Source organism: Phacochoerus africanus, chromosome 7 (assembly GCF_016906955.1).
Source record: "Phacochoerus africanus isolate WHEZ1 chromosome 7, ROS_Pafr_v1, whole genome shotgun sequence".
Taxonomy (NCBI): Eukaryota; Metazoa; Chordata; class Mammalia; order Artiodactyla; family Suidae; genus Phacochoerus; species Phacochoerus africanus.
The window spans coordinates 14,409,819-14,671,331 of NC_062550.1; the positions used below are offsets into that span (position 1 = coordinate 14,409,819).

At 45.0% G+C, this 261,513-nt stretch overlaps 5 protein-coding genes and 1 long non-coding RNA gene across 10 annotated transcripts; 3 read left to right on the forward strand and 3 right to left on the reverse strand.

The window, feature by feature from the left end:
- Positions 1-40,578: 40,578 nt before the first annotated feature.
- Positions 40,579-44,391, reverse strand: LOC125130734 (uncharacterized). Its single transcript, XR_007135783.1, has 3 exons — positions 44,159-44,391; positions 43,105-43,268; positions 40,579-40,750 (listed from the first exon to the last, which is right to left on the reverse strand). It is a non-coding gene; the product is annotated as an uncharacterized LOC125130734 (long non-coding RNA).
- A 66,148-nt stretch (positions 44,392-110,539) lies between these two features.
- On the forward strand, positions 110,540-138,809 carry LOC125130731 (synapsin-3). Its single transcript, XM_047786451.1, has 7 exons — positions 110,540-110,675; positions 115,620-115,694; positions 118,851-118,953; positions 123,676-123,810; positions 124,652-124,739; positions 130,489-130,780; positions 134,221-138,809. The coding sequence occupies exons 1-7, from the start codon at positions 110,575-110,577 to the stop codon at positions 134,351-134,353; spliced, it is 927 nt and encodes a 308-aa protein (XP_047642407.1). The 5' UTR covers positions 110,540-110,574; the 3' UTR covers positions 134,354-138,809.
- Positions 138,810-140,929: 2,120 nt separating this feature from the next.
- Positions 140,930-161,013, reverse strand: FBXO7 (F-box protein 7). Of its 4 annotated transcripts, none has more exons than XM_047786448.1 (9): positions 160,879-161,013; positions 157,061-157,355; positions 150,962-151,189; positions 149,267-149,408; positions 146,909-146,992; positions 144,939-145,034; positions 142,962-143,138; positions 142,600-142,637; positions 140,930-141,614 (listed from the first exon to the last, which is right to left on the reverse strand). In XM_047786448.1, exons 1-9 carry the CDS (start codon positions 160,998-161,000, stop codon positions 141,225-141,227), a joined length of 1,572 nt encoding a protein of 523 aa, XP_047642404.1. In that variant the 5' UTR covers positions 161,001-161,013; the 3' UTR covers positions 140,930-141,224. The 4 variants fall into 4 exon arrangements, with proteins under 4 accessions (XP_047642404.1, XP_047642403.1, XP_047642406.1 ...); XM_047786447.1 differs by having other exon boundaries at positions 144,939-145,046; XM_047786450.1 differs by lacking the exon at positions 160,879-161,013 and adding an exon at positions 160,642-160,792 and having other exon boundaries at positions 157,061-157,203.
- A 277-nt stretch (positions 161,014-161,290) lies between these two features.
- BPIFC (BPI fold containing family C) lies at positions 161,291-213,688 on the forward strand. Of its 2 annotated transcripts, XM_047786444.1 has the most exons (17): positions 161,291-162,131; positions 171,004-171,095; positions 177,606-177,729; positions 179,455-179,575; positions 185,309-185,437; positions 186,953-187,108; positions 187,233-187,296; positions 189,682-189,742; positions 193,001-193,092; positions 194,076-194,252; positions 195,380-195,433; positions 197,062-197,232; positions 197,858-197,925; positions 208,661-208,703; positions 210,670-210,733; positions 211,638-211,714; positions 213,087-213,688. In XM_047786444.1, exons 1-17 carry the CDS (start codon positions 162,050-162,052, stop codon positions 213,207-213,209), a joined length of 1,698 nt encoding a protein of 565 aa, XP_047642400.1. In that variant the 5' UTR covers positions 161,291-162,049; the 3' UTR covers positions 213,210-213,688. The 2 variants fall into 2 exon arrangements, with proteins under 2 accessions (XP_047642400.1, XP_047642401.1); XM_047786445.1 differs by lacking the exons at positions 210,670-210,733; positions 211,638-211,714.
- A 1,317-nt stretch (positions 213,689-215,005) lies between these two features.
- On the forward strand, positions 215,006-240,743 carry RTCB (RNA 2',3'-cyclic phosphate and 5'-OH ligase). Its single transcript, XM_047786454.1, has 12 exons — positions 215,006-215,195; positions 219,663-219,741; positions 220,859-220,926; positions 222,581-222,680; positions 226,320-226,476; positions 228,859-229,015; positions 230,048-230,207; positions 231,645-231,820; positions 232,627-232,815; positions 233,383-233,493; positions 235,425-235,544; positions 240,235-240,743. Exons 1-12 carry the CDS (start codon positions 215,103-215,105, stop codon positions 240,340-240,342), a joined length of 1,518 nt encoding a protein of 505 aa, XP_047642410.1. The 5' UTR covers positions 215,006-215,102; the 3' UTR covers positions 240,343-240,743.
- Positions 240,744-258,428: 17,685 nt separating this feature from the next.
- Positions 258,429-258,947, reverse strand: ASCL4 (achaete-scute family bHLH transcription factor 4). Its single transcript, XM_047788341.1, has one exon. The coding sequence runs from the start codon at positions 258,945-258,947 to the stop codon at positions 258,429-258,431; it is 519 nt and encodes a 172-aa protein (XP_047644297.1).
- Between the last annotated feature and the right edge of the window lie 2,566 nt (positions 258,948-261,513).

The window sequence follows — 261,513 nt, forward strand, 5'->3', positions numbered from 1 at the left end:
GTAACTTCACCCAGCCTACATTTCTAGAACTGGAATGTTTGATGTAAATAATAGCCTAAACATATGGAAAGAACCTTAAAAGAGAGGAAAAAATAAGTTTGATGATTCTTTGATTCTCTTTTGTCACTATTATTTTTGAAATATAATTGGTTGACAATGTGTCAGTTTCAGATGTACAGCAAAGTGAATTAGTTATGCACATATCCATTCTTTTGAAGATTTGTTTCCCATATAGGTTATTACACAGTGTTGAGTGGATTTCCCTGTGCTATGCAGCAGGTCCTTGTTGACTATCTGTTTTATATACAGTAGTATATGTTGATCTCAAACACCTGATTTATCCCTCTTGCTGTGACCTTTCTCCTTTGGCAACCATAAGTTTCTCTCTCTTGTTTTCTTTTTTTTTTCTTTTTTGTCATTGTGTCTTTTAGGGCCACACTGGAGGTTCCCAGGCTAGGGGTCTAATCAGAGCTGTAACCACCAGCCTACGCCAGAGCCACAGCAACTCCGGATCTGAGCCATGTCTGTGACCTACTCCACAGCTCGTGGCAATGCCAGATCCTTAACCCACTGAGAGAGGCCAAGGATCGAACCCACATCCTCGTGGATGCTAGTAGGGTTTGTTAACCACTGAGCCACGATGGGAACTCCCATAAGTTTCTTTTTGAAGTCTGTAAGTCTGTTTCTGTTATGTAAAATAAGTTCATTTGTATCACTTTTTTAGATTCCACATGTAAGTGACATCATATGATATTTGTCTTTGTCTGACTTCACTTAGTATGATAATCTCTAGGTCCATCCATGTTGGTGCAAATGGCATTATATTGTTCTTTTTTATGGCTTAGTTATATATATATATATATATATATATCACATCTCCTTTATCCATTCCTCCATCAATGGACATTTAGGTTGCTTCCATGTCTTGGCTGTTGCAAACAGCACTGCAATGACTGTTGGGGTGCATGTATCTTTTCAAATTATGGTTCTCTCCAGACATATGCCCAGGAATAGGATTTGTGGATCATATGATAGTTCTATTTTTATTTTTTTTAAAGAATCTCTATACAGTTCTCCATAGTGGTGGTACCAATTTATGTTCCCACCAACAATGTAGTATGGTTCCCTTTTCTCCACACCAATTCTTTGATTCTTGACATTAGACATTAATCTTGAAATATGCCATGAGCATAAGAGAGAGGATAAAGAATGGAGTTGGACTTGTAGCTTGGCCATTGAAGTTTATGACTCCGAACAAATAGGAAAATCTGAATCCAAAAGCATGAAACTGATGTGGTAAGTTGTGTTGAGAGGATCGCCTTCTGGAACAGGGAGTCAACCTAGACTTATGAAGGCTTTGTTGGGCAAAGCAGGTAAACCAGTTGGTCAGTTTGTGCAAGCAATGGTATGAGAGTGCCGTCAGCCAGATTCCATCCCATTCAGCAAGGTACATTGAAATGTAACACGTAGAGCTAGGTGCTGACAGATTCAGAGACAAGTAGATCTTGACCTCTGTTTCCGAGGAGTTTAGTGTCAGGCGGGGGACACAAACAAAGAAGCAACAAACTCTACTGTCATGGAAAATTAAACAATTGTAAGAATTCAGGCAGAGGCAAGTGGTTAGAAGAGAGTAAATGATTTTGCCATAAATAATTAAAGAAAAATGCACAGAGAAGGTTGCTTTTGAGCTTGAGCCACAGGAAATCAAGAAAAAATACATGAGGATTTGACTTAAATGAGAGATTTGTCCAAGGAGCCACAGGGAACTATAGTTTAGAAGTAAGTAATCCGACCACCTCCTTGGGGCAAGAAGGACCCTTCCCACACAGGGCTCAGAGATCATTCATTCATTCATTCATTCAATTACAAAATATTTACTGAACCCTAAGTATTTACTGAACACTGAACTATTATGTGTAGGTATTGAGGTACCGGAGATACTATGATAAACAAGACAGACTAGGTCCCTGCCCTCATGGAGCTTATAATCTAGTGAGGAAAACAGAAAAGGAAGATGTAAACAAATAAACAAGATTATTTTGGAGAGCAGTAAGCACCAAGAACACCATGGCAGAGGCTTAGTTCCCCTCCCAGGATCACCAAGTAAGCTGTACACTCCACCTCAGTAGGATAGAGAGTAAGGAGTATGACAAGGGGCTCAGGATATTCTGGAAATTTTTCTCCTCGTAGCAACAGAGAAATAAGGAAGAAATAGTATTAGGTCCTCCTCCCAAAAGATTTGATGGGAATCCCCTAGGCAGTGGGCTCAGCGTCACATCTAGAGCAGGCAGCATTAAGATGTTAGCTAAAGAACAGGAAATAAGCAAAGAAGAGAAGCCTGCAAGTGAGAAGCAGGGGAGTGTCCTGTCACACAAGTCAGGAGTGAAGAGCATTTTTGTGGAGGAAGGCACGGCCCTGAGTCACTTCTGAGGGAAGAAGTAAGAAGAAGAATGAGAGGGTCTCTTGATGACATTGACGACCTCAGCAAGAGCATTTTCGGTGGATCCGTGGGGGAGGAAAAAGCGTTGGAGTCATGGTCTTGCTGGTGCTGATTGTTAAAGGATCTGGCCTGCGTGTGACTAGGCCGTGATGTGGGATCTTACAGCCCACACTTTAAGAGAGTTGGGAATAGATAAGAAAGGTCTAGAGAGAGGAAGGGACTCTAAGAACCCCCAGTGAGGTCGTGCTTGACTGGCATGGGCCACAGTCTGGACTCTCCGAGCATTTCTCCTCCTTCACCGCCCTGTCTCCTGTTCCACATCCAAATTCAGTTCCAACATCTTCTGTGTGATTGTGACCGTTGCAACACCACATCCCTGTTGGAACCCAAGCTTGAGTCTTCCCAGCTCAGGCCTGTGCCAGGAGATGCCTATCCAATTGCCAAATCAAACCCTCACTCAAACCACACCCGCTTTTCAGTTCCTGGGAACTTCCTGCTTCCCTCCAAGGGCTCATCTTCCTGTGACACTCTAACAGAACTGAGCTCTTGGTAGCTCTCTAAACAGTGGTTTACATCTCCTTGACTTTGACCAAGCTGTGTCTTTCACAAGCAGTCCCTTTCTCTGAGTTCACATCGTCATGTATGGATGTATGTGTGTACCTAATACACACATGCAAAAAACTTTCCTACAACTTGCTTTTCACTCATATCTTATGTCATTTTGATATGACTCTAATCCTTTCTTTTTAATCATTTCAAGATCTTTCTTGGTGTGGATGGACCACAGTTTCTTCAGCTGTTCTCCTACTAATGAGCCCCCAAGTCTTCTGTGAACAATTGTGTGGGAAGCATCTTAGCACGAAGTTTTATACCCATGCATATTTCTACTCATTGTTTAAAAGTCAGTTCAAGGATCTCCATTTCTGAGAAAAGTATCCTTCATGACCCAGAAAGAGTGAGTCCCTCCCCGTGTCCCTTAGTCCTGCGTGCTTGCATCTCTGCTAAGCATTTTCAGGGGTGTTTTGAAATTCCCAGTAAAAGTCTTTTAGACATTAAGCTCCTTGGGGCTGGAACCATACTATTCATCTCTGAATCCCCTGAGTCTAGCATAAAATCTGCCACAAGATATGAGTCCAAAAGATATTTGTTTAATTAAATTGCAAAGACCTTAGGATTTGAAACCAAGTCTAGAGTTCGAATCATTGTGGTTCTGTCTTTTACTGTGCCACTTAGCCTCCAAGCTTAGTTTTCTCATCTGTGTAAAGGGGGAGGAAAAATACCCAACCATGTGAGTTGTTGAAAGGATGTAATGAGATCACATGGCACTCAGCCTGGCACGAGGGTGATGTTCAAGGATGAACACTATTGTGATTGGCATGTGTTTGAAGAGAAGGCTAGACCGAGACTTTAGATTGGCACTGGGCCCCTTCCACGCACCTCCAGGTTTTGCAGATAGGGAAACTCCCTGGAACCAGCAGCATTTCCCTGACAAATGCCCAAATAAATCTTGCTGGTGCCAAGCTGTCTGGGACATAGTATCTTCACCCAGCTCCTTCTATATATCAAAGCCCTTCCCAAGTGGAGATGACTGGCTTCCATCGCCTGAGACACACCTTGATGGGCAAGCCTTGTGAACATCACCCGAAACCTTTCCAAGTCTATACACTATGCTGTGAAGGTGAAAGACTTGATGGAGGGCATTCAATATTGCTTTTGATATGGATGTAACTAGGGTAGTGGTTGAGGAGGCTCCTCAGGGGAGATCTTGGGCTGGTATCATCTGAGATGCCTTCTAGGTATGGATCCTGGTGAGACTTTCTCTTTTTCTTTGCCTTTTTACTCCACCATCCCTTCCTCCAAAGTCAATTCTGGGAGCTTAAAGAGTGTCCTGGACCACTGGATAAGGGTTGATGACGCAATAGCAATCTGAATAAGAGCTGAACAATGTCTTGGGAACAAATACTAGTTCTTGCTAGACAAATCACCTGTGGTCCTCATGGAACAGCAGCACCTGAGCACTGATTCAGCTCCTAGCCACTGATGGGGCTCCCAAGGCAGAGGTGGCAACCTGGCTCCCTCACTTGGTCCCTGTCTGTCATCTTGCCTCTCCTTCACCACTAGCTTAGGAAGGTTTTCATCAAGTCTTCAGTGAGAATAAACAGAACACAAACAAGAAAGTGGGTCTGTTAGCCTTCACTTAGCTGAGCTGACTTTTAGGTTGACGCTCATAAATGTGGTGCCTTTGATTTCGGGTTCCATAGTAACCTCCTTTCCCCAAAGCAGAGACTCATCTCTGCAGATGTTTCCCTTTGTGCAAGAGAAGAAATTTAGTGTTCTGGGGTTGGGGGAGGGGTGCAGAGTTGCACGATGCACACTTTTCATAGCATCTCTGGTGGCAACCCAGCACACCAGATGCTAGCCATCTCCTGGCCCCCAAATCAGTCCAACCTAAGCTGTCATATCTGAGGCAGCTGACAATAGCCCCACTTATTTGCCCAGTGATCCCTGCAGGGAACATCAAGGGAACTTGCTCCTGGCTCTGCCTAGCAGAGCACCGAGTTGGGGGTGGTTTTGGAAGGAGACTCTGGAGGAGATAGTGTTTCGTTAGATGTTGTGTCAGGTCTGGAAACTATATGACAGGCCAGAGGGTGGATGACAAAGAAACAAACCAACAAGACTATGCTTCTGTCTGAATGCCCAGCCAGATCAGTGCCAGAAGAGTTCTCTAGTCCGTTCAGACTCTGACAAACCCAGAGGCCTCCTGGGACATCACAGAGTTTTCTCTCTGCCCATAATTTCTGTTTTAACCATATTTTTGTTCTTTATGTAAGATAAGATCCTGGTAGAGGGGGAAGGTGGCCTTAGAGTCAAAGAGACCTGGGTTCACATAACCCATCAGGTCACAGTGACAATTAAATGAGATAATATATATAAAGCACCTGTGAGTTTGGTTCCAGTGGACGTTAAGGTCACAAACTCATGGTGATGACGCTGATGATGACAATGAAACAATTGTTATGCAGTTACCACTGTGTGTGTATTTGCTTATGTCTTATCTAGATATGTACTTCATATATTCACATGTGCCTGCCTACACCATCATCCATCTTCCCCCCATCCTGGTCATTTCCACCATCCCCATTATCCTATAAAAGGGAATGATGAAACCAGAGATCTTTCTGTGACATCTCAAAGGATCCACTCATTCCATCCCACTGATTGGAGTGGCAAATCCCATGATTCTGTGTCTGAAGCCTTCATCATTTTTCTACCTAGCAAATGTTTTTTGTGAGTCTCCTGTGTGCCAGGCATTATTTTAGCAACTGGGGCACAACAGAAAATAACACAAAAAGTCTCTACCCTCATAGTATGAACATTCCAGTAGGAAAGACAGATGACCAATATGCAAACCATGGTCCAGTCTTTCTGTCAGGACTACTCTCTTTCTTCTGGTCCATGTCAGTGATTTCTACCAATCTGTCTTCCATCTCACTCATTTGTTCTTCCGCCTCATGGAGTCTGCTATTGATCCCTTCTATTGTATTTTTCATTTCAGTTATTCTATTGTTCATCTCTGCGTTTGTTCTTTAACCTTCTATTTCTTTGTTAAACATTTTTTTATTATTTCTACCTTTGCCTCCAGGTTTTTTTCCCCAAGATCTTGGATCATCCTTGTTATCATTACTCTAAAATCTTTTTCATGTAGGTTGCTCATCTCCATTTCACTTATTTGTTCTTCAGGGGTTGTATCTTGTTCCTTTGTCTGCAGCATGTGTTTCTCTGCCACTTCATTTTGTCTAGCTTTTAGCCTTTCTGCAGGCTGCAGGGTGGTATCCTCTCTTGCTTCTGGTATCTGCCCTCATCTCGTTGTGCCTTCCTCTTTGTCTTTGTCTTTGGGTGTAGATATATATTTTTAGTAGCTTCCAATCTATTTTGTTGATGGTTATTCAGCAGTTAGTTGTCATTTTGGTGTTTCCATGAGAGGAGGTGAGCTCAAGTCCTTCTACTCCCCCATCTTGTCTCCAGGACTCTCCTCAGGGTTCCTCTCTTTATTGGAACATCCCTTTCCCTGTCCTCCCACCTCTGACCCCAACTCCAGAATGTTCCTCAGGGACAGATGAAATGCAGAATTGTGTTCATTGGCACTCTAAGAATTCACAGCTTGGAAAACCTCAATCTCTGCTAAGCTAGAAACCTGGCATCACCGTTGACTCTCCCTTCTCCCTCTTCTTTGCCCTCCACATCCAGCCCAACTTCACCTGGGTCCATCTCCCGCTGCCACTGCCCAAGCTCCTGGGTCTCAGAAGTGGCCTTCCAGCCTTTAGTCTTATCCCCAGTGAATCCAATGTCCAAAGGGGAGCCAGAGCAAGGCTTCCAAAGCTCACTTCCAGTCATACTTCTCTTGAGCTCAGCACTCACCAGGTGGCCCCTTTGCACCCAGGACAAAGTTCAGAGCCCTCAGCACTGTTCTGCATGATCAGGCCCAGCCTCACTTCTCTGGCATCATTTCATCTCTCCTCAGCCTATATGCAGTAAAATCTTCAGCCGTATTAAATTCCAGGAGCTTACCACCTTTCTCTCACCTCTAGGACTTTGTGTGCAATTCCTTCTGTCTAGAACACCCCCTACACATTCACCCTGTTTAATCCCCACACATCTTTCAGCTTGAACATAGCTTCCTCCAGGAAGCCTCCCTGACTCCGCAGGTCCTGGTGAGGTACCCCTGCTGGGCACCCAGCACTCCTCTGTCATGGCACTGGGTCCTATTCACTTGTTGGCTCATCTGCCTTCCCTAATACACAGAGATCTTTGAGGGCAGGGGAACTCTCATGTGCATTTATGCCTGGAACATGGAAAATAGACTTGGTCATTTTCATTCATGTGAAGCCAGGGCTTTGCATCAAGGCCCACAGTGGTGAGGGTCCTGTTCAGCCATGCTGGGTGGGCAAGTCTTCACTCTACTGCTATGCCTCTTTCAAGAGAAGGGGACAGTGTGGGAGGAGAAACCACATGGCTTCTTCTTCTCCATTTCCCAACACAGCTATCTCCTCCCTTCTCTCTCTCCTACCAACTATCCACCGAGAACCCTTTTCCAAAGCATGACACCCACCCTGCCTTTGCCAAAGAACATCCCACCCACCCTCAATCCCAAGAAAGTGCATTTATTTTGTTTGTTAAACCTACTCTATAAACAAATACTGAGGGTTTTGTTTTTGTTTTTACATTATCCAGAAGGGGACCTAGATCAGACTCCTCAGGGAGATCCTTTTTTGTTTTATTTACACACCATTTGGGGCCCTTGAAAGTGGATTGGGCCCCATCTTAGCCAAGTGCAAGCCATGATAGAACAGTCAGCCCCTTTTTTCTGTCCATATCAGTATCAGTGGCCAGCTCATCTTTGGCCTGATGGGAGGGGACAGTCTCCACAAAGCTCTCTTTCTCTGCCCATCTCTACACTATATAGAATTCCCAAGGAGGGGCCTAAGTCTGACTCCTTGCCCAAGGCTGAAGGGTTCCCTAGGCCCCACCCAGTTTCTCAATGTGAGAACCACCCAACCGGCTGCCTCCCCGGTTCTCGACCTGCAGAAAGAAAGGGCTGTTGAGAGTAGCTTCAAGTTCCCACAAGGAAGGTGCCAGCTCCAGACAGCATAGCTTTGTACTTGGGAGAATCTGTCTTCTCTCCAGGCAAAGGGGAATCTGTCTTGTAGAGGGGTCTGAGGGAATGACTCAGTTCTTACATGCACTAATCCCACCTCCATTTTACTACAGAAATATCTTGTGGTGGGACCTTCATAAGGGCAAGTCTGATGTACTCATCATTCATTTGTTTATTTGACACATAGCTTTTAGAGGCAGGGTAATGGTTAAAAAGACTAGCCCTAGATTCTAAGAACCTCAATGCAAATTCCAGACCTTCAGGCCTGGGGAAATCACTCACCTGTCTATGTCTCTGTTTCCTTATCTGTAAAATATAGATTTGCCTACTTGCTTCATAGGATTATTGAAAGATTACATCAGGTAATTCATGTCAGACATATAATAGTAAGGGCTCAATAAATGCTAACTATTTTTATTTAAGTACTGTTATCTTCCAAAAGTGTAGGAAGTACAAGGTTGAGTCCTTGCAATTATGTGGTGTCTAGAAATATAGGACCCCCATGAGCTGGGACCCACTGTGGATCTGATGGGAGTGATCAGTAGCAGCATCTGAACACTGAGGCTTTTCATGGAGCAGACAGCAAGACCCAGAGGGCAGAGGGCCATGGGAAGCTAAAACCCATGCTTCCTCTTCCTCTTCCCTGCCCTCCTCCCCTCAAAGACCCACCTAAAACATTTTGTGTACTGTGCCTTATGTTTGAGTGGTCCCAAATCCATGCTCTCTCTCAGTCAGTGCCTTTAAATCAGTTATTGCCTCCTTGAAACTAGCAGCTTCCAACAACAACAAAAACAAAACAACACACACAGAAGTGGAAGGAAGAAGGGAGGAAGGAAAGAAGGAGAAGGGAAAACAGCGACTGTCACTATTGTTGAACAGACAATAACAACTTCTGCAGTCTTTTTTTAATTGAGGTATAGTTGATTTACAATATTATATTATTTTCAGGTGTGCAATGTAGCGATTCAAAATTTTTATAGATTATACTCCATTTATAGTTATAAAATATTTTCTATATTCCCTGTGCTGTACAGTACATCCTTGTATCTTATTTATTACATACATAGTAGCTTATACACCTTCATCCCTTCCGTAGACTCTTTCTAACATGTCTAAACAATTGTTTACTTTTAAAAATTCCTCAGAAAACTAAATATAGAACTACCATATGATCCAGCAATCCCACACCTGGGCATATATCCAGACAAAATTATAATTCACAAAGATACACCCCATGTTGCAACAGAAGAAAGGGTGGGGGAAAAATGTAATTGTAATGTATACATGTAAGGATAACCTGACCCCCTTGCTGTACAGTGGGAAAATAAAAAAAAAATTATAAAAAAAAGATACACCCCTATGTTCATTTCAGCACTATTCACAATAGCCAAGACATAGAAAAAATGTAAATGTTCATCGACAGAAGAATGGATTAAGAAGATGTGGTACATACATACAACGGAATACTACTCAGCCATAAAAAAGAACAAAATAATGCCACTTTCATCAACATGGATGCAACTGACAATTCTCATACTAAGTGAAATCAGTCAGAAAGAGAAAAACAAATACCATATGATGTCACATATGTGGAATCTAAAATATGGCACAAATGGACTTCCCATTGTGGCTCAGCAATAATGAGCCTGACTAGTATCCATGAGGACACAGGTTTGATCCCTGGCCCCACTCAGTGGATTAAGGATCCAGCATTGCCATGAGCTGCGGTGTAGGTTGCAGATGCTGCTGGGATCCTGTGTTGCTGTGGCTGTGGTATAGGCCAGCAGCTGTAGCTCTGATTTGCCCCCTGGCATGGAAACTTCCATATGCTGTGGGTGTGGCCCCAAAAAGCAAAATAATAATAATAACAATAAATAAAATATGGCACAAAGAACCTATCTACAAAACAGAAACAGACTCACAGACATAGAGACAGACTTGTGGTTGCCAAGGGAGAAGCAGGGGAGGGAGTGGGATGGACTGGGAGTTTGGGGGTAGTAGATGCAGACTGTTCCATTTAGAATGGATAAGTAGGACTGAGGTCCTACTGTACAGAACAGGGAACTCTATGCAGTCTCTTGGGATAGAACATGATGGATAATAGAATGAGAAAAAGAAAGGGACACAACACTGTAAATCAACTATAATTTTAAAAAAGATAAAATAACACAAGGATCTTGATGTATACGTTACATTTCTACAATGATGTGGTGATATTTTTCCAACATTTATCTCATCACTCATTATAAAAGTAATACATACTCATATAAAATCCAAACACCAAAATGAGTATAAAATAAAATGCAAGTGGCCCGTGTGTATACAGTAGTCACATCAAGAACATATTTAATATGCTTGAATGAAAGACAGACAGAATGGAGAGACAGAGGTAAGTAAGTTGAGCAGTGCAAGGAAACTCCTCCCTCCTTTCTTCTCAGTGAATGTGTTCTCTAGAAGAGGCTCAAGTTGTGTTCCTGCCGCTTTCACAGGAACTGATAACCAACTGGGGGACAGTCTAGTGTTTCAGGACACAGAGGGTATTTTTCATGCATCAGTGTACTAATCACTTTATCTAGTACTAAATGGGAAAAACAGAAATCTGTTTCAATATGGGAGGAAAACACTGAGAGATGGTGGGAATATATGCTGTATTTCATGGGTGGCATTAGGGACTTTCAAGGGTAATTTTTGCCATATACCTCTTTTGTAATTTTATTCTCATACTTTAGAACCAAAATCCCTGGATAACATACAACCCCTTCCTTCCTTTCTTGCCTCTTCCCTCCCTCTCTCCTTTCTGTCCTTCCTTCCTTCTTACCTTCCTTCTATCACTTTTTCCTTTAATCTCAGTAGGATAACACTTTGAAAACTATTTGACAATTAGTTTTCGCTTAACAAATATCTTAACACATTTTTTCATCAGCATTGAGTAGCCCGTAGAATTAAAATTTTATTAAACCAGCTCACTGACTGTGCAAAAGTGCTGCAAAGTCTTGGCACACATACCTTTGTACCTTTACTGGAGTTTTTTTGTAGGATAAGTTCCTTGAAGTGAATTGCTGGGTCAAAGGGTAGGCACATTTTAATTTGCTAAATTGCCTTCCAAATGTATACCAGTATATACCTTGGTGTATATTCATTTTCCTCTCCATGAGCAGTCGCAGAAAGGGTCTCCCCTGTCTTGTATTTGGTTAGTTTTCTGGTAAAGTGAAGGTCAGTCAAGGTCATGGAAGGTGGGATTCAGGGAAGTCTTCCAAAAGGAAGTCACTGTTAAACTAGACCTTGAGGCATGGATGGCATGATTTTCAACCCAGAGTAACAAGCAAAGGACATGCCAGGTAGAGGCTGGTATATGACGTCAAAGAGGTTCCTGGGGCATGGCTGAACAGGGAAGGTGGTATGTTATACTTTGGCAAATTGTGGGAAATAAGATGGTCTAGGCCCCAGCCCTCAGCATGGCAAGTTCGGACACTTAAATCAAACACACAAAAACAGACAAGCAAGCAATTACATTCTAATAGGGGAAAATAGACAATCAACAGAATGTAAAATCAACCATATGACATCTTATATGATGATAAGTGATATAAGGAATAAAAATCAGAGAAAGGGGACAGAGAATGTGCATGGGAAGGGAGCAGGTGGAAGTTTTCAATAAGGTGATCAGGTGACATTTCATAACAACCTGTAGGGAGGGAGCCTTGCAGGTTTCTGTGGAAAGAGCATCCCAGGCCCTCAGGTGGGAGGGAGAGTGTCTGGGGAGTTGGAGGAAAAGCAAGGAGGCCAGGTGGCTGGAGTAGAGCAATCAAGCAAGGGGTGCAAGTAGGAGCTGAGGTCCAAAAGCTAAGACTCTGTGGTCCTCATAAGGCTTGGGCTGGTTTTCAGAGGCAGATGAGAAATAATTGGGAGGTTTTGAGCAGAAGGTTGACGCAGTCTGACTTATGGTGTGAAAGGAAGAATTAGGGCAATTCTAACATTTTGACCTGAGAAACTGGAGGGATTGAGCTGCCATTAAGCAGGACAGGGAGCAGTTTGGCATTGGGAGGATATTCAAGGGCTCAGATTTGGATATTAAACATGTGATTCCTATCAGACTTCAGAGCAGAGATGTCGAGTAGGCAGTTGGATGTGTTAGAAAGAATTCAGGGAGAGGTCGAGCTAGAAATATAAATAGGTGAGTCATCATCATGTAGATGGTCGTCAGAGTCATTAGACTAGATGAGATCACCGCAGGAATGGGTATGAAAAGAAAAAGAGAAAAAGTCGGAGAGCTGACCCCTGGGGCCCTTCAATGTTACAAAGTCAGGAAGGTGGGGAGGAACCTGCAGTGGAAACAAAGGGAGGTAGAACGTAGGAAACCAAGAGAAGCAGGTGTTTGAAAGAAGAGTGAGAGATTAAACACGGCTGCCCGGTCAAGAAAGAGGAGGACTGAAATGCTGCCTACTTGAGTTCCCCCTGAATACAATGAATTACTTTTAACCAAGTGCCGGTCATGCCTCCCTGGCCTTGGATGGAAACCATCACACATCGCAAGTCATCCTTCAGGTCCTGACTGGATGGTTTAACTTGTAAAGGGGTAGCTTATTTCCGAGTCCTCAAGTGGGATTCTTAACAGAAAGGAGAGCCCATGTTATATGTAGACCACTGGACTAAGAAGGAATGAGGTCAGGCAGCTGGGTTCCAGTGCTGGCTTATCCACCTGTGTCTCGGGTAACCTTGAGAGCCTCTCTAGTTCTCAGCCTCCTCACGTGCCGTGTGGTGGGTGGTGAACAGGGAAGCCTTGGGCACTGAGATACTCTTCATCTCTGCTACTCAAGTCTAAAATTCAGACACTTACCTCTCCCACAGTGAGGGCCAGCTGCATATTTTGCAGGGTCCCCTGTTCAAAATACAGGGGGAAGGAGCACTGTTCTAAGTACTAAAATAGAAAACATTTTCCTTTCTTCCAGTGTCTCTCTCTCTCTCTCAACTTGTCATGGTGGTTTTTTATTTGCTACTTAATGTCATTCTAAGTACAAAAATTAAATAAAAATTTTTGTTATTTGAATGAATCTTACCACTTACTTTTACATTGTATAATGCCAACTTTAAATGCAAATGTATATATAAACTTTTAATTCATATGCAGGATCAATGAAATTACAAAATTCATATTTCATAGTTCATACATGCATATGTATTTTCTTCTCACAAGGATAGTGTAAATGAAGCTCAAAACTAACTCAGCTGCTTTATTTCACTTCCTGATATGTGTGCATTCTCTACTTTCAGCTTACTGATGAGTAAGAGTGGACGGAAGAAGGAACGATGGTTACTTTATCTTTCCCTTTTTCTCTGTGTCTTTTTCAGCCTACATTGTTGACTAATAAGTAAGAATATGAAAGGGTTTCTTGGTGGTTTGTTTTTCTTATAATATCATCACCTTCTTTCTGCTTTTGAAGCAAGTCAAGTTCTGGTTCAAACAGAACACATGGCCTCTGGGGGCTGCTGGAACTTAACTGCTTACCTAGCTGTAGATGTAATGCACTTACCTGTGCTCACTTGGAGTTTCCCTGAATCCCCACATCACAGGTCCACTAGGACTCTATGCTTCTCGGGCACCAAGGAGGCTGTAAGGATTAGAACAGTGAGGAACAGCAGCAGACATGCAGGTTGCACACATTTCCATTGCTCACGCACATACTGTCCCATCAGTCATCACTTACAAAACACAAGTTAAAGTGCTCAAATTATTAAGACTTTCAAGATGACAATAACCAGGGAATTAAACCAAATGTGAGAGGCCTTCTGAGCGAGAGCCCTGTGCTGAGGTCACATGCCCAGGAAGCCAGCCCACTGTCAGGCTCCCTCCTCAAACAGTCATGGCACTGATGACACTCCCCTGTGAGGCTTGGTGTTCTTTGTCTGTTTTCCCCATTAGACTGAGGAATCTTGTTCAGTTATAGCACCAGTACCTAGCACAGTGCATGGTGTGTGGCAGACTCTCCGTAAATGTTGGTGAGGTGAATATTCCTGTAAGAACAAGTCATTCTCTAATGCCTAGCCCATGATCATTGGTGGATCTTTCCCTTGACATATCCCATCTTTTCTCATTTTATTCACTCACTCAGCATTTTTCAGTGTACCCCCAAGAAGCCACGGTCTAGGGAAGAATAGATACTGAAACAGAAAATTCATTCATGCAATTCAGTTCTAAGCACAGTGCCTGGTACATAGCACATAATCAATGAGTATGTATTATAGGTAAGACACAGTAAAGTCTAGTGGAGAAGACAGATAATTTGACATTGAAAGTGGAGTGAGTTATATCATGGAAATTCATCGAAGGTACTGTGGAGGCACAAAGACAGCATAGCTAACCCAGCCTCAGGCTTCCAGGAAAGTTTTTCAGAGGAAGCATCGTCTTAGAGGATGGTATGCTCTGAAAAGAAAGGCTTTCCAAGCAGAGTGAGCAGCATATGGAAAGGCATCAAGAAGTGCAAGAAGAGGACTATCTGATACAGTCGTTTGCCATTGGAGCAAAGTATTATTGGAGGAGAAGTGAGAGATGGGGAGAGAGGTAGGTAATTAGTGCTCGATGTAACAAAAGCTATGGCTGCGATACAAACAAAATGCTCTATAAAAACAATGGGAGGAGCTGTTAACTTCATAAGGACAAAGACAGTTGTATTCGGTCTGAAGGATGAGTCTGAGTTTGCCTTGGAGAAGCGTATGAAGAGCCTCCTACCAGGAGAATGGCCTGGCATTGTAAAAGCCCCTGTTGTCTTTAAGAAATGGTAAGAATTCAGTGCGGCTCAGTGGGGAGGATGCTGAGATGCATTTGAAAATAACAGCTCAACACTTAACAGTATTTACTATGTGCCAGGCATTGTGCTAACACCATTGTATTAACTCATTTCCTCTTAATGACAGCCTTAAGAAGTAGGTATTTTTATTATGCCCATTTTACAGATGAGGAATTTGGAAGGTTAAGCAACTTGGCCAAGGTCCCATAGCTAATTAAGTGGCATATCTGAGAGTCAAGCCTAAGCCTATGAGATTCCAAAGCTTGTGCTCCAAACCACTAAGTGTATTGGTCCCATAGTTGCTTGGCAATAAAATCAAAGCAGTCAAAGAGCTTTGGAGGGAAATGGTGAGTTCATTTTGGGGCATCCAAAGAAGGTGCTGAGAATGCAGCTATATACAGACATCTGTAGCTAAGGAAATATTAACGGGCTGTAGATAAGGTCTGGGAGTCATCAGCTAATTGGTAGTTGCTAAAACCATGAACATGGATATGAATAAAAAGAAAAGAAGGCCTATGACAGAACCCTATGCAATTTGGACATTTAAGAGCCAGTGGAGGGAGCAAGAATGATGAAAAGAAGCAGCTACAGAGGTAGGAAGGGAAAGCAGAGGGGTGCTACCTAGAAGCCAATGTCATATGCTACAGAGATAGCCAATCAAATGAGAATTGCAAAAAGGACTATAGAATTTGCAAATGATCTCACAAGTGACCTTGTGCAGAGCAGTTTCCTGAGACTGGTAGATAAGGGGGGAAGGAACAATTGACAGATTTATAACAAAATTTAGTATGACTTCTCGTTTTTCACTATTCATGAAATAAAGAAAATCATCCTTCGTCAAACTACATTTCCTAACTTGAGGTACAGGAAAATGCTGTTGCTTCAGGAAAATGCAAGAGGTAATGTGGCTGTAGAGTATTCGGCAAGCCACTTCCTTCCCTTCTTGGGGCCTCAGTTTCCTCATCTATAGATGAAGATATTGGAAGAGACAGACTCTAAGTTTTCTCCCTGATTCAAAATTCTATTCTCTGCCATTCCAGATGCTCTTTAGAGATCCTGGTGTTGATGGGGAAGTTGAAATAGGACTCGGGTGTGCTGAAAAAGAAGCCCCCCACCCCTCTTTAACCACTGCAGTTCCCCTTGTGGTCTCTTCCCTCTCAGTCTTGTTTTCTCCCCAGTCCTCCAAGACGGCTATTGGAGCCAGTGATGAGAAACACATGTTTCTGGGCAGCTCTGGTGTTGCGCAATGCTGCCAAGGGGAGGGCAAAAAAGAAAGAAAAAAAAGAAAGGAAGGAAAGAAAAGAGCTTTGGTATTCTCAGCTTCCACAGACAATTCCCCCATTGATGTGCTGTGAGTCACGGCGGGCCGCCAGACCATCGTGGTTTCTGAATCACTTCCTCCAAGAGAGGCTCTCCACTTGTTCCTGGGCTGGCTTTGGTCAGGGCTGGAATGCAAGGAGGTTGGGCCCTTCAGAGTGCCTCTGCCTGCTTTCCTCTTTGCTGGAGCTCCAGCCACAGAATGGAGAGGCCTGGATGGAAGGAGACAGAGAAGCAGGTTGAACCTGCTTGTTGCAACTAGTGGACCCCTCCTTACAGAACTAAAACCATGGCCCCTCCCTGGTCAGAGTTGAAAGTGAGGTGAAAATCCAGTTTAAAGGCCACAGTTTTCTCCAGTGCACACTGGACTCAGCCGATCTGGGTTTTCCGTCCTCTCCACCTTGATTCTCTGGCTGATGTGGACAGGGCTGACAGCTTTTGGACAGACGTAGATGTAAAGTGGATCCTGGCCATTCCTCCAGTGACTCACATGAAGGTATCTCGGACTGCATCTCCTGGTCGCCAGCTTTTGGACAGACGTAGATGTAAAGTGGATCCTGGCCATTCCTCCAGTGACTCACATGAAGGTACCTCGGACTGCATCTCCTGGTCGCCCATCTTGCAATTTCTGCCTTTGAAGATGAGGATGTGAATGGCCTGGGGTGCCCTCAACAGAGTGGTACTCAAGTCAGAGTCTGTTTTAATTTCTTGCTTAGAAAAGGCTTCACTCATTGGACAAAGAGTTTAATCCCAACTCTGGGCCACATTTTGTGTAGACACCAGGGATTCCAAGAGGAAATGGATGTGGCCCCAGCCATACAAAAGAGAAAGACTAGGGAAGTCAGTGATGCAAATTCAGTGTGGCAGGTGCTCAGAGGGGAGTGACCCAGAGGAGATCTTCAGACAGACTTGGGACAGAGGAACTCAGGGAGGCCACCCAGAAAGGTTTGTTGGATTGAATAAGGCAACATTTAGCGCCATCTTCCTTAGTCCATCCACCAACACCCTCTCCCTTCAGCCCCTGGCCCCAGGACTTTCTAAGTCAGTACCTCGACTGAACCCTGGAGATGAGACCCACTCGCAGCCCCTAAAGTAGATGAAGTGGTCTCTCCCCTCCATGCCAACAGAAGGCGCTGTTTCCCAGACACCCCGCAGTTGGGACTGTTTTAGAATGCCGCCACCTTGTGGGCACACCGAGCCTTGCCCGTTTCACAACGAGTGCCTCTGGGGAACTTGGAGATGATTGGCCTGGAAGCAATCCTTCAAAGAAACAGGGTCAGGCATGGCTACTTACCTGATTGCAGTTACAGGTGAAGGGTAAAAGGAGCACATTTTAGGCACTTCCTCTGTCCACATCAGCTGACTGAAGTCTCACCTTCAGAAGGTGGATTTGGATGAAAATCTTCTTTAGAGCAAGCATCATATCTTAACTTTCTCTATATCTCGCCTAGCTTCTACTGGAAGGTCAGGCAGGTAATAGGTGCTCAGCATGTAGATATTAAACAGAATCAATTACTGTAGATAATCAGCCAGAATGATAGCAAGGGCCCTCTCTGTCTTGTGTCCATTTGTATCTAGCACCTAGCATAGTGCCTGGCCAAGCAAATACAGGTTGAACAAGTGAATGAAATGAAATAAAACACTTAAATCTAAAGTTCTAGAAACAGTGAACATTGTTTGCTGGAGGAGAACATAGAGTTTGTCTTGTATTGTCTAGTAGAGCCTCCTTTTTCTTGAGAACATCCCCAGAAATGTAAAATGACTACCTAAGGTCGTTCAGCGGGAACCTGTGGGCATGTAGACTGCGCTTGCCTGGCAGAGTCTCCCCACACTTAAATGAGGGAACAAAGCAGTGCAGGGCCTTTGTCTAGAGTTACAGCTGATGAAAGAGCTTTCCACTGAGGATTTCTTAATTACCTTTGCAAGGACTCTAAGGCTGGCCTGTGCTCCTGGGAAAATAAGGAATCCCAGCTAGTGCATTGTATGAAAAGGTAAGGAATGGCTAGCCATCCAAGGAATATGGAAATAGCTGAAACCAGGCACCAGCCACACAGAATGTGATGCAGGAGCTGCCATAGTCATGTTATAGGGTCATGCGGAGCTTTCGTCTCCCAGGAAAAGCCTGTGAAATAGTACAGCCCATGTCCTGAAGGTGGGAGAACTTGAGCTCTAGGATGGGTGATGATTATGCAGATAGAGAGCACTCTGGCCAACATGTTAGAACAGTGTCTGGCCATCTCCCCAGTACACCCCCAAAGACCTCATTCTCTCCAGCTTACTCTCTGCCCTGTGCCACACTCCCCAGCTTAGACCTTCAGTGGCTCTCCATTGCCCACAGGATAGAATCCAAATACCTTCACCTCCCTTTACCATCTAGCCCCACTCCACCTCTCTAGCCATATGGTTCATCCCTAACTGCCTGGTCCTTAATACCTTTATCACACTGTTTGCCAGTCTTGAGTGGCCTCCAGTCCTGGCTCCCCCATGAATACTCATTGTGACCTTAAGTAAACCACTTAAACTCTCCGTGCCTCTTTTTCCTTCCTTGTAAAATGGAGATGCCAGTTGCATTTCCTGGGATGGATCAATCGAGCTCAGCACGTGATGCCCTCCGAACAGTGCCTGGCATGCGTATGTTCTCAGTATTTAGTGATAGTTACCTCTACTGTCACTGAACCCCTCCCCCATGCTTCCTCATCCTCCCATCCCTTTGCACATTCTATTCCCTGTGTCTGAAATGTCCTTCTCTGCCCTCTCTGGCAGATGGACATCTTTCTTCAGAATGCAGCTCAATGTCACCTGTAGCTGCAGGGAACGTTAATTGTGCCCTCATCTCTGTACACACCCCTACTGCATGTTCATCGAAGTCCCATTGGCGTCCTGAAGCTCCTCGCGTGGGGTAATGGCATCTTTTGATCATAATGCCTTATGGATCAGTTGAGCAACTTCGTAGTCATCCCACAGGCTGTGTGAATTACAAAGCCCTTGACAAGCATGAAACATATATTTTTATAATTACGGAGGGGATGTCAGCTGCCTGGCTTTTGACCTGCCAGGGCAGGGTGAGCCTGTTCCCAGAGCCCCAGCCTCAGCAGGACTGGGTCCCCTTCCTCTCATACACACAGGCTTACTCTGCAGCCCTGCTCGCCCACAGTTGCTTCCCAGGCGCTGGCAGCTGAGCACCTTGTGCACCCAGCAGTGTCCAGGGAGGTCATGAGCTGACTGTTAGCACACAGAGCCCGGGCCAGGCTGCCAGCAGAGCCAGCCCAGGAGCCCCCACCCACTCCTCACCCACCGCCTTCCTCCAATTCCTCCCAAACTCTGGGGGCCTCCCAGACTGCCTTCCTCCCCACCCACTCTGCCTGGCTTGGGCTATGTTTACAGTAAAAATGGAAAGATCCCCTCCTGACTCCCCACCCACTCTCCCTTATTCCTCCCTCCCTCGCAACTCCCTTTAACATCCTCAATCCATCTCAGGGCATTTAACAAGCCTTTCTTCAAGCATTCATCAAGCATTGTGTAAAGCACTTACTCTCCGCAAGGCATTGTGGGAGACTCAGCAATGAATAAGACACAAACACTGAGATGGTGAGGGAAGGGCAGACATTTGTTGAGAGTCTGCTCTGTGCCTGCACAATGCCAAATACTTAGGTTATTCCCCTGAAGTTGCACCTCTGAGGCAGGTTCTATTATATAATCCCCACTTCACTGTGGACCCAGCTGAGATAAGGAAACTTGCCTAAGTTACTCCACTACTACATGGCAGAGAAAACTTTAAACCTGCATCATTTCCCTAAACCATACACTCAGGCAGCATATGGCACAGCAAAACAGTAAACACAAGTAATACAGAGACAAGTGGGATCCAGCAGCCAGCGATGAGCATTCTAAAGGCCATTTCGAGCCAGATATTGTCTGTCAGCAGTCATGGTACATGTCCAAGACTGATGAATTACTCCTGTATTCTTCAGCCTGAAACTTGTTGGGATAAAAACTACAGATGATTTTAGTTATATGATGTCCTCCTGTTCCCTAAAGGAGACAACAGGCGACAGGTGGTAGCAAGAATGCTAACAACAACTTATAAAAATAAATTATATGAGAGTTTCAACTGAATGCTTTATGTGTACTAAGTCAGGTACTACAGCAAGCCAGTGAAGCTGGTACTGTTATCACCATTTTAGTGATAAAGAAACCCTGAGGCACACCAAGGTGAAAGAACATGCCCAAGATTACAGAGCTAGAAGTTCTGAGCTGGGGTTTAGACCTGGAGAGGCTGGCTCTAGAGTTTGGGCTCCTGGTAACATTAATGTACTGTCTCTTAATGGCTTAAAATGCAAATACCCTATGCTGGACACTGTGTTTGATGACACTGGAGATTTGGTGGCAAACAATCATGCATGGTCCCTGCCCTGAAGCAGCCCAAGGCCTAAAGGGGGAATCAGCTATAAACTGGAAATTTCCATGCAGTACTGTCAGTGCCCTGGAGGCTTCAGGGCACAGGCTTAGGAGTGGGCTCTGGAGTTGGCCGGAGTTAGAAACCTCTGTCCCTCTACTTTCAAGCTGTGTGATCTTGGACATGTTAACCTCTCTGTGCCTCTACAATACCAGTACCTACCCTTGAGAGCATTATTCTAAGGATGAAGTGAGTTAATACAAAGAAGTGGTTACCATAGTGTGACATACTCCTTAGGTTTGATTCCTGGTTATATCACATCCTAGCTGTGTGGCCTTGAACAGGTAGCCTAGCTTCCTTATCCATAGAGTGAGAATAATAGTATCTACCTCACAGAGTCATCATCAAAATGGAATGGGTTAATGCATGGAAAGCACATGATTTGTGAATATTCATTGTATAATAACTGGCACTATTAATTGGGTCTGTCCTCCTAGATGTCACCAAGTGTTACAATCACTGAATATACTGTGCTTCCTCATACTTCCCTTTGCATATGCTGTTCCCTGTACACGAAATGCCCTTCCCTACTTTTTCCATCAGATAGACAACGGCTCATTCTTCAAGGTCCAGCTCAATGTCCTCTATGTAGCCTGTTATGGCTCCTGCAGGGGAAATTATGCTCTCATCTTTGTACATATCCTTACTTTTCAGCACCCACCCTTGTTCCTGACACAGACATAAGGCTAAGTTCTAAGGAGACCCTGACACTTTTGTCCTACTTCCCCACTGGGTTGTGTTGCTTGGGATCATAGAGGACTGTGAGTGGACTCTGAAATTAGTAATGAACTTAAAAATTAGATGTCATGTGAGAGAATTGCCAGAAACTTCCCCCAGTCTATTACGAATATGCACTTAAACCGTATTTAATATCGCATTAGTCTACTATTCTGTGTTATATATTGGCTAATGCTCTAGTGCCTCTTATTTTCTGATACAAATCATTTGTATTCTGGTTGAGTGTGTTTTGTTTGCTTGCTTCTGAGACCCTGAAGAAAGTATAATAAAGGTATTAAGCAGGAACTAAGAAAGTCTTACAGTTAACTCTACATTCTCTCATGTATTCATGCTTGTATCCATTTGTTCACAAGGATTTATTATGCACCTGTTATAACAATTATGTAGAGGGAGTCAGTTTTATATTATATCTACCCTCAGATGTGCAAAGAAAATTTATCTTCTATAATTTCATAAGCATCCTCACCCCACAGATGGTGGAGAAACTTGATATCTCAGCCTCTTGTAGTTTGAACAATCTCTTTTCGGCTTAGAAAATTCAGTCTACCCCCAGTTCTCAGTCCCCAGCAGAGCTGGGTGAAGTTGTCCCTTTGAGATGACCTGATTCCTTTAGGGAAATGCTCTCCAGTTTTCACTCTTGCCCTCTCTCTCCTCCCCAGGATGGTATCTGGGTTTATAGACCACCTGTGTCTCTGGGGCACTGGGTAGGGGGCATTGAGGGCAAGGCGAGAGAGGGTAGAGGTCTTCCAGCCTCATAATTGTCCTTGGCTGGTCTCCACCAGGGGGGATACAGTTTTGAACTTGGCCATGGTTGGCTGGCAGCTGTTGAGGAGCAGTCAGCATGATCTTGTCCTAGACATTTGGCTGATGAGTGACACTGGAGCATGACTCCTGGGCATCTGTCCACTGAGCACAGGCAAGGACCCCAGGAGCATGGCCTCCTGCTGCCCTTGCTGACCAAGCCCCACCTTGCTCTTGCTGATACTTCCAGCCCTCTGAGGTCTGCCTGGGCTCTTGTATGGTTTCCAGCCTGGGTAGCCTGGATAGGAGTGGCCTCTGGCTGAAGGGTCACTTGGCTTTCTCAGCGAGAGCGCTGCCTCGAGTCTCTGCCAACTTCTGAATCCCCCTCGGTACTTAGAGAAGCCTCTGGTTTCTTTGCATGTCACTCAAGAATTGAGGATAGCTCTGAGAGCAAACGCAGGCTCTCTCAGGCTGAGACTGACAGAGTATGGGGGAGGGTTCTGCAAGGAGATCTTTTCCCATAACCCCAAACAGCAGTGGGGTAGAAGCCCCCCACCCTCCTCATGAGTTTTCTCCACAACCCAAGAAGGTCCCCTGCCCTGACACTTCAGCTCAGAGACAATGTCGGTAAACCCCACTTCTCGCCCTTTGCATTTCTCTGTCTTCTTCCCACAGTCCCCTGAGATGGAGACGGTGACTTTGTTCTTCATTCTCTCTGGCAGGGACATCCCTACATCATAGCTTCCTCCCATGGGCATTCGCTTCATGGTTCAGCATTTTTTAAAAAGCAGAAGAGATACCCACTCTATCCCTTGAAAGAAACTCTTCATCCCACTCCCCATATTTCAATACCATCAAAAGTAATTTAGAAAAGTCTGTTTTCACTTGATACTATGATTCTATAAAAGGCTCAAAAATTCCTACTCTGAATATTAAAATCTGGATAGAGACCCCCCCCATTGCACTTATTTGCTTGCTTTTTGACTCTGGACTAAGGAAGTCTCAGTTTGCTCATCTGTAAAATGGGAAAATAATAGAACCCACCTCGTAAGCCCTTAAGAGGATTAAATGAGAGGATGGAGATTTAATGCTCAGCCCATGGGAAGTACTTAATAAATGTTAGCTGCTGGAATGCTTCACTGCTGTCGCATTCCTCATCCTTCCCAGGATGAGCACATGCTCAGCAAGTCACAGGGAGATTTCACGCAAGGAAATGCAAACAAGAGGACATTCCACATTATTACATTTCAAAAAACGCACCCTTGGTTCAATGTCAGTTGTTCGTGGAACAAGTATCACTAGTTGGATTCCATGGGCCAGAGATCAAGGGATGGGAAAGGAAGCTGGGAGCACTCACTCTACTCCTCCATAGCCCAGTGAGCACAGAATTTGCAGGCTTGAAAAGTGAGGCTCAGAGATGTTGAACAATTGTCTCAAGATCACAAAGCTAGTGCAAGGCTGAGTCAGAATTTGCATCCAAGACTTTCTTTCCACATTCACTCAACTCACTGTCCTCCAAGCTCACTTCCCAACTCCCGACCCCCAGCCTTTCACCTTCCTGATTGGATGCTGTCTTCCACCTATGGGCAAACTAAAAGTATTCCTGTTGGAAGCCTCCGCCCAATATTCAGTAATAGCCTGAACCCTGTAGACCCTCCAGAGCTGCTAACTCTGGGTTTGGTTGGAAGTAGGATCTCAGTATATTTTTCCTACTTGTTTTCTTACCTTTTTCTTACTTTGTTCTTACCTTGTTTTGTTTGTTTGTTTGTTTGTTTAAAGAATGAGGGGAAAATGTATCCAGGCTGGGAAAGTCAGTGGCGGGAAGGCAACTTGATAACTGATGATTTTCTGAGTGCTTCAGCCTGAAGGAAGCCAACAGCTGCAACATATTGGTTACATGGAAATCATTAAGTCATTCTGGGAAGGAATGACAAATGTGTGTGCCTGTGTGAATATGGTAGACATGTGTTTACATACGGAGCGAGGCACCCACAGAGGGAATTGCTTCAGTATTACCTCCAGGCTAAGAGGAGAAAAAGAGAAATACAACTAAAGCCCTAGTGCAGGAGAAGATTCTAAAATCAAAATCTTGGTTAGTGTGAAGCTGAACTTAGAACTTAGGGGGAAAGCATCTATTCTTTGGTATCTAACCTGATGGGGACTCCCTTTAACAAAAAGCAGCAGTGAGGTGGAACCACCCTGGACAGGGTGTCAGGAACCCTCAGTTCTAATCTCTTCTCCGTTGGTAACTAGGGTGTGGCCCTGAGGAAGCTTCTCCTCCCTTTTGGGCATTGGTTTTTCAAATGCAAAATGAGGGGGTCTGACAACATGGTCTCTGACGTCACTTCCTGCTCTGACATTCTATCAATGTGTAATAAATTTCTGTAGTATGATTCTGTGAGACTGAGCTTTGGCTTCTTAGAATAGAGCTGCCTGTTCATCCCACCCCCACCCAAAATGTGTTTCCTTTAGTAAAACTAGATTTTTATGGAAACCTCAATTTGCCTGGTTGTATATAATCATTTGCATTCACAATTGTGTTATGCCCCCAAAACTGTTAAAGATGACTGTAAGGATGTAAGACAATCAGAAAAAAACAAAAAGTTTTTTAATGTTAAAGTCACTTCCAGCAAAGGTGCTCACATCCTAGATGTGGATGCACAGAAATGGCTCATGGACAAAGAACTAGCTTTCTAGACTTGGCTTCTGAACTAGGCATACTTGGACCTTGAGGCACTTGAATGCATACTATCCCTGGGCTGTTCTATGTTGAGTATCTATGTTGGGGTGAGAACTGGTGGAGGAGGGGGCAGGAGCCTATTGTTGCTCAGACCCAATGTGATCCTCTTTTTTTTTTTTTTTTTTTGGTCTTTTTGCCATTTCTTGGGCCGCTCCCGAGGCATATGGAGGTTCCCAGGCTAGGGGTCTAATGGGAGCTGTAGCCACCAGCCTACGCCAGAGCCGCAGCAACGCAGGATCCGAGCCGCATCTGAGACCTACACCACAGCTCACGGCAACGCCGGATCGTTAACCCACTGAGCAAGGGCAGGGACTGAACCCGCAACCTCATGGTTCCTAGTCGGATTTGTTAACCACTGCGCCATGACGGGAACTCCCCAATGTGATCCTCTCGATGACCCTAAAGGTAGATAGAATTTTCATCTCAGTCTTAAAATAAGTGGCAGAGTCAGGAGCCAAACTAGTTCTTTTACATTCCGGTTAAATATGCTCTTAACCATAGTACTCTAATGAAGACTCTCACACTTGGCACTATTAATATTTTAGACAGGCTAAATCTTTGTTTGGAGAGTATTATGAAGTGAATGTGTCTCCCCAAAATTCATATGTTGAAGCCCTAACCACCAATATTTGAAAGGGGAGTTAGGAGTTCCCACTGTGGCTTAGTGGGTTAAGTACTAAGCATAGTCTCTGCAAGGATTCAGATTTGATCCCAGAGGCCTAGGTCACAGACGCAGCTCAGATTTTGCATTACTGTGGCTGTGGGTTGCTATGATTATGGCACAGGCCTGCAGCTGTAGCTCCAATTCGACCCCTAGCCTGGGAACTTCCATATGCCATGGGTGCAGCCATAAAGAGAGGAAAGACAGACAGACAGACAGACAGGCAGACAGACAGACACACAGAAACAAAGAAAGAAGGAAAGAAAGAAAGATGAGAAGAAAGAAAAAAGGGAAGAAAGAAAGATGGGAAGAAAGAAAGGGAGAAGGAAATTGAGAGCTTTGTAAGATAATTAGGCTTAGATGAGGTCAAGAGGGTGGGACCCTCATGAAGGGATTAATGTCCTTATAAGAAAAGGGACCCTTATAAGAGCGTCCTTATTAAGAGAGAGGGGTTTCTCCCTCTTTCACACCCACACACCTAGGAAAGGCCATATGAACACACGGCGAGAAGGCAGCTGTCCAAAAGCCAGGAAGGAGACCCTCGCCAGGAACCAAATTTGCCAGCACCTTGATCTGGGACTTCCCAGCCTTCAGAACTATGAGAAATAAGTGGGTGCTGCTTAAGCGGCCCAGCCTACGGTATTTGGTTATACAGCCGCTTAAGCAGACCGAGAAGGGGCACTGTCGTGTGCATTGGAGGGTGTTTGGGAACATCCCTGGCCTCTACCCACTAGATGCCAGTAGCAATCTCTCTAGTTGTGACAGATACGTCTGGGTATTGGGAAATGTTCACTGAAGGGGAAAATTGTCCCCAGGGGAGAATCACTGCCCTAATGTCGGTCTAAGGTAGGAGGGGAAAATGGCAGCCCCCCGGGAACATCCGATGCCATGAATTTTATGAAATCCAGCCTGCTGACCTTGCCTTCCCAACCTTGTCAGCCTTCCCTCTTGGCTTTCCCCATTGATTTCTCATTCCCACAAGGCTCAGTGAGACACTTGGGAAAATATTTTCCAAAATAAATTTCAAGTCATTATTCGACCCAAACCACCCAATTCTATGGCCCTGCCCTGTCTACTAATGTTACCGCCCTGTCCCTATTTAGACTGAGGTTTTATAACTGAGCAGCCCTTCACCAGGGTTTCCCTGTCCTGCCACCTCCTGCCTGAGTCATCCTGTGATGTCACAACCGTAGATTTATGATGTTGGCCAGCGTGGTCCCAAGGATGACTGTAGATGGGCCCAGCCTGAAGCCCAGCTGTGAAACCAGTCACGTTGCATTCCATCCCCCCACCACCCCATTCTTCCATGATGTAGTGGAAAGACATGCTCTGGGAGTCAGACAGAACAGGGTCACCTCCAAGCTCTTCTCTTTCCTTTCTGCATGACCTTGGACCAGGAGGGCTTATGAAGTCTGTTTCCTCATCAGTAAATAGGGATGTTGGAGGATGAAATTAAACAGCCTAAGTGAAAGCACCTGAGCTGATATGTAGCAGGGGTCATCAGCGTCTTAGTGCCCTAACTATGATGCCTAACAAAACACCCCAAAATTCAGTGGCTTTTAAAAAATAACCATTAATCTTACTCTCACTGGCTGGGTGGGAATTGGCTGATCTAGACTGGGGCTAGCTGGGCTTGGCTGCACACAGACCAGCAAGCCAGCTGGGCACATTCTCCAAAGCCAATGCAGCAGTACAAGAGGCCACACCCAAGCACTCAAGCTCACGTTCAGCCACTGTTTTTGTCATGTCTACTGGTATCCTATTGGCCAAAGCAAGTCAAAGGGCTAAGCCCCAAATTAAGGAAAGGACATATATTGCTCCTCTGGTGGAAGAACCTACAGTTCCTTGCCAAAAGGTATTGGGACAGAGAAGGGTGGAGAATTAGGAACAGTGATGAAAAATAGTACTGTAGATGATCAGGAAGTATTTGCTTCCTTATTTCCAACTTTCCTCCATGCCCAGGGCCTCTTGGTTTCACTTAAAACTCACCATAGGAAAGAATGCAGAATTCAGGCACATTGTATGACCAATGACTGTCAGCACCTCAGCAGTCAAGAGTGCTTTCCTAACCAAGACAAAAACCATAATTGCTCACCATAGTGTTTGCTGTGTGTAGGGTCTATGTTCAGCCTCTCCTCTGTGTGTATTATATCACTAAATCCTTGCAGCAGCCCCCCAGGGCAGGTGGCAGGTAGCAGTCCATTCTCATTTTACAACTAAAGAAACCAAGGCTTTGAAATTAACCTGCCCAAGGTCATTAAGTCCCAAAGAGGGCCTTACAAAGTCAAGTCTCAAATGTGGACATATTCCACAAATGCCCCCTGAGAGCAGAATGCTCACTGGGACTAAAAGTTTAATTAAGTCCTACTTTCCTCAAATGCCAATCATTAGTCACCAACTTTATAATTTTTACCATATTTATGTAGTAACTATATTATAATTTATATAATTCATACAGTTATTGATCATTCTTTAAACTTGATCCATTTTAACTTAAATGTATTGTAAAAGAAACTCAATATGACTACCATAAATGGAAAAACCAGTATCTCCTGCCATAAACAAAAGAAGATAACCACAAAAAAAGGTTTAAAAACAAAGCAACATTATGAAATTTATGCCAGATACTCTTGTCTGCTATGCAGTCCAAGAAGTCTGCAGCTGTGGCGGACACTTAAAGAGCACCAAACTGAGGCTCTCCTTGCTGGAATCTGAAGGCTCCAAAAGTACTTGAAAAGAAAATAACCTTCTCACCATGTGGTTCAGTCTATCGGATGCTAATCCAAGCATCACCAAAAGTCATTGCAAAGTGACCGGGAACTCCAGCCCAGCCTCATATGTCTGTGGCCTTAAAGGAAGAACCTTCAGTAGGTTCTGATGAAAGACCACCAAGGGACCCCTTGGATTTGGTCTTCATAGATGGGAAGAGGCATATTTTTGACGGCAGCTTCCAAGGGCAAAGGTCAGTTTTCTAGTGACATGGAGACTAAGTGGAAGAGAAAAAATTCAGACACTCCTAACAGTTGGCCAGCCCAGCCCCAAGGCTTTGCCAGTGATGGATGTACAGATCGGGGCTAATTCCAATCTGAGAAGATTCCCCAGCCAAGCATGAGGCGGACTTCAGGAGTCAGACCTTGTCTTTCATCCTGAGAACTTCTTACTGTCTGGGCAGAGCTGCTCACCAAAAATCCCTCCCACAAGCCCAATAGGTCTTCACTCATACCAACTGCTCTGCCTAAACTACCCGCCATTATCATGTCTCCTCCAAAGCGGGACCATGGTGGGAGAGGGGACATTGTTATGTGCTATCACTGTATTCCTACAATATCTGCCTCCATTCTTCCCATTGTTTATTCGTTTCTCAGACTCTGCTCAGGAAGGCAGTCCCATCGGAAGTGCCTCAGTCCTCCACTCATACATGAAAAAACCTTACCCAGAGTCTGCAGGGCCTAGGAAACCTTCTCACAGTCTTCCTGCTTCTGTAATGGTGCATTCACAGCCCTCCTGGAGCACTTCTAATAGTACATTCTGTTCTGTATTTATGCACCTATTATCCCAAAAATTGCTCGTGCAGAGAAGTGCTCAAGAAATATTTAAAACTCAGGCATAAACGGCTATTACCATTGCTAGCACTAAGCAAGCAAGTGAGTAGACATCTCAGTCTACCACCATCTCAGGAGGACTCGTGCACAAAACGGAGCTGGATTTTCCTACAATCCAATTTATTTCCCATTTTAAGCACCGGCCTGGACAAAACTCAGAAATTTGGGGATCCCGCTCCTTCTCCCAGAGGTGTGCCAAAGTTTTGGAGCTTGACGTTAGTTCTCATGGTTTGAGAGGCAAGAGTCAATGTCAGTCTCATTGGTCCAAGAGACGTACATTGCCCTGTGGTGTTCAGTTGATGGTCCATATAGATTGGGTCCAATTCATCCCAGCCTCCGCTCTGCTACATGTGTGCCCCTCCTGGATGCACAGGATTCTTTCTGCTCTTCTCAGACCTTATAACGCACAGGAAATCCTGTTGGAGGCTCTGTCCACCAGGCATTTCATGTAGCCATTTCTTCTCTAGAATCTTGCTCCCTCTCTAGTGATAGAGTGTACTGCCAGGAAATAGTACACTGGTCCCCTCTGTATCTGAATCCCACAGAACCTCCTTGGGGGCTGCCACCTACCCCAGGGCTCATGCTTGGGAAGCAGGTTCAGCTCCCCATCTCCTGCCCCCACTGATGCTTTAACCTCCTCATCTGCCCCCTCCCCCCAATCTGAGGAATCCTTTTTCTCATCTGAGGTGAGAAGCCTTGCTCTCACTCACCATATTTCTCCCAAATCTGTAGCCTACTAGACCAGGAGTCAATCTGGTTCTCCTAAGGACTTGGATTTTTGAAACTCGAAAGCCAGGAGGTGCTTCCTCTCCTCTCTGCTTTCTCTCGTCACATCCCTTTCCTGGGGCAGTGACTACAGCATGGCCAAGTGGTTCAAATCCAGAAGGGTCTCAAGAGAGAAAGGACAAACTAGAGTGAAAAAAAAACTACCAGCTGACTTTCCAGAAGTATCATCCAAACTCACAAACATTAAACAAACATGAAAGCACATGTTCCTTTTAGAGCAATAAGTTAACACAGCCAAGTTTAAAATACAAGGGGATATTTTTCTGCCATTTCTAGCCCTTAGCTCTCTTTTAACTGTTCTTTGGCTTCAGGAAGAATATGGGGTACCTTCTTAATTTTTAAGAAAAATGTTCCAGAGGAAAGAATGTCACTGTCAAAACACCCGTTTTTACTGTGTCCGAGCTCCCTCCTGATGGTGCTCCTTTTGTATTTTCTCTCAGATCTGGAAACTGCTCTTCTCCCCCCACATCCTCTTGCCCCCTAACCACTTCACACCAGGATGTTTGAAATCCTTCTCAAGAATTTAGCTGGAGTTGGAGGTGGGAGGGGCCTGGGAGGTAGAGAGGCTCCGTGATTCCAAAAGAGACCTGACCCGTGTTGCTCCCCGACTCCCTCCACTTTCTGGGAGCAGAAAGAGGGGAGAAAGTCATCAGGGCTTTGACCCTGGGAGGCGCCCACGCAGCTTCCCCAGGAGTGGAAGGAGGGAGCAGGCTGGAGGTGGAGAAAGGCTGCTTGTGCTCTTCCAAAGGGGATTTCTTCACTTCCTGGCAGGCTCCAGTACACAAACGTGTTTGTTTAGGAGGGGAAGGAATGTCATTGATTGCTCTGGTGGTGGTGGTGAGGGGAAAACAAAAATAATCTGCCCAGCAGCTCGCTGTTTCCTGTGCATGTGTCTGTGTGTGTGTCTGTCTGTAGGCCTGGAGAGCTCTCTGCTTGTTTGGACTGGAAAGGATTCCTCTGGAAGAGTTAAATAGAGACAGAGCTGCAGAAAAGGCACCCTGGGGGCTCCTGACACTCACCTGGCAGGACAGCTGCCACCTGGCACCCAGAAGAAGGACCTTTATTCCAGTTACAGCTTCCGGGAGTGATGGAGAGCACCAGACCCTTTGCCAAACCCTCTCCACAGTCAGTGTCTGGCCTTTTGGATGTCTGGCTTGTAGGACCCTCTGTTATGACTCTTGTCCCCTCAGTAAAAGGCGAGATCCCTGAAGGAGAGCAGCTCCAAAATATTCCTCTCTATTTCCCTGCCTAGCAGAGTTTGGGTGCATAGTAGGTACTCATCATGTTTATGGAGCTGAACTCTCCCTCCCACCATCTGTCTTATCTCTTACTTTAAGCACGTTCTCTTTGTTAATGCTCTGAGCACATAAGCATTGTTATCCCCATTTTACAAATGAGGAGCTTAAGCTCAAGGGCAGCTTCATCCAGCAACTAAAATATTGGAGCTTTGAAATATTGGGATTTGAACATGGGTCCTTCTGCTCTCTTTTCACTACACCTCTCTCCTCTCAGCCTCTCTTCTGTTCTTCATTTGTCCTCCCTTTAGGAGCCTGCTCTGCCTGCCCACACACTCATTTTAATTCCCCTCCTACATGTTCTCAGAGACCTTGCTTAGTGATTTCAAGGGCTCTCTGGGTCTCAACAGAGGATGTAAAGAGACCCCTGAGGGACAAGATTAGGTGGCAGGAAGAAAGTGTGAGAATAAACTTCATGCCAATCTCTGCTCAAATCTCACCGCGGGTAGAGGGCTTTCCTGTTCCTTTTTTTTTTTTTTTAAGTCCATCTTTTAAAATGTAAATCGTGTGCATATTTTATCATGTTCAAATGAATCCACATAGTCATACAAGTATAATTTTTAAATATATTTAAAAAACACAAATAACTAGTGACATGTTGAGATACATCCTCAAGTACTTTGATAGGACGCTGACCCATAGTTCAGAGCCTTTTGATTCCACAAGAGTCCTTGGATGATAGTATAAGATAGCTTCTCCTTGGTTTCAGAAACCCTGGGATAGAAACCAGGTGCTCTGCCCCTCTGCACCTGTTCCCTCAGCTGAAAATAGGGGTAGCAAAATCATACCAGCATCATAGAGTCAATGGGTGTGTCAAGTCAGAAAATAAATACAACATGCTTCTTAAAAGTATGGAGCTCCTGTTACGGCTCAGCAGAAATGAACCCAACTAGCATCCTTGAGAAAGCGGGTTCGATCCCTGACCTAGCTAAGTGGGTTAAGGATCCAACATTGCTGTGAGCTGTGGTGTAGGTCACAGATGTGGCTTGGATCCCTCCTTGCTGTGGCTATGGTATAGACTGGCAGCCGCAGCTCCGATTGGACCCCTAGCTTGGGAACTTCCATATGCCACAAGTGTGGCCCTAAAAAGAAAAAAAAAATGAAAGAAAAGGCTGATGCATTAATTCTTACTCTGGCCCTAATGCTAAGTGTTTCACCTGATGTCAAATCTGTTAATCCTTGGAATAGCCCTATGGGGCAAAATGCTATATTTCCCATTTGATGGATGAGGAAACCAAGGTACAGAGTAGAAGAAGTCATTGCCTAAAGTCATACACCTCTTTGTGGATGAACTGGAGTAGAACCCAAGGGCTATAGCTTCATAGCCAATACTCTTGACCACTAGATAAACTATCAAGTACTGGCCAAATGACATGCACTATATCATTATCTATAACTACCCAGTGAACAAATGGAAAGGAGTGCCAAAGACATTCACAGCAGTCCTGGGTCCTACGAACTCTGCATGCATTACATAAATAGAAGATGAGATTAAGAAAACACAATGAAGCAGTGATTGCCCTGGCTTTTTGGTTTATTTCTCTACTGGTAATATATCAATCCTTGAGCCAAGCTGAACAATAGATAGGAAAGAGAAGGTTAAGGAGGGCATCTGCCAAACAGATGCCTAGAGGGCTTGAGCCCCAGCACTGGATGTCCTGCCCCAAACCCTGGAGTACAGAGCTACAGACCCACAGCTGCCAAATTGGAGGGCAGGAAGGAACTTTGGAAATCATCTGGCCCATCCCTGACAGTTGACACATAAAAAAGCAAGACCCCAAAGGGAATATAACTTGGCCAAGGTCACACTGCTATTTCCCTTTAATTTAGGATTGAACAAGTACTGCCCACTCATAAACACAGTTCTCATTTATGGATGAGTCCCCGAGACCCCAAACGAGTTAGTAACGTTCCTGAAGTCACAGAGCTATCAGATTCTAAGTGTCTAGGCAAGGGCTCCAACGGCTAGAGCGCGCTGCCCAGTGGGAAGAATAACCCATGTCCAAGTGGCCAGTTCAAGTGTCTTTTCTTAATGTAAGCTGCCGTCTCCAGTGTCGTGGGAGATTTACCACCCACTCCTTCTGCCACATCCCTAATGCCAGTGCTGGAACACCCAGGGCTCTGTGATGTGCCAGGTGACATGGGATAACACCCATGCACATACCCCAACACCCCTGTGTTGTGCAATGAAGCCACTGGCCCAAGAGTTGCTGTAACACCATTATCTGCCCAGGGCAGCCCCATCTGCCAATCTGCAGCGACTCTCTGGCGCCTGGTGAACTAACAGAAGGGGCGACAAGATCCTGGCCCTTCACTATCTGACTTGTTTTTGTAGGAAGTAAAAGTAAGAGCCAAAAGCAAATTCCTCACTTCATAGACTATTAAATGCTGCCTTTGGTGGTATAAAAAGGGCTCTGGCTTGGGCAACACAGACTTTGGGGTAGAGATGCTATAGTCTGATTACTCCAGATTCAGATACTACATTGCCGCTTATTACCATGTGACCTTGGACAAGTTGCTCACCCTTTCTGGGCATCAGAGCCTTCATCCATTAAGCAAAAATCTTAAGAGTGCCCACCTCATAGGGTGGTAGCAAGACTAAATGAAATAATGAATGAAGAGGACTTTGATGCCTAGAACATAGGAGCTGTTTGATAAATCTTTAATTATTGCCAAGACCTTAGTAAAGACTGACCACCTGTATTGCCTGTCTTGTATCAGGTAGTTGCCAAAGATCCTTCCTGCTCGAAGAATCTGCGAATTGACTCCAGATGAATTTTGATTCTCTTCCCCTTGCCCGTAAAGGAACTTCAGTCTCCCCAGTCATAAGCTTTAAGCAGAGCTGTGCACATATGCTCAGATGATGTAAAAGCCTGAAGAGCTAAGGATTGCAAAATAGCTGGAAAAAAAAAAAAAAAGACACCTGAAGCATCGTCTGACCTTTAAAGGATCTTAAAATGCCTCTTGGTCTAGGGTTAGCGTTAGTGTTGGGTATCAGTGTTGCTGTTGAATTCGGGGTGAAGTTCAGCCTCAAGAGGCTTGGCAGAGTGGTGTGCTAGACAGACCTGAGTTTTCAGGTGAAGCACCCCTGTATTTGACTTCCCATAGAAAGGCAGGCCAGAAAGGAGCCAGGACAAAGGGGTCTGATCTTTCTCCTGGCAGCAGGAAAAATCCACCAAAAGGTTTTAAGCATGACAATGTGCCTAAGAGGTAACTCTCTGAAGTGGTGGGAGTCCTCTATCTTGATCACGTGGTAGTCTTGCAGCTGCACACGTCTATAAACAGTTTTAAATCCCTACTCTTTAGATGTATTCCTTTTACTGTATTTAAACTATACAGCAGTTTTTAAAAGAGAAAATTGTGCCCTGGTGAATAAGAGGCAGAGCCAAGACTCAAATCCACAAGGGCCAGGGCTAGGGTGGAGCAAGTGAGGTATGATCACACATAGGCAGGGCCAGATCCTGACTTTATTTTAAATGTTTTTATGTTGTTCATCATGAACTGTTTTGCGTTGATTTTTATTTTTTAAAATATAGTGCTACACATTTCCTGTTGTGGCTCAATAGGTTAAGAACCAGCTAGTATCTATGAGGATGCAGGTTCAATCCCTGGCCTCACTCAGTGAGTTTTTAGGATCTGGCATTGCTCTGAGCTATGGTGTGGATCGCAGATGAGGTTCAGATCCCGAGTTGCTGTGGCTGTGGTGTAGGCCAGTAGCTGTAGCTCCAATTCAACCCCTAGCCTGGGAACTTCCGTATGCCACAGATGCAGCCCTAAAAAGACCAAAAAAAAAAAAAAAGGTATATGTGTGCACGTGTGTATATATATACATAGATAAAACACTACAATATGTATTTTGATTACTGAGTTGGGGGCACCCCCTTCAATTTTGTATCTGAGGCAAGTGCCCCACTCTCCTTAGCCTAGTCCCCATCCTGATCATTGAGCCCTTGCCCTACCCATGGCACATGCTCTTAACCACCCCACACATGGCCTCCCTCTCCCCATTGGTCAGCGGTACCATGATGGTTTCAAAGAGATACTCAGACCAAGAAGCCGATCAAGATTGCTGCAGAGGAGTTCCTGTCGTGGCGCAGTGGTTAACGAATACGACTAGGAACCATGAGGTTGCGGGTTCGATCCCTGCCCTTGCTCAGTGGGTTAACGATCCGGCGTTGCCGTGAGCTGTGGTATAGGCTGCAGATGCGGATCGGATCCTGCGTCCTGCGTTGCTGTGGCTCTGGCGTAGGCCAGCGGCTACAGCTCCGATTAGACCCCTAGCCTGGGAACCTCCATATGCCCTGGGAAGAGGCCCTAGAAAAATGCAAAAAGACAAAAAAAAAAAAAAAGATTGCAGCAGAGACTCCCAAGAGCGGCTCTGGAAAAGTATAAAAAACGTTAGAAAGTGTTTAAATAAGTCTATGGATGATGCAAAAGATAGAGAAGGAGGAGCTGTTGGGGCCTGGCCATTAGGGAAAAAGGTTAGCTGTCTTAAAAGAAGACATTCTCGCCGGTCAGCCTCCCCCCACCTCATGCTGCCTGCCGGACAAAGCCCGAGCTGGTTGTCCCAGGGATCTGCCCCAGTCGGTTTCTTTCCTAGCTACGTTTGTAATTATCAACCACTCAACACAAACATTTTGATGATGGTTTGTATACATTATAACAAAGACAGCAAACGATTCTTTGCATTGCACAGTGCCTTAGAGTTTGCAAAGGCTTTTTACATATGTTGCCCAGATGTCAGCTGGGCCTCTTTCCTTGCCCTCTGAGATCTAGATGTAATTTTCTTGGACCTTTATCCATTTCACAATCTTCCCTGAGATCTATGCAAGACCGGGAAACCTCCAGTTCTACCTTCAGGGCTGCCATTCTGCTCTCCCTGACCCAGGTCGCACCCTCGAGCCTAAGCGATTCCTGAGTATACTGGATTCCACCAGACTCAGGGAGCACCCTGGAAGGATGGCACCTGGGGACTTCCTCTTGCAGCTCCCAGACTCTGAGTTCCTTAACCTTCTGGGTCTGAGTCCCTCCCTAGAGGGCCCCCAGCTCACCTTGGCCTCTCCTCAGGGAGAAAGGAGCTTCTTCCTCCAGGGAAAGGCCCCAGCTTTTCCATTTCAATTAGAGAAACTGAACACACAGCAAAGGAAATATTCTTAGTAACAGCACAGGTTACAGGAGGGGGAAATCTGGCCCCTCCCAGATGGTAGCTAAAGATTCCCGGGACTTTTTATCTTCCTATCTCCTTTGTTGCCAGAGGAGTTGTGGAGGCCCCCCTCCCCCCAGATCTTCTCTTCCAACTTCTTTTCTCCAGCCCCTTTTGGGTACCAACTTGGGAACGTGCAGAAATCCCCAGGACAAGCAGATGACAAGGATGCTCCAACCAGCCCCTCCTGGGTCTCTCCCTGCCTCTCTCCCCTCAGTTCTCCTTAATCTTGAAGAGCTCACTTTTTGAATGAAGGATTCAAACTTGTTAATTAAACAAGGACACTAAGTGGAACATTCTAGAAATACAAACACCCCAGGGAAAGGGGGAAAGGCAAAAGGACTTGCCCTCTGCACCCTGGAGCCTTTTGAACCTTTATCTTGCCCTCCCACTTTCTCCAGAGGGCTGAGGCCTGAGCCTAGCGGGCAGCAGGCTGAGGGTGTGTGGGGAGGAGAGCTCTGGGTCTCCTAAAGCTGCAGAGAGTCCCCAGGGGCCAGCTGGCTCCTTGGAAACATAATCCCCGTGTTTGTACAGTTGAAGCCGGGGCAAGAAAAAGGGATGAGAGAGAGAATGTGTGTGTTCAGTCTATGAATCTGTGAAAGTGGCTGTCTCAGAGTTTCTGTGTGTATGTCTGCATGTGTCCATGTGTCTGGATGTCTTTGGTGTACACGTGGGTATGTGTGCACGTGGGTACTGGTGTGTGTCTCTGCACAGGGATCTCAATGTTTCTGGTTGCATGTTTTCGTTTGCCAGCTGCGTGTGTGGATGTCCCCCTGTCGTTAGCAGGGTGGTATCTACATGCACAGAAGTCTCGGCTTGTGGGTATGTCTGCGTGCCCGAGGAAGGTGTAAGTAAAGGTTGTGGGTATGTCTGATGTGTAGGTGTGCATATGTGCACGGGGACAGGGGTATATTAGGACTCAGAGCAGCACAAGCAAATGTACACACTGTCTTTGCAAAGCAAGTCATCTGTTTTCCTGGTTTTGTTTTTCTCCTCCCTGTGGGCTCCGGACCCTCCTTGAAAACAAAGGGAGCTTAAAAAGCAGCCTTTCCTGTGTTCCCAAATGTTCAGAAAGCTGCGGTGAACTTAAACAGTGCCAGCTCGGATGCCCAGCCCTGCCGCTACTGCAGGAAGCCACCAGCCTGCCGGGCTACCACCGCCCACTTACATAACGTGCCTGGGAGGAGGGTGGGCAGGAAGGGGGAGCCACCCAGTGCACTGCACCCCAACTCCTGAGCAAGCACCGGACCTCCATGGGAACTGAGATCCCACGTGAGGGCATAAGTGAATCATCTGGGGGCTTCCTCCAAAGGGGAGCGGCAAGTGATAGCACCTTCATGGACTTGCTACCAACCAACCAACCAGCTAACCGTACTTTCCTTTCCATTTTACCAAGTCAGTTCTAGGGAGAAAGCAGCATTTTAACCATTTCAACACAATTTTCTGGATACATACTATGTGTTAGACACTGTAAAAGATAAAACAACTCAGCTTCACCCCCCAGGATCCATGTCCCTCACTCCCCACTTAGTCCCTCAGTGTCCTTCACAGCAGCATGAGGAGATGGGGCTGGATATTTCCAAAGCCTCTTCCAGGCTGGAAGTTCCAGGATCCTCAGTGTAGCACCTTCATGACTCCAGGCTTCTATACTTCTCCTTTCTTCAACACCCCTGGCTGGAGCATGTCAGCCTGTTCCCTTCCCTCCCACCTCTGCCCAAAAGCTCATCTGCTTTCTTCCCTTTCTTTCTTCCCTCTGCAAAATAAGCCGTCAGTCCTCCTTCACTTGGTGTAAATTACTGACAACTCCTCTCCCTTTTCTGCACTTTAATAGGGTCCCCAGCTCCTACCAGGGCAATTAAAGTCCTCAAAGCATGGCTCCACCCGTCTCTCCAACCTGAGGTCCTACCTCATCCCCCACCTGCCTCTTCACACTGGCGACACCTGCTGCACACACACCTTCCCCACACCAGCCTCTTCTCCAACCCTTCCCACTGCCTGCCTGCAACACTATTTCTTCCCCTCACTCCAACCAATTCCCAACTCTCAAGCTCCTAGTCATCCTTCAAGGGCCATCTCCAACACGTCCTCCTTCATCAAGCCTTCCCTGATGGCTCCCGTCCCTTTCCCCATGGAGGTGAGCTGTCTTTTATGAAATCTTTCATACGAGGCAGTGTATTTGGACTTTGCTTTCAATCATCCCCATCTTGTATAGTCCCCACAACGTGACTGAGATTCTTCAAACTTAAAGTCAGAAATGTGTCTCTTATGCGCAAATGCCCATGCACACCCTCTCGTCGTGAGTGCTCTGCAGTGTCTGTAAGTGTCGTGGTCTGCATGCGGCTCTCGGGAATGGGATGGCAGGAGTTGGGTAGCCTAGGTGGAAAGAATGACACTGCTGGGGAGGGAGGTGGGCAGAGAGGAGGGGAGGAACCTCAAAAATCACAGCATTGGTCAACCTCAACAGGCCTGGGACCCTGAAATCCCTCATACCCAAAAGGGCCTGAACTTGGAGAGAAAGATCATGAATGCTGAAGTGGGCTACTTATTCCATCCAGAGCACAGCTTTTCCAAGAAACAAAAAGCAAGGCAAGCTCATGCAGCAAGAAGACTCTGAGCCAGGGGTGGCAAATTTGAGTGCCCCTGGGCTAACGAATGACCAAAGCCAACAGGGAAATGGGGGTGGGGTAGCGAACAGGAATACATGCCCCATCTAAAAGGACCTGGCTCTGCCTACAGAAATGCAGGTGCACAGGTGCCCAGATCCCTAACAATTATTCAAGAAAAGCCCCATGTCCAAGTTTTTATATGAAATCTCCCACTTTATAAATGTTAGCAGCTTATTCAGTTTTTGAAAGATCAGCAACACTGGGTGGTCCCAGTGAAACAGATTCACAAGCCACGTTCAGCCCATGCACTGCCAAATCGAGACCTCTGCATAGGTACCTGCCAGGTTACTGGGTAATATGATTGTGCCTGGCCAGGGCTAAGTTTGAAATCCACACAAACTAGAGAAAATAATGACCATTCTGCTAAATGGACCTGGTGCAGAAAGGGAGCCTACAAGGGTAGAATGTTTCAAACGTCTTCATGGTCTTTGCTTGCCTCCTCCTCCCTGGCATCTGTCACTCCTTGGCCCCCGGGCATTCAAGTTTACCACCCCTGGCCCCGAGCTCTCTCACTGCAGCTCGACACTGCCTTGCTTTTCATTTTGGGAGAAATTGTGCTCTAGATGGACTAAATAAACCGCTTCAGTAATTCCTGATTTTTACCCCAGGCACAGTCCCTTTGGGGTATGGGAAATGTTCCCTTGGCTATCATGACAGTCAGAAGGCTTGGATGGGTCACCAACTTGCTATGACTTGAACAAATGACTTCCCTTCTGAGCTGAAGGTTCTCTGTGCAAAGAGTCGGGTGGACGGGAATAACCTCTGCAATGCCTTCTAACCTCTAGCAGAGGAACTGTTAACCCTTGATTATGCAAGGACCATGACCCACAGTGGCAAGAGGGAATTTCTTTGACAGGTTCCAGGCCTGGGAGCCCAAGAAACAGACTTTGACCCTAACTCACATGGCAATGGCCTCCTGCAGGCATCTAGTCAACAGACCAGCCAAAGTTCTCCCATCCCTCTGTGAGGAGTAGTAAGCATATTTTACCTACAGTGTGGCACAGGCATCGACCGTCAGAGGGCTACTGGATAGGTCCCTGGAGGTGCTAGATGGTGGGAATTCTAGGATGTTGGCCCAGGGAGAGGCCAGAGTGGGAAGGCACCCCACAAATGACTACCAATGGGAACGAAGGTATTTAACCATTGTAATAATGGGTACAGCCAGGCAAGTGTGTATCCATTGAATGTCAGCTCAGCCCTCATCAGAATACTGCCTATCCCATATACAACAAGGCAGACCCGGATGCTGGCAACAGAACGAAAAGCGAATCTGCCCCCACCCCCCAGCCCCTGGGGACCTCACGGCACCCACCTCCCCCTCATGAGCTTGCTTTACTCCAGGCCACCCCCGCCCGTGGACATTGGCAAAGAGCAGGCACCATTCCAAACCCTGACTTCATGCTGACCATCAAATCCCCAAACCAGGGAGGGAGCAATGATGTCATTGTCCCTGTGTTTCAGAAAAGCAATAATCAGACGCAGAAGAGGATCGACTTTCAAGGCAGAAGGCCAAACAGTTTATCTTGGCAAAGGCCTCTGAGGATTGCCTCATAGAAAGAAAGGGCTGGCATGTGCATGAACATCATTTGTTATGAGCTGGGGATCTGCAGTGTCCTTGGAGTCAGGAAAACCTCGGGACCCTGTTGAGATGGAGGATGTCGAATCTGAAACAAATGAGCATTAGTGTCATCTCTTCCCGTCAGAACCCTCTCTTGGGGAGGGAGGGGGCACCTCAAAGCTCAAGGAGGAGCCTTTTTCCAGCAAAGCTATGCCACTCCACCCTGGACCCAAGTCCTCTCCCATTAATATAAAGATGTCACCAGTTAAATTGGAGTAAGTGCCACAAAGGCAGGAACTTTGCTCCCTGCTATATCCTGGCATCTGTACACAGTTGAAAGATCAATAAATATTGGCTGAATGGATGACTAGGAGGAGAGAGCATGGATTGGGGAGTAGCCTCCTGGATTCGAGGGATACAGGGGCATATCCAGGTCTGCCAGTCGGGCTTGGCTGGGCAGGCTGGGCTGATGAGGTACAGCCATTGATTGGTTGCATATTTAAAACCGTCAACCATACTTCTCCCATGAGTCACAATCTTGCCTTCATGCTTCTGCTAGCCTTTAATCTTACTTGTAACAGTTATCTGGTCAACCTTTGGTGGTAAACACTGTTGAAAAGGCCCCGTTTTAGGAAAATGGGTTCAGGAGGAACAAGTCTCCCTGACCCCCACTTCTGCTGGGCTCTAACCCAAGCTCCATCACATCAGTGACCTCAAGCATGACACCTCCCCTCTCTGGGCTTCCATTTCCCCTTCTACAAAAACAAAAACAAAACAAACAAACAAAAAAAAACAAGATAAACAAGAAGTATCCAGTGTTCGGAACTTTCAGAAGGAATTGTCTCAGCTCCCTTGTAGAAACAGAAGTCCATAGAATCTCCCCTAAAAAAATGCAATTCTTCGCAGACACGGGAACATTTTTGCATCCAGTATCTTGAGGTCCACCTCCCGTGTAGCCTGGCAAGGGAGCCCAGGGTCAGAGCCTTTTGGACATACTGATCTGTAAGTTCCTCCCAGCTCTGACTTTCTGGGGTATTAACTAAAGTGTGACTGTGAGAAAACGCATTCCAGCTGCTTTCCTCTGAGGACCTTCCTTCCCCGCTGCCGCAGCCAGGCTCCCTCTCACCTGCCCCTAGGGAATGAAGGAGTTTGAACTTAACTAATAATGGCCCCAAATACAGCCCCTAGTTTCCTCCAGACCCAGACCTCAAGTCAATAAAGGTAGCCCTCACGGAAATGAGGTGGAAAGCAAAAGGAAATCCAGGCAACTCAGCCTAAAAGGAATTTCCTCTTCTCTGCTTCTCCTTCCAATTTGGTCTTTCAAGGTTTGATGAAGGTGGGGCTGGGGGTGGGAAAAAAATGCTAAGAGTTTTTTTTTCAATTGAAGCTCAGAGGAGGTAGAGATGGGCGACAAAATAGAGAGGTCAGGCACAGGATACAGGGCAGAGGACCCTGATGGGTATGGGCGGGACCTCTGTGCATGGTCCAGGACAAATAGGACTTTTCCAACCCGCTAGTTTTTGAAGGCTATTTACAAAGCTGGACTAATCCAGCCCAGCTGTGAGACTCTAAGTAAACAGGGACTTCACTGAAGGGTTAGAACTCACCCCCAAGCCTGTCCTTACAGAGCTCACTCCATCCTTTCTGTAGGGGAGGCAGTGAAATGTCAAGGTCAGGCAGGTGAAGATGAATCTGAGTGCAGGACTCACTCTTATCTGTCATCACTCTCAACCCTGGCAAGTCTCTCTTGGCCATCAGATGGCCACACAGAACTGAGTCAGGATGCGTGTTCCCCTGCGTCTGAGCTGAGTAAATTTGGGGTTGTGATTCTTCATCTCTCTGAGCCTCAGTTTTCCCCATCTACAAAATGGCAACAATAATGCCCAACTTCAAGACTCACTGAGCAGAATAAATGAGGAAATGAAAGTAAAAGGGCTGCAGGCAGTGCTCAACACAGTTGGTCCCCAAGAGATGCTGCAAGCAAGCCCCTCTCGGCCATTCCCATAGTCCTTTTGTCCTTCTCTCTGGAGTCAAGATTAACATACTCAGAGACTTGAATGAATTAGGAAAGAGGGACCTGAAATAAAAGAGGTGATTTGGAAAAGGCAGCACTCCCTACAAGCTGAAAGCTGTCCCCACCCCAAATGCATGGCTCAGCAAATGAAGCATCAACTGGACCGAGGCCCCATTTTCACCCCCTCAGCCAGGCACCCTTGTACAGATCAGCACCCACACAGCTATGTACAAACAGCAACCACAAAACTCAGGCCGCTTTGCCTACCATGGGGCTGAGATTTTTTTTTTTCCTGTTAGAGCTCTGTCATCAATCCCCTTTTAAAATGCCCAACAAGGTTAAAATTGGAGAAAGTCATTTTCACCTTAGTGTGAATGAGTTTCTGTTCATTCCTGACCTGACCTAAGAGGCAGAAAACTACAAAGGTAATGAGAACCCAGCCTTACCTGGCCCTCAGGAGGGTTCTATGCTGCTGTCCTGCTGTGCCCACAGGCACTAGGCTTAGAACCCCTATCATCGCTTCTGCTGCACTGTCTTGGCCAAAGAAAGTTACAAGGCCATCCCAGATTTGAGGAGGGGGAAAATGGACTTCATCTCTTCTCGTAAGGACCTGTAAAATCACATTGTAAAGGATGTGGATTTAGGGAACCATTAATTAGGACCATAAATGCCATTGCTACGTTGAACTGGGATTGTGTCAAATGCTGCTGGAGCATATTTTTTCCAAAACAGAATTTGGGGTTAAAGGGTTAATAATGTGACACAATATTTTCCAATGGAGCTCTGTTAGGAACTCCAGAAGGCATGTTTGTATTTATACCTCTACATCATCCTAACGCAGCCTAGTCCAGTGACCTCCCCTGAACACACGCTCGATGATTATCCGACCAATTCAAGACCTGGTATTTTAGGACAGGGATGGAACTCATTTGTGCATTTGGGGGTCAAAGGCTGGTATTTATTAGCAGGCTTATGAATTTTATAGGACTTCAGACCTAGAAGCCATTTAAAGGAATACCTTTTACTTTATAAATGAATAAATTAAATTTGAGAGGTGAAGTGACTCAGCCAAGATGATATGGTTAAGGAGACCAGTGTAACAGACATGCAAATCCCTAAGCATCTTGTTAAAATGCAGAATCTGAGCAGGTCTGGGATGGGCCTTGAGATTTAGCACTTCTAATGAGAGCCCAGCTAACAGTGATGCTGCTGATCCTAGAACCATACTCTGACCGTCATGGCACTAGACCTCACAGATTCTAGAAAGAGGATCAGCAGAGGGGAGCTGGTAGGTAAACATCTAAATTTAAGACCTTCTCTCTTCTTTGCAGTCCTTCCCCAGGACCCATTTTACCAATGAGTAGCTGAACTTCAGAAAGGAGGTATTGGCACTGGACCACCCCCTGAAATTTTTCAGAAAGGGCACACTTTTCTCCATCACTAGGCAGCTTGCAGTGAGATGAGCTCAAGGAGCTATGGGCCAATGCAAATTCCTAGTACCTCAAGGTAGAGGCGTCCTTTCCTGCTGGAACTGTGGGCAGTGGTCCATCTTGTCACTTGCTGGGGACTCGTGGTGCTGACCAGGGGTCTCTACGTCCCGAGAGCTGAGATTGTCTTGTCTGGTTTGTGATTTCGGAGCTTGGCAGCCTCTGTTGTTCTATTATGTGGCCTCTGAACATTCCGTCCAACTGCCTTTTGGCACGCCACACGTTTTCAAAATGAAAGGGAAAGAAATGAACATTGCCCTTGCTCATTTGCCTAATTTAAAAGCCTCTAGAAGCTTTTTTCAGAAGAGGAAAAAACACCATCCATCTGAAATGGAGGAAGCACCTCATCAAGGAGCCAAGCTGGAAATGAAGACATCAGTTTCGAGGGCCGACATATTAATGGACAAACCTTGCGCCCGGTTTGTTTTTTTCCCATCCCCTTTCGGCTTAGGAACCACTGCCTGTTTGGAAGCTCTTGTGCTGAGAGGAAAATGCTTTTTTCCTAAAGGGGAATCCGAACCTTCCTCACCCACCTTGAGAATCGGTGTCCTGCAGTTTCACATCAGTTGGGTCCCACTGCAGACGTTTACTGAGGGGCTACGACGTGTCAGATGCTGTGCTGGATTTATTCATTCATGCAGCAAAGACTTAGTGATCAGGGACAGGCCCGTGCTATACTTCCATTCACTCAACAGCTGACTGTTGCCAGGCATCAGGCCAGCGCGGCGGTTAAGGAGGGAGGGAGACAGCCTTGGTCTGGCTATACCTAGTCTAGCCAGAGACACAGTCGGCAGGTCATCTTTATTGACGTATTGCACTAAGTAATTACTTGTTGCGAAGAGGGACCACAAGAGAGTGTGGTGCTGCAAAGACAGAAATAAAAGAGGTCTCGCTCAGATTCATCCTTCCTTTCTGTTCCCTGGTCCCTGCCTCAGGTCGAGTCCTCCCTGGTGGCACAGCCTAGGGACGGTGTAGTGGGGAAGGCAGGCCCACCACTCATAGGCCTCGTCTGGGCCCTCTGCTTGACCCCAGCCCCTCCTCCCTGAACACACACACATACCCCCCTGTCTCCCAGACACCAGCCACAAGGGTTGTTTCCCAACTGCACATCTAATGGTGTCATTCCCCTACTAAAAATTCTTTCCTGGGCTTCCCATCATTTGCAGGATTAAGTCCAAACCTCGCAGAAGAATTTACAAGGGTCTTTACAGTTTGGCTCCAATCCATTTTTCAGCCCCATGTCCACTCCTGCCCATCATTCATCCTTCCCTCTCCCCAGAAAAAAACATCCTGGAGCTCCCCAGGACCACTCAGGGTGGTGGTGGGGGCTCTCTAAAAGAAATCTTTTATTATAACAATGTTCAAACCCATTTGAAAGTAGAGAAAGATGACGAACCTCCGTGTATCTATCACCCAGTTTCAAGACACACCCGGTCTTGTCCCCTCCACACCCCACATTGGATTATTTTAAGGCAAATCGAAGACAGTATGTTTTTTTTTTTTAATCTGAAAATACCTCCGTATGTATTTTTGAAAGAGGAGGATAGTGCTTCAGGTTTTTTTGAGACTCTAGGTTTGTTTTTTAAAATTCCAAAAGAGGATGATCAAATTTGTGGTACAGTTTTAATTTGCTCATTTAACAAACCAAAGTTTCTAATGCACACACAGAGTACAATGACTGGGTGTATACTCTTATTCTGGAGGGAGCATTGAAGAGTCCAAATCCGAGGTCCCTGACAGCCCTCCTCCCCAGGGTCACCCTGGACTGAACTTCTCCCCCCGTGCTTGGCCCTCCATGAACTTTCACTCCTTTATGCCTTTTCCCTGGTGGACACGTCTACATGGAAGGCCCTTTCTTCTGTTTGGCAAATAGCTGCTTGACCTGCAAAGCCCAATGCAAATGTCACTTTGTTCGTGACACCTCTTCCAGGAACCCCCTCCCCCACAGATGACCTTGACTTTTTTTTGTTTTCATAAGCATTTTCTTCTTAATTCCCTTGAATGTTTACACTGTTGAGTTGAAATCATTAGTTTATAGATCTGATGTCCTCAATCGCCTGTGTGTCCCCTGAGGGTGGCCTGGGTCCTCTCTGTGTCCCTGGGGCTGATGGGAAAGGTAATTTGCTTCCAAAGCATGTACCCTGGTCTCAGCCAACTTGGGCAGGATATTTATTCAACCTTGGTTTTCTTGTTTGTGAATTAGGCATAATGGTAGCACTGTGACAGGACTCTCATGAGAATTAAATGAGATGTGTCTATGCAGCTGCTGTGAAGCCCACCACTGGTAGATAATACATAAGTGTTGGCCTCTGTCATCTCTCAGCATAACTGCTTCCTTATATCCAGAGACATGTCTCGCCCTCAGGTACAAGACCCCAGTGTCTGTTCGGGTCCTGGTAGTTTTCCCCTTCGTGGGAGATGGTGGAAATTTCCCTGCTTATCCTGGTCTGCAGCCCCTGCAGTGGACAGCTAGGAACCAGCTTGCTGAAGTGCTGCCCCAGGGCCCCACTCGCCCCTCACCCTCTGCCTTCCCCAAGCAGGAGAGCAGCCTGGGGAGCCTGCACCCTTCCCAGAGTCCCTTCCACAGACGCCCGGCCATGTTGCTCCCCCTCCACCTCCCAGCTGGGTACAGAGAGTGCTTCCCTCTTCCTGGGCTGCTCAGAACTCTTGCCGCCCAGAACTCCAGAAAAGTCTTGTCTTGCAGGCCAGTCATGGCTCAGGTGTCAGGTGCATCTCATTGCTTTGCTTCCTGCTGCCTCTACTCCTCTACCTTCTCTCACGACTTAAGGGGATGCCAAGCCCCACTGGCTCCCCCCACTTTGTCGTTGAGATGCTGTCCCAAGCTGGTCTGGGCACTATCCCTTCTCCCCCACCAGGTGCCAAGGGTGCCTTATCTGGCTGAGCTGTTCAGCATGGAAGAAAGGGCAAGAATGAGCCCAGATTGGCTCTTCTCTCCCCACATCTCCACTCCCTGCTGGCTGGTGGGAAAAAGACTGTCTGACACTTTCTCTGAACACTGGGGTGACATTAGCTGGATTAAAACTGCAATGGCCAGCATTCTTCTTTTATTACAGCACCCTCTCCCCCATAGCACGTGTCCAAACGGAGCACCATGGCTGGTTCTCACTTCCTCTAGAAGGAAGCAGAGCTGGGATGGAACCGAGGCCCCGCCGATTATTCTCACTGTGACTCTGTGTGTGTGTGGACCCCACTTCCCCATCCATCCATCTCATAGGGCTGTTGAGAGGCTCCAGGGGAAACGCTCATCAGCACTTGGCAAAGCGTCAAGAGTCAACGCCTGATAAAGGGTGGGTGTATTTTTTAAGCTTCCAGCCTTTCTTCCTCATTGAACAATTTTTTTTTCAACATTTATCTAGAACTTGCAGAATAAAAGGCTCCCTGGAGTCAAGAGCTGCTTCTCTAGGACAGGCACGGCATTGTATTCCATAAAAGAATTTTTTTTTATTGGAAAAGACCGGGGCTGGGACAGAAATAATTCTGATTCAGAAAAGCACCCTCACTCTGGAGTCGAAGACTTGATTTCACAGCTGAGCCTTCATTCCGTAGCCTTGGGCAAGTACCTTGTCTCCATACCTCGGTCTCCTTATTTATAAAGGATGGTAGCTGGAGACTGGAGACAGGCCTCTCCAGCCTCAGCTTCCTCCTGTAGGCAATGAGGGGGGTCTGCTGTGCTGTTTGATCTGGGGGGTCCCTTCCCACATCTGACCCCCTTGGGTGGGTCAGGGCTCACCTCTCTGACAGGTCAGGCAAGACACCTGACATAGGGTGATGAAGAAGAATGGGGGTGTTGGTGGCTGGGATAAACTTGAGGCGTCATCATATCCCTCCCCTGTGTCCAAGCAGTGCTGCCTGACATCAACCCAGGAAAGAGCTGGAATTACCCTCAACCAGCTTTCTTTTGGAACCCAGAGTCCTCACTTCAAGATATCCTTCCCTGTTGCCAACACATATCCATTCACTGTAGATTTATGGCCATATAGTTAACCCATTAAACCCCTGCCAGCCTCTAACATGGAAGCCCAGTTTCCTCTTGGCAGGTATCCTCTTAGAAAGCCAAGAGCAGTGAGGGAGAGAGACAGAGCAGCAGCTGCAAGAACAGTGCTGGGTTAACAGACCAATACCATTAACCAGCATGATCCTAGCACTCCCTGTGTGCCCAGCTAAGTGCTTCATGTATGTTTTCATTTAAACCCTGAGACAACCGATGTTGCTTGTACTTTCAGTCTTATTTATACAATGTGTATGTACTTTAAGCCTTGTTTATAAATGCAGAAATGGAGGCACAGAGAAGTGAAGTAACTTGCTCAAGGACACACAGCTTAGCAGTGGTAGAGCCTGGTGCTCAGCCCAGGCTAACTGTACTTTTAAGTGCTCTCTCTTCCCTGCAGCCTCTTCCATAGATGGAAGGAAAGGAGAAGGAGGGGCTGAGGAAAGGGCAGTGCTTCACGAGGTGGGGGGGCCAAATGAGAACGCAGATGCCAAGAGAACACCAGTCACCTGAAATGGCAATACAGGGGAGAGGGCACCTCTAAGAGCACCATAACAATGACGGTGGTGGGAACAATAACAGCCTCCAAGTTTTATACAGCCCTCGATACTCTCCGTTTCTCCATTCATTTGATAAATTCAGTCAGCAGATACTGAACACCTGCCATGTACTGGGCAAACATTGACCAAAGTAAAGACTGGCCTTGCCCTCGTGGTGCTCAAACAAACAAGCATGAAAATCAGTGTATATGGGCCATTTTAGCTTTGAGATTAAAATAATCCACACCTCAAAGCTTCCTCTCCGAATGGCCTCAAAGTTAGCCCTGAGGTTTGGGAAATTAAAGGGATTTTCAGAAAGGAAGGGTTGCCCTTATAAGGGGGAGGAAGCACCAGAGATAATTTTCTCTCTTAACTCTGTTCATGGGTCCCCAATCCCAGTATTTCTCGGTACTTCCTTATTTGGCCCCTAAACATTTTTTTCCCTCTTAGCCCTTGTCTTTATCAACTTGTTCCTGGGACAACAAATTCAGGAAAAATGTGCCAGAAGCAGAGCTCCTGCTGGCTCCAATAATTGGGCTAACAATCTGGCTTAGGCCCTCTGCTTTTAAGGGTGAAGAAACAGCAGGAATGAGGCAGACAAGGTTTGACACACAGGATGCAAGTACCTGCAAGCCAGTGTTGATTTGCCAGTAAAAAAAATCCTCCTCCTTCCCAAGCATTATAAATTGATAAGATGCCCCAGTTGGGCATTATAATTATTTCAGACCATGGCATTGCCAAAGTCTTATCCTTGTTCTTTGAAACTTGCTAAGACATTTATTTGCCTTCATCTTGGCAGTCATCTAGCTCATTCCAAGGTGAATTTAAAAGCCAGGCACCATTCTTACAATGGAATATTACTAGGCGATAAAAAGGGATGAGGTACTGATACACACTAACATGGAGTGTGTTAACATGTTAACTCACCAACACACACACCTTGAAAACATAGGCTGAATGAAAGAAGCCAGTCACAAAAGGCCTGTATAATTCCCTTCAGATGAAATTTCCAGAATATACAAATCGATAGAGACAGAATGTAAACCATTGGTTGCCAAGCGCCAGAAGGAGGGACAAATGAGAGTGACTGGTAATGGGTATGGAGTTGCTTTCTGTGTGGTTAAAATGTTCAGAAATTAGTGATAGTGGTTGCACAACTCTGTGAATATACTACAATCACTGAATTGTACACTTTAAAAAGGATGGCTTTTATGGTGTATGAATTTTATCTCAAATGAGCTGTTATTTCTTTTAAAAAGTCAGGCACTGTTGGAGTTCCCTGGCAGCTCAACAGGTTAAGGATCTGTCATTGTCACTGCTGTGGCTCTGGTTACTGCTGTGGTGTGGGTTCGATCCCTGGCCTGGGAACTTCTGTATGCCATGGGCACAGCCAAAAAAAAAAAAAAAGAGCCAGGCTGTATCACTGCAGCTGTAGTAGCTCAGATCTCACAATATTAAATAAAAGGTTTACAGGGTGGAAAAAAACAGGTAGCATGCAATCTTCAGGGTATGTTGGGTATATTTCTGCACAGGAAAATAAGTACATGGAGTCATTCTGTAGATAAGGACTATCAGATCAATCCATTATATCAATTTAATGATAATTTTTTTTATTATTTCAAAGCAGATTTTTGTAACCCATGGTACAAAAAGGAAAACTTTTCGAAAGAAAAAAAAAAGTGTCTGTAACTGCATCAGGTGGTAATTTGCAGCTTTTGGAATTGATTCCAAGTGAATTTTAGTTCAAATCATCCCCAGAGATTTTCTGACCAAGATCCAGCTCTATGTAGCATGTATTTTACATACAAACTTCTTCTACAATATCTTCTACAATAACCTTAACAGCGACTGTGCCTATTCTCATTTACAGAAAAAGAATTGAGAACTGAGTTGCTCAAGGGTACGCCAATAGGAAGTGACACAATCTTATTTAAACTCATCTGTCTGGCTTCAGAGCTTAAGTTCACTCTTCCTCCTCATTCCAAGGCAGTCCATGAATACCACTTCTCTGAACCAGAGGAAATGCTAAGTCCCTTTGCTTATGGCCCCAAGTAAGCAGGTTCTATGCAACACCAACAAGAGTCCCTTTAACCCAAGCATTCCATTTATCTTGGATACGAAGACATGACACTGTACACATAAACTGAAGTGAAGAAATGCAGGTACTGAAGGAGCACAATTATTATTTAGCTATTTTCTGGAGTAACTAAGAACAATGATTTCCCATGTTAAGGATCATCTGATTGTAAAGGGGGCTATTCCCCACCTAGAGATGGAGCTGGAACAAGATTGTGAATAAAAGTAAATTATGTTGGAAAATCTAGGGGATTAGAATCACATGGCTGCCTATATCCGTGAGATTTAGGGTGATCTTTAGAACCCTGGATCATTCAGAACCTTCCCAGAGTCACAGTTTTGCTGGGTGGTGTCTGATTGTGAGCAGCACCCAGGAGACTCCTCACGGGAGGAGAAGCTGGCAGCCCAAGCCTGTTCAATGCCATCAACATCACAGGGGTGAGTGCAAGAAAAGTGTATTTGCAGACAAATTTTGCCATCCTATCGGTTTGTTTATTTTTGACTATTCTGTTTCTCAGGGAAACAGGAAATGTAAGGGAAAGGAATGTTTGTATTTTGGTAGGGCAGGTTTAGTTTAATTTTTCTAAATATGCTACCAGTACTTTTCCAAGACACACTAAAAGTAGGAGGAAGTGATGCTGAGAGTCCAGAGGTGGGGTTCTAAGGGCAGAGGGCATTAAGCTGCACAGTGAGGCCACAGGCCTCATTCGGCAAACATTTCCTGAGTCCCTCACATGACAGACCTGGATCTCGGGCAGAAACGCAAAGGGAGGAGGCACACGGAACCTCTTTCTCGGGCACCTGGGCGGGTGGTGGGACCGTTGACTAAGGTCGGATCCAGGAAGGGGAGAGACATTTTTGATGGGAGGTTCATGAGGTTGCTTGGAGATACCTGTGGGACCATCTGGAGGCTGGGTTCAGGAGGCAGGTCTGTAATTCAGGAGAGGACTGACGGTTTGGTGATGAGCACCAGCATACAAAAACCTGCAACTTCTCTCAGAGCTTACAGACCAATTAGGGAGTCAGACAGTGTCCAGCAAGCAACAGGCAAAGCTAAAGTTGGTAGATGCAAACTGTAACATTTGGAGTGGATGGGCAGTGGGCTCCTACTGTACAGCACAGGGAACTGGGTGAGATCGGGTCACTTTGAAAAAACATTGTAGATCAACTATACATTAATAAAAAAATTTAATAAAATAAAAAGTGACAGAAATACTGAGAAAGGGGTGAGCAGGCCATCACCTGGCCAGGGGCGGAGGTGGGGGTTGAGTGTCAGCTGCTTGGGGAAGTGACACTGGAGCTGTGATTGGGTGCATGCATAGGAGGAGCAGGGAGAGCATTCTAGGCAATGAAAACAGTATGTCCAAAGGCACTGTGGCTGGAGGGAACAAAGCTAGTATCGGGTCACAAAGAAAATCAGTGAGTCTGTTAGCAAGAAGCTGATGGGGAAGCCTGGGTAAGGTGGATTTGGGGAGGAAAGGCTGGGGCCAGATCACAGAGCCCTGTAAACTGTGGTCAGAGGTCTTGACAGGTTTCGGTCACCTAGGTGGTATTTTATAGATTTGTCACAACATTAAAGGATTGGAAAGGATTGTCAGAAGTCATCTTGTCCATTCTGCTTCCTCCAAACAGGACTTTCTTGGTATATCGTGCTTCAACTCCAAGGAGATTCTGTCAGTTATTACATACCAAGGTTAAGGTTTATCAAGCAGCTGTCAGTATGTTTCTGTTCTCTCTTTTGAATGAATCTTTTTTAGTGCCTGATACAATCCTCATTTCTGGGCTGCCCCATTTCTGCCAAACTTCCCCATGTTCCCTGCTGCAAGATGACATCATCTTCCTTGCCTTCTTCTCTCCCAGTTCTATGTCCCAGGAATGACTGAGTCCTGTCCACCAGCCCTTGACACTCCCCTTTGCCCCTGAGATCACAGATGCGGAGGGAACGGGACCTGGTATGGATGGCTGTCCTACGAGGCGCCAGGCCTTGGACATCCCCTAACTTGATTTAAGCCACTTTACTGGCAGGGACCATTTAGTGACGGACATCTATTATAATGTCAATGGGAAAACCGAGTCCCAGAGTGGCCAGTGAGTTGCCCAAAGCCGCCAACTCTAGGTGCCAAAACTAGATATGAACTCTGGGGGCTTCTGGCTCCATGGCTCATGCCCTGAGCTGCTTGGTTATTATAGTAGCCAGTCTTGTCCTAAGGAGTCTGCTGGCCTCCACTCACCTTCTCCAACCAAATCAACCAGTGGACACAGTTCTGGACACATTTAAGCCCTAGATGATGGACAGCGTGATTATTCAGAAGCAGCACTGTGTGGCAGCAGGGCAGTGGACTCTGGCTGAATCCTAGCTCCTCTGTTTTCCTGCTGAGTGATCCTAGGCAAGAAACTTCACCTTTCACAGCCTTCACTTCCTTGTATGTAAAATGAGACTGAAATAGGATTTACCTCATAGAAGTCAAGAGATTTAAATGAGGCGATGTATGTAAAGGGCTCAGCTGCATTCCTGGTACACTGTAAGTGCTCCAAAAACAGGAGCTGTTGTCAACAGCATCCAGAAGAGTCTTTCTGAACCTGATTTGTCTGGGTCTACCCTCTGCACCCAACCCTTCAATGGCTGCCCAGTGCCCACAAAACACATCCCAAATTCTTTCCTCTGGTTGTAAGGGTCTCCCAAGCTTGCCACTGCCCATAGAGTCACCCTAATTCCCACTGCTTCCCTAATGAGCCTCTACTCAAACCAACTTTATTAACTGTCTGACCTTGCGTATATGCAAGTAACATCTCTCCCTGTCAGGAGAGGCTTTGTCTAACACCCATGTGACAAATACACTGCAGACACAGTCTACCACCTGCCAAGCCCTGCATGGAGCATGGAGATATGGTGGTAAACAAAATATGCCAAGCACCTGGTTTTGTCAGAGAACCTACAGGGGAGTTGAGAGATGGACGCAAAGGAAGTAAACATACAATTACAAATGGTGGCTATGTCTATGAAGAGGAAGTTCAAGGTATAATAAAGATTAATTGGAAGTACCTACTTAAGACCATTGGTCATAGAAGCACTCTCTGGAAATAGAGCATTTGAGCTGGGACTTCAAATATGAAAGAGGGTTGAAAAGAGTGCTAGGTGGAGTCTTTTAGAGAAAAGGAGCAGCATGTGCAAAGGCCCTGTGGCTAGAGGGAATGTGGCCCATTCAGTGAAGAACTGGAAGCCCCTTTTGGGTTGGAACATAACTGGTAGGCAAAGGTTGGGGTGGGGAGGAGGGAGAAACACAAGATAAAATGGAAGAGGTAGGCAAGAATAGATCAGACTGAGCCTCAAAGGCATAGAATGGAGGCCCAAGTCCTCCTTGAAATCTTCCCAGATAGTTTTCATTCTTGGTTTCCTCCTCCAGAGTCTTCCAGGCCTTGTTTTCTCCATCACTTAGCCACAGCAAGACACCTTATATTTAAAACTCCAGAGAGTCATGAGTATAGAGGGAGTTGCTTCCTTCAGTGGAAAGCTGCACCAGACCACTCAGGTCCCAGCTCTGCAATTCCTTGTCTTGACGATGAGGTTGGTAGAGCACTGATTTGGGCTCATACTGCTCCGACTCCAACCCTTCAAGAGAATGCCCAACATGAGCACTGGGCCACCCCCACTTATTTTGGTTTCTTGGGAGACTTTTGAATAGGGCCCTTATCAGGGCAGGGATCTCTGGTTTCAAAAATTGATCTGCCCCTTCTAACAGGATGTCAGGCCTCTCACGCTATTGGGCAGTGCTGAACTCTGGAGCACCCGGGGGCATGTGAGCAGGGACAGGGAGCCCGTGAGAGACTGGTGCAGGCTTGCCATCCCCAGGGGAACTAAATAAAGCTATTGTTGGGAAGGGAAGAGAGAAAATAGCCGACAAGATGTTTTTTGTCCTCTGTGACCTGTCTGTGTTCGGGGAAGGGCTGGCATGTTGGAAACGAGTGGAAATGAGAACAGCCTTTGAAACCCATTCAAATGGCTTGGGAAGGGGAAGGGTGGGGAGAAGATCTGGATGGCAGGGGAGAAGCTCCATCAGCTTGACTGCCTGACTTTGGACGAATGACTTGCCTCTGACTTATCTATCGTATCAGGAAAGGGAAGAAGGCTAATATATGTAAAGAGCTTGGAACCATCCCTGGCCTTTATGAGACTCAATAAATGTAGTTGTTATTAGCTTGGGAGAGCATGTGGTGGGTGGACGCAGCCAGTATGCAGTACCATGGCACCCTCGTTTGTTTCCTGAGCTCTAACAAGTGACTTAAGAAACCTATCAGAATGTCTCCAATTCCGCTGATTCTCCCCTTGAAAAGCTCTTGGCCTGGCCAGTAGGAATTATGACACTAGTTTATAAGCTCATGTGTCCAAAGATATTTAGTGGTCTTGCTTGTATTAGCAGAAAGAGAGAGAGGAGTTTCCTGGTGGCCTAGCTGCAATTAAGGATTTGGTGTCATCACTGCTGTTGTGGCCCGGGAACTTCCACATGCCCCAGACACGGCCGAAAAAAAGAGAGAATCACACAAATGTCTATTATATGAAAATGGCCAAAGAACTGCAGCCCATGTATTCTGTGGAGTATTGTGAAGTTATTAAAGCTCTTGGATCAGGAACATGCCTACTGATGTGGGGGAGGAGGTGCACATGGCGTGATGTGAAGTGAAAAGAGCCATTTTTGAAAAAAAATCAACCTCAACCATATGTGTGTATACATGTTTGCAGAGATTGAGCATAGCAAGCATTGAGCAGGAATCACCACGCAGGTGAGATCAGTTACCTGGGCTGGGAAGTGGGGGAGAAATATAAGAGAAAAAAAAAAGATTGTGGCAAAAATAGGAAAAAAATTATGATGTAATGTTAAGTGAATAAATATAAAATTCTATCTCTAATATTATTGTGAAATGTCCCTTTTTATTTTTTTAAACTTTGTATTATAGTTGATTTACAATGTTATGCCAATTTCTGCTGTGCAGCAAAGTGACCTGTCACATATATATGACTATATATATATGTGTGTGTGTGTATATATATGTGTATATATATATATATATATATATATATCCCTTTCTTATATTATCTTCCATCATAGCCTATGTAAAAAAAACTGGATATAGTTCCCTGTGCTGAACAGTAGGGCTGCATTGCTTATCCATTCTAAATGTAATAGTTGGCATCTACTAACCCTAACTCCCAGTCCACCCCACTTCCTCACCTCTCCCCCTTGGCAGAATATCCAGTTTATAATCGGACATATAGACGAGGATTATAAAGTAATGTGGACTAAAACAAACATTGATTTGATTAGATGATGAAGTTGTAGACAATCCCTGAATTTCATTAAAATCATTTAAAGGCAATATTTCAGTTGTTTAAATGTGTCATTTAAACACAATGAAAACTCTTGAGAGTACCCCACTCTCTCCATCATCCCCATGCCAGTCCAAGCCCAACCAGTATTGGTTGTAATCAGTTCCAAACTGGTCTCTCCCCAAACAATTTAACCTTCCCTCAGCTGGCAGGTCACACTCCTGTCCCAGAACTGAGCTATTTCCCCAGCCCATCCATGCAACCTAAACTCTTCCCTTCAGTTTTATCTCAATAATCTGACCCCAAATTGCCTCTTCTTTCTCCCAGCACCAGCCCAGAGCCTTGCCTGGTTCTACAAAGAAGGCTCTTCTCAACCAAAATAAAAAATGGCGGGGGGGTATCCTTGTTAAATATCTGATGTTGTCACGGTAGCCACCCAGCTTGCTGCTGTCTCATGTTGGATCCCTGACCTGGGAACTTCTGCATGCCATGGGTACTGCCAAAAAAAAAAAAAGGAAACTTTCCCCTAGTATCAGGAAAATTCATTTCTTTAAACACGTATTCAAAATACTTTCTTTGAAATATCTTACTGTAAATTCTCATATTTTTCTAGATGGACTTTCTGTGCCCTAAATCTAGATACAGTCTCTACTCCGACTGTTTCTGACCACTCATAGGTTCCTCCAGTTTCATTTAAGAATGATGGAGAAGGGCAGCATTCAAATGTATAATTCCACTTAGCATCTATGTCCAAAATAGCCTTATTGATTATAAACTCATATTAAGTATCATAAAATAAATCCTTTCCTCCCATGAGTCTTTGTTCCTTAGAGCTCAACCCCTGTCATGGAAGGACCACAAGACTATGCAACATTCAGCCCTTGAGGAATGCTGAGTCTTCCTGCTGCCCACCCACAAACTACTCATCCTTCCATTCTTCTCTGAGTCTTCCTTTCCTATGGAGACTTGCTCCATCCACCCAGACTTACCCACCATGCTTCTTGTTCTGCTCTTCCGTTGTACAGATCATCCTCTAAGAGAAGAAATCTTATCAAGGAGTTCCCACTGTGGCTCAGAGGGTTAGTAACATTGTCTCTGCGAGGATGCAGTTTCAATCCCTGGCCCAGCTCAATGGGTTCAGGATCCAGCATTGCCACCGGAAACTGCAGCATATGTTGCAGATGTGGCTCCAGTCCAGCATTGCCCCAGCTGCAGCTCCAATTAGACCCCTGGCCTGGACACTTCCATGTGTCACAGGTGCAGCCATAAAAAGGAAAAAAAAAGAAGAAATCTTATCTCAACCTTCTATGTGTCCTGCACAACATAAACCACAGAGCCAGCCACATATTTCTTATTCAGTTAGTGCCTACTGAATTGATTTGACTTGATATTATTTTATTGATCCTTATGATTAGGGAAAAGCATTTATTGCACCCTAGAGATGCATATGGTCCCTAGGGAAGCATGCCTTGGTAGAGTACTTGATTAAGAGTCAAAATATACATCTTTCACTGGTTCTGCTACTGTGTGGCATGAAAACAATCACTTCACTCATTAAGATTCAGTATCTATGAGGACACAGGTATAAGTTTCCTATCACTGGTCTAATAAATTTAGCTGCTTAAAAGAACAACTCTTTACTATCCCACAGTTATGTAGATCAGAAGTCTGGGATGGCATGACAGAGCTCTCTGCTTGGGGTCTCATCCAGCAAAAATCAAGACGCCAGCATGCAGCATTCTCCTCTGGAGCTCAAGATTCTCTCCCAAGTCCATTCTTGTTATTGGTATCATTCAGTTCTTTGCACCTGAAGGTCTGACTTTCCCATTTCCTTGATGGCCGTCAGCCAGGGGCTGCCTTCAGCTCCCAAAAGCTGCCCACATGCCTCCTCAACTGGTCACCTCCCTCTCAGAGTAGGGATGGTGTGTTGAGTCTTCTCATGCTTTGGATCTCTCTGCCTTCCTCTTGTGTCACCAACCTGAGAAAGTTCTCCACTTTGAAGGGCTCATGTGATTTGATTAAGATAATCTCCCTATTTTAATGTCACCTGTGCATGTAACAGAACCATCATTGTATGACATGGTATGACAATCTCATCACACTCACAGGCTGCAGAGAAGAGAGCAGGACATCTTGGGGTGCATTCCACCTACCCCAACGTGGTAACATGGAGGTAGGCAAGATGATTGCCGAGGGTCTTACAGATCAAAGTTGCCAACCTGTAATTATCTCTGCTTACTCCCTCTGGTGTAACCCCCTGATTTTCCTTCATGGACTTCCTTTCACTCTCTCCCATAGTATTAATCAGATACTGCCAGCTGGAGCCTCTGCTTCCCTTCCACCATCATCCAGCCTTCCTTTCTCTGTCTCCTCACCCCATCAATCCAGGGTCATCTCCTTCCTCCCCTCAGTTCTACTTCACACTTTTAATTTGGAACCTCCACTTGGTGCTAAGCAGTGCACAGTCTTTATATCATTTCTTCTTCCTCCAACAATCCTGTGTGTTGGGCATTACTGTCCTCATTTTGCAGATTAAAGAACTAAGGTTCCAAAAAGTTAAATATCGATTCTGATATGAAAGAGTTTAACACTGACATCCAGTTCCTTCCAGTGCCTGTCAGCATGTAGGGACATTATTGGGCTGATGGAGAGGAAGACAGAGCACACCCATTTCCCCTCACCTCAAGCTCAACCTTAAAATCAGATGGAGATGGAAGCCCAGCAGTGACCTGGGAAGTTCTGGGACTGCTGGAGGAGGGAGTGTCTAAGGTCTGTGACTGAATGCCTGGGTGGACAGCTCTGCTGGGGAACAACAGCCACTTGATGAAAAGTACACCCACTTGGAAGTTCCTGTATGGTGCTGCAGGTCAAGGATCCGGCATTGCCACAGCTAGGCAATGGGCTACTGTAGCTTGGGTTTGATCCCCGTCCCAGGAACTTCCACAAGCTGAGGGAGTGACCAAAAAAAAAAAAAAAGAGAGAGAAAAGAAAAGAAAAATGCACCCATTCATTCCACTTCACATCCCTCGAGTTGGTAAAATTTAAGTCTTTCAACTTCAGGTATTGGGATCTCTCTTCCTGCCTAAGTGGGTGCAACCACTTTGGAGAGCAATTTGGCAACATCTATCAAAGCCCTGCCCCAGAAATTCCCCTCATATTTGTATTGTTTATAATTGGAAAAATAGAAGTTACCTAAACGTTCATCAGCAGAAGATAGACAAATGGTAATGTGTTCATAAAATGGAATACTATGCAATAGTTAAAAATGAATCTGAGCTATATATATCAACATACATGCATCTCTCCAACATAATGTGCCCCAAAATTGTACAAGAATAGATTCTTTTGATGCCACCCACTTACATAAAGTTTAAAAATGTGTCATGTATACTGATTGGGAATCATATGTAATAGCTACAGTATGAATAAACACAAGGGAATAATAGACACTGAATTTATATGATGGTTACCTCTGGGATGGAAGGGAAAGAAATGTGATAAGGAAGAAGTACATCAGGGATTTCAGCTGTTTGGACAAAGATTCATTTCTTAAGTTAGGTGATGTCCACACAATTGCTCTTCAAGTCTTTTTTCATATGTGAAATAGTCCATACTCCATAACTCTTAAACTGACAAATAATTACCACTAGGAACAAGCTTCCCACTTATAACATTAAGTGGAAGAGCAAGAAGCAAAATTAACATGCATTATATTCCCAATTTTGTAAGAACAGAACAAATAGAAGAAAAAAATTAGATTAAAAAAAAACAAATAAGACCAGCAGATAATATGCCAAAACTGTTAAGAGTTTGAGGGTGATTTTTTTATTGTCTTGTTTATCTATAACAACAACATAGGACTTGATATATATTTCCCAAACTTTTTAGAGTGAGTACATATTGCTTTTGGAATCAAAAATAAATACTGCCTTTTTTATTAAAAGGCAATTTACTTGTTCACACTAGACACCAGGGTATAATAAATTTTAGCCTGAAATCAGGAAGGACATTTCTTGTTCAGCATCTACTGCAGGAAACCCTTGTGCTAGATCTTAGAGGAAACCATTCACTTCGAGCTTGGAGTCTGACAGACCCAAGGTCAAGCCTCAGCCCCACCCCTTCCCAGGAGCTGCCTTGAGTCTGCTTGCCTCCTGGGGCCATCTTGGGGATAAGATGAGATGAGGTCCATCCAGTGGCACTGTAACCCACAGCAGACCCTTCACAGCAGCTACAGCAGCTCCAACATGTCAGACTAGGTGCTGGGCACCAAGAAGGAAGAGCTGGGTTCCTCCTCTCAAAGGGTCCAGAGCATCAGGGGACAATTTGGGAGAGGGTGACAGGCACCAGAACAGACAACTGTGTGGCATAGAGAGTGGGACATGATTACTTCTGGCTGAGGTTGATCCAAGTGGAGGGAGTGGTATTATTATTAAATAACGAGAAGGAATAACTTTGCCTTCAAGCAACTCCAAATATACTTCTAGAGACCAAGCAAACCCATGCCAAACAACATCTGAACAGCATGAGGAGGAAATGCATAGCCTCGGTTGGAACCTGGTCCCCTCACTTCCTAGCTGAGTGAGTGTGGGCACGGGCTGATCGTTTGGGTCCCTCTCCTCTGTCTCCTAGGGAGAGGTGTGCATGCTTCGTAGGTCTTCTGCAGAGGACTTGTGATTGAGGCACAGATTCTTTTTGTTTGTTTTTGTTTTCCCACTGTACAGCAAGGGGGTCAGGTTATCCTTACATGTATACATTACAATTATATTTTTTTTTCTCACCCTTTGTTCTGTTGCAACATGAGTATCTAGACAAAGTTCTCAATGCTACGCAGCTAGTATCTAGACAAAGTTCTCAATGCTACGCAGCAGGATCTCCTTGTAAATCTATTCTAAGTTGTGTCTGATAAGCCCAAGCTCCTGATCCCTCCCACTCCCTCCCCCTCCCATCAGGCAGCCACAAGTCTTTTCTCCAAGTCCATGATTTTCTTTTCTGAGGAGATGTTCATTTGTGCTGGATGTTAGATTCCAGTTATAAGTGATATCATATGGTATTTGTCTTTCTCTTTCTGGCTCATTTCACTCAGTACGAGAGTCTCTAGTTCCATCCATGTTGCTGCAAATGGCATGATGCCATTCTTTTTTATGGCTGAGTAGTATTCCATTGTATATATATACCACATCTTCCGAATCCAATCATCTGTCGATGGACATTTGGGTAGTTTCCATGTCCTGGCTATTATGAATAGTGCTGCAATGAACATGCGGGTGCACGTGTCTCTTTTAAGTAGAGTTTTGTCCGGATAGATGCCCAAGAGTGGGATTGCGGGGTCATATGGAAGTTCTATGTATAGATTTCTAAGGTATCTCCAAACTGTTCTCCATAGTGGCTGTACCAGTTTACATTCCCACCAACAGTGCAGGAGGGTTCCCTTTTCTCCACAGCCCCTCCAGCACTTGTTATTTGTGGATTTATGAATGATGGCCATTCTGACTGGTGTGAGGTGGTATCTCATGGTAGTTTTGATTTGCATTTCTCTTATAACCAGCGATGTTGAGCATTTTTTCATGTGTTTGTTGGCCATCTGTATATCTTCTTTGGAGAAATGTCTATTCAGGTCTTTTGCCCATTTTTCCATTGATTGATTGGCTTTTTTGCTGTTGGGTTGTATAAGTTGTTTATATATTCTAGAGATTAAGCCCTTGTCGGTTGCATCATTTGAAACTATTTTCTCCCATTCTGAAAGTTGTCTTTTTGTTTTCTTTTTGGTTTCCTTTGCTGGAGGCACAGATTCTATATGGAGCACCTTCCTTGGGTGAGGCAGTGTTCTAAGAGCTGGGGTTGCAACAGGGAACCAACCAGGCCAGGAGCTGACGTGCTGCCCTCCAAAGATCATCCAGGACAATTGTTCAGCACTGCACCCACACACTGCAGCCCATAAGTGTTGGTGCCTGTGGTGGGCAGGACCACTGTTATTAAGAAAACTCCTGGGGGGAGGGGAAGGGAGTGGAATAGACTGGGAATTTGGGGTTAATAGATGCAAACTATTGCCTTTGGAATGGATAAGCAATGAGATCCTGCTGTATAGCACTGGGAACCCTATTTAGTCACTTATGATAGAGCATCATAATGTGAGAAAAAAGAAAGTATATATCTATGTGTGACTGGGTCACCTTGCTGTACAGTAGAAAATTGACAGAACACTGTACACCAGATATAATGGAAAAAAATTAAAATAATTTGAAATTAAAAAAACCAAGGAGTTCCCATTGTGGCTCAATGGTTAACGAATTTGACTAGGAACCATGAGGCTGCGGGTTCCATCCCTGGCCTCACTCAGTGGGTTAAGGATCTGGTGTTGCTGTGAGCTGCAGTGTGGGTCACAGACGCGGCTCGGATCTAGTGTTGCTGTGGCTCTGGTGTAGGCCAGCAGTTATAGCTCCAATTAGACCCCTAGCCTGGGAACCTCCATATGCCACGGGAGCGGCCCTAGAAAAGGCAAAAAGACAATAAATAAATAAATAAATAAATAAATAAATAAATAAATAAATAAATAAAATAATAATAAAATAAAAATTTTTTAAAGAGAAAATTCCCAGGGTGGCCTGGAGAGAGATTGGGGGAGGGAATGAGAGTTTCCAGATATGTGAATGTTGCTGGAGAGAATATCCTAAGGCAGAACCAAGCCAGGAATATTTAATCTTCCATATTCATTGAGTGCTGACAGTGTAAAGGCTTCCCATGTAATGACTCGTTTAATCCTCACAGCAGCCCTGTGGGATGGATACCCATCACCCTCATTTTACAGAGGAGGACACTGTGGTACAGATCCATGCCGTCACTCGTCTGTGGTTGCCCCAGTGGTAAAGCCAGATTTGAAACCAGTCTGTTTGCTCTGCTCTACTCTGGTGCTCACCCCAGACAAGCTAGTTGTAAGAGCCCGGAGCTTCCTTTGGAAGCTGAAAGCATTGGCATTTAGGGTGTTTGAGCCGCAGTGGGATGACCGTCTGTCAAAGCATTCTTTGGGGGCTCCTGTCAGTGCCCAAAGCCTCAGTGATGATGCTCTGGTATGCTGATGAGTGGTCTCCTCTTTTCTCTTTCAGCTCACAGCCCCACACTTCCCCGTGGTGGTCAAGCTGGGACACGCCCATGCCGGAATGGGAAAGGTATGAGAAGCAGCGCTTACACTTCTCTCAGTACTCACACAGCTTCCCCAGACTACCTGTTCCCCTCTCCCTGTACCCCCACCACCCCCATCTTAGCCCAGTCACCCAGAGCAGAGTGTTAGAGGAGCCCCAAATTCACTCCCTCCCCTCCCCAAACCACCTCCCGCTGAGCTCCCTCTCCAGCTCAATCCATACTTGCCAGACCTGACCTGCAATTGATAGCTAATTGGTTCCCACAACTGTGGATTCAGAGAAATGGATGTAAAGCATTTTGTGCATGATGAGTCTTTTGTTCCTGTCATCCTCTCCACAGATACACGTCTTACTCATCTCTTTATCACATGCAGGGTTAGCACCGAAAAGGTGGTGGATGTGTATGGCTCTGCGGAAACAGTTTCCATAAAAGTAAACACCATATTTTACACAGTCGCAGCTGACATATTATGACAAACTATACTGATCAGATTCCTGCAGTTGCAAGTGTAGAAATGCAACTCCAGTTAGGAGGCAAAAGATAATTCATTGGTTCAAGCATCGTGTAGTCTGGGATAGTTTTTGATAGATTCAGCCAGAGCTGGATCCAGAAGCTCAAATTTTATCATCAGAGCTCATGGTTCTGTTCATCTCTACTAGGTGTTTTCTTCAGAGAGTCAAGATACATGGCTGCTGGTGGCCCACTCTGGTCCCTAAGCTCACCATCTCAGAGGAAGTGACTTGTCTCTTTCCAGAATCTCTATATACATCTCGTGGAGGGATATTGATCGGTGCTATTCTTCTGGAGATTTACTCCTACATAAGGGGAATGAGGGTGGGAGCTACCATACATCACCTCTCACGCTTCTGGCTCCAATAGAAGCATGTGAGAACTTGCGGATTTCAGTGCCTGCTATTCCCATTGGGGGGACCTGATCCCAAGCAGAGACCCAACATGGGTGTCCTAGATAAAGGACAACAGGGGCCAGTAGAAACTTTGCTTTGGGTAGGCCTATCCCAGCCTGAATAGCCCTACACCCTGCACCTTTGTTCTTCCCACCCCATTATGCCTTCAGCATCCCCTCTTCCCACCTAAACTCCATTCCCTTCAAGCAGCAAAGGATGAAGAGGGCCAGACAAGTCAGAGTGTGAGCCCAGCTCTGATGTTTGTGTGAACCAAAGCAAGTTACCACCTAACTTTTCTTGGCCTCTTCACTTGGCAAATGATGGTACTTCTTATAACCACCTTTAAAATGAATGTCTATGTATAATATATATATAATACATTCATTTTTATATATAATGTGTGCATGTGTTAATCCCATCCTCCCGATGTATCCCTCTCCCAGACAGTTTCCCCTTTGGTAACCATAAGTTTGATTTTGAAATCCGTGAGTTTGTTTCTCTTTTATAAAGTAAGTTCTTAGGTAACATCTTATTAGATTTCACATATAAGTGATATATGATATTTGTCTTTCTCTGTCTTTACTTCACTTAGTATGATCATCTCTAGGTCAATCCATGTTGCTGCAAATGGCATTATTTCATTCATTTTTATGGCTGAGTCATATTCCACTGTACCACACATTCCACCACATCTTCTGTATCCAGTCCTCAGCTGACGGACATCTACGTCCTTTCTGTGTCTTGGCTATTGTAAATAGTTCTGCTCTGAACATTGGGGTGCATGTATCTTTTTGAATTATGGTTTTTTCCAGATATATGCCCAGGATTCAGAGCATTAGGCTCTTATATCCGCTATATCTATATCTCTATATCTCCACTGCACCTCCATGGAAACCTCAGACTCTAAACATCCCAGACCATGCCCATTTTCTTTTCAGACAGCCCACTGCTCTTCCTCATCTTCATCGTCCTCCTCTTCTGATGACCATCTACCTCCTCAGTAGGAACCGCCAGTCCCTCCATTGTCTTAAAACAGAAATCTGGGAGTCATCTCCCCTCTCCCATGTCCAAATGGTCATCAGGTCTTGTCACTTGCCCTTTGCTAATGTTTCTCAAACCTGTCCCTTTCTTTCCACCCACTGCCACCATCTTGGACAGCCTTGGTAAAGTTAGAAGGTTCCTAAGAATTAAATTCCATTTCTAAAACTTAAAATAATCCCAGACAGGAAATAAAAAGAAGGAAATACTTAAAGAGACTGACGCAATGCTTGGGGGAGGAGGTGCCTTTGAGAAAGTCAGGTCCAACAGGGACTCCCAGGACGTGGAAAGAACACATCTCTAAGGATAAAAAAAAAAAAAAAATGTCACCGGCTGGAATAAACTGAGGTTTGCAAAAATGCTGAGATCAAGGGAAAAGGGCTTTTCTCCTTGGGAAGAGAAAAGTATCAGGAACAGCCTGGACATGCCGACTGAGCAGATGATGTCATGTTCATGGCTGAGGGGGAGAAAGACAAAACAGTAACTTCTACAGTATTTCCACCTTCTCTCCAGAAGAAAGATTATCTGCCTGGAGAGAAGCAAAGAGAACATTGCTAGGAGGAAACTGGTGAAGAAGTTATCAATCAATTCAGTCTTACTGGAAATATACCCAGGACCCTGTGAATGAAATTCCTGGCCCTCTTCAATTATTTTTTGCCCCTTTGTTCATATGTATTAATTGGTACCTACTCTGTGCTGAGAATCAGAGGAATAAGACCCAAAAGGACCTTCACTCTCAAGGAACTGGAGAGACAGAAAAAAACAAGTATGATGAGTGCTAGGGGTCGGATAGAAGGTTGTGCAGGGAGTGTGGAGATTGAAGGAAGGAGCCTAAGTCCCCCTGTGGGATGGAAAGATGGAAAGAAGTTTCGCTTTAGGGGCACTGCCTGGAGATTTAAGTAATTCTAACAAGAAAGACTCAAAGACAAGAGATGGACCACTACTCTCTTGTGTTAAAACAAAGAATAGTGGATGTCACAAGGCTCAGAAATCAAAACGTGGTGAAATGCTCTGCAGTTTGGGGAACACTTAGCTAGTCAGCAGATAATCATAGGGTACACCATGAGTTCTTAAGAAACCAGTAAGTCCAGACCAGTGGTTCTTAAGGGAGTGGGCATTCTTCCCCCAGGCAGCATTTGGCTGTGTCTGGAGGCAATTTTGGTTGTCACAAATGGGTGTGGGGGAGGTGCTACTGACATCTGGCATCTACCAGGTGGGGCCAAGGATGCTGCTGCACACCCTCAAATACCTAAGACAGCTCCGACAACAGAAAGAATTATCCAGGCCAAAACGTCAATAGCGCCAAGGTTGAGAAACTCTGGACAAAACTAATTTCACTTCCTTTTTTGAGATTTTTACCAGATTAGAAACCAGAGGAAGCAGTGGTTATTATAGAGTTCAACATGTTTCAAAGTCTGTTCCAAGGGATTATAATTAGTCAGGATGCTAAAGGCTATTTTCGTCAAATATGAAAATTCCATGTTAAAGAAGGTTTTTGGTGCAGGACTTCTCAGAGTCATAAGTCTGTTCATATACGTCCTGGGGTACAAGAACATAAAAACTTGTGCAGAATTTTCCAGATTTACCTGACTCAAGAAACTTTTGACCATTTTTTAATTGAGGTGCTTGTCCTTTCATTAATTTGTAAAAACTCTTCACACACTAAGAACATTCATCCTCTGTCATACTTTGCAATGATCTTTTTCCATTTGATAGTCATGTGTCCACCTTATTATTCTGTTTTTAACCATTTTTTAAGTTTTTTTTTAATTGTTGTAGTCAAATGTTTCCATCTTTGGGAGGCAATATGTTATAGTGGCTAAGGGTGTTGATTTGAATCTACTTATTAGCTGGGAGGGCTTAGAGAAGTTACTTACCCTCCTCCACCTTAGAACAAGGAAGTTAATAATGGTATCAACCTACTAACCTGGTTGTGAAAATTAAGAGACACTATGCATGTCAAACACATAGTTCAGTGCCTGTAATACAGTAGGTACTCAGTAAATATTAGCTGTCATTATTATTGATAATGTCTGGAGCTGCACTGGGAACCTGAAATTTAATTGAAGTCAACAGAGGAGATATGACTAATCAGCATCCTCTGTCATTGACTTTGTTTCATTTGGCTACAAGTTCAGGATAAGTTAGGTGAGTAAGGAGTTGCCAAAATCTTTGTCCATAAACAACTAATAAATAGATGAAAATGGGCTAACCTCGTTCATCACTAGGGAAATGCAAATGAAAACCACAATGAGATGACAGTATGTAGCCACTAGAATAGCTCAAATTAAAAAGACTAATAATACTAAGTGTTGGCAAGGACATGGAACATTTGGAGCACACACACAGAGCTAATCAAAGTGTCAACTGCTTTGGAATACAGAAGATCCTTTTTTAGGTATACCCAACCTAAGTGCATGCACGTGTGCCCCAGTGTTCATAGCAGCTTGTTCGCAGTTACCAAAATCTGAACACAGTCCATGTGTCCATTAGGAATAGAACAGATAAATAAATCTCGGTATGTTAAGACAAATGGAAAACTTCCAGCAATGAAAATGGATGAACTACAACCATATACAACAACGTGCATGAATCTCACAAACACACATTGAGTGAATTAAGTCAGATACAAAACAATGCCAATTTGTATGATTTCACTTATACAAAATTCAAAACCAGGGAGACTCAATGATAGTGTTAAATGGGATGCATATCTAGGTGATGACATGTTTAAGAAAAGCAGGAAAGTTACTACCATCAAAGAACAAAAGTTACCTTCGAGAAGGAGGGAGGAGTCATTGCGATGCCGCGGAAGAGGTCCAACTTGCAGTACTTGACTTGGTGGTAGTTAATGGATGGTTGCTTTGGGATAGCTCATTGAACTGTCATTTTTATACTGGGCGATTTTTTTTTTTTTTTTGTCTTTTTAGGGTGGCATCTGTGGCATATGGATGTTCCCAGGCTAGGGGTCAAATCGGATCTGTAGCTGCCAGCCTACACCACAGCCACAGCAACTCAGGATCCAAGCCACGTCTTCGACCTACACCATAGCTCACAGCAATGCTGGATCCTTAACCCAATGAACAAGGCCAGGGATCGAACCTGAGTCTTCACGGATTCTAGTCAGGTTTGTTTACCACCGAGCCATGACAGGAACTCTTTTTTTTTTTTTTTTTTGGCAATTTTTGATATGTGTGTTATATTTCAAACTAAAATAAGGTTTTTAAAATGTAGGACCTAAATGGAGATCTGATATCCAAAACATAGTGAGAGTCCTACACTACACTGGCCCTTCCACGACTAGAACTTTATATTAGGTTCTGGGCTGGAAATCCGTTCTGGATGTTTGAGGGAGCCATTGCAAATGAGTGTGTCCAGGGGGAAATGAACTGAGCAATGGAGGGGCTGGAGACAGTGTGGCCGGCATCCTCAGAAACACGAGAACTGCCAAGGGAGGACAGGCTGGACAGATTCTATATAATATGTAGCAGGTAGAGTGAGACCAGGAGTTCCTTTGTGGCACAGCAGGTTAAGGATCCGGCATTGTCACTGCAGTGGTGCAGGTTCAATCCTGTACTTGGGAACTTCCACATGCCATGTGTATAGCAAAAAAAACGGGCGGGGGGGGTGGGGCGCGAAGCTAGAGAAGAATGCATGTCAGTAGCGTTTAAAGAGCAACTTTCTGACAATCAGAGGTGAACATTAATGGGATGAACAGCCCCTGAGGGGAGCAAGCTCTCATCAGTGCAGAATTGGAGCAAAGACAAATACTTTCTGGAGAATTTCAAGAGGATTTAAGCATTATGTGAGATTCTTAGCCTGAGATGTTTGAACCCTATGAAACTGAAGCCCATCTATGCATGTGTACATGTGGATGAGTGTTTTTGGGAGGAAGGGTCCATAGCTTCTTTTATCTTTTCACAGAAGCCCATGACCCTCCCAAAGTTTAACACACCCTGAAGATGACTCCTACAGTATCTTCCAAAGTGGAGAATCTGTGGTTTGGATCAATACTATGAGCAGTTTGTTGAAAGGAATGACATAATATCTATTATCATCACAGAAGTCAAGTTCAAAGCCAACTGCCAGTGTAGTGTGGGGTAATGTTTATAGAATCTAAGAGCGGCATTTGGGTTTGAATCTGGATTGACTGTTTACTAGTTGTGTGTCCTTGGGCAAGTTGCTTAGTCTCTCTGTGCCTCAATTTCCTCATCTCCGATATGGGGATATTAATCTCCCTCCTGGAGATGTAATGATGATAGAATCAGTCAATCCTGGCTGAGGAAGCTGCCTGCTCAACACTCAGTGAATGGGAGCTTTAAAAACCCATTACAAATATAAACTGTTATTCTGATTACCTAACTGCCTACTCCACTGATGACTCAACTAAGGCGAGATAAGCAGTTACTCATAATAAACAAAAAGGAGAGGAGAATTAAATTCTGGGTAAATTCTTAAATTAAGGAAAACAGGCTTCCAGCACCCCCAGGAGAGGCCGAGATAACAAGCGAACCCCACCCTGGGAGTCACCTTATTCTTATTTCATAAATTCACAGACTTTCAGGGCTTGAGTCCCAGCACTCTCTTAAAAGATAAAATCCTGAGGCCCCAGAGAGGAGAAGGGTCTGGTCCAAGGCCACACAGCAAGGAAGCATCCCCAGTAACAGAACAGGAAGGGGAAAAAAGTCCTTTGAGGTTATTCGGCTCCATTTTATACTTTTGAGATAAGAACAGTAGTGAGAATAATAATAATAATAGTCAGAATAACAATGAAAGCTAATGCTCTATGGAGTTTACTCTGTGAAGACATAGTGCCTTTATAGTTTACTTTATAAACGACTCATTGACTGATATCCTCATGACCACCCCATGGGGAAGATAAAGATACTACATGAATGCCCATTTTACAGATGAAGAAACTGAGGTACAGGGAGGAAGTGATGGAGTTGGGCTTCAATCTTGGGCAACCTGGCTCTAACCTGGCCATGGTCACGGGTCAATAAGCCCCAATGAAGCTATCCCCACACTTGCACAGGGTTTGTTGTTCTAAGAGGAGCCTGGAGTGATGAGGGGCAGGGCTGAGGTTCCTTAGAGGGAGCTAAGACAGATGAGAGCAGGAGTGTCTCTAGCCTGTTGGGGGGTTCTGGGGAAGGAGGTTCGAGGTCTCTGCCTGTCTATTCTGGGGGATCTAGGTGGCCACTCCTAAATGCGCTGTTTCCAGCAGCCCCGGTGTCTTACACACCTCTGCTTGGCCAGAGCCACTGCCATCATCAGCTCCCAGCGACCTGGGCTCTACTCCCTTTTCTCCAGCTGGCTCACTCGGTGAGCCTTCCTGGTCCTGTCCATTTTTTACATGGGGGTAGGTGGCCAGGTGAAACAGTAATGGAGAGAAAGGACAGGAAGATAAACAAATGGGGGAATGGAACCCAGGGGGAACAGTTAGGAAATCAAATGCTCCCGGCACCTGGGAGACCACCAGAGAGGGACGTCATTCTGGGTTTCATGCTCAGCAGAAGCCAAGTCAGGTGAGAGCAGGGGAGAGGCTGCCATCTGCAAGGTGTTCCAGGGAAGGAGGAGGAGGGAGAGGGACCCCCCACGCCCCCCACCACCCTCCACCTCCCACCGTGTCCCTCCTCCCCCCAGACAACCACTGCCTCCTTTACTCTCTGCTTCTCTTGAGCAAAAGGCACACACTTAAGAGGGTTCTGTCCATCCTTTACATCTTAGTGAAAATTGTGCTGTGCTCCTCAGAGCCTCTGGCACGAGGCTGCCCTCCCTATAAGCCCAATAAATACCGTCGATTCTCGTTATTCATTGGTTCTGTATTTATGAGTTCATCTACTCACTGAAACTTATTCGTAACCCCAAAATCAATTCTCACAGCATTTTCAGGGTCATTCACAGATGTGTGCAGAGTTCCCGTGACATTCACGTGTTCCTTCCCACGAGGTCAACTAGGAGACATTCTGCCCTCTTGTTTCAGCTCATACTGTAAACAGGTGTCCTCTTCTCGGTTTATTTAGTGCCACGCTTTTGCATTTTTGTACTTTTTGTTGATTTCATGGTTTAAAATGATCCCCTGGTGTAGTGCTGACATGCTGTCTGGGTGTTCCTAATCCCAAGCAGGCTGTGATGTATCTTACGGGGGGGAAAATACATGTGTTAGATAAGCTTTTTTCATGTATGAATTATGGTGCTGTTAGCTAAGAGTTCATGAAGTTAACGAATCAATCTTATATATTAAATAAGTTGTCTTTAAAAGGAAACAGACATAACAAGACTATGTGTTGATCAGCTGATGAAAATGTGACCAAAGGTTTGCAGGAACCTGTATTCCCCTAGGAGCAGTGGCTCAAGATTCACTATTCATTCTTTGCTGAAATGTTACAGAACATAACTTCTGTGAATAATGAGAATCAACTCTTTGTGTGTGTACATATGTCTATATCACACACACACATACACACACACACACACACACAAACACACACACAAACACACATATTCTGTAAAAGTCCTAAAGGTCTCCTTCTTCCTTCGGATGCCAAAACGCCACAATTCTGAGCACAAACAAGCAAACTAAAACAGTCATTTCATGACTTTGTCCAGCCTGATGTTTATCATGTTGAAGGTGACATCACCTGGATCATTGACTCATTGTCCTTACAGCGGTTTAAGACTGAGATTTCTCCTGGTGGCACCCCCTCTTCCGATGCCCACATCTCTGCACCATCCTTGGTTGGCCTGAGTTCAGGAAATATGCGTCCTCCTGCCAGCCTCACACTCCTTGGAGCACTCAGTATCCACCTGTGCATGTCATTTAAAACACATAAATGCAGGATGTCGAGTATGTCAACTTTCCGTGATTTTCCTCACCAATCACTTGGAAGAACTAGCTAGTACAAATGCCGAAAAAGTATGATGCTCCATGTGAATGTGTGATGGGGAGGTAAGCAAAGGAGAGTGTGGGCTTTGGACTTGAACCTCGCTGGGGTCTGATCTGGACTCTGCCATCTGCCAGCATGGTGACCTGGAGCAAATTCCTTACCTTCCCTGGGATAACGCAAAGCAGATTGGATGTGATGAACAAAGGTGCAGCAGTAGGTGCACCAGGACAAATGCCTTCAACATCTTCTCTAAACTTCAGAGGCATCCTGAGACCTATTTCTGACCCCAGCTTTGCAGAAGTTCCAAGAGTTGTTTGGTCCAAAGTCACAGGTAAGTGATGGAAGCAGGATTTGAACTGAAGTTGTCAGATCCTTCAGCCCTTTTCTTTCTGCTGCCTGGGACCCTCGGAACGCCCTGGTGGAATCATCTCTTCCTGTTATAAGGCAACCAGCCAACTTAATTGGAGAGTTGATTTATAAAGAATCTCACAGGGTTCCACCCAAGAAACATGTCAGTATCTTGGAGACTAGCACTGACCTTTGCATACGAACTGCTCTTGTTTTCTGCTGGACTGATCTCACCCCAGGCCTGAATCCAAGAATAAGAACACTCATGCAACAGAATAAGAAGAAAAAGAAGAATATCACCCCTCCCCCAGCACTATGTTTTAAAAACAGTGTATACTCCAATCACCTACAGGCCTCATTTTGTCAAGAGGGACAGAGACGCAGGAACAGACTCATCTGGAAGGAATAAATTACCTGCTCTTGCATGCCCTGACCACACCACTCCTCCATGGAATATTTTTGAGCTGACAGACACTGGAAAGTAGTGGGATTTCCTTTTTCTTTTCTCTGCTTTCCTGGCAACCTCTGTTGACCCATCCTAGTACTGTATGCAAGAAAGCCCAGAGAAGTCATCACTTAGGAGGCCCCCAGAAAGAGGAGGGGGTACACCTCGCCTCTTGGGTGGGGCACTCAGTGTAATTTCCCAAATTTGATGGCCAGTTCCGTCCTTTTCCCCCAGCATTCAACAATCATATGCAATTTACAAAGCACATGCACACTGGGAGTCTGCTCAGGCTCCAGGAGTCTACTGATGAGGGTATGGTTATCATGATACCCATTTAAGAGATGAGACCAGAAGAGATCAAGGAGGTGAAATGATTTGGCATGAGGTCGCACATTGCATGCTGTGAAGGCTGCATGTTCTTTCTACTGGTCCTGGCATCCATACCAGGGGAGGGAAGCCTCCAGAGATTTCCCCAGCCTGTCTGGAATACAGCCTGTGTGTCCACTGAGGCCTTCCTTGGCCAGAATGTGCGGGGCTCATCCCATTGTTACTATCAGCAGGCGGGAGAAGTGGCGTTCTGAAACAAGCAGACACCACCTGCCCACCTGCCTCATTATGGCCGCAGCCCAAGGCAGCTTCCCACTATGCTTCCTGCAAACAAGACCAGCCCCATCTCTGGCTTCTTAGAAATAAATCCACTCGCAGACAGCTGGCATCATTGCTGACAGGTGGCAGGGTTGTTTGTGGGAGAAAGCCAGAGAAGGATGTAAACAGTGGCTTATTACATTCTGGAGTGTGTGTGTGTGCGCGTGCACGTGCATGCACATGAATGCATGCACACACATGTGTTTGGGGCAATGTGAGCAGATGTCTTAAACACAATTAAGCATCTTCTATTAAACCTCCAGACAAATAAACACTATTGGCAGACCCTGTTCTCTCATCTTGACGCCTGTCCCCCAGCACAAAGGAATCTCCACACCAACACCCCATTCTCCAGTCATGAGGCCAGAAGATATGAGAGAGGCCATTTGGGACAGTGAATGCTGATCAGGCTTTTCCACATCATGACACTTAAGGAAAATGCTTGTATTGAGGATTGAGTAGGTCAATGGAGGGGGCTGCCAACAGCTGAAGAGAAGAGCCTGGGGTTCCCAGCCACCCTGAGGGATAAGGGAGCAGCTGCAAGGGCACCTGTTGGGATGCTCTGGGCGATGAGCCAAGTGAGTGTAGCCCCTGAGTTGGACAGGCCTGAGCCCCTCGACAGCCTTGCTCCTCAAAGTGGGAACTTGGTAGAAGGACGGCATCACCTGGGAGCCTCTTCAAAATACAGAGCACAGATGTATCATGCTGAATCAGATGCTACATTTCAACAAGATGCTCAGTGACCTGCATGCTGTTCTGCACGCCCAAAGGTCGTAAGCTCAGATGCCCCCAGGTCAAGACAGTTACCCAAGAGTGCAAATAGGGGCTGAGATGACCCAGGCCAGGCCAGCCTACATGGATGCCACACACAACTCAGCCCCAGCTGGACAAAGCCATGCAAGCCCATGTAGGCCTGATCATCTGGTCTCTCATTAAGAGGCCAGTTCTCTGGGTCTCTGATATGAATTCCTGATTTTACATATTGAAAACTAATTTTTAAATCTTTTCAAACACTGTAGGGGCCAAATAAAACAAATCTGTAGCCCACTGAACACCCAGTTTGGTGCCTCCAACTTCAAACTCAGTATGGTCTCGCCCTCTCTTTACAAGGGGCCATGGTGTCTAACAGTTAATGCTACAGATTGAGCAGTAGCCCCAGGAGTTCAAATCCCAGTTCAGCCACCTCCCAGTTCTATAATCTTGGGTGAGCACTTGACTTGGAGTCTTTGTTTTCTCATCTGTAAAATGGCTCTAATAAATCTCCCTGATGGGTGAGGAGTTACCCTGCAGACTGACTGAGATAAAGCACCTAAAATTTTGTAGATACCTTGAGTTTTCTCATGGCTCAGTGAGCTAAGGACCCGGCATTGTCACTGCTATGGCTCTAGTTAAACAGGGTTCAGTCCCGACCCTGAAACTTCCACATGCTGCGGGCCCAGCCAAAAAAAAGAAAAAAAAAAGTTATGGATACTTAAGAGACATTGGTTCACTTCCTCCAGGGCCTAAATGCTTCCTATACTTTCTGGTGCTTACAGATCATGGGATCTCCATAAAAAGCAGATTCTGACTCACTAGGCCTGGGTGGGGCCTGCCTGGGAGTCTGCATTTCTAACCAGGTGATGTCAATTCTGCTATTCCCTGTCACCTAGTCATGCTAGTCAGGGATCAGCAAACCTTTTCTGTACAGAGCCGAATGGTAAACATCTTAACCTCTTGGGCCAAATGGTCTGTTGCAACTGCTGGACTCCACTACCGGTGTAGACGCCTCAACAAGAGTAAATGGACGAGTGTGACCATGGTCCAGTGTCACCGTATGGACACTGAAATTTGAGTTTCATGTAACTTTCACATGTCATGGGCTATCGTTCTTCATTTGTTTTTTTTCCTCAGCCATTTAAAAAATACGCTTAACTCATAGGCCTCACAGAAACCAGCAGTCATTCCTGCCACACCCCCACCCCTGCGCTAGATTGTAAGCTCACAGGGTGCACAGGCTGCACCCACATACTCCACCACCTCCCCTCAGGGTCTGGCCAGGGCCCTGGACAGCGGGAAGCCCCTTCCTTCACCCTGCGTGACCCGCGGGGCCCTGGGAAGCTGAGGTGTTGCCTTTCAGAGCTGGCACTTTCAGGTGCCTCCCTTCCCTTCCATTCAATCTCACGGCCACACTGTAACTCTCTAAACATGCGGGCAAAGGAATCAGTGACCCAGAGCTCAGTAAGGACAGAAGGAGTTTTGATTTATTAAGGGGAAAAGCAAAGGAAAGGAACCAGCAAACTGATAAGCAGGATAATTAGGCAGCTCCCTAAACAGTCCATCAAACCTCTGCTGTTCCCATCACTTCCCGCCACCCCTTCTGACCCCTGGCAGCATGTGACCCAGGCAGCCGGGGCGAGGACATCCTTTGGACTCTGGGTCTCAGCCTTCAGAAGGATTGGAGGAGGGGCAAAGGCTTTTGAGAATTTGAGGTCAGGACTCTTGTGTGCATTCAACCAGATTAGTGGATTTGGTGCCGAGCTGTTCTGAGTCAGGCACTTAGTAAATGTTTATTGAATATTTTGGTAAATATTTGTGAATACTTGTTATGTGCAAGGATTTGGCTAGACCCTGGAATAGAGGACACTGAGAGTTAAGATCCAGACATCCAAAAGACAACGGCCCCTGAATGCAGAAGATTTATACATGAAATACACAGGCTCACACTAGACTGTAGTCTAGTCCAAGGCTTGGCTGACTACCACCCACAGGCCAAATCCAGTCTCAGAACTGGTTTTGTTAATAAAGTTTTATTGTAACACAGCCTGCCTATTTGTGTGTGTGTTGTCTATGGCTGCTTCCACACTATAGTGTTAGAGTTGAAACATTCTTATGGCCTGCAGAGTCTAAAATGTTTACCACTGTACTCTTCACAGGAAAACTTTGTCAATCCTTGGTCTAATGCAGTGCTTTTCCAAAAATTTGTACAGCAAACAACAAAAAATAATATATTTTGTCTTGCCATTTGATTTCCAGATATTAATTATATAGTGAAGAGGCAAGTTTAAAAGAATATTTGCCCTTTCTATGTGCAAGACATTCTGATATGTTCTGTTCCAGACTATTTCATTACTTAAAATGTTGGTTGTGGGGAGTTCCCATTATGGTGCAGTGGAAACATATCTGACTAGTATCCATGAGGACACAGGTTCGATCCCTGGCCTTGTTCAGTGGGTTAAGGATCTGGCATTGCCATGAGCTGTGGTATAGGTCACAGATGCGGCTCAGATCCCGCGTTGCTATGGCTGTGCCATAGGCTGGCAGCTGTAGCTCCAATTCGACCCCTAGCCCGGGAACTTCCATACACCTTAGGTGCCCTAAAAAGCAAAAAAAAAAAAAAAAAAAAAAAAAGTTGGTTGTGACCCATTAAATTGACTTGAGCCTGCAGTTTGAAAAATACTGATTTGTTCATTCATTTACTCAAGAAATATTTAATTTATTGACTGCTTCCCACATGCCAAGCACTATTCAAGGCACCGGAGATGCCTTTGAACACCACAAAGTCCTTGTCCTTACGGAGCTACATCCTGTGGAAGGAGGCAGATAATAAAAGAATAAACAAATTAAACCGCAGTATGTCAGGCGATAAGAAGGGCTCTGAAGACAGAAACAGGATAAGAGGGACAGAGCATGACTGGCAGCGGGGGGTCGGGGGGTGGGCAGTGACCCAGGAAGCCTTTCTGTGACGTGGCATGTGAAGGAAGGAGAGGGTGAGCTATGTGCACACGTGGATGAAAAGCACAGCAGAGGGAAGAGCATGCACAAAGGCCCTGGGGCAGGAGTGAGGGCTTGAAGTGAAAAGTGATAGGAAGCAAGGCTTGTGAGTTGGGGAGAGGTGGTGGAAGAAGATCGCGTAGACAGCTGACTACCATCAAAGCAGAATGAGTTAAACTCTGTAGCAGGAATACGAGCTAAGTGCTAGGAAAGGAATCCAGATACAATGAACCACAGCGGAGGGAATCCAAAAGTCATCTCTTGTAAGTGTGTGTAGGGACTGTGCTGAGGCGACAAATAGACGTGGATCCTCCTTCAAGGAGCTCCCTTTCTCATGGAGATAGAGGCCATGCAAGCAAGTAAATCGAAATAGAGGGAAAAGTCAGGGGAAGCAGGAGCACCTTTGGGGATCCCCAGGGAAGACTTCCACATGACAGGAAGCTTCAGCTGCCTCTCAAAGGATGAAGAGACATACTGCAGGTTCATAAAGCCGAGAAAAGCATTAAAAGCAGTGGGAACTGCTCACACAAAAGCATAAAGGCCCAAGAGAGGATTACAAGCTGCCAGGTGTGCTAGGAACAGTGGTCCTCAAGCCTGGCAGGGCGTTAGAAGCAGTCCAGAAGCTTTGAAATTATACTTCTACCCAGGGCCCACCCCAAGACTCTGCCGTGATTGGCTAAAGGAGGGCCCGGTCACTGGAATTTTTTATCACCAGGTGATGCTAAAGTGACACCAGTATTTCAGAGCTCTGGGCTGGAGAGAGACCCAGAAGGGTAGGCAAGGCTGAGCAGGAGTCAGAGCCAGATCAAAGACGCACTTTATGCTGCACACTCTACAGTGGGGACTTGGTCTTCTAGGTAAGAGAGACCCACTGGTGGGCTTTAAGCAAAGAATGGGCTTGATTGGATTTATAAGGTAGAAAAGGCACTCTGGCAGCAGTGTGAGAGGAGAGGGGACAAGGGGTGGGGGGAGGTTAGAGCCTCTAGGAGCTGTTAGGAAGACAATGAAGCAGTACAGAGAAGAAATAAGAGTTTGCAGCCAGACAGGAGCTGAGGCAGGGAGGTGGGAGATAAGGATGCGGAGATATGGGAAATGCAGAACTGAAAGAATTAAGGGCCTCCCAGATGCCGGGAGAAGAAAGAAAACTGAGAAGAAAACTCAGAAGAAAACTGAGAAGGTAATGATTCCATTCACTGAAAGAAGAGATCAAGAAGGATAGGCTTGAGGAGGGAAGATAATGAGTTCAGTTTTTGACGCTTTGAGCTGGAGGTACCTGTGGAAAATAACAATAATAGTAATCACAAGCCATTTACTGAGCACTTACTAGGTGCTGGGCCCTGTGCTCCACACTCTATTTGCATTGTTTTTGTTTTTGTTTTTGCTTTTTAGGGCTGCACCTGGGGCATATGGAAGTTCCCAGGCTCGGGTCTAATTGGAACTGCAGCTGCCAGCCTACACCACAGCCACAGCCAACACCAGATCCAAGACGTGTCAGCGAGCTACACCACAGCTCACAGAATGACAAATCCTTAAACCCACTGAGCAAGGCCAGGGATCAAACCTGCATCCTCATAGATGCTAGTCGGGTTCATAACCTGCTGAGCCATAACAGGAATGCCTGCATTGTCTCATTTAAGTTTCACAACAGCTCTATGAGACCGATACTTTGATGGTCTGCATTTTATGAAGGGGAAAACTGAAGCTCAGTAAATGAGAAAAATGATGATATGTTATTGTATACACATGCCACTTTGCAGAGCTGGGCACGTGGTGAGTGCTCAGAGAAGGGGAGTAATAGTAATGATTACCATCTTCTCTCCACCATGGGAAGGAAGCATAGGCCAAGGCTTCAGGAAAGGAAACCAGTCATATTTAGAAGGCTTGTCTACATAGATGCATCGATTACAGATATGGGATAGAGAGATGTATATTTACATGCTTTGGTGTGTATGTCGCTAGACCCATACTCCATCTGTTGCTGCTTTTTCTTTTTGGCTGTTTAATTAGGTATCTCAAATGCCTCTTAATCTTACCCATTCTCTGGTCCTATCCCACACCCACCCCATAATTACTTTATTTCTTAAATTTTTCTCCTAAAGCTAATCTCAGTCTCCTCGCATTTATTCTATTCAGCAAGGGAAACTGTGTTGCTGGCCATGCAGCCAGAGTAGGGTTTTTTTCTTGCAGAAAGAAGGGAAACTTTATTTTTTTTTTAATATAACTCCTCTCCCCTGTTCCAATGCCAAATAAACAAAGCTGCTATTCATTTCAGCATCTCCCCATCGCTGTCGTGCCCAGAGTCATTTTATCAGCAGGGCCTCTTGGGCTGTCTCTCTCAGAGCTTGGAACAGCAAATATGAATGTTCTAAAAGTGAGTGCTGTGAAAATAGAACCCCATTTAATGAAGCCACCGAGACCAAGGCTGTTGCTCTCTTGGTGAGTGTAGAAGCAAACATTATGTTTAAAGTTGTAGTCAGAAAATGCCACCTTCTCACACATGGCCTCAGCAAAAGCACCAGCCAGCTCATCCCTAGTTTGTGACTCAGGGGCAAGAGCTGAGACAACTGGAAGGAAACTTAGAATCAAGCCACCACTCCCCCAAAGACCCTTTCCTCATATTTGGAGAAACCACCCTCCATGATATGTCCGCATGGCCCTGCTCCTCTTGCTACCACACCCCAATATCAATGCTTACTCTGCCTTTGTCCCATTCATGGACTCCTGAGTATCCAGTTGAAGGCATGGAGTCCAAGCTCCCAGCCAGTGCTTCCTCAGCAATGGCCTGGCCTTGCTCTTTGGTCTCTGAGCCTTCTGTCTAATAAACACTCAAAATACAACCAGATCCATGCAGAGCAACTCCAGATGAAGGAAGATTTAGAGTTCCACCCGACAGATCTCCTTGCATGGGTCCATGCCCACAGAGAAGGAGCCCCCAAGCTTCTCCAATGTACCTTCAGGATCCGTGGAGTCCAGGTTGAAAACAATTCCCTTAGGTCAAAAGAGTGCCCAGAAGTCATGGTCACCATCTATCTGTTCATCTGTTCATTCAGAAAATAGTTCCCAATCACCTAGGATACACAAGGAGCAAGGGATACAGTAGTGAATGTAACAGATGAGTCCCTGCTCTCATGGAACTTAAATTCTCATGGGGATATAGACAACTAAAGATAATTTGAGACCATGATAAGTGAGAGAAGGAACATGAGACTCGGTAATGTCGAACGTGACGGAGGAGTGAAAGAGCTGCTTTGGATTGGGTCAGGAGAGGCCTCTCTGAGGAGGACAGAGAGCAGTGGAATAAAGAAAGACCAGAAGAAGTCATTTGTGATGGGAAAATTATGGAGGATAATGTGAAAAAAGAATGCATATGTGTGTGTGAGACTGGGTCACTTTGCTGTACAGTATAAAATTGACAAAACACTGTAAATCAACTGTAATGGAAGAAAAAAAATCATTTAAAAAAAAGAGAAAGGCTAGAAGAAGGAGCCAGTGATGAGGCTATCTGCAGAAGGAAAGGCAAGTGCAAAGGCCCTGAGGCAGCACTGAGCTTGGCAAGTTCTAGGAACTCAAACGGAGAGTAAGGGGGTAGATGGAAGGAAATGAGGCCAGAGACATCAGCAGGGCCAGGATACGTTGGCCCTCATTCATGCACATTTACAAATCACTAGTGGACATGGGTTGAGTTCAGACATTTTGGGCGCCCACCATCACAATGACTTTGTTCCCTGCTGAAATGCGGAGGGCCTCCAACCCAGGGAAGTTTGACTTAGAACCTTTTGACTTTATGACGGTGTGAAAGTGATGCACATTCATCACTTCTAAGTTTGAATTTTGATCTTTTCCCAGGCTAACAAAATGTGATCCAATACCCTCTGGTGATGCTGGGGAGAGGCATCTCAGTCAGCCCGCGACCGTGAGGGTGAACCACAGACACATTTACAACCATTCTGTGCCCAGACACCCATTCTGATGCTCATTTTCAGTACCATATTCAGTAAAGTACATGAGACTTTCAACACTTGATTGTAAAATACACTTTGTGTTAGATGGTTTTGCCCAGTGATAGGCTAGTGTAAATGTTCTGAGCATGTTTAAGGTGGGCTAGGTAGGTGAGGAGATTTAAATGCATTTTTTGCTTAATATTTTCATCTTGTGATGGGTTTATCAGGACATAACCCCATTGTGAGTCAAGGAAGGTCTGTAATGAAATTTAGACATATTCGTTCCTCATAGAGAAAAGGGCACTGGATGGGGGAGCCAGGAGTTCTAACTTTTGGAAAGTCCTTTTCCTTCATTCCAGGATTTCTCCTATTCCCAGAAGCTCCACCACCAGAAGCAAAGTAACCTTGTCTCTCGGGGAGGGTGTGGGGTGGGGCTTTAGAATCCTCTTCCGCAACATGAATTGACTAGGTGACATCAAAACTCTCTTTTCCAATGAAATACCACATGGAACTTGAAATTATAACGGACATAAAAATAGTATTTTATTAGCTGTTATTTTCATTCTGTAACTGTTAATTTACAACATCCACTATCAGGTCCACCAGAAGATACCAAGTCTCCTTTGATAGACTTAGTCTTGTATCAGCCTCAGCACCCAAATATTTTGTGTCCTTGGAGAACATGGTTTTGAGAAAATCACTAGTGTTTTACCAGCTTGCTCTGCAGTCTCAGGTTCTTCTCTAAATAAACCAAGGTGGAAGGAGAAGCCTTACTCTGGGGCATGCACAAGAAAAAAAAAAAAGCATTATGTAGGAAGCCCAAGTTAATGTACATGAAACATGAGTGAGTTTTTGGATACTTGAAAATCAAGTTTTTAAATATTTTAACAAAACAGTAATCAAATTTTTGTGTCAACACTTCAGATCCTTCTATGAAACACTGAAAAACAGTCAGCACAAGCTGTCTTCCAGCCAGTGTTGTTCTGGTAACCTGGCTCTCTTGGGGTAAAAATGCCCTAGTTTGCAGTGTTTGCCAGTGTCTAGGGTATAAATCCTTCCACTGGGGACAGTTCGAAGTTAACAGTGGTTTAATAACTGGTTCACAAATTTCTAAACATTTAACCATTGCCTCTTTTAAGTTAGTATGAGCCAGCTAGAGGACACTACTGCTTCCAGCCCTCATACATAGCTGGCATTTCTGGGTAGAGCCCTTTGAATGCCATCACCCAAAAACTGACATCTTCGGTGGCACACAAGGTGCTGAGGCCTGGGGCTAGAACCTGGGAGGGGCAGTTAGAATGGCATGGAGAGTAGAGGAGCAGAAGCCCAGGAGCTGACATCCTTAAGTCCAGGGGCTGGCTTGTCATAAATGGCCAGAGTGTGACCCGAGGGACAGGCGTGGTGACACTTATGCTAAGTCCTCCCAAACCCACCTGCACTTTACACACCTCAGATCACCCCTCAGCTTGTCATCCCCTTAGGATTCATCCTTCCAGATCCTGCTGAAGCAGCTTCTCCCTTTTAAAGCCTTCTATCCTCCGATTCTCTGAGCCGGTGCTGGACCTGGCCCAGCTCCCTCGCGTTGCACCATCTTACTGCCCCGTCGTTCTGCATCTGCTTGCCCATGTTCTGGGCCAGAGCTTCTTGAGAGCAGAAACTATGGTTGGAGCCCTGGTGCCTATCATAGGGCCTGATATATTTGTTAATTTCTCAACAAATATTAATCAAGCCCCTACTAAGTGTCAGGAAGTATTCTGGCCACTGAAAATACAGTGAAGACAAAATCAAAATCCCTGGCTTTGTGAGGATTTTGATTCAAGAAGACACTCAATACATATTATTGTCTCATAGATTATCCCCTATGATCACTACTCCTAAGAAGACTGAGAGGAGAGCTTTTATTCATTTTATTTTAACTCTAGCATAGAACCAAAACATAAATAAGACCACCCTTCATAGTCATTTTTTTTCTAAATAGAATTTCTTTTTTAGGGCAGTTCGTTGGGGTTTTTTTGTTCGTGTTCTTGTTTGTTTTTGTTGTTGTTGTTGTTTGTTTTTTATGACTGCACCCATGGCATATGGATGTTCCCAGGCCAGGGACTAAATCTGAGCTGCAGCTGTGGCAATGCCAGATTCTTTAACCCACTGCACCAGACCAGGGATCAAACAGATGCCTAACCCAAGCCTCTGCAGTTGGGTTCTTAACCTACTGCACCACAGTGGGAACTCAGTTTTTCATGCACAGTCAAGTTGAGCAGAAAGTATAGAGATTTCCCATATACCCACTTCCCCACACATGCAGGGTCTCCCCTGAGATCAACATCCCCCATCAGAGTGGCACATTTGTTATAATTGGTGAATATTATTCAACACTAAAAAAAAAAAAAAAAAGTTATCAAGCCATGAAAAGACATGGAGGAAGAGTAAATGCGTGTTATTAAGTGAAAGAAGCCAGTCTGGGGAGTTCATGGCGCAGTGGAAACGAATCCGACTAGAATCCATGAGGATGCGGGTTCGATCCCTGGCCTCGCTCAATGGGTTAAGGATCCGACATTGCCATGAGCTGTGGTGTAGGTTGCAGATGTGGCCTGGATCCCATGTTACTGTGGCTGTGATGTAAGCTGGCAGCTGTAGCTCCAATTCGACCCTTAGCCTGGGTACGTCCATATGCTGTGGGTGTGGCCCTAAAAAAAAAAGAAAAAGAAGAAGCAGCCAGTCTGAAAAGGATACACATTATATAATTCCAACTATGTGTAAAAAACAAAGCTATGGAGACAGTAAAAAGTTCAGCAGTTGCCAGGGGCCAAAGGGAGAGTGGAACAGGTAGGCAGAGCACAGAGGAGTTTTAGGGCAGTGAAGATATTTGGTATGATACTGTAACAGTGGATACATGTCGTTATGCATTGGTCAAGAGCCATAGAGTTAACCAAGAGTGAACTCTAATGTAATCTAAGGTGGGTGATAATGATATGTCCCTGTAGCTTCATCGCCTTTGGTATTTTATTTTATGGGAGTATAGTTGACTGACAATGCTGTATTAGTTTCAAGTGTACAGCAAAGTGAATCAGTCATATATATATAAATACATCCATTCTTTTTTTCCCAGAAAGCTTATTACACACTATTGAATAGATTTTTCCTTTGCTGTACAGAAGGTTCTCGTCCATCATCTATTTTATACAGGAGTGTGTATGTTATTCCCACCTTCCCATTTCTTCCCTCCCTGCAACAGGTTCACCTATGGTAACCCTAAGATTGGTTTTGAAATCTGTGAGTTTGTTTCTGTGTTATATATAGTTCTTTTGATTTTGTTTTTTCAGTTATGATTTGGGGATATCCCAGGGCCTATTAACGTACCTTGTCATAGATCAGGAATTATAGAAGGAGGCTGCTGGGAACATATTTATCTACTGTCAACCATTAATATTTTAGGCTGTGTGTTTTTACAGGTTAGGCAACTCTGGGAGGAAGGTAAACAGATGAGGTAAGCTTAAAATTTCCTGGAGACAGGATGAGAAAAAGGCTCCAGACTCATCCCCAGTAGCTATGGCCTTGTGTGAATCCCAGCTCCTAGGATGGAGAAAGATCACAGATTAGCCCAGGGTAGCCAGTACCGCACTGGGGATCAGAAGGAAGACAAAGGGAAGGAAAGGGAGAAATTGCAAAGGCAGTCAAATGAGGAATTCTTTTGTGGCTCAGCAGGTTAAGAACCCAATACAGTGGCCATGAGAATACAGGTTTGATCCCTGGCCCCACTCAGTGGGTTAAGGATCCCGAGTTGCCACAAGCCACGGTGTAGGTTGCAGATGCATCTCAGATCTGGTGTTGCCATGACTGTGGCATAGGCCTGCAGCTACAGCTCCAATTTGACTGAGGAGGCATAGTTTTTGCTGCTTCTTAGACTAAAATACCTAGTTCTAGGAGAACCTAAAAAGGCCTCCCCAGTCTTCCCTCTGTGGCACCATAGCTCTAAAATTGGGGTGATCTATAGTCATGATTTATAACAAACCTGCAAGTCACCTGTTCTGTTTTTCACCCAACATTTTTAAAACAACATGTTTTAAAACACACGCACACTCCCTCTCTCTTTGCTTAAATAAATGCTTTTTAAATAGCATTTTCTATTACTATCATAGAGTATGAGTTTTATGGGCCAGAAAGTTTTTCCTAATACACATGGAAATACATACCTAATTGTTAGACGTTAATTGTTAGACGTACCCTCTAAGTCATCCTGTGGACTGCCAGTGCCATGCACACTGCACTGCTGTGCACTGGTAGAGAGGAGTCAGCAGACTCAGAGACGGTCTCACTCCTTGATTTGTGAGCAGCCTTGAGCAAGTCATCTGCCCTTCCCTGGGTATCAGTCGCCACATCTGCAAAATGAGAGGGTTGACCAGATGCTCTCCAGGGTCCCTTCACACAATGAGATTCCAAGCCACTCACTGAATAAATGAACAGTCATTCAGGATAGAGGTCTCAGCACCCTGCCCTCCCCCCTCCTCCCAAAACTTCCCCCCACTACCCTGTTATACCCTATTTCCCTACGGCAAGAGAAGCCTATGCAGATCCAAGCCCAAAATGAAAATTAAGTTTTTTTAATTAGAATAAAAATATCTCAATTTTCCCAAACCTCAGCAAGGCTCTCTTACTCCTTTAACTCTGGGGAGGTGAGTAATCACCTTTGCCAGAGAGTCACATCCTAACCCCCACAAAAGAACTCTCTCTATTGTTTTTGAAACATGTTTGCAGTGGCCTTGAACATCTCAGTGTTTCACAAGGGAGCCAGACAGACAAGGAATCTAACCATCCCCTGGCAGGACCCCCACACTCAGCATCCTCCTCCGCTGTCTGGCTGGAGACAGATAACACCCAAATCCTTCAGAAAGTCAGCATGTTTTCAGACCCTCCCTAAAAGGGCAGTGTGTGGAGGGAAGGGGGTTAAATGCCATGTTTAATCGACCGTGGAATCTGCACAAGAGCAAGATTGGGTGTGGCATTGCTGGCTAACACACCTTCAGCACCGCCTGTATTAAAAACCACACTACAGACAACTGGGAGAGGGGCCTCCACACTTGGAAAGTATAAGCCACCAGGGCCAGAAAAGTAAAGGAAATAGCTTGACTCCTACTTCAGGATATTGACTTTACAAAATCTCTGGATACCTTACCCATAAAAGTACTTATAGTTAATCACAAGCAGCTTACATTCATCGCTGTGGCCAGGCACTGTTCAATTGTTTACATGTTTTATCTCACTAAATATTTGTTGTAACTATACGAGGCATGTATAAACCACGTTTTATAGTTGAGAAAAATCAAGATTTAGAGAAGTTAAGAAATTTCTCAAGGTCACATAGCTAAGTAGTAAAGTCTGATTGCCAAACTCATGCTCGAGGCAATGCCTTCTGTGTTATGGGTTATTTTGTATTTTTTAGAACTCTTATGCATCTAGTAATAATTATCACTTAGAGAAATAGGTGGATAGATTAATAGATTACAGAGATAGATAGATGGATAGATAGATAGATAGATAGATAGATAGATAGATAGATAGATAGATATAGATAGAGGCATCATTCCCAATCTCCCGATTCTGTGAGGATGGGCATAAATATTATTATCTCCATTTTACACCTGAGGAAACTGAGCCTCAGAAAGATTTAGAACTCATTCTAGGTCATGCATTTACAAGTGCCTAAGCCAGGATTTGAACCCATATCGACCTGATCCTGTAGTCTGTGCCTTCACTGTGCTACCTGCAGAATTTCATCTGATTTATCTAACAAATTTGGGACTTGTGTGGGGGGAATAAAGTGTGAGGTAGTCGAGTCCATATCCTATTAAATGAGCTTCTACAAACCTGACCAGACTGATCAGCTTCTGGAAGTCCCTGAAAATACAATCAATACACAGTAGTACATTCTGTATCACACTCTCCTGCTTGTGTCTTTTGATGCACTTGCAAGCCAGCTGTTCCCTGCCTATTTATATTTATCTTTGAATCTACCTAACTACCTCTTCAGCTATCTGCTTATTTATTCTCCACCTCCCCCCAACTAGTATATTCCCTTGCCTCTGATTTATTACCTTATTCTCAGTGCCTAGCACAATGCCCTCAATAAATATTTGTGGATTAAGTGAATGAACACATGCTCATGATTAAGTGAACAGTAAACACCCCAAGTGGTATAGAACCCTGCAGGGGTTCAAAGAGGAGAAAGAGGAACTTCTGTGAGCTGGAGTGGACCAGAAAGGCCTCTTGGAGGAGGTAATGGGTTTTAGGGCTTTGATGGGTGAATAGGTGTTAGGTAGAGGAGCAAGGAGAGCATTCCAGGAAGAAAGGCAACCAGAGCAAAGGCACAGAGAGCGCAGGCTGGCATCATCCAGGACCCCAAGGCACAGCTGCCTCAGAACAGCTAGAAACAAAGTCTGTGCGTCTGCTCTGGTCACCCCAGGAAGTCCCTAATAGCCTTGTCTTTCCCCTCTGGAGCTGGAACCACCCAGAGGACTTTATTCGCCTTTGACTGTCTAGTTCCTTCTGGAACTGGGGACCATCCTCATTAGCAGGCTTCCCTGACACCTCCATCTGTGTATAAAACGACTGTGCCTCTGGCCCAAACCAGGGTTGGCAAGAGAAGGAGGGAGGTGGGGAAACCACATCCTCAAGGGGCTCAGCAAACCTGTTCTTTTGGGGGTTTCATCACGTGGGCATATGGAGAAGTAAAAGCAGTAGGCTCTGGGCCCAGACGGTCCTCTCATTTACTGTCTGTGTGGTCGCAGGCTGGTTACATGACCCCTCTGAGCCTCATCTGTCTCCTGCAGGGCTATGGAGATGGTAATCCCTACCTCCATGACTCCAGAATCAGTACTCACTGTCCAGAGCTGCTGCCTTCTCCCCTGGGCATACAGTGGAGCATGTCAGCTCCACATGCGGAATGTTGAACTTCAGTCCATCTCAACTTTTGGTCAAACATGCCCAACAAAAAACACTTTTCTCTCCCTTTTAATGTTAAGAACCTACTGAGAGTTTAGAGAAAACCATTCCCATAAGCTCCATGCAGGCAGGAATCTTGTCTCATTTGGCACCGTATGCGACCCCAACCCCTAGAACAGTACCCCGCACCAAGTAGCCACTTAATCCATGTTTGTTGAATGAATGAGCAATCTCCCTAGTCCTCCTGTCACACCTGCCCTAGAATGTCCAACCTTGGATCTGTCCAGCCATGGACCTTCATCTCTTCTAAGCCAGGACCACTGGTGCTACAACAGCAAATGTATGGTCCCCAGGCCCAGGGACCCCCCAGTTGTCTTGGCAAAGCTTTTACATCTCCCTTGTCAGCTGCCTTTCCTATCCCCACTCCACTGTACTCTGCAAGCCCCACATCCCTCCCCGCAAAAGAGGACACACACCTGTGTCACAAGTCTCACTGACCCCACCTGTGAGCTCTTTGCCTCTGCCCTCACATGTGTACACCTTCCAGTGACTCTGCCCTCCCCCACACCTACCTCCCCTGTCTCAGTGGTGTCTTGTCTCTTGTTCTGAGTTCATTTTCCCTGTGAGCTGTGGCTCTCGTTTCCACCCATATCCTCTGAAGACTTGGCCACCTGTCTGTTCTTCTCACCCCTGGTTCTCAACGCTGCTCCTCCGCTGGCATCTTTCCAGCACTGCCGCATGTTCAAGTCTCACTGGAGTTTGCAAAGAATAGGCATGTCTTTGTGGAGCCTGTGTGCCTCTCCTGTTCTGTCTTTCTAGCCAAGGTCCTTGAAAGAAGAGCCTGCAGTGCTGTCTCCACTCACTCTCCAGTCTCCTAAATCAGCTCCCACCACTCCCAAAACATCTCTGACAAAGATCATTCATGCCCTCTGGACAGACAAGCCTGAGAAAGTCCTAAGCCCCCTGTTATACACCTTGGCCATTTGTCGTGGTTGACATGTCTCCTGAAATAGTTGTTTGCCTCGCCTTCTGGAACACCGATCTCACCTGCCTGGCCTCCTTCCTCTCCAATCAGACCTTCTTCACCTCCCTCGCACTCCCTTCTTCCAACCATCTGTCCAGGTGCCCTCGGTCCCATCCTTGCCTTTCCCTCCTTCTCACTGTAGATGACTCCTTGGGCCTGCACTGTCCTATTTGGTGGCCACCAGTAACACATGCCTGATGAGCCCTTAACACATGGCTCAGTTGAGATGGGCTGTGAATGTAAAACACACGTCCAGTTTCAGAGACTTAGAATACAGAGAGAGAGAATATAACGTATCTCATGCATAATTTTTACAAGGATTACATATGGAAATAATAAATATTTTTAGACATTGCTCTAAATAAAATATGTTCTTAACGTAATTTCATCCTTTTTAACCTCTTTCAATGCGGGTACTAGAAAATTTAGAATTACGCATGTGGCTCTACAGACAGCAGTGCCTTAGAAAATCACATCCACTCCTAAGGTCTCACCTGCATCACAGTAGCACCTAAAGTAATTCAGCATAGTGATAAGGAGTTTGCTCCACTGTCTGGGTTTGAATCTCAGCTCTGCCACTGATGAGCTTGGTGACCTTAGGCAGGTTACTTAGAGCAATGCCGGCTGCATGGAAGGTGCTGGATAAAAACCTTTCTTGTAGAGAAGCAGCCATGCACAGTAATGACAGCTGGGAGCTCTAAAAGCAGACTATGGACAGACATCCTTCTCCTTTGCTCACCAGCTATATGACCTTGAAGCAATACCACCACAACTGCCACCACCACCACCACTGACCCAGGGCCTCATTGCCACATGACCGTGGTCCCAGCATGGTCTAGAGGGCTCCCAGCAGTGGCTGCTATGTGGCTGCAGGTGGTCAGCACTCATCGCTCGGTCCTCCTGCTTGGCTCCCTCAACCCATCACATCTGCCACAAGCATCCTCTGCATTTCCCTGCCTTTCTCTTCCATCTGCCTCAGGTCAGCGCTGCATCACTTCTGGTCTAAACTGTAGTGATCATTGCCTAAAAGTCCACCAGGCCTCTTGTCTGGCCTCTCCCATCCATTTTTCATTGTCTACTGAAGCCCAAGTCTGAAAACCCAGAACTGCTACATCCCTCCTCTGCTTAAAACCTGGCAGTGGCTCCACTTAATCCGTGAACAAAGCCTCCACATCCCTCAGGATCTACCAGCCCCTCTGGGGTCCTCTCTCAGCACCGGCCTCCTCACGCCCAGGGCTCCTCACACCCACCCGCTCTCCAATCCCCAAACATGCCAGACAGTTCCACACTCCTTGCCCCCCCCCCCTTTTATCTTCCATGATTACCCCATACCATGTCAGCCTCATCAACACTAGACTCAGCACAAGTTCAAGAGTTTCCAGAACTTCTCCCTGTGCGTTCAGCAGATGTGACCCCTGGCTTTGTGCCTACACTGTGTCTGTGCCGAGCTCTGCCGCCCCTTTGGCAACCCTAGGTGCCATATCAGCCACACGCCTGACTCCCCTTACAGACCGTGAACATCCTAGAACTGTAATGGTGAGAATGAATTATTGAGGGTGTGCTATGTGCCAGCACAGCCTGAGGGCTGGACCCGGGTTAGCTTACTCCTCTTACCTAGATTGCATCTGAGCTGGGTACTAATTTCTCCTTTACAGTTGAGGGAGCTGGGAGACAGAGGTAGAGTAACCCCCTTTGGCACTTGGTGGGCCAGAGTTCAAAGCCAGGGGTTAAGGCCACACTCTTAACCCCAGTGTACTTTTTTAATTAACGTAATAGCGACACATTAACATTATGTAAGTTTAAGGTGTACAACATGCCGATTTGATACTTTCACGTCTTGCAATGTGATTACCACCATAGCATAGCTAAAACCTCTATCACATAATTATCCCATCACATGATTATCATTTCTTTTTCGTGGTAAGAACATTTACCATCTACTCCCTTAGCAATTTGAAATATGTAATACAGTACCGTTGGCTGTAATTACTCTGCTGTGCCCTGGCTCTCCAGAACTTAGTCATCATCTAGTTGCACACTGATACCCTCTCACAACATCTCCCCAACTCTCCCGCCCACCCCCACCCTGTAACTACCATTCTACAATGTTTCTATAAGCTTGGCTCTGTCAGATTCCACATACAAATGATCATATTGTATTAGTCTTTCTCTGCCTGACTTGTCTCACTTAGCATAATGCCCTCTATGTTGTCACAAATGGCAGGATGTCCTTCCTTCTCATGGCTCAATTATATGAGCACACACACACACACACACACACACACACACACAAAATTTTCTTTATCCATTCATACACTGACAGACACTTAGGATGTTTCCATATCTTGGCTGTTGTGGATAATTCTGCCCTCGATTCACTTTTATAATCTGAGCTTGCATGATTAATCGGGGGATGGGGTGTTGTTTTTCTGAGGACTGCGCCCACGGCATGTGGAGGTTCCCAGAGTAGGGGTCCAGTTGGAGCTGTAGCTGCCGGCCTACACCACAGCCACAGCAACGTGGGATCTGAGCCACGTCTGCGACCTACACTACAGTTCATGGCAACACTGGGTCCTTAACCCACTGAACAAGGCCAGGAATCAAACCTGTGTCCTCATGGATGCTAGTCAAGTTCATTTACCTGCTGAGCCATGGCAGGAACTCCTTGCATGGTTAATTTTGAAGCCAGGAGTTCAGAGAGGGAAGGTTACTTGCCCAAGGTCACCCAGTGAGGTCCCATCCCGGCTGGAACTGGAGTCTCTGTCCAGGCCTCCTGGCTCTCAGTGTTCTTTTTCTTGTTTTGGCTTGGTCATGTGCCCTTGCCATGAAAGCCCAGGCCAATGGCCCTGACAGGAAGGAGGGACCTTGGGCAGCTCACAGACATGGCCCGAAGCAGTGAAATGTCTGCAGAGAGGCTGAAATAATAAGCCTGGCTGAGGGAGCATCTGCTTTGTTTGCTTGGCTTGGTGTGTTTTCATTACAAACAATCTGGAATCTGATCCCGCCTGGGAGGCTCTGAGGCTCCCTTTATTCTCCTGTTGGGCAGAAGAGAGAGTGGGGTGGAGCAGCTTAGCTAAGAAGTGCTGACAGGGAGGCAGAACCATCAAGCCCAGGGTCAGGGCACTCCCCACGAAAGGCCAGACAGAGCGGGGTGCTAGTCTGGGACCTGGGGGAGACGGGCTTGCTGTCAGAGCCCATCACTGGGTGGGGGAGGATCATTTCACAATGAGTCACACCCCTCCCAGCCAACCAAGAGGGTGCCTTGCCTGAAGGTCACGTTCTCAGACCTCAGGAAGGAGATCTACTAAGGACAGCTTCGGGCAAGGAAAGAGCAGAACTTAATGAGCTCTGCAAGGAGCCTGCTGCCCTCTCGTCCACCCACAAAGCAGGGAGTCATGCAAAGAAGGTAGGAACGTGCAGAAGAGAGGTCCATTTGGGTTAAGGGAAGATTCCAGCAACTTTTATAATAAAACCAGTAATAATGGCTCTACTTGCTGTTCATTGTGGAAGTTCTCTTATGAGGAACCACTGAATAAATGCCTTTTGGAAAGAAACATTAAGAGACAAAAAGGTTGTCTCTTCAGCACAACCGGGGCAGTTCTCTTTGTCAGATAATAGAATCATTGAGTCTGGGATTGAAAGAAGCATTAAAGGTCATCGACGGGGCCTCGTGCTTGACTTTGCTCCTGCAAAACACCCTTTTCCAACCAGTCAGCCATGTTGCAGGCTCTGTGGAGGGTGTTGGGGGGCAGTGAGCATAAGGAATTTGAAAAAGCAAATGTGTGAGTACAAATAAAGATGTGAAAGAATGTGGCTTAGCTGTGCAGGGACGTGGGCTCCTCAGCGCCAAAGCCCAGAAGTAGACAGACTTGCCCATCAAACACAGACATTGCCGGGCTGCCTCAGGCTTCCCCGCGTTGGACCTGACCCCAAAAACTCACAGCCTGGGAAACAGAGTGGACTACACGCTATTTGGGGGAAAGACAGCTCCCTAAGAGAAAGGAGAGGAGAATGGCTGGACTCCTACGTTTGTCCTGTTTCTCCTTCAGACCGTCAGATGGAATCTGTCACTCCCCCAGAGGAGGAAGGAACGACAGGGACACACAGGCCAGCAGCGTTGCTCCTCCACAGAAGCTGCAGGTTTGGGGAAACAAGAGATTTCCCCTAGGAGCTCTCCCCAACCTAAAGGTATCCTGCTGCTGAAGAAGATGACTGAGGGCCCCCAAGTCCCTTCAGAGGGAAAACTTCTGCCTCAAACAAGAACCTTGGCAGGAACACCTTCCTGTAGACACACCCACGGGCCAGCAAATAGGTTTAGACGGCCCACAGCCAGTGAATACATCATCTCTGTATAGGAATTATTTTGGCTGCAAGTAGCAGAAAATTCCACCTCAGACTGGTTTTAAACACTGAAGCCCAGGTGTCTCAGTGAAGTCACTGAGGTCCTAGGCTCATCCAGTCTCCGCTGGCTGTCCTCAAGCTCAGCCTCATGCCTGGGCAGCTTCCTCTGTCCTACACTGGCCGCTGGTGGCATTCTGGTTAAATGCCCCATGCCTCCCTGTTCACATTTGTCATGGAGCTGGGTGTTCTCTGGGGCTGATTGGGCCAGTTATTCACACGTCCAACCCTGGGCCACTGAGAGAACAGTGCTGTGTTCTGACTGGCTTGAGATAATGAGGATCCCCTCTTGTGTAGGAAGTAGCCTCACATCCCCTGAAACCCGTGGTTGGGTAGAGGTGGGGAGATACCTAAGCAAAACTGGGGTTCTATTAGGATGGAGGAAGAGGGGACCAGAGGTTGAGTAGACTCTGAGATGGGGACCTGCTACAACATGCGTGTTGAGATCTGCACTTGGGATCACTGCCTCGGGAAGTGAGGGGAGCAGGGTTAGGCGAAGGGAGAAGCTGGACTGCAGTGCAGTTACAACAGGGACTTCAGCTGACTCCATAGGGAGTTCCAGGGCCACGATGGCCCTTCGGTGCTGTCCCAAATCATGGCAGGGGGCTGGGCCATTGAATTCCTGCTTCTGTCATTGGATGTGGGCTGCCCTGGGAATGTGGTGTAAGCTGAGGCAGGCCTTCCCCCTTAGCTAAGGCCAGCTCCCTGGAGAGGAGCTCAGCTGTGAGGCCTCAGCAACCCCCACCCCAGGCAGCTGGGGGGGTTCCTCTGTGCTTAAGGACACACCGCAGCCACCTGGTGCAGAAGGCAGCAACCACCTCAGAGCCCTGTCTCTGCTGTAAACCCATGGCAGAGTCTGGGGTGGCCCGGCAGCCCTCCCCATGATGCCCTGCTCTGAACACCCCCAGCTTCCCCTCAGCAGCCCCAGGAAAGAGACATGAGGCACTTTCTAAACTGTACAGCATAAGAACTTCTGCCCTGGCCCCTGAGCTTCCAGAACACTTTGGCTCTAACTCTCTCCCTGTCTGATTTCAGTTGGTTGATTTGGGTCTGCTCATTTCCTCGCCTGCATTCACCCCTGTGCCTAACGTGGGACCTGGCATGGGGGAGGCACAAGTGGAGCATAGAGAAGGAGTGAGTCTGTGTTTGGTGAAGCCAGGAGAGAAGACAGGAAGGGAGGAAAGAGGGGAGAGAGCGGGAGGGAAGGAGCTGGACTCACCTTAAGGACAAGAATAGGGCGGAAGAGCGGTCATGTGGCCCCTGAATGACCACCTGACACATTCTCCTGGACAGAAAAAGCTCAGAGTTCTGGGGAGCCTGAGCCCCATTTGGCTTTCCAAACAGGACAGTGTCTCAGAGAAAGCTCTGGTTCTCCCCCTGCCTCCCTGGCTGTGCCTTCGTCCTCTCTGCTGCTTCCCTCTAATCTCCCCAGCCTCTCACTCAATCCTCTGACTCCTCCTCTTCCTCCTTAGGCTGTTTCACTCTGTTCAGTGGCTTTCTTCTATACATCCCTGGCTCCTGAATTTAAATCCCCGGGTGAGCCCTCCCTTCTGAACTCTGGTTCTTGTACAGCCAGATGTCCACCAGGACCTCTGAGAAGGGACCCAACTGAGCACTTGGTTTCCCCCCAGACCTGCACTTTCCACAGGTTTGGAACAGGGGCAAAGCAGGGGAGGGGCCCATCCTTCCCATTGCTCCACTCCAAAGCCCTCAAGTCACGTTTTACTCCTGCATTTCTCTCACATCCCACATCCTACCTGGCAGCAAATCCTTTCAGCTCTACCTTCAAGGCATTTTTAGAATCTGCTGCCCTGGTTCGAGCCACTCATATCTCTCACCTGTGTTGTTAAAGTAGCCTTCCAACTGGCTTCCTTCCCTAGCTGTATAGCCCTCACTTTAGTCTTTTCATGCAAAGGGGTCCTTTTAAACTATAAGTCAGATCATGTTATTCCCCTGCCCCAAACCCTCCCTGGCTCCCCACACCATTCAAAGTAAAAGCCAAGTCCTCCCAGTGCTCTCAGACCCCACACGACTTGTGCCCCTGCCTCACCGCCCTGACCTGCAGCTCTGACCTTGGTCCATCCCACTGCATCCACACCAGCCTCCTTGCTACTCATCAGACACACCCAGCAGTTCAGGGTCAGCCTCAGGCCTTGGCATTTGTCCTTCTCTGCCTGGGTTAAGCCTGTGACTCTCCCCCTCACTTTTGCTGGGTCTCGGCTCAATGCCATCTTATTAGCAAGGACTCCAACAAACTCTATGTAAAAGCACATCCCCACACGAACCCCCAGTAAGCCAACCCCCCGGGCCTGGTTTATTTCCCTCATAACGCTCATCTCTACCTAATAAGTCATATATTTGTTTACCAACTTCTCACGCAGCTCCAGCGGTATATCCCTGGTGCCTATGACTGTGCCTGGCTTATAGTAGGTGCTTGGTGTTTATCGAATAAATGGCTGGGCTTTGGACTCAGACAGACCTTGATTGGAATCTCAGCACTTCCATGTGCCAGCTCTGGGTCCTGCAGCCAACTACGTAACCTTGCTGAGCCACAGTCCTTTCTTGTGCAAAATGAGGAAATAGTAGTACTTGCCACACAGGCTTGCTATGAAGGCTTTGCGAATTAACATGCAGCTGTTAGACTGTACCCTGGCACATAAAAAGTACTCATCGGGAGACGATGCCATGGTCCACCATTATTGTTATTACCATCATCGTTATTATTTATTCACTAGATGAGTCACATGGTCCCAGCCCAGTGCCCCACCCCAGCCCCCAGTCTTGTCTCTCCAGTCAGAGGTGGAGTGGGTGATTCAAGTGGTGGCAACCAGCCTTGTGAGTCAGCCCTGAGCCTCAGCTGGGGTCCCCTGCCACAGGCTGCCTTGGCCAAGGGGCCCTTGGGTTGAGTCATTGGGGCCACAGTTCCAGCTGGGGGACACTTCAGCTGTGGAGTTTGGCTGGCAGAGTGCGCCCTCCCCAGGTCCTTCCAGGAAGAGACTGGACACCTGCCCCATCATACTCTCAGGAACTACCCTTTGCCAACTCAAGTCCATCTGTCAGTAGAGCTTGCAAAAAGCCAGACGAGGATGGGGTCGGGGGGCGGAGGGGGAGGGAAGGAAAGCAAAAAAAAGAGAGGAAAAGAAAAAAATTGCCTCATTCCTCTGCTTTCAAAGCGGAGCAGTGTCGCGAACAGATGGTGGGGTTCTGAACTCACCAGGCCAGATTTGCCTCTCCATCCCTCCACTTACTTGCTGGAGGACCTTGGACAAGTCCTTTGCTTCTCTGAGCCTCATCTGTGAGATGGGGAGGATGACATCTCCCTCTCAAGGTCACTGGGAGGATCAACTGAGTGGACATACATTGTCTTCAAGTCCCACATCCTGCATGAAGCTGTCTCGGATCTGCCCTACGTGGTCTCTGGGTTTCAGTAATTTTGAAAAATTCCCAGTCTTCCCACTTCCACTTAACTCCCCATTTCCCCCACCTCCTGGAGGAAGGGGAGGGGCCAATCTAAAACATGCTTCCTTCCTTCAGGTAGTCAATAGCTCTGTATTGAGCACCTACTGCATGCCAGGTACCATGCTGGCACTGGCTATAGAAATCATGGGCTAGTGGGAGAGGCACATGGGGTATCAATAAGCAAATACACAATTATAAACTTTCCTCAGCACTAAGCAGAAAATCAGGTTGTTAACACAGAGAAAAATAGAGTAGAGCTGTCGGAGAAACTTCTGAGGTGGTGACATGTAAGCAAAGGTGTGAGGAATGGGAATGAGCCAGCTGTGCAGGAACAAGAGGGAAGAACCTTCCAGAGAGAGAACAGTGTGTGCAAAAGCCCAAAGGCAGGAGGAGCTGGGGTAGTGGAGGAAGTGCCAGGAGGCCAGTGCATGGGCATGTCTCAGGCTGTGCAGAGCCCCCGAGAGGAGGCTGCAAAAGGGGCCAGGCAGACGTAGGACCCACCTCCTGAGGTCCCTTGTCTCAGGGATCAGGCTTGCACTGCCTCTCCCCCCTCCCTCAGAACAGTTGCCTTGTTAATTTTTTACAGTTTTATAGCTGTTTACAGAGACAGGGCTCATGTGGTTACATCACGGCTGGAAGCTCTTAAGGTTGTTTGTGAAGATTAAATATATGTAAACAGTGTAGTACAGTTCCTGGCACATAGTTAGTGCACAATAAGAAATAGATATCTTGGGAGTTCCTATCATGGCTTAGTGACAACAAACCCAACTAGTATCCTTGAGGACTCAGGTTCAATCCCCTGGTCAGGGATCTAGCATTGCCGTGAGCTGTGGTGTAGGTCACGTATGTGGCTCAGACCCCATGTCTCTGTGGCTGTGGCTACAGCCTGGGAACTTGCATATGATGTAGGTGCTGCCCTTGAAAGCAAAAAGAAAAAGAAAGAAAGAAATAGATATCTTGAAAGAATACATGTGAAAATATATGTAGAAAGCCCCATGCCAACATCCACGGCAAACTGTTACTTTTTGATTTTAAAAAAGACTTTGGGATTTAAATTCACCTCCTCTTCATCATCACAACAAAGAAAATTAGACTGGAATTCATCACCTCACCTGGGGAACCCTCCCGGGAACCAACCCCAGGGTGCATCAGGGTCCCTATGCTGCAAGCCTGACATCCTGCACTGGCCTCTATTGCAGTCATCCGCCCATGTGTCTCTCTCTCCCATGGACTGTGAACTCCTCAGTGGCTGGAATGATGCCTTGACTCTCTGTTCAATACAGCATTTAGGCAACATTTTAATTTATTTTAGATATGTTTAAGGACTCGTCCAAATCATCTTCTTACTCTCACTAATAACCCACATTTGAGCTAAGAGCATGGTCCTGATGAATCAATCTCAAATAGAATTTATATCATTTTAAAAAGCACAATGTGCCTATAATTTTCCTAAAGTAGGGACTGGTTTAAAGTACAGACAGGCTTCTTGAATATCCCACCCCCATGGGTTTCTCAGACCCACGTTTCACATGAGGAGCGGACTGGCTCTTCGCCAGGGATGTTGCACCAGAGGCTTGTATTATTCACTGCTGGGGGAGGATGCCAAAAGTAATAACATTAAGCCCACGATTCCCAGACCCTGCACCCGATGCCCTAGGGCAGCAGAGTATATGTTAATTTTCCTAAGGGAAACTCGGTAGTTCTCGGCATCGGTTAGACACCATGCAAATTACTAGCCGAGGTGGTTCACAGTTTCAACATTAGATCACAGCATGTTCCTTTCAGTGACGTCACGTATTTGCAAAAGTGGGATTTTGATGGTAGTTGTGCGAAAAGGCAATTACTATATGAAAATCAGCGTGAAACAGGAAATGCGGCCGAAGTTTCCACTATGATTCTTAGGTTTGGGAATTTGTGCAGTACCCAGCAAGCACACACATCCCACTTGTAAGTAATTGTAGTTATTTAAGAATGAAATAAAAACATGTTAATTGTGTATTTCAGTTACTAAGTTATTAGGACATGAATATTTATTAAGCTATTTAGTGCTAACTCCTTAACAAGTACCACTTGGTACTTGTTTTGGCCTTAGAATGCTGTGAAATCGCTCCTGAGATGGGCACGGTCAATTAAGAAAGCTTGGGAACTCCTGCATTAGGTTATTTGCAGCTCCCATTTACCTCTTTTAAGCTTTTGATGCCAAGCTCAGGAATTAATTCTGAGCTAAACCCTGTGAACATGGCCTGATGGTAATGATATAAGCACAGAACCTACACATAGTCCCGCCTTCAGAATCTAGGAGCTCCAAGACTGGGAAAATTTTACTGGGAGGGGAAAAAAGAGATTAGATTGTCTCCTTCACTCCCTCTAACTAGTTTCTTAACCAGTGTGTACCACTTTGGAATGAGCTGGATGTCTGCCTTCCTGTTATAAAAACAGAAAAATAAATATCCATTTGTGGGCCAGGGTTATGGTTTTATTATCTCGAACTAGGAGTGGCCTGAAAATCCAGCCGGCTCAACCGACTAATTATTGCCAGAGAGAGAGACCACAGAGCAAGTGTTCTGAAAGTACAGTTATTATTTTTGGTAGACCTCCTCCTAGCTTTTAGCTGATTCGTAAATAATCTGGTTCGGTAAATGGCCTCACGTAGTTATCTTTGAAAAAGACAATTTTGCCTCAGCCATCATACCAGATAGAGCAAGGTCCAAACCGGGCCTTCCACAGAAACCTGACGGAGCTGTGTTTGGTTGGGATGAGCCGCTGGTCACCCTTGCCTGAAATGTTTTCTAGGCCATTGAATCAGGCAGTGGACTTTAGCTGCCCAGGTGCCTCTGTATCAGGGTTGATTCCAAACCATTTTCTTTTTCTTTTTTTTTTTCAGGATAAATATTCTTTTTTTTCATTTTTAAATATTAAAGTATATTTGATTTACAACATTGGGCCAATTTCTGCTGTACTGCAAAGTCACACACATACATACATTCCCTTTCTTATGTTATCTTCCATCATGGTCTATAAAGAGCCTGGATATAGTTCCCTTTGCTATACTATAGGACCTCATTTCTTATCCATTCTAAATATAATAGTTTGCATCTACTAACCCCAAACTCCCCAGCCTTACCACTTCCTCCCCTGCCCCTTGGCAACCACAAGTCTGTCAAACCATTTTCTAGGAAGGGTCTTGGCACCATTCCCCATGACCCCTCTAAGGAGAAGTGCCATTCCCCTTCCTCAAGCCTGAATCCTGATAGCCCTCAGCTTCCATAAGAAGATGTCATAGCAGTTTTCTGTTAATGTTTGTGAGTCTCTTTTCAATAGGCAGTATCAGCCTCAGGGCCATTGCCCTTCCTTTCCCTCTGCCTGGATTCTCTTCACCCAGCTCTTCCCACAACTGTCCCCTTCATTCATTCTTTCAGCAAATATTTTTTGAGTCTATAGTGAGCCAGGCACTATGCAGAGTGTCAAGGGTATGAAAGCATATGATAACAGTTAACATTTAGTGAATGCCCGTAATGAACCAAGAGTTCTTCTAAACCATTTACGTCTATCTCATTTAATGTTCAACAACCATCCAAGTCATCCACATTTGATGTGGAGTAGTTGCTTTATATTAACAAATTACCCACCATTTTGGTGATGAGGAAAGTGAGACACAGAGAGGCTAAGTAACTTCCTTGAGGTCACACAGCTAATGAGTGATAGAGCTGGGATTTGAGCTTACATTCTTCAACACTCTGTTATATTGGCTCCCTAGCAAGGCTCAGGGGGCCCTGGTCTTACTTGGCTTACATTTTAATGTGGAGAGAGAGACATAAACACATTAGTAGATAAGATATAAACATTAGCAGCCAAAGATGGTAAGAAAAAAATAATAATTCAGTAGAGACTTCCCAAAGTGGGCAAGGAATAACAGGTAGTTGGAAAAGCTTCTAAGGGGCCATCTGGGCTGACACCTGAAGAAACCAGCCATAGGAAGGTATTTAGGAAAATTATTCCAAGCAGAGAGAACAGCAGGTACAAGGCAGTGTGGCAGGGCCAAGTTTGGCTGAATGCAAAAGAGAGAAGACCAGGAACCAGATCATATAAGCTTTTCAACCTGGACAGCACACATGTACCTGAGGAGCTCCCTAAAATGCTGATGCCTTGGCCCACACCCAGAGACTCTGAGGAAATCAGTCTGAGGTTTGGCTTAGGCAGGAGGAATGTTAGGCAGCAGTCCAACTAGGGTGGTGATGATGGTGCCTTGGACCAGGGTGGTGCCGTTGGAGATGTGGCATCTCTCCTTCAGCCACTGCTCTCTCCACAGAGTCCACCTGCGGTCCATGGGAGGCACTCACATCCTTAGATAGGATGCTCACCTGCAGATGGCCTGGGAAGGAGTAAGCACCAGCCACACATCAATCGTGCTGGATGTCCTGCTGAAACTCCTACCAGACGTAGCTTCTACAGAGGAGTGGTAGGCTGGCATAACTTTTTCCTAAGAAATCAGCATCTCAGATTTCTAATCTCCAGCAACCCAACTTTGTTACATCAGCAGAGGTCACTCTGTCGGTTCTTGGCCATAGTGGTCTCTGTCACAGCTCATGTTGGGAGGGGGCATCTTTGTTCTTGCTTCAGCTCTAGCTGAAACAGTACCTTCATCGGAGTTGTCAAAAAAAAACAGAAGCAATAGGAAGTGTATGTATAGAAAGAAAGAGATTTATTTTAAGGAATTGACTCACGTGATTAATTTGCCCTTCTAAAGTACAATTCAGTGGCCTTTTAGTAAATTCACAAAGAGGAACCATCACCACTATACAATTCCAGGACTTTTACCATATAGCCATTATCAGTCACTCTCTATTCCTTCTTTCCCTCAGCTTTCATCTGCTTTTCATCCATTCATCTGCTTTCTGTCTCTGTGGATCACCAGCTTATTATAAAGTAAATCCCACATATTTCAGTGTGAATTTCTTATAGGTAGGACTTCTTTTTTAACGTAGCCAAATACCACCTAAAAGCTTAATAAAAATTCTCTAATATCTAATACATAGTCAGTATTCAATAGTCCTCTGTTAATTGATTTGTTTTCATTGTATCCAAATAAAGTCTTCATATTTCACATGATTAATATGACAGAAGTCTCTTTTGATCTATAAGAGTCCCTTCCTTCTGTTTTACTTTTCTCATCATTTATTTTTTGGAAGAAAAAACAAAGGTCGTTCTCCTACAGAATTTCCTGCCTTCTGAATTTGGCTCCCTGTTGTTCCCTCTAATGCCTGCCTTTTCTTTAACCTGGTGGTTGGATATAGAGACTTGATCTGATTCAGGTTCTGGGGTTTGGCAAGAATACTTCTTGGGTCATAGTGCGTGTTTCTCTTGCATATCTGTAGACATAATCATGTCTGCCTGTCTCTATTTTAGGATTTAAGACTGATCTGTGGGTTCAGGTGTTGTTTGCTTGATCTACACATTAGGAAGTTCTCCATCAGTATTGATCATTGTTGCCTAGATCTGTTGTTGCATTAACATCATTGTTTCAGAAAATAACACTCTAATTCCCTTACTCCTTCTGCATTTATTAGCTGAAATTCCTCTAAAAAGAACTTTTCCTCATCAATTCGGGTGATTATGCAGGAGATAGATTTGGCACTGGATGAATTATTGCATAAATAACTGTAAAAAAGAAAGTGTTCCGGATCAGCAAAGAATCTCAGCAACGATCCAATTAAAAGATAACTTTGGTTGAGCACCTTCTAGGTACCAGGCACTATGCTAGAGAGGTCCTTTGACATTCACTATAATTCCATTTAAAAATCATAATAATCCTGCAATGTAGTTGTTATAATCATATTTAACAGGTAAGGAAACTAAAGCTCAGAGAAGCAACTTAGATAACGTCGAAGAGCTGGATCTAAAATTCAGCTTAGATAAGGTCAAAGAGCTGGAAAAATCTTGAATGACAGCTGAGAGGGAGAGTTAACAGGTAAGATGACAGAATCAATATTGAATTCCAATCAAGACTGGAAAAGATTTTTGAGATTAAAACCACTAAAGTCAGAATTCATCAGGTTAAGAATCCAGCACAGTATCCATGAAGATGTGGGGTCGATCCCTGGCCTCACTCAATGGACTAAGGATCTGGCATTACCAAAAGCTGCACCATAGCTCTGGTATTGCTGTGGCTGTGGCAGAGGCCTACAGCTGCAGCTCTGATTTGACCCCTAACCTGGGAACTTCCATATGCCACAGGTGCTGCCATAAAAAGAAAGAAAAAAAATTTTAAACCTACTCATGTCCAAGCTTGGAGAGATATGGATTATCAGTATCTTGTGTTTAAAAAATGATCTAGAGATATTAGCTTAGAACAAGCTCCATATGTCTCTTAGAAAAGCTAATATTTTATCTAGCTGCATTAATGGGAGCAAAATAATTAACAGGCGCAAAACTCCATTCAGATAAGAATCATAAATCTTGTTCCCTATTGCATCCCCAGCTCCCAAAATAGTATCTGGAAAAATAATCAGCAATTCTCTGAAAAGAAAAAAAAAAGGGGGGCACTCAATACATATCTGTAAATACTTAGATATATTTGTTCAAATATTTAACAAATTTACTGAGAGTCTATTATTCCCTGTTATAGGTGCTTGAAATACAGCAGTGCTCATGCAGAGCTTAGACTCTAGTGGAATAGCAGGGAAGAAAGACAGCAAACACATAAGTAGATATGTGGTGCTCTGGAGGAAAAGTAAGCAGGGTGAGGTAGGAGTGCTCAGTGGAGGAGTAACCTCACATGGTAGTCAGGGAAGGCAGCTCTGAGAAGGTGAGGCTAGAAGGGAGACCTGAGTGAAATGAGGCTGTGAGCCAGGCAAGCAAGAAACAGAAAGTGCAAAGGCGCTGAGGCAGGACTAGGGCAGATATATTCCAGATAGAGCCTGGTGACCGTCTTATCCCATCTTAGCCAGTGAAACCACATAGGTTAAGACAGTGACAAGGGGAGTATTTTAAGGTAGGAAAGGGTCTGAAACCAGCTCATGAGAGTTACTTAGGCACACCTGGGTGACTCTCTTCCGGTGAATGAAAAGTAGACACAAGGCAGAGGGCCAGAATGTACTCTGCATGATCACTAACTGGGACCATTCATTCCCTCTTAGTCCAGTATACAGTAGAACAAGCTCCCTAAGGTGGAAATGAGCTGGCTTGCCCAGGAGTGAGCTCCCTGTTTTTGGAGGTGTTCAAGCAAATACCGAGGCTGTAGAAGATGATTTTCCCATCCCAGACTGGGATTTGGAGTAGGAGGCCTCTGAGGTGAACCCCACTGAGGAGATATGGAATTGTCTCTTGACTCCTCTGCGCAGTTTCTCTCCTGTTTTCACTCTCCCTCCTCACTCACCCTGCAGACAAGCACAGGTGTGTGCAGACACACTCCTAAGAGGGAGGTGAAAGTTCAAAAGCAGGAGAGGAAGAAAATGTGAGAAACTTACCTGGGATATGGTGAGGGAAAGGAGAAGGAGGAACAGGAAGGCAGGGATGAAGATGACACGGGAAGAAAGCAGGAGGAAGGAGGCACACTGAGAAGAGGTCAGGGAAAGTGGAGGGAGGGAAGCAGGTGAAAGGGAGAGATGGGGAAAGACGGGAGAAGTAAGAGGCGACAAAGGAAAACACAAAGGGAAAGCGACAAAGAGGAGACAGAAGTTAAAAGTAAGAGGGAAAGGATGGGAGCACACGTGGATGTAGAGGGATGGGGTGCGGAGGAGGAGACTGAGGGAGGCGAGGAAGGAGGAAAGGAAAGAAGAGACAGGGAAGGGGGTGGGGAGGCAAGGATGTGAGTCTTCGAATCAGGGAGTCCAAGGCTGGCACAGATTCCCCAGAGCTGCAAATGGATAATCTTGAATCACAGCTCATTTAGGGCTTCCTGTTTTCGGTTTGTCTCTATGAACACTTGGAGGGGTTTCCAGCTAGTAAATAAAGCAGAGTGCCAAGCCTCCCTCCCCAGGCTGGCAGCCATTCCACCATCCCCAAGGCTGCACCTCCCTCTATGGCCTGAGCACTAGCCCAGAGTCCCCTCCAGCATCTACTCACCAAGCCACCTGCTCTCTTCTCCAGGGTCCCTGACTTCACCAGATCTCAAGGTTCACAATGGAAGCTGTATGCCTCTTATAAGTACCACGCTCACCCTAACCAATTGTGCAACTAAAGCTACACTGGGAAGCTGTAAACCACTGAGGGTGTGGAATCCAGCCTGAGCATTTACAGAAAAATGCACCTTATAAAACATGTTTCCCTGAAACACATTTTCTTTGCTTTTTTTCCAAGCCTCCTTATTTGTCCCTGCATCCCCCTGCCCCCTCCTAAGTTACAAGCTTATTTTTATCCTTCTTAAAATCAATCCAGCAAACATGTTTGGAGTATATGCAACATGGCGGGAGCCAGAGCTACAGCTTCCATGGGACATGGTGTCTGTCCTGAGGAAGCTCACAATCTAATGGGGAGACAGACACGGGTGGAGCCAGCGCTGGAGCCAGAGCTGGTTCTATGGGGCTCAGACATCACACAATTTGAGAATAAAGTTACTAGCCCCTGTAAGAGAAACCTAGGTTATGCTCAGTCCTGGAGGGGGCAGGAGGAGCACCCCACCCCACTAATATAGGAGAGGGGGGCTCACAAATAGAAGTTGGGATGACCACTAATTAGTTAATTTATTAAATCCCTCTGTGTACACTTTCTCTCTTTGATTTATTTTGTCTGTCCTGTGAATAAATGAATGCATGCATGATGCATACAACAAATATTTACTTAGGGATAAAGTTCAGCTGCTGTAATAAGGCGTAAGGTGCTTAAACAAGCTAGGACTTTCTCTCACATAACAATCTCCTTCCATCCTGTTGTCATCCCTTCCCGGAGTCCCTTCAGATACAAGGTCTACAGTATTGCTCACTCCGACCAGCAGGACAAGGACAGGGAGGAAGTGAAAAACATCCCCCCAACAGTTCCCTGTTAAGGCAGACCTAGAAGTTCAGACCCCACTTCTGCTCATATCCCATTGGCCGAAATGTGATCACATGACCACACATAGGTGCCCAGGAGAAGGGGAAGTGTAATATTTCTTCTCTATGGTCATGCACCCCCAGATCAAGGCAGTTCACAGCTCTTGAAGAAGAGAACAGATGCTGTAGACAACCAGAAACCTCTGAGACAGTCTGCAGGTATGCTGTGCTGTCTAGGAAACCAAGGAGCAGAAGTAGTTCTGGTCCTTTCCAGATCCACCCAGTGACAAAACTGAATTAGACATGCTGTCTCTGCAAGCTGTCACCTCCATTCTTTCATTTTGATAACTCTGACGCTCTCTACCGGCTCCCAGATGTTGGCTGGGAATGAAATACTATGGCCACCCAAGGGGCAGCTGTTGGAAGAAAGGCAACATAGACTACGAAGAAGTTGCCAGGGGAAAAAGGGAGAGAACAGTCCTGTGAAGACAAGTTTCAAAAAGTTAAGCATTGACAGAACAATGTAAATCAACTACAGTAGAAAAAAATTTTTTTTCTAAAATATACAAACAACTTATACAACTCAACAGCAAAAAAAAAAAAAAAACAAAAAAACAACAACAACAATCCAGAGTTCCCGTCGTGGCGCAGTGGTTAACGAATCCGACTAGGAACCATGAGGTTGTGGGTTCGATCCCTGGCCTTGCTCAGTGGGTTAAAGATCCAGCGTTGCCGTGAGCTGTGGTGTAGGTTGCAGACGTGGCTCGGATCCCACATTGCTGTGGCTCTGGCGTAGGCCGGTGGCTACAGCTCCGATTCGACCCCTAGCCTGGGAACCTCCATATGCCGCAGGAGTGGCCCAAGAAATGGCAAAAAGACAAAAAATAAAATAAATAAATAAACCAACAATCCAATTGAAAAATGGGCGAAAGACATGAATAGACATTTCTCCAAAGAAGACATACAGACGGCCAACAGGCACATAAAAAAAATACTCGACATTACTAATCATTAGAGAAATGCCCTAAATCAAAACTACAATGAGGTACCACCTCACACCAGTCAGAATGGCCATCATTAACAAGTCAACAAATAGCAAATGCTGGAGAGGGTATGGAGAAAAGGGTACCCTCCCACACTGTTGGTGGGAATGTAAATTGGTACAACCACTATGGAAAACAGTATGGAGACACCTCAGAAAACTAAATATAGAACTACCATAGGACCCAGCAATCCCACTCTTGGGCATATATCTGGACAAAACTTTTCTTAAAAAAGATACATCCACCCATATGTTCATTACAGCACTACTCACAATGGCCAAGACATGGAAACAACCTAAATGTCCATTGACAGATGAATGGGTTAAGAATATGTGGTATGTATACACAATGGAATACTAGTCAGCCATCAAAAGAAGAAAATAATGTCATTTGCAGCAACCTGGATGGAACTAGAGACTCTCATACTAAGTGAAGTAAGTCAGAAAGAGAAAGACAAACACCATATGACATCACTTATATCTGGAATCTAATATATGGCACAAGTGAACCTTTCCACGGAAAAGAAACTCATGGACTTGGAGAACAGACTTGTGGTTGCCAAGGGGGAGGGGGAGGGGGAGGGGTGGGATGAACTGGGAGTCTGTGGTTAATTGATCCAAACTATTGCATTTAGAGTGGATAAGCAATGGGATCCTGCTGTATAGCACAGGGAAAACTATATCTAGTCACTTGTGATGGAACAGGATGGAGGATAATGTGAGAAAAAAATATATATGTGTGTGTGTTTGTGTGACTGAGTCATTTTGCTGTACAGTAGAAAGTGACAGAACAGTGTAAACCAACTATAATGGAAAAAATTAAAATCATTAATAAAATTTTTTTAATTTAAAAAAAATGAGAAAAAAAAAAAAGTTAAGCAACTTCATATGCCATAGAGTGCCAAAGCAGGATGAAGACTGAAGGGAACTCTATTGGACTTGCCAATGAGAAGGTCAGAGGTGACCTTTGCCAAATCACTTTCAGTAGAGTGGTAGAGAATGAAATCCAGAGAGTGTGGGCTTAAGGGGAGTGGGAAATGAGTCATAGAGACAAAGAGAGCAGTGGTAACTGAGGTATTAAAAAGCAGGAATAATTTGAGATTAGTGGATCCATGATCATGTTGATCCAACGTATAAAGAATCAATGAAGGAGTTCCCATTGTGGCGCAGTGGTTAACGAATCCGACTAGGAACCATGAGGTTGCGGGTTCGGTCCCTGCCCTTGCTCAGTGGGTTAACGATCCGGCATTGCCGTGAGCTGTGGTGTAGGTTGCAGACGCGGCTCGGATCCCTCGTTGCTGTGGCTCTGGCGTAGGCCGGTGGCTACAGCTCCGATTCGACCCCTAGCCTGGGAACCTCCATATGCCGCGGGAGCAACCCAAGAAACAAGAAATAGCAACAAAAACAACAACAACAACAACAACAAAAAAGACAAAAAAAAAAAAGAATCAATGAAGAGCAAGAGACTAAAAATACAGGGCAGAAATATAGTTCAGCTTCTTTAACAAAGACTAAAGTAACAGTGACTTAAACAAGATTAAGATTTACTTTTCTCTCATGTAAGAGTCTGAGCATACATAGTCAAGGGATTGATCTTGACTCATGGTGTTGGAAATCCAGGTTCCTTCTCCTTTATTAGTCAGCCATCCTCAACATGCAGCTTCCATCACATGGTTCAGAAAGGCTGCTCCAGCTCCCACCATCATGGACACATCCCAGCCAAGTAGAAGAAGGAAGGAGGAAAGGGAAGATTCCCTTTGTCTTAAAGTCACCACCCAGAGGTCGCTCGTATCAAGTCTATTCACGTTTTCATTGGCCAGACTTGTAGACTTGGCCACATCTGCTTGTAGAGGAGACTGGGACAAAGTAATCTTTAGTTGAGAAACCAGATGCCCGGATAAAACTAAGGCAGTCAGAGCCTTAGAGGACCTAGAACAAAGGGTGGGTTCAGCCTCCAGTGTAAGGCACCCTGCCATGGAGGCTGGAAAGCACAGAGAGCCAAGAGGGAGGAGTTTTGCTAAGCCTCTCTCCCCATTATTGTTTATGATCTGTTGAGTGGAACAGCAGGCACACACTTGCAGATACCCTGAGATGGTTCAAAGAGCAGCTGTGTGTTATAGTTTCATTTCCAGCTCTGTGCTTAGCTGCTACATGGCCTTGGACAAGGAGAGAAATCTCTGTTTCTGCATCCATTAAATTGTCATAATAATGCCTGCCCTGCCTGTCTCACAATCTAGTTTTGGGTCCCAAAGGAACACGCTTGTTATGAAGTTGGGGCAGATCTGGCCGGGCATCGTCGTGGAGGCAGGGAGTGGCCAGGGCACTGCAGAGCTGAAGGGCAAGCAAGAAAGGGCTCAAAGAGGCTGTAAGGACAGGACCACCTCCAACAAGGCTGCTCAGCACCCACCCAGCCCCCAGGGGGTCTGGCCTCTTCCCCCTGCTGGCCTAGCTTCAGAACCCCTCCGCTGTCCTAGTGAGGATGACAGAGGAGGGGGCACCCACCCAGCTATCCACAGGCACTGGGAGTCAGCCTCTGTTATGTCTTGAGATTACTGTCATGGAGCCTTGGCCTTGTCCCCTGCTCCTGGCCTTGGAAGCTCTCCTGAGACCTCTCTCTGACCCTGGGGCACCGCCCCATGTTCCTGGCCTCAGCCCAGTAAACAGTATGAGTGAGTTTCCCCCCAAGGGCTTTGGCCTAGCAGAGCTAGTCATGTCCAGGATGCACACTCACACACACACACACATGCACATGCACAGCACACATGCTGCCTGCACACAGAGAAACACTACCCACCACACACATCACATATGCAAACAACATGCCACACATATACACCACACACACACCACACACACACACACACACACACACACAAACATGTCTTTTACAAACCTCGTACACACCCTGCACTCGCACATATACACATGCACACTCTCTCCTTTCAAACTGGCCTCTCCTTATCCCATTTCACACCCTTCCATCCAGCCCTCTACACAACTGCTTAAAGGATTTTTTTCTAAAACACAAATTAGGCTATATTCTTGTTTAAATGCCTCTCCTTCAAGTGGCTTTCCAGAGCCTTCGGGCTAGTGTTCTATCCCCTACCACAGTGTCGGGGCCTTCCATGGCGTTTTCCCTGAAGACCCCCCTCACCCTCCTGCTCCCCCAATCAGTGTGAACCACTCCCCTCCACCAGTTCCTCCTGCCTCTGCTTTGTCCATCCTCCATCCTTTTCAGAGAATGCACCTGCTCTGAAGCCCACATGAGAATCACGCTCAGTCTTCCAAACCCTGTTCAGAGCTCACCCTTCTATAAAGATTCCCTTAACTCCCCAAGTGGAATGTTGCCTTTCTCTTCCACAGGAAGTAATGGAGCGACTTGTATCTTATGTCTGCCTCCCCAGCCAGGCAGATGACCTTCTCAAGGTCACTATACGTGCGGGCCCTGGGTCTCGGCACCGGATGGGTCCTCAAACACTGGGTGGGTGGTGCTCACGCCCTCATCCTCCCACACAGATCAAAGTAGAAAACCAGCATGACTACCTGGACATCACCAGCATGGTGGCTATGGCCAAAACCTATGCCACCACCGAGGCCTTCATCGACTCCAAGTATGACATCCGCATCCAGAAAATTGGATCCAACTACAAGGCTTACATGTGAGTCTCTGGGCAAGGGCTGGGGAGCTGGGAGGAAGGGCAGGAGCAGAGTGTGGGCGGAGCAGAGAGTAGAGATGCCTGTCCAGCCCTGTCACCCCTGCCCCAGGGCAGAGACCCCATAGAAACATCATTATTCTCTTTGTCTCCTTTACTGCCCTTCTTCTCTGGTCAGGGTAGCTGAAGGCTGCTGTTCCATCATGGCCTATCCCACAGTAGAAATCTGTCTACCCAAATGAGGGCAGACAGACTCTTGGCATGTTTGCAAGTGTATACAGGATGTATGTCCTACGAGACATATGTGGAAGAGAGACTTAGGGACAAATCAAGGAGGGCCCTGAACGCCTTGCTGAGGGTTTTGAATTTTCCTCTCTTCTCTTCTGAGCAGAGCATGATCTGACATGTATTTATAAAAAGATGGCTCTGGGGCTAGTATCTGGGTTGCAAAAGGGTTTCTCTGGGACTAATAAGATCAGGTAGGAGATAACATCAGATTTCTTTGGCTGCACACAGTAGAAACCACAGCTGACTAATTTGGTGGGGGGGGGGGGTTTGTTTGGTTGGTTTTTTGGAGGGAATTTATAAGAAACTTAAAAAATTAACTAACTAAAAAAAAGCTCAAATTATCAATTTTAGAAATATTAGGATCCAGGGTAGCCCCAGGAATCTGGGTAGCCAGAAGTAATAGTCAGTCTCCATTGGCACCCCTTTAGGAAGTGAATCTGCCCTAATCATTTTCAGGGCTTCACTCAAGATCGTGATTCCATGAAAATAGTGCTGATTAGTCTGACTGTGGTCACGTGCTTATTGGTTAGAGGATGGTAGACAGCCAGCCTGGAGAGCCCCACCAAGGTGGCCTGCAGTGTGGGCAGGGTCATTATCCAGTGGAAATAGAGGTTCTGTGACTAAAAGAAAAGGAACAAATGCCAGAAAATTGAACACACATTCTTCCCAGGGGTGGTTCAGGCAAAAGATGACGCATATTGGAGCTGTGGTTCCAAGGATGAGAGGGTAGAGCTCATGACTAGGTAGAGACCTTAGCCTTTAGAGAGATCTTATCTGCCCCAAGGCCTCTCTGTCTCACTTTGGAATGCTGTCAGTTCCACCCGAAGTGATAAGACCCCAGAGAGACGACAGCATGTGCGGAGCACTGATTGTCTGGCTCCACCTTTGAAGACTGCAACTGCTGGCTCTGGACAAGTGGAAAGTCTATGTGCTTCTGGTGATGCAGCTGTGCTCTAGGTCAGGGACAGCAAACCACAGCCCACAGGCCAAGTCCAGCTTCCACCTGTTTCTGTTAAAAAAGGTTTATTGATCACAGCCATATCCATTTCTGTATTATCTAGGGTTGCTTTTGCACTGCCCGGATTGCCTAGACTGGGGATTGGCAAACTTTTTCTGTAAAAGGCCAGATGGTAATTTTAAGCTTTACGGGGTACACAGTCTCTGTTGTAACCACTCCACTCTGCCATTGCCTGGGAACCTGGAGAAGATGCAGCCAGTTGACCTATAAGGAAATATGCCCAGAAAAGGGATGGAGTCAAGGAATACTTCTGGCCTGTCTTGCCAGTCGCTCCCTTCCACCCATGAGTAAGGCCAGACCTGTCTCTGCTCTCAGATGCGCTTGGGGTGATAAGATCAGCACCCCCCCCACCCCAGTTCCCCCAACCTCTCTGAGCTGGAGAACATTCCAGTGCATGGTCCAATGCATTCTTCCATCCGTCATGATATCATTTCCCTCCTCTCCTCATTGTTAGTGTTTCCACTTGACATTGACGACACCTTGTCCCAGTTTCTCTTCTTAAGGATTACCTCATTGCCGCATTCTTTATGCCTAGCCTTTCTGCCCCAAGAGTTCCAATTTGTCATTAGTTGTGGCATTTCCTGAACCCTGGGTTGGCCCATGTTCGAGCGAGGGGTTTTATGTCAGGCTTCAGTGTAGAACGCCTTCTCCACCCCTGACCATTCAGTGTCCCTTCTGACCCACTTCCTGCCCTGCACTTGGACCTTTGTGCTTGTTGCTACTGGGTGTCATTGTTTCTAAGTCCTCTCAGAAGACAGAACTAGGAAAGAAATATGTGTTTCTCAACCCATATGTGTGCACACACACATGTCTGTAATTATGTCTATATATATCCATCTATAGCTAAAGCTAACCAGTGTCCCTGTGGATGTCTCGGACTTTCATCCAGTGCCACATGATTCATTTTAGCCTGTCCAGGTTGCTTGGCTCTAACTTCCCACTCCAACCAGGAAAAGCCTGGCTCCCACCATCTCCCACCCATTTACCTCTTCATTCAGTCTCAGTGTATGTGTACAGTTGTAGAACCATCAAGCTGTACCCCGTGAGAAGGAATGTAACCAACTGCAGTACAGGACCTATATACAGTTCCTTTTGCACATAGTTATACTGTCTCCACGAGTGTTCAGAGTTATTTAAATCAGCAACGCTCATCCCTTCCCTTTTCAGCAAGAGGATTAGCATGATACATGTGTCATAAACGTAGATTATTTTGTCACCGTCTACATTCCACCCTATATTCCAGCAGCTGCATCGCATTTGGGCCAACCTACTCCTTTCCCTAAACCTGTGATGGGCTCTGCCATGGAGAGTCATGGTTATGAGCACAGCATTTCTCAGATATGGTTAGGTGGCTTCTACTATTTAGTGGGAATGATCATAATAATAATAATGTCCACGAGTTCCCTGATGGCCTCACAGGTAAGGATTCGGCATTGTCACTGCTGAGGCTCATTGTCACTACTGTGGCTTGGGTTCAATCCCTGCCCCAAAAACTTCTGCTTGCTGTGGGCATGGCCAAAAAAAAGAAAAAAAGAAAAAGAAAAAGTCCCTCTTATTAGGCTTTGTGAGGCTGAAATAAGCCAGTGCTTTTAGACCTATGTCTCTGACATAGAAAGCACTTACTAAATATCAGCTCTCACTGTCATTATCTTCTTGGAAGGAGACCAATCTGGCTTGTATTCCTGCTGCTTATGGCATGAGAATGCTTTCTTTTCTTGTCTACACATACCAAAAATTAATAGTAGCACCCATTGTACTAAGAAATTTATGGGAATATTTCCTTTATCCACACAATGCCTTATAAGCATGATACTATAATTATTTCTATTTACTAAAGATAAAATAAAGATTCAGAGATGTTTTCCATGGTCATATAGCTAGAAAATGCTGGAACCAAGATTCAAGCTCACATCCATCTGACTCAAGGATCCATCGCATCCTTACCTTCCTTTGTCACCATACAGATCTCACTCTACCAAATCCTGCCCATCTTCCCAGGTACATCTCTGTCACTACCTTCGGGGGTCACATTAAATGACTAGTTTCTCCTTTGTTTCCTGGGATTCTTTATGTCTCATGTGTACTGCAAACCCTACCATGTCTAGGTAGGTTAGTCAACCTTTTAAAGTAGTGAGGAACCCAAGGAAGGGGTCATCTCTGCACACTCAGACTAGTCCTGTACCCAGGACAGAGGGGCCTGGTGATTTTTCACCAAATCAAATAACATTGGACTGAACTAAACTAAACTAAACTGACGTAAAGCTTATCAACATCACTGCAACTCTAGTCATTATGGCTCCTACTGGCCACCATCTATTCTCAGCATCTGCTGTCCTCAGATACATTTTATTTTCCCTCTTAGAAAGATGTTTTTGTAGCAGTTCCTCTCCTGGTTTACCCTTTAACCTCAACTGCATGCCTTCCCTAGGCCATAAAACAAATTACTTCACCTCTGCCACTTTGCTTAAATCCATTCAGTCTTTGCTGAATCTAGATACACATTAGAGATAGTTTTTCTGGACTTCTCTTCAGCATACACAGTCCATTACCCAGTGGGTAGTTACTGAGCATCTACCACATGCCAGGGACCGACCACTGGACACTAGAGGTGAAGAGCGATGAGTCAAACATGCTCCCTGCCCTCAGGGAATACAGCACACTAAAGCAGTCATTACAAGTGAGATGCAGGAGTTCTCGTTGTGGCTCAGCAGTAACGAATCTGACTAGTATCCATGAGGACAAATGAGGGTTCGATCTCTGGCCTCACTCAGTGGGTTAAGGATCTGGCATTGCCATGAGCTGTGGTGTAGGTCACAGACACTGCTCAGATCCTGAGTTGCTGTGGCTGTGGCATAGGCCAACAGCTACAGTTCCAATTCAGCTCCTAGCCTGGGAACTTCCATAATCCACAGGTGCAGCCCTAAAAAGACAAAAAGAAGAAACAAATGAGATGTGCATTATTAAACATTAGTATATGGTGTATTGTAGGGGGTTTTATTCTTATTGGGGAAGGTGTGCTGTCAAAAGTCACATTTCAGATGAAACTTGAAGGATGAGTAGGACTGAGGGAGGCAGAGATGGAGATGAAGACTGGATCGGGCAAAAGGAAGGAGGTGTGTGGAGGCCTAAACACAGGAAAGAGCCATGGGCATGGTCCGAGAGAGGTCAGTTGTTGCTGGCGCAGAAAAGGCAAGGGAACCAAGACATAATAAGACAGGCAGAGGCCAGGCCCTCCTGCTCTTCACCATGGAAGAGTAATCCCTTCTCTCCATGGGTCCTACATTTTAGGGCTCGTAAAGAAAATTTCAGAGTCACCAGGGGCTATACTGCCCTAATCCTTCTGAAAAACAGAAGACCCAAGTTTGGAGGATTTAATCTGATGGTGTAGGCATTTTTTAAATTTAACTTTTAGATTTCAAAAGGTGGCTTAGAAAAAGATACATAAGATACAAGTAAAATAATCAACATAAAGGTAAATAAAAACAAAAAAATATAAATCTAAGACAGGATGTGTACCTAAGAATTCACATCATCATGTAAGCCAGGTTTTTGAATCAGAGCCTCCTAACAACCAGAGCAAAAGGGAAAGCAAATCAATGAAAAGCATCCCTAATGATTTCACTGTGTTATTTGTCCTGCTGTAGGAGAACCTCCATCTCTGGAAACTGGAAAGCCAACACAGGTTCTGCCATGCTGGAGCAGGTGGCCATGACCGAGAGGTAAGAGGCAGAGGAGGTGTTTAGGAAGAGGCACCAGCATCGTGGGAGGTGGATGGGGATACAACAAGGATCCTGTAAGGAATGCCGTCTCACGCTTTGACTGGGGTCTCACCACCCGAAGAGCACTTTCCTAGGCACGATCCCCTTTACTGCCCATAATAGCCTGCAGGGCAAGTTTTATAATAACCCCATTTTACAGATGAGGAAAAAAGTCTAGAGAGGAACAGTGACTTGTCCATGGTGACAGAGCCCACCAATGACAGAGCTGAGAATAGAACACTGATCTCTTGACTCTAAGTCCAGGGGTCTTTCTGTCCCTTCCCAGCTGCTTCAGAGAGAGGGTAGGCAGTCCTCAAGGGTCCCTCTCTGCTCTGATGGCTGCATGGAAGCATCCCTGTTAGGAAACCAGAGCCACTGGAGTGTTCACTCCTCTCTCAGATTTACTCCTATCCCAACATGAGAAGGGAGAGGTTGATTCTCCATGAATCATGAATGCGGCAGGGGCGCACTCTGGCTGAAGGTTCCTCAGGTCTTTCTCCTTTTAAGCAACTCCTGTAAGTGATCCTTACCCGAAGAAGGGCCAGTTGCTGGCTTTGGGAGCTGGCAGCACACACACATCCTTCCCTGTGTGCCCAGGGACCTCTGCTTGCAACCGTTCAATGACAATAGACAGTGCATGGGCTTTGGAGTCAGAAAGGTCTGTTCAGCGAACATGTACTGAGTGCCCATGGCATGCTCTGTGGTGCCGAGCACTAGAGGCCAAGAGAAAAGAGCCAGTCGTCCCCTTTAAGAACTCTGCGTTAGTTGCAGTGTTCTGTGTCAGAACACAAATCAGATTGGTTTGAGCCAAAGGGGGGGATATATTGGCTTATGGCAATGAAAACTCCAGAGGTACAACTCCAGGTAGGACTTCAGAACTTATTCTACCCACTTTAGTTCAGCTGTCTTCTGTGTTGGCTTCATTCAGCCATCTCACTCACATGCTGACCCATGGTGGCTCCAGGCTTACATCCTGACAGTATCAAGTCTAGCAAAAACATCTTTCCCAAGAGTTCCCGTCGTGGCTCAGTGGTTAACGAATCTGACTAGGAACCATGAGGTTGCGGGTTCGGTCCCTGGCCTTTTCAGTGGGTTAAGGATCTGGCGTTGCCCTGAGCTGTGGTGTAGGTTGCAGACATGGCTCAGATCTGGTGTTGCTGTGGCTGTTGCATAGGCCAGCGGCTACAGCTCCGATTAGACCTCTGGCCTGGGAACCTCCATATGCCGCGGGTGCAGTCCCAGAAAAAACAAAAAGACAAAAAAAAAAGAAAGAAAGAAAAAAGAAAACATCTTTCCCAACCATTTCAATCAAAAGCTGGAATTGAGCCTTATTCACTGATTGGCCTGGATTCGATCACATGACCATCCCTGAACCAATCACTATGGCCCAGAAAGCAGCAATGCTGTGATAAGATAGGCCTATGTCATGTCTCTGGCCCTAGAGATTGAAGTGGGACCACCCCACTACAGCAACAGCGACTGAGAGACTTAGGGGTATGATATAACAGGATCACTGTCCTCATGGAACTTCCAGTTCAGGGCTCTAAGTTGAGAATGTATCATGAATGAAAATGCATGATCCTGCCCCTTCCAAGCTGTGTTACATAGGGTAAGTTAACAACCCTTTCTGAACTTCTTCAACTATAAATTGGAAGTAACATACCCAAGTCAGAGGAATGAGAGAGGAATGTTCAGTACCTAAGCCAGCGCTGGCTCATGGCAGGGAGGGACACTAAATGTTGGCTTCCTTCCCTTCCTGTCAATCCCAGGTGGCAGCTGCCACCTTCAAGGTGGGTACCCACCTATACTAACTAGTCTCACCAGGGGAGCTGCGCTCATTACCTGGCACAACTGAATCACCTGATCTGGGGCAGTCACATGCCTCCCCCAGTGGGCATTCATGGGACAGTCACAGCCCTTTTCTCCATGGCCTTTCCAGAATGTGAGCCCAGCCTTCCCCAGTGCCTCATAAGCTGGACAGATGTCTCCAGCAGGTCACTATCTCCCTGGCTCTGCTCGGTACCAAGCCACATGGGCCATCTCTGCAGGAGCCTCCCATGGGAATGGTCTACTCAAGCCTGGAATTTCTGCAAATTCATGGGCAGTGCCTGCAGTGCCTCAAAGGGCATTAGCAGATGGGATGCCAAAGCTGGTTCTGAGAACACTTCAGCCAGGATCTTTCCTCCTTCCAGGATTATGGCTCAGACACAAATAGATCTCAGAGCAGGCCTGCCCTGTGTGACCCTGCAGAGTGGGGAGAGAAGCAAGAACATTGACACAAAGTCCCCTGTGAGTCCAAATCCAGCCACCGCAAGGGAAGCCAAGTGCCAGGCCGGGAAAACTTCTCCAGATACAACCATCCCCTTGTTGTAGGGTCAAAGTCCAGCGCTGAGATCTTTCTCTGCAAAGCAAATGGGCCTTGCAGCCATCGAGTGGCTGGAAAGGGAACAAAAGCAGTGGGTCCAGAGGGCCAGGCCCCCAGACCAGGGAGGTGCAGCCTGCCAGGCTCCCCTGCCTCCATCCCCACAGGGAGAGAATGAGCCCTTTGTCCCCATAGGCTGGGGCTGGGAGGGTGGCCCCGGAGAGATTCCTAGGTCCCTTCACGCAGGATTCCCAAGTGAAAAGGGTTTCAGGGAAGCTGGGTATCCAAGACAGCTCCAGATGGGAGTAGGGCAAGCTCCCTATTACTGGGGAGCCAGCAAAGTGCTAGAGGGGTAGGATCAGTTCACAGAGATCTCTCCCAACTCTTGTTCCTTCTCCCCCTCATCCTTCCTCTACCCTGCCTTCCTAGCTCCCTTTCTAGTCTCTCTCCCTCTCTGTCTCTCTCTCTCTCACTGTCCATCTATGTTTCTGCTTCCCTTTTTACCCATTCTGTCTCTCCTACTGCCTGTGTCTCTGTCTTTCTGCCTTTCTGTTTCTCTTGCTGCTTCTCTGTCTCTTACGTCTTGTCTCTCTCCATCTCTGAATGGGCGTATGTGTGTCGCTACCTGTCTCATGGCCTGTTCTTCTGTGTGCCTCTCTCTGTGTCTCTCCCAACCTCTGTCTGCCGCTCTTCCTCTCCTCCCTGTCCCTGCTCCCCATTCCACATGCTCACTGTCTGTCTGTCCCTCCCTGCAGGTACAGGCTGTGGGTGGACAGCTGCTCAGAGATGTTTGGGGGCCTGGACATCTGTGCTGTCAAGGCTGTCCACAGCAAGGATGGCAGAGATTACATCATTGAGGTGAGAGGTGAAGGAGGAGCTCCTCCTGGCCTGGCTGGACTCCCAGGGAGGCACATCAGCGGGAAGGAGTCCAAGTGTGGCCTTCAGCGTGGTCAGCTGTGTCAGCCCGTGGCTGGGGCACATGGTGCCAAGGCCTCAGCAAGTGACTCCCAGAGGCTTCTCACCCACCACCCTCAATTACCACCCCCCAGTCCCCACCCTTGGCCACATCTAAAGCCTTTGCGCCCAGGGACTCTGAGCTGAGCCTCCAGAGCTCTAGGCAGGAGGTTTGGCAGTTTTCTGCAACCTGTGGCCCCAACAGTAGGAGAAGAGCAGTTGCTAAGAATTGGCAAGATTCTGTCTCCTTGGGCCTCTTCTATTTTCTCAGTGTCCAAGTGTGTAAAGAGGGCACACTTCCCTGGTCACCATGCAGAGATTCCATCATCTGTTCATTCAACAAACATGTACTCAGGAGTTCCCATAGGCTTGGTGTGGGGGAGCTCAGGAGGCAGAGCCAGTAAGCAAGACAGACATGGGGTGGACAGGCCGGCAGGGAAGAATAGTAAACAAGTAAGGGCGCTGAAGTTTAGGAACGGAGTGTGATAGAAGGAAAATTAATTGTAAGAGAGAGGCTCAAAGGGGCTCGGAGTCCCAGACTCTCCCCCTCAACTTCCTGCAGCCCATGCATCCCACAGGCCCACAATTCCTGATGTCCTCCAGAGCTGTTGCCTACAGGTCTCTGTAGTCTTTTCATCACCCTCCCCACACCCCCACAACTTCCTCTCCACCTTCTCCCAATCCCACAATGCCCCTCTCCCTCCATAGGCCCCAGCCTCCTCCAGTCCCACAGTCCCCTTCTCCCCTCCATGCTGCCCATGTCTCTCCTGGCTCCACAGTCCCCATCTCCCTGCATAGTTCCCCCTATGTCTCTTCCAATCCCACAATCCCCCTCTCCCCTCCATGACTCCCCCCGTGCCTCCCCCAAGTCCCACAATCCCCCTCTCCCCTCCGTGGCTCCTCCCATACCTCCCCCAAATCCCACAATCCCCCTCTCCCCTCCGTGGATCCTCCCTTGCCTCCCCCAATGCCACAGTCCGCCTCTTTCCTCCATGGCTCCCCATGTCCTTCCTCACTTCACAGTCTCCATGTCCCATCCTAACTCCCTTTCCCTGCCCCCTGTCCCCTGCCCCCACCACCCCAGCCCAAGGCTCTCCATTGCTTCCTCTGAAAATGCCCTCTGGCTCAGAGTTCTCCCTTCCCTCCCCAGCCTCGCCACTCCACACTCACACCCCCCAGAGCTCCTTATGGCACTTCCCTTCCGTGGCCTTCTCCTCAAACCACAGCAGAGAGGCAGTGCTGACACAAGGCCAAGACACGTGAGGGAGAGCCCTGCGGCTGCCCCCCTCCCTGGAGTGTGGGCGGCTAATGGGAAGCACATGGCCGGGGTGACCGCAGGAGCCAGCCAGTCCTCCATCCCCGCGTGTCTGCTCCACACCCAGGACCCACAGTGCGGCAGGGCCAGGTGACTCCATGGGTGGGAGCCCTGCTGTTCGCCCCCAGCCATGCCAGGCGGGCCTTCATACTCCAGCCTAGGGAGGAGCCAGCTTGGAGGTGAAGGGGAGGGAGTCTAGGGTGGACACCATTCCTCTGCCCACACTCACCCACCCCAGAAAGACCAGGTAGCTTCCAAGGATGAGTTGCATCTATACTTGCAGGTTCAGTCCTGCTCTAGAAAATAGCTCTCCCCTCAAGTCCCCTCACCAACCCCTCCTCAGAGGACACTGAAAGAGCTGAACTGCTGGCCTGTGTACTTGCTTCTAAGCAAGCGCCAGGCTGCTCCCTGGAGGAAGAAGGCGCCCACCTTCCTGAGGATGCCTGGGAGCTGCAGGCCAATACTGGGGGTATTGCATCTCCTGAGACCCTTCCTGGCCCGCCTGCCTCTGCATCTCTGCACAGAGACCGCCAGACATGAACACAGCTTTGGCACACATGCAGTCATGGATTCATTCATCCATTCATTCATCCGCTATTGAGCCCCTGCTCTGGACACCAGACCCCAAGCCAGGTGATGGGGATACAGCAGTGAACACGATAGTAGAGACGCTGTCCCTTAGAGCTTCCACCTGGGAGGCGAGAGGCAATCAGCAGATGAAGGACTCCTGCACTCCCTTCCCCTCCCTCCTGGGAGTGCAGCCCCTTCTGTCTTGCTTCAGCGTTATCTCTGGCCTCAAGAGCTCCTGCCTCTCTGAGTTTCCTCAAAGTTCCCTCTCAGGAAACAAAAATTTGTACCCGAGGGGCCAAGGCTCCCTACCTCCAGACATTCAGAGGGTCAGGGATGAAAGACCTTTCACATTAAAAAAAAAAGAAAAAAAAAGTGGGTTTGGACTTTAAAAAACAAGAAAACATCTTCCAAAAATGTTACAGGAGGGAGGGGAAAATGACTTTTTAGATTTTCTTTTTTTCTTTCAGAAACATTGCAGAGTTGTTTCCCTGGCTTTTCAGTTTAGAGTGGGGTCAAGGGAGATGGGGAGCTTTTTACCAGGAAGATAAAAGATATTTTTTCCCCAGTTGGGGAAAAAAAAAAAAAACAGACAGAAGAGATCCAAAAATACTGATTTCTTCAGCCACCTCTGTGGTGAGGACATAAAATTTGTGGGACATGTTTTGTGAAGATCCTCACAGTGAAATACTCAGGGGAAAGACCCTTGAACTTGTCCTCCATGACCTGTCCAAGCAGTGACATTGCTCACTGGAAAAAAATGTTTCCCTGGGGAGACCAGAATGTCCACTTCCTTTGGCCATGTCCACCGTGAGGACTCCACAATGCTCTGACCTCAGGTTCCTTGTGGCGGCTGTTTTCCACTGCAGGGAATATAGGAAACAGAAACCGGAACAGAAAGGGGTGGGCAGGTTCAGGGGAGAAAGGATAGGCCTGCGCACACTTAGACTCCACGGTTATAACTCAGCTCAGCCCACACTGCCTGAGAGACTGTCCGTGTGCCGGGCACTGGGATCCAGGATGCTAAGGACCCAGGCCCAACTCATAAGGGCTCAGTCTGAAGACACTTTGCAGGACTGTCCGTAAGAGCATCTGCATTCACATCCTTGAGTTTGCTCTTCAGCTTCCCAACCATAGTAGGTGCTTTAGACTCACAGGCTCCTGAAAGTCCCAGCTGGAAGGGTTTTTGCAGCTGCCCAAACCCCTCAGTTTACAGTTGAGGAAAACAACAGGCACACAGAGGAAAAGTGACCTGCCAAGATCACACAGCAAGTCTATAGTAGAACCAAAGCCTGGAATCCAGGTCTCCTATTTCCAACTCTTAGCAAAGAGAGCTGCTCAGTGATGGGTGAGACTTGGAAGGACCATGCATGGCTTGCTAGCAAACTATCCTTGAACTTGCTACTTCTCTGATTCAGCTTTCCCACCATGACAAGGATAATGATAGTACCTGTGTCAAAGATCTCTTTTGAAGTTTGTGTGAGATTATCCATATCGGGTGCTTAGAACAGCACCCAGCACAGTGTAATGAAATATAGCCCTTCTCAGTATCCTTATCATTATGGACAGGACTTACTGTGAGGGTTTTTCATTCCTCCATTCAACAGGCTCTTATTGAGGGCACACCTGTCTAACAGGACACAGGGCCTATCCCCAACTCAAGTGTTCACAGTCTGGTTGGGGACACACATAAACAGGAGATGACAGCACCATGGGGTAAGCTCTCCCACAGGACAAGCAAAGTGAGGACAGCAGGAAAACAGATGAGGGCTTCCCAGAGGGAGGGCTGGCCGGGTGTTCCCCTATGGGTGAGAAGGAATGAGTCTGATAACAAGTGAGCAGAGGGAATGACATGCACAAGCACCTGGACAGGGGAGAGAACCTGGGGACTCCAGAGCTTAGGAAAAGCGGTGACAAGACAGTTCATTTGATGGGGGCGGGGTGGGTAAACAAGCTTCATTCCTGCAGTGAGGGAGGAGACAGAGGCGCTGCCCAGGCCCTATTCCCCTTTGAGAATTCTGCAGCTGCCCGTGCCTGGAGAATTACCTGGATCATTGGCAGGCATGACTTTGGGCAAGTCCCTTCCCATCTCTGGGCCTCGATTTCCCCATCTGCAAAAAGAGCAGATGTTCAAATATGATCTCTCAGGCCTCTTCCCAATACAAGTGCTGTGCCTGCTTTGAGAAGCAGCCTGCTCCCTGTGGAAGGCATTTGTCTCCAGGAGTATATTCTGCCAGAGCCCCAGAGAACAGGCCTGCCTCTTCTCTCCCAACCCTGGGTCAGCGCCAACCCATGTCATTTTTTTTTTTTTTTTGGTCATAACCAAGCCCCCACCTTCACTGCTTCCAGTTTGGTGGAAAATCTTGACCTTGGGCCAAAGTCCAAAGGACTAGCCCCAAGCCTGAGTGAGGGCCAAGATGGGGAAGAGGCAGAGGCGGAAACCAGCTCCCCAAAAAAAGAGCAGAAAAGGTCAGCAGAGGCTCTGAACCCTTGGTTGCATGTCTGAGGTCCGGCAAATGTAGCCTGAATTGAACTGAATCCAGGGAATTGATTTAGACCCAACTGTGGGCAAACTGGTCATCTCCACGGGGGTCATTCCCAGCGGAGGCGCTGGGCTGGGTTTTGCATGGAGAACATTGCCATCTAGTGGACACTTCTGTCCTGAGCGCTGAGCCTGCCCTCCTGAGCTGCCCTGCTTAGCTGTCTGGCATGAGGGCTCCTTAGGCCTCCTTTCTCTTCCACAGGTGATGGACAGCTCAATGCCCCTGATTGGAGAACACGTGGAAGAAGACAAACAGCTGATGGCCGACCTCGTCGTCTCCAAAATGAGCCAACTCCTGATGCCAGGGGGCACAGTGCCCTCGCCCCTGAGACCTTGGGTAACGTCCTTGGGAGTAAGGGAGACTGTGTAGCCATGAGAAAGGCCTGGCTGTCTGAGAATGGGAGTCCTGAGCCAGAGGAGACACCTCCATAGGGGAACTAGCCTGGGGATAAAGGAATGGGGTGTGGGCTGGCTTCTGGGGGGAGCTTGTACCCCTGCTCCTGACAGGAGAGTTTGGGAGGTTCCAAGGGGCCCTTCCTCCTCCACCATCTTGGGTAGAAAAACCTTGTTTCAACCGGGCTTTGGGTGTCTGTAGGCAGAGGTTATTAACATAAGAAACCAGTTGTCCCCTCAGTGCCCTCTATCCGGGGCCTGAGCAAAGAGCAGGGTTGTGTGTGTGTGTGTGTATGTGTGTGTCCGCACATGTGTGCATGAGTATGTACACGCATGCCCTCCCAGGGCACCAGTCAATAGAGACTATTGCATCTCCCATTTGCCCATCCTCCAAACTCGACACGCTCCCACGGAGTTCCTCCCTTCCACAGTCCTCACCATGAATTACTAGATCATTCTCCAAAGAATTTGCTAGCTGCCTGGCTTTCTGGAAAAGCAAGTCTCAAAACCTGCGCCCCCTCCCCCGAGAAGAACACACCCATGATAACAGATGATGGTTATGCTCTAGGGGGCTGCTGGCCGGGAGGGGGCACAGGGTGGCCTTCACTGGAAGCGTTCTGTCTGGATCTGCACGGCAGGCACACGGATATATCCACGTGTAAAATCTCGTGCTATATACTTACAACCTGTATGTAATTTTTACCTTAGTAATGAACAGGTATTTATATATCCCGCCCTCCCATCCGGGAAGTAAATCACTGCGGTGATCTCTTCTCTTGCTCTAGGCTCCTCAGACTAAACCAGCAAAATCCCCCGGGCAAGCCCAGCTGGGGCCTCCACTTGGACAGCCCCAGCCTCGGCCACCCACACAAGGTAAGACCCACAAGGAGCCACCCACTGAGAGAAACCATCCAGCGAGGATGTTGAAATGCACTGAGGACCACAGGTGACTTCCAGAAGGCACTCTGGAAAACTCCGTCTCAATACTTTATCCCCAGATATGCAGAATGAAGGAGACTATGAGGTTTGTCACCCCCTTAAAGTCAGGAAAGGAGTAAAGTCCCTTGCGGTCTAGCAGGTGAGGATCTGGCATTGTCACTGCTGTAGCTCAGGTCACTGTCATGACACAGGCTAGATCCCTGGCCCAGGAACTTCCACCTGCCACTCATGAGGCGGGAAAAAAAATAAAAAAATCAGGAAAGGAGGAAATGAAGACAGAAGACAAATGTATTAAGCACCTTATATGTAGCAGGCACTGTGCTAGGGGCCATCCCATTTATTTTCTCATGTTCAGCCTCCCAACTTGTCAGCAGCGAAAATGACAGTATTTCCTTTCTACTGAGGTGGATGTTGAGACTTTGTCCAAGGAAGTGCAAGAAAATGGCAGGTTAACAAGTCTGGCCTTTCAGATCTGGAAAGTGCCTGGAATATTGTATATATCCTTGTCAGTTGAAATTGTTCCCCAAAAGATCTCTCAGCATTACTGCATAACTGCTGCCATTATTAGAGAATGGATGAGCTATTGATGACGAGATGAAAAGAAATTGTGGCAATAACTAACTTCTCTCGGGCTGCCACCTGCTCAGGTGTTCCCACGCTTGGGCCTGGGGAGGAGCCCATCCTCTCTTACAGTCAGAACCCTGTGGGCACACTCACTGCTCTGGTGCCAGCTTGGAGCCTCAGGGCAACTTTGCACCAAGAAGCCAGGCCAAGGAGTTTCCCCTTGTGGCTCAGTGGAAATGAATCCAACTAGTATCCATGAGGATGAGGGTTCAATCCCTGATCTCACTCAGTGGATTAAGGATCCAGCGTTGCCGTGAACTGTGGTGTAGGTCGCAGACATGACTCAGATCCGGAGCTGCTGTGGCTGTGGTGTAGGCCAGCAGCTGCAGCTCTGATTCAACCCCTAGGCTGGGAACTTCCATATGCCACAGATGAAGCCCCCAAAAGAAAAAAGACAGGCCAGGCATTTGCACGGCGATCTTATAAGGCTCTGCTGGATCAAAAGCGGTACTGCCATTCTGGCCTTCCCAGTCGCTTTTCTCAAAGTAACAGATTCATTGCTTCTTAGGAAAATCAGCCTTGGGCACCAAATGGCTTCCTTTTCAATGGGCCTTAGATAAAACACCCCATTCATCTTTCTTGTCTGTGCTTCTCTTGGGAAAGCAGAACACATTTAAGAGACGGGAAATGGCATGACGTACACAACTGTGTACCAGCAAACACTGTGTTCTGCTTCAGACACAGGTAAACATGCGCTGGAGCCCACATCCAGGTCAGTCTCAGGCAACTTGCATCCCGTCTTGGAGCCTAGTTCCCCCAGTGATAAAGGAGGAAACGACGGCTGCCTCACTTGTTACCGGGAGCTGCCTGGGAGATGAAAAGTGAAGCGACCTGCAAGGTGTCGGGGGTGGAGGTGGTGCTTAGAGGGGCTAGTTCTTACTACCACTGATTTATGTTAATAACTATTTCTATAACCTGTACTATTAAAAGCTGTCTTCCTAGAAATTATAATATACATGTTGTTCTTAATGATTAATCCTATTAATAATCCTTATAACTAAGGCAGCCCCACTGCCCTCCTGCTGGGCAATAATTCTATAATTATAAATGTTCAAAAACGACTTATTCACCACTCTTCCAGGCTCTCACTGTACCTCTGCCCTACCTTCTCCTTTCCCACTCTGCCCCAGGACTTGCTTTTTTAAATCACATTTGAACAGAGCACTTTTTAAACAGAGAGCTACTGTGTTCTGGTTTCCTCTCCGGCCCAGAGTAGATACGCACTTGATAAAGAGATATTATTTTAAGGGACGAGGCTAAACACACTTTTAGTGAGTTGAAAAACAATCAATTTAAAACCAATTAAGGTAATTAAAGAAAATGCTCACTGAATTACTACTCAGATTAAAAATAACCAGCTAATTAAAACACAAAGCTTTCGTTGAGTTCCCAAAATAACAAGATCACATTATTAACTTGTTTTTTTAACTCTCTACTCATTTTCAACTCAAGTGAAGTTTTAATGAACCTCATCATTTTTTAGCACCAATCCTGCACTTAGGCAAATATTTTCTACATATAAGTTAGCGTTTTCTGTTTGCACTCAAACAAAAAATACTAAATTGTTTGCTGAAAAGCTGAAAGAAATAACTAGTGTCTCTTGATGAACCCCAGCTGTATAATAGGGACTGAATGATTAGGTGATGAATGAGTATCCAGATTTTCCAGGATATCATCAGCCTTGTGGGGCAGAGGGGAAAGGAAGGGCGGGAGATTTAATATAAAAGTGGAAAACATGTTTTTTGGACCTGCAGTGGGTTTTCTTTAAAAAGTCATATTTAAAAAGCAGTAGCTTTGGGGAGTTCCCCTTGTGGCTCTCACACTAGTATCCATGAGGATTCAGGTTCGATCCCTAGCCTTGCCATGAGCTGTGGTATAGGTCACAGTCATGGCTCGGATCCCACATTGCTGGGGCTGTGGTATGGGCCACCAGCTATAGCTCCAATTCAACCCCATATGCCATGGGAAAAAAAAGCAGCCCTAAAAGGCAAAAAAAAAAAAATTAAAGCAAAAAAAGAAAAGTCAGGAACTTTGGATTTCTCACTGTGGCACAGTCGGTAAAGGTCTGGCTTGTTTCTGGGGCATTGCTGGTTCCATCTCTGCCCTGGCTCAGTGGATTAAGGACCCTGTGTTGCCACAGCTGTAGCAACAAAGGTCAGAGATGCCACTCAGATTCGATCCCTGGCGTGGAAACTTCCATATGCATCAGTGTGACCAAAAAAGGAAGGAAATAAATAAACGAACAAACAAACAAACAGGAGCTTTTACATAAACTAGGTTTCCAGATTCTCTTGGTAGGGCGGGAGCTTTAGAAACAATGGACCTGCAGAGCAACGCTCACTGACATTCGGTAACAGCTGATCCCTTGGATGGAGCAAGGATCCCTCCATTTGCCTCAGGCCCTACTCCTCCCTAGTGTCACTTCCACAGTGACACAGTGTCAATTGCCATTTTCTTCAGACTTGTATCTCTTTAGATAAGTCTCTGAACTGTGTTTGTACCTCAAGTGGGAAAGTTTTTTAAAACCACAAGGTTTTTCTGATACTTGCCTGCTTCATTTACTTATGAATCTGCCTGGCCCTATAAGTGTTTGAGTTTTGTTATCAATGGATCCTCCAATCTACTGGGACATATAGTCATGAAAGAGGTTAAAAACTAATCAAGCCATGGGCAGTCCATTGCTAAATCGGTGCTGTAATTCAGTCTAACCTGGAAAATGTCACGCAGGCTCACAGAGATTCAAATTGGGAGGGACGTTTGATGACTATAGTCCTTTTATAAACAAGGGTCCAGAGAGGAGTGACTTACCCATGGTCACATAGCAAGTTAATGGCAAGGCTTGAGTCAGGACCTAGGGCTCTGCCACTAGATATTGCAGGTCGTGCCCTCTGCAAAGAGCCCAACTGGGACAATCCGAGGGGGGAGGTTGGCTGAAATCTAGTCCCTGTTCCCTTTGCACCTGGCTCAGAGCTGCTGCCACTGGAGGAAAGCAGCTTTTCTTAATTTGCACAAAGTGCCGCCCTGTGTGGTATAGTAAAGGAAAGGAAAAGAAAAAGAAAACAGCTTTGAGTCAGAGAGATCTAGGTTTGAATCTAGGCTCCTTCCTTTGCTGGAAGTGACACTGAGCAACTCACAGGGACTGAGTTTCTTTGTACAATGAGGATAGTAATAATGCCTAACCCACAGAGCTGTGATGGTGCCCAGCCACAGCCAGGACATAATAAAGGGGGCCCAGTAGACACTTGTGGAGTTCACACCGGTGGAAGCCACACTATGAAAGGGTTCACATGGAGTTCCCCATTGGGCTCAGTCGGTTAAGAACCCGGCTAGTATCCATAAGGACACAGGTTTGATCCCTGGCCTCGATCAGTGGATTCAGGATCTGGCATTGCTGTGAGCCATGGTATGGGTCACAGACGTGGCTCAGATCTGGCTGTGGCACAGGCTGGCAGCTGCAGCTCCAATTCAACCCCTAGCCCAGAACTTCCATATGCCACGGGTGCAGCCCTAAAAAGATAAAAAAGAAAAAAAGAGGGGGAGTCTCACAGATGAGCTGGAGCCCATTTTAACTCCCGGTCTCCTATCCTCTCAACAAAGCATGGTGAGAATAACCCTGGTGCGCCCCACTCCCTGGGAGCTGGTGTGTCCGAGGGAAGAGACCAGCAGGCAGCTAGTCTGCTTCAGCAAGTGCCTTTCACAGTCAGCAGTCCTGACACCTGGGTTCGAGAGTGAGAAGAGTGCACCCTGCTTGCTTGGGGCCTTAGAATTCCACTCAAAGTTATTTCTGGCAGCTGAAACCTCTGAGCTTGTGATACCCCTTCATTTGTAGGTAAAAACCTATATACTCTGTGCAGCGAGATGAAGCCAAGCTCCTCAGTGGGCTTTCTGTGGTCACCCCTTCTGGTTATGAAACCTTACCGAGGCTCTTTCCACCTCAGTGTGATGAGATGAATGGTGTCTTCCCTACCAACCTCTCTCTAGATCAAATGACATATTGATTTTGAAAGATCTTAGAAAAGTTTAGAGGGCGATCCAAAAGTAAGGGATAATCATTTCCATTGTTTCAAAAGTAATACATCTTCAGTGTGGAAAACATCAGTGAGCAGAAGGAAGAGAATGTGAGTCCCTCGTGATGGCACCACTCTCGTCATCATTGCTCATTGCCTCATTACTCGGAGGAGGAAAAGCAGGAGCACCGCCTGGGAGCTTGTTAGTAATGCAGACCTCACCTGTGTCTGTCTGCTCGGCTGCTGTGACAAAATGCCACAGACCGGTGGCTTCAGCAACAGACATTTATTTTCTCACAGTAATGGAGGCTGGAAGTCCAAGATCAAGGTGCTGGCAGGGGTGAAGCTTCTCCCCAGGGCTTGCAGAGAGAACCTCCTCCCTGTGTCTTCATGTGGCTTTTCCTGTGTGTGTGCAGGTCCCTGGCCTCTCTCTCTTCTTTATAAGGATGCCAGTCCTATTGGGTTAGGGCTGCACCTTTATGACAGCATTTAACAATAATTGCCTCCTTTAAGGACCTATTTCCAAATATAGTCACAGGGAGGTTTTGGACTCCAACATACGAATTTTTTAAGGGGACACAGTTCAGCTCAAACACCACTCCAGACCTACTGTATTAGAATCTTTATTTTGACAAGATGCCCTGGTGATTCATATGCCATTAAAGTCTGAGACACACTGATTTTAAAGCATAACCTCCCAGTCTTTCTTTTTTACATAGCTATATATATGCAAAAATGGAATTAAACTGTAAATAATGTTTTATAAGCTAAGTTTTGGTCTAGCAGTATATATTTAGCCACCTATTATCCACAATATCCCATGTCATTTAATATTATTATGCCATGTCATATGATAACCATAGCATTTTCTATTAGGCAAATGTATCTTAAAGTTCCTAGTCAATTCCCCTATGGTTAGGCTTTTGTGTTGTTTTCAGCTTTTCACTGTTACAAAAAACACTATAATTAACATCCTTGAAGCGATACTTGTGCACAGAGATATTTATCCTTAAAAAACTTGAATGTAATGTAATGACTTTTCCTCCCTGTAGGGGGCCCTCGCCAAGCTCAGTCTCCTCAGCCCCCAAGATCTGGAAGCCCCTCCCAGCAGAGGCTCTCCCCACAAGGCCAGCAACCCCTGAGCCCCTCATCTGGATCGCCACAGCAGCAGAGATCACCAGGCTCTCCACAGCTATCCCGAGCATCTGGGGGCAGCTCTCCAAACCAGGCCTCCAAGCCGGGCACCACCCTTACCTCACAGTCCCGGCCCCCTGTGCAGGGCCGCAGCACCTCCCAGCAGGGTGAAGAGTCCAAGAAACCAGCACCACCCCACCCCCATCTCAAGTAAGTGCTTCGGGAACTGAGAAAGCTATAGGGGTGGACCTCCGGGGGTGTGGGCAGAGGTGGGCTGGCTCAGGGTCAAGGACTTGGAGTCAAAGGAAGGCTCAGAGAGGCCTCACTCAGACTTTAAATGGGTAGAAGGCAGCCTAGAGCATGGAACTTGCATGGCAGGCAGGGCCCAGGTGGTGAGAGTATAGATTAGGCCCCTTTGTGATCCTCCACTTACCCATGTAACAGTTATCTCCTGCTGCATAACAAACCACCCAGAAACAGCAGCTTTAGAAAATAAGCATTTTCTTTGTTCTTTTTTTTTTTTTTTGTCTTTTTAGTGCCACATCCGTGGCATATTGAAGTTTCCAGCCTAGGTCAAATCAGAGCTATAGCTGCCAGCCTAAGCCACAGCCACAGCAATGTGGGATCCAAGCCAAGTCTGTGACCTACACCACAGCTCACAGCAACGCCGGATCCTTAACCCACTGAGGGAGACCAGGGATCGAACCCATGTCCTCATGAATATCAGTCTGGTTCACTGAGCCATGACGTGAACTCCTGTTCATAATTTTTTAGTTCAGCAGTTTGTTCTGAGTTTGGCTCAGCTGGAGGGATCTTTTGCTGGTCTCTCCTGTTGCCCGGTAATGCGCAGCTGTATTTGAATTTCAGATAAACAATGAATTACTTTGAGTAGAGGTATACCCTCAAATATTGTATGGGATATACTTATACAAAAAAGGGGGGTTTTAATCTGAATTTCAAATTTAACTGGGTGTCTTCTATTTTCACTTACTCATTGCAGCAGCTCTACTCTCCTGGGATCACTCTTGCAGCTATAGTCATCTGGCCACTTATCTGGGGCTGGATGGTCCAAGAGGGCCTTCTGCACACATCTGCCTGTTGGTGCGGCCTGTCCACTGAGCCTCTCACTCTCCTTGGGCCTCATTCTCCAGTAGGCTGGGCCCAGCTTCCTCACATGGTAGAATTAGGTTCTAAAAAGCAAAACTAGACACTTCAAGGCCTTTGAAGCCGCACAATGTCATTTCATACCATCACATGTTTTTGGTCAAACAAGTCACATGGTTGAGCCCAGATTAAAGAGGTGGGGAGACAGACCCTTGATGGGAGAACCCGCAAAGTCACATTGCGAAAGGCTAAATTAAAGAGACGGGAGGAAGTGTTGCTGAATTTTGTAAAAAATCCATCCCACACATACACATCCTCTTTCCTGTTTCTGCTCAAGCCCATCTCCCTCTCTCTCTCCGTGGCATGTAGAAGTTCCCTGGCCAGGGAACCCATCTCAGCACCCAAACTACAGCAGTGACCATGTCAATTCCTTAACTGCTAGGCCACCAGGGAAGTCCTCAAGCCCATCTCTTGGTGTGAGGTCAAAAGAGAGATCCCACATGTGTTTTCTTTGGAAAGTTCCTTCCTTCCTTCATCTCCAGACACTAATACAAGAATCATAATTTCATCACTAACCTCTATTATCTACTTACTGTGTGCCAAGCACTTTACCTACTTGGTTTGTTCTTCTTAATTCTCACAAGCTTAGGAGTTACTAGCTATTCTTATCCCCATTTTACAGGTGAGTAAGCAGAAAGAGAGATTGATAACTTGCCAAAGTTTCCACGGTTAAGAAGTGGAAGAGCTAGGGTTGAACAGAGGCCCTCCAACCTAGGGGTCATGCTAACCATAGCTTTTCTACATTCGCGTGGTTCCAAGGTCTAAAGGATGGTGATGTTTGTAGTGAAAACCCTCATGCCCACCTCGTTCCCATCCAGTCACTTCCTGCCCCCTGCTCCTCAGAGGCAACCATTTTTGTTAGCTCCTTGCGTGTTCCTGCCTTATGCAAATACAAAGATATATGCTCTGATTCCCCCCCCCCTTCTTTATGAAATTAGCAGTACTCACTATCCATGCCATCCTGCTCCTTGCTTTCACATTTAACAATAAATCCTGGAGCTCTTCCACTCAGTTCATTGACATTTTCTCACTCTCACAACTGTATAGTATTCTAGGTACAGTTGTACTATAATGTATCTAACTTATCCACCAGAAATGGAAATTTGGTTTGCTCTTATATTAGAAGGCTGCAGTGAATAGCCTTGAAAACACGCTGTTTCTTACATGTGTGGGATCAGCTGTATAGAAAATACCTGGCATAGTATCGCTGGATCAAAGGACACGTGCATTTTTAGTTTATCAGCATGTGGTCCTTCAGCAATAGGCATAGTGGCTGACAGCACAGACTCTAGAGTCAGACCACCTGGGTTCAGTTTCAGCTCTGCTGCTGAAAAGCTGGGCGATCTCAGAAAGTTACTCACCCTCTCTGTGCTTAAACTTCCTCACATGCAAAATAGGAACAATAGTACTTACCCCACAGGGCTCTCATAAAGATTAAAACGAGTTTAGGCACAGTTAGTGCTTAGAAGGCTGCTGGCACCATACAGGTGCATCTGTGACAGCCTGTCATGTGTGAAAATAAGCACAGGACAGATGAGGGCTTTGGGATTTAAGCCAGGTTTCGAACCAACCTTACAGTAATCTAGCTAAAAACACTAAAATATTTTGCACTGTTGCTCTAAGGTATTATTTGGTTCAGTTCGAGTCAGCAGGTATTTATCGGATGCCCACTCTGGATAACACCCCTAAAAGGCCCTGCTTGGAAGAGGATTTCAGTTCTCTAACGTGATGACAAGGCCATGTATAGATCTCTTTCCATGGTTGTCACCTCCCCTGGACTGTGAGCCCCTTTGAAGGCAGGGCCTGGATCTCATTTATCACCTAGCATTAGGCTTGCACAAAGGGTCAGACACTGGTGTTCAAATAGTAGCACCGTAAGAATTCCAGAATGGGCTGGACCCAGCAATAAAGGCTCCAGGGAAGAGTTGGAATTGAAGCCCAGAATGTCGGGGCTAGAAGAGGCCTGGGGGTGGGTGAGACTACGAGGGCAAGGAGGCCCTGGGCAGTGAGTCGCTTGCTCACAGCCAGAGGGGGTAGGTGGCAGACAGGTCTAGAACACAGACTCCTGAGTCCTGAACTGGTGCTAGAAAGCAAAAGAGACACAACCATAACAGCACTTGATAGTACAGCACTTTACAGTTTACCAAGTGGATTTATACTTAGAGGCAGGAAAGCTGCTCAAGTCTCCCACTGGTCACACCTGCTGTCTGAGCAGCCAGGTTCTATGGAAGGAATGGGGGGCTTGGATGCTGCCCTGTTACTTGCTGTGAGCCCCAATTTCTGTGCCTAAAAATGGAGGCTACCAGTACGCACCTTGCAGGTTAATTGTGTGGAAGCATCAGGGAAGCTTTGGGATATCTGGATTCTGGTCTTAATATCCTGTTGGGGTGGGGCTCACCCAGCTGGCTTGCAGTCAAGCCCCCCGACTCATTTCCAGGGGTCCCCAGGCCTTGTGGCCCCCAATCTCCCTTGCCTTTCTGTTTCAGCAAATCCCAGTCCCTGACGAACAGCCTCAGCACATCGGACACCACCCAGCGCGGGACCCCAAGTGAGGACGAGGCCAAGGCCGAAACCATCCGCAACCTGAGGAAGTCTTTTGCCAGCCTGTTCTCTGACTAGCCCCGTCCAGTCTGGGAGCGGGGTGCTCGTTACACTCCCCGCCCTCCTGCTCCATCACCCATCTCAGCCTTGGTTCCCGACGGAACAGAATGGAGGGCCTGAGAATATACTTCCAATGCCTTTGATCCAGGAACTGAGTATCCACATGTGTTCCACTCCCCTTTACAGTGACGTTCTGTCATTGTCCAACTGAGCGCTGGGCCTTTGAGAGCCTCCAGGTTCCTCCAAACAGGCCTTCAAGACGGGCGTCACCTCAACCTGCCCACCCAGATGCTTGCTTCCCTGCCTCAGATAACCAAGTGCAATGTCTGTGTGTGGCTAGTTTTGACATTTCTTGTTAGTGTTTTGCTTGCCTTTGGGAAGGGCCCCTCTGAGCCTTGCCCCACCTCTATCAAGTGCAGACTGTAGTCAGACCTCAGCAATGTAGGAGGCAATAAGCTTTTGACAGTGTTTTGCAAACAAAAGGAGAACAGCCCAGCCAGGGAAACCTACCATCTACCCTGGCTAGTTCCATCCAGGCTCAAGAGACAGCCCCGCAGACCAGGCAGGCCAAGGTCCCATCATACCCACCACCAGTGGATCCCGAGAACCATGAAAAAAATCCAGATCCTGTGTGACACATGAGGTCTTTCAGAACACAACAGAAGCAGGGCAGACTTTGCAATGCTGTCACGCCCAGAGTGCTGTCCTAAATGGGACAGCCAAGAGCAGACCACGGGTTCTCTCAGGAGTCATTGCCAGTTCCCAGTGGGGGAAGATGCCTTCACTTCCCAAGGAAGGAGTTAGATTAGGGCTCCTCCACCCAGTCTGCATTACACCGCTGTTTGGTCTCTCTGAATTCCCACCAGGACTGTTGTTTCCTCTTCAAGGATATGCAAGGAACCAGAGGCAAGGAGCAGATCGATGACACAGGATCAGAAAGTGCAATGACGTCACTTCCAGCTCGGCGTTACACAGACTGTGTACAGCAAGGCATTGGTAGGTTACTCAATTACAGAACGGTCCCCCTGGTCAAACATGTTTAGGAAACACTGTTTATATTTTAAATTTTTTTAGAAGGATAGTAGATGTTACAGGCTCTGGGAATTCCTGCAGTAAAGAAATTAGCTTTAACTTTAACCCACACTTATTTGACAAGTTAACCACAGAGCTGGAAAACGTAGGCCTGTCTCCCTTTCCAGTGTTCTTCTCCCTACATCAGACTCCTCGTGATCAGATGGAGCACAGGGATGTCCCAAACCACCACGCACCTGGTGCTAGAAACGTTGTAGGTGCCAGAACCAGCCTCCTGGTTCCAAAAAGAGCTGAGGATATTAGACAGCCACACTAGCCCCTTCCAGCCCACTTTGCAACAAGAGGCATGTCTTCCCCTCACTGTTGTCAGGGAAGACAGAGAAGAAAGTAAAAAGGAGTGTCCTTGGCTTGGAGCTGCATTCTGAGTAAAAGCATGCGGGCAACTCGTGGGGCAGGGGGTAGCACCACAAAACCACGTTTTAGGAGATTAAGAACACAGGAAATACATGAGGCAATTGTCACTTTTCTACACCGGAAATTAAGATCAGAAGATGAACTCAAGCTGTCTCACCCCATTCTCACTTAGTAATAAAATACAGCCCAAGACAAACAACAAAGTGGTGATAGGCTAGACAAAATTTCTCAAAGCATGGGTCACCACCACGTGCGTAGCCAGCTTCATTTCACACCAGAGGAGCTAGAATTACTGGTCATAGGCCCAAAAGCTGTGTCTTTGTCAGTCTCCCTAAGAGTTCTGAATGCGTGTTGAAGTTAGAAAACTGCTAACGAGAAATGCATGGGATTGCGGCTACGCGAGAAATGGTGCTGGTGGATCGTTACAGCCGACACCCTCTCCTTTGCTGAGCAACACTAGTGGCTCCAAAAACAGTGATTACATGGCTTAAATGTTCCCACTTTCCTGTATTCTGTCCCTTGTCCCTAAAAGCATCCCAACATTCAAACCCTATTTCCCAGATATCCCAGTACAGTTGCACAGGATCATTTATCAGGCCAGGCACCTCGGTTTTTATAACCATGTGCAGAGGATCCATGACATAAGAATGAGTTTTAGAATCAACACATTGAAATAAATCTTCTGGTTGGTCTGTGTATGAATGTAGAGACCACTGAGCCCCAGATGGATGGTTTCCTCACACGGGCACATGTTCCCCCAAACATTCAACCTTTAATCATTGGGACATTTTTTAAATGAGAAAGGACAAAATGAAGGCAGGCGGGAGTTACACTGTAGAAATTTGGAAAGGTTGTGTTTGTTATTTTTTGCTTTGTTTCACAACTTGGACCCAAAGAAAAGCTAGCATTTTCCCTCCAAGCTGACTCGATGAGGCTGAAGCATGACAAAGATTCATTTGGTTTGTGCTGACATGCAGCACAACGACCAGGGAGTTTAAAATGCGGCCTCAGTGGCCTCCTCCACCAGCCGCAGAAAAGATCTTCTTCCAGACCTTCCTCCTGTCAGCGTGATAAAAGGCACTGTCGTTTGATGAAATGCCGAGTCAGCTCTTGAGGGGCACTGGGACGTCCGTATTCTTTCTCTTCCATGAATCCCCTGTGTCCTCTTCGTCGTCACCACGCCGCCCCCTGGCCCAGTCCCTGCTGAGGGGACAGTCAGGTCTACCTTTCCAGAACTACGGGGGTGATGGGCCTTCACTCCCCTGGTAACAAATACAGTAGCAAGTCCCATGAGCCTGAATATCAGCTACTTTCTGGAAGTTCTCATCTGAATCTGCTGTGAAAGGAGCTCAGGGGAAAGCTAGCTGGTGCAGGCATCTCGTGAACAAGCTCTGTGGGCACAGCATAGCAAACATTGTTCAGCGCCCGGCAGGTGCCTAGGATGTGTATTAGGTTGCCAACTATGAAATTAATAAAATGTAAATGAAGAGTGAAGAAAAAGACTGGTTTTCTAAGAGTATCAATGTGAGGAAGTCACTTGCCCAGGAACAGAATCAAACCAACCGAGAAATGAATAAAATGAGATAGGCTGAAGGACGTCTATGGCCTTTTTTTACCTATGGGAGCAAGCAGAGGGCCATGAGACCTCCCCCATCAGCAAGCAGAGGACCATGAGCAAGCAGAGGGCCCCTATGAGTGGGGCCCCCACAGAGGCGTGTTGACAGGCTGGGAGCAAAAGGGGCGCAGTGCGTTGTCAGCATCAATCAGGAGGTATGGCCAGCAGACCAGGACAATAGCAAAGCTTGTCCAGCTAAGACTCGGGACCCAGGGGTCCCATCCAGCCCATATACTACACAGCAGACCACCGCAGAGCTCTCCAGACAGCAGAGCCTAGCTGGAGTCACCCTGCAGGCACCCCGTGTCCTTTCAGAACCACCCCCCCTGCACCCCCCCGCCAGCTCTCCTGCTTCATTCAGCTTCATAAAACAGGTTGGTGGCTCCTTTGGTTTTATGTGTTTAGAGTTGGTGAAAGGACACAGGTTCCAGTCCCAGGGTAGTGAGTTTAGTCAGCCCCGCAGATACAAGCAGTAATTTAATTATGCCGGATGAACAGCTCAGGGCCTAAGAGCATCTACTCGTGTGTCGCATGGTTTTCTTTATCTCAGAGAGCACGCTGGCTGGTTAACTACACCAAGTGTCAACAGCTGTCCCCAACTCCAAAGCAGCTGTCCCCAACTCCAAAGCAGTCACTCATTAAATCCAGTTTCAGTCTAGTATTTAGACTCTAATAGAAGGTGGCCCTTTTGATTTGGTTGGAGCCAAACTGGAAGGTTGGGTGACAGGCAAGCCAGAACCGTCCGTTACCAAACACAGTGTATAAAGGGCACAGAGGCTCCCTTGTGTGTCCACAGACAAAATGTGCAGCCATGATAGATAAGACTTTCAAATTGTTCAGAACCCTCTCGACTGGCAAGCCACAAAGAAAAACAAATTTTTTTTAATTAATGTGTCATTTCTTTGAGGGAAAGCCAATCTGAAACTAAACATTCTTTCTAAAATTGTGTGTGTCAGAGAGAGAGAGAGAATCTTGAAAATCGTAAATACTTTTCATTATTTCTATTCGGACTGGTCTTCCCACTTGTAATTTCGGTTTCCAAACTCTCATATTTTAAGTACATGCACTCTGTGGTCCTTTGCTGGGTCTAGAGCAGAAGCAAGTTAGCATTTCCTTGTCTCTCAATTAACATTTTACCCGCTTTGCTATGGAATAGTAGAAAACTTAAGTACAAAACCTACTGGGGAGCCCTAAGAGACAATTAAGATTAAACATTTTGGAGGTTCTCACTGTGGCCAGGCAGGTTAAGAACCCGACTGGTACCCATGAAGATGAGAGTGCGATCCCTGACCTCGCTCAGTGGGTTAAGGATCTGGTGCTGCTGCAAGCAGTGGTGTACGTTGCCGATGCAACTCTCATCCTACGTTGCTATAGCTGTGGTGTAGGCTGGCCGCTACAGCTCATATTCAGCCCCTAGCCTGGGAACTTACATTTGCTGCAGGTGTGGCTCTAAAAAGCAAAAAAAAAAAAGCCAACCATCTTGTGCTGTGTGACCTAATTAGTACTTCTCAATAATCTTATCCTCTCCATATCTTCTAGAGTCATCAAGGAATAATAACTGTGCTCACAGCACAGCAGAGAACGGGGCCTACCTGGCTCCTCCCTGAGGCTCTGTAATTCAGCAGCAGAAAGACAAGCCTTGGCTCAGGGCCCTAAGTATAGGGAGCAAAGGGGAAGTGTAGGAATTACAGAGATACTAAGCTAAGCAGTGGTCTCAGGAATTGGAGAGAGTGAGAGAGGACAAAATTCAACTGTTTATACATAGAAAATCATAAAATCTTATATTGGAGAGGATCTCCCATGATTTGATTTCCAGCCATGCCAAACCATAGTTTTCATTTATGGGGGAGGGGCGGGGGGAGGCAAGCTTCTGTTAATAAAAATAACTAAGAGGGAAAATAAGGCAACAGAGAAGGTCTTTAAGGCTACAGGCCAGCGATGTGGAGCCGCAACTCCCTAAAATGGTCAGCGCAGCCCTCTCACCTGTCTTCCTTCACAACAGTGATGTCAGGAAAGCCTCGCATTGAACTGGCTCACACTGAATTGACTTCATTCTCATTGCACACCAGCAGCACATAAAGCTCAGCCGTCTCCGTCGAACGAGAAGAATGTAGATTTGACAAGCTCCTAACTATAAATTAAGCTAGTCAAGAAAAAAAGTTTTGACGGTGGTTTTACGAACTCAGAATAAACTATTGTGAGAGGACGGCCAATTTTAGGTGTGTGACACACGGCTAATATACGGAGAGATCTGTCACGTAGGCCAGTAAGTCCAAGGTGAGTCCTGCAGGACATCAGCACCCCTCACGAACCTCTCAAGGACCCTGCGACACGACTGCATTGAGAACTGTTTTACAAAACATGGTGCTTCTGCTCATCACTATGCCCTTCCATTCCCACTGCACACTCTCCCCCACACAGTGCAACCTAAATCGCAAGGCCACAAAGACATGTACTGGAGAACCAGGATGTTTGGAGCCCATGAAAGTTTCAGGGTGACTCCTTCAACCCAGACACAATTAAAGCCATACGGCCTCTTGTGTCCTATAGCTCAGATATTCTAAAATACCATGGGAAAAAAAAAATGTCAACAGCCCCTAACCTTTACCTATACCTTAAGCTACTAAAGATGACAAGGCCTCTGGAAAATTGTTTTATTGATTGAATTTTCTTCACTGTGACAGAAAAAAAAAAAAAAATACATGTGTAGCAAAACCCATGTGTATGTAGGACTCTAAAATATCCTTGCAGCACATAACATCCCAAGCCATTTCCTTATATGCAAAATAGGTTTTTTAAAAAAGCAGGAAGACATTGGCAATATTCCTAAATATTTTCTGTAAACATTAGGATTTTATTCCTGTGTTGTGATTCAGACTTTAATTTGTCACTGTAGCATGTTTCTATAGTTGTTTGTAGGCTAAGACATTTGTGTTTGGGCTCTTTCTTGTTGTAGAAAAAATAAAACTTGAATTCTGTGTATTTTAAGTCTTAAAAGCAAAATGTTCTTCAAATAAAAGGCTTTCTTTACAGAACAAGTACCTGAGCGGCACTCAAAGCAGTGTGACTTTGTTGTTAAAGTATGTCATCTACTTAGATTACAAATTAGGCATCAAGTATTCAAAACACAAGGAAAAAGAAACCAGAACTCCAGAAGAAGCCAGAAACAAGAGTCCCCAATGACCCAGTGGTGGTCACGCAGCGCTGCTTCAGAGCCCATAGGCGTCAGCACGGAGCCTGAGGAACGGCTGCAGAGCAGGGAGGGTGGGGTGGACTGAGCTGGTGGGTGTCCAGAGCACTCACCCCAGGTCCAGTTCAAGCCAACCAGCTCAGCTTTTGTTCCTTTATGAATCAGCCTTCTGCAAATGATTTCATGTGAAGAAAGGGTGCCAGTAGAAATAAAAATAAGCTGCAGCAATCTGACGACGCTGAACAGATTCTCGGATCCTTTGAAATGTCCAGGTCATGTTGTAAAGCTGTTCTGAATACTTATCACTTACCTTTCTATAATAACAGTCAAGACTGCCAGGTAATTTACACTTAATTTTTTTTATTCTCTTGTAGAACATTATCAGTGACCAACCTTCATTCTGGAGGGTAACTGAGAGGGGAGGTCAGTAACCCACTACTCCCAAGGCCAACCCCGTCATGCAGTAACCTTGGGGCCGCACCAGCCCTGGAGCTTTAAATGTATCTACCAAAAGTCTCTGTGAGGGCATTTCTCACCACCACAATCAGAAAACACTAGAGATAGCACCCAACAAGATGACATCTATAGTTTTTTAAAAAACAAAACCAAATAAGCTCCAGAGTGAACTTAAAAATCAGTCACATGAAAGGTAGCCGGCTGTCAGTGGGCCGACCCCTGCTGGGCCTTAAGGGGAATCTGTCATTGGGGCCACCTCGCCCTGGCAAGATGGGATTAGGTCCTGGAAGAGGGCCGATTGGATCAAAACGTGGTCGGAGTGGAGGGAACTGGCTGGGTGTCTCTCCAGGCCCCGGGATGAGTGAATTGATTGGGTCCCCAACATAGGGAAGGGTTATTCTCTCATCGTATTCACCACCAATAATTCCTGGAGGAAGGAGAGAACTGGGAGGAAAAGGCCTGGGGTGCAAGGGGTTGGGGTAGAATGGAATGGGGTGGGGTGACGACGGCAGGAACATCACATGCCGCCCTCTCTGAGCTTCTTTTCTTTGTTTGTGCCTCTTCTTGTACAGCTGTAGAAAAACAAGCACAAGACAGGGTGAGCGGGATGTCTCTCAAGAGCTCCTTTATAGAACTTTCATATAGAGCTATCCTTTCCTTTTCCCACACGCTCAAGGCAAAGAAACCAGTGTCCAGAGAGACCTTTTACTGGTTTCTGTCTGCATGAACAAGGGAGCAGTTGTGCACACAATGCCAAATGAACTCTATTCTTTAACTGCACTGCAACTGAGCAGCAGTGCCAGTCTGGAGTAACAATATACCCCAAGGAGGGCTAACTGAGTGACATGCACTCTCAAGACTGCAATCCAGAACTCTCACGCCGAGAGGCAATTAAGTCAGCCTTTTCTCAAAGCGGAAAATTTAAACATCTGTTGAAAATATCATGCCACAAAATAGAAAAAGTTAAGGTACTGGCAGGTGAGTGGGGTGGTCAGCACTTAAGTTTACTGTCTCAGCTAAATTATGTCCCTAATAGACCTCTATTTAAGTAACAAAAAAAAAGATGACTATTTTAGAGGATGGAATGTATTCCTACTATGTATTCTGTACATTTGAGGACTTTCATTGAATTTTACTCTCGAGTCCTTCACCCCAAGTTTCTCTTCCTATCAATGTCTTTTATGGTAGGCATCTGCAAATAAAACAATGTAACTTATTCTCTTCCATAATGTACCATTCAAACTAGCTAAACAGCTGAAGACTCCTCCAGCATAAAAACAACTCAGTATTTTTGCAAAAGAGGAAGAAGGGAGAATATTTTATATTAAGGTGAAAATAATCAGTGTTAAGATTTTTTTTGCTGTGTAATTACAAGAAATAAGGACTGAATCTAAGATAAAAGCTGAAAACATTTTCATTTCCTGAAAATTAGCAATACATTTAATTAAAACAGATTATATTACATCATTATAAAAGCGGAAAGTATGCCCTTAATGTTTTCATTCACTAGTTGTTTCTGTGCTATTAACATTAGTCTTGATATTTAAAAATACCTACTTCTTTCCAATCTGTGTCTCGACCTCTGACAGTACCATCTACAAAGTAAGAACAAAAAAATAAAGATTTAAAAATGCTTCATTCTTCCAGCATCAAGCCTATCTTCTACTCTATTCAGAAACAGTCTAACTTGGTCTAATGGGCTGTTTATATTGCAGAGAACACAGAAATGAATGGGGAGAGTTTTCAGGACATAGAAAAAGGTATGTGAAGCTTAGAATCTCTTTATAATAATGCTATGTTATGATTATTTCCTACTCTTAAAAAAAAAAGCCTACAACTTAAAACTTCTGCAAGCTGAGTAACTAAGACCTCAGTAAGAAAGAATCCTTTTCTTGTTAACATGTCATCGTGGCAATCACCTCGAAAATCCCGTAGATATAAACACCTCCACAGAAGTTGGTCATTTGAAGCAATATAGAGGTCACGACAAACTGCAGACAAAGACAGCACAGAACGAACATCCAAAAGGCGGAAGATCCGTAGTTTCAGCTCCAATGGGAGGACCACCAACCCAAATACATCTGGCAGGTTCAGTGCTAAAAGGAAAATAAAGAATAGATATCACCAAGTGAAGAACATCCAGTTTTTCCCACATAGTCAACCAACTGTGCCAACTTTCTAGAGAGATGATAAACTAAGTGCTATTCTCAATTATCCAAGCATATGTCATCTATAACAAACTCTTATCCCCAGGTTGACTATATTACTAGTACTAACTCCAAGATCCTTGTTTCCTTTATGTTTTAGTAGAGAGACAAGTTATTTTTAATATAGATCAAATAAATAACTATGACGATTTCTAAATACTAGCCAATGGCCTCTCTTGTTTCAAGCAGTCATCAATGCAACAAAAAATTCTCTATTCAACTACAGAAAAACGGATAATTGACTGGCTTTTATATCTGGTTCCCAATGCTACCACTCATCAGCTGTGTGCCTTGGACAAGTTATTTAAACTCTAATTCAATTTTCTTATCTGTAAAATGGGTTCATAATATTACCTACTTCACTGAGTTGAAAATTAAATGTATAAATGCATAGAGTGCTTAGAATAATGTTTGGCACATAATAAGCATAATAATAGTTAAATTACTATTATCTGATGTCTAGCAGGCTGGAAAAATAAAGGCCAGGGGAGGTGGGAGGGTGGAGGTAGATAAATTCAGAAGCAAACCAAGAAAGGAAAAGAATAATATATTCCATAGTCAAATAAAATTTGTTTATTATTGGCTCCTCTGAATATATGGAATATTCTTCTCCAATAGGGGTTTTTTAATTCACACTATTCTTTTCCCTCACTACCAAAAAAGAAGAAAACCATGGTGATAATAGTTTGGCACCATGCACCTTGAGACCTAAGACATTATTTTTCCACATACAGATAGCAGATAAAGGCCACACATCTATCCATATAAACCAGACCTTATTTACCAGCTAAAAGACTGTGGTAGATTATGACTCCACCCTATCACTTCCTACCCTATAACTGCACTTGCCCTTCCCACTACTGCCATGTTGGGCCATCCTGACTTGCTTTTTCCAATGAAATATAAGTGGAAGTGGCATATCTTTCTGAACAAAAGTTTTAAGAATCAACACGTGGTTAGGCCACTGGTCCCCACACTGGTCCCCTTCTTCCCAAGAAGGGCAAGGCCTAGATAAGTACTCACTGCTCCTTCAGCTAAAGCTACCCCCACACAACAGGTACATGACTGAGAAGTAAATGTGTGCTTTAAGCCACTGAGATTTTAATGTATTTTTACTACAACATGAATAAGAGAAAGCTAATGCAAGGTCTTTGAATGAATTATAAACCTCACTGAATTACAGTTTCATCATCTATAAAATGAGAACAAAATCTACTTCAAACCGATGAGCATTAAATAAGAATGCATGTGAAATATCCAAAGTACCTAGCATAGAGCCCCAATAAATAGTTTTTTATAAAAAGTAGACCCAATTTACAGGCTATCATTATTTATTTATGTATTTATTGAACACCTATTTTGGGTGAGACCCTGTGCCAGGCCATGAGAATACAAGGGTGAATAAGATATATTCCCTACTATCAAGGTATTCATAACCTTAGGTGGAAAGAAATATCAACAATTATGATACACTGGGAAAAGGGCGACAATAAAGATAGGTACAAAATGCAGTGGAGCTAAAAAGAGGAAGTGAATAGCAATTAAGGAATTAACATTTAAGCTTAGTCTTAAAAGAGCAGAATTTCACTAGGAGGCAAAAAGAGGGAAGAGTCACATGTCATCCTTAAATACACGTGAACTTACTGTTCTTTCCAGCCATTCAACCTGTGATGATTTATCACCACTCACCTTGTCGGGTAAAGGCCAGAAGAGGATACACCAGCTGGTCTTTGAAGAGGCGAGAGAGCTTCTGAAGATCTTTGTATATCTTGGCTACATTTTCCCCTAAAACATTTTCTTAAAATGAAAAATCAAAACACAAAATCAAGTGGAAAAACCTGAAACGATGTCCTCTACTTCTGCCAAACCAAATCAAAGCGGTAAGTCAGTCTGCATAAATAATTCCTACATCAACATAAATGAACTAAAGTCTCTAGCAGAAGAAGAAGTAGGCAGTGGGTGACTCTGAACACTGAATCATCTTTAAACAAAAATTTTTCCTTCATGGACCTATTATAAAAGTAAATAGGAACTCATAAACAAAAGGATAAATAACAGTACCCAGTACATACCAGATACTACACTGTAAGACAGTAAAAGCTGATTAAAATGACTTGTCAAATAAGCAACACATTCTTACCCAACATAAAAAGTACACATTGAAAATATTTATTTAATATAAACTTGTAATCTAACAGTATTAACTTTCTTCCTCCTTTTTCATTTCCTTTTACCTTATTTAACAGCAACCAGATAATCTGAGCTACATTCCTATAAAAGCTGATTTTAAAACACAGGCTCAAGAGTCAAATCTACTCCAATCCTAAATTCTACCATTTACTAGCTCTGTGACCTTGAAGTAACTTAATCTCCTCTAGACCTGTTTCCTGATCTACAAAATGAGCATAATAACCTCTATTGCTATAGTATGTAGAGTACTTCTACTCCCCACAGCCAGGTCCCCCCCCCGCCACTATAGAGATAAATATATGGCATTGTAGTCAAGGAATTTCAAGCTTTTCTGGTCTTACTGGTAAGACCATCTTCATGGATTTATCAGTCCATGTTTTCTCAAAAGAAATAGTACTACTCCCAATAGGGCAAAAATCCCAGCTATTACACTGGTTTCCCACCCTCCAAAGGACCACAGTAACAAACAAATATACAGTTCCTCTACGGAATGAACATTTCATGGGTGAGAATCATTTGGGAGGAAAAATATGTACGAAGTCTCCTTATGGGCTTGATAATTGAAAAAACAGTTAAGAAACACTGGTAGTAGGACATTAAATGTTCAGAGACCATTATAAATATGTATTCCGATGCCTCCTTTTCCTATCAGTTTTAGTTTATGTAAGTCTCTCAGGGCCGTATCTCCCCCGGAACTAACAAAAATAAGTCTCTGGACCTTCAAAGCAATGATCTAGATCTAGGCAGCTTTCCTTAAAGCCAGCCCCCCACGCCATCATGCAACTCCCCATCTGGACTGTAAAACCTGCCTAACTTTTCTGTGAGGATAAAGTGGAAAATACATCAGTAATGGCATATATCCAGCAGAAGACAAGTACTTAAGAGATGTTCTTTCCTCTCCACCCCATCTCTTCTCCTTCCACTCTCACACCTCAGTATTAACTCAAAAACGCAAGCCTGACTTCTTTGCATCTATTCACTTTCTCCAATGTAGGCATAACCATGCCTAGAATGCAAAATTTTGGCAAAGTTTCTGTCTGCATCAAATAGCAACCAAATTTATATAAAGTAAGCAAACACTGTGGGTGCAATTTTTCCTTTAATAATCTCCAATAATGAAGTTGCATTATATGGTTTCCACAAAACACAGATCTTCTTCGTACTGGTTAAATACAATGCTAGAATATCCTCAAAGATTAATTCTGAAATTATGAAACATCAGGGGTGTGTGCTGTATTAAATATTAGTATCACTCCATATGGCAGTATAAATATACTTCAGCATCCAAGACCCTAAGAAAAAAGGGAAAGAAACTAAAACTTGGCAACACTGTTTTGAATCTGCTTTAATCTCATTCAGAAATTTTGGGTCCTTGGAACACTACTGCCCTATTTTGTTTTGTTTTGTTTTGTTTTTTCAAGTTAGCCTCTCAAAGCCTCATTCCAAAAGTTAAGTCATGGTTATACTACCTGATTCCTCTTTGCAAATAAAAGATTCTGGCAGCAGCTGCAGTCTTTTCACACTTCTAATCTCACTGTTGAGTTTTAGGGTAGCTGTAAATAAGCAAAAGAAAGATGGGAAAGTTTTGTCAGTTCATTAATTGCCTTCACTTTTTAGTATGGACCCGCATGTCCTTGCCCCGGTATACGAAGGACACGTGACCCAAAAGCACTTCTCTATGCTTATTTCATTCCCTCACGGCAAAGTGCAAACCTACGTCACATTAAGTAAAATCACTCAAAAACACCACTATGGTATCACCAAGTATCACCAACAGCACCTTATTAGTAACTGAACATATGCAGCAAGGGTAACAGGAGACAGTTAAACACAATACAGTCATTATGTCTAACGCGGTCACTAAAAACTCCATCTATTTTTTATTTAACCCTTCCTTGGCAATGAGTCTTCCCCTGTTTATTAAAAGAATCCTGCTAGTTTTCACAGTATCATCCCTCTCTAGACCCAGAGGACCAATATTCTTGATATCACCAGAGAGTTCATTTTTTAATCCTACATACAAAGGCGCACTCCATATCATTCCATGAAAGAGCCAGTGATGTGCTGGTGCACGTGTGCACCGAGCAGGATGTCTCAGGTGAAGCAAAGATTTCAGGACACACTGCTCCTTTGCAAAGAACCACACCTGGAATGGTTCTGGAATGGCTGTCTGCCATGCAAGTCCACAAGGAGCTGAGTTGCCAAGAATTAGTGAAAGAACAAAAATCAGAAACCTAGACATTTAGCAGGTCTTCTCTATGTTAAGCATCTTAAAACTAGTAAATACAGGTTAATAGATATGTGTTGTTAAAATGCTTTTATGAAACACAGGCAGAAATTACATTCACTAACTGATAACTGCAACCCTACAAGTTGTAAGTGATGAGCAGCATGATTAGATCCTGCTGAGCCTCTGGGGAAAAGACTGCCCAACTAAACGTCCCGTCTGCTAACGGTGACGAGTTGCTGAAGAGACTTCGAAGATCGTTGTGCCATCAAGATGTCATGTCCTAACAAATGTGGAATACCACCAAAGATGTTAGAGCTGAAAATTTGAGATTTTTCAGTAACATGTCAGAGCTCCTTCATGGCTCTGTGGGTTTAGGGATCCAGCGTTGTCACTGCTGTGGCTCTGGTTACAGCTATGGTGCAGGCTCCACCCCTGGCCGGGAAACTTTCACATGCCACTGGGGCAGCCAAAAAAAATTTTTTTTCAAAGAATCTAGTGATTAAAAAGAAATAGAAGAATTTATATAAAAGGGGACCTTAGAACTACCTTTTATTTCAAAGTCAAATCAATGGAAGTCAGTGGCTTTCAAATAAATTTTGGCAGAAAAAAACATTTTTTAAACAAGATTTTACAAGGGACCTCACTAAACAAAACAGACAGACATGTTACTGCTCCAAGTTTAAGAAGTGACAAGGGCTTGGCTAAGCCTCCTCCTTGCTTCCATCTCAGCAGAAGCTAGTACCTGCAGAACATGTTGAAAACCACTGAGCTGAGGCATAGCGAAGCAACTGTCCCTGCTGTACAAAAGATGAGAGGTAATGAAAAATAAAAATGCAGTCATTCCTATCATACCATACTCTCTAAAGGGTAAACCTCAAAAGTCAAAATACAACAAAAGAGTTGAGTCACTAAAATGGATCTCCAGGATGTGTGATTATGAAATTATTCTGCAGACCCTTGGGAGCTGGTATAGGTCTCTGGGAGGCATCTGAGCTAAAATGAAACACAAAAATGGAATGTATTGCTATCCAGCACAATTTCCTAGTGTGAGAGAGAACCAGAAAAAGAAATTCTATTCAGAGTGACCTTGGTGGGTGGCGAGGGGAGGTCAGGGGATAAAACACACACATACTGAGGCCTCAAAACCCTTAGCGGTACTTCTATGCACTCAGAGATCCAAATTGGATAAAAAGTGACCCCGGCTCAGTCTCACCTCTCACTATCTCTCAGTTCAAGACCTTGCTTAGAAAAACAAAAATAAAAAAGCCATCCACAGGCATAAAGAAAAAGCATTCTTCAGAGAGTTCATAGGTACTAGACTCATCTCACTCCTGTTATCACAACTCCCTCCTGGAGCAAAAAATTGCAAAGTTAAGACAGCAAAAACGTATTGCTCCCCCAAGAGTGAGGACTGCTGGCATAACCATCAGCCCATATTCTTTAGCCTTTCAGCCCCATGTTATCAGTGGTCTCAGGATTAAACAAAGCTGAGGAAGCCTCCTATCACGACAGCCAATCGCCAAAGTGGCTATAAAACGTCTGGAGAGAAACACGTGAGGATTCATAAACTAACGACAAGGACGAGGCATCCGATTACCGTTTATGACGATGAGGTTTCCCAAAGGCACACAGGTGAGAGCAGCAGAGCCGCCCTCACAGAGAGGATGCGTGTACTGCAGCTTATACACGCCCCCTGACCTCCAGTTCTCAGGCATGGACACGGCTCTGGCTTCAGTCCCCTGGGGAATGACATGAAAGGGAAACAAATAATGAAGAACATAGTACTGCTGAAAAGATTAAAAATCCAAGAGGCCCCTAACTCGTCGACAAACAAGCATTCCATACAGTCCCTTTAATCAAAAATCTATCAAACCTTAATATTTCTACTAGTAACACCTTGAGAGAAAAAATATTACATTATCCACCATCAATATTCTTGTTCAAATAGATAAAGTAACATCAGAGGAGTTCCCGTCGTGGCTCAGCGGTTAACAAACCCGACTGGTATCTATGAGGACTTGGGTTTGATCCCTGGCCTTGCTCGTGGGTTAAGGATCCAGTGTTGCCATGTGCTGTGGTGTAGGTCGCAGATGCAGCTTGTATCCAATGTTGCTGTGGCTGTGGTGTATGCCGGCAGCTGCAGCTCCAATATGACCCCTAGCCTGGGAACCTCCATATGCCTCAGGTGCAGCCCTAGAAAAAAATAACATAAAGCATAATATGACATAACATAAAATAACATCGAGATAGATTGATTCCTCCTGACAAAGTCTTGCTTGTCCGCCTAGCAAAGCCAGAGAGATCATCACTCAAGACCCCAGCACAAATACCATTCCCTTTGTGAAGCCTTTTTCAAAACAAAGCCTGGTTTCTATCATTCCCACTCTTTTTCACCCTCTAACATTCCAATCATACTTCTATTGTTAGATACTTCTACTGTTAGTTATCATAATACAATGTTATTTGCTTTTTATTTGTTTCTGTCTCCCACTTGGGGATTCCTTGAGGACAAGCACTGTCCTGGTATCTTTATGTTCCGCTTCCTGGCTCAGGGCACGGCATGGAGTGCATGTTCAATGGTCAGTGAGTTAGTCCATGTCCCTGCTACTGATCACAAAGCCCACGGGCCAGCAGCACAGCTATTAGGTGGAATGTGCTCACACGGTATCCCAGGCTCCACCCTCCTCTGTGAATCTCTGGCATCCTATATACGTAGATGTTTCTGCTACAATTTAGCCAATACAGTAAAATGGTTTGTATACTTATCTTTCCTGCTCTTAGACTGTAAGCAACCTGACAGCAGAAACAAAGCACTGCACCTGACATTGGTAGATACTTACCAAATGCATAAGGAATGAATGAATGACTATAAGCAACTCCAGGAAAAGAAAAACATCCCTCTTCCTAACTGAATCCTGTTGCGTTACTGGCAATTCATAGAACCACTAATGAAAAATAACCCAGTCAGCACCTATCTAGTCCTGCCCAATCCACATGCACTGACCATATTTTATCTACATATGATTACATATCATCTTTTGGGTTTTTTTTAAATCATAATTGTCATCAATTCTATAATACTAATTAAAAGCTGACGAGGAAATGAAGGAGGAAAAAAGAAGGAAAAGAGGGAAGGGAGCATTTACTGACTGCCTACTGAATGCCCATCGCTTTGTGTGGCACTTTACATTAATACCCAGACACATTTAATAGAGAAATCTAGAGCACCACCCCTTTGCTAATAGGAAACCTAAACCCTAACAGGATGCTTGTTTTCTGCTTATAGTCTTACCTGAGGCAGGTAACCCGACTCCAACATGAGCAGATGTATCGACACTATCAGAGCATCGCTGGGGCTGGAACAGGCAGCTGACTGGTACAGGGTCTCTAATGAATGCGGCACTTGCCCTTCCACCGATTCGCTGCAGAGCATTGGTTCTGAGGGATAGAAACCTGTGCCCTCTTCCATATCTACAACATCTTGATCCGGCTCGGCTTCAGAATTTTGACTAGGCCCTGACTGAACAGGATAACAAAAACAATGAATTCATTAAATAGACTTTTTTTTCCACATATATATATATAGTCTTTTTTAGGGCCACACCTGCACGCGGTATATGAAGGTTCCCAGGCTAGGGGTCGAATCAGAGCTAGACCTGCTGGCCTACGCCACAGCCACAGAAGCACGGGATCTGAGCCACGTCTGCGATCTACACCACAGCTCCTGGCAACGCCGGATCCTTAACCCACTGAGCAAGGCCAGGGATCGAACCCTCGTCCTCCTGGTTCCTAGTTGGATTCATTAACTGCTGAGTCATGACGGGAACTCCAATATTTTGTATCCTAAGTAAAGTGAGATTAGTGTTCAGAGCCAAAGCATGGCAGTGGGTTCTGAAATGGTACACATTTCAAGCGAGCCCCCTAAACAAATGAGCCAGTAATCTGCTCCTCCGTCCTGAACTCATCTCCATTAATTCTGCCTGGTAACCAGAAAACCAGGCTAAAAACCTAGAAATCATCCTAGACTCCCTCCTCGATGACCTTGCTAAACCCCACCCGCCTCTGATCAGTCTTCAAAACTCCTAGGAATCTACCTCCTAAATATCCCTGCAATTTGCCCCTTCCTACTCCAGTGCATTTCAGACTTTCTCTCCTAGCCTCCAGCAACAGCTTCTTAAGTATCCCTCAACTCCACTTTCTTGTCTTCCAATACATTTCCCCCACAGCTGCCAGGGGTTTTCGACCATTGAGAATCCAATTACATCCTATGGCCCAGCCTAAGCTTGCCAGTATTTCCCCAGTGCAGACAGCACTGCCTTGGGGCAATGTGACCCTGAGTGATCTTAGGAAAACAGAGGTCTATGATCAAACAAGTTTGGAAAATGCTACGTGTCACAGCCACCTAACCTCACCCTGCATATTCACAAAATACATGTTGGTATTATGAAGCTCTGAGAAGTCCAGTAAAAATAGAAAGTGTGCATAACATTTAACCAAGAAACACTATCTTCCTTCCTGTACACTTAGCATCCCCATAACACTTACTTATAATCTTAGGAGACAAGCTTTTCATAGAGGACACGCTGAGAAATGCAGTCCTACAAAATAAAGGCCAAACTCCTAAACTCCTTAGCATATAAAGCCCTTCTTCACCGGATCCCTAACTCTGCATCAAATCACGTTCTGCACTCCCTTCCCCCCATCCCCACCTCTTCAGGTAATACAGAGCCCCTCTCTGCCTTGCACAGGCCTTGATTATTGCACTTTATCACACTGCGTTCCAACTTTCTGATTACACACCAATACCTCACCTTGACCACAAGCTTATTAGACAGATGACATGTCACCCATTTTTGTAACACCAGCACAGTACCTGGCACAGTAGGTACTCAATAAATGCTTGTTGAATAAATGCTAAAGGATAATATCTTACAATTTTTTTTCAGTGTTTTCTAATCTGCACCACACAAAAATTCTGTAAAACAGGCACAAGACAGATATCGCCTTTTTACACATGCCGTAATTTTTATGTGGATTAAATAACATAATCAAGGTAACCAGTTAATAAAAATTTGAAGTGAACCAAGATCTCCAGACTCACAGTTCAGGGTTTTTAGACATAACATACTGCTTCAGTAAGACTGAGTTACCTATGTTAATTTTGCTCAGAAAGACTGTTTCCGAGGTATGTGCTCAACTCCTAATGCAAAGCACATGTTTCTTCTTTTTAAATTCGTATTTCTATTAGAAAAGGAGCAGAGGAAATTAAAATTACATAATATGAGTGAAACAGTGGAAGAATGTAAAGGAGCAAAAGGCTATTCTCCCAAAATCCCTGAGGATCTAAGCTCAGGTGACTTATGGAAAAGATTCCAATTCACTTGTTAAAACCTAGAAGCCAGTGACAACCCACACTACCTAAAAATGAGGCTCCATCATATTTCTGAGCAAAGGAGAAACTACTTATTAAAACCACTTAACATCTATTTTAAATGATTTTAATTTTTTCCATTATAGCTGGTTTATAGTGTTCTGTCAATTTTCTACAGTACAGCAAAGAAACCCAGTCACACACACATACATTCTTTTTCTCACATTATCCTCCATCGTGCTCCATCCTAAGTGACTAGATATAGTTCCCAGTGCTATACAACAGGATCTCATTGCTTATCCATTCCGAAGGCAATAGTTTGTGTCTATTAACCCCAGATTCCCAGTCCAACCCACTCCTTCCCCCGCCCCCTTAGCAACCACAAATCTGTTGTCCAAGTCCCTGAGTTTCTTTTCTGTTAACACCTATTTTAAATTATTAATTACAAGCATACCTTGGAGATACTGTAAACTGGGTTCCAGACCACAGCAATAAAGCAAACACTGCGGCAATAAAGCAGGTCACATAAATTTTTTGGTTTCCAGGTGCATACAGTAGTTATATTTACACTATACTGTAGTTATTAAGTGTGCAATAGCATCATATTTAAACAGTGGACATACCTTAATTTAAAACATACTTTATTGCTAAAAAATGCTAAGCATCATGTGAGCCTTGAGCAAGCTGTAACCTTTTCGCAAGAGTAACATCAAAGATCTCTGATTACAGGTCATCATAACAAGCATAATAATAACAAAAAAGTATGAACTATTCTGAGAATTATCAAAATGTGACACAGAGACAGAAGTGAGCAAATGCTGCTGGAAAAATGGCACCAACAGATTTGCTGCCAAAAAGCTTCCATTTGTTAAAAAAAAAAAAAAAACAACAATATCTACAAAGCATAATAAAACTTAGTGCAGTAACGGGAGGTATACTGGGGAGTTCCCGTTGTGGCTCAATGCTAACAAACCGGACTAGTATCCATGAGGATGCAGGTTCTATCCCTGAACTTGCTCAGTGGGTTAAGGATCCGGTATTGCCATTAGCTGTGGTGTGGTCACAGACCCAGCTCAGATCTGGCATTGCTGTGGCTGTGGTGTAGGCTCGCAGCAGCAACTCCAGTTAGACCCCTAGCCTGAGAGCTTCCACATGCTGCACATGCATATGCAGCCCTAAAAAAAGCAAAAAAAAAAAAAAAAAAGGAAGAAGAACGTATACCTGTACATATGCTCTTTGCTTTTTAAGCCTAAATTTGGTCACTTACTCCATTACTGACAGTCATGTGGGAGGGAATATATGTGGGGAAAATATTTTAAAAGGTTACTCTAGACTGATAATGACAGGGGAGGAAGATATCAGTCTCCTCTGGTGCGCTTATCAAACCTTACTCCCACTCTGTGAGAAGCACTGACGTGTCTGAGCCATCCTGATACGATATAAATACTTACCATATTCTTCATGCATGTGGAAGTGAGAAAAAAATGTTTCACACCACCTCTAAACAGATCATGTGGTGTATGTCATTCACCAAAGAGTGGGACAAGGGACTGGAATGCAACTTAGAGCTAATATTAGGGTCTGACACCATGCTCTCCCTGTTCCTCAGTAAAGACTCGGAGAGTCACTTTGCCATACAGCAGAAATGGACAGAACATTGCGAACCAACTAAACTAGGAAAAATACAAATCTTAAAAAAAGAAAAAGGAACAAAACTTGAAAAAGAGACTCGACAGGTACTAGATGAATTCCCGGATGAAATAAGAAAACCAATTTATACTTAATGACAAAAGCAAAATTTTCCTATTATCTCAGGCATTAACCATCTATTTTTCTTTTCCAATGCTCCATTCTACATTAATTAGCAAGGAGAGCATACTATTTTAAGTACTTAAAGCATTATTTATGAGATTTCAAGCTCAGTTTCCACCCTAAGATTTTTACGGTCATCCTATACGAGTCTTAGAATACAAAACAAACTGCTTTTAGAACTGAAATTACTAACTTGAGGCAACACTAATGTCTCGAAATTTTCCAAAAACAAACTAGTAAAGTAACTCATAAACACCATGAAAAGTTCCATCTTAATGGATGATTTTAACAGTGCACAGAAGTGAAGGGGAGTGGGTCCTTCTGCCGGAGTCTCTGAATGAGTCTATCAGCAAAAAAGATTCAGAAATGTAATTTAACTGTCTGGCTAAATATACTTATTCATTCCCTAGACTACTTCTATGAGACAGAAGCTCAGAGATACATCATAATTTCTGGGGGAAAAAAAAAACTCATAAAAATACTCTGATCTTTATAAAAACTTTTTTAACACTTAATTTCTCTGGATGCTATTACTAAAAATCTAGACATAGATGATTCTCATAACTTACCGATCAGTTAAAAAGTATTTTTAATATCTGTCTATACTTAATGACATGACAGGACAATGAATACCTATATTTAAGGCCTGAAAAACAAAGTTAAACAATTTTAAGATGGCATATGTATTGGTATTAAAATATTAATAAAGTGATCATTTGTGCCAAACAAGAAATCAAACGGCAGGATAACAAATAATGAGATGTTTACAAAGCAATAAAGATGATCAATACAAAGAAACTGAAGAAAACACTTGGGCTGCGGTTGGCAGGGCCTTGGAAGATGGGCAGACATGTGGACAGGAAGGCAGGTGGGGGGAAAGGGAGTAGGCTCCAGGCTGGGTGGACAGCGAAAGCAGAGAGCGAAGCACCAGGCTGTGTGTGCATGTGCGGGTGTGAGCAGGTTCAAGTCCACGTGCTGGCTGCTAGCAGGAAAATGAGGAGCGAGAGGTTGGTCTAACTGGAGATACAGTTTACTGGAGGCAAGAACAGAACCAGCCCCTGAAAGGTTGCATGGCAACTATTCAGAAAGCCTAAAAACTAGGTCTGAGGGATACACAACATTTTCCTCCTCTGTAACATGAGAGGGTTGAACGGGAGATTGCTGGTCTTTTTCAGTTCAAAAATCAGGAGCACAGGCGTATTTGTGACACAGAGTTACCTAAGAGCAGGGAAACAATAGAATCAAAAATGCGCACTAAGAAGATGAACCCAGAAAGCAGACTGAAGAACACACATTAGAAACCTGGAATGGAAAGGGCTTGTTTAGGGGCTGGATCTCAGGAATCAGAAATCACCCCAAGGTTTGAAGCCCACGATAACAGGAGTACCACTGACAGAGAAGGGAGCTGGTTTGGGAAGATAAGAACATCAGGGCACATATTTTCAAATTTACACAGGCATCTAGATTCTGAGGTGACAATTCTTAAAACTTAATAATTTTTAAATACACACACCCATACATACACACTCTGGTATATTACTTAGCCATGAAAAAGATGAATTTCTGCCATTTGCAACAACACAGATGGACCTAGAGGATATTATGCTTATTGAAATAAGTCAGAGAGAGAAACAAATACTGTTATCACTTACATGCGGAATCTAAAAAAAAAAAAACCAAATGATCTATATGACAAAACAGAAACAGACTCACACAGATAAAGGCAACAGACAAGCAGTTACTAGTGGGAAGAGGGGCACTTTAGGGGTATGGGGTTGAGATACAAACAACTATGTATAAAATAAACCACAAGGATATATTGTACAGCACAGGAAAATATAGCCATTATTTGGTAATAACTCTAAATGGAGTATAATCTATTTAAAAAATGAATTGTTACATTGTGCACCTGAAACTAATATTATAAACCAACTATACTTCAATAAAAATAATTAAAATAAAAATAAATTTCCTACATTATCTAGGATTGGGTGGAATGTTTAATTGATAGATCATACTCCATATAATGGATTTTTTTTTTTTTGGCCATTAAGAAATGATTATTGAGCATAAAACAAATAAATTACTTTTCTATAAATATAATCTGCAGTCTACTGATGATAATTATCCTGACTGGTACAGAATTCAATTGAGCTATTAGTATGATTCATCGACTACTCTATTTCTTGTCTTAATATTAATACCCACCATGCTGTCATCATTCCAGACATCAGATTGGGCTGCCTGTCCTTGGAAGGAATCACTCAGTTGTTCATCCTGTATGGCGGATGGACTGAAGCTGGCGGCCAAAGAGGGTTGATCGTTATTCTGGAGTGAGGAATGCTCTGAATCTGTGGATGAAGGTAAGTTAGGTGCTGGAATGGCATCTTCAAGAATCAAACATATCAAGTCCCCAGAAACAATCCCATATGAAGCCAAGGTCTCTTCATCTCCAGTGAGGGCATCCTTGTTGTTCAATGTAATTGCAAACCGGGCATCAGAACTGCCAAGAAAGATGGATAAGGATGGTAAGAGCTACCTGTTACTATTACCCTCAGTAGTACATCTGGAACATATATAAGGTACACGGTACGACGACCCCAGCAGAACTAATGAAAACAAAACAAAAATGAGAAGAATGCCAAAGCTTGGAAAAACTGTCAAAGTCATTTGTTCCTTTCACCAATGCCTAGGGGGATAGGATCAGTAATTCTTTCCCCCTAGCCTGGGGGATAGGATCAGTAATTCTCTACCATTAAATCCATGTTTTCGTCAGTTTTAAGATACACTTTTTTATATTGTCATCTTTGAAATGGGGATGCTTCTTTAAAATCAATGACATATCACAGCTTTGTGGATAGCATTTTTTCATTGATTGTGACGTCAGAATGTACATCTTAAGCTTGACAGCAATTGAGATACAGTGAAACACATTCTTTTTAAAATATAAATTATATCACATCATTCTTCTGCTGAGAATCCTCCAGTGGCTTCTGTGTGACCTTGGAATAGAATTCTTAACGTGGTCTCCAAAGCAACATCTGACCCACTTCCCCTCCTCACCCATCCTCTTACACGTCGTTCTGTTCACATGAGCTTTCTATCCATTCTGCAAAAACAGATCAACCTCAGGGCAACCTTTGGGCCTCTGCATTTGCTCTTCCAGTTCTTCAAATGACTGACTCCTGCTCATCATTCAGGTCTCAACCCAACTGCCACCTCTTCAGAAATGCCATCCACCCAGCCTCCATCACTCTATTCCACTCTTGTGCTTTATTTTTATTCTATCATCACTATTTGAGAAAATACTTATTTGCTTATCATCTCTCTTCCCTACCATTACCACTAGAATTTAAGTTTCATGAGATCAGGTACCTTGTCTGTCTAGTTCAAAGCTGTATCTCCAGCACTTGCCACATAGAAGTATTTGTGGAATAGCTGTAACATTAAGCATTAGATGGAAAGATCAAGATGAGGCTGAAATCAGAGCTACCCTAGTCAGTGTCCTTCCAGGACCATTAGCTTATGTTGATTCCAAAATACCAGTCCTATGTTAAATGAATATTCATCACCACAAAAAGTTAGATGAGAGCATAGAGATGACTGAGTATACAATTCACTCCTTCTACTGATAAGCTCATCCTTCTCACTGAGAACCAATTATGATGTCTTTTATATGGAAGACAAAACAAATCCAAAAACCCAGGGCTGAACAAGCTAAAAGCTCAAACTAGTCTGAAGCAATGAGCTCCCTCCTTTCTGCAGTACAGATTATCTGAATTTGAGAGACTAACCATCATTTCATCACATGGTGGTGAGAAATAATTAACAAACCATTATAGATCATTTTATAAGATATTCACACACACCAATGCTGAATTCATCAGGTTAACAAAGGGTGAAGTCCTTGGAAAATCATGTTCTGTTTATTCATTCTTATAATACTACATTTTCAAAAGCGCTCCCAATAATTCATTTATGTTTTTGTTTTCCATGTAAATACGTTTTTTCTTACCAATTAAAGTGTCTTTGGTAGAGAAATTACTGCAGTTTTAGAAACTACTACTGCTTATGAGAAAATAAGTAGCTTTGCCTCTGTTTCCAAATGTTTTGATAAACATTGAAAATCTGCCAACTACCCAGAAAAACATCCTCCCATTTTTAGCAAAAAAAAAGAAAGAAAAATATCTCAAATGAACTATGTGTTTATGGATCATTTGTCACAACAAAAGGTTCTTTTTTAAAATGGTATCCAGTACGATGTTCGTTCAAATATCTATTTGTAAAAAAGGTAAAGAATTGTCTACTTAATAAAATGTCAACCTTCCCTCCTTTTTAGAAAAAAAGAAGAGCTATTTCTAAGTAACATATGGTTTTCCAGGAGAATAGTTTAAAAATGGACCTGTTTTCTGAACCTGTGGGAGAAAAAAGTTAACTTCCACAGAAAATGCCATTCTAGAAACTCCAGGCCTTTAAGAATTTTTTTATGGCAATCCCAGATCCACTTGCTCGGCAAGAACACTTTAATAAAAGTAATAACGTTATAAGGACACACTTTTAAACTGCCCATTTATTATAAAATGAACACACTTTCAGAAGAATGAATTTACTTTCACAAGCTGAAGCTTACATTCCTTGCAGTTAAGCAGCCTCAACTGTAAAAACAGACCTGAAAGAGAAACTAACTTGGGCTCTTGGGTAAACAAAGCATCATACTGAGTTTCACATCCTTTCCAGATTGTTCCAACTAATTAAAAAATAATAATAATAATAACAAAATATATATACGTATACATGAGAATACTTTAAAAAGAGAAGTTGGTTTTGACAATTTATGATGGGGTGATGACGCCTACATGCAAAACTCTTAGGTTTAACACCAAGCAAAAAACAACTGGCATGTCAATTAATATAATGCTTAAAAGGAATGATGTTAATCCCTCATTTTCTGTATTTGTTTAATCTGACTTTGAACATAATATTGTCTTAACTTGAAAAATGAAAGGATGAAAAGTTTATAATAAGGCCTCATTTTACTGAATTCCTTAAAAAAAAAAAAAGTAAATTTACAAGTCTTATGAAAGGAGCCACTTAATTAACAGAAAGGTTTTCTTTTGAAGAATTCATCTAAAAGGCCCCAGAGAACATCTTTTGTATTTTTTCTCAGCACACTCAAATTCCAAATTCGCTAACTCAGTATTTGAAAAGAACCACCCCTACTTTTGGCCCTCTACTCCCAGGGTATGGTCCCCAGAATACGCTTTCGGAAACAAAGCAACCCCATTTGCAGCCTCATAAATAACAGAATTTGATCCATTGTTTCTCAATGTCACTGCCCGCTAACTGCAAGGTCTCCAGGATCATCATAAGGGTAACAATGTAAATTACTTCGTTTTCAGCGAGGAAAAAATAAACATATCTTGTCTAGGAAAATAATGTTATTTAAACAGATACACTGCACTTTGTAAAACTTCGCAAAGAGAGGTCAAAGTGCTCACTGCGGGGCCGGGTACAAACACACTTAACCGAGTCTTAAAGCTACTGCAGCCTCACCGCGGCGGTAAAAGTCACAGGTGGCCTCGGACAGAGGGAAGGTTTCTTGCTTGTTCTAGTACTTTCCAAACTTTTAAACTGAAATATTCCGACAGCTGGAAATGTGAACTTAAATCGCTGGAAAGGTTTAACCCAAGCCAAATCCATAATTTCCAACTATTTCAAAGGGCGTGAGAATGTGGCGTCCTAGCCTATCCCTGTGTACGTTTGCTGCAAAAACAGAAGCGAAGGCTCACCCTGGAGGGGATCGGGGCCCCCGGGACGCCGAGCCATGACCTCCGGAGCTGGGACCCCGCGAGCTGCAGCCCGAGCGCCGGATGGTGCTCCGGCCGGCGCGCGTCACAGTCGCAGGGTCGCGGGCCCGGCAACATCCCGCTCCCCGCCCGGCCTCACGTGACGGCCCGGGGCGTACCCGCACCGCCCCGCGCTCCTCCCCGACCCGCCGCGCACCCCCGCCTCTCCGCGGCGCGTACCTGTACCCACAGGTGGGCAGCAGGGCCTGACTCAGGTGCGCGCGCAGCTGCCCCAGGGTCGGCTCCGCTTCTGGCATCTCCAGCGGCCAGGTCCGCTTCTGAAGCCGGACCCGCAGCTTCATGGCGGCGCCAGGAGGACTCCGGGGCCAGACCCCGAGGCGGCGACGACGATGACTACGGCGGGGCCGGGCAGCTCCCGCCTCAAGTGGCGGCGGCCCTAGAGTGGCGACCACCGGCGCTATGGGGCTGCTGAGGTTTAACGGAGAGAAGGCCCTGCCGCGACGGACGTCCCGCCGGCCTGTGTTGGGAACATGAGCGCTCCGCCCCCCAAGGGCGCCCCCTGGAGCCCACCCTGCTAGCGGGCAGCTGGAGGCCTACGCGCAGCCAAGCCACTCTGGGACTCGCGATCGATGACTCGGCGCGCAACGGCGCCCCCTGAGAGGCGAAGAGCGCACTGCGCAGGCGCCGAGGCTGCCACGGGGCTCGAGTATCGCGGCTTTTGCGCTGGTGGCTGGACCGCCACTTTTCGGTCGGACCTGGAGAAAGTTAACGCAGAAAGGGATGTTACAGGCACTACTACTAGCCGCTCCGCAAGGCCCAGGTGTGCCTGGTTCTTACCCCAGTTCCTCCATGGCGCCTGAGTCTGGCACCTTCTACTCAGAAACCTTAGCCTGAGCCCAGGCTGTAGTAGTTTCCCCCGATACAGCAAAATTGAAACAGTTCGTAGTCAGTGATCGGTGTCAGAGTATATTGGTAATCTGGCGATGCATAACAGTCAACCAAAGCTTACCACCTTAAGACAACAAACGCTTATTGTCACACGGGATCTATAGGTCAAGGCATTTGGGTACGGGTGGCCGTATGGTTCTGAATCTCTCAGGAGATTGCAGTCAAGATACAGGTCAAGGCTGCAGTTATCTCAAGTCTCGACTCGGGCTGGAGCATCTCAATCACATGATTGTTGGCAGGAGGCCTCAGTTTTTCACTATATGCACCTCCCTGTGGGACCATCTGAATGTCCCAATGGCTTAGCCTCTGGCTTCCCAGAAGGACCAAGGTAAATGCCACAATGTCTTTTAGGATCTAGTCTCAGAAATCACATACCATTACTTCAGTCATATTCTGTTGATCACAAACCAAGCCTTCGCTGTGGAAGAGTCAGCCCAAAGACATGAGTACCAGTAAACAAGGATCATTAAGGGCCATCTGGGAATGTGGCTACCACAGAGGATCTGGCAATAACGATGGTGAAGGTAAGTTAGATAAGGAAGAGAGTTACCAGGTTTTATCCGTGTATGATAGCCATTTTCCAAATCGTTATAAGAGTTGAATAAAGTTTCTCCCAATAGGTGGCAGTGCTTGTCCACATTCTGACCTTCATTAAATAAATATGTATTGATCGCCTGCTTTGTGCCAGATATTATCCTAGGTGCTGAGAAGACATGTTCCTACCCGGGCAGAGCTTACGGGTACCTGAATCAATTCTTGCAGTAGAGCCTAAAAAGTGTCTTGTTTATGCTAAAGAACAGTCCTGGGGATTGGGATACGTAGAGAAGAGATGCAGTCCAGTTGGGTTCTTTAGTGGTAGGCAATATGGGCTTGAGGAAGAGTAACAGGATCAGGGTGGCTCCATGTGACCAGAGTTGGCACAGTGGCTCAACGTGGATAGAGTGGGTATATCCCAGATAAAGAAGGGCCTTGAGGTAAGCAGAGGATTTGGGACACATTCTAGAATCTATGGGAAGCCATTGGAGACATTTAAGCAGGGTTCTTAGTTCTGAGCAATAGAGGCTGACTCTGACTAGGTAGAAAGAGAGCATATTGAAAGGATACTGGATAGCTGGGGGATTCTGGGGAGGACTGGAGAAGTGACTCCAGGTTAAGCTTCCAGGAATGATGCTCAGAACCAAGCTGAAGAACTGGCCTGATGAGGAAACTATCCTGACTGGGACTGTTGCTGCTGTCCCACCTCACACTGGAGGGAACTGCTATCATTGCTCCCAAGAACCACTGGAGAATGTCTGTCATCTTCAAATGCCACATGTTTTTGCACCATCAAAATGCCAAGCTTCCAGAAGAGCCCCTTTCCTCACCTTGCTCCCTTGCTCACCTCTTAGTCAGAGGCTCATAGGGATGCATCTGGTTGAGTGAAACTGAGTCCTGGCTGCAAGGCAGCCCGGAATTTAGGATCTGAACTCCTTTCTTGGGGAAGCGAGGCTTATATGAGCTTCCCCAGATCTAGGAAGGCTGTTCAAAAGATGATAGGAGGCTGAGGCTGTGGGTCTGACAAGTGTATACCACAATGGACAGGGGTCAGATCTGAAATGTGAATCTATCACTGGTAGAATATGGGAGAAGTATTAGGTCAGGGCTTCTCAGCCTCAGAACTTTGACATTTGGGCCTCAAGTCCTTGTTGTGGAGAAGTGTCCTGTACCTTGTAGAATATTTAGCAGCATCCCTGATTTCTCTGCACAAAATGCCAGTAGAACCCCCTCCCTCACTTGTGAGAATGACCTATGGTCTCTAAACTTTTACCAAATGTCCCCTAGAAGGAAAATTCTCTTGACAACCACTGGACTAGAGACCAGCCCAGTTAGGAGGCCCTTTGGGTAACAGAGAAGAAAAGAATTGGTGGGAGGGCAGTAGAAATGGAGACAATGGGATGAGGAAGGAAGATGTTTCAGAGGTAGAAATACTAGATCCTGGAAAATGGCTGTGTGTGGAGTCTGTATTAGGATATAGCTTCAGCTCCTCAAACAGAGATCTGCAATAATAGCAACCTAAGCAAGATACGTTTATTTCTCTCTGAAATAACATTCTTGGAGGAAGTAGTACAAGGCAAGTGTGGTGTCCATCTTCAGAGACTGTCTGCCACAGTCCACCTCTTCGTACACATAAACCTGGATAAGTTACCATCCGTAAAAATGAAAATAGTAACAAAACTCCATCAGACAAGTATGCTGTAAAGATTCAGTGAGATCATACCTGTTGTTCTGGTTTTTGTTTTAAACCACTAAGCCTGTGGTAATTTGTTAGGACAGCAATAGAAAACTAACCCACCACAGATCTTTGTCTCAATCCGTTGCCCAATAGGGTGTAACAGTAGGACCACAGGATGTAGGAGGGTCCTGGAAGAGAACCAGAGCATCTCTAAGACACAGCCAAGATTTAAGGTACTCTGGAAGATGATCCCCCAAAGCCCCCAAGATCCCGGAGAATGTTATATACTTCTTCCCTCAACTATCTCCCTTCTTGAGAATTGGTTTTTCTCTTTTTTGGGATGTCACCTTACTGTCTGCAAGCAATAGGCACTGCAACTTTCAAAGCGTTCAGAAATTTGAATTTCTTTTTTTAATGGACCATTTCATAGAATATTACAAAGGGATGATGTCACCCTTCCATGGGAGTCCATTCCTTGGCTCCCTGCAGGCTTTTTTTAAATAGATGTTTTATTTTTGGACAGTTCAAATTTATAGAATCATTGTAAAGATTTACATACCACATACCCAATGTTCCCTAGTATTAACGTCTTAAATTAGTATAACGTGTTTGTCACAACTATATAATGGACCACTGTAGATATTTTTATTAGCTGAAATTCATACTTATTCAGATTTCCCACTTTTTTCCTAATGTCCTTTTTCTGTCCCAGGATCCCATCCAGGATGTCACATGACATTTAGTAGTCTCATCTCCTAGGCTCCTCTCAGTTGCCTCAGTGTCAGGCTTTCCTTGTTGTGTTTGACTTTGACAGTTTTGAGGATTCCCGGTCAGGTGGTTTGTGAAGTGCCCCCCAGTTGGGATTTGTCTGATATTTTCTCATGATTAGACTGTAATGTGCTTCCGGAAAGAAGACAACCTAGGTAAACGGTCCTTGTCACCACATCCTGTCGGCAGTGCCTGCTCTCATTGTGACCTCTCACTTTTGATGTTAACCCTGATTGCTTGGCTTCTCCACTGTAAGGTTACTCCTTTCCTTTTCATAGTGTACCCTTTGGGTGAAAGTCACTATGTGTAATCCATCCTTAAAGGGTGGGCATTACGGAGTTCCTGTGGTGGCTCAGTGGAAACAAACCTGACTAGTATCCATGAGGATGCGAGTTCGATCCCTGGCCTCACTCAGTGGACTAAGGATCTGGCATTGCCTTGAGCTGTGGGATAGGTTGCAGACGCAGCTTCGATCCAGCGTTGCTGTGGCTGTGGTATAGGCCGGCAGATGTAGTTCCAATTCAGCCCCTAGCCTGGGAACTTCCATATGCCATGTGTGTGGCCCTAAAAGGAAAAAAAAGAGTGGGAGTTATGCTCTATCTCTTTAAGAGTTGCGTATCAATATAAATTAATTTCTTCTGCACCGGAGATTTGTCTCTTGCCTATTTAGTCAATCATGTATATCGATTTGGACTTAAAGATATTTATTTTATTTTTTTTAATTTTATTTTTTATTACTTAATGAATTTTATTACATTTATAGGTGTACAATAGTCATCACAACCAAATTTTATATCATTTCCTTCCCAAACTCCCAGCTTATCCCCCTAACCCCAACCTGTCTCCTTTGGAAACCATAAGTTTTTCAAAGTCTGTGAGTCAGTATCTGTTCTGCAAAGAAGCTCATTGTGTCCTTTTTTTAGATTCCACTCCATGTTGCTGCAAATGCCATTATTTCTTTCCTTTTAATGGCTGGCTAATATTCCACTGTGTATATGACCCACATCTTCTTGATCCACTCCTCTGTCGATGGACATTTAGGTTGTTTCCATGTCTTGGCTATTGTATAGAGTGCTGCAATGAACATTGGAGAACGTGCGTCTTTTCGAGTCATGGTTTTCTCTGGATAGATGCCCTTAAAGATATTTATTTTATACTTTGGCTTGTAGTGCAATACTGCTGCATTTACTTTGTTGCTCAGATTTTCCAGCTTTGGCCATTGGGTGGTCTTTCAGTTGGCTATTTGTATCTACTTGACATCATTGAGGTCTTTATTTCATTTGTTTTGTTCTGTTTTTGAGCACTTTTGTGCTTTCTGGCACTATAAGATGCTCTAGGATCATCCCACACCCATCCTAGAGTCAGCCATTTTTCCAAGGAGCCCTAGTTGCTCTTACTGGAGAAGGGTGTTAGATGTGTCCATTGCTATTAGGCCTTCTCAGCTGACACAGCAATGAGATACACATGGGTGTTTATGATTTCTATCCGTAACTGTCTATGTCTGTATTAAGCTAAGCATGAATTCATTGTGATGTTTTCAACTCTAATCCATTCCTACATGGATGCATCCGGATTCCTCCTTGCTTATCTGTAACCTCCCAATCCATCTGTGACGAACCTGGCTCCCACCATCTGCCATCCACTTACTTAATTGTTCCATTCCAGTAGATACCTATAGTGTTTTTCGAATTGTGAACCCACACACCTGTGGTCAACAACATTATCAATTACAGTGCTTAAATGGCAACTCCTGTTGCCTTTAGTCTTACAAATTCCATTCACTCCTAAAGTTACATAGGTCAGTACCTTATTCCCCCATCCCCTTCAGCAAGGTTGTTTTGTGCATTTGCAATACACTTAGATTCTTTTGTCACATTCTTCTTTCCATCCTGGATCCCTAAGTGATTTTTTAATACATACATTTTTACATGTATTCAAGTTTACTCTTTGCATCGTAAAGTTCTATGGGTTTCAACAAATGCTTAATGACTTGTTTCACCATTATGGTATCAGACACCATACTTTGAGCAACCTGAAAAAACTCCTGTGCTTCAACCCCTCTCTACCACCACCCCCTCCAACCCCAGGCAATCACTGATGTCTTTTTTTTTTTTTTGTCTTTTTGCCATTTCTTGGGCCGCTCCCACAGCACATGGAGGTTCCCAGGCTAGGGGTCGAATCGGAGCTGTAGCTGCCAGCCTACGCCAGAGCCACAGCAATGTGGGATCCGAGCCGCGTCTGCAACCTACACCACAGCTCACGGCAACGCTGGATCGTTAACCCACTGAGCAAGGGCAGGGATCGAACCCGCAACCTCGTGGTTCCTAGTCGGATTCGTTAACCACTGCGCCACGACGGGAACTCCTCACTGATGTCTTAACCATCTCTTTGAGTTTTGCTTTTTCCAAAATGTGATATAATTGGAATCATACAGTATGTAGCATTTGATAGGTACCTGATAGACTTTTTTACTTAGCCATACCATGTAAGATTAATCCATGTCTATTTGTAGCTTCGTAGCTCATTTCTTTTTAGATCCGAATACCATCTAGTGCTGTGTGGATATACCACAGTTTATCCATTCAGCTATTGAAGGACATCTGACTTGCTGCCATTTGGGGAAATTATGAATAAAGCCGCTAGAAACATTTGTGTTTGTGCAGGTTTTTACATGGACCTATGTTTTCATATCAGTTGGTTAAACACCTGGAAACATTAGTGCTGTGTCATATGAGAAGACAAAGTTTAGTTTTGTAAGAAAGTGCCATACTTTTCCAAAGTGGAAAAAGTTCTTCATTCCCAACAGCAATGAATTAGAGTCCTATTGCTTTGTTTCCTCACCAACAGTTTGTATTATCAATTTAAAAAAAAATTAGCCATTCTAAGAGGTGTAGAGTAGTATCTCATTGTTTTAATTTGCAATTTCTAATGACAATGCCAACTGACTCATATGCATCTACATATCTTCCCTAGCGAGGAATCTGTTCAGATCTTCTGCCCACTTTCATTTGGGCCCTTTGTTTTCTTACTGTTGAGTTTCATTTAGTTTTCTGGATATAAATCAAAATTCTGTGCATGACAAAAGGCCTTTATCATCTAGCTCGAAAGCACGTTCTTGAGTCTGCCCCATGACCCCTATAGACCGCTCCTACTGCGTTACCCGAAAAGCCTCCCTCGCCTGCCCCACATCCCCTCTACATCCTCTCCCACCAAGTCAGGTTTCCTCTGTGCTTTTCTCCATGCTCATCCTTCCACCTGGAATACCTTTCTTACCCTTCTTTTCAGCAGGGTGTTGTTCCTTCGTTTTGCTCCACGGGTATTTGGAACAACTTTTTCAATGGTATCCATCCCGTCACAGGGCAGTGATCTGTACATCAGCCTTTCTCCAATCCTAGGTTATGAGTTTCTCAAGGGGAAAAGGCAGGTCTTACCCATCTTCAGCAACACTCAGCCCCCACCTCCAATCTTGCTGGGTAAGCAAAATTCAGAAAGACATAAAGGTATCCGTGCTTATCTCTGAGATCTTGGTTTACCTGTTTAGAAAAGTAAGATCCTTGTTCTGTCTCTACCAGAGATAGTCAGATTGGCCTCAGTTTCAGTGTTTTCTTACAAATCCAATCTATTCTCTTGAATCTTGAGCTTTAATCTACATACCAGTAATTCTCACCCTTTAGGGTGTCTCAGGAGGGCTTTTTAAAACACAGACTACTGAATCCCACCTCCAAAGTTTCTAATTCAGCAGGTCTGGACTGGAGCTTGAGACTTTGCTTTTCTAATAACTTCCAGGTGATTCTACTGTGAAGCCACACTTTGGGAACCATTGGTGTATACCATGTGGTCTTGCTGTGGTTGTTTGGGTTTTTTAACACTTAGAAAAGACTTTTGAGGTAGCTGTGCTTCGTGAGAAGTTGAAATAGGCTTTTTAAAAATTTTCTGAGTTGAGGAGTTCCCCGTCGTGGCTCAGCAGAAATGAATCCAACTAGGAACCATGAGGTTGCAGGTTCAATCTTTGGCCTTGCTCAGTGGGTTAAGGATCCGGCGTTGCCATGAGCTGTGATGTAGGTCTCGTGTTGCTGTGAGCTGGTGGCTACAGCTCTGATTCAACCCCTAGCCTGGGAACCTCCATATGCCGCCATTGCAGCCCAAAATAAAGTAAAATAAAATTTTTGTGAGTTGAAATTAGAACCATACAAGTTAGAAAAAAAATCTTCAGTGGTTGTTGAAATGATTAAGATGCTATCCATGGATGAAATGAAGATGTCTAGAACATATTGAATGAAAGAAAGAAAAATATTCTTGGAAAAGCAAATTAGAAGGAGGCACACAGGAGCATTAAGGATTTTCAGAAAAAATAACGTAATTTGTTTCCAAGCTCAAAAAAATACTTTTTTCAGATATCTTCTTTATATATGGGAATAGCCCAGACGTTCTAGAAACCAAGAAATAAGATGCTCATTCCCTGTATCTTGACATCTTTCTTTAATGAAGATTCTAGCTATTTAATTATGATTTTTCTTTTGGTGTGTTAATTAAAAGTATCCCTTGATCTGCAGAGACTAACTGTCAGCAGTTAGTAAGTTAAGTAATTAATCTTGCATCTAAATTGCCATAGTAGGTAGGCTGGATACGTAGGAATTCCCAGCAAATCCTCAGTTAAATCTGAAAAACTAAAATAAATAATGAAACTGGATATAGTGCTGCTGGCTTTGGTTGTTATTTTCAATAATGAATTTGGCAAATTTACCCTAAAATGATTCCTTGAACCGAAAGGAAGGCTTCGGCTGATTTCTAAGTTTTCTTCCAAATGAAACAAACTGTACTCCCTTTTTCAATCGTTGTTTCCTAAACTCCAATTATTTGAATCCCTTTTCCAAAATTATCCCATCCCCCACATGAGCTGTATGGTTATTTACCTTTTTCCCTAAAAATCAACCCACTTCTTAAAGCACATGTAAATTTATATAAAAGGGAAAACTGTATAAAGGGAAGATGTTTATTAATTTCCAAATAGAAGATAAAGATAAAAATAAATACCATGAAAACCAAACTTTGCACATTTCTTAAAGGGAAAAGTTCTTTAAAATATCTTTTAAATTATTTGTTGAAAATATTAGAGGCAGGAGTTCCCATCGTGGCTCAGCGGTTAACAAATCTGACTAGTATCCATGAGGACTCGGGTTCGATTCCTGGCCTTGCTCAGTGGGTTAAGGATCTGCTGTTGTCGTGAGCTGCAGTATAGGTCACAGATGTGGCTCAGATCCCACCTTGCTGTGACTGTGGTATAGGTCAGCAGCTACAGCTCCAAGTGGACCCCTAGCCTGGGAACCTTCATATGCCTCAGGTGCAACCCTAAAAAGACAAAAAGAACGAGAAAGAAAGAAAGGAAGGAAGGAAGAAAGGAAGAAAATAATAGAGGCAATACAAGTAATAAGGCATCTAATTTATTGACATGATAGGAAAACCTTCATAGGTGTTAGCTCACATAGTTGAATTCTCCTAATGACTCTTCAAAGTAAATGTGACCCACTTTTACAGATGATGCTCTGAATCCCAAGGAATTAAATAAATTACCCAAGGTCCCTGGAGTCTGGGTGGGCAGCGCAGGTCTGTGTGAGGCCAGAGCCCTCAACAGCTGCAGGATGGTGTCCCCCCACTTCGTTCTTGCTCCCTTATCCTTCATCCAAGCCACTCTTCCAGAGAACTCTCTCCAAACACCCCAGGATGCATAACAGTGACTAGAGTTTCACCAAGACATGGTTAGACGCTCAGGCCTTTTGTGCCAAAAAGAAAAATTAATACTTGCATCGGGAAAAATACTGTCATTTCACAATTTTCAGCTAAACTGACTTTAGAGGAGTTCTGAGAAGGGAAGTCATTAACAATTCGAAAAGGAGCAGACACTTAGAGATGCTATCTGTGGTCCTACCCTGAAAGATAAAGATGGTAACTATGGTAACTAGGTCGGCCAAGTTATCAAGCCTCATACTTTCAGAATGAATCTCATCCACTAAAAGTCCCAAAGTATTCTGGGCAGTAGTGGGCGCCATCCACTGCAGGCACCCTGACCGGGGGCACCGCTTACTGTCCCCATAAGGAAAATTCTTCCTCTTCCTCATCAGTACAATTGAACACCTTTTTCAAAACACTGGAATTCTTGACTTAAGCATTCTGATAAAGTAGCCATAACAATATCACTCCATGTGTGTCTCTGTGTGTGTGTGTGTGTGTGTGTGTGTGTCATGGGAAAATAATTATTGCATAGATGGCATTGTCTGCTCATCTGGGTAGAGGCTGAAGTGTTCATTCATGCCATTGGGTAATTGAAGTGAGGCAATTATGTATCACATTTTGAAAGAGGCTTTTAAAAATATCCACCACTAGATGATTCAGACGTAATTATCTTGTCTTTGCGGCAGGTGAGTTCAAGGCTCAAGTGGAGAACACATCAACTTCAAAGGCAGAGGGAATCGAAGGTGCTCCCCAGCTTTGGACACTTCCCCTGTTTGAGGTAAGAATCATGAACAAACTTTAGGTCTCTGCCGGTGCAGTCTTCCAAGGGAATTACCCTCTCGCTGGAGATGTCCCAGATCTGGCAGGACACCTTGAAGAGCCATCTGTCACATACCCTGAATTTCTATTATCTCTCTGGGTTTTTCTGTGTTTTATTTGTTTTTTATGTCACCCATGCCCACCCAGAAGACTATGAGTAGCTCTAAGAAAGAAGCAAGAGTTGATTTGGACCACAGGTTTAGTTTTGCATCCTTCGGCAATGTTAAAAGGGTTGCTCAATAGTCTGGACTTATTTTTGCCTCCATTCCAGTGGGGAACCCAGCACAGGGACGGAAAATTCCAACTTGTCTCTTAGCCGGTGTGATTAAGATTAGAGAGCTGCCGTGATCTCTGTGCTTTGGGACCAGGTCTTAAACCACATCAGTGACCTAGATCCTGCCAGAGCAAATGACCTTCTCATCTGCCTGATTTGTTTAACTTGTCTGTGTTAAGTACATCGTATGGAGTTTGGAGGGGAAAGACTTGGTGTCAACTTTCAAGGCCCTGGTCATTCAGACGAGTAGGCTGAATCCCTTGAAATATTCTCCAATTCTGCACATATGCCATAGCTGTTGATTTAGACTTCTTACCAATTTTATTATTTGTCTTAACCATTAGGTTGGAATATTCTTATAGACTAGACTTCTTTAAACTGATTGAACTTGATTTTTCAACTTTGCCTCTATTTTAAAGGCTACATTTTATTCACTCATCACTCCCTTTAATAAATTTTTCCAGAGTCTCTCAAAGCCCTCCTTCATAAGCAGTAACAGTAAGTCAATCTGTCTCAGGAATTTTCTAAGCTGTGTCTGAGTTTTCACATTTCTAGTCATCAGAATGGCTTAGGCAAGAGCCATCTAATTTAGAAGGGTTATTCTGTCCAGATGTTGTTGGTATAGAAATGTAATGACTTCTGAGGTTTTGAATATTGGAGAGAAGCAATTCCTCAGAAACAGAAAAATAGGTAACTTGCTGACAGATTTTTAAATCATCCTGGATCTCCTCTTTTAACAGGCAACTCACCTTGCCCTTACTTGTCGGCCAAATTACTTAACCTTCTAGGAGTCATCTCCTTGCTTGACAAGGTTCTGCCCATAAATTATCATCCTAACCAAACAATTCAACTGAGAGTTGCATTCAATTCATCCCTTTATAGCCCAATAATTTCATACACTCGTAAAATTTCTAGAGGAAAAATATGTGTTTTCAGTGTGCCGTTTTCAGTTCCTGGATCTCCATCAAAGTGGCCACTCTAGAAACTTCTTTTAACCAAGAAGTGAAAATGGATTTTTGCTGCTGGAAGGGAAAATTCCATTTGTGCCCAAAAAAATACAAAGGGATTTACGCTTTGACGCTTGAAAATTTCCAGGTGCTTAATGAGTTTTTCCACACATAAGATGGTGTCAAGCAACTCCTATTTAAAATTCCCAGATGAAAATGAAAAATCTAGCACTTATCAAGTTATTAAATGGAAAAAAATCATAAGCACTAGAATTGGAAGTCAGGAGAACAGGACTGATTTCCAGGAGTCTGACTTACTCTGTGATCTTGGACAAGTCATTCAGAGTTTCTAAGCCTCTGTGCCCACGTCTGAAATTGGGGGAAGGGTAATATTAACATCTACTTCAAAGAATTATTGTGAGTTTTGTGAATTATAAAGAAATACAAAGTTATTATTTTGACTTTTATTCCACTTGCAAGTAATATCTCTGCTTTAGTGTATTGTACCTTTTCGCCCTAGAAACAAAGAGCTATTTATTAGAGGATGGTTTGGTTCCTCATTTTTTTCAACCTCTTCTAGAACCTTCCTTAGTTATCCAGAATCTCATAAGCTAGTCCGTTTGTCAGTCAGCAAATATTTATTGAGGTCCTACTATGTGCCGGGCAGAGATGAAAAATTTCTCCCTTGCTTTGCATCTAATCTAATGGATATAGACTTTTTGGCCTAACATTCTTTCCCATTGCTTTCCACTACTATGAAAATGTTTTTCTCTTTTAAAAAAAATCCCTCCTTAATAACCTATAATGGAAAATGACCTAAATGTGTATGTATTTATACACACATGTGTGTCACTTTGCTGTACACCTGAAATTAACACAATATTGTGAATCAACTGGATTTCAGTTTTCAAAAAAATCTCTCATGCCAGCCTAGGCGTGATGCATCCATGTACTATTCTTTGCCTACAGTGCTATCAGCATGACTACCCATCAGAATGGCCTCCCCATTGTTAAAATGTGGAAATACCTTTATACCAGTTGGTAAATAGTTACTAATCCAAGTCCCAGGAGTGTTCCTCTCAGTCCCATAGTCCCATCTCGCTCTACCTAGCCCCCCTCTCCAGGACCCCTGGACCACCCTCCCGGAGGACTAGATGAAGGGGAAGGCCTGGCACAGGTGGTAACTGGACCGAAGCCCCACATCCATTCTAACTGAGTATGAGATGTTAATATCACTTGCCTCCCCGAACATGGAGGACTTCACTCTTCCTTATCCCACCCCTCACATTCCCTCGACCTTCAGATTACTCATTGCTTGATCAGAGACCCTCCTCTCCTCCTGGAATTCCTTCCCCTTCAGCGCTCACTCTCGTTCCTTTGTGCTTCCCCTAGTGTTGTCTTCACTCTGATCATCCTCAAGCCATGCCCCCCGCACTGCTGTGCAGCTTCTTCCTGTAGGTTGTGCTGTGTTGCCCAAACCAGCCCCGTAGGGCTGAGACATCACACTGAATGTGCTAAAACATGGAAATACCTCATTATCTAATAGTAAATAGTCACTCCTCTGCGTCCCCCATCCCATCCCCCAGGACCCCATCCACACAGGCCACTTCTCCAAGACGTCCCCTGTCCTGCGCATGATCCAGTACCTAACCTCCCGGCTCTGCTCCAAGACCGTGGCCAACATCTCTGCTGATGCATGAATGTGCTCTAGCAGTGTCTGAGTGCTTTGTTAACCACCTCTGCAAAGAGCCATGATAGAACGTAGCCTGGGATAAGGGCTATTCCTTTATTTATGATTCATTGATTCATTCCACCAACACTTACCATTCACTGTGTCTCAGACACGGAGCCAGGCTCTAGGATCTCCAAACCCCATGTCACCTTTGCCCTCGTAGCACTTACTTCTCACAGGGTAGACAGAAGATAAGTAAAAAAATAAACTTCAGACACATGAATAAACACATATTGTGACTGAGGGTTCAGAAGGAAATGGGATTAGCTTAGGAAAGTCAGAAATGGCTTCAGAAGGAAGGCTGTGTTTACCTTGGACCTTAAGCACGCACAGAGTATCTTCAGGGCTAAGTAGAGGAGACGAGCATAAGCATAGCAGTAGTCAGGAAACATGGGGTGAGTTTGGGGACTTGTCTGAACAGAAGTTACATGGAGGGGGTTCCTGGCATATCAGGTAAGAAATGTAAGCAGGTTGACTGAGCCAGCCTCTTCTCACTCCTGAAGGTGGCTTTATGCACTCAGAACAGACAAGACCCTTTTCTCAACCTCATGCCCTCTAGAAAAATACCTTCATGAGCATTCACCAGTCTGAGCAGAGGTCCCCTGTGTGAGTTGGGCATTCTGTGCTCTAGACAAAAACACCAGCTCAAGGGGTGAGTGGGCAGCCCTTTCTCTCCCCTCCGAGCTGGGTACACTAGTGTGGGGTTTTCCTAGAACACTTTCCACTGGCCCCACTTTGTGCTAGAAGCGGGTGTCTCTCCAGAGGGCACCTTTTCTCATTTCACACGAAAGCCCAAGGTAGGCTAGCAGTAACCCTACTCAGAAACTCCACGCCCTAGTCAGTCTGCCCTGGTCAGTCTGCTCTGCTCCTTTCAGATGGACTCTCTGGAACATCCCTTTGTCTGCATCTTCCCATTCCCACCTCTATGGCCTTCCCTGTAAGCCCAGACAACCCCCTTTATCAAACCTCTTACTTATCTTGGCCAAGCATAGCCTTTGCTCTCTGTCTCTCTCACCCCCCAACACACACACACACCTCTTACAGTGACCTTTGCCTTCATCTAGACTATTCCTGAATCCCAGCCCCTCTTTGAATCCGTCTCTGCCCCAGCTGGCCAGACTCCTCCCTCTGCTAACCATAGGGCTCCTACAATTTCCTCTTCCTTGACCACGCCCACAAATGCTTCCCTGATTTGTTTCATGTTCGTGTGTTAAATCAGTGGGTATCTGTGTGGATGCAGTAATGACAGCTCACCCAGCTTGTAAACTTCCAGAGCTAGAAAACAAGGCCTATAAATGTATTACTCATGCAGTTGTCATTAAAAGAAACCCATTTTGCTATTAGTGTGCAAGAGCACACCTGTGCTTCAGTCTTCAAGAAAATGGTGGCGTTAGTTCACTGTGTCTATTAATTCAATAAGTATACATTGAACATTGATTCAATGCCAAGAACTAGGAATATGACTGTTAATAAGACGTTTATTCTTATTTGGAGAAGATGTTTATTTGTTTTTGTGTGTATCTACTATACACACCAGGCATTGTACTAGACTCTGAGTTATAGAAGTAAGACACAGTCTTTGTGATGAAAGGACAGACAGGTAAAGATGATCACAATGCAGGATGGTCCATATTAAGATCAAGGGCTGTACCAAGTACTGTGGGAACTCAACAAGCATACTGGACCCACCTCATAGTCTCTAGGAAGAGACATCAATTCATCCATTCAATCAATCAATAGCCACCATTGCCTACTGTGTGCCAGTCACTGTTCAAGGTGCTGAAGTGAAGAAGTCCTTCTCCATGAAGCCTAAAAATTCCAGTAGGAGAGACAGAAAATAAGTAACTGTAGACTGTGCTAGATGATGGACGAGTGCTTTGGAGAAAAATAAATCAAGGGGAGCATGGGGAATACCAGAGTCATGGGTGGAGGGTGTTTTGTATAGAGTGGTTAGGAAAGGCTTCATTGAAATAACCCTCGAGATACCTGAAAAAAATGAAAGCCCCAGCCTTGTCATTGTCTGGAGGGTGACTGTGCCAGACAGAGGGAACAACAAGTGCAAAGACCCAGGATATAGGCTGTTTAGAGTGCTCAAGAAAGATCAGGTCAGTCAGCAAGGATGGGGCCAGGAGAGCCAGGCGTGTGTGCCAAGGAAGAGCCAGGCGTGTGTGTTGAGGAAGGGCGGTCTGCGAGGAGGTAGAGGTGTAGAGCAGGGCAGGGACTTGTAGCTGGTGGAAGGGCTTTGGCTATTTCACTGAGTAAGATGGGGAACCATTGGAGGGTTTTAACAGGACAGGAGGCGCAGGTGACAAGATCTGACTTTTTTCCTTTTTTAAGGCTGCACCACGGCATTTGGAAGTTCCTGGGCTAGGGATCTAAGCCACAGCCACAGCAACATAGGATCTGAGATGCATCTGCAACCTATGCTGCAGCTGGCAACAATGCCAGATCCTTAACCATGAGCGAGGCCAGGGATCACACCAGCATCCTCATGGACACCGGTCGGGTTCTTAACCTACTGAGCTACAACAGGAATTCCTGACTTTCACTAAAGAAGGCCCTCTCTGGCTGTGGTGTGGAGAATAACCAAAAGGGGTCAAAGGAAACAGAGAGACCAGTAAGGAGGCAATTATAAATGTCCATATGAAATGATACTGACTTGGTGTAGTGGTTGGGGATGTAGTTGTAGAAGAAGTGAAACTGCCTGCAAGCTCATCATGTGTCAAATGCTCAGATGGATGCATGTGTGTTGTACAAAAGTAGAAGCACAGAGGAGAGGATAATGAGCCAAAAATGGCATGGCGAGGGAGGCTTTCACAGAGGGGACATCGGCGCTGGCCCCGGAGGGTGCATTCACCAGACAGGTGTGCATACGTGACCCAGAGGCAGACAGAGAGATGTATGTGCATATGTGTGGGGGGGAGGGTAAAGAAAAAGTCCTCAATCATGAGAGAACTGACAAATTGAGGAATAGCAAACAACTCAGTGTGGCCAGCCCAGAACACTACCAGGACAGGATAGGAGGAGGAGCAGCTTGGAAGTTTGGAGCCAGAGTTTAAACCTGTCCTGTAGGCAAAGGAGAGTCATCAACTGTCTTTAAACAGATAAGTGGTTGCCTCGTCTTTTAAAACTACTGACTTGTTTGTTCTAAAATGGTCAAGAAGCCCCCATTCCACCCCATTATCCTTCCCGAGGCAAATCCAAATTGTTATGTTTACTGTGAGGCTCTCATATTGTATTGCAGTACCTTCTATGTTGCTTTATAATCACTGGTGTGTGTGTATACGATTCACCCACTAATCTGTGGGAAGCAAGGTCAGGGCCTCCACGGAGGTCATCTCTACATCCTTGGTGCCTAGAACATGTTGTGTGTTCAATAAATGATGACTGGCTGGATAGATGGATGGAGTTCTGAAAGTAAGCGGGGAAAATGGGAAAACCTGGAAATGCTAGATGGAGTTGATCAGTGAAGAAGTCAGCAATAATAACGGAACCATAAATGTTGGCTAATTGCAGATGTGTTCAAAGATGGCCCGAGTCCTCTGGGGATGTCTCCTCCTGTGGAATCTCCATATCTCACCTGCTTACTCTATGTACCCTGGAATCAAGGCGAGGGCTACACAGAGGGCTCTGGACTATGGTGAGTTGGATGCTTCAGAACCCAGGCTGCAGCCCCTCTAGGTGGAATCTGTGACCCAAACCCAGGAGCTCATATTGGGCTGTCTCATGACTGAGACAAGCTCTGTAGTGGGGTGATCCAGAGCTGCTGATATGGCTGGGTAAAAAAGTGTTGCAAAAAAAAAATAATCACCTTGAATGATCGGCAAGTCTAACACAGCCACAGATTCATATTCCCTCTTGTCTCCCTCCCTCCACCTCCTGCACATGCACACACAATGAGCATCTCAGAGCATATGACACGTGTAGAACAGGATCTGGAAAGAGCAAGGGCCCAGCCAATACTGCCTGCTGTTACTTTTACATGTGTGCATGGACCCCTCCACAGTTACAAATGTCCCCATGTTACAGATGAGGAAAGTGAGGGGCAGAGAAGTTTTTTAACTTGCAGAGTCACACAAGCTAGTAAGTGACAATGTGGGGATTCAAACCTAAGCTGTCTGATAGTGCCTTTGGCTCCATCTTCCCATCCTTTACATTCTGTCTTTACATCCCCATATTACAATATTACTCCTGGTATTAGAAAGGATAAAAATCTGCTCTTCTTCATCTGCACAAGGATGGAGCGAGTGGAAGTGAGCTTACGCTGCAAAGTAGAAAATAAAAGCAAAGCTTCCTCCCCGAGAGGGTTAAAATGAAAAGATCGTTCTTCCTTACATTCTCAAGCTCTTTAGTGTGGTAGAGGGCTCTCTTTCTCCATGAGCTCAGAGAAATGTGTTCTGCAGAGCTTACCGTATAAATCTGGGTTTCCTCCAAGATTAAACAGAAGCAGTGTTCACTAAACCTTTTTGGACTGCTGGGATCCTTTGAGAATCTGATGAGAACATGGACCCTCTCCCCTGAGATAGGCATCTATACACACACACATACACACACACACACACCCCTCACTCACAACCTCTCATTAGAATTTCAGGGGGGTTGGGAGTTCCCAATAGTCCATGGACCTCAGGGCCCAAATTCCTGAACTTAAGGAATCTGGAGGATAAAAAGGACAATGTGGAAAAGCTTTTTGGAACTGGCCATCGGGCATGGATTCCAGAGCCAAATGGCCCAGATTTGACTACTAATTCCCCCAGTTCTTAGCTCTATGACTTAGGGGAGAATTGACCTCTTTGAGGCTCAGTTTCTTCATTCGTAAAATCAGATAATGATGACATGTTGTACTTTTCCTATAACACTGTCTGTCCTGTGTAACATTCTCTCATGCTATTAGCTCCATGGTCTTGGACAATTTCATTGGTCCCTCTAAGGACCAGTGTTTTCTTCTGCAAAGCAGAGACAATAATACCCACCTTGTAAGAATCCTGTTTTCTGGAGTTCCCATCGCGGCTCAGCAGTAACAAACCCAACTAGTATCCATTGAGGACATGGGTTTGATCCCTGGCCTTGCTCACTGGGTTAAGGATCCAGTGTTGCCATGAGCTGTGATGTATGTCACAGATGCAGCTTGGATCCCTCATTGCTGTGGCTGTGGTGTAAGCCAGCAGCTACAGCTCTGATTCAACCTCTAGCCTGGGGACTTATATATGCCATGGGTGCGGCCCTAAAAAGACCAAAAAAAAAAAAAAAAAGAATCTTGTTTTCTAAGTATCTAAGAGCATGGCTTATTAAACTTCAGTTGTCTGTTTAATGATATCATCATCATCTTTATTATCAGTAAACATTTTCTTTGGTTGCTTCATAGGCGTTCAAGTTGGGATGGAGATAATTGAGCAAATGGTCAAGAAAAGAGACCTTCCAAATTTAAACGGTTCTGAGTCTCTCGAATTTCTGAAAGTGGATTATGTGAACTACAATTTTACAAAGTAAGTAAAAGAAAAAAGAGCATTTTTAGCAGGGAGGTTAATCTTTAAAATCCCAAGGTTGTGGATGTACCACTATGAGTTGAGATGTAACACCAGGAAGTTCAGAGTAGAAGTTAACCAGCCTTTGGGGAGAGGCCTATCAGATACATCGCCCAGGAAAGAGGGGTCCGTGGCATTGACAAAGCCTGTGGTGTTTGGTTCGGCACACATGGGTCCCAGTCCTATCTCAGCTTCAGGCTAGTTGTGTACACCTGGTGACTCTGCCTGGGGTCTCAGTGTCCACACCGAATTCCTAAAATGAGAATTCCACGCAGATGTCAGCTACGGCTCCCTTGCCCCAGAATTCTAAATGAAATTCTTGTTCATTCCATTGCCACCCTTACCGCCACAAACTACATGCAGAGTTCAATCGCAGTCTCACCAATTTCTCTCATCAAGTCTTATCTTACTGAAGTTTCATCAAGACTTCAGAGGTCATAGGAGTGGGCCGCAAAGCACATGGCCTTCTGCCCTTCTGCCGTCTAGACCTTCCCTCCTTCTCGGGAGCAACCTAAATATCTTCCCCTCATCTCATGTATAGCAGTTCCACCCACTCCTGGGTACCAAAGAATCTCCCTGTGTACTCTAAACACTTTTCCAAGTAATCATCCCACCCACAAACTTCTCTTCCTAAGAATTCTGGTGGAGGCCGTAAGCTTTTCTACCATGTTACAGCACTAAAATCCAATGTCAAAATCAGTAAAAATCAGATGAAGTAACAAACGTGAAGATACTTGATAAAACTGAAGCTGCTGCACACCGATTGGTTGATAGCCATAATGATGCCATAAGGTCATCACCGGAAGAACAATGAAATTGCCACATTGATGCTGATCCTTGTTTTACCCAGCCTAGAGTTCTGAGACTGCATTTGTTACTGACCTTCTCAGACAGAGTGGACCCCCAGCTGGGCCCTTCCCTGGCCCCATGCCTCTCATACAATTGAAGGAGACCAGATTCAGAAAAGCAGAGCAGAAACTTCATTCATTGATCAAGGGATGGAGAAGGGAGAGCTTGTGCTCCAAAGACACCTTCTCCCAGAAGGAGGAAAGTGGGGGGGGGGGGGGGCGATTCTTAAGGGTAAGAGGCAGGTGCATCCTCAAAAACTTGGGAAAAGGGCAGAGATTTCCAGGCACAGCCATGCATGGGCAGTCCCTCAGGCTCCCTCCAATGCGGCGCTAATTGTGTTTAGCAAGGTCCAAGTGCCCCTCCGGGCAGAGGTCTTAGCGTGGTGATGAAAAAAGGCGTCTTTTGGACTTTTCTCGGTATTCTCGGCACAGGTACTGCTCTTGCAGTTAGGCCGGAACCAGTTCAGGGCAGCTTTGAGGTGTAAGTGATAAACATCTCTGACAAACATCAGGTATTTGGGAACAAGAATAGAAATAGATAAAAGCAGAGGCCTTTCAGCCCTCTGGGGTATGTATGGGTGATCGTACAAATTACAAAAAATGGTTCAGCTGAATATAACAAAAAATTACAGTGACCGAAATTCATTTTTCTTTCATAAATGATAACAAATGAAACAGTGGAAGAATCCTGTGGAAGCCCCACAATTTCATCAGAATACAGCCTTTTTGTCTTTTTTTTTTTTAAGGGCCGTAGGTGTGGCTAGGGATCCAATCGGAGCTGCAGCTGCCAACCTGCACCACAGCCACAGCATTGTGGGGTCCAGTGCAGCTCTCAGCAACAGCTCCTTAACCCTTTGAGCAAGGCCAGGGATCAAACCCTCCTCCTCATGGATACTAGTCGGGTCCTTAACCCACTGAGCCACAGAGGGAACGCCAGCAACCTTCCTATATTTTTCTGCCTCACCATCTGTAACTCTGGCCTCTGACCTCAAGGTTGCCGGATGGTCTAGTATGACAGATGCTCTAATCTATGATAAAGTTGGCCAGTCAACAAAGATGTATTGAGCCCCTACTGCATGCTAAGGTTTTGCTCCAGGCATAGGATATACTGTAGTGAACAACACAAATATGCCCTTAATGTCCAGTGAGAGAAATAAACTTGAAATATGTATTTACAAAACTAATGATTTAATTACACTGGTGATAATGCCACAGCAAAAAAAAAAAAAAAAATCCAGGGCAATTCCTGTAATACCAAGTGAAGGTAAGGATGAGGAGAAACAGCTATTCTCAGGCATTGCTAGTGGAGCAGATAAACTGGTACACTAACTTTGGACCTGTGCTGTCCAAACCAGAGCCGCTAACCTCATTTGCCTAGGGAGCGCTTGAGGTATGACCAGTGCAACTGAGAGCCGTACTTTTAATTTTTTTAATTTCAATTTCAATTTAAAAACTCACACTTGTTTCAGTTATTGAAGAACTTTTAAGTCTGTTTGGAACAATTTGAGTATGTAAGTTTACTCTTTCAACTGAAAATTTTATCAAATTTAAATACCAGTCAAGTATTTCTGATGGAAATCCAACATCCAAATTGAGGTGTAACATAAGTATAAATGCATACCGTGGGTTGAGGCCTTATTTTGGAGAAAGGAAAATAAAATATCTCATTAATAATTTTTACATTGGGAAGTTCTCTTTGTGGCTCAGTGGGTTAAGAGCTCAACTACTATCCATGAGGATGTGGGTTCAATCCCTGGCCTTGCTCAGTGGGTCAAGGATCCAGCATTTCTGTGAGCTGCAGTGTAAGTCACAGATGCGGCTTGAATCTGATATTGCTGTGGCTGTGGCCTAGGCCTGCAGCTGCAGCTGCAGTTTGACCCCTAGCCTCGGAACTTCCATATGCTGCAAGTGTGGCCCTAAGAAGAAAAAAAAATTTTTTACATTGATTACATGTTGAAGTGATAAAATTTTTCTTTTTTAAAAAAATGAAGTATTGCCATTTGCAACAACATGGATAGTCCTAGAAATTATCATACTAAGCAAAGTCAGACAACAACAATCATGTGACATCACATATATGTGGAATCTAAAAAAGATACAGGTGAACTTATTTACAAAACAGAAACAGACTCACAAACATAGAAAACAGAAGTACACTCACCAAAGGGGATGGGGGGGATAAATTAGAAGTTTGAGATTAGCGGATACACACTACTGTATAGAAAATAGATAAAACAACAAGGACTGACTGTTTGGCACAGGGAACTGTAGTCAATATCTTGTAATAACCTAAAATGGGAAAGAATCTGAAAAAGAATGTGTGTGTGTGTGTGTGTGTATACATAACTGAATCACTTTGCTGTATACCTGAAACTAACACAATATTGTTAGTCAACCATGTGTCAATAAAAGCAAATAGATAGTATTTTAATGTTACTAGATAATGTTAAATTACATATGTGGCTCTCATTATGTTTCTATTGGACAGTGCTATTTTAGAAGGTCATTTATAAGGATTTTTTTTTTAAGGCATGCTTTTTGGGGGTTTTTTGGTTTGTTTGTTTGTTTGTTTTCACCTATGGCATGTGGAAGTTCCTGGGCTAGGGATCAACCCACCACAGCAGTGACCCAAGGGATCCTTAACCTGCTGCACCACAGGGGAACTCCTAGGCATGCTTTTTGACCCAACAGTTCCACTTCTAAGCATCCTCCCTGAAGAAATGTATACACAAACAGCATGTATGAAGTTGTTCACTGTAGCATTGTTTGTTTGTTTGTTTTTTTCTTTTTAGGGCTGCTCCTGTGTCATATGGAAGTTCCCAGGCTAGGGGTTGAATTGGAGCTAAAGCTGCCAGCCTACACCACAGTCATAGCAATGCGGGATCTGAGCCACGTCTGCAACCTATACCATAGCTCATGGCAATGCCAGATCCTTAACCCACTGAGCAAGGCCAGGGATCAAACCTGCATCCTCATGGATCCTAGTCAGGTTCATTAACAACTGAGCCATGAAGGGAACTCCTCAACGATTTTTTTTAAATGCTGCGTCACAGCTTGGATTCCTCTGCAGCAGTTACAAAGAATGGGTTAGACCTGTGTGTATCAAAATGAGACTATCTCCAAGATACATTAATCTCTACCATCCTCCTCCCACCGTGATACTCAAGATATTTGACACAGAATAGATAGGGAAGAATGCAGGAAAGGGGAAATAGCAAATAATCATTACTTATCAGCTACCACATTTTAAAATTTTTCCTAATCTGAGTTCATAACAAAGCTTTCTCCCATGCAAAATTATACACGGATGATCGCATTTTTTGTCCTCCCAGCCTCCCATGAGTAACGGTTCTTTTGAGTGACCAACTGAAAGAGCTGAAGTGCTTTACCCAAAGTTGTACAGCTAGCACAAAATTTGGCTCCAAGCCGAGCGCTCTTTGCACGATGCGTGAAGTGCCATAGCCTGGTGGTGAAGAAGCCTAGAGACAGATTGAGGAGGCCTCCAGGTCTGGTTCTACCACTTACATCTGACTTCACCAAGTTTCTAATCTCCTCATCTCCAAACTGCAGAGTGCAAAAACAGCAGCAGCCTCAGGATTATATTAAGGGTTAAAATGAGCTAAGGCATGTAAAGCCCTTACCACAGGGCCTGGCAGGTAGTAATCGCTCAATCGATGGTAATCGCTCAATCGGTTGTCGTGATGCACGGGGGCCATCGACCTATGTACATGTACATACCACCCACTGCCTCCTAGTTACCTGTGTAACAGCTTAGAGACTCCTAGGAAAAGCTAAGGGTCTAAAATAAGTTTCTCGGGAGGTCCCATCATGGCTCAGCAGTAGCATCCATGAGGATGTGTGTTCCATCCCTCCCTTGCTCAGTGGGTTAAGGATCCGGCATTGCCTTGAGCTGTGGCGTAGGTCGTAGATGCACTCGGATCAGGCCTGGCTGTGGCTGTGGTATAGGCCAGCGGCTACATCTCCGATTCATCCCCTATCCTGGGAACCTCCATATCCCGTGGGTGCAGCCCTAAAAAGACATAAATGAGTAAATAAAGTTTCTCAACTTGGGAAGATACTGTCCACATAGGAGGCTTTGGGAACAAGAAGAAGGCATACTTTTTTTTTCATTGATGTGTAGTTGGTATATAATATTATATGTTTTAGGTGTACATATAGTGAGTCACAATTTTTAAAGGTTATCCTCCGCTTATAATTATTACAAAGCGTTGGCCATATTTCTCGTGCTGTACAGTATGTCCTCGTAGCTTATTTTATACATAATGGTTTGTACCTCTTAATCCCCTACTCCCATATTGCCCCTCACCAAGGAAGGCATGCTTTTGATTGTCCCAATGATGGAGGGGGGGGGGGCCGCTTATTGGCGTTTAGTTGGTACCTATGCCAAATATCCTGCAATATGTATAACAATCCTCTACAAAAATAGTTGTCCCATCCAAAATTCTAATGTTCCCCCCACAGCCACCACCAGTTGAGAAACACTGGAAAAACCCAAGGAAAAAAATAATGGTGGCAATGTTATACCTCTTTTTTTTTTTTTGTCTTTAAAGAAACTAAAGTAGATTGATTTTTTGCAGATTTATTACTAAATTTACTCATTTCCCCTCTCAACTTGATTCGAGAAGCTTCCTGCCACACTTCCTCCTGGAATGAGGGAATTAGAAAGCAGCGCTCAGAGGCTGCACGGTAGACCTGAAGGTCCTTCCTCTACAGGAATTCACAGTCATCCGTTTTGAGAGTTCTATGACTGCATTTTCAATTTTGCTGTGCTTGTTCTAGAGGCGCTAGAAGAGTTGCACTAATGCTTCTGTTTCTTGTTTTACAGCATAAAAATCAATGCCTTTTCATTTCCAAATACTTCATTAGCCTTTGTGCCTGGGGTGGGAATCAGGGCACTGACCAACCATGGCACTGCCAACATCAGCACAGACTGGGAAATCAAGTCTCCGCTTTTGTGAGTATTCCACTGAAAAGGCTGCTACTGGTCTGGGGAGAAACTGAGCGAAAAATCAAAAGTGTATGAATTTGCCCATGTCTTTGACATTAGATTTCTTTCCTTCAGCCATTTAACCATTTTTCTCAAGAGCATTTTTCCAGGAGAGATTTAAATCAGGATAACTCAGAGTTCCCATTGTGGCACAGTGGAAACAAATCCAACTAGGAACCATGAGGTTGGGGGTTCGATCCCTGGCCTTGCTCAGTGGGTTAAGGATCTGGCGTTGCCGTGAGCTGTGGTGTAGGTCGCAGATGCGGCTTGGATCTGGCGTTGCTGTGGCTGAGGCATAGGCCAGCGGCTACAGCTCCTATTGGACCCCTAGCCTGGGAACCTCCATATGCCACAGCTGCGGCCCTAAAAAGACAAAAGACCAAAAAAATAATAATAATAAATAAAAAATAAATAAATCAGGATATCTCTTCTGGAGGTAGGGAGGAGGGGGCTGAAAAGCATCCTTCCCTTAAAGGCAGAGCAACTGGTCCACATGTTGTTTAAGATTCCTAAGAACCAGAAGTCCCTGACCATTAGAGGCAGGGACATGTGCTTAACACTTCAGAGCAGTGAGTCAGGTCTGACCTTGAGCTAGTCATTGAACACACTGCCCCATCTGTAGGGGTAACTGATGAGAAGTAGAGCCTTCTTACCTCCCAAGGAGGTTGGAAGATGGTAGTGGGCTTGAGCCCCATTCTCCCCCTACCAAAATGCCTTTGCACCCTCACATAGAAAGGAAGGATCAAATTCAAGGTATGCAAACCACCTACTGTGTGCAAGTCACTGTCCCAGGTATAAGGTTTAGGTCTGCCCTGGTTGATGCCCCGTAATATCACATTCATTCATCCAGTTGGTCATTCAACAACCATTTATTGAGTGTCCACCATATCTATGCATAAATGGTATTGAATACCATTCATCTCCATCTCAGGAACTCCAGTCTTGTAGACAGTAGAGAAATGACATGCTCCCCCATAAGAAGCATAGATTCATGAATTATCCATTTCTTCGCTCACTCATCAACCATGGGTTGAGTGCTTATTCTGTGTCAAGCCTCAAGCTAAATCCTGGGGCCTGGAGATAACACCACTCCCTCAAGTTCACAGACGCTATCCAAGTATCAGCCCCATCTCTGCCCCTCCTAAACAAGGTGTGACCAATTGTACCCCCACCTTCTTTCCCCAAACAAGCATTGTATATGTATGGTGCTGAATACATGCTCAGCCACTATAGGGGCTGAACACTCAGGATGAAATGACTGCAGGGTCCCTAGAGCTGTCCCCGTTCACCTATTCATTACTTCCTTTGTTCAGTAAATATCCATCCACACCTCCTCTGCTCCTGCCTGGTGTGGGTGCCAGGAATCCAGGGGTAACAAATTCCTGCCCTCCCAGAGCTTAGAGTCTGTGGGTAATCAGAGAAACAAGATCCACCTCCACCCCTGCCCAGGCCTGGGCAACCTTGCCCGTTTTCTCTCAATAGCCGAGACACAGGAGGAGCTGACCTGTTTATCTCTGAGGTCTACTTCACTGGTAATGTTATCCTGACCCGGAATAACTTTGGTCACCCAATCCTGAAGCTCCAAGACTGCCATGCCCAAGTGAGCCATGCTGACGTCTCATTTTCTGGAGAGCTCAGGTAAGCAGGAGCGCCATGGTAGGCAGTATCCAGTCTGGGGCTGGTGTCTCAGGCAGTACCTGGTGGTGGCTCTTAACCAACAGGTAGAACCCTGGGTAAGCCCTTTTTTATCTTTTTGTCCTAGTGTCCTATATAACTCCTTTGCTGAGCCCATGGAGAAACCCATCTTAAAGAACTTAAATGAAATGGTAAGTCTTTAGAGGTTATACAGCCACAGTAACATGCCATCAGGAGCAGTTCTGCCCTGCTTCAATTAGCTCTCAGCCAATAAACCTTCCCCGAGCACCTACTGTGTGCTAGGCACCATCCAAAGCACTCTCACATACGTTATCCTTTGCAACTTAATAATGGTTTCTCAAGTGCCTACTATGTGCCAAACTTACAGTAGATGCTGGGGATGCAGAGATGAATAAAACAGCATTCCCTTCCTCCAGTCCTCACCACAGGGTGAGCAAACAGTCGAAAAGAGTTTACTTATTGTGAATCTACTGCATGTTCAGCACTAAGCTAGAGCCTGTTGAGGATATAAAAAAGGAATAAACATCATCTTTGGGGGGAAACTCAACTCAAGTTTCTGAAACAGTAACCGAATAAGTACTTGAATTCTGTATATACTTTATACGGTCTTTAGATTGAACTGAAGGGGTTCCGAGAAATGGGAAAAAGTAAATAAATAGAGCCTGGAAGTATCCTGGGAGATATTTTTGGAGGGTACAGGACTTGAATTGGGTCTGGAAGTCTAGGTAGGATGTGGATGGGTAAGGAATGGGAAAGAAGATAGGATGTATCCAGCCAAGCAAAAGAGTAGTCAGTGTTTGAGGAAGAGAAAGATGGAACTGGCCTTGTGCTCTCTCTCCAGTCCTGACAGTATCTTTTCTGAACACTCCATATTTCTGGAATGACAGGAGAAGGGTGAGGAGACCTGGAAAAGAAGGGAGATCCCTTCCTGGAGAAGAGGGGCAAGATGGTATCTGTCTGTCTCCATCCCCCTGTGTTCAGTTCAGGGCTTGGAAGGCAGCAGGTGCTCAATGAACATCAGTGAGGAAGTCAACACACGAAAACCTTAAGTGGCTTGTCCAGTAAGGTTGCCCGGCCAATCAGGGAGCTCTGAGCTCTGCAGTCTTTCTCCACCCTTACCCGAAAGGTGCTGAGTGCCAGTGAACATGCGTATCAAAGAGTGACTGGAAAATAACACTATCCCCTTCAAGGACCCCACACTTGTTCATTCCTTTGTTCAAAACAAGACCTGGTTCTTTGGCCTCTGACAAGAAAACAATAGTTGTTGGCCTGGAGCTTGTATGTGACTTAGAGACAAAGGGCTTTGCTTCCCTCTGTGCCCCTGGAAAAGGACACAAGTGTTCCTACTACACTGTCTAGATTTCAAATCCTGCTGATAACAGCTCCTGGCAACTCACTTACCCTCCCTAAGCTTCTGTTTTCCCTTCTATAAATGGGAGACAGTAGTGCCCACCTCCCAGGACTCTAGTGAGGTTAAAACAGCAGCAGCTCACATTTGCTGAGTGCTTACTCTGAGCTGGGCAATGTTACATGGATTGCCTCCATTTCTATTCACAAGAACCTGATGAGGTAGAGTTACCATCCCCATGTCGCAGGTGAGGAAACGGGCAGAGAGTACAGTTAACTTGGCAAGGCATTCAACCCCTGGCGGCCAGGCTCCCCAGCCTCTGCTGGGCACCCCCACTCTGAGCGCTTAGCACACGCCTGGCACATGGCACCAACACTGGTATGCTTCCTCCTTCCTAAAGATGTGCTAGTGGCTGATTCGAGATTCATTTGCTGGAGTTCTCATATGACTCAGTGGGTTAAGAACCCAGCTGATATCCATGAGGATGCAGGGTTGATCCCTGGCCTTGCCCAGCAGGTTAAGGGCCAGGCGTTGCTACAAGCTGTGGTGTAGGCCTTGGATGCTGCTCGGATCTGGTATTGCCGTGGCTGTGGTGTAGGCTGGTGGCTATGGCTCCGATTTGACGCCTAGCCTGAGAACTTCCATATGCTGCAAGTGAGACCCTAAAAAGACAGAGAGAGAAAAAAAAAGATTGATTTTCTAGTTCCAAAAAGGGGTTCTGATCTAAAATTAGATGTCCCATCTAATGGGCTCTCAAACCAGCCCAGCAGGGAAGTAAAGGACATGCTGTAAGGCTCCCAGCGGGCAGGGGGCAGGACACACCTATGGTGGAGGTGGGAGGTGCGGAGCCCTGCAGACGGGGAGGCTCAGCAGGGCCAGCAGTAAGTTCCTCAGGTGTCACAGCACCAGCCTGGACTGGGCACCTGTCCTGTCATGCCACAGAAAGGAAAGCCAAGAGCTTGTTTTTTTATGGGGCTAACTGGGTGTAGTCCTGGTTGCTGTGAAGCTGAGCCAGCATTCAATGGCACGCCACCCATGCAGGCATAACTGGAGGCCCAAAGGCATCACCTAATTTAAGGGAAATCCAAAGGGAGACGGTCTCCTAACCAGAAGGAAGGAAGGCCTTTGTTGGCAGGGTTCAGCCCTGAAACTGGGGGTTCTGGTGCTGTGTGATAACCTGCATTTTTTAAATTCCTTCTCTGGCCAGCTCTGTCCCATGGTCACAAGCGAGGTGGAGGCGCTGAATGCCAACCTCAGCATGCTGGAGGGTGAGTCTGAGAACTGTCTCTTCTGGGTGCTGCTCCACCTACCTTCTCACTCAGGGGCTCTCCAGGTTTGCTCTGCTCCAGCTCTCCCCTCTGCAAGCTAGCGCCGCAGGAAGGTGCACGGGAGGTGCACAGGGAAGGAAGGTGTGCAGGGTCTGCTCTTTTCTGCTGTTAACCAGCTTCCCTGCAGGGGCAGGGGGCTTCAGGGGCCTAGAAGCACTAGACGCAGGACAGAGAATTAAACTCTTGAGAACTTGAATCCCAGCTCTGGCACCAAATCCATCCTCTTCAGAATGACTAATGCTCACGCTGACCAGTCATCCCCAGTTCTGACCCCTGCAGTGGCTCCTCTAGCTGCTTTCAGGATCAAGTTCAAATGCCTTAACGTGGACTGCAAGACCCGCCCACCACGCTCTGGCTTCATCTTGCCCCTTCATCTCCAGCAATCAGCTGCTTCCACTGCGTCACACCCTTACCTTCAATCTTGCTGTCCTCTGCTTGGAAGAGCCTTCTCTCCCCTCCATCCATCTATTCACTTAAGAGATGTTTACTGCATTTATATTTCTGTGTCAGCACTGTGCTAAGCCCTAAAGGAGAAAGCCCTTTCTGCTCCCTACCTTTCAGCCTTCCCTTGTCTGTCTAGTCCATTTTATCCTTTAAGGCTCAGCTCAGGCATAATCTCTCCCAAGAAATCTTACCTGGCAGCCCGCACCCCAGAGTTCTACCTCCTCAATGCTCATATGATACTTTGGACAGACCTGAGTCTCTGCACTCCATCCACTCATCCCCCAGTGGTGTACTGAGCCCCTGTCATAGGCTGGGGACTGCTCTTGGTACTGGAGATGCAGTAATGAGCCTGGGAGACAGAAATCCCTGCCGTCCTGGGACCAGTGAGAGGAGACAGCCAGCAAGATGATAAGTAAAATCTTTGGTATCGTTGTAATAACTGGTAAGGAGAAAAAATAAAGCAGGGAAGGAGCTGGCAAGGGAGTTTTGTTTAACATGGCATGTCTGGGAAAGGCAGCACCCAGCAGGTGGCATTAGAGTAAGGCCCTAAATGAGGAGGGAGCAAGCTGCTTCTAGACCCGGATGAAGAGGATTCCAGATAGAGGAAACCACAAGTCAGAGGCCCATGTGGGAGCACATGTGTTGGAGGAACTGTGAGGAGCCCAGACCCGGGGCAGAGGGAACGAGGGGGAAGATAGCAGGAGATAAGCTCAGAGAGGGCAGAGCAGATGCCTGGATCTCCAGGGCTCTGTAGGTCAGGACGAGGGCTGGCTCTTGGTCTGAGATGGGAAGTCTCTGGAGAGTCCTGAGCACAGCTTCCCTGGCCTGACTTGTATCTTTAGGAGATCACTCTGGCTTCTGTGTATTCCTAGTGGGAAAGGAGTCAAGGGTGGAAGCAGGGAGGCCACTTAGGGAGCTCCTGCAGTGACCCATATGAGCAGGGAAGGCAGCAGCCTGGATGGGGTGATGAAGGTGATGAGACGTGTTCAGGTTCCAGATGTACCTGGAAGGTAGAGACAGTGGTATTTGCTGACACAAGGAATGTGGGTCCTAAGGGGAGAAGAAGATGACCCCAGGGTTTACTCTGAGCAACTAGAAAATTGCAAGAAGGGAATTACCAATTCTAAGATTGGGAAAACTGGAAGATTAGGTTTGTAGTAGGCTAAGTTTCAGGTCTGCTCTTATGACTTTGTACTATAATTTGCTGTTTTTATGTCTGTCTCCTCCTCCAGAGGGCAGGAGCTTTGCCTCTTTTCCATGTCCCCAGCACCAGGCATAGTGCCTCACCCACACGAGCTTAATAAGTATCAGGTTGACGAAAGGATAAAAGGAGATGGTAGCTGGACAGATGGATTGATCTGCAGTGGATGCAGATGGATGAATTTTAAAAGTGGATTAGGGAGGAAGGGAAGAAAGAGAAGATGTAGAAAAGATGAGGAAAGAACCAGTTGAAGATTTCCATGTCTTAGCTTGCTGTGGGCAAATTTCTTTACCTCTGGGAGCCGCACTAGCCTCCCCTATAAAATGGGCCCAGTCCTGCTCCCCTCATAGCATGGCGATGGGATCCACTGAGGCAGTGACTTTGAAAGCATTTTTTTAACCGTGGTGATACAGGCTGGTATTGTTCTCTCACCTCAGCAAATCGCTTCCTCTCTCCTTGTTTCTCATCCCCATCTATGGATTCAATCAAATGTGATGTGCACGGAGAAGATGAGGCCCGCAGGCACTTCCCCTAGAGCAGGGAGGGCGTCTTCCTGTCACAGAGCATGGCGGTCAGGAAACCAGCCCTCCCGGGCCAGGCGGGAGACCCCAGCTCAGCACCACTGCCCCTGCAACCTGCCACAGACTCTGAAAACCATGCTCCCCGGAGCCCCACCTACTGTCCTCTGGTCCCCTGGCCTTCTGCTTTGCTCTGAAAAAAGAATTGAATTAGTAGCCCTGTGCATGAAAATTTTCTTGGCCTCTCCAGCTTAGGGAATTTTATTCCTGTCTGTCTGTCTCTCTCTTTAAAAATTATTTCTGGGAGTTCCCATCATGGCGCAGTGGTTAACGAATCCGACTAGGAACCATGAGGTTGCGGGTTCGGTCCCTGCCCTTGCTCAGTGGGTTAACGATCCGGCGTTGCCGTGAGCTGTGGTGTAGGTTGCAGACGTGGCTCGGATCCTGCGTTGCTGTGGCTCTGGCGTAGGCTGGCAGCTACAGCTCCGATTCGACCCCTAGCCTGGGAACCTCCATATGCCGTGGGAGCGGCCCAAAGAAATAGCAAAAAGACAAAAATAATAATAATAATAATAATAAATAAAAATTTTAAAAGAATAAAAATAAAGTTCTAACTGCATAAAAGGCTGTAACATAAAACTTGAAAGTCATTATACTAACCTCATATATTTAGCTTGATATTGATAAGTGACTTTTGTGGGTTTAATTTTCTTTTTTTTTTGAAGCATATATGCTTGTGCATGTGCACGTGTGTCATAAAAGGCTGCACATCAAAATTTTACCGGTGTTTCTCTCAAGGCAGTGTGATTCCTTCTTTTGACTTATCTACTTTTCCTGGGTTTTGAAAACTAAGCATGCATTACTTGTGAAATAGGATAATGGGGTTTTTTATTATAGTTGATTTGCAATGGATAATGGTTAACTACTGTTTTAAGTAGCAGAGGATTAAAAATTATATTGTTCCGGGTAATCATTAATCACGAGTTGTACTATGCCTTTAATGAATATAAATGTTCTTTTTTCTTTGTTATTTAGTTATAACCAAGATTGACAACTATACTCTGCTGGATTATTCCCTAATCAGTTCTCCAGACATTACAGAAAATTATATTGAGCTTTATTTGAAGGTAACTTTATCATCATCAGAGTCCTAATCATCAGAGTCCACAGCCACTATTCATGGGACAGATGTTATGTGCAGAAGGAAATCTAACTACATTCTCTTCCAATAATTTAATTTTCTTTCAAGAAACATTCTCCTGTTTATGCTCTTTCAAAAGGTTCTTGAACATTTTCTTGATTGGCAAATTATTGTTTGATTGTACAATATAGCTCTGCCTTCTTCAAGAAAAGTAGTGTGATGTCTTTGCCTCTGGGAGTAAGGTTTGAGGCTAGAAGGTGGCAAGTAAAATAGTCTTATTAGAACTCAACAAGTCAGTAGATTGTCAATATTCATACTTCTGTTAGCCTTTCAATAAGGTTAGTCGATTTAACCTGCTGACCTCTGTCAGGACCATTGACACATGAGAATGTTGTTTGCTGATTCTGTCAAAGGGATGAACTGTGCTTTTCCCCCAAAGTTAAACATGTGTTGGCTTACATTTCAATCATTCAGAGTCATTGAAATCAATTAAATGTTACGCAAGACACCTTTCTGTAATACCAATCTATAGCTAATGAGAATGCCACAAAAATGCTTTGAGCCCTTTAGTGTCCTGGTTTCTTCTGAGTCTTTCTATGATGCCCCAGACACTCAGCGGTCATGGATTTTGAAGTTCAAAGTTTTGACACTTCTACATGGCACTTCAGGAACTATTCAGAGCTGTCCCCTCCAGCAACATGCACCTGGCTTCCTTTCTCTGAGAAGTTGGACCACAAGGAACTTCTCCCTGGATTACACCCCAGGAGGGACAGACACACTCAGCTATGCCCAAGAAGTCATCAGAACTTTGCAGCATAGTCCCTAGACCAGGAGTCAGTGAACTCATGGTTTTCCATCCCTACCGAGTTTCTGGAGTTTTCCTGATTTTGACTTGAGTGAGTCCACCTTCTTCGGTCCTGCATGTTTGAGCCTTCCCCTAATTGGTCTTTCTCTCTGTTTTCCCCGCAGGGTGTATTCTACCCCCTGGGAAACCTCACAGATCCCCCCTTCTCATCAGTTCCTTTTGTGCTCCCAGACCGCAGCGACTCCATGCTCTACATTGGAATCTCCGAGTATTTCTTTAAGTCTGCATCCTATGCCTATTTTACAGCTGGGGCTTTCAATATTACTCTCAGCACAAAAGAGGTGAGCAGAGCTAACTGATGATGACCATTGGCACCAGCATGTAATCTTATTATAAGTATTCCATTAGGGGTTTTCTATGTCCTAGTTCCTATTCTTGAGCCTTTGGAGACTGTCCGCCCTAGTAGGACAATGAATGAAGGGATTGCAGAGTGAATGCTGTGACTAGCTGGGGAGTTGCTGGGTTTCCAGTTGTACTAATTCCAGTCTTTTATGATACTAGACCCCACTCTTCTAGTTTGATCTTAAATAATACCAAGAACTCCCTCCACTGCTTATTAGCTGTGACAAATAACCTGTGAAATTTTGGCAATTTCAAGGTACTTAACTTCTCTGTGTCAGAGTTTCATCATTTGGAAAATGGGAACAATAATACTATACTCACAGGGCTGTCATGGACATTAAAAAGGTTTAAATATTAAAGCATTCAGACCAATGCCTAGCACAGAGTACATGCTCCGTAAGTGTTGCTTCTTATTATTACTATCATTTGTGTTGACAACATAAAGATTTATCCTGTTGGTAATTGCACCTGACTTACTACAAAGACTAGTAAGTAGCACAGATACTCACTGATTCTCTTTAATGAGAGCGCTCTCTCCAGCCAACCAACAGTTTTAATTGAGCATCCCTTATGAATCTGTCCATTGTCTAGGTCTTAATCATACAAGAAATTATAAATCTTATGTTCCAAATGGTGGTGGCAACACCAGCTCTCATTCAGTGCTAAGAAATAGACACTTCCAGCATCATTCTTGAAAACCATTCATCTGTGAAGAAAAATTACTTATGGGTTATATGTGTCAGTAATCTCTGAAAATTAGGATACTAACACAAGACTTACTGTTAACCACTATAAAATGTTGACAAAGAGATCGTACATATAGATATCCACTGTGTTTCCACGGTTAAGAGATGCTTTTTCAAAAGCAGAGTAACTTCCTATGTGACTTAGGGCAAGTTACATTGCTTCTCTGGGCCTCAGATTACCTGTCATTGGGCTATAAAGTGATCTGTCACCTTCAAAAACTAAGCATTTTGGGTGCAACAGCTTCGTGATTCGTTAAAATTATAGGGAACACTAATGCAAGTACAAACCTTACAGCTACATGATGGTCTTGATTTTCCAGATTACCGACCATTTGATTCGAACCTCTCAAGGCCTTGGCAACGTGCTCTCTCGGGTGAGTGCTCAGGATTTGACTTCTTAATAGTGTATTTGGTTTTGTTGCAAATCCTTCTAGAAGACTTGTAGGTTCCTTGTATTCCTTTTTGGTTCAAGCCTGAGTCCGTACTTCCATTCTTAAGAGTTTTGTTTGTTTGTTTGTCTTTGTTTTTTGTCTTTTTGTCTTTTTAGGGCTGCACCCTTAGCATATGGAGGTTCCCAGGCTAGGGGTCAAATCAGAGCTGTAGCCGCTGGCCTACACCACAGCCATAGCCACACCAGATCCGAGCCATGTCTGCGACCTACACCACAGCTCACAGCAACGCCAGATCCTTAACCCACTGAGCGAGGCCAGGGATTGAACCCGCAACCTCATGTTTCCTAGTCGAATTCGTTAACCACTGAGCCACGATGAGAACTTACAAGAGTTTTTTCTTTTAATCAAACATTCGCAAATATTCACCGAACAGTACAAGGTCCTAATAAAGATATTGTCAGTTCACAAAATAAATCTCTTCCTTCTATAAGTTTCCACCACACTTTAACTAATTATCTGAAATGGTGAAGGAAGAAACAGTGCCCGCATTGTGACTTCAGAAAAGCATCCATTAGTATCATGCTGTCATAGCACCTGGTGTCGGGCACAGCATACTGAAAGGCTCGGATTTGCCCTGGAGCACAGAGGGATGCTCGTGTGCCATCCTGGGTTTAGGGCAAGGATCTTGAGTCAGACAGACCTAGATGTGAATTCCAGTTCTACGACTTAATCACCCGGAACCTTGAGAAAATTACTTAACCTCTCTAAGACTCGCTTTCTTCAGTTGTGAAATGGGAATTCTGATAGAACCTGCCTCACAGGGATTTTGTGATGATTAAACGAGATAAGACCAGAAGGCCTGACGTGGTGCCTGACACACAGCAGGTGTCCAATAAATGCCAGCTGTTCTTATTATTTTGTTGTTACAGGGGTTTTTTGTTTCGCTTTGTTTTTTGTTTTTGTCTTTTCAGGGCCACACCTGTGACATATGGAAGTTCCCAGGCCAGGGGTCAAATCAGGGCCTCAGCTCAGCTGCCAGCCTACACTACAGCCACAGCAACTGCAGATCTGAGCCTCAACTGTGACCTATACCACAGCTCGTGACAACGCCAGATCCTTAACCCACTGAGCAAGACCAGAGATCATACCACGTCCTCATGCACACTAGTCAGTTTCATTACCACTGAGCCATGATGGGAACTCCTGCTATTAGCATTATTTTTTTTTCTTAGGGCCGCACTTGCGGCCTATGTAGGTTCCCAGGCTAGAAATGGAATCAGAGCTACAATTGCTGGCCTGTGCCACAGCCATAGCAACACCAGATGTGAGCCACATCTAAGACTTATACCACAGCTCACAGCAACACTGGATCCTTTAACCCACCGAGCCATGCCAGGGATTGAACCCTCATCCTCGTGGATACTAGTCAGGTTCTTAACCTGCTGAGCCATGACAGGAACACCCATTGTTACTGGTATTACTATTAAAGAGCTTTTTAAAATTCTAACTGCATGCCGTAAGGTTTAACCACCACAGGTCACCCCAAACTTGTGACTTCCCCTCTTCAACCTACAACCCCTGATCTCCGTTTCTTCCCCCGAATGTGGCAGATTGCAGAGCTCTACATCTTGTCCCAGCCCTTCATGGTACGGGTCATGGCGACAGAGCCTCCCCTGATCAATTTGCTGCCTGGTAACTTCACCCTAGACATCCCCGCCTCCATCTTGATACTCACCCAGTCCAAGAACTCGACTGCGGAAACCATCGTTTCCATGGACTTCGTAAGTCTGTGGGGTCAGGAGGGCCGCCTACGGATACTGATCCTGTTGAGCGATAGACACCAACTGGCAGGGCCTAGTGATGTTTGCAGGAGTGGGATGTGATGCATCAACCAGGGTGAGGACGGGGTCGAGACTGCATGGGGGTAGGTACGGAGGCCAGTGTTCACACCTCCACACCTCGTATAATAGCTCTCCACCCTTCTCCACTTCCTGGGTGCCTCTCCCTCTGCTGCAGTTACGCTGATTACCAACTTTCTCTGTTCTTGAAATAAGTCAATCTCTGTGGAGTTCAAGTTTATTTGAATAGATGAAGGTCAAGTGCAATCCAAGAGAAAATGACTAGAACAATGAACCTAAGCAAGATCACACACACACACACAGACACAGTACATGGGAAAGAGAGATTAGGGGGAAAGAAAAAATCATTTAAAGGAGATCTTCAAGCCCAGAGTCTTTATAGTTAGTTTCCCCACCTGCAGGACAATATTTTCAGGGCTCTTTCTTTCCAGTATCTCTCAGAATAAGAGGAAAAGTGAAGTTCAAGTTTCCACTCTAGGTAATGATATCAGTGGCCAGAATGGCCAAATTCACTCATCTTAGTAAGGAATGCTTTTGTCATCCACAGGTTGCTAGTACCGATGTTGCTCTGGTTATTTTGGGACAAAGACTGATCTGCTCTTTATCGCTGAACAGGTAAGCTAGGTTGATACGATTGTTGGATGGTAGTAATAAGTGAATCAACAGGCCACCGAGACAAAGTGAACGTTAACAGCAGGTGAAGTTACCATTGGATAGAACATGAATCCCTTCAGTATTTCTCCTGGAATAGCCCTGATAATTTCAAAGTATGGACCTAACTGAAAACTGTGTTATAACGTTTTTCTTTTTTCTTCGCATTCTAATACTCAGACAAATTTGGCAGCAAAATAATTGTAAATATAATTCCATAATGTAAATTCTCCTTCTAATGGTACACAATAGAAAATAAAATTCCAGAGCTCCTGCTGTAGCCCAACAGGTTCAGCATCTTTGTGGCCCTAGGACGCAGGTTCGATCTCCAGCCTGGCAGAGTGGGTTAAAGGATCCAGTGTCACTGCAGCTGCAGTGTAAGTCAAAACTGTGGCTCAGATCTGCTCCTTGGCCCAGGGAACTCCATATGCCATGGAATGGCCAAAATGAAAATTAATTAATTAAATTACACTAGGTTCCTCTTCAACGAACTTAGAATGGATGCTAGTAAAGAAAGAGCATGAAACTTTGAGATCAAAGAATGAAGTCTCAAATCCCTGCTCCCTGGTTCCAGAACTTGATCAAGTCCTTATCTGTAAAATAATGAAGTTGGACAGAATCACCTCTGAGTTGCCTTCAGCCTCTGATACTCTGATCCCACTGCTAGAACACAGAGTTGAACAAGACCATGCACCATGGCCTGGCTGGCTCTCAAGTGCAAGCCATGCCTTGTGAAAGGGCTTGAGCAGGTCATATACACAGACCATTGAACACTAATTGCCTCTGGGAAGAACCATCTGCAAAGCCCATTTTCCTCGGCCGTATAAAGCCAATAGTTGAAGCCATGAATCAAACTACTTAGGAGGGAGGATATGCTGAATGATCATATCCTTGACTAAATCTAAAAACGGAGGAAGAGGAAGCAATAAAACAGACAAAGCGGAGTCTGAAAAGAATGGGAAACCAGCAGAGGGGGAAAGTAAGCTAATCACCGTAAGTCATCTTGATGGTTAGGAAAACTATTGTAAAAACATGGAAAATGTTTTCAATAAAATCATATTCAGTAGAAAAAGCAGGATCCGGAACTGTGTAAACACAACAGTTGGCCATGTGAAATAGCTTTCCGTCTGGACAGGGCAGTCAATTACAAATGCAGGGACGTGTTGGCTCTGAGATTATGAGTTATTAGTTGTTTTCTTAAAATTTTCTTTATACCTGTGCTGTTTTCCCAATAAAAGGTACAATAAAAACAGAAAGTAAGGAGTTCCTGTCATGGCTCAGCAGTAATGAGCCTGACTAGTATCCATGAGGACACAGGTTTGATCCCTGACCTCACTCAGTGGGTTAAGTATCTGGCATTGATTGCCATGAGCAATCGTATGGGTCATAGATGAGGTTTGGATGGCAGGCCAGCAGCCACAGCTCCAATTTACCCCTAGCCTGGGAACTTCCATGGGCCATGGCTATGGCCCTAAAAAAAGACAGAAAAGAAAACTCATACAGTTTCCTGTAGATAAAAGATTTCATGAAGGAATTTTCCTCCACTTTATCCAGACCTTCAAAACCAGTACTGATTTCTCCATTAAACTCAATAGGCACAGTGCCCAGAGCCTACAATGCTTTAGGGACCCATGAATGTTTAAATATGTTTTAAAATAAGAATTTAAAAATCAATACAATCCAGACTGTAGTATACTTGTCTTTATAACAACACAGCTTTCAAAGATAATTTTTAATAATTTTTTTTTATGGAAGACGTGTTCCTGAAAGCCTCAGGCTACCAGAAGTCATAACATAGCCCTGTTTCTGCAAGATCAAGGCTGATAAAATTCTGAACCTTGATGGGTGATCTTTGAGATGGCAGTTTTAAAGGTTGAGAGGATGGGGGCCAGAAAGCAGGAGGTGAGGAGGGAAAGGATGGAAGGTGAGGAGTTGGCAGTATCTGAGCGAGTCTACGAGAGAAAGGAGAGATTTGGAAGGCGGTTTGCCTGAGCCGTGGGGCTGTGCATTCAGGCGAGGCCTCTGTCTGAACACTGAGACGAAGGGCTTCTGGGAAAGGGGAACTCAGAACCTGGAGTCAAGGGGAGCTTGAGGGCAGGGCTGCTCATTGAGGCAGCAAGCTCAGAGAAGGCAGAAACTTTTGCACTTGAGCAGGGGGCTGGTTTACTGCAGGATGGGAAGGAAGGGTTTAAGGACAGGGCTTCCGGCTGTGGCAGGCGGTGGGAAAGTTGCAGAGACCAGGTTTGCCTCTCTGCTTAAGTCGGGCTGACCATCATCTCCAGTGTTCCCCCCACTAAAAAGCTGCACGTTCAGTGGGCGTAGCATTTATCTTTGGGAGTAATTGGAGAAACTGATGGTAACCTGCTAAATTCACATCATCCAAAGAAATGTTGGCATCCATTCTCCTCTTCCTGTGGTCCACAAGCCTGCCTTGACCTTGGGAATGCAAACCTGAAATTAGGACTCCTGCCTTCCCAAAGTCTCCTCCTGTGACCTCCTTTAGACTCATATCCCAGGAAGATCTCCTGCACCCTTAGGCCTTCGTGGGGTCTGAATAGGACCACCGACTATTTTGTGCGGCCCAGTGCAAAATGAAAGTGCCTACTCCTAGTTCCAAAACCATGAAGAATTTCAAGATGGAGACAGCAGGGGGTTAACACCATGCCCGGGGGCCCTTCTGAGCACTGCATAAGGTTGCGTGCATTGTGTCTGAGGGCGGCTCCTGCAGCAGGTGCTACAGCAAACCTCAGGCAGGGACTGGGGGAGGCAGATGGGCCAGGTATCACTCAGGCCTCGGGCAGCCAAACCCAGAAGCCAGACTGCAAAGGAGCAGGGAATCTCCCTGTGGCTCAGAGAGTTAAGTATCTGGCGTTGTCCCTGCAGTGGCTCGGGTCACTGCTGTGGCACAGGTTAGATCCCTGGCCAGGGAACTTCTGCAGGTGTAGCCAAAACAAAACAAAACTAGAAAGGAGCAGAGGCTGTACTGTAAGCATAGCCTCAGCCTTTGGCAGCAAAAGCAGTGGCTTCACCTCCCACACAGGCCACCACAGCCAATGCCTCCTCTCCTGGGCCTTGAAAGCTGCTTTTCGGGAGGAGCAGGTTTGGTCCTAGGTGACGTCATGGAGACACAGCAGGAAGAGATGTAAAGTGGGTGGGGACCAGTGAAACACTCCTGAGAAGAACCAGGGACCATAGGATCTCTGAATACCCCCTCCCCAGAACACCCCAGCCTTCCCACCCACCCCTGCTGAGTGTGTCTCTCTCTCGAGCTGCTCGAGGCTGGCTCCACAGACATGAGATGCAGAAATCAGAGGGAAGTCCAAGGTGGTGCGTTTATGCAGGTGGTGGGATCACAGGCTTGGAGTCAGACTAGCTGGTTCAGGTTCCAGCCCAGATTCATTAGCTATGGGAGCTCAGCAAAGTTACTTCACCTCTCTGGGTGCACTTTCCTTTTCTACAAAATGATGTAATAAAACCTACTTCGGGGTTGTTGTGAGGAATACATGCGTTAGTACATGCAAAGTGCATGGTAAGTGTTCAAGAAATATTGGCTCTGCCTATTATTATTATTATTATTTAGGGGCTGGCCTCAGGCAGGGAAGGAAGCGCTCAATTACACAAGATAATTTCAGTTCTATTCAGAATCACCTCACCTCCCTATCTCCTGTCCAGTGATGGCTATTAGAGAAATAGGCTTTTATTCTATTCATTATTTGTTATTTACTTTGTATTATACTCTTTATATCATCTTTATCATTAAGCCTTTACTCTCCGCCGGTCCTGTGCCAAGCACCATGCATATGTGAATTCATTTAAACCTCACAGCTCTGTATCTCCAGGGTCTGGCACACTACTCAGTTAGTGTCTGCAGACAGAATGAATAGTCCTGGAGGTAGCTGACTATCCCCATTTTACAGTGTATAGAGGTCAGATCACTCATGTTGGCCAAAATAAATAGACTGCCAGATATTTCTCAGCAAAGATGAGTTTATTTGGGATCAGAAGAGAATGGCAATTCTGGGTCCGCAACCACAGTGAGCCATGAGCAAGTGCCCACGTGGCAGGGGGCAGGGGAAGGAGAATCCTTGCATGGAGGGAGAAGGAAGTTGGGAGGGCTCTAGTAAACAGAGTCCGTTGCTTTTCTTGAGCTGAGTCCTTGCCAGGAAAGGAGTTCTCCCTTCTTCTCGTTGGGCTCTGTTCTTGTCCCAGGGTGAGAGAGCGCCCCATTCTGGTCTCCTGACTCTGTCTAACTGAGCTTATATATTAGCAATTTTTTTACACTACTCACAGAGCTGTTGAATGGCAGAGCTAGAGCTCGAACCTAAGTGAGTCTTCAAAGCCACGAGCACGTTATACTGCCTTTGATGTGAGTGCTAAGACTCAGAAAGTGAGACTTAGACCTACCGCTTATGAAATAAGCACCCTTGCCTAGAGGAGGAAACCACGAGCACGGGGTCAGGCTAAATTGAAAGAGGCACCATGTGCTTTCTCAGTAAGTATCGATAGAAAAAGAGAGGACACTGGCACTAGGTGTCCTGAGAGAGAAAAAGCACACAGCCCTTTTCTCATGGGGTTAAGGAATGAGTGAAGGGAAGAATAAACAAAGGAAAAGCCAGGAGTACTAAAATAAACTTTTCTTTAGGTGCATGTGACCAGTTCAGAGCAGAGGCTCTGGAGTTAAGTGTGTCTCATTTTGGATTCTACCCAGTCATTTGCTAGCTGTGTGACCTTGAGCAAGTTAATTAACCTCTCTAAGTTTCCGTTTCCTCCTCAGAGCCCTTGTGTAGAGTGTCGCATGGGTAGAGGTGAGAATGAATGAAAAACACAGCACCCAGCACAGAATCAGTGCTCAGGAAACGTTTGTTATTTCATTCTCTTTGCCCATTCTAGGATCAAAGTTTGGCCAAATAAGAGGGAGGAAATAGTCCCAAGAGACATGACAAGTCAGGAGGGTCCTAAAAGCTGTGGAGGTGGCCCTCAGAGTCGTAAACCAGATTCTTCTATCTCTTTCTACATTTGAGGCTTTTGTCCCAAACACAGTTCTATTTGGAGGGAACTCCAAACCAGTTTGGTCTACGTAGTAAACATTTTCAAGACTAATTCAGAGACCAAATTAAACAACACTTTCCCTTTTATGGTCTTCATACAGATGACTTAATTCTAACCCTTTGTCTTAATCACATGCAAAGCTCAAGGCAATTAAATGTACATTATTTTTCAACCATTTAGAGCTGGAAACATTTTTTTTGGACATTTCCATGATTGAGAATTTGGATGCTCCTAAACTGCACCCCACCCAACTTCCATACACACACACACACGCCTCACAACCCCTCCCACACAGCATCCTCGGAAAACGCAAATATAGTTGACTACAAGCAGATAGTATCACCACCTAACTCCACCTCTCACAGCTCAGGGAGATAAACATTTCCCAACATGAGCCATCTGGAAAGAAACCCAGGAAGGAAAACAGGTCTGGGAAGAATAGATTCGGTTTCTGTTGGAACAGCGCTGAGACAGGTCATCAGAGCTCGGGCTGAGCAGCTGGGCGGACTCCATCCCCACCCTCCCTCTGAGCTACTGCTGAGGCCAGGCAGAGGGGTGCTACCACAGTGGGGGGGCCCTGCTGGAGGAGGAGCCTGAATGACTTCTTCCCCTTCTCCCAGACTCAGGAAATTTCTAGACTGCAGAAGGCAATGGAGGAATTCCCATTGTAGCTCAGTGGTAACAAACACAAATAGTATCCATGAGGTCTCAGGTTCGATCCCTGGCCTCGCTCAGTGGGTTAAAGATCCAGTGTTGCCGTGAGCTGTGGTGTAGGTCAAAGGTGCAGCTCGGATCCTGCATTGCTGTGGCTGTGGGTAGGTTGGCAGCTGTAGCTCCCATTTAATCCCTAGCCTGGGAAACTTCATATGCCTCATATGCGGCCCTAAAAAGACAAAAAAAAAAAAGAGTAGACAATGGAGTTAAAACAGTGGGGGGAGTTCCCGTTGTGGCTCAGAGGGTTAAGAACCTGACTAGTGCCCATGAGGATACGTGTTTGATTCCTGGCCTTGATCAGTGGGTTAAGGATCTGGTGTGGTGGTGAGCTGTGGGGTAGGTTGCGGACGAAGCTCAGATCTGGCATTGCTGTGGCTGTGGTGTAGGCTGGCAGCTGCAGCTCTGATTTGACCCCTAGCCTCGGAACTTCCATATGCTGCAGGTGTAGCCCTAAAAAACAAACAAAAAACACCAGGAACCTCTTCATAATCAAGAAGATCCTTTAATTCTGGAGTGGGCTTGGAGTTCCTGCTGGTGCACATTGGGACTGGCAGCATCTCTGGAGTGGGCTCAATGCATTCCTCCCCTCAAAATTTTTCATCATTAAGGAGTTCCCTTGTGGAGCAGCAGGTTATGGATCCACCATTGTTGCTGCAGCAGCTCAGGTCACTGCTGTGACTTGGGTTTGATCCTTGGCCTGGGAACTTCTGTATGCCATAGGAGCAGCCCCCCCAAAAAATATATATATATATATTTTTTGTATTTGGATTAAATCCACAGCCTAGGGTTTTCAAGCTCTTCACCTTCTGGCTCTGTCTTACCTCCTATAGCTCCCTAAAATGAACATTCTGCTTTAGCTGACTCACCCTCAAGGTGACTTCAATTCCAAAGGACGCTTTCCCACCCGCCGTTTATCCTTACATCCCTTCAGTGAGAATTTACGGAACATCCTTCATGTGCTCTGCACTGATCTTGACACAGAGCGTTGCGAGAAGGACAATGGTTTCTACCTTCCAGGTCCGCAGCCTGGTGAAGGGAAAACTCAGATTAACAGCTAATTATAACACTGGATGCTGAGGGATGGATGCTTACACGTGGTGGTACACAGAGCACTTCTCTCAGAGAGCAGTTTATCTCCCCCGTATTACACGCACACTCGCCTCCAACCCATGCTGGTCTCCTCACCTTTTCACACCTTCTCAGAATTCCTGCTACAACTAGTGCGCTGTGTAGACACACCAAGGAGCATCTGCGTGCAGGCTGCTTTGTATTGTTCTCTAATTCCTTCTTGTACGTATAGCTTCTCCCTACCCCTCATAAATATAGACAGAAACAAAATTCTTCACGTTGCTCAGCACATAACCAAGCATAGGGGAAGCACCTGGAAACCTCTCGACCTGCCAGTCCTTTCTCTGTACTGTACTGCCATCTGCCACCTTCTTAGACACCTTCCATAGATTCCTTTCTTTTTGGATAAACGTCAAAATTCTAACATGGCCTGGGACACCTGCTGTCTGTCCGTCTAGCATCACTTTGCTGTGCTCTCTCCCCAGCTCTCTACTCCCGCCATGGGGCCTTTGCAACCTCTGCCCAGCCCCCTTCCCTCTTCCTTCCCCATTTTGCCTTTTTTGATCCTGCCCATCCCTCATATGTTAGCTCAAGGACATAGCTCTTTCCTTGGAAACTTTCCTGCATCCACCAAGTTAGACCAGGTTCCTTTGTCATTTGCCTCAATGAACTCACTTCTTTCCTTCAGAGTATTTATCTAGCCTGTAATTAAACCTTCATCAGTGCAATTATTTTGTTAATGTCTGCCTCCCTGCTAGGCTGTAAATTTCATGGAGCAGTGACTGTGTTTGGTTTTTTTCACAAGCGTGTCTCTGGTCCCTGTCCCAGGGCCAGCACACACTGGGTGTTTGATAGGTTTCTCCTGGAGAATCAGTGAGTGAATGAGTGACCACCAAGTGCTGAAAGTGCCATGCTCTGTACTCAGTCCTAGGACGACAAAGCGAAAGAAGACTGGATCTCGACCCACAGGGAGTTTTATAGTCAGAGGGCAAAGAGATAAGCAATTTTTACAGGAGACTGAGTGCAGGGATTGCTTTTCAACGTCTGTCACGGCCACAGAGTTGGAGGAATGGCGTTGTGAGTTCCTGTGCTTTGGTCCGCTTGGCCTTCATTATGTCATATTTGCTATATTGGCTTAGATTATTTCTTTTCTTTTTTCTTTTTATTTTTTTCTAGGGCCACAGCTGCAGCATATGGAAGTTCCCAGGCTAGGGGTCGAATCAGATCTTCAGCTATAGGCCTACATGACAGCCACAGGAACACTAGATCCAAGTCACACCTGCGATCTACAACACAGCTTGTGGCAACACTGGATCCTTAACCCACTGAGTGAGGCCAGGGATCAAACCCGCATCCTCATGGACACTATGTCAGGTTCTTAACCCACTGAGCCACAATGGAAACTCCCATATTGACTCAGATTATAAAGGGCCTTTTGCCATGCTTAAAAGTTTGCACTTTAGGGAGTTCCCTTGTGGTGCAGGGGTTTAAGGATCTGGCTTTGTCACTGCAGCTGCTTGGCTCGCTGCTATGGCGCTGGTTTGCTAATTAGATCCCCTGCCTGGGAACTTCCGAATACCATGCGCTTGGCCAAAAAAAAAAAAAGATCACACTTTAGCTCTAGTTTTCAATCAGGGCAATAAACCTTCTCCAAAACTTTAAAAATAGACTATACTTTATATGTCTGCAAGGTTGGGCTATTTGAGCTCCCTTTCTTCCCAGCCATTCTGTGGTTCTGTAATAAAAATTAGCTTCTAGTAGCAGGGCCAGGTTAGGGGCCAGGTGGAGCATGAACGGTCAAAGGAGTGAAGTTGGTCGCCACCTAGTGGTCTGAATTGAGCTTGTGCGTTTTTCAGAACCAGGACGGGAGGAATTGGCTCTTTACTCCACCCCTTTCTCTGCAATTAGTGAGTATTGGCCGTTAGTAAACTAACCTGGTAAATACACCTAGAGACTAGGAAGTAGGTAGAAGTAATACAGCCTTAGTAGGAAAGGATAGTTGGTTCGTAGGAAGCTCCAGTGGTCCTGAGGTAACCAGTCATGGCTGAGGCTTTTGATGAAAGAAAAGAGGAAGCTCACAAGTTGTTCCACTTTTACATAAGCCAGCTTTCTAAATTGCTTCTAGATTGCCCATCGGAAAAGACAGGGTAACCACGGGAAGACATCCCCCTCACGTTTCACCAGCAGTATCTTCAAGTGTCTGTTCAACTGCTCAGCTTACTTCCTTTAAGGATACCCTAAGGATTCTGGTCCTCACTTCCCATTAAGACCTCTCTGAGCCACAGAGCCTCTGATGCCATTTCTGATCCTTATCAGAATCAACAGTCTTTCTGGTTTTTACTCTTAGCTGTCACTTTGAAGAAATCTCAAAACCTAATTCATACTAGCATGATAGTGGCTGATAATAAGCAGCTTTGCCTCTTTCATGAATATCTGGTCCTTAAATGTCACAACAGAAAGATGACTGAAAGAGATAAAGCCTGAATTAAATCTTATGCAATTAAACTATTTAACTGTCAACGAGAAAGAAGAAGGACAATTCCGGAAAGAGTGAACCACATGAGCAAAAAGTAAGGAGGCCAGAAGTATCATGGAGTACGCAAGAGAATACCTCAAAGTTGTCTTAAGTCTTAAGGTCTTTATGGCCTTATCCACTCTAACTTTTGGAGGCCCCATCCCAAAACATATGCCACGTGTTCAAATGCAGTCCACAGTAAATATAATTTAAGAACTGTAAGCCAGGCTGAGTTAAAGTGACTCGTGACCACCATGTTACTTGTTGTAGACATTTATTCATTCTAATTTTTCAGGATTTGGGGGTATGCATTTGAAGCCAATACACTTCAACCTCAGGTAGCTAGTACCTGATAAATAAAACAGCATAGCACTACTCAGTTCAGAGTCACTGTGTATAAAATTCAAGCTAGAGAATGAAAGATGAGAGCACAGAGGCACCTGCGAGCCAGGATAAAGAAAGCCTCATGTGTTATGTAAGTCGCTTGGACTTTTTCAAGCCGTTAAAGAATTTTGAACAGGAGAATGTCCTCATCAGACAGGCGTGTATCGTAGCTCACTGTGGGGTGGTGTAGAAGTTGGAGTGGAGAGAATCAAGACTGGAGACAGGGAGATGCGTTGGAGGGGTGATGCAGAAGTACAGCCCTAGACCAGGGCAAAGAGCACCCTGGGAAGCTAAGGAGGAAACAGGATGAGGCAATGCCCTGTAACAGAGGGGAGCTTTGGGATGGGCATGGAGAGAGCTTATGCAATTAAAAGATTTACCTGTCAATGAGAAAGGAGAAGGGCAATTCCAGAAAGAGGGAACCACATGAGTAAAAAGTAAGGAAGGGAGTTCCCGTCATGGCACAGTGGTTAACAAATCTGACTAGGAACCATGAGGTTGCAAGTTCAATCCCTGGCCTTGCTCAGTGGGTTAAGGATCTGGTGTTGCTGTGAGCTAAGGTGTAGGTCAAAGACGCAGCTTGGATCCCGAGTTGCTGTGGCTGTGGCTGTGGCTGTGGCCGGTGGCTACAGCTCTGCTTCGACCCCTAGCCTGGGAACCTCCATATGCCACGGGTGCGGCCCTAGAAAAGACAAAAAGACAAAAAAAAAGAAAAGAAAAAGTAAGGAGGCCAGATGTATCATGGAATATACAAGGAAATACCTCAAACTTGTCTTAAGATCTTTATGGCCTTATCCACTCTGACTTTTGGAGGCCCCATCCCAAAACATCTTGCACTTATTCAAATGCAGTCCACAGTACATATAATTTATATTTAACTATAAGCCAGGTTGAGTTAAAGTGACTCGTGACCACCATGTCTTCTCTCCTTTAACCTTTTCCTATTGGTTTTTGTTGTTTTGTTTTCAGATTCCGCCTCTCTTTGCCAGAGTCCAACCGCAGCAATATTGAGGTAGGAAACAGAGCCCTCAGTCTCCATCCCGGGAAAAATAAGAACTCTCCTACATATTGGATGATTGTTTTTTATGCCTTTGAGTGCAGGCTTTAATTTAAAATTTCTGGAGTTCCCGTCGTGGCGCAGAGGTTAACGAATCTGACTAGGAACCATGAGGTTGCAGGTTCGGTCCCTGGCCTTGCTCAGTGGGTTAAGGATCCAGCATTGCCATGAGCTATGGTGTAGGTCGCAGACGCGGCTCAGAGCCTGTGTTGCTGTGGCTCTGGTGTAGGTCGGCAGCTGCAGCTCCGATTCAACCCCTAACCTGGGAACTTCCATATGCAGCAGGAGTGGCCCTAGAAAAGGCAAAAAGACAAAAAAAAAAAATTCTTATGTAGCTACCCACCCACCAAGTCCATTAACTATTAAACAAGAGAAGAACTGTCCAATTCACTTTTACCTACTCAAAAAAAACTCAAAAGATTGATAAGCCATTGTGTACTATTGGGGAAAAAAACAGGCATTTTCAGGGACATTTCATTTTTTATATAAAGCAATCCTCTAGAGTTAAAATTAAGATTCAGACTACCAAAAGGTGATGCTAGATATGCATTATTAGGCCATGATTAGGTTTGCTCTTCTAAGGCTTTCTACCCATCTCCTAAAAATAGATCAAGACTAGTTGTGTAGATGCCTATAGGGCAGGGCCTAGGATGGTGACCTCCTGATTGCAAGAGGTCATCCCAGCATATGACTTGGAAACACCCCTTTCCTAAGCTTCAGAAAGATCAGCCAAATCAGTAATTGGCATCCCTACCCTCATGTCATTTATATTCTAGAGCACTGGTTCTCAGCTAGGATCAGTTTTGCCCCCAGGAGGCATTTGGTAATATTTGGCAAAAAATAGCAGTGGTATATACTGGGCATTTTACATAATATTAACTTGTTTAATCCTGATAACAACCTTTTAATATTAGTACTATTATCTTTATTTTACAATTGAAGAAATTGAGGCACAGATAGGTTAAGGAACTGCCCAAACATCACACAGTAAAGTGTTAAAAACAAGAGATAAACCTAGGAAGACTGCTTCAGAGCCACCCTTGCTAAGCTGCGAAGAGGTTTTTATTATTGCCAGGTATATAGGATGCTCAAAAAATATTCATTGTATGAATTTATGTTCATCACAGTCCACTTGCTTTTGTTTGTTTGTTTTTTCTTTTTAGGGCTGCTTATGGAAGTTCGCAGGCTAGGAGTCGAATTGGAGCTGCAGCTGCCAGCCTACACCACAGCCACAGCAACCCCAGATCTGAACAGTATCTGCCACCTATGCTGCAACTTGCAGCAACACTGGATCCTTAATCCACTGAGCAAGGTCAGGGATCAAACCTGTATCCTCAGGGATACTAGTCGGGTTCTCAATTCGCTGAGCCACAAGGAGAACTCCCATTTGGTTTTTTGTCGGGGGGGGTGCTTTTTTTCTCCATTTGTTTTTAATACTTGAATCTTCCCAGGAACCAGCAGCTTGCTAAGATCATCAACTACCTGTAGTTTATTAAAGATAAATTGGACATCCTGGTAATGCCATTAACTATAGAGCATATCATAATACAAGACAACTCCTGTAGCCAGTTCCCAATAAATTAATGGAAGACTACTAATTAGGATATCTATTAGTTATTCTCGATTGTCTTACTTGAGAGATATCTAAGCTAAGATATCCATGTTTGCTGCCACCATGTGGTCCCTCTGCATTTGTTGTCACCCTGATCCAGTGTAGAGAGGAGCAGCAAGGTCCATCCTCAGAGAGGAAAAAAGATTAGGAAACTCTGTAAAATGGCTGGAAAGCAAGAATATCTCTATGGGGAGATGCTAATTACTGCTCTTTGCTGATAAGGTCTGGGAGAGCACATGTCCAAACCAGGCATGGTGCTTTCAAAATGCCCCGATTTGGGCAACTATTCAGTTTCCCCTTTCATTTTAGGTCCTGAGGTTTGAGAATATTCTGTCCTCCATTCTCCACTTTGGAGTCCTCCCACTGGCCAATGGTAAGGGATTCTTGGGAAACAATGTGACCTTGACGCTAATGGTTGGGGACTGTCTGGGACTTTCCATCCTGAAGCTTGTACTTCTAACGTGTTGCTAGGAATCCAAGCCGGTGCCAGAATTTGCAAAGTCTGTGCCATCAACAATGCAGTTTTGAAATTAGATATTTCAGGTCCAAGCCTTGTTAGCAACTCTACCTGCAGACTTAGGAAGAACAGCTAACTCTGGTTAAGGAGACTGAAACCACTCTTCTCAGGCCATCAAGCATCTTGTTCAGGTCAACCAGAGAGGAGATTGTGTTCCCATGAGGGTGTGTCTACAGTTCTTAGGCAAAGACCACCCACCGTCTAGACAGACACAGTTCTGTTTTTTGGGTGTTGGGGGTTTGGGGCTCATGGCATGCAGAAGTTGCAGGGCCATGGATCGAACCCCAGCCACAGCTGTAACCGAGCCACAGCAATGACAATGCTAGATCCTTAACCCAGTGAGACACCAGGGAACTCCCAGGCACAGTTTTAATGAATGAGGATCCCAGGCCTTTTCCCTACACTGCAATCATTCACAAACTGTAGCATCTTGAGTTTGGCTTGGTTGAAATATGTTTTGTATTAGAGACCAAAATATTCTCAGGACCCACTCGTTATTTTCAAATTACAGATTGGACAAATTGCCAGCATGATTCTGCCATCCAAATGCACATGGGTGCAGGTGCATTTTTATTAAGCACAAATTCATTAACCTTTCAGGTAAATTCTAGGGACATATCAGAGAGAATGAAAACACAGAACCAGGAAGAATGGGAAGATACATTATCAAAAGCTGCTTGTTAATCTCTTAATAAAAAGTTTACAAAACCTTCCATGCCCAGGCAGGTCCAATTGTTCTACATATTGTTGTATATTTTAGCAAAATTGCAGCAAGGACTTCCTCTGCCCAACCCGCACAAAATTTCACTCGTCAATTCAGATATTGAAGTTCTTGAGGTAAGAATGGTCTTATTTGCTCCCTTCCTTTCCATAGTAGAATATTCTTCTTCCTATCTTGCTTACTATTTGCTTTTTCCAGCCCAAGGAATTTTATAAACAGGATGCTTAGCTCTTAAAGCTTGCAGTTAATACTGAAAAGCACTTGAACTTGAGTTTTAAAATCAGATCAGGAGTTCCCATCATGGCGCAGCACAGATGTAGGAACCATGAGGTTGCAGGTTCGATCCCTGGCCTCACTTAGTGGGTTAAGGATCCTGCGTTGCCGTGAGCTGTGATGTAGGTCGCAGACGCGGCTCAGATCCCATGTTGCTATGGCTCTGACGTAGGCCGGCAGCAACAGCTCCAATTAGACCCCTAGTCTGGGAACCTCCATGTGCCGAGGGTGCAGCCCTAAAAAGACAAAAAGACCAAAAAAAGAAAAAAAATCGATAAAAGAAAAATTTAGACCAAGTCCGATTTCCCTTCACAGCCAAATGTATTCACACCCTGCACGAGAAGATTCACCAGCGCACTTAATTTCATTTATTCCTCAAGATAACCTGTGAGGTTGGGATTATTGTCCCGTTTTATAGATGAGGAAAGTAAGACTCACAGAGGTGAAGTGGCTTATGTAGCTGGAAAAGGGCAAGGCTAGGACTAGACTGGCCCAGTTGATTCTCAGTCAGGAAAATTTTACCTGAACCAAAGACCCTACTCTGGATGCAGGGATCTGTTGTGAGCTGTTTCCTGGTTGGTCATTATTAACAAAATTCAGAACATTCCCTTTTCTCTCTCTCTCTTTTTTTTTTTTTTTTTTTTTTTTTTTGCTTTATAAGACCGCACCCACAGCATATGGAAGTTCCCAGGCTAGGGGTTGAATTGGAGCTGCAGCTGCTGGCCTACACCACAGCCACAGCAAGACAGGACCCGAGCCGCTTCTGTGACCTACACCACAGCTCACAGCAACACGGGATACTTAACTTAGCGAAGCCAGGGATCAAACCCAAATCCTCATGGATACTAGTCAGATTCATTTCCGCTTCCTCACAATGGGAACTCCCAACTTCAGAATATTCTTAGTCTTCCCTCGGGTGCTTTTTGGCTTGGGGAGGTGGACATAAAATGCTGACAGAGTTCTCCAAACCTATATACTACCCTGCACTCCCTCTCCCTCCCCATGTCCCCTTCCGTAATTAAGTCATATAACATGACAAGAATGCAAAATGGTCTGTTCTATGTCTAAAGCACTCACAAGGGGGATGGGGTCGGGGAGGCTGTGGCACAGGAGAACCTGGTAAAGAAACCACGCTGCCCTCACCCCTCAGGCAAACCCAGACATCCTGCAGGGGCCCCAAGTTTGACATTATCTTCATTGTTGCCTCCCTTTCAGGGTTTCCTTCTGATTTCCACCGACCTGAAGTATGAAACATCCTTAAAGCAGCAGCCAAGTTTACATGGTTGGGAAAGTCTGAACCTGATAAGTGGACTGTGGAGGGGAAAGCCAGCCCCTTGATTGCCTGTTTGGAGTCCATTCTGAGAAGTAAATGGCCCTTAATCCCACAGCTCCTGTACCCCCAGAGCAGGAAGACAGTACACACTGGAATTGTAAAGTTCTTGCGAATTGCTGGAAGTTTTCTTTTTCAAGCCAGGGACATAGAGGGAGGCAAACTGGGTAAAAGAGTTAAATCAGGATGTGTGTGTGTTCCCATGTGAGTGTGGTGGGGGGGGGGGGTTGAATGTGTGTTCATGTTTGCGTGCATGTTGTGTGTTCCTCTTTCTATAAGATTCTGAGGCCAAGAGTGAAGCATGTACTTGTAAGGAGGCTTGTGAGAAACTCTCAAATACAAATTTGCATCTTTTGTTATCAGAGGAGGTCCCTCCAACCCCTTCAGCTCTCTAAGGCTCCCCCTTCCCTACATGTTGGATTTTATGTTTTATATTTACTGTTACTGTCCCCTGTATTTAATTAAAATCGTTTTCTAACAATGTCAACTTCGTCTTTTTATTTGCAAAACTTTCTGCCCGGGATTTTTTTTATAAAATAAGATAGGGAAGGAGGAAGATAATTTAGTGTCCTAAACGTTGACATAAGCTGAGTTTGTATAGATTTCAGGGCTTAATTTAAAAACATAGTACGGTGTCTCTTAAATGCTTCCCGTGAGAATCAGAGTGATCACAGGTAACTCTGGAAGTTCTGTCACTTCTTTAAGTTTTAGGTTGTTTTCCATCCCAAACTAAGTGAAATGGCAGTGCAGAGGACTAAATCTAGATAAGTCATGTTTGATTCATGTTAATTAGAGCACCCAATCAATGGGGCGAAATTGGGGCAGAAGAGGTAGAAAGGGGAACCAGTATGGGTAACCTAAGAAATGAATAGAAACCACAAACTTTGCTTTTGTGATGCTGACAATCCCGTGGGTTAATGGAAGAGAGCTGTTTCCTGGAGGGTTTACCAAGCCCTATGCCCATTACTTCCAGGGTGTCATTTCATTTAATCCTCACATCCACTCTGTGAAGACCTATGATCTCATTTAACAGATAAGAAAACAAAAGTTAAAAGAGATGAATCACACAAAGCCAGTAAACAGCAGAGGTAAAAAATTCAATCCAAGCTTTTCTGATTCCAAAGTCGCTGTTCTTTAATATGAGGTAGGATTAGAAATTGAAAGCACTTAAATCTCAGTGATTACTGGGAAGACGAGACACTGCGTATAAAAGCACGATCCCAGAGCAATGAGTCATCAAGGAAGGCTAAACTGGGAAGTCTACAGGGACTGCCATTTACTCCTCTTTGTTGGCACATCTGGCCCTAATAGATGCCCCCGTCCGTGTGGTTGGAATAAATGATAACTGTCACGTTTCATTCTTCGGAGTGCGCTTTTCTGACAGAAACGTTATTCGATGTGCTCGCAAATTCATTCTGAAACGTTACAAATATTCCATCGTGACGTTTACTTAAACATGTTTCTCTATCTCAGCTGCAGCATCTCTTTTCCTCTCACGGCTAGGGATATAAATGCCAAGCAGATGGATTCATTAAACAGTTGGACCTGATCCAGATTCAGTGTGTTTTCCAGGGCTGCAAAGCACTTCCAAAACGAAGGATAACTAGATCATACGAAAAAAGACTGGATTTTGCTTAGCTTTCGATTAGAAAAGAATGACAAGTCAACATCCAAAAAGGTAAACGCTAGAGGACAGTCTAACGAAACGACCCAAAATAAAAAAAGAAAGAAAAGCGATTAGGCGACGAGATTTGAGCCTCGGCAGCTGCCGTCGCCCATCCTGCGGCGGAGCCGCCGCGCCTGCGCGTTGAGTACCGGAAGGCGGTGTTTCGTTCCGCCGGACAACGCGGCAGCCGCTCTTCAAAGCGAAGCCGGGAGTTTTTGTTGCGGTTGTCGCCACCATGAGTCGCAGTTATAACGATGAGCTGCAGTTCTTGGAAAAGATTAATAAAAACTGCTGGAGAATCAAGAAGGGCTTCGTGCCCAACATGCAGGTGAGGCGGGGGAACAGGACTCGATGCCGGGGCCTCCCTGACTCGGCACCCGCGGCGCCTCCCTGCCGGCCTGACCAGGCCTCCAGCGACCCCTTCGAACCTCTCACGCCGGGGTCGCCCCCGCCCCGCCCCCAGCAGAGTTCCTCCCATCCCCCGACTTTCACCCCACCTCATCCTGCAGCCTCCGGTCACTACCGCCCGGCTGGAGAGGTCCCCAGTCGAGAGGACCAGCTAAGCGGAGTACGTCTAGGGAATCCGAGTAAATAGGAAATTGGGCTTTGCAGAGCGTTTTCGCATAGAAGCCTCATAAACGCTCCCTAAGATGCATTCCACTCCTGAGCCTTAGAGACTTTAGTGTTCTTTTACTAGGAGGCCAGTCTCCAGGGTGGAGTTGCTGGAACTGATCTCTGCTCCCCTGAGTCATGCAGATCTTTTATTTAGCGTTTACAGATCTTTGTTCGCTGAACCATATTTTTAGCATTCACTGCTCTGTGTTGGTGTTTTTGTTTTTTTTTGTAATTGACATATTGGTTTTTAATATAACGATTTTGCTTCTCACAACAGCCTAGAGAGTTCACTGGGCAGGGATGTTTGTTTTTAATATGCACTTCACAGAAGGGCCTCGATCAGTTGGTTACACAGCCTGCTTTATTCATGTAGCGAAACTCTGCTAAGACTTTTTATTTTTTATTTTTTGTCTTTTGAGGGCCGCATCTGCGGCATATGGAGGTTCCCAGACTAGGGGTCAAATCGCAGCTGCAGCAGCTGGCCTAGCCATAGCCACAGCAACACGGGATCCGAAGAACCGAGCCACATCTGCAACCTACAGCACAAAGCTCATTGTCAACGCTGGATCCTTAACTCACTGAGCGAGGCCAGGGATCGAACCCAAATCCTCCTGGGCACTAGTCAGGTTCATAACCCGCTGAGCCACAACGGGAACTCCAAGATCTGCTAAGACTTGATGTCCAGTTCACTTCTTTTTCCTCTGACAGGATGATACATTCCCCAGTGCAGACTTGGGAGCCCAATACCAGAGAATTTAAAAGCCTAGGCTCTCTTTCTCTTGGACTTCCTTGCCAGTTTGTGCTGATTATTTTCCGTTAAAGTGAGGAAAGAAGACATTTGTGAGGTTTTGGTGCATATGTTGTTAGATAGCTTTGAAATCCCTTAAGGTATCCTGCAAGTCTATTAAAGATTTGTGATCCTGCATGTTGGTAAAAGTTCCTAATAGCCACTCCACCCTTTTACTCAGTATTAAAACTTACTGCATGTCCCCCTATGTGCAAAGCACTTAGCTAAGGGAAGGAAAAGGTCCATACTCATAAAGCTCCCTTTCGCTCTGTTTTTCATTTGGCCAGTTTCTGTTTATGGAATTTGGTTTTCTGAATAAAAAGTAGGAAATCAAAAGCATATGATTGAGGAGTTCCCGTTGTGGCTCAGCGTGTTAAGAACCCAGTGCTCTCTCCGTGAGGATGCAGTTTCAGTCCCTGGCCTTGCTCAGTAGGTTAAGGATCCAGCATTGCCACAACCTGTGGTCACAGATGTGGCTCAAATCTAGTGTTGCTGTGGCTGTGGCATAGCCTCAAGTGTAGCTCCAATTCAACCCCTAGCCCAGGAATTTCCATAGCTGCAAGTGTGGCCATTAAAAAAAGAAGGAAAAAAAAAGGCCTATGGTCATCAAAAGGATTATAACACACACTGTCATGGTCTGGCAGCAATTCTGGCTTAACTTCTGGTGCACATATACTGCTAATTCTCCATAGGAGCATGTTTGATTGTGTTAGATAGCTCTGGTTTAACTGAACCCTGTTACCACTTCTTTGGGAATGGAGAGTTGAAATCTTGATATTTTGCTCTTAAAAAGTTACTGACCTTGGATTTCCCCTCGTGGCTCAGTGGAAGTGAATCTGACTGGTATACATGAGGACACAGGTTCGATCCCTGGCCCTGCTCAGTGCATTAAGGATCTGGTGTTGCCGTGAGCTGTGGTGTAGGCCACAGACACAGCTTAGATCCCGAGTTGGCTGTGACTGTGGTGTAGGTCAGCAGCTACAGCTCCGATTCAACCCTTAGCCTGGGAACCTCCATGCGCCATGGGTGCGGCCCTAAGAAGACCAAAAAAGGAAAAAAGTTACTGACCTTTATACTAGGCTTGAGTTGTATTCCCATTCTCTTAAGAATAGTGAATTCCACGCTTAAAATTCTCATCTCTTACTTAATCTCCATCCTCCTGGAAGACCCATGTGCTGCACTAAAAATTCCTCTTCGTTCCTTAAGAACACTTCTTTCCCATCTTTATGTCATCTTTCCGTTCAGCTCCTAAATGGGTTGCTTCTCCAATATTGTCTCTTGTCTTTAAAAAGCCAGCTCGAATGATGTTTGCAGAAAGTAAGCAAACTGTAAACCCCCACTGCCCTAGACTCTTGAGCCCCTTCTTCATCAGATTCTTCTGTAGTACTCTGTACTTTTAATATAGCCCTTGCCTCATCGCACTCTACGTTTCTAGTCTGGGATGCATCCTAGACTGGAAGCTCCTTGAAAGCACTGTCCTGCATATTCTATCTCCCTTACCACCCAGTACAGTGCCTGGCACATAATAAATCCCCAGTAAATGTTTGCTTAATTAATAAATGTGGGCACTTCCTGTTGTGGCACGGTGAAAATGAATCTGACTAGGAACCATGAGGTTGCGGTTCAATCCTTGGCCTCGCTCAGTGGGTTAAGGATCCGGCATTGCTCTGAGCTGTCGTGTAGGTCACAGACCCAGGTCGGATCCTGCTTTGCTGTGGCTGTGGTGTAGCCCAACAGCTACAGCTCTGATTTGACCCCTAGCCTGGGAACTTCCTTATGCCACAGGTGCAGCACTAAAAAGGAAAAAAAAAAAATGCCCTTTAGAAAATTTTGCTGGAGACATTTTCCACCACCTGGTATTGTTATTCACACGGTTAAGATGCAGAAGTCATCTATCTGATAAATTTCCTTTTCTTATCGAGATGATTGTTAACTTTTTGGTTCCTCATTACTAGGCAAATCCTTCATAATATTTGATATCTGATTAAAATGCTCTGGCCTGGAGTTCCCACTGTGACACAGTGGGTTGAGTATCCAGCATTGCCACAGCGGTGACATAGATTGCAGGTAGATGCAAGTTGGATTCAATACCTGGCCCAGGAACTTTCATATGCCAGGGCGAGGGGCGGTTAAAAATTAAAAATCCAGAGTTCCCGTTGTGGCTCAGTGGTTAACGAATCCGACTAGGAACCATGAGGTTGCGGGTTCGGTCCCTGCCCTTGCCCAGTGGGTTAAGGATCCGGCATTGACATGAGCTGTGGTGTAGGTCGCAGACGCGGCTCGGATCCCGTGTTGCTATGGCTCTGGCGCAGGCTGGTGGCTACAGCTCTGATTCGACCCCTAGGCTGGGAACCTCCATATGCCGCTGGAGCGACCCTAGAAAAGACATAAAAAATAAAAATCCTCTGGAACATGATGTTACATAATTATATCTTCCATTGCCTTTTGTATGCCTCAAGCTTTCTTAGCCTCTTAAAATTATGTAGATTGTAAAACCAAGCACACAGCTATATGGCTACCTGCTAAAATTTTTTTACTCACTATTTACCTAAGTACTGATTTATAAATGAGCATAGGACACAGTAAAGTGTAGTGTGCTGTTGTCTTAGACGGTGCTCATAGATTAGATGACTGCGTTTTTATGTTTAGAGCCGAGGTTTTGATTCATTTAATTTTTCAAAACCTACTGGTTTGTTTTTTTTTTTTTTTTTTGGCTACAACAGGGGTATGTGGAAGTTCCCGGGCCAGGGGTTGAACCTGAGCCACAGCAGTGACAATGCCAGGTCCTTAGCCCACCAAGCCACGAGGGAACTCCAAAACCTACTGATAGTTAAAAAGCACAAGAATACTGAGTCCAGCCTTAGCGAGAGCATTGTTGGAAGACTTTTCTTTATTACACACACAAAATATTTTACCTGTCGAACTTCTAAATATGGCTTTGAGAGTAGGGGGATAAACAAAATGATTTGTGAACATTGCACAAATATTTATTCAAATTTATTTATTTTGCATTACTTATGAAGTTGCTGTATTTCTCTCTAAATTTTTTATGATTAATTTACAGTGTTCTATCAATTTCTGTTATACAGCAGTGACTCAGTCATGCATATATATATATTATATATATATGTACACATACACATTCTTTTCCTCACATTATTCTCCATCATGTTACATCACAAGTGACTAGATATATAGTTTCCTGTGAAGATATATTTAAAGATAGGAACATCTCCTAGTCTTTGATGGGAAGTTTTCTGCTTAAGGTAATGTGAAAGTGTTTTATAAAGAGTAAAGCAAAATAAATATTTCCTACAGTGTTTGTATTCTATCCATTACTTATATATCAGGTATATATGCTTAGACATAATTTTTCCTTTTCTTTGGTACCAGGTTGAAGGAGTTTTCTATGTGAATGATGCTCTGGAAAAATTAATGTTTGAGGAACTAAGGAACGCCTGCCGAGGTGGTGGTAAGTAAATTATAGAGTTTTGCATGTGGCAGTATAAGTAGTGACTACCTTTTGGGCCGAAAAATGGTAACTCAAACAATTTTAATTTAGAAATACAAAAGTATTATCAAGGAGTGATTAAGACTTGAAATGAGACCAAAAATTTGTTACTTATTGATGATCACATTGTTAGCCACCTGGCCTTGTAGAAAACACTTGGAGCTAAGTGGTTTCACTCCTGACCTTGGACATTAATAACAAGAGCTACCATTTATTGTGTACCTACCATGTGCCAGGCTCTTTACATAGATTATCTTATGTAATTCTTAGAGTAACTCTAAGAGGAAGATAGCTCCATTTTACAAATAGGAAAGTCAAGGCTCAGTAAGGTTAAGTCATCTTAATTCATCCAAGATTACAATTTCTCAATGACAGAACCAGAATTCAGATCCAGGAGTGGTGATTACAAAGTCAGTATACTGACTCATTGAACTTCGCTTATCTCATCTGTAAGAATTTATTGCACCTGTCTTACAAGACTGTGGGGAAGTTTAGAGATAAATGTATAGAACTCTTATACTCTAATGGTGATGGTAGAATAGAAATCTAGTTTTAACCCTTTTATTTTTTAGGTCAACAAACTAAATCTCACCCCCCTCCCCACCAGGGTGTGCTGACTTGTCTGAAATGACTACAGCCAGTGACAGAGCTGAGATTAGAACCCCAAATCCCCTGACTCTCAATCCAGAGCTTTCCCAGTCCAATTGCTCTTCTTTGTCACTTAGATTAAACCAGTACTTTTTTTTTTTATAAATAATATGGACAAGTGAAAAAATGCTTTTTTTATGTTGACAACACAAGGAGTAACTTTTGCATTTCCCAGTGCAATATTTGCAAGCTGCCCCCTCGTGGTATGCACACAACACTGACAGCATGTTGGTGATTAGTCTGCTTGCCCTCACCTTCCTGTGCATGGGCTGCCTTCTTTCCCACTTCATTGCAAACACCCTTTTATGCTTTGTTGTTGTAGCAGTCCTACCCACTACCCCTTCATTTAACGCAGTCTAGGAAAGTATGAATGTACTTCTACTAAACAGCGAATGTGTCCTCTTTTCTAATACTGAAATTTTGTCTTCAGGCGTTGGTGGCTTCCTGCCAGCCATGAAACAAATTGGCAATGTGGCAGCCCTGCCTGGGATCGTTCATGTGAGTCTCAATAGAGCTTTAATCACATTCTCTTACAGTCAGAAAGTTTGTGGAATGGATGAATGGCCATGCCTCACTAATAGTGGTATCATTTAGACAGTGACCTTCAAATACCTAGAAACAACCATGGGGTTTAAAGAAATAATTGAGTCCAGGTAACATCTTAGTTTCTGGTTGCCTTTGGCCAGAATCTCTAAGTGTCTGAGAGCCTTTGGAATAGATTTTATTTTCATGTTTCTTGTAGTACACATTATTCCTGGGTCAGTGTACCATCATTGAAGTGTCTCTGAGCCCTATTCAAGAGGATGATTGGAGAAAGAATGGAAAGAAGTTTAAGGGTTAGGACCGAGGGGAGGGACAGAGGACATGCTTGGGAAAGGAGGGTGGAGGTGACAACATGGAGAAAACTGGCTGATACCACAGTCTAACACTCAGATTCCACCACTAGAGATAGACCTTAAATCCATTCCACAGACATGTTTTGAGGTCTTTATGCCAGTTACCATGCAGGGCACTTGGGGGAAGAAATGAAAAGATTTGGTTTGTACGTTTCATTGTCTACGTGTCTGCATATGTGCTTACCCTGATTGACCTCCATTCTTCCTGGGTCAGGATCCTTTTCTAGGCCCCAGATGTAGAAAGTATACGGTTTTCTTACTGTCAAGTGGATTACACTTGTCTGTGATTGTTTAAATACTGAGGACCTGTATAGATCGGTATTTCCCTCCTGTCAATTGGCCACAGCCACCATTTGTTGGTGTCTAAAGATCATCTTTATTTTTTGGGGGTTTTTTTTTTTGTCTTTTTGCCATTTTCTTGGGCCGTTCCTGCGGCATATGGAGGTTCCCAGGCTAGGGATCGAATCGGAGCTGTAGCCGCTGGCCTACGCCAGAGCCACAGCAACGTAGGATCCGAGCCGCATCTGCGACCTACACCACGGCTCGCGGCAACGCTGGATCGTTAACCCACTGAGCAAGGGCAGGGACCGAACCCGCAACCTCAGGGTTCCTAGTCGGATTCGTTAACCACTGTGCCACGACGGGAACTCCCGTATTATTACATTTTAAAGATAATCTTTAGGGGAGTTCCCGTCGTGGCTCAGTGGTTAACGAATCTGACTAGGAACCCTGAGGTTTCGGGTTCGGTCCCTGCCCTTGCTCAGTGGGTTAACGATCCAATGTTGCCGTGAGCCGTGGTGTAGGTCGCAGACGCAGCTTGGATCCTGCGTTGCTGTGGCTCTGGCGTAGGCCGATGGCTACAGCTCCAATTAGACCCCTAGCCTGGGAACCTCCACATGCCGTGGGAGCGGCCCAAGAAATAGCTAAAAATAAATAAATAAATAAAAATAAAATGTAATAATACGTTGAAGTTAGTATGTGGTCCTCCTATATCACTTTCTACTGAGGCTTTTCTGTTTTCACTTTTCTTAGTTAATAGTCAACCTTTATTTATTAAGAGGTTTCCCCACTATATTTAGCTTTGTGGTTAGAAGTTTTTACACCTGAGTTCCACCAATGGAGAAGAGTCCATGAAGACAGAATCTTAATTTGGGGAAGGCTTTAACCCCCAGCCTATTTGAGAATTAGTGTCAAGCCCACCAGCCAACCTGAGTGCCAGATTGAGGAAGCTGTGTTTCATTTTCTTATTCTTTCAGCGTTCCATCGGGCTTCCTGATGTCCATTCCGGTTACGGGTTTGCTATTGGTAATATGGCAGCCTTTGATATGAATGACCCCGAAGCAGTGGTATCCCCAGGTAAGGTCACTGCACGTCTGCTGGCAGGTGTGTGGCTTCTCTCTGAATCCGGCCCTTCTTACATAGCACGTGGCTGCTTTTTCTGTGTGCATGTTAACCTCATATTCTGTCACATCTTTTCCTCTACTGAGAGAATTGATTGTGGACACCCAGAGGCTATTAAAATATCAAGTAAAGCGTATATTTATTGAAAATTATTTGCGCTCCTACTGAGTGCCAGGCACTACTCAGACATTGGCTACAAAACAAACTGAAACACTCTTGGCAAGTTAGGTTTCTTCTTTATGTCCCAATTACGTCTTGGCCATATTGGAACTAATAATGTTAGCACATAGCTTTATCGTGAGGATTCAGTGAGTTAAGCTGTGTTAAGATACTTAGCACAGTGCTCGGCACTTAGGAAGTACTCGGTGATGTTTGCTCTCCATATCATCATTGTTGTGCTGCCCTCCACTGCGCCACCCACAGCATGTGGAAGTTCTCGGCCAGGGATCAAACCTGCACCACGGCAGTAACCAGAGCCACAGCAGTTATAATGCTGGATCCTTAACTTACTGAGCCACCAGGCTCCAGTATCATCATTGTTATTCACTTTTAGTTCTATCCCTTTTTTTTTTCTACTGTGGGGGTACTTTCACTGGAAATACTTCATACCAGAAGTAAAAATCTTTGCTTTTAGAATCTGGAAAAAAAAAGTTTAAATTATTTTCTGAGAGTTTTACCATCAGCAGTGGTGGACACAGTCATTTCAGAGCCATCTTCTGCTAAGAATAACAATTTTATGCAGCATAAAGTTTTTAAGACAAAACCAAAAACACATGTGTTGAGGCAATAAGAATTTGTGAGGCTAAGATCCAGAGGAAAGGTGCAAAGACAGCCCAGCATTTAGCAGTTTTTCTCTTGTAGTAATGGCAGACATCAATGACTAAGGCCACAGATAAATGATTTGGGCAGTCCAGCCTGTCAGCAAATCTGACAGCTTGACCTCTAGTATATGTGTGTGCTTGTGTGTGTACCCACATTACCGTGCATCCAAGAATGATAGAACACACTTTTTTCTTTTCTTTTTTTTTTTTTTGAAGTGCACATAGGATATTTACCAAAACTGACCATGTACTGAGCCATAAAGCAGGTCTCAAATTTCCAAGCATTGAAATCATAGAGCACAGTTCTCAAACTTTTAGGACTTAAGACTCCTTTTTGTCCTTAAAAATTATTAAGGGTTGATCTCAAAGGCTTTTATCAATGCTTACCTTACTAGGAATTAAAACTGAGACATTTTTAAAGCAGTAATACACAAATACATGTTTTATTGGCCATCAGGGCAAATGCGTTATCACATGTCAGGTAGCCTTTGGAAAACTTTACTGTATGCTAGAGAGAATAAAAGGCTAATCATGTCTTAGCATTATTATACAATTAATCTTACATTCCTGGAAAGATCTTTGGACCACACCTAAGAACCACTGATGTAGAGAATATTATCCTACCACAATGGAATTAAATTAGAAACCATAAACAGTTTTTTAAAAAACTAGAAAAAAATTATAAATTAGTAAATATGCATTTAAATAACCCAAGGGTCAAAAAAATCATAATGGAAACTATCAAATAATTTTAACTGATGTTAACAAAAAAATATCTGCCACAAAATCGTGTATTACTGTTAAAACTATACTTGGATAGGAATAAATAGCCATAAATGCACAAAAAGAAAAGGAGAAAGGCTATAGTATCAATGATGTAAATCTCAGAAAGTTAGAAAAAGAACACACAAAATTAAGCCCAGAAAAGGTAGGAAGATAGAAATAATTAAAAGCAAAATTAATGAAGCAGTATACAATGGGAAGGATCAACAGAGCCAAAAGTTGGTTCTTTGAAAAGACTAATAGAATTTATAAACCCATGATAAGAGTCATCAGTAAGAAAAGAGAAGTCCATCATTCACGTTTTAATTTCTAGTCAGATGTCACTCATTGTCCATTACTGGCTCCCTGGCCTATGAAGTTCCTTTAGTATGTGTGTTACTTTTTTTTTTTGTCTTTTTGCCTTTTCTAGGGCCGCTCCTGTGGCATATGGAGATTCCCAGGCTAGGGGTCGAATCAGAGCTGTAGCCGCTGGCCTCTGCCACAGCCGTAGCAACACGGGATCTAAGCCCTGTCTGCAACCGACACCACAGCTCATGGCAATGCTGGATCCTTAACCCACTGAGCAGGGCCAGGGATGGAACCCGCAACCTCATGGTTCCTAGTCGTTAACCACTGTGTCACAACGGGAACTCTAGTATATGTGTTACTTTAAATTCAGAGTAGCCACAGAGAACCATTTTGTTGGCCACTTTGTTGTTGTTGTTGTTGTTAGTAGCTTGGCTTTGTGTATGTGTGTGTCTTTTTAGGGCTGCACTTGTGGGCCAGGCTTTGAACCTGTGTCCTTATGGATCCTAGTCAGATTCGTTTCCGCTGAGCTATGGTGGGACCTCCTAATTTTTTTTATTGTAGTTGGTTTATAATGTTCTCTCAGTTTCTGCTGTACACCAAAGTGACCCAGTTATACATATATATACATTTCTTTTTTTCTTTTTTTTTTGTTATTGTCTTTTTGCTATTTCTTGGGCCGCTCTCGCAGCATATGGACGTTCCCAGGCTAGGGGTCAAATCGGAGCTGTAGCCAACATCCTACGCCAGAGCCACAGCAACGCAGGATCCGAGCTGCGTCTGCGACCTACACCACAGCTCACAGCAATGCCGGATCCTTAGCCCACTGAGCAAGGCCAGGGATCAAACCTGCAACCTCATGGTTCCTAGTCAGATTCATTAACCACTGTGCACAATGGGAACTCCTACATTTCTTTTTTTCACACTATCCTCCATCGTGTTCCATCACAAATGATTAGATGTAGTTCCCTGTGCTATACAGCAGGATCTCATTGCTTATCTACTCCATATGCAGTAGTTTGCATCTACTAACCCCAAGCTCCCAGTCCATCCCACTCCCTCCCCTTTCTCCTTGGCAACCACAAGTCTGTTCTCCAAGTCCATGAGTTTGTTTCTTTTCTGTAGATAGGTTCATCTGTGCCATATATTAGATTCCAGATATAAGTGATATCATAGGGTATTTGTCCTTCTCTTTCTGACTCACTTTCACTTAGTATGAGTCTCTAGTTCCATCCAGGTTGCTGCAAACAGCATTATTTTTTCATTCTTTTTTATGGTTGAGTAGTATTCCATTTTGTATATGTACCACATCTTCTTAATGTGTTCATCTGTTGTTGAACATTTAGGTTGTTTCCACGTCTTGGCTATTGTCAATAGTGCTGCAGTCAACATAGGGGTGCGTGGATCTTTTTTTAATGACAGTTTTGTCCAGATGTATGCCCAGGAGTGGGATTACTGGATCACATGGTCGTTCTATATTTCGTTTTCTGAGGTATTTCCATAGTGGTTGTACCATTTACATTCCCACCAACAGTGTAAGAGGGTTCCCTTTTCTCCACACACTCTCCTGTTGGCTACTTTAAAACATTTTTTTTTTTAAATAATGACTATCTTTTAAATGCTGTATCAGTGGTGGAAAACCACAGGTTACAATGCCAGCCACCTGGTTTTGCTAATACTTGACTAGCTTTTCTGTGTTTTGTAGGTGGCGTCGGATTTGACATCAACTGTGGTGTTCGCTTGCTGAGAACCAATTTAGACGAGAGTGATGTCCAGCCTGTGAAGGAGCAGCTTGCCCAGGCTATGTTTGACCACATTCCTGTTGGGGTGGGGTCCAAAGGCGTCATCCCAATGAATGCCAAGTAAGAGCAAAACAGAGTGAGAGACGTAATAACCACGTGACCCTCACATCCGTTTCCAGTGTACAGTGCTTAGGAGATGGGGAGTGTTGAGTCACCTTTCAGAAGTGGCAATGGGAGTTCCCATCGTGGCACAGTGGTTAACAAATCCGACTAGGAACCATGAGGTTGCAGGTTCGATCCCTGGCCTCGCTCAGCGGGTTAAGGATCAGGCATTGCTGTGAGCTGTGGTGTAGGTCGCAGACACGGCTTGGATCCTGCATTGCTGTGGCTCTGGCGTAGGCTGTTGGCTACAGCTCCGATGAAACCCCTATCCTGGGAACTTCCATATGCTGTGGGAAGCGGCCCTAGAAAAGGCAAAAAGACCAAAAAAAAAAGAATTTATAATAGAATAATATCCACTGATGTTTACTGAGCACTTCCTATATGCAAGGCACTGTGCTCTAGGGTATGTGTACAGCATTTTGTGTAGATAATAACCCTGATCTTATCCCTAATTTATAAGAAAGGAAAGTGAAGTTTAAGAGATAATAGTGAAAAAAAGCTAGGAATTCCGTTGTGGTACAGCAGGTTAAGGATCCAGCATTGTCAATGTAGTGGCTTGGAAACTCCACATACTACAGGCAAGGCCAAAAAAGTAAAAAAGCTAGCAAGTGAAGTCAGGATTCAAACAATGATCCTTTGGCTTCAGAGGCAGTGTTGTGACCCCCACTGCCCTTGGTCAGTGAACTTGTATTTATTGACAACCTTCTCTTTTGAATGATAGCCCTAAGATGTCTCTTTCCAAAGTGGAGGAGTTCCCGTTGTGGCTCAGCGGTTAGTGAACCTGACTAGCATCCATGAGGACGCGGGTTCGTTCCCTGGCCTCACTCAGTGGACTGAGGATCTGAGTTGCAGTGAGCTGTGGTGTAGCTTACAGACACTGCTCGGACCCCACATTGCTGTGGCTGTGGCATAGGTCAGAGGCTACAGTTCTGATTGGACCCCAAGCCTGGGAACCTCCATATGCTGCAAGTGTGGCCCTAAAAGACAAAAAAATAAGGTATTTCCAAAGTGGAGAGTTAAATGTAAGGCTGCAGCATGACTGCCCTTTAGATGGCTGGTGATGTCCTGTGTCATGGCTCGTATAAAGCTGTGAACCTTCCACTTTGCTGAAGGATGTGCTTAATAAGTGTCTTTAGTATTTTCTGCTTTATCTTTAAAATTCATGTGAATTTTGCATCCTGTTCAATTATTTGTACAGATATTAATACTACAATGTGTTTTAGTTATCGCCTGCTGCACAGCTCCCCTTCACCAAAACAATGACTTGGAGTAAAATTGACATGTTTGGAAGATCCTTTTTTTTTTTTTAATTTTTTTTTTTTGTCTTTTTGCTATTTCTTTGGGCCACTCCCGCCACATGTGGAGGTTCCCAGGCTAGGGGTCGAATCGGAGCTGTAGCCCCCGGCCTACGCCAGAGCCACAGCAACGCAGGATCCGAGCCGCGTCTGCAACCTACACCACAGCTCACGCCAACGCCGGATCGTTAACCCACTGAGCAAGTGCAGGGACCGAACCTGGAACCTCATGGTTCCTAGTCGGATTCGTTAACCACTGCGCCACAATGGGAACTCCTGGAAGATCCTTATTCTGTGATTTTATGTGATCCCCGACTTGCAGTCCCACTTTGAAAAGTGTACCTAGAACATCTAAATAAGTTCCAAGCATCTGTACAAATATTTTAAATAGGAATTTTGTCCTAATAAGTAATGTTTGAAATGGGTTGTTGTGGGGAGGGCAGGTTGATCATTGTAATCTCTCCTGATAGTATTTTGGAAGAGGGCTGGGCCTTTGGTGAAGATCAGAGCTTTTTCCTTCTAGGAGTTTAACATACGTGCACCTCAGCTTCAAAACGCAGGCTACATAGTACTTCCGTGAAGGTAGGAATAGACCTTGAAATTTAACCTGTGTTGCCTAAAGACACTGAGGTAGCTTTATTTATTATTTGTAATTTTTCATAAGTTATTGTGGAAAGGTGGTGTTGCTGCAGTAAAGTTAGTGGTAGATAATGATATTCATGGTTATGAATTTTCTTTGGCTGCTTATTCACTCCCTCATAGAATTCAAGATTAGAGAGGCAAATCTAATGTGAGTAGGATTTGAAAAGTACAGGGAGTTGATTAAATATCAAGAATGATAATTATCTGTAATACGGCATTTATTATTTTATATTCTTTCCTCAAGACCAGAGTTGCGGAGAGCATGAACTCAGTCTCAAGGGGGTGCCTGATCACGGGCGGGGTCATTAAATGGAGTGCTCCCCTCTGCCCTTGGAGATGTGGTCGTCCTTAGGTTCCAGTCTGCCTTGGCTGTGGCATGACCTGCCCCTTGTGTCTCATGCAGAGACTTGGAGGAGGCCTTGGAGATGGGTGTGGACTGGTCCCTAAGAGAAGGCTACGCCTGGGCCGAAGACAAGGAGCACTGTGAGGAGTATGGAAGGATGCTGCAAGCTGACCCCAATAAGGTCTCTGCCAGGGCCAAAAAGAGAGGCCTTCCCCAGGTAACACTCGCTTTGGAGGGGAAACATGTTCATTTTTTTCATGTTTTTATTGGGGGAAGAAAATCTGTCTTCTCTTATAGCAAAAATATCCCAAGGTTTCTCACAGCCTATCAGAAGGAACACAAATTTGTGTATGCTTCTTATTCTTTTAAAAAGCTATCAGGAATTTGTAGTTGTTCTTAAAATAAACCAAGGTGTGAATTTGAAGTGGATGGGAGGAAAATGGGATGTGATTATAAGGCTTAAAATGTCTACCTAAATTCCACATGTACAAACCTTGACAATCTACAGATTTGGCTGAATGTTTTCTGGCATCTGAGATGAAAACAGGTACTTTGTCATCCATGGTGTCCATGGGATAAAAATATTCCAGATGTTTGAAATTTACAGCCAATTGCGATGGCTTTGCCTCTAATTCACTGTGACTGCGGGCAAGTCTCTCTTGCTTGTCGGCGTCTCGTTTTTTTAATCAGAAAATTGAGATAGTTAAAACTAGGGAATCTCTGAAGACCTCTTCTAGCACTTCCCTCCTCCGAGTCCTTAAATCGTCTCTTAGCTCCTGTTATGGGATATATCCTTTCAGGGATGGATAGTGGTTGGTTTAAGTGAACTCATAGATATTTCAAAAATCATTTGAACTTGGACCTTGTGTAAGAGGTCACCAGAGTTCATCCCAAAATTTGACCCTTCTCTCCATGATGTTTAAACTGTCCTGTGAGCCATTTGATGATCTGCGTTTTGGTTTATGAAGCTTTTAATGTGTTGTGAGCACTTTATCAAGCAAATAATGATACAGTAAAATTCAGGAACTCCTCTGCATTATTTTAGTTGTATAAAGTATTACTTTAAATGAATGAAGCATTTCTAAGCTTAGAAGTTTTCTTGTTACATAAAACAGTGTTTTGTGGGTTTTTTTTTTTTTAATTGGTTGTTTTTACCTATTTGTAAAATAGGTAAAATCTGTGTAAAAATACAGGGATTTTCTCCAAACCAGAATAAAAGCTATTTTATTTAACATTCTCACATTTGCAGCTGGGGACTCTGGGAGCCGGCAACCACTATGCAGAAATCCAAGTTGTGGATGAGATTTTCAATGAGTATGCTGCTAAGAAAATGGGCATCGACCATAAGGGACAGGTGTGTGTGATGATCCACAGTGGAAGCAGAGGCTTGGGCCACCAAGTAGCCACAGGTATATTCTGGACCTAATATTTGTCTTGGTGCTAAAGTGTGCATTTTATGGGGAACCCCATAGAGATTTAGGGGAGAAAGTATTGGAACTGTATTGGGTAGGTTTTTACCCTTGTTCTAGCAGTATGACCTTGAAGAGGTTAACTTCACTGGGCTTTAACTTCATTGTCAGAAAAAAGTGGGAAGAATAATTATTTCATAGGATGTTGTCAAAGCCTCCAGTTACTATGTTTACTTGTACAGGTTACTGTTATCATCTGGCCAACAAAGAGCAATCAAGACCTTAAATTATGATATATGCAAATTGTCTTAGATAGCTATACTTCAGGAGTAGATGATATAGTGGATTCAGTGATGAAATAGCAAGGACTCTGCCCTCAGATTGTCTCATGAGAGAGATGTCAGGTTCATTAAAAGAAAAAGGCAGGGAGTTCCCGTCGTGGCGCAGTGGTTAACGAATCCAACTGGGAACCATGAGGTTGCGGGTTCGGTCCCTGCCCTTGCTCAGTGGGTTAACGATCCAGCGTTGGCGTGAGCTGTGATGTAGGTTGCAGACACGGCTCGGATCCTGCGTTGTTGTGGCTCTGGCGTAGGCTGGCAGCTACAGCTCCGATTAGACCCCTAGCCTGGGAACCTCCATATGCCGCGGAAGCAGCCCAAGAAATGGCAAAAAAAAAAAAAGAAAGAAAGAAAAAGGCAGAAGGTAGTAATTGATCAAATACTCAGAAGAGACAAAAGTGTTTAGGGAGAAGATTTTGGAGATGACTTCAGGGGCACCAAGCATTTGCTTTTTGAATAATCACACGTGAAGGGCATTCATGGTCCAAAGACAGTGTGAACCAAAGCAGGAGAAAGGTCACTTTGGACAGTTTGTAGGATGTATGAAAGGAGTTATGAATATAGGAAAAGTTATATGGACACATAGAAATTGTTATAAACGTCTAAATTGCAATCATGGTTCATCTTTGAATGTACATGAGTGCCTCTACACTTTATCATGAGGTGTAGAGATTTTTGTGCAGATCTAGCAACATGTCTTCAGTTCTTTTAGGTTAAGTCACTAAAGATTACTTTTAAAAACTGTGATGGTATTAAGACATATTTTACTACTTCCATTCTCATTTACTCACGTGCCAGGAAAGGAGTGCCTGCGACCATGTTACTATTTCTCTACACCTCCCATTCCCCTTACAACCTCCTGGAGGGCAGATTTTTCTGTCTGGAGCCTGCATAAATTATGTCACACAGCTCTGACAGAAGATTCTCAATAAATATATATCTTAACCAATAAATAGATGAACTCAGAAACACTTTATAGGGAAAGTTGTGTTTTACTTGTTTTTCTAGAATGAGTTTGAATGTAGCCTACCTTTCTATAGGAAGTCATAGTTATAAAGGGAAGGTGGGCTGGTTTGGACTTCTTACCCTCTCATTTCAGATGCCCTGGTAGCTATGGAAAAAGCCATGAAGAGAGACAAGATTATAGTCAATGACCGTCAGTTGGCTTGTGCTCGAATCGCTTCCCCTGAGGGGCAGGACTACCTGAAGGGAATGGCAGCGGCTGGGAACTACGCCTGGGTCAACCGCTCTTCCATGACCTTCTTAACCCGTCAGGTACAGTCGAAGTTGCTCAATTGATCCCAGTTGTATGTGATGAAGCTAAGTGATTTAAAACACAGTTTACTCAAAAGCCTGTAGAATTTGGCTTTGGAAATGTTTGTAATAATTATTCAGAATATCAGCAGAGTGTCCACACTTTGCTGTGTCCACAAGTCCACAAGAATATCGGCAGAGTGTCCACAAGCTAACTCAGCAGGGTATGAGGAGGGGGGAATGAGGGGAGAAGAAAAGCCAAAATTATTCCTAGAATTTGCCTTCAGCATTGGAGAGGGTAGATGTGCTGTTCACTGAGAATCAGAAGCCTGAAGAAGCACCCTCAAGGGCAGGATCAAGAGTAGCCAAGCAGGAGTTCCCATTGTGGCTCAGTGGTTAATGAACCTGACTGGCATCCTTGAGGACGAGGGTTTGATCCCTACCCTTGGTCAGTGGGTTAAGGAACCTGTGTTGCTGTGAGCCGTGATGCAGGGTAAAGACGTGGCTCCGATCTGGCGTTGCTGTGACTGTGGTGTAGGCTACAGCTGTAGCTCCAATTCGACCCCTAGCCTGGGAACTTCCATATGCTGCAGGTGCAGCTCTAAAAAGACAAAAGGAAAAAAAAAAAGTAGCCAAGCAGCTTTTCAAGTTGGAATTGATGGAGTAGAATTTGCTGTGTGGTCCAAGACGGTTTTTGTCCTTTCCGTGAAGATGAATAATTCTGTTCTTGACCTCTAATCCCTCCCTGCCTCCAGGAACAGACCTTCTGAAATCAGTAAGTTCTGAGGAGCTGGTTCTGGCCGCTTTTAACACGCTTTTTCTTTTAGGCATTTGCCAAGGTCTTCAACACAACCCCTGATGACTTGGACCTACACGTGATCTACGATGTCTCTCACAATATTGCCAAAGTCGAACAGCATGTGGTGGACGGGAAGGAACGGACTCTGCTAGTGCACAGGAAGGGCTCCACCCGGGCTTTCCCTCCTCACCACCCCCTCATTGCCGTTGATTACCAAGTACGTACTAAGCCATCTGTGGTTTCAAGGGCATGATGTAGACAGGTCTAAATACGGAGGAGTTGAAGCAGGAAAGCAGCAGTTGTGACAAGAAAACAATCAGTCGTCCATGAGAACAGTGATGTCCAGTCGTCTCTGAAGCGGTGACTCCCCGTCATCTGTGCTTGCTGTATAGCCGCCTCAGAAGTGCTGCACGGAGAATATTCTACTCCCTTAAGATGCATTAAGATTATTTTTAAGGCCTTTGAATGATTAGAAAACAGGATTAAGATTAAACTCAGTCTTGTTTCATTCCTCTTATCCTTTTGGTGTCTGGCCCTGTTAGAGTTAGACCCTTAACCTACAGCCACTTCACAGATGAGGAAGCAAGCCTGAGAGGGCAGGCGCCTTGCCCGGAAGGGTTCTTCCTAAAAACACGTTGCTCTTACCTTCAGTCTGTCTTCTGCTGCCTTCCTGGTCCTCACACTCTTCCTCCCACTCTCTTCCCTTCCCTCTCAATCAGCAAAGATTCTTAGGCATAGGAAACTTTGCTAAATTTTAACGTGTTTGATTTGTGTGCTTCCTCAGCTCACTGGACAACCAGTGCTCATTGGTGGCACCATGGGAACCTGTAGCTATGTTCTCACTGGCACTGAGCAGGGCATGACTGAGACCTTCGGAACAACCTGCCATGGTGCGGTGAGTATGAAAACCGACCGACCTAGGGATGCCTTCCTCAGTTTCGTCATTGTTTTGCATTCTGACAGGTAAATGCACTTAACATTAACTGAGTTGAGGTTTGGATCTGTATTGTCTTCTACCTGAATTTATCTCCATGATATGTACTGTCTAGTGGACTCACTGGGGTCACCAAGTGTTTTGACCTGAGGGCGGTCATTGTAGGGCCAGGGACTATTCAACTCTGAGAGTCCACAAAATCCAGACCAAGAAATCCCACTGGCATAACTGATGTAACTTTACCTGGTACAGATTTATATCAGAGTGTATCTCAGTGGTTCACAGACCTGGCCATTAGCGTACTTTGCTCCTTACTGGTGAGTACACTCAAGATTGGGAGGCTGGAGTTCCCGTCGTGGTGCAGTGTTTAACGAATCCAACTGGGAACCATGAGGTTGCGGGTTCGGTCCCTGCCCTTGCTCAGTGGGTTAACGATCCGGCGTTGCCGTGAGCTGTGGTGTAGGTTGCAGACACGGCTCGGATCCTGCGTTGCTGTGGCTCTGGCGTAGGCCGGTGGCTACAGCTCCGATTGGACCCCTAGCCTGGGAACCTCCATATGCCACGGGAGCAGCCCAAGAAATAGCAAAAAAGACCAAAAAAAAAAAAGATTGGGAGGCTATGCCCTGTTTTGCAAATCAGGACACGTGTAGACTACACATCTGTTTCAATATATTGCCTCTTCTAAGCCTGGGATTGGTAAATTTTTTTCTGTAGAGCACCAGACAGTAAATACTTTAGGCTTTGGGGCCATAAGATCTCTATAGCAGCTATTACTTCCTTGTGCTGTTGTGGCGGAAAAGCAGCCATAGACACTGCTTAAATAGATGAGTACTGCGGAGTTCTAACACAGCTTTACTTACAAAAGCAGGTAGTAGGCCAGATCTGGTTGGCCTACAGACCAGTTTGCCACCCACTGTTCTAAGCCATCAGAGTTCTTAACTAGTGATAGAGTGGAAAAGAGAAACTGCCTAGGGTACCCTCTTGATAGGACAGACCCTCACATACTCATTAACCCTACTTTTTCCCTCTGATCTTTTCTCATTCCCAGCTGCCTCCCAACTCCTAACTTTAACCCAGGAATCAAGACCATCCCACACACTCATTGGCAATGTTTGGGGGCATTTTGTACTGTCACAGTTGGGAAGGGGAGTTTTGCTACTGGAATCTCGTGGATAGAGGCCAAGGGTTCTGCTGACTACCTTACAAAATATAGGACAGTCCCCACAACAAACCATTATCTCATCCAAGATGTCAGGAAGTGCTATGATTGAGAAACTGAAACCACAAAGAGGGGAGTTCCCATTGTGGCTCAGCAGGTTAAGAACCCAACATGGTATCTGTGAGGATAGGGATTCAGTCCCGGCCTTGCTCAGTGAGTTAAGGATCTGGCATTGCTGCACGCTGCGGTGTAGGTCACAGATTCAGCTCATATTCCAGTGTTGCTTCAGCTATGGTGTAGGCTGGCAGCTGCAGCTCTTATATAACCCCTAGTCTGGGACTTTCCATATGCCGCAGGTACGGCCCTAAAAATAAAAAAGAAAGAAAAAATAATCACAGCACAAAGTTTTTGTGATAAGAGATACACTGTTTACAGTTTAATATATTTATATTGAATTGATAATTAACAGTAATCAAAAATACAAAACTAAATCTTTAAATGCTAAATGCTTCGCAGGTACAAATTTGTTTTCTGAAAGGATATGATAAGGCTTATGACAGAAGGTACATTATAAGGTTGATAGGGTAGAAAAAGATTGTTTTTTAATTCTTTTTTCAGTTAAAAAGAAATCAGGGAAAAGGTATATGATCCTAAGGGTTTAAATAATTGCTGGGATTTAACATAAATTGGAATATAGAATTTATAAATGAAGTTCATTTCTTTCCCAATTTAGGGTCGTGCACTGTCCCGAGCAAAGTCAAGACGTAATTTGGATTTCCAGGACGTCCTAGACAAATTGGCAGATATGGGAATTGCAATCCGTGTTGCCTCACCCAAGCTGGTTATGGAAGAGGTAACTGAAATTTTGATAAGTGTTTAGCATAAAACTTTATAATTTATGCCAGCACATGGAGACAGCAGTTTTTAGTATTGCTAGTAGAAATTAAAAAAAAAAAAAAAAAAAAAAAACAGGAGTTCCCGTCGTGGCGCAGTGGTTAACGAATCCGACTAGGAACCATGAGGTTGCGGGTTCGATCCCTGCCCTTGCTCAGTGGGTTAACGATCCGGCGTTGCCGTGAGCTGTGGTGTAGGTTGCAGACACGGCTCGGATCCCGCGTTGCTGTGGCTCTGGCGTAGGCCGGTGGCTACAGCTCCGATTCAACCCCTAGCCTGGGAACCTCCATATGCCGCGGGAGCGGCCCAAAGAAACAGCAAAAAGACAAAAAAAAAAAAAAGAAAACCTCAATTACAAGCTATCAGTGTCTTCTCTTTTGTTGAGAGATTATGAGCTGGGTCCATAAAGATGATTTTTACTTTTTGTATGTAGTCTTTGTCTACATTTTAAGCTTTAAAATAGTTTGAGCTAATTCATTTTAACCTTTCTTTTGCATAGCTGTATATTTAATGTTTAAATTTGAAAGGAAATATGAAAAGGCAGGGGGAAATATTTTGAGAAAATGGGATTTTTTTTTTTTGATTCACGAAGAAGCAAAGATTTTGTTTAAATGACATGTACATATATGTACATGTATGAGCATATTTAAACTGGAAGCAACATAACTTCTTTTAAAAGTTTAAAAGAAAAAGTCACCCAGAAAGTCAGTGCCTTAAAACAGCTATTACTTCCTTTTTTAAAATGCACATTGCCGTTTTTCTCCTGAATGCTTTTTTAAAAAACTGGCTGTAATCATAGTTTATGAACATTTTATAGTTCTTTTTAAATTTAGCACATTATTATAATATTGTTTATGTCACTTTTAATGATTGCCAGATATTACAAGCTAAGTACCGTAAGTTTCTGCCCATAGTGAACATTCAAGTAGTTTCCAAATCTTTGCTACTCTAAATTAAATTAAAATTTGTGTCTTCATGCATGAAACTTTTCTCCAGATATTTTATTAATTAGAGTGAAATCCCAAAAGCAGAATCACTGGGTTAAAGGTTAATGATAAAGCCTTATTTTTTATAACTTTGATTTTATAACTTAATTTTTCACCTGATTTTAATTAAAGAGGTTTAGAAAATACAAAGAAGAAAACAGAACATCTAGAACACTACCAACTAGTGATAATCACTATTAACATCCGGTGTGTTTTTTACTCGAGACCGGCTCAGCAGGTTGGGGCTGAAGAACGGGTGCTGTGAAATCTGAGGGGAAAAAGTTAACATAAAACAAGACACAGAGACATTTATCTTAAGTAAAAGTGGGAACTGAGGACTCAAGGTCTCAGGGACCAACAGCGCTGCCTCAGGAATCCACACTGCTTTTACTGTGCTCTGGAGGATTACGTCCAGTGAGGAGGGGTTTGTAGGTGCAGGATATGGGTTTTTTTAAGTTATTTTAAAAGTCACATAGCCACTTGCTGATTAAGCTTTTATTCTGACCTTTAGGCATTTAACTGTTGTTAGCATTGAGGAAGCTTGGCGTCAGCTATCTGTGCATATAGCATTTTAGAGAATCACCATTGTGCTTCTGCAGAGGTTCTGCCGAGGTTTGCACCTTGGTTCTCCTTGCTAATGCATATCCTGTTAAAGACCCCTCATAAACCCCTTGGGGCCATGAGGCTCATCTTCCCCTTATTCTTTAGAGGACTTGTCATGCTTGTGCAAAAGGTGTGCCTATCTGCCCAGGTCCAGAGTGCCTAGACCCACGCATTCTGTCCTCATTCAGCTGACGCTATGAGTAACTTATGCCTTTAGGTCTTTGTTCTTAAGCCTACGTCATTTACCAGCACTGTGACTGTTTTTCAAGGAGGAAGATGGGGTAAAGTAAAGCAGGACAAGGTGGAGTTTTCAGCATAGAAAATAGAAGCAAAGAAGCTGAGAAAAGATTGTAAAAACATGCCTCATGACATACTTAAATGTTTTACATATGATTTTTTTTTCACTCATCCAGCTAATACTGTTACGCATCTGCTATAGTTAGGAACTATTCTAGGTCTAGGGATACAGCAATGATTAAAAACAAACATGAAATCCTGTCCTGTGAAACTTAGTAAGATGCACAGTGTGTTAGAAGATGGTAAGTGCTCCAAAGTGAAGGTGGGAAGGGGGATAGGGAGAGACTGGGAGGGGGTGCAGTTTTAGATTAGAGAGGGTGTACTGAGGGGAGTGAGGGAACAGGCCAACAGGGCCTTGGGTGATGGTGGGGAGAACAGCAAGTGCAGAACCTCGAGGCCAGGTCACGCTTGGATGTTCAGGAAGCAGCCCAGAGGCCAGCGTGGCTGGAGCAGGCAAGAAAGAGGAAGATAGAGAGGGAGAGGCGTCAGATCGTGAGGGTCCTTTACAGAAGTGGTTTTGCTCTTACTCTGAGGAGATGAGGGGAGGACTTTGGAGAATTTTGAGCAGAAGAATAGCATGACCTAACTGATGTGTTTGTATGCCTTTGAGAAAAATCTAGAAATTAATAATGCAGGAAAGAGGGGGGAATTACTGGAGCAGTGTCCTTGAGTAGATGAAAAGAGATGGGATTGGGTGGGGCTGGTCTTTGCTAGAAGTCTAAGTAATTCATCTTTAATAAAAGGAGAGAAGGTACAGATGCAGGTAGTCAAGGAAGATAGAGAGAGAGAGTTTATGGAGATTCTGCTTTGGTTGTTTCTGGTTTGTTTTGTTTTCAATATAATGGAAAGTAGAGGCAGCAACAGAGTGAGGATGCAGGAGAAGGTATGAAATTGTTGTCTAAGAGAGTAATTGGCCTAATGAAATTTTGGGTGACTGCAGGACAGCATCAAGAGCCCACTTGAGCTAAATTCAATGGTTAGATGTTTTTCAGTCACATTCAGCTGTATAGGTGTAGGCATGAATTAGATGTTGAGTTTCCTTTAGCCAGGGTTGCAAGTAAGGTGTAGTGAAAGAGAAACAAGATTGTTGAGGGTGTTGCAAAGGGCTTGTAGGTCTCATGGGGTGAAAGGATTATTGGTGGTGGAGCACAAGGGTGAGTGAGCTGAGAACCTAGACTGTGATCACCAGCCTGGGGTGCTGGAAGCTGAGACTGTGGAGGAGTTGTAATCATTGGTAATGAGAAGTTCTGGGGTATGACTTTGGGAGTGCAGGGCTGCAGTAAGCATTGAAGGAGCAGGAATTAAGGAACTAGAAAGCCGGAGTTCCCATCGTGGCGCAGTGGTTAACGAATCCGACTAGGAACCATGAGGTTGCGGGTTCGATCCCTGCCCTTGCTCAGTGGGTCAAGGTTCCGGCTTTGCCGTGAGCTGTGGTGTAGGTTGCAGATGCAGCTCGGATCCCACGTTGCTGTGGCTCTGGCGTCGGCTGGCAGCTACAGCTCCGATTCAACCCCTAGCCTGGGAACCTCCGTATGCCGTGGTAGCAGCCCAAGAAATAGAAAAAAAAAAGGGAACCAGGAAGCCAAAGTACAGAAAGGATTCCTCTTCCTGGACATTGAAATCAGTCGGAACTATAGCAGGAAAGAGGGACAGTGACCTAGGTGCTAGAAATCTTCAGGTCACCATGGGGGTCAGACTCTAGCAGATTAATTGGAGCAAGAAGAGTAGTAGGTGGTATAAATGATGAATATAAGATTGAAAACTGGGGGGAAGGAGGGAGAATGGTCAGGAAAGAACCGTAAAGAGCAAGGACCCCATCCCACTTCCCAACCTAATGGCATGACCTGGTTTGGGAGAGAAAACAGCTACCACTTCAGAAAGTTGAAAGCAGAAGTAATACCCTCAGGGGAGATCCTCATTTCAGCAGGAACGAGTTGGTGAAGGGAATGTCTAAAGAAGAAAGGAAGAAGGTTTTTGCCTTTGACTCAGTAGAAGGAGTTCCAGAGACCACAGTGGACATGTTTCGGAAATTGGAAGAGAATGGAAGTTGGCTAGAAAGGAGCGTGTACAGAGCCCGTGGGAATCAGTCGACGAGGCCTAAGCTTGCTGTGCTGGCATGAGTGGAGATACAGGCTGTGTGTGGTGAGAGTTGTTCTAATAGTGGCAAGACCGAAGGAAGGGGGAGGTCGTACTAGAAACTCACAGAAACAAGTTGGGTGTGTTTGCGTATTACGTATATGTGTATACATGTGCATATGTAGTGTTAGTTATATATATGATTTTAACAACCTTTCTTTATTCTGAAGGTAATAAATGTTCATTCCTAGAATTCCGACAAGTGTAGAAAGAAATTGTAAGAGGAAATCAAAATTGCCGACAACTCCGCCATCCAAAGACAGTTACCACTAACAGGATGATTGGGTACATTTCCCTCCAGTTGGGTATCAGTGTGTATGCTTTGTTCAGTTACAGTTACTGCTTTTCCTACTCCTACCAGTGATACATGTTCTTCAGGGAAATCTAGAGAAACACACACAAAAAAATTTTTTAAATAAGATGAGAGTGTTTACCATACTAGCCTCTTACCAACACTGAGTTTAATCATCTTTTAAATCTTTGCTTATTTGATAGACAAAATAAAATTAAAAAAAAAAACCCTCAGTACTGTTTGAATGTGCATTTCTTTAATTACAAGTGAAGGTTCATGCTTTTAAAGGTTCCATTTTCGGTAGATTTTCCCAATGTTTATCTCTTCCTCTGCAGGCGCCTGAGTCCTATAAGAACGTGACCGATGTGGTAAACACCTGCCATGATGCTGGAATCAGCAAGAAGGCCATTAAACTGAGACCGATTGCTGTTATCAAAGGATAGAGCCCTGACCTCGGCACCAGACACCGCTGCCCCTCGCTGAAGTGGAAGTGGACTGAAACTCTCTTCAGACATCAGACTGGAGACCTGCCAGGTTCCAGGGTATGCGGCTGTAGCCGCCTGTTCTAAAACGGCTGGGCAGGGAGGCTCCTGCTTCAGGAGCCAGTGTTGTAAACTTACCTTCTGGGAGGAGTCAGGTGGCCCTCATTTGGAAAAGAATGTATATACTTCCTCCTTGATTGTCCCACAGTTTTTAGGAACATCTCTTGGGGGTGGGGATAGGTCAGGAAGCTGCCTTACTCAGAGAAGTCTAATCAGAATGAGGCTCTTTACACCAAGCTCTGTTTCCAGCCTGAGAGGTGTCATGAAGAATGTTCTATTAAATAGAATGGCTTTGGAATGTTTCCTTTTGCCCTCCTTTTGTCACTTTGTCCATTCATCCACTCGTCTACCCCCTTCCCCTGCCCTGAACAAAACCCTAAATACCACTCTTACTTGGAACATATGCACGGATCTTAGGCCGATGGATGATGGGACACAGTGTGGAGGGAGGTATGCGGAGGTGAAGGGTGGGGACCCAAAAGAGAAAAGGACTCTTCATAGATGGTTGCTGCCTTTGTTCTTCTCAACATAAGGCAGGGTTTTGACTTACCTGTAAGAATAGCATCAGCTGGTGTCTGTCATTAAATAGGCCTGGTCTGGCAGACTTTGCTTGAATAATAACTTGCACAGCAACAGCAGAGAACCCTCACATAATACTGAATATCTTTACATTTGTGATTGAATTAGTATAAAAGCATCAAGTGTCCACAGCTGCAATGTTAATGGTTACTCTGTATTGACAGGTTGACTAATCAGATTAGGTATCCTGTACTGTGACACCCAGAGACGTTATAGTTATAGGTTATTAAGGCCATGGTTGAGTCCAAGCAGCCAGTAAAATAGAAGAATCTAATAAAGTTGTAGTACATTGTTATATTTTGTGCTTAATATTTTATAGCTTAGGACAATTAGTATTTTTACTTGATTCATTTTGGGCAGTGTTGCTGTTTTCTGATTTTCTCCCTGGTTGCTTTCAGAGACATAGCCTAAGAAAATATTCTTTTCTAGCACCTGCCCTTCACTTATAATAAAACCTCCATTGGAGTGTTTCTAAATGCTATTTGGAAGGCTGGAGAAAAGTTTAAAAATCATACTTCTTCCAAAAAACATACGATATGAACTAGCTCATCTTTATTCTGAGCGCTCGGTAACGTTAATGGTTTTGATGATGGAGTTTGGAAGTTTTCAGTAAGTTAGTAATCTTAACACAGTAATTACGCATCACTTAGGCCTTCAGATTGGACCTTTGTGCACAGAGGACTTAAGGATGCAGGTTGCCTGTGAATGCCAGAGGGCATTTAAAGATGAGAAGCAAGCTTCTAGCAGGTGCTCGATTCTCTCAAAGTGAGGCCACACTCAGTGTCTGTGTGGACTCGCTCTCACTGGGTTTCCCCAGGGCCGTGTCATTTGACACTAATTCATAGCTAAGTCCCTTCCCCAAACTAACCAATATCAGTGCAAGAAATGCTGCAGATTGTCGTAAATACATTCGTTAGGTTTTATTGGATGCTTTGAAAGTCACTCTTCAAGGAGGGGAGAGGGGAGCAGGTGAGAGAAAGAGGAACAGTTTGTGTGATGGTGTTTCTATTTTAGAAGCTTTTCTTAAAGGAGGCATATCTACCAAACTTGGCCCTTGTAATGACCATAGAAATAATGGTTAATATTTTGAGTTCAAAAAGAAAAATGCGAACATTGTTTTCCTTCTTCTAAAGATGTTATTTTCCCATCTGAGGCAAAAAGCCACTTAAAAATGAATGTTCAAACGAAGCTGAGGTAACCAGCAGTTTTTATTGCCCTGAGTAGTAAGAACATGTCTGGGCGCATGGACACAGCCGGGACCGTCCCTTGATGAGGCACTGTCTGCTTTTCCCAGGCATGAAGGTGAGTCTTACTGCTGTGCATGTCTTGGTCCCTTTTTCAGGCCTCTAAAGGGATTGATATTTTCAAAAGCACTGACATTCACACATTGATCACGGGCCATGTCCTTCCTGTCCTCAGTGAATGGTTTCGAAAACCAATTCATTAGATGAGCAAAATATGAAAACACAATAATTTTTTAATTTTGTAAATATTTCCTGGAGCAACAAGGAACTGAAGGTTCAAATACTGAATAGATCTTACAGATCTACAGATGCTCCCATTTTGATCTTCATCTAACCTTTGAAAACTTAAGTACAAGATAACATGGTTTTGTTTTTTTTAGCTATTCCTATTCTTTTCTGCTTACGCCTGCTTTTTTCCCCCTCCTGTTCATTATAAAGTTTCTTTCACCTATTTCTGAAAATTGCTCGTAAGCTTCATTGCACAGCTGAAGCATTTACAACTCTCCGTGCTTGATAATCCAGTACACAGCTCACATGGCCCATGCTGTCCTACTTCTTACCTATGTCCTTTTTTCATCTGCTCCATTGCTTGACTCTGAGATTTTCATGTTGTCCAAGAGAGCATGATTCGTATCCATCTGTATTGGTTGAATATGAAGATACTGTTAATTATTAACCAAGCACCTTGGACTATGCTAAGTTGTAATGATAGATTCTGATCTTTAAAAAGCTCTTGCTTTAAAACTAATATCTAGTAGTTCCCATTGTGTCTCAGCAGATTAAGAACCTAACATTATGTCCGTGAGGATGCAGGTGTGATCTCTGGCCTTGCTCAGTTAAGGATCCGGCATCTCCACAAGCTGTGGTGTATAGGTCACAGATTCAGCTCAGATCCCCAGTTGCTGTGCCTATGGCGTAAGGCTGGCAGCTGCAACTCCAATTCCACTCCTAGCTTAGGAACTTCGATGCTTAGGATGTGGCCATAAAAAGGGGAAAAAAAGAAAAAAAAAAAAACTAATATGTAAAACATTATCCCAAGGAGAAGATAATGTTATGAGGGGGACGTGGCACAAAGACTTGAGTAGTGATTGAAGTTGTACCTTGCAGATAGATAATGTGGTAAATGGCCAGTGTGCCGGGCATATAGTGGGAGCACTAAAATGCAGTTTACCCAGCATTTTTACGTACGGTTTTAGTCCTTAATAAATGAGGCGGGGAGGGAGCATTGTGTGAGCCATTCACTGGGAAGTCAGTGGGGTTGGCAAGATAAGGTCCTGTCTATCCTCTCATTACAAATTAAAATGTCGCGGCAAAGGGCTGGCAGCTTGCCCAAGGGCACCAGCTGAGGACCAAGTCAGGCATAGAGAACCAGGTGTTCTGGTTTCCAAGTTTAATGCTGCTTTCTTGATGTCACACTGCTTCATTTAACCATCTTGTGCTGCTGCTTGTTATCAGTGCAAGAACCAGCCAGGCCAGTCTGGAACTTTTAACAGGGAGCACTCACAGATATTTCTTTTAAATGGGATTAGTCTGCTTACTCAGCCTTGTTGGGCAGGTCAGAGATCTTGCCCACCATTAAGGAGTCTGTGACAAAGCCTAAAGGTTTTATTCTGTTTCACAAATGTATATTAAACAGGTCTCTCCTTTTGCCTTGTGTCCCGGTCCACAAATAAGGAAACGCCAAGTAGCCTCAAACGCTGAGCGTCTCCAGGGACCCCAGGACCCTATAACCATGTACCCCGCTTTAGAGCATTAGCTTGAGAAGGACTTCTGGAGTTTGCCTCATCTCTCCTGCTTCATGTTTTTTTCCCATGTGTATTCAGGCACCAAGACACCTGCCCAAGTTACCCCTTCCCTTGCAATTTCAAATCGGTGTGTTACCGGCAATGGTAGTTTTATTTTTACGGTGAGCAGAGCACTGTGCTAGGTCCTAAGGAACTTCACAAAGATTGTCATACTTTTCCTTCAAGAACTTAACAGTCTAGTTGAGAATGTGGAACAGATGTGCATACCTTTCAAAAAAGGCAGCTCAGGAGTTCCCGTCGTGGCGCAGTGGTTAACGAATCCGACTAGGAACCATGAGGTTGCGGGTTCGGTCCCTGCCCTTGCTCAGTGGGTTAAGGATCCGGCATTGCCGTGAGCTGTGGTGTAGGTTGCAGACGCGGCTCGGATCCCGCATTGCTATGGCTCTGGTGTAGGCCAGAGGCTATAGCTCCGATCTGACCCCTAGGCTGGGAACCTCCATATGCCGCAGGAGCGGCCCAAGAAACAGCAAAAAGACAAAAAAAAAAAAAAAGGCAGCTCAAAGCAGTTTAAGTGTAGAGTGATAGGCATGAAGAATACATGCTGAAGGAGAAAGACACTGATTCCCAGCCCGTCTCTGTACACGGCTACTCTGCTGCAGAGGAGCGTTTGCGAGCTAAGCCTCTGCTTCCCCAGCCCAGCCCATCCTTGATTCCTGATCCTGGCTGTGCACTTACCACTCCAAAGACACTACTCCTTGTGGGTTACTGTGTGATGGACCAATTTTAGTTTTTACTTGACCTCTGGAGGATTTGATACTATTTATTTGAATCACTCTCAGAACACTCCCTCAAAACGTTGACTGGGCTACATTCTGGCCCTCTTCCCGCTCTGCACATTCTTCATGGCTTCAGCTATCACCCGTGGCTGGTGACCTCACGTTTACCTCTCCAGCCCACATCTGCTGGGCAGCTTTACCTAAAGATCCCATAGATCTCAAAATCAAGAAGTAAATTCAACTCATCATTTTTCCTTCAAAAAATCTGTTCCTGGCAGTCTCAGGGAAGACACTACCCCCAGCCAATCACCTAAGCCAGAAATTAGTGTCTTTTTTTTTTTTGGTCTTTTTGCCTTTTCTAGGGCCGCTTCCACGGCATATGGAGGTTCCCGGGCTTAGGGGTCAGATCGGAGCTGTAGCCTCTGGCCTACACCAGAGCCACAGCAACGCAGGATCCGAGCCACGTCTGCAACCTTCACCACAGCTCACAGCAACGCCAGGTCCTTAACCCACTGAGCAAGGGCAGGGATCGAACCCGAAACCTCATGGTTCCTAGTAGGATTCGTTAACCACTGTGCCACAACAGGAACTCCTAATGTCATTTTTGTTTTTTTTGTTTTGTTTTTGTTTTTTGTTTTTTGTTTTTTTGTCCTTTTGCCTTTTCTAGGGCTGCTGCCGCAGCACATGGAGGTTCCCAGACTAGGGGTTGAATCGGAGCTGGAGCCACCAGTCTACACCAGAGCCACAGCACGCAGGATCCGAGCTGCGTCTGCAACCTACACCACAGCTCACGGCAATGCCAGATCCTTAACCGGCTAAGCAAGGGCAGGGATCGAACCCGCAACCTCATGGTTCCTAGTCAGATTCGTTAACCACTGCGACACGACGGGAACTCCCCTAGTGTCATTTTTGATTCCTGCCTCTCTTACCTTCATCCAGGTCTTGCCACTTCTAATTCTTAGATCTCTCAAAAATACTTTCCTCTCTTCATTTTCCGTGCCTGCACCACTTAGCTGTTCAGATCCTTATGTCATCTCTCAGACTGCATTAGTTGGTAGCGTGGTCCACTTAAATCCTTTTAATAGAACCCATAGGTTTCATAGAGAACTACCCCACCTCCATTTTCAATTCACATGGTTCGAGTGGACTGACTCTATTCCCTGACTCAGACCTGCATACTCAGCTTGATGTCCTCCATCCCAAGCCTCCAGCCCCAGTAACTGGTTGAGGAATTGGCATGTGATCCAGTTAGAAGAAAAGCTACTCCTGGGAGTTTTTCTGTTACCCAAGAGCAAAGCGCCCTCTTTCCCCTGGCATTACTAAGAGGATGTGATGTAGGCCCAGGCCTGTTGACAACCATTTCGCTGTATGAGCAAACTTGCCTGAGGAACAGAACCCACAAAAGGGAAAGCAGAGCTGAAGGGTAGAAAAAGCAGAAGCCCCTGTGACATAGATTTGAACTTATCTGTGCCCAAAAGCAGGATGCCCTTGGAACTCCCAGGTTATGTGAAAGGAAAAAAATAGATCTTTGTGCTTAGGTCCGTTTGAGTTGAGTTTCTACAACCATACGCTCTCTGGCTACAGTGATAAGATGATGGATGTATACAGAAAGGAAGGAGTCAACGGAATCCATGACCTTGCACCTGGGGTGCTGAAAGAAGGATGGCTCCCCTCTGGGAGATCAGAGAAGTGCTAAGGAAGACTGGCTTCAAGAGAATCGTGACTTGAAAATTCCACCACTGAGGAGGCAACTGAAACATGTATTACAGGAGTTCCCCTCGTGGCTCAGCGGAAACGAATCTGACTAGCATCCATGAGGTCAAAGGTTCAATCCCTGCCCCTGCGCAATGGGTTAAGGATCTGGTGTTGCCGGGGGCTGTGGTATAGGTCACAGACACTGCGTGGATCTGACCTTGCTGTGGCATAGGCCAGGGGCTACAGCTCCGATTTGATTTCTCCTGGTCTGGGAACCTCCATATGCCACGGGTGCAGGCCTAAAGAGACAAAAGGGGAAGACTCTAAATGGTTGTTAGATTTCAGAGAAATGAGATTTTCAGGACTCAGGTTCTGAAGATCTAGCAGCAGAGCATGAGAACCCTCCCTATTAATCTTAATGCCTAACATTTATTGAGCATTTCCTATAAGCTAGAGGTTGTTTTAGGATGGAAGTAATTGAGATAGCAACTACTAGCAGTTGTTATTTTTCCCAATAATAAGGAACCTGAAAAACTGCAGATCTGAAAGAATCAATAGACATATCTTGAATTGTTAGTCGTGGTCCCTAAAGTTTTGAACATTAGGAACCTTCTTTGAGAATTTGATAAAAGCTAGACTAGACTCTCCCTGTAAAATGTACAGTCCCACGAAAGTTTGCACATAACTTACAGGGTTTACGGAGGTCGTCCTTGTTAAATCACAAAGATGTGTGTGCAGGAGAGAGAGAAAGAGACTGGAACATCTTATTGTGGCAGGAATTAAGTGCCCAATGATGAGGATGTGGAATCAGCTTGAGGGGGCTCCCCCCCCCCAGTCAAGTTAAAAACAATCAACACTTAGAAACAGTGTATATCCAAAATAATGTTATTAATAGATTAAGCTACCAAATGAGTCCATACTAATAAATAAATGAATAAATGAAAAAGTAGGGAAAGCTCTTCTCAGTAAATATGGAAGGACTGAATGGAAATAGAGTAAACATTTGGCGACCACTATGGAGGTGACTGATGCAAGTAGGAGTGGTCAGTAAAAACTAAGCAAGTTGGTGCAAGTTTGATGAACAGGATATTGGCATATTATCAGAACACGTACCCCCTGGGAGTTCCCGTCGTGGCTCAGTGGTTAAGGAATCCGACTAGGAACCATGAGGTTGAGGGTTCGATCCCTGGCCTTGCTCAGTGGGTTAAGGATCCGGCATTGCCGTGAGCTGTGGTGTAGGTCACAGACGCGGCTCGGATCCGGCATTGCTGCGGCTATGATGTACGCCAGTGGCTGCGGGTCCAATTCAACCCCTGGCTTGAGAACCTCCATGTGCCTCAGGTGTGGCCCTAAAAAGACAAAAAAAAAAAAAAAGTCCCTCCTCCCTCAACTACTGCTCAGTTACAGAGGGGAAAATGGTGAATTGAAGGTAGAGAAGCCTGGCAGACACCAACATGACTGGTTGATCAAAGTTAACGTGGCCAGTGGTGGGAAGGCTCACGTCTCCCAGAGTGAGGCAGAGGAACACAGCACCATCTCTGAGATGCCCTGTCGAGCATGCGTGCCCTGAGTCTGGTCCTGGGCAAACATCCAAAGGACCCAGGTTGAAGGTCCTCCTGCAGAATGATGGCCTATACACTCGAAACTATCAAGGAAGTGAAGGATGGAGAGGCTAACAAGCTGTTTCACAGTAAGGAGCCTGAAAAGACATGATGACTAAAGGCAGTGGATATTCCTAGATAGGCTCCTTGGAAAAACAGACATTGTTCGGACAGTTGGTGAAATTTGAATAGAATGTGTGAATTGGCCAGTAGTGATCTACCAACATGGATTTCTTGATTCAATGGTTATGCAAGGTCATGTCCTGTGTGATGTTGTGATTTATAATGACAAATATAAATTTGCTCCTCACCTCTAGGTTCTGGCACAGAGCTTCTAAACTGTTGGAATTTCCTAGGTGATGTGAGTGATAAAAGTGCCTGTTATTCATACCAAGCCCCTTTCAACCACATCAGAGTTCATATTAATGAGGTGACTTTTGGAAAGCCCCTAGGGAGGGGGCTGGTTGCCAGGGGAGCCGAACATGGGACTAGAGGGTTAGAACTTTCAGCCCCAACCCTGACCCTTCAGGAAAAGGAAAGGGACTGGAGACTGACTTCAATTACCAGTGACCAATGAAGTAATCATACCTATGTAATGAAGCCTCATGAAAACCCAAAAGGGACTCAGAAAGCTTCTGGTTGGTGACCCAGAACTCATCCATGTACCAATAGGGTGGCACACCCCAAATGCCACAAGGACAGAAGCTTCTGTGTTCAGGACCCTTTGGGACCTCTCCCAGTTATCCGTGTCCTCATCAAGCTGGTCATTTTGTACACTTTAATATCCTTTGTAATAAACCAGTAACCTAGTAAGTAAACTGGCTTCCTGACTTCTGTGAACCACTAGTAAATTCATCGAACCCAAGGAGGGAGTGATGGGAACCTCTGATTTACAGCCAGTTGGTCAGAAGCACAGGAGACCACCTAGCTTCAGTGGCATCTGAAGCTGGGGAAGTCCTGTGGACAGAGCCCTTGACCTGTGGGCTCCGATGTTATCTCCAGGGAGACAGTGTCAGAATTGATTTACATTTGTAGGACACCCAGTCAGTGTCCACTGAGAAGTAGAGAATCCTTGGTGGTATTGGAAAGCATAGACCTTATTTGGGAGTGTGAATGAAAATTAACGGGGGGGGGGGGGGAGAAAGAGGAGTTCCCCAGTGGCTTAGCAGGTTAAAGATCTGGCATTGTCACTGCTGCGATGCAGGTTTGTTCTCTAGCCTGGGAACTCCTGCATGCTGCATGTGCAGCCAAAATTTAAAAAATAAAAAATAAAAATGAGTTCCTGCCATGGCACAGTGGGCTAAGAATCAACTGCAACAGCTCAGGTCACTACAGAGGTTCGGGTTTGATCCCCAGCTCAGTGGGTTAAAGGATCTGGTGTTGCCACAGCTGTGGCTCAGATTCAATCTCTGGCCAGGGAACTTCCATATGCTGTGGGTACAGCCATAAAGAAAAAAATACAATATACGTTTTAAATAAATTTTAAAATAAATAACTGGAGTTGGGAGGCCAGAAGGGGGAGCTCTCATGCCCTACCACTTGCCATACTTTGCAGACCCAACAGTAAGAAGGTTACTACCTTACTAGCCAGGAGGAGGAAGGAAGAATTGCTCCTGGCCCAGTGACAGCTGATCCAAGAGGGACTGTCACAGCTCAGCCAATGGAAAGCTGCTATACTAGGAGCTCCCAGTTTTCTCCTTTGGATTCTTTGTAATGGCCCCTCTAAACTTCCCCTTCTCCTCTGTGAAGACTCATCTCTATTCTCCCCAAAGGAGACCAACAGATGAACTGCCCAAACCTAGTCAGTCTCACAGTCTCAACTGTAAGAAAGAATACATTGCTGTTGTGAATTTTAGAAAGACTGGTTACACATTAGAAGCCTAGTTTGTACTGTTTCCATCATCATACTTAAGAATTTCATCAATATCAAGTGACTTTGTGCTGAATAGAATTTTCCTCAAATTGGATAGGGTAGCTGTGTTTCTCTGCAAAGCCATCCCTCACTTCCATTAGAGAATTGATTTGCACATGGGTTAATAGTGATACTAGCACTTTTTAGTTTGTAGAGATCTTTTACTTAGCCTCATTTCACCTTGACCACAACTTCGTGAGATGGATTAGGAGTTACTATCCTTAATTTTCCAAATGAGAAGATAGGTTCAGAGAGGTCGTGTCACTTGCCACCCAAGGAAGCACAACCGGTAAGTACTGAAGTCAGGACAGGAATCCAGATCCTTCCCACTTCGTCCAGGTGCAGCCTCTGTGGGGGACACTTTGCCTTCCCTTCAGATGTCAAACCAGAGTGACGTCAGGAAGTGTTCTACGTTCTGAATCAAACTTGGTTCCTGTGACTGGGAATGGAGGTGGATGGGGATCCCCCTTTCCAGCCAGGATCCCAGTTTCTTCCACTTGTCCCTCGTTTTCTTACGTGGATGTTGGGCTGTGAGTTGAGTAACCATGGGTCTCAAACAAGAAGGGCTTACAGGGAGACTTCTGTCAGTTTTCAGATAGGCTGTTCTGATTGAAGTTTGTTCAGTCATTTGAATCTTCATGGCCGCTTTAGAACAGTAACCGAAGACATGTTGGTTGAAAATAAGAGGGAAACGTAACTGAGTTACAAAAATCCTGGCTTTGTTTTTCTTGGCCTTATTGCCAACTGAAACATATTTATACTTGTTTGACCCTCTTCTCTTCCTGAAGTTAAGCTCCATGTAGGCGGTCAGGAAATGTTTGCTAATGGATGAGTGGATGGGTGGACAGATGGATACATAAAGGCCAACCCGATATGGTTTGCTCCCACTGCTCTGTATGACATGTCACTTAACCTCTCTAAGCTTCAAGTCCTCATCTTTAAAATGGGAACGATATGTAACATATAACTCAGAGGATGGTTATGAAGAACAGATGAGACTAATACACAGAAGGGCTACCCTGCCGTCTAGGAGGCCTTGGAGAAATGGCAGCTGGTGACGAATTTCTGTCATTAGAGGTCTTTTAAGAGAAAACAGATATGCTTCTACCCTGCATGGTCTAATCCTTCATTTCCCCAAAACCTCCAGTGTTGAATCAGGTCATTTCCCAAGGCCCTTTCTAGTCCTAAGACTCTGAGATAGGATTCCTTCTTGAGAGATGTTTCTACGGTCAGGAAAATGAGACGTATCTTCAGGAGTGGCCCCCTCAAAGCCTGCTCTGCAGGCGAAAACTGGTTTGGAGAGTTTCAGCCTCAGGAGGCACTTCCTTCTGCTGCATCTGTGGTTTCATTTTGGCCATGGTTAATGACAGTGAGTAACCCAACATGAAAAGGCTGCTGACAGGTTTTCAGAAAAGGCTACAGCTAAACAGCTACAAGAGGATTAAAAACCAATCTCAACACCCAGAAAGCCTGCACATGAAACACATACACAACTCAGCGATGATAATCAGAACTGGGAATGGTTCTAGGGTTTCATGGACCAATAAAGAAAATATAAAGCAACATCAGGCCCTCTGCTGGCCTCCCCAGCAGCCTGTCCCCCTGATGTGGAGATGAAAGGGCTGGTGATGGCTGAAAGCAAAGGGTCAAGAAGGGGTAGAATCTGCCTTTTTAGTGATCATTCTGCAGAGAGACGGAAGTCCCATTCCCAGGGTGACAAGTGGGCTTGTTATCCATTTGGGGAGAAGACAATGATAACTTCGGGGGCTTTGAAGAAAATCTTTGTCTGGACAGAAACCACTCAGAAAGCTTTTGAAACACATCATCTGAAACCATGGCTGACTTGGTTATAGCTGAGTAACGCTGACTCATCCTATGAAATGCTTTCCCCAGCCTGGTGGAACTTTGCTCTCAAATTCAGGTAAGGTTTATTATAGCACCTGGAGTCAGGAGGATACGCCCCAAGTTCAAGTGCCCTGAGTTGAGGTCACATTACCCACAGATCAAAAACGGCTGGGCCAAAGGAGCAGACCCCATCTCTCCATATCTAGATAACTGAAGGGCATCTTAATTCTACTCACCTCCAAACCCTGTTTCTTTTTTCCTAGGTTATTTTATTCTTCTTCTCATCTCCAAATAGGTTCACAAAGGGGAGAAAATACTCTTTTCTTCCTTCTCACCAGCTCTTAATCTAGTGCATTTACATACCAGTTGCTTTGTTAAAGCTATTCTGCATGAGAATATTTTTTAGCCCTAGAAGCTACAGAGAAAAAGGAAGTTAATAAATTATTGAGCATCTCTTATTTGCTGCCAGACTCAGGCATGGTGTGTTGTATAGATTATCATTATTGAATATAATAAACCCTGGCAAACTTCCAGAGTTACTTCTAGTCACAAAACTATAAAATATGAAAGAAATAAGAATATCATTTTAAAAAGATGTTTGGCTGCACTTGTAGCACATGCAAGTCCCCCGGCCAGGGATCAAACCCATGCTGCAGTTGCAGCCTGCGCCACACATTTGCGTCAACACAAGATTCTTAATCCACTGTGCTACACGGGAACTTCCTCATTAAAATTTTTATGTCCTCAAAAAAAATTTTTTAAGGACTTTTTAAGTCATTAAAAACTTAGCCCAATGTTTTTTTAAACCAGACAGTACCTAAGGAACAATATTAAACCCATAGGTCCTACTTTTGGCATAGCCGTCTTCTCATTTTCATGGCTGCACATGGCAGACTCTGCTCCATCTTCACTGTTAAAGTGATTTAAACACTCCTTTTCATCTTAACTGGTTACCTTCCAACCCACTGCCTTCCTGGTACTTTAAGGTTTCCAATACCTAGGACTTTCACCTCCACCTGACTTCAGGCTCCTTGTAGCCTTGTCACCTGTCAGCCTCTGTGTCAACTAGAACTGTCTCACCTCTGACACCTGAGGCTCAGATCTGTCTTTGATATACCATCTTTTCCCCTGTCTGGTTTCCCTTTATATCACCCCAGCTCTCTTCTGTTCACCGTGAAGCAGCTTGAAAGGGCTGGTTTACCTCTGCTTTCCCATCCCATCTCTTTTATGCTCTTGTAAAGGTCTCTAGTGATCTTTTAATGGCCAAATCCAAATCCTCTCACACTCAAACTCCCTCCTGACACCCGATTTGCATGATGCTGCCACCCACTCCCTCCTTATAAAATGCTATCTACATTTAAGTGCAGTGATCTCACACCAGCCTGATTCTCTTCCAACCCCTCAGTCCTCTTCAAAGACATTTCCTCTCCTGCCACTCCTTCAGGGTAGGCCTGCCCCTGCCTTCTTCTCTCCCTGGGAGATCCCATCCACTCCTGCTACTACCTGTATGTGTGTGTCTAATCATCTACAGCTGCCCTTGACTTCCCTCCCGCCACGTTGTCAGCGTTTGCAGCTGCTTGTGAACCAGAGTAGCCTTTTGCTATTTCAAACCCAGCATCTCCCAAATGAGACTTGTACCTTTACCACCTGGTCCTCTCTGGGTTCCCAACTTCAGCTGATGGGAACTCCCTAGAGTTGTCTCCAATTTCTCCCTCCTCCTCTGAGGGGCCAAGACCTACCAATGCTACTCCCACATTGTCCCCCAACCCGTCCCCTTCTTCCCCCGCCCACCGCCACTACCTTTGTTTAAGCCTTCACATCCTCTTTCTTAATTACTGCAATACCCTACTGATCTGCTGCTTCCTGCCACTAGAGTGATCCCCAGCCACAGCGCTGAACAGTTAACCCTCTAAGAAAGAAAAAAAAAAAAAATCAAGAATTCTCTATTACCTAAAAATAAAGTTCAAGTTTTTTGAGCCCGGCCTCCTAGAACTTTGTCTCAGCCATCATTTCAGCTTCTCTTCTCCAAACTCGGTCTCTGTCTTCTGGGCAGGAATCCAGTAGATCTTCCCTCCCCTCAATCCTCTGCCTGGAGTTGTTCCCCTTGGATTCTGTGTCTGAAATTCTCATTCCATTTCCACCTGTCCAGTGCCCCGTCCCCCAGAGCCTTTCCTCCTGGTCCCCTACTCACTTGAAACTAGAACAAATCCCTCTTCTCTCTGTATCCTCACAGCGTTTTTCATTTTTGCACCCCAGTTACAACACTGATACCTTTTTCCCCCACATATTGAGGTGAAATGGGTCCATTTTTCCTCCAGACTGCAAGATTCTTCAAAGTCCACTCAGCAAAAGATTGTGCAGCTTCCCTTTTTAAACAAATTAAGCATCATAATAGCAACTGGGACTCAAAAAACAGTAAGCTGCAGCTCTGGGACTGGATCTGTCTAGTGGGAAAAGATGATGCAGAAACATAGAGCCACTGTAACTATGAGGCAGGAAGTGGTCATGTTTTACCAACATTTGTCTTGCCCAGCCTAAGACTTTGCATATGACAGAAGAATGGCATTTCCTAGCTGGAAGTCCTAAAAAATCATGCAGTCTAATCTCCATGAGCATAGCGAACTGAGGTCCCTGAAGTTAGGGACTCGTCCAAGGTCACCAGGTCTGTGAGAGACCAAGCCCTAGGGCACCCTCTCCTACGCCCCCACTGCAGCTCCTCCTTCTTTGCCCCCTCAGTGTTATGAACCACAGGGAATATTCTTGCTTTTTCTTTTTTGGCCACCAGAGGCATGTGGAGTACCTGGGCCAGGGATCAGATCCAAGCTGCAGTTGCTACATAAGCCGCACTGTGCCGGGTGCTCCCAAGATGCCACTGATCCCGTTGCGCCGCAGAGGGAATCCACATGGAATATTCTAAAAGTGATACAGCATAATCAATGGATATGCCTAGGTTGAGTGTCCAAAGAAACAGGGAAGAGCTTGAAGGACTTGTAAATGTTTCTTCCTTTCCAGGCATCATTCCCATAAACCCCCCTGCTACTCTGTTGCTTCTGTATAACCTGTTGGTAGTTCATTTTGTCTTTTTTGAGAGTCAGACTGTTCCATGGTCAATTAAGTGTTCAATTACAGGAAAGGGGAAGATCGAACATTTTAAAAGTTCTCATTCCTGGATTGAAATGCTCCATCTGTAAACCATCAAGAGAGTTCCAGAAAAACTACCTGATTTAAAAGTTACATATTTGAGATGACATTTTATTATTGTTTTTCCAAAAGGTTTCTCAAAATCATTGCTTTAGTCTCAGTAGGACTTTAAACAAACCACATTAAAAATCACTCAAGGCATTTTATCCAGGAAAAAAAAAATCTTTAAAACTTCCTTTGTCCTTTTCTTTATAAACCACTCATGTCAGCAAGGTATATTTATTCACACATTATATACACATATTTTGAAGAAGTAAATGAAGAAAGAGTCTTTATTTCTTTTTTCCTGCATTAAAAGCAACCATATAACTTGTACAGATTAAACAAAATATGCTCCTTTATTATTATTCCTGCTTTAGAAAGAGAAGGTCAAGATGGCCACCCATTGGCTGGAGCAAAATAAAGGAATGAAGAGTTGTTACTACCACCCATCAAAGTCCCCTAAAAAAAAGTGTCTCAAGGTTCTCCAGTTAACAACTTGGTTAATTAGCCTCTCCTCCAGGAAAGTAACAAGGGTCTTTCCACCCCACCCCCCTTTTTTTCTAATTAGGAAATATATCTCACTTATACTCACTTCACTGAAACCCCCATTTGAAATAAGAACCTGCCTGGAGAACAAAATGGCTACATTACAAGGGTTGGTAAGAAAGTAACCAAATAATGGGTAAGAGAAAATAGCTGCTGGAGTTCCTCTGTGCCACAGCAGGTTAAGTCGGTTAAGCAGCTCCATTTGCTGCTGTGGGGCAAGTTTGACCCCTGGCCCAGGAACTTCCACATGCCCTGGGCATGGGCAAAGAAAAGAAAAAGAAAAAAAGAGAAAAAAAGGAAAAAGTTTGGTGGAGAATCATTGCACAGTATTTATCTGAGCAGCCAGAAACAAGAGAATCCCATTATAATTCATCATTACAGGGAGTTCCCATCGTGGCGCTACGGAAGTGAATCCAACTAGGAGCCATTAGGTTGTGGGTTCAATCCCTGGCCTTGCTCAGTGGGTCAAGGATCCGGTGTTGCTGTGAGCTGTGGCGTAGGTCGGCGGCTACAGCTCTGATTTGACCCCTAGTCTGGGAACCTCCATATGCCATGGGTGCGGCCCTAAAAAAGACAAAAAAAAATTAAAAACTCATCATTATAAATATTAGTAGTTATACATTTCAACATGGATTCAGTATTATTCTACCGGTGAAGTCATGTCCCCTAGAACCTTACAGTAGAAGGCAGAATCCTATTAGAATGTGGTTTACTCCATCCTCCTGCTGAAACCCTGAAGAAATCACACTAACTCCATCTAGAGATCACTTCTAACCAGGCTTACTCTCCCTAGAACTAAAAGATATAGTACTGGAGTTCCCGTCGTGGCGCAGTGGTTAACGAATCCGACTAGGAACCATGAGGTTGCGGGTTCGGTCCCTGCCCTTGCTCAGTGGGTTAACGACCCGGCGTTGCCGTGAGCTGTGGTGTAGGCTGCAGATGCGGCTCGGATCCAGCGTTGCTGTGGCTCTGGCGTAGGCCGGTGGCTGCAGCTCCGATTCAACCCCTAGCCTGGGAACCTCCATATGCCGTGGGAGCAGCCCAAGAAATAGCATAAAAAAAAGACAAAAAAAAAAAAAGATATAGTACTGTCTCCAAGCACTAACGCTGCTAACTTAATCATTGGATTGTAGCTTGCAGATGGTGAAGGTCTTTCAACTACACTCCTGTGGAATGGTCGGACAAAGACGAGGAACCTGAGCTGGAGAGGGTAAGTAGCATTTGCTCAGTCACCTAGCTAGCCAATGACAGGGCAAGGAGAGCATGGTCAGGGGGAAAGCAAGCCTGGGCTTTGGGGTCAGGCCAACTTAGGACGGGCCCTCAGCCCACAACCTGGGCAAAACATGTCACCTCTCTGAGGTTACATTGTCTATCGCCTTCGCCTGGATCTTTATAGAAATACCAAGGAGTGCAGCGGACTTAGGAAAGCATGCAACATTTCCTTGAAGTCTGTTCTGGAACCCAGCTTCCAGGCCATAAAATATGTGTAATTTTTTTTAGCCGTAAAATATGTATAATACCCACCTCTCAGATTTACGAGAATATAGGACAAAATGTGAAAAGCGATCGATAAAATTTCTGGCACGTAAAAGGTGTTCATTGCTTATTAGCTTCCCTCCATTCACACATCTGTAGAAAGGGGGTAGTAAAAGCTACCTCAGTGCAGGACTTAAGCGAAATAATACCCGGAAAGGGCTCACCATTGTTAACTGTTCTTTGTCCTTGTCCTGCCCCACCCCCACTGCAACGCTGTCTCTGTGGAAAGGGAAATTCAGCTGTTACCAAAAGACAACTTTAGAGAGGAAGCTTATCTTCATAGGTCCAAAAGTATTTGACTTAGCTACTGAATTTATAATTGTTTCTCAAAAAAAAAATTAAGTATTTTTAAAAGATCGCCCAAGTCAATAGACAATTTCACTAGACCTGGAAGCCCTCAAGGTGATGAAAGTTTGAGAATGTCCCAACTCAATCCCTCCTACTCAACCAGCTGAGCACTTCGTTGTTTTTTTTTTTTTTCCTCAAATCAAACTGTTACTTTAACCAAAGGTCAAACAGAGTGAGAACTACAAGGGGGGATGCAAAGAAAAAAAAATGGGGGAAAATAGGCAAAACTGATAGGAAAAAATCAGTTTTCATAGAAATCCGAGTTCTCTGCCAAAAAGATTACTGACACTAACATATGTTGTTATGTGTTAAATGCTATGAAGTGTCCAAAAGATCCCTTTTTGATAAAACAGGATGTTTGAAACATGTAATGTCTTTTCCAGCAACGCCATTCACACACTCAGGCAACTGCACAGGCTGGGCACGCGGCGCGCTCTGGCGAATGTGCTCTCAAGTGTCAGCTTAGAGTCACCTTCATCCAAAACACGGTGTCAATGACATTTCTCATCAATTCCCAAAGAAACGAATGTAGGAAAACGACCCTTTCATCTTGAAGGCTGTCATTGATTTAGTGAGTTTTGGAAGGTCCTCCTTTGGTTATGGTTGGATTTGTTTCAGTATTTACATCCCGAATTTACCCACCTCGCTGACTGGGCAAATTCCCATCGTTTTCTCCCCTTTGAGGCGTTGAGGCTGGTACAGTTTGTGTTTGTGAAGCACCTTTAAGTTACAGGCACATAACCAATAAGAGGGGGTGGGACTGGGGATGGAACAACCAGAATGTCAACATCTTTTTCTCCCTTTAAAGTACTCGTTTCTTTTTCCTAAGATTTAGTTCTGGAGAGGGGAAAAAAAAAAAAAAAGAAAAAAAAAGAAAAAGCAGATTGCAAATGCAAACCTCCGCCAGAAGGAACCTTAGACCGGACTCCAAACGCACGCGGAGCCGCGGGTATGGGTCCGGGCCGGCCCGGCGCTCGCTAGCTGGCCCCCTCCTCGGGCTCGCTGCTGGGCGAGGGGGCCGACGAGGCCTTGGACTCGCCGTCGCTGTTGCATTCGGCCCTGCGCGGGGGGGCGGCGTCGGCCGCGCCCTCCTGTTCCCGCGCGTGGCGCTCCAGCAGCTCCTGGAGGTGCTTGATGTAGCAGATGGCGGCGCGGAGCGTCTCCACTTTGCTGAGGCGCTTGTCCGCCAGCTCGCGGGGCAGGTGATCTCGGAGGCGCGCGTACCCCTCGTTCACGCAGCGCACCCGCTGCCGCTCGCGCTCGTTGCGCTTGCGGAGAAAGGCGGGCTCGAAGGCGCCGTCCAGCGGCAGGGGCAGGTGGGCCCGTCTAGGGGCGCAGCCGCCGTGCGTCCGCTCCCAGCGCACAGCGTCCAGACTCCAGGAGACCCTGAAGGGGTCCCGCAGAGGGAGGCGGAGCAGGGACCCTGGCACGCCCACGGGCACCGGGCGCAGGTGGTAGGGCAAGGTCAACAGGCCAGCCGGTTTACGTTTCTCCATCATTCGCCGAAAACAAACAGATCACCCCGGAGATGAATCTCTCAGCAGACGATGAGACTGAAAATCTTTAAAGTGGGGTTGTTGGTCCATTCAGACTGCCGGGCATAGCTGGGCTGCTTCTGGAGAAGTTTCTGGGGCCGGAAGGTAGGTTCCAGAACAGGCTTCAAGGAAACGTTGCATGAGTCCCTAAGTTCATTGCACTCCTTGATATTTTTATAAAGATCCAGGCGGAGGTGATAGGCAAAGACTTAGAACCACCCCCTCCTCTAATCCACACTTCAAACCCCCGTCTTCCCTTCTGATCGTCTTCTTTCAAAAGATAACAAAAGGGGTTCCTCTGCTCGGTCCCCTAGCCTGGAAATGTGAGCGCACACCAAACACTGAGTAATCTCCCAAAGCCACCAAAGCTTTTCAATTACTGTAAGTCCACCGCTCTGGGTCTTCAAGAGCATAGGAATCCTCAAGGTTTCAACCGCTCCTCCCAGGAACCAACAGATCTCCTGGCGGCTGAGCGAAAGTTTACCAGAGGCTTTCTCCTTGAAAATCAAAACTTGACTGCCCTTTGTGGTTTCCGGCGTCCAGAGCTAATGGAAAGAGCTTTTAGACTTTGCAAACTTACACTTGCTCTTTCATTTCTGGAGAGGTGGAGAGAAGGCCTCATCAAAGGGAAGACTGCTCCCTTGTGGTTATAGAATGTGTCAAGTCAAGGAGGACCCCAGGGAAAGCTTGAGGGTTTTCTTCTCCAAAACCAAAACTTTTAAAAACTCAACTGGATTTTTTTTTTTTTTTTAAGAGAACAGGCAAGACATATGCTTTAGCAACGAGTATAAGGATCTGCATGTTATTGTGCGGAACGGTGAGGGGGTGATGTATTTGTGTTACTTTTAAAGAGCACATCAAAAGACGGAGCAGAAACAAACACTTTTAGCCTGTTATTTCTCATGGTGCTTACTGTAAACACAGTTTAAACACTGCTTTCCGACCTCTCTAATCCCAACCAGGATATAAGGACATCTCTTTCCATAGTGTAAAGAGTATATTTCTGTTGTATTTTTTTTGGTCTTAAAAAAGTGTATAATTTATTTTCTCCCTTGGGGGTAAAAAAGCAACATTTGAAAGGTAGAGAGACCCAGTTCCAAGGAGAAAGGATGATGGCTTTGAAGACTTGTCTTTTTAACACACAAGCAAAAAATGAATAATTAATCCACCGTGTTGGTGAAGGGCTTTGAAGATGAAAGTGTCATTAAAATCCAACTGTACTGGTTAATGTCAAAGAATGTGTTATCACACTGAAAAATCACATTTCCTGTTCTGCAAACCAGCATATTAAAGGCAGCTTCTACTTTAAAAGTCCAAGTTAAAAACAAGAGAAGCAAAAACCCCCTACGTTTACGACCAGACTTTCTGCCTGTTCCTCAGGAGCCAAGGTGTCGCCCTGACATGTTTTTTTGACAAGTCCTATGCTTCCCTGTTTACTCTAAATGATCTGCCCGAAGCAATTGGAAAACCACTTCCATCAAGGCAAATAAAATAGAAATAATTACTGCTTTCAGGCATAAGTTAGTCACATTTTAAAAAGCATAGCTCCGTATGAGGCTTGTACCAGCAAACAAACAAATATGTCATCTTGATTTCTCAGTAGAGTTGAGACCTATCAGGAGAAAGCCTCATTGCGTGAAAAGCCCATCAGAGAGGCAGAGAGACTCTTAGACTTTGGGGAGCTTTTTGGCCATGTCAAAGATGTTGGCCATTATTCTAAGAGTAATGGGAAATAAATGGGATGTTTTGAGTAGAGGTGACATGCTAAGATTTTGTTTTTCTAAAAGATCACTGTCTGCAGAATGGAGAGTAGACTGGAGGGGAGCAAAAGCGAGAATAGTTAAAGATACCATCTTTCATCCTCAGGTTGCCAAAAATTTAAAAGATCACTAACATTCAGGGCAGGCAGGGATTTGGGGATGGGGTGGGGGCATAAATTGTTACAAGCTTTTGGGAAAGTAACTATTAAAATTGATGGTGCACGTCGCAAATCCTTTGACCCGGAGATTCCCTACAATGTTATCCTGCAAAAATAAATACACCAATATAGATTTATATGTACATTAACACTCACTGCACCATTGTTTGTAGTGATTAAAACAAGAGAACACATGAAAATAGCCTGAATGTCCATCAATAGGGAGTGGGCTAATACTTTTAGGCTATTATGCTATCAAAAATAATGAGTAAGGGAGTTCCTGTTGTGGTGCAGCGGAAACGAATCCGACTAGTATCCATAAGGATGCAGGTTCGATCCCTGGCCTCGCTCAGTGGGTCGGGGATCTGGTGTTGCTGTGAGCTGTGGTGTCGGTCGCAGACATGGCTCGGATCCTGCATTGCTGTTGCTGTGGTGTAGGCGGGCAGCTGTAGCTCTGATTCGACCCCTAGCCTGGGAACTCCCATATGCCACAGGTTTGGCCCTAAAAAGCAAAAGAAAAAAAAAAGGAGTAAGATTTATATGTAAGAACTTATAGAGATGTCCATACCATGTTAAGTGAGAAAAAGCAAATGACAGAGTAACATATGC

Excerpts from the sequence above, each read along its gene's own strand:
- LOC125130731 (XM_047786451.1), top strand. The coding sequence starts at position 110,575 with ATGGTGGCTATGGCCAAAACCTATGCCACCACCGAGGCCTTCATCGAC. Across the intron at positions 118,954-123,675 it reads GCAGAGATTACATCATTGAG|GTGATGGACAGCTCAATGCC; the intron begins GTGAGAGGTGAA and ends TCTCTTCCACAG. Across the intron at positions 123,811-124,651 it reads CCTCGCCCCTGAGACCTTGG|GCTCCTCAGACTAAACCAGC; the intron begins GTAACGTCCTTG and ends CTCTTGCTCTAG.
- FBXO7 (XM_047786447.1), bottom strand. The coding sequence starts at position 161,000 with ATGAAGCTGCGGGTCCGGCTTCAGAAGCGGACCTGGCCGCTGGAGATG. Across the intron at positions 146,993-149,266 it reads AAACCTCATCGTCATAAACG|CTACCCTAAAACTCAACAGT; the intron begins GTAATCGGATGC and ends GCTTATTTACAG. Across the intron at positions 145,047-146,908 it reads TATTTGCAAAGAGGAATCAG|AAAATGTTTTAGGGGAAAAT; the intron begins GTAGTATAACCA and ends TTTCATTTTAAG.
- BPIFC (XM_047786444.1), top strand. The coding sequence starts at position 162,050 with ATGAGTACCAGTAAACAAGGATCATTAAGGGCCATCTGGGAATGTGGC. Across the intron at positions 187,297-189,681 it reads TAAAGAACTTAAATGAAATG|CTCTGTCCCATGGTCACAAG; the intron begins GTAAGTCTTTAG and ends TTCTCTGGCCAG. Across the intron at positions 189,743-193,000 it reads CAACCTCAGCATGCTGGAGG|TTATAACCAAGATTGACAAC; the intron begins GTGAGTCTGAGA and ends TTTGTTATTTAG.
- RTCB (XM_047786454.1), top strand. The coding sequence starts at position 215,103 with ATGAGTCGCAGTTATAACGATGAGCTGCAGTTCTTGGAAAAGATTAAT. Across the intron at positions 215,196-219,662 it reads GCTTCGTGCCCAACATGCAG|GTTGAAGGAGTTTTCTATGT; the intron begins GTGAGGCGGGGG and ends CTTTGGTACCAG. Across the intron at positions 231,821-232,626 it reads TGACCTTCTTAACCCGTCAG|GCATTTGCCAAGGTCTTCAA; the intron begins GTACAGTCGAAG and ends TTTTTCTTTTAG.
- ASCL4 (XM_047788341.1), bottom strand. The coding sequence starts at position 258,947 with ATGGAGAAACGTAAACCGGCTGGCCTGTTGACCTTGCCCTACCACCTG.